At 34.7% G+C, this 288,358-nt stretch overlaps 1 protein-coding gene across 2 annotated transcripts; it reads left to right on the top strand.

Moving 5' to 3' along the window:
- Window positions 1-145,948: 145,948 nt before the first annotated feature.
- Window positions 145,949-276,054, top strand: GABRA2 (gamma-aminobutyric acid type A receptor subunit alpha2; the record flags this gene model as incomplete). Of its 2 annotated transcripts, XM_081304532.1 has the most annotated exons (10): window positions 145,949-146,019; window positions 148,424-148,539; window positions 200,197-200,264; window positions 220,204-220,424; window positions 222,398-222,480; window positions 226,969-227,112; window positions 228,150-228,302; window positions 264,913-265,115; window positions 269,871-270,050; window positions 275,758-276,054. In XM_081304532.1, the coding sequence occupies 10 exons, from the start codon at window positions 145,949-145,951 to the stop codon at window positions 276,052-276,054; spliced, it is 1,536 nt and encodes a 511-aa protein (XP_081160658.1). The 2 variants fall into 2 exon arrangements, with proteins under 2 accessions (XP_081160658.1, XP_081160659.1); XM_081304533.1 differs by lacking the exon at window positions 269,871-270,050.
- Window positions 276,055-288,358: the final 12,304 nt, after the last annotated feature.

The raw sequence follows: 288,358 nt of genomic DNA, 5'->3' as shown, positions 1-288,358 counted from the left end.
ATATTGTTATTATGCTGGAAATATAGATTATAAAACAATTTGACAGAGAGGATTTGAAACTAGAAACATGTCAGTTTGTATCTCTGTTTGTAGAAGTTCACATTTATGAAGATTGTTTTCGGGTTTTCCATATTACAAACAGCAGTTGGAGCTCTTGATTTCAGGCAGTGCATACAAATCAAAGAAGGACTATTGTAGATTTGAGTCATATAGAGAAAAATTTCAAAAGATTAAAAAAATCCTGTGCATCAATATTTATTTTGAAAAATCATTTTTAATATTGAAAAATCTGAGTCAGAAGGAAATTACAGCATTTATGAATCATGTGTATGTATATCGTTCTTTTATTGCAGCCCAAATAATGGCCTTTTAAGCTCTTTTCAAATGCATCAGCGATATATGTGAAATTGGAATTAAAATCAGAGAACTTAACATAATTACATACTTGAGCTAGTTTAGTGAGCAGAAATTGTTGTCACCATCTTGCCAGATTTTTCCAAACTGAAGCTGCCATGTTTTGTATTATGAGCAGTTCAGCAGCTTTGTGCATCTGTCCCTCCCCTCCAATTTAATTAGACTGTCTGTTGCAGACAAATCAGACTGTGGCTTCTTTCTTTTTTTTTCATCCAACTGCTATAAATGCCAAGTCAAAATATGAATAAGAGGAAAACAAGATGTTCTGCAAACACATGCCACTTTATTGGGCAAAAACATGATAGGTGGAACTGCTCTGGCTCTCCATCAGAGATGAGAGAAGTGAGGCCTGGAGAATGAGGTTATAAAAGGGTCAGATTGATGCTATTGTCTTTGTCGGCTCCAATAGAGCAGGGACTTGATTCTTCCCCCAGTGTAATCTTGCTTTGACACTGCAGCCAACACAGATTTATGATTACACATTCTCCTATCATGAAGGGAGTAAGAATCACAGCAGAGAAAGCACAAGAGACAAATAATGTAAGATTTTTGTAGCACTTTATAGCTTTATATGCTTTGCATTTTTGGGAAGTGACTTGAACCATTATGCCCTACTAAGTTACTATAACATCACATTTTAGTCATTTTAATAATTTGTAATAACGTTGAAAAACAGTTGCTCTTACAGACTGAGAGCATTATGTAAGGCAGTCCTTAGTTGCATTCCATAGAGGGTAATAACTAAATTGTACGGGACAACTTTTTCTAGATTGTTGTCCAAGTTGAATAGTGATCCATGGAATAAACTGACTTCTGAAGTTAATGTGTCACAGCAGGGGTAATGCAAAGATAAAGCAATAGAGTAGAAAGGCTCTCAACAAGTAAGTAAAAAGTGGCAAGATGTGTCAGATAGTAAGTGATTGGCAGCAGAGGCCAAGACAGAATTGAGCACAGTATAAATCAGGTCAGGGCAATGAAGTTCAAGGGTTCTGGATGGCCTGGAAAGTAACAGACTCATCACTAGAGGATGGACACACAAGAGATGTGAATGGGTTTTTGTACAAAGGTCTGAAAAAAATTCACATTTCCATTAAATGTAAGAAGCCCCATATAATTGGTTGCTATTTTTTTAGGACCTAAAATTATACTTGGTTACCAGAATATCCCACTGCTCTCTTGAGATTTTTTTCTTGTAGTAATTGTAATTGATTTCAAGAATCTGTACAAGTTTTCTCATTCAGTTCCTATTGACATATTTGAAAACATTTATTGAAATTAAGGTCCCAGTTTATATTTGTGGGAAATATTATGGATAATTGTTCATATTGCAATTTATTATCTCTTAATTTGATTTTATTGTATGTTAAATACACTCAGTAGACATGTTCTTTGCAAGTGAAATATTCCTCCCAATGCTTTCATCCTGGTAAACTTGTTCTTGTCATTGAATAATAAAGTATATATTATATAAACCTCTTCAATTCACAGAGAATTATTTTCTCCATAGAAACTTTTTACACAATTCTATTACAGTTGCTTTTGTTACAAAGAGAACTTCTTCAATCACATTTAAGAGTTAACAGTGCCAGAAGGAGTTAATGTAAAGAAGATAGAAATTGAATGATCATGGGTATCCCAGGGACTAAAAACTGCACACCTCAAGCCTCACACAAGAAAGTAGACCTTTCCCTCACTTAGATAGGCAGTGCTTCTGTACAGAGAATAGATCTTTTCTATATCAACTGTCCATCTTATTCCTTCTTTAGTCACCAAAATAGACTCTGGAGGGATGGAAGAGCTTTTGGCATATCTCTTTGGGAATTTCATCTTGTTTTCCTTTTTTAACCTGTTGTTTTTTATCTTTTTACTCTAAGTACCAGTCACATAGCATACTGTACATGTTCCCTGGAGACCACATAATCCCAGTATCTTGGACCTAAATTCACTTGTGTCCAGCATACACATACCCAAATGTAGACTGTATATTTGTATAAGCTTTTCAAAGCCAGTTTGAGAAAGGTAAAAGTTTAAATCTTGAGCTAATAGTTATTCACATTCTATTTGCATACCATAGGAAGCTATGAAAATTCTCTGGGTCAAAAGAGAATGCAGGTGCTGGGGTTGTGGCTCAGAGGTAGAGTGCTCATCCAACACATGTGAGGCACTGAGTTCAAACCTCAGCACCACATAAAAATGAAATAAAGATATTGTGTCCCCCTACAACTAAAAAATAAAAATAAAAATAAAGAAAGAGAAGGCAGAGTGGTAAGAATAGCTCTACCCCCAGATAAAGAAATGGAGGTATTTGAGAAGTTCTCTAATTGAAAGGACCCTGATAACCCAGAAGACAGATGAAAGCAAAGGTAATATGAATAGCCTCCATTTCAGACTAGCCCTGCAATAACCTTTAATAGAATATACTCAATAACATTTGTACACTTTTGTACAGGGAATGCAAAAATTATTAATAAATCTCTGTGGAATGAAGAAATGACAAATCCAGATCGCAGGAGGCTTTGGAAGCTTGACATTTTTTCTTTGTATAAAAGATTTAAACAGTTACTATTACTTTTGACTTTCAGGCAGAGGACTTTATAAATTACTGTGCTAATTAAGGCCAATTAAAAGATAAGTTATAGAAGATTCCATTGTTACAACGATGGTAACAAATTCCAGTCTCTTGACAGACACACTGAAAAACTGAATTAAAAGACTTAATAACTCCAATACTTGAGACATAGGGTTTAGTTTTGCCAGGCCCATGAGCTTGCTCATTAAAATCATGTGAAGAAATATTTGAGATAATTATATTATCAGAATTCTGGCGCTTGTTCCTGAACAAGAAAAACAAGGCACATATGCTAGGCAATGTGCTAAAATTCAAAACTTTGTGCCGAAGTTTTTCACTTTAAATATGCACCCATATTTATCATACACTACAATTAATCTGTAGAAATACAAATAAGTGGAAGTTTTGACATTCTTCAGGAAATTCAAGTTTGCCTTAAATCCCCATTCCAAAGACAGCATCTCATTTCTTTAGGAAGTTAGTTTCCCACCAAATTTTACATAATAGTGAAGGGATGAACTTTCCTTGAGTAATTGATGTTATTAGGTTGTGTGATGCAGTAAAACTGTCTGAAAAATATCTTCATGTAGGATAAATATCACTCTAGTTTTGGTAAGCATTAAAAAATGTTGAGGATGCTTAAAATGTCTTTAGGACAGCTCTAAACAGAAAAAAAGGACAATAATATGGATAATGAACTTTATGTTTACTTTTAAAGAACTGTTTTACATTTACAAGAAACTTATTTTAATAATGACACTTGAATATTGCACTTTTGATAACTTTCCAGTATATTTTTCTTTAATGTTTTATGAGTATCAAATAATATTATGTTCTCTTTTCAATGAGAGAATTCTCTCTCCCTATGCTTCTCCCCCTCCTGCCACTTTGTGTGTGTGTGTGTGTGTGTGTGTGTGTGTGTGTGTGTGTGTGTGTTTGGAGGGGGTTGAATCCAGGGCTCCCACGTGCTAGGAAAGTTTTCAACCACTGAGCTACCTTCCCCATTCTCTCTCTCTTTTTAAATTATTTTCTTTATTTTGTTTCAATAAGAGAATTCTAACCATTGTTTTCCCATATCTTCCCATTTCCCTTTCTAAATGGCTTTCCTTTACTCATTATTTCTCTCACTAAACTCCTACCATTTTAGTAGACTCCACTGCATTTTCTAATTCCTATATTTTTTCTTGGATTGCCTGGTATGAGTCTTCAGATTAACATTTTTTTCACTGTACACTTCTGAAACGGAACTGTGTGTGCATTCAGTTCTGAATCCAACTTTCTATAATGGGCTACCCAACTTAAATACATCTTCACTGGTGACTAATTATATCAACCTCTGACTCTCAACTCCTCCTTCTCCCTCCCAACATGTGGTTCACCACAATTACTCATTATGTCCTGTATCTTGAATTAACACTGAGAAACAAAGTATAGTATAGTCATTTGGTAGGGATAATTAAAAGACGAGGAATTCATCTTATACCTATTACTCTAAAAGTTGCATTTTAAACACAAGTATTTTATGCGTTATTCTCAAATGTATTACATCCTTATAATTTTTCAGAACATTATTTTTTTTCTATCCAAGATCTATCCCCCAACTTTTTTTTTTTAACTTTCAATAAAAGCCTAGATTACCTTTCATAGAAGTGGATGTAAGTTGTAGATGCCTTGTCAAAGCAATCCATGTGCAGGGTAATGCTTCAAGAAAGTCCAATCAGAACCTTTTGTGGAGGTTGATATAGATACTTGGTGAAAAATGCTCTTCTAAAAGCAAAGCACTAAGGATCATTTAAACCTTGAATTGCCTGGAAACAACTTTAGAGTTGAACAGAGAATGAAGCCAATAAAGGAAGTAGAACTGAGAGGTGGAGAGAAAGTTCAAAGCCTTGCTGACAGCTTTCGGAGACCTAGATTCAGTCTTACTTGAAAACTATCCCTGAACTTGTCAGAAATAAATACTTATTTGTAGTTGTTAGTTAAATAGATTTCTGTTACTTTTCTGTCACTAGAAACTAATATTCTAATAACTAAGGTTGTTCTAATTAAAAATGATGTTACTAATGCCAACAGCAACAAAATAATAGAAATTTGCTGGAAGAAATATTTTTTCTTCCCTTGCTATAAAAATAAGATGTAAAAAATTTTTACTCTTTTTTTTCTAATTGTTTTTCCCTACACTGAGTTTGTAGACATTGCCAATGAATTCCCATAACCAATTAAACAATGGACTGTGTAAAATATTGTACATCATTCTCCATTTTACACAGCAGGGGTATCTTTGGCACATTATTATACAGTTATTCTTAGATTTCAAGAAGAGAGTGTCAAAAGTGCACTATATTTTTCAGAGTTTTTAGACTGAATTCCTAGTTGTTTAAAAAAAACCTGGAGAGACTTAGTAATAGATGACTTTTAAAATATTTATGTTAAGTCCTCTGTCTTTGTTTATCATAGACAAAATGAGTAATAATATCTAAATGACAGAACAGATATAATGAAACTACACATTTAAAAATAATAACATAAATTGTGCACCTGACACACATAGTGGACATTCAATTATATATTTGCCATGCTTGTGGATCTTTGAGTACAGAGCCAACCTGAAGCAGAGGTATAGAACAAAAGAATAATATATGTGTATGTGCATTACTTGTAATTAATGTTTGAGTCATAGATTTCAGTAAGATGAATTTTTCCCCTGTATGTTCTATATTGCCAACTCTAAACAAAGACACAATTAAGTGGAAAGTTAAAGAATATAGAGTGCATAATGGCAGACGAGGGTTTTCCCAGTCAGATGACATGTGGTCTTCAAATGGATTGGTACACTAGGTCTTTGGATATAGTTGAAAAGAAACAAAACAGGGAAAGGAAGCTCTTATACACCCAAAAGTATGCCATGTTAAGGGCATAAACAATTTATACACTTTAAAAATGCTTGGAGTCTACCTGTAAATTTCTTTCTCACTTTCTACTTCCTATTACTAGGACAGATACTAGCCATTAAAACAAAAAATATATATAGTGCTCTGAATTCTGGAGAAAAGGAATAGCAGACAAGGGAAATTAGACTATAAAGTATTTTTGAACTATTAAGAAGCTCAGCAAAACCTGAAACAACATCTAATGATTTATAAGAAGTCAACAATGGGTAATTTATGATCAGAAGCCAAATAAATTTCACTTTATTTTTAAACATTAAGGAAAATGCAGATATGATGTGCTATAGTATGTTAGATTATAAACTCACTTTATTTGAGTATATATGGTCCTTGGGATCAAATATGGAAATGCTAATCTCATCTCGAAGTTTTCTCCTACCAGATAGGCAAATGGACATAGCTCTTCACCAGAAGAGACTTGTATTCTTGAGAACGTTAACAGTGTCCCTTCCTTGGTGCCCTCAAAAGCTTGCTCCTTTCTACAGGCAGAACAATGATTTAGAACAATGTACCTGTTTGATTTACCAATGTGAGTGTTTCATATGTACTATATATCACTGTTTCATATTTCTGACCTTGCTGTATATAAAATAATGCTTATGTCAAAAATTACACTTACATGCTGTGTTATCAACAGCACATGCTTTTAAGCTTTCACATGTATTATCTCACTCATCCATAAATACATCACAAATGGTCAAAAACCTCCACATACTTCTCCAGATACATTTTTTAATTGAATGTAATTAACTATTGATGTTTCAGTTTTGCTTCAGTTTCATCCAAACATTATTAACTGGGAGTTTACTCAGTGTTGGGAATTATGTATTGGGAAGGTGTGATAATAATGCTGATATTCATGACCATATAATGATGACCGTGATTATGAAAATGTTCAGTAGCTTTAACAGTTTCCATGTGTTACATTTTCATTAGGATCTATTTCCGAGCTCCTCAGTTTGTCTCAAAGATTTTTTGTTTTTAATTTCTATGCCAATGATGTGTTTATTTAAGTACAGAGGACTTAAGTATATTGTGATATCTGATGCACACTTTTTACTATTTACTCACTACTGTTTTTCAAAATTTTCTTGGTGATTCTTAGATGTATTTTCTTCTATATAAATTACAAGAACTTTTCTTTTCAGATGCTGTTCTTTTTTTTTGTATATGTGCAGCACTTTTTGGTTCTATTAGAATTATAATAACATTTCTCCACAGACTTTGGAACTATAAGAATATTGATTATATTAAGATTTCTTTCTAAGAATATGATTTTAATTTACTCATTGTGTTTTATGTCCTTCAGTAAAACTTTATAGGTGAAGATTTTAGGCCTTTTCTGTTAAATTCACTCATGGGCATTTTATAATTTTCATAGCTAATATGGAGGAAAACATAGCTTTTTTTCCACTGACAAATTAGAAACAAAATTTATTACTGATTTTGTTTATCATCTATCTATATACTTAAACTTATGGAATAAATACAATGATAACATATTTGGATACTTAAATACAGTACTTAAATTTTTCATTGTGTATATAAAGATCAAATTATCTTTAAAAGTCTTAGTTATTTTATGCTCCTAAAATATTAGTTTATTGCATGGTTGGATTTGTTAGAAATACTGAGGCATTACTGAATAATAAGGGTGATGGTGGGCATCTTCAAATAGTTCCCAAATTTAAATGAAATGGTTTTATTGGCTCTATCTGTGGTAATAGTTACTGATTTTGATAGTTTTTATTATATTTAAGTAATCTTCTACCTCAATTTGATTACAATTTTTTATTAGATGTTTAAAAAATGTACACATTTTTCAACATCTTTTGGTGTGGTCATATGAATTTTATCCCTAAGCATGTTGATGTAGTGAATTTTATTAACATGCTTTATGATAACATTCCTGAAATTAAACCTTCCTAGACATGGTGTAATATTTTGATATGTTAGTAGTTTCCTTTTGCCATGTTTTAATTTAGGAGTTTTAGAAGAAAGTTGTGGGATTCTTATCTACTTGAGCATCTACTCGAATATCCTAGCAGAGTCTCAACAGGCTTGGCAAAACACCCTGTATTTGATATGAGACAAGTCCATCATACTTAGCTAGGAAAATGCTCATCTTGAAAACAGTGCAATTCTTCCGAATCTCTGAGCCTTTTTATCATTTTCTATTTGTGACCACAAATTTCAAGGAAGCTTTTAGTGCAACCTGGAAATCCTGCTAGATTTCCTTGATCCATTCAGTGTCCAGGTTTCCTGTTGCATATTTCATACCTGCTCCCTTTTTACCAAAGCTAGAACCCGCCCCAGAAATATTCATCTGATATTTGGTAATACAGGAAAAAGCAATTCTACTGAGATCTCAATATTTTCAGAATTTCCTCTCTCAAATGTTCTGGGATAATTTATAGGTTATTTATACTCAGTTCATGAACAAAGGGATGTTGTACTGGGGAGATCACTTAAGGAAAATTGATACACAAAAGCAATGAGAAAAAATAGTTTCTCCATTATTTTCATTGCACTTAATAAGTAGAGAAATCTTCAAAGTTTTGACAAAATGTCATTTTAAAAAAATCGAAGACAAGTTCAACAAATAATAGCTACTACTTACCCAGCATTTTGTATGAACAAGCACTATTCTACAGACTTTATGTATAGTATTTGAGGTAGTCCTTACAACAGATGTATGAAGTAGAAATCTTAACATCTACATTTAAAAAATGAGAAATGGGAGACATAGGAAGGTTGAGAAATATTCTCTATGCCACACAGATACTAAGTGATGGTGTCAGGACTTTAGTAGAGGCAGTTTGGCTCTTTCGTTTTTTTCCACATGAACAAAAAGGGGAAAACGGGGGATCAAGAGCCAAGGGAAATTCAAGGACATCTCCCCTTATATAAACCAGGAATAGAAAAATGAACCACCCTGTTTTTACTCTCATAAATTCTTGAGTATTAAAAAATATGAGGGTTTGGCCTAAATGTTTATAGCCAATCAAAAGACATAGGCAAACTTATTAGATTAAAAAAGAAAAAAATAAAGACCCAACAATATGCTGCCTCCAAGAGACCCATCTCATAGGAAAAGACATACACAGACTGAAGGTGAAAGGTTGGGAAAAATTATACCACTCACATAGACTGTGGAAGCAAGCAGAGGTTTCCATCCTCATAAAGTTTAACAAAAGAGATAAAGAAGGGACATTTCATATTACTCAAGGGAACCATACTCCAACAAGATTTAACAATTATAAGTATATATGCTCCAAAACAATGAAGCATCTATGTTCATCAAACAAACTCTTCTCAAGTTCAAGAGTCAAATTGATCACAACACAATAATTCTGGGTCACTTTAACACAACTCTTTCACCACTGGATTAATCTTTCAAACAAAAGCTGAACAAAGAAACTATAGAACTCAATAACACAATCAGTAAATTAAACTTAAGTGACATACATAGAATATTTTATCCTTCAACAACTCTTAGCAAATAGAATGCAAGGTGGCATCTCTACATTTTTATATCAGATTATAATGGAATGAAATTAGAAATCAATGATAAAAATAAAAAAATAAAAACTATTCAAACACCTGAAGACTAAATAATATGTTACTGAATGAACAATGGGTTGCATAATACATCAAAAAAGAGATTAAAAAATTCTTACAGGTAAATGAGAACACTGATACAATTTATCGAAATCTCTGGGACACTTTGAAGGCGGTACAAAAGAGGCAAGTTCATTTCATGGAGTTCATTCTTTTTTTTTTTTTAATTGGTTATTCAAAACATTACATATCTCATGACATATCATCTTTCATACATTTGATTCAAGGGGGTTATGAACTCCCATTTTTACCCCAAATACAAGTTGCAGAATCACATCGGTTACACATCCACATTTTTCCATAATGCCATATTAGTGACTGTTGTATTCTGCTACCTTTCCTATCCCCTACTATCCCCCCTCCCCTTCCCTCCCATCTTCCCTCTCTACCCCATCAGCTGTTGTTCAATTCTCTCCCTTGTTTTTTTTTCCCAATTTCCCCTCACCATGTCTTATATGTAATTATGTGTAACAATGAGGGTCTCACAAATGCCAAATGTCTTCTTTGATATAAGGAGAGAAACTAAGAACAGAGAAGGGAGGAAGAGCATGAGGAAAAGACTAACATTAAACAGAGACGAGTGGTGGGAGGGAAAGGGAGAGAGAAGGGAAACTGTATGGAAATGGATGCAGTTCATTCTTTAAAAGAAGAAAAAGTCAACAAATAAATGACCTAACACTACATCTCAAAGCCATAGAAAAATAATAACAAATCAACACCCCAAACAGTAGAATACAGGGAATAATTAAAATCAGAGCTGAAATCAATGAAATTGGAACACAAAAAAAACAATTGAAAAATTTGATACAACAAAAAGGTGGTTCTTCAAAAAAAAATAAAATAAATAAAATTGACAAACCTTTAGCCATGTTAAGAGAGAGAAGGAGAGAGAAAACTCAGATTACTAACTTATGTGATGAAAAAGGAAATATCACAAGAGACACTACAGAAATACAGAAGATAATTAGAAATTATTTTGAAAACTTGTACTACAATAAAATAAATAATATCAAAGGCATCAACAAATTTCTAGAGTCATATGATTTTCCAAAATTGAATCAGGATGTATTCACAATTTAAACAGATCAAATTCAAGTGATGAAATAGCAGACACCATCAAAAGTCTACCAACCAAGAAAAACCCAGGTCTGGATGGATTTACAGCCGAGTTTTACAAGACCTTTAAAGAGAACTAATACCAATACTCTTCAATTTATTTCAGGAAATAGAAAAAGAGGCAGCACTTCTAAACTCATTCTATGAGGCCAATATCACCCTTATTCCAAAACAAGGCAAAGACACATAAAAAAAAAAGAAAACTTAAGGCCATTATTTCTAATAAGCATAGATGCAAAAATTCTTAATAAAATTCTGGCAAATCTAATACAAAAACATACCAAAAAGATTGTGCACCACGATCAAGTGGGTTTCATCCCAGGGATGCAAGTTTGGTTCAATATATTGAAATCAATAAATGTAATTCATCACATCAATAGACTCAAAGATAAGAATCATATGATTATCTCAATAGGTGTAGAAAAAACATTCAACAAAATACAGCACCCATATATGTTTAAAACACTAGAGGGGCTGGGGATGTGGCACAAGCGATAGTGCGCTTGCCTGGCTTGTGTGCAGCCTGGGTTCGATCCTTAGCACCACATACAAACAAAGATGTTGTGTCCACTAAAAACTAAAAAAATATATAAATAAATAAATATTAAATTTTTTTCTCTCTCTCTAAAAAAAGCAACACTAGAAAAACGAAGGATAACAAGAATATACATCAACACCATAAAAGCTATCTTTGCTAAGCCCCAGGCCAACATCATTCAAATGGAGAAAAATTGAAGGCATTCCCTCTAAAAATTGGAATAAGACAGGGATGCCTTCTGTCATCACTTCTATCTAACACAGTTCTTGATACAGTGGCCAGATCAATTATACAAATGAAAGAAATGAAAGAGATATGGATAGGAAAAGAAGAATTCAAACTACCATTATTTGCTGACAATATGATTCTATACCTAGAAGACCCAAAAAAATCCACCAGAAAACTTCTAGAAGTAGAGAGTGAATTCAGCAAAGTAGCAGGATACAAAAGCAACACCCATAAATCAAAGGTATTTCTGTATAATAGTGACAAATCTTCTGAGAGGTAAATGAGGAAAACTACCCCATTTACAATAGCCTCAAAAAATAATAATTGGGAATCAATCTAATGACAGAGGTGAAAGAACTCTACAACAAAAACTACAGAATACTAAAGAAAGAAATTAAAGAAGATCTTAGAAGATGGAAAGATCTACTTTGTTCTTGGATAGGCAGAATTAATATTATTAAAATGCAAAAGCACTATACAGATTTAATGCAATTCCAATCAAAATCCCAATGACATACCTCATAGAAATAGAAAAGGCAGTCATGAAATTCATCTGGAAAAATAAGAGACCCACAATAGCTAAAGCATCCTTAGAAAGAAGAGTGAAGCAGGGGACATCACTATACCAGATCTTAAACTATACTACAGAGCAATAGTAACAAAAACAGCATGGTATTGGCACAAAAACAGACTGGTAGACCAATGGTACAGAATAGAGGACACAGAGATTAACCCACATAATTACATTTATCTTATATTGGACAAAGATGCCAAAAACATACATTGGAGAAAAGACAGCCTCTTCAACAAATGGTGCTGAGCAAACTGGAAATTAATTGCAATAAAAGAAAATTAAGCCCCTATCTCTTACCATGCACAAAACTTAACTCAAAATGGATCAAGGACCTAGGAATTAAACCAGAGACCCTGTGTCTAATAGGAGAAAAAGTAGGTCCAAATCTCCATAATGTCAGATTAGACCCCAACTTCCTTGATAAGACTTCTATACCTCAAGAATTAAAACCAAGAATCATTAATGGAATGGATTCAAATTTAAAAGCTTCTTCTCAGCAAAAGAAACAATTAGGAAGGTGAATAGAGAGCCTACTACATCTTGGGAGCAAATTTTTACAACTGACACATCAGATAGAGCACTAATCTCTAGGGTATATAAAGAACTCAAAAAAGTAAACACACACACACACACACACACACACACAGAGAGAGAGAGAGAGAGAGAGAGAGAGAGAGAGAGAGAGAGAGAGAAGAGAGAGAATAACCCAATCTATAAATGGGCCAAGGAACTGAACAGACACTTCTCAGAAGATGATATACAATCAATCAACAAATATATGAAAAAATGTTCATTCTCTCTAGCAATTAGAGAAATGCAAATCAAAAGTACTCTAAGATTTCATCTCATTCCAATCAGAATGGCAGCTATTAAGAATACAAATAACAATAAGTGAGGGTGAAGATGTAGAGAAAAACACACACTCATATATGCTGGTGGGACTGCAAATTGGTGCAGCCAATATGGAGAGCAGTATGGAGAATTCTTGGAAAACTGGGGATGGAATAACCATTTCATCCAGCTATCCCACTCCTTGATCTATACCCAAAGGACTTAAAAAGAACACATTACAGGGACATAGGCACATCAATGTTTATAGCAGCACAATTTACAATAGCTAAACTGTGAAACTAACCTAGATTCACTTCAGTAGATGAATGGATAAAGAAAATGTGGTATATATACACCATGGAATACTACTCAGCAATAAAAGAGAATAAAATCATGGCATTTTCAGGTGAATGGATGGAGTTGGAGGATATAATACTAAGTGGTAAAAATGATGGTGGAATGAGATGGACATTATTACCCTAAGTACATATATGAAGACACGAATGGTGTGGATATACTTTTTATATAAGCAGTGATATGAAAAACTGTGCTTTATGTATGCAATATTAATTGTAATGCATTCTGCTGTCAGATAGCACAAATTAGAAAAAAAATAAGGGTTTGGATATCATCTCTCAAGGATAGTGATTAGCAGTGTATTTGGAAGCACACCCATTTTCAAGACATCACACCTACATTCTAACCACTGCTCTCTAGATAACTTTGTTGGTATCACATATGGACAGTATAGATTGTGCCTCTAAAATTTTGAAATGTATCAAGCATGTGTTAATTAAACCCAATCCAAGCTCACTGAACAACAATAGGCTCAAGTTCTCTCTCTATTCTATTTATTATCCAAAATTTTATCAAAGCTCAAAACATAGTATGTAAGTATGTCAGAAATTCTGCAATTAGATTAAATGTCATTAAGATATCCCAAGATGCCAAGATCAAAATGCTAATATTTAAATATAAACTTTATCCCATTATTGCCCTGTGGAATAAAGCTTAACTATATAACTTGCTTTCATACTCCACAAAGTTATGTTCTCTTACTGTTTTACTCACAATTTAAAGAAATACAAGTACAATAGTCATCATCTCCGATTTCTTCAGTTCAGTTTCAGCTAAAATAGTTCTCCATGCTGGGGTAGATCTAGATCCTATCAGTAGCTACAGCTTGCACAATTTCTTTCTAGCATAAGTCAAATTATTTTAATGGTCTGATATTTTGTGTTAGTTCAATAACAAATATATTCAGGGGCTTGGTTTTTAAAGCGTTCAAAGAGTTAATAATTTTAAAAGAAGAAGCTCAACTTACCATTCTGCTCAAATTAAGGTTAGAAACCAATCCTCATTTCTAAAAGCAGTTACCTCAGAAAAGAAAAGTTTGCAGAACCCAGTATTTTATGATGCTCAAGATTGGAGAAAAAAGTCCTTTAGAATGCAGAAGATAATATTTTTGGTTGCATCCTTGCCAGGATGCCACTCAATCTGTTCCAGGTGTTCTAAATCTATGACATGTGAATTTTAACTCAATTAGGAGAGCTATCCCAGCAAGAAGTTAATTTGGGCGCTCTGCAATCACATTTTCAAGGGATAATCCATTTAGGCACCAGCCTCCTATGTCCAAGAGTGACACTTACAAAGTTTAGAAGTTTTCAAATATGACAACTCAGTTAGCAGTTGTATAGAGTCTTGTAAACATGCATTCTTAGTTCTGTGCCATAGTGGCTATTTTTACTGCCTCTTGCTGAGAAACCCGACTCCTAGCAAATTTCTGCTCCTCATTCTGGACTTAACCAATCCAATGGCATCCTAAAACTATGAAGGAAGAATTGAGTTTTTGAGTTGTGGACATTCTTCATGATTTGCCCTCCTACTGTTATTTTCTTGGCTTCATATGCAAAATGGAATTTGGAGCATCTGGTCTGGAGATGCCTGGCAATAACAATTAGAAGCTCAAACCTCTCTAAGTGCCCAGAGGCATGTGCAGGACATCTCTACCCAGAAATTTAAAAAAGCAATACTGTTTTGTCTACAGTGTCTGAGGCTTATGAAGACTTTTTTCTTGTGATGGAATATTTGCCCATGTCATACCTCATAAGGAAAAACTGTATTTGCAGAGGAGACAGCTGCATTCTGGATGTGATGCTTATTCTTGCTAAGTCTCCGGAGCTTTTAATCTTTTTGCCAGACTCTATACCTCATCTGAGATCTGAGTGGTTCCATCCTTCTTAGCTGGAACTCCCAACTGCTGGCCCCAATTTCAAATCATTTCTCACAGCTCTCCTCTCATTAACATCCTCCTTAAAGCCTCAGGAAAGGCTCAGAAACCTTTGTTTAAATCCCTGCCTCTAGAGAAATAGCCACATTTAAAAAAAAAAATCAAAACACAAGCTGAGATCATCTAAAACTATGGGATGACCTTAAAATATTTCAATTTAGCCAACTGAAAAAATTTAAAAAAAAACCCCATATGGACTTAAAATTCACCTCTAGAATCACTGAAGTATAACACCAGACCCAAGTAACATGTACATCTTCAAACCACCAAAAGCTTTTACATAGTATATTTTACTACCCCAAATCCCATTGTTCTGGTTTAATTTTGTAATATTTCTGACCTATGTATTTAATATTAGAGTCTTGATTAAACCACCAAAATTATTGATAATATCTGAATAATTTAAAGGGAGGGAAAAAAATCAAAGCAGAAGTCAGAATAGCATTTGAGACCAGAGTGGCAAGAATGGCTGTACATTTGAGGCCACGTGTGCTTGCTAATTCTGAATCTCAGATATAGTCTTGTCCTTTCAATTGTGGGCAACACAGAAGATAGAGGAAAATTTGTGCCAGCTGAAGGTGGACTCATTAGCAAAGGAAATAAAAAACAAACTGAGCATGAAGTTACCAAGAAGTTAAGTCACCTCACTCCTACTTTCAGTGAGGGAAGGCCAGATATGAACTTAGGGAAAAGACTCTACTCTGGGAAGCCTGGAGTAGTAAATGGCATACCCCATTAATAAATGAGAGTTCAACTAATGACAGCCTTTACTACTTTGAGTTATTACTTTTACTATTATTAATGCTTAAGCTTTCAGCTTAAAGGTAAAATTGTGTTATTGGAAAATGGAGATGTATTACATGTAGACATATTTTGATCAACTTATGCAAAAGTATATTTGTAGAAAGACCCCCCTTTTGTACACTAATTCATTGCTGGTGGGACTGAAAGTTTGTGCAACCACTCTGGAAAGTAGTATGGAGATTCCTCAAAAAAACTGGAATGGAACCATTCTTTGACCCAGCTATTCCAATCCTTGTTATATAGCCAAAGGATTTAAAACATCAGCAGACTCAGTGAGGGAGCCACATTAATGTTATAGCAGCTCAATTCATAATAGTTAAGCTATATAGTCCACATTTGTGCCCTTCAACAGATGAATGCATTAAAAAATGTGGTGTATATACACAATGAAGTATTACTCAGCCATAAAGAAAATAGAATTATGGCATTTTCTGGTAAATGGATGAAACTGGAGACAATTATGCTAAGTGAAATAAGCCAGTCCCCAACAGCCAAAGGTTGGACGTTTTTGCTAATAAGTGGAAGTTAATCCACAATAAGAGGAGGAGACTAGAGTAGAAATTCAGCAGATTAGACAATGGGAAATAAAGGGAAGGGAGTGGGGATTGAAAAAGGAAAGAAAGTGGAATGCATCTGAGATAATTCTCCTATGTATGTATATGAAAGTACCACAGTGAATCCCACCTTTATGTACATTCTCAAGAATTCGATCCTAAGTAGAATAAGATATATTCCATGCTTGTATAATTCTATTCAAAAGGATTATACTGTCATGTATAAATAAAAAGAACACATTTTAAAAAAACCTTTTACCTCTAATTTCTGAGTCTTTCTCACAGGAACAATTTCCTTGATTGAAGTATGACAAAATACCGGGCCCACTTCCACATAATGCCTGCGAAGCACTGTCACAATTCCTCATTAATGAAGTGAATGTTTGCTCCTCTTCACACTTGAATCTCATTTATTAACTGGTAAACTGATCAATTGACCCAAATATTTTTTAAAACTGTCCTTTAGCATACCCATTATGAGACTAAAGAAAGGGAAAATGTTTTAAAGGTGGTAGAAGCATACCCTAATATTGATGGTATACTGACCTTTTCCAGGAACCTTACACATAAGCTCATGTTGTTTTCTATTGACATAATTAGTGAGTTATTATTCCATACAGTTCATGGAAAATGTACTGGAGGCCAGAAAGGTAAAAAAAAATATGTCTGTTGTCATAAAACTCATATAAAAGAAGCATGTAAAGTATTGTAAGCCCTCATACTCTTTCACCATGGCCTGCTGCCTTATCTCTGTTTTGTAGTTTTGTTTTTGTTTTTCTTGGTAATTCTTGAGATTACATTGTAATATAAATTCTGTCTATCTACTTGTAGCTCAAGAAATACCTAATCTTAATAATCATATCACTTAATTTCCTGTAATTGTGTGTTCTGTGGCCACTGGAAAATTTTAAGTTTAAAGACAAAATTATCCTTTTAATTATTTTATAAATGTCCTTACTCATTTGATTAATGTTTAATTAATGTTCACTGGGGTTTGGGCAACATTGTGTGGCTTCTTATTATTGTTGAAATTACAGTACTTCTTATTCAAGAGTTATTTTAGGACCCACCAACTCCAAAGTTGCGAAAATTATATCAACTTTAAATTTAGAAATAAATGTGACTGGCTTATCAAGCTTCTAATGATAATGCCTAAAACTTCGAAAATATATTTATACACATCCATCTCTCACTTCACTCTATGAAACAAGTAGTATTATTTTCTAAAACAGCAATGAAAACTGCAGCTACCAGTTGATAAGTGGCTTTTCCAGGGCCATTCACCTAAGACAATGTGTTTAAGGCTTGAACTTAGTTAGGTATAACCTCCAGGATAGTATTTGTTTCATGGCATGGGCTATTTCTACACTACAGGCAAAGGAGACCCATATGGACCAGTAGGACTCTATAGACCTGATTAATGTTCACTTTGACCAAGATAAGATACATCCTTATTATGATTTAAATGTTGGGGGTTCCCTGAAAGCTCATGTGCGAGGCAATGCAATAAAGTTCAGAGGTACATACCTGACTTCAAATTATACTACAGAAATATAGTAACAAAACCAGTATGGTATTGGCATAAAAACAGACACACAGACAATGATACAGAATAGAGGACACAGAGATGAACCCACACAGATAGAGTCATATGATCCTTGACTAAGGTGCTAAAAACATACATTGGAGAAAAGAAAGCATTTTAAACAAATAGTTCTGGGAAAACTGGTTTTCCATATGTAGAAGAAAGAAAATAGAAATTTGGAATTCGACCAGAAATACACAATTTCTAGAAGAAAATGTAGGTCTATACTCTAGCTTTCAGATACAGGCAATGACTTTCTCAATAGTACCCTTAAAGCTCAGGAAATAATGCCAAGACTTAATAAACTGGATAGCATCAAATTAAAAAGCTTCTACACAGGAAAGGACACAATTAGGAATGTGAAATGACAACCCACAGAATGAAGGAAAAATCTTTGCTAGCTACTCTTCTGCAGATGATTAATATCTAGAAAAAAAGCTCAAAGAGTGTACACCAAAAAATCAAAAACCCAATTAATAAATGGTAAAAAGAGCTAAATAGACACTTCTCAAAAAAATACAAATGACCAACATATACATGAAAAAATGTTCAATATCATCAGAAGTCAGGGGAATGAAAATCAAAAGTACACTGAGATTTCATCTCATACTAATCAGAATGGCAGTCATCAAGAATACAAATAATAATAAATGCTAGAGAGGATGAGGAGTAAAATGAACACCTTTATACTGCTGGTGGTACTATAAATTAGTAAAAGTGCTATGGAAATCAGTATGGAGGCTCCTCAAAAGACAAGGCATGGAACCACCATATGACCCAGCTATGCCACTTCTCAGTATTTACTCTAAGAATTAAAGTCATCTTACTACACTGATGCATGAATACTCACGTTTATAGCAGCATAATTCACAAGAGCCAAACTGTGGAGCCAGCCTAAGTGTCCATCAACAGATGAATGCATAAAGAAAATGTGGTACATATACAAACTGGAGTTTCATTTGGCCATAAAGAAAAGTAAAATTATGGTATTTTCAGGAAAATTGGAACTAGAGGCCATCATGTTAAGCAAAATAAGTCAAACTCAGAAAGTTAAAGGTTGTATGTTTTCTCTAAAATGTGAAATCTAGAGAAGAAGAAGGAAAACAAAGGTGGGGACACATCTCCTAAATATCAAAGTAGAGAAAAGGGACCAAGGGGCGTGTGTGTGTGTGTGTGTGTGTGTGTGTGTGTGGTGGAAACAGGAAGGTGGGGGAAATTCTGGGCAGTAGTAATGGCCAAATTGTATTATATACCTGTAAGAATATGTGACAACACATTCCATGAATATGTACAACTATAATGCATCAATTTTAAAATGTAGAAAAAAAGTAGAAGGAAGTTTAGAGGTGAAATGATTGGGTTATAAAAGCATTAACCTAATCAGTGAGTTAATTAACTGATAGGGATTAACTGGGTCATAACTGTAGGCAGGTAGTATGTGGCTGGAGGAGGTGGGTTCCTATGGACATATCTTTGGGGTATATGTTTATAACAAAACTCTCTCTATTTGCTTCCTGCTCTTACATCCTGAGCAGCTTTCTTCTGCCACGCATTTTCCACCATGATGTTCTGCCTCATCTCAGGCCCCAAGGAATAGAGTCTGCCATTCATGGATGGACTTCTGAAACTATGAATCCCCACATAAACTTTTCATCCTCTAAAATATATTGTTGTCTTTTGGTAATAGCAGTGAAAAAGCTTACTAAAACAGTCTTCAGATAACACATTCCCCAAAGTTCTCTGCAAAGAAGGACTAACAAATAAGTGTTGATGCAACATTTCTCTAAAAGGTCATTAATGCACATTTTGGGGGGTGTATTTCTTCTAGATTTATTAAGACAGTAATGCATTATTTTAACTTATTTGTACAAATTTCAAATTATTTCATTAGTATAATTAAAATGCCTAGGCATATAGGTTTTCTTGAAGAAAGAAAAATATGCTGTTTATTTTCTGGGACTTTCCTATCTGGGAAATTCCTGTGATGATGTTACTGTAGATTTTGATGTATTTTATCTAGATCGTATAATATTGAATCATTTTCATCATTGATGCTAACTAAAATGTTTTTGACTCCTTTCTCAATTTTAGATTTTCTTGCAGAAATTGAACAAAATATGAAACACCAAATGCAAAATCAAAATGCATTTATATTTTAAAACTCCTCTACTTTGAGAGATATTTCTTACTGGTGGATAAAACTCTTATTACTTGGGGTGTTAATCATAGAAAACTAGGGTCTTGGGTTCAAATCTTAGCAATCAGAAAGAAATCTGTGAAATTAATCTGGTCCTCATTTGCTGATTATGACATGGAGTTAAAAGTAGTTGTCCAATGCACTTGAATTTCTCTTTTATGATTCCCACACAGAGTACTGCTGCTGTTGACGGGTAACTCTAATTCATGGTCTTTAGAATTACAGAGAATGTCATTAACCTATGATTGCTGCCTTTTTATTTGTTCCACTTACAGGGCAGGACTGTTACTATGGCTTAACCTGATTATTGCAGGAAAATATAATGGCTACCCATTACCTCAAGGGTCATTGAAAACAAGATGAAAGAGCCATGTGGGCTTTCAATTATTCATGTGAAAAGTGAGAGTTGCAGATGTGGAAAATCTGCATTCCCCATACCACAGTACCAACAGAGATGCAAACAGGGAGATTGTGCTCTTGGAGAGGAAGAAAGGCCCTCCTGAAAGGGACTGAACTGACCTTGTTAAGTTCACTTCTGGTACTTACCATCTTTGATGCTTGGACTCTAAAGAAATAATCTTAAATCATTGATTGGGATGTGATCAGTTGTTTGTTTCCTCTCAAACTTACTTGCCTCCAAGAATGCATGGATATTTTGATATTTCTAAAGAGCAGAAAAAAAGGATTAAAAAATACTTATTGCCTTGAATTTTTTCCATCTTTTTTCTCTTGGTTCACCTTTTCCCTCTGTCATGTTTTCTGCCCTATTCTCAATGAATGGACAATGACTAACTCTCAAATTATATAGCAGAAAGTAGACAAAGCAAGTGGAGAAAAAATTGACTAGGGACAGGCAGAGCTGGAATGCTTGGGTATTAAAAAGAAGGATAGTATGTACACATGTAAGTTGTGAATCAGGTAACTTAATACAAAATATTGAAGGATCTCCCTGAAAAATGTAGCCAAAGTAACACTAATTGTCACAGAGACACTTGTAAAATACTGGGAGTGGAAACTGAGGCAAACACATTATTTAGTGTTTATAGTTGCAATATCAATGATCTCAATGAACATCCATCCCACGATTTAGCCTTCATCTCAATGCTGAACACAAAAAAGTAAGGAAGGACTTGTCAGTTCTTTTCACTGTGGGCTGGTCTTACTTGACCTTGTTCAGCATATCTTTCTCCATCCTCTCAGGAGACAGGTTATATACCTGACCTGAATTAGAAAAGTTATCAAGTGAAATGAGATTTCCCCTAAGCCCCTAAATGTTCATTGGGATATATTTGAAAGCTTATCCTGTACTATAGTAATATTCCTTTCTCAACACTTTTATTACTTTGCAAATCAATTTCAATCCCCAGTCAACACATAGGCACACAACAAAACAGTATCTGATTACCCCATGAAGAAACTCACTGGTGTCCAGACATGCGCACGCCTACACACACACACACACACACACACACACACACACACACACTTTCTGTATACTGTCAAGAGGTTCATCTGGTAGACAGAAAGAGGAGGAATCATATCCAGGCTAAAGATTACAGAATTAGACCTCAGCTACATATGCCCTCCTATTCTCAGTGGAGTTCAATTTACAATCCCTTTATGCATCCTTCACCATTTACTAATGTCCTTCATCTAGGACAATCATCCTACTTATTTTCATACTTATTTCTACTTATTTTAAGTCCTACCCATCTTTACAGACTAACTGAGTTTCTTTACAATTTAACATGAGACAATTCTAGATCAATAAAAATAAGGATTAACCTTTCTTTTCTAAACTTACAGCATTTCTGATCAAAATTGATCCTTTATGACCCTTCTGGTGATTTTTTAAAAAAATTGTTTTAGTCGTAATTGGACATAATACCATTTATTTATTTATTTAATGTGGTGCTGAGGATACTCTTTTTAAAATGCTATACTATTTCATTTTATTTGTATAAATTGGAGCTTATTTGGTTTCACTGTTTACATTAGTCTTTGAATAAGACCCACTGCTATAAGCCAAGTGTCAAGTTATAAGTAATAGTTCTAGAAAGTTGTTTTCTAATGCTTTATGTGGTGATAAACTTTACATTTTTCATCAAGGTAGCAAAGGGGGGAAAGAAGATATTAATAATGCAGGCAAAGGGAATGAGGCAAAGAATAAAAACATGCTCTAGATAAAATTCAAACTTCATGTAAAGGCAGCACTCAGTAGAACAGAACACAGAGCTGAACATATATATATGTAACAAAATCAATAATGGGTCCCAGAAAGATAGAAATTGAGCCTTGTTGAGAACCTGGCAGGGTAACAGGGCTGTACGTGTACTAACAGTCCTGGAGGTAGGGCCATATTGAAAGAATGTCTGCCCCCAGGAGATGGTCAGGGATGGAAACAGACATGTAAGACATTGATTTAGCAGAATTTATAATTTACTATAATCTCCTGAGTTCATGTTTGGGCTTTTTTCCCCCTCTGTTAACCTTTCTTCTACCTTATGTTAAAACCATTTGCAAAAAGGGATTGTTTTCTACTTAATATGGCATATTTCCCTGCTACACTTCGTGTAGGCTCTGGCTTATGCAGTAGGATTTTCCTCAAGCAACTAATCTAGGTTTTTAAGCACAGGGCTTTATGTGCTTGAAAGTTATTGTTCCACAGAGTTATGCCTTATTTAGCTACAACTTGATGGTGAAATCCTTGAGGCCAGCAACTATTTTTAGTCATCTTTATATTTCTTTCAAGTCTATTACAGTACTTTTCATATTCAATGAATGTATGCTGATTAATTTGTCCTTATTAATTCTGCATGTTTACCATTTAAACATTATGAATATTCAAATATCCTTCCCCAAATGATGTAACCCTGTCCAATTAATTAAAAAAATATGATTTAAACTCAGTCACATCATCCATGTCCCTCGAATGCAATACAAAGTCAGGTGGCTGGAATCGATAATACACTGAAAACCTTCCTTTTCACCATTTTTTCACATTTTGAGCTGTGTGTAGAGTTGCCTTTGAAAACATTTGTACTTCTCATTTAGATGAGCTATGTGACATGCAGAGAAAGATGAAAAACAATCTCTGTGTGAAGTCGCATATGAGAGGTTAGTTCTAAATTTACCAGCCACTAATTCCTTTGAGCAATCATATTTGTTCTTTGATTACACATAACCTTGCTGATTTCAAAGCAAAAGAGCAGGAAGAGATGAAAATACTTGAATCATACAACAGCCTTAGGTGGTGCCTGTGGCACTGAAGAACTGACATTCTATCTCCAAGTCTCAAAATATATGAGACATTACTAGACTTTGAGCAAAACCAAAGCAGTAGCAACAGCCTGTGGCAAAGCAGGTTAAGACTACGTAGAGGGCAGAATGCTTAGTTTGTATAGTCAGCCATGTTGTCCAGACAAGGAGCATGAAGGGGTGAAATAGGACCTTAGAGACTTATTGTTTCCTGGGAAAAGATTTTTGCTGTTGCACAGAAAGTCCTGTGGTGATCATAACTTTGAACCATGGAAAACTCTTTGCCAAACAAGGAGGGCCTCTTTCAAATGTTTTGCCTCTTATTGACTGAAAGAAGATCCATGTTCCCAGAGAGTGGCTGGTGATAGTGTTATCACAGTGTTATAATAAAAGACAAAAAGTTGCAAAGCTAAGTGACGAAATAGTCTCCCTTAAAAATTAACAGGTAAGATCCAATACTTAAAGTCTTATACCGAGAAAATATATAATATGTTAATCATTTTATTTTCTATATACTCAATTTTGCTTTTATATTATATTTATTAAGTTATTACTGCATGCAAAATACTGAGTTGAATTTTCACATTATTACCAGATTGTAAGCCTCATAAAAACCATAGGAATTATGTATACTTAACAACTCTATCTAAAAAAAAAATATGATGGATTTGGTCTTGGAGAAGTAAATTACTCAAGATAATAGAACTAGTAATATCAAGATTGGGACTTGTGGTTAAGTATAAGTTACTTCAAATCTCATGATTATAGTAACTAACTGGAAGTTCCTTGAATCATGAAGCAAATGATTTATCATTGAGAATAACATTCTATAGCAAAACTGTGAAGTAAGGATAGAGTTCAGATAGTGCAAAAAATTTGTTTCTTGATAATGTAGTACTAGAAACCTCTCTCAGGTATCAGGAATTATCATTAATCCCTCTTTCATTAATTTTATGTATATATAGTGGGTCTCAATTAGACATGGTCGATAATAGTGTGTCTAAACTTCGTTTCAGCACTTTTCAAGATACCCATTATCTTTATAGATCCTGAGTTAAAACCACCTACCAGGTATTAAAAACATAAGGACACTTGGGGTTGGATCTAAAGAATTTAGTGTTCAGAGAAGATGCAAGTAAGTAAATGACTTGGGCAGAATTGTCAGGAGCCATCCATGGGCTGTGTTTGTGAGCTATGCACATTTGAACATGTGAGAGGACTGGCCTGACGTTACTGCCTGAATTGGCTATGCGACCTATGTGTGCCTTTTCTCTCTCTCTCTCTGTCTTTGATTGCACACAGCACCTGAAATGGGTGTAGCTTTCCAAGATGTCAGTCAATCTGCTGACCACAAGACATCACCAAGCAAGATTCCACTCTTCAAAACCCAATCCCTTGCCTTTTTGGGTGGAACTTTCTCCAATATCTTTTTCCCAATAAATAGAAGGTTTCTCCTTGCTCCTTCCAGCGCTGGAGCTGACCTGTGGGTCATTGAGCTGTCCTGTCTAAGAAACTTATGTTCTTAGTTATTGATACAGCCAGCTCCTTTGAGACCAGTTCATATTGCCAGTCCAGCTAGCTAGCCATACAGAATGATGCCTTAACAAGACTTTCTCCTCCACCAGCTCCCCAGCCCTGGATGCTGTGACCTACACCTACAAATGGGAGCAGTAAGTCAGTTGTATTGTAAACAAAGATTGCTGTGTTTTGTAGTTTGTGGCAGGTCAATTGGAAAGAAATTCTACATCTTTTTCATCCTTGTGAATACAAATTGCCTTCACTTTGCTATAAGGTTGGTGGACCCCAACGTGTAAAAGTGTTTTGACGCGGGTAAGTTGTATTAAAGTTTTGCAGTCTTCTTGTATCTATGCATTGACTCATCTGTCTGTTCATTCCGGAATTGCCCAGGAATGAATGGAATGGTTACACTATCCCATACGCATTTTACATGCTAACAAAGAAGTGACACACAAACAAAGCAACTTCCTTGTGCTACTAAACATATAATTTTTTTTTTTTAAAAAGCATGCAACTTGATTTCAATTATAAGTGCTAAGAGAACGTATAAAGCTGAGTGTGGAGAAAGACCTAGGAAGTGGGAATGCTATTTAAAACAGGCGTTCAGAGAAAGCTTTGCTGAGGAGGTGGCACTCCAGCAGCACCACGAATAAAACAAGGGCGTGAGGGAGCACATCTCTAGGGTAAAAGCGTTCCAGGATAAGCAGAAGAGCGTAAACACCCTGAAGTGGAAGCTCGCTAAATATATTTCAGGTTCACTGAAGAGTCCAGAGTGCTGGAACAAAGTGAGAAATAAGGACTGAAACCAGAGCAATAAGCAGGGCCAGATCACACAAAGCCTTCTGGGCTGCGGCTTTGTTCTGAGTGAGAAGAAATCACAGAACTTTTCAGTAGGGTATAGCAAGATCTGGTATGCATTTTTAAAAAGAACATTTTTATTGTATTGAACAGATTTTCCACCCTGTAGGTAAGTTCTACAGCTCTAAAGTTAAAGAAAAACAGACAGGATCATTAATTGCCCTTGAGAAGAACGCTAGTATAATTTTTATGTGGAGTTTTGCCATATATGCCATATATAGTACTCCATTGTTTATTTCTCTTTTCATTTCATTTAGTGTCACATATATGAAGAAACACAGATCATAAATATATATATAGTTTAATAAGTTATCATAAGGTAGGTGAATCTCCATAGTTGTCATCTAGGCCAAGGCATAGCATATTACCTTTATTTTCAAAAACTGTACCTATGACCTGTCCCAATCATACTGCTTGCCTCCTCTCAAATGTACCACTAACTTGATTTCTGAAATCACAGATTAGATTTGCCTAGATTTTCCCACTTTATAAGTACACCAGTCATATTAATTTAGGGGCCCACTCTATCTCAGTATGACCTCATTTCAACTTAACTAATCATATCTGCAGTAACCCTGTTTCTGAGGAAGTTTATATTCTGGGTAACTAAGGTTAAAATTTCAATGTATGCACATGGGAACACATTACACAATTTACCAGATAGAATCTTGGATTGTTTTTCTGAAGTGAATTTACAAGCATTTGTTATAGTTATGCCCTATTGGTAATGAATCATCTCACTTATAATTTACCTGAAAATATTTTTATTTCACTCTCATATTGAAAGGTCTAACATTTTTATTAGTACCTTTTTATTTAAGAAATTAAAAAGAAAATGATCTTCTAATGTCTTTTGATCCTCACTGACACAATCAGAAGTAACTCAGTTTTTTAAATCACAGTTCCTCTAAACACAGTGTGTCTCCTTATCCCTCTGGCTACATTTTAGATTTTCTCTTTATTTCTGGTTTTCAGCAGATTAACCACAGTGTACCTAAGTGTTGTTTCTCTTATGTTTATCCTTTTAAGCATTTGCTAAACTACTTGGATTTGTGCATTGATGTGTTTTACTTAGTCTGGGAAAATCATTTCATCAACTATATCTTCTCCTCCATTCTCTTTCTCCTCAGTTGCTGACATCCAAACATAGATGTAAAGATAAGAAACTTCAGGAATAACATAAAAACTCTAAATAGAGCCAAATTTATAATATATACCTGAAAATATAACTAAATAAAAATATGAAAATTTTAATAATTTAACATTAAATTCAATAATAACTTTTTGTTAGAAGTAAAGAATCAGTGAGCTTGAATACATTTCAAAAGAAATGACTCAAATTGAGGGACAGAGACAAAACTGATCTTAAAACGTTGAACAGAGCTTTAATGAACTATGAAAAATATCAAGGAGTCCAATATTTAATTTGGGGGACATTTTTACAGTCTTGGTGACTTTTGATAGTGCTTTAGAGACTCACTGATTTATGTTAAGGAATTTGGTTTATGTTGTCTTATTTTATAAATTTTAAAATTTTGTTATGCCAGGGAATTAAATTCTCTTGGTTCTGTTAGGCTTTATTAGAGTGAATCTAGTCCTAAAGTATGGCCTTAATTCTAGAGTATATCTTCATCTCAGTAATGGCCTTTTTGAACTTCAGCTGAATGTCCAAGGTTTTCAGTATACTTTTTGCACTCTGGATATATGTTAGTCAACTTTCCATCACTATGACAAAATAATGAGAAGATAAAGTTAAAAGAAAGAAAGGTTTATTTTGATACACAGTTTCAAAAGGGTCAGTCCATAGTCACTTGGCAGCAGTGAGCCAAACCTCCCAAACAGCCACATAGTTAGGAACCAATACACTATAATGTAATGTGTTGCTGGCTACTGATACAGTTTGGATCTGAAGTGTTCCTCAAAGGCCCAGGTGTTAAAGGGTTGGTCTCCAGTTTCACCTTTTTTTCTCTCCCTCCTTGCTTTCCATTTAGGTAAGGGGCTTTGTTTGCTCTGCCATATGTATCCATCATGATGTGTTGCCCTACCATTTGCCCAAAACAATGGATCCCACTGTTGATGAACCAAAACCTCTAAAACTGTGAACTAAAATAAGCCTTTGCTCTTTAAAAGTTTATCATATCAGGTATTTTGTTATAGTAACAGAAAGCTGACTAACACAATATGATGTTTGATTAGTTTGCTGTATCAAATGCGTATTTGATGTATATTTTCTACTTACAATGGGCTTTTCAAGATATAAAGCCATCCTAAGTCAAAGAGCATCTGTCTGATGCTTATTTTCTAATTGGATAATCAAGCTGCTGGGGTTGTTTGTTTCTTTGTTTTTTTTTTTTTTATGTATCAATCTGAGCTTTTAGTCTTGATTTATAGAAATTCTGCCATTTACTCCTGAGGCAGATATCTACTCTAATGACTATGGTGCTGCCCTTTCACACTTTCCGTCCTGTCTTTTTTGTTGCAAGTGATATCTTCTTTAGGTTTCTTTCCATCTATTCTCTTTAGAAAAAAATCAATATGTAACTTTTCTTACTTATCAAGTCTTTGCTTTGTTTCGGGTTAAAATTATACTGTATTTATTAAAGATGTTAGGAGGAAGTTTATATAAAATCCATGTAAATTCTTCTTTAAATGCTTGATTAAGATTTTCTGGTAAAGCTATTTAGTTCCAGGGTTTTTGTTTCATTTTTGTAAGAAAATTGTAAATTATAGATTCAGATTTTACTTTTTTAGGAGTTGTAGGACAATTCAGATTTTCCAATTTCCTCATTCATCTATTATGCTAATTTTAGACATAAATATATCAATTTAAACTAAATTTTCAAATAAATATTTTTAAATGTGTCAATATGCCTCATTTTTCTGTGTAGTTCCACTAGAGATTTAACAATATGTTAGCCTTTGCAAATAACCTAAGTTTTGGCATTGTAGGTCCATTTTCATTGTCTTTATTTTTTGTTTTATTCATGTGTCTTTTTCATCCTTATTATGTTTCTTGCACATTTTTTTTTTGTTTAAAGTTCTCTTTAATATCAGATATTCTTTTTACCTTTCTCTTTCATTCCTGAGATGTAAAACTTTTTGGTCCTGAATCAAAACCTGTGGTTTTTACCACAGCTGCTTTCTTAGTGGACTCTGTACTCCAAGTTTTGTCCTTTCTATACAAGAATCTGTCAAATGCCCTTCTTGGCTTCTCAGCTTCTCGATGATATATTATATAATTGACATTTGCCTTTGGGGAAATAGCCCAGAAATTCTCAATTTGCTTTCATGGCTATCTTGTCTCTACCATATTTTGTCCTTGGAATTCTCTAACTTGAGAGTTCTTGATACCGTAAAACAGATTATTTTTGTTCTAGATTTCCAGTTCTCAATTAGATTGTAGATATTAACAAACAGGTGGGGTAACCATTATCAGAAAAAAAATAGTACATTTGACCACTTTTTAAGGTAGCTGATATTCTACATTCTTCAAATTTATTGCAACTCTTATTAGCAGTTTAAAATTTTATGGATTAATTTTAAGTGGAACCCTCTTTGTTCACAAATGTGTTAGCTTTCCAAGAGTTAAAAACTGAATAATTAATTATAAAAGCTTATTTTTGCTAATTTGGATCTAGGAAATCATATGTAGGATTTCTAAATGCTAAGTTTGAAATTATGTTTCTTAGAAAAGAAAGACAGGTCTTAAATGTGATTTCTGCATTTTTTTATTATTCAGAAATAAATACTGACTATGAATAAACTGATACAACTTGATGAAGAGTAAATCCTTCTTTACTAACTTAGTACCCAAGAAAATACCTTGGAAAGATCATCCATACAATAATGAAATTGATTTATGAAGTTATTTCACTTCCATTATCAATCTTCACAGCTAACTTCACATCTAAGAGTAAGAGAGAATAAATAACTTAGATCACACAGCAAATATGTAAGAGAGATGGAACTCAATCTCTCTCAACTGCCACAAATGTTCTCAAGTGTCTCACTCTTTTTATCCCTAAACTTCTTTAAGTTTCAGTTCTTGGCTGGATGTTCAGCTCTGTCTCCCCCATCTTTATAGTAACATTGAAAGCTAAAGAGGAATGATTACTTTCTGATTCTCCTGAATTCATAGTCTGATCTACTGAGCATCATTCATATCTCAAGGTTTGGGAATTTTACCCAAATTAAACCATGATACAAGTAGTAAATAACCTTAGTAATATGTCAAGATATTAAAATTAGAAGATAAATTCTTTCTGTAGCTGAAAGGCTAGACAAAATTATTTCAGAATCACTTTTCAAGTTCAATATTACTTAATGCTATAGCTCTATCCAAATCATTGCTTTTTAAAAATACCTTGAAAAATAATTTTACATTTTATAAGTATGATTTTTATTCACATATATGTAATATCAAAGTACAAACTACTTTTACACCTTTTTAAAAATTTGCAGAAGCACACCACAAAGTGTTATGACTATTTTATCTATTTGCCACTTATTTTTCTTTATTTAAATAGTATACTTTGATTTGCTATAAATAAGCTATCTTTTGAGCCATTATGATATCTCATAATGGCTCTCTGACATCAATAAACAGTGCGTTTCTCTGAAGGACATGATGTAGTCTGTATGTAATCGGCTTTGCTTTCATGGTATATAGGTGTCTATTTGGTAGTTAAAGCAAACATCTAGTGAAATTATTGTTATTAGAAGAAAATATTTGTGAATAGGAAAACAGACGATGATTGTTGCATTAATATTTTAAGTAGCAGAGTCTATATGAAGGGAAGCTATTCTGGAAGGGACACTGTGACTGCCCTTTGGGTGTGTATGCTATCCCAAATTCCCAAAAGTAAAAACCTAACTATATTTATCCAATTTAAACTTGCATGGTTTTCCCCCATAGACTACTGAGATTCCTGGAATATAGAGAGAAGAAAGAGAAACAATATAGAGTATAAAACTGAAAAAGAAGAATGGAACCAATCAAATAAATACTGAGCACTTCCATCTAGATGCAAAGGAACATGCTAGATGCTGCAAGTTTTAAATAGAAATGTAGAATGTTCTGCCAGACCCCACTGGGCAGGGGAATAAGAAAATACATATTTTTAAATGAATATAACAATATAGTAGTGTATTAATTTTCTATTGCTGCAACAAATTACCTGCAGCAAGTAGTAAACAAATTTTAGGCCAACATAGTATATAAAACAGCTCATAATTATTATAGTTACAAAGCTTTGAAATCCTACACAGGGAGCTTTTCATTATGCTAAAATCAAGATATTTCCAGTGCTGCATTCTTTATCTGAAAGCTCTAGGGGATAATCCATTTCCTTATTTTTTTAACTTTCCAGAAGCAGTACACATTCTTCCACCGTGGACTCCCTTCCTCTGTCCTCAAAGTTGGCAATATTGGATTTCTCTCTCATCTTTGTTCCATTATCCCATCTTCAACTGAGACCAAAGGACATTAAGACTCATGTGATTACACTGGGTTCCTCTGATACTCCAAGATAGTCTATCTCAAAGTTCTTAATCTTATTCATATCTGTATGGTCCTTTTTGCCATGGAAGGTAACATATTCATAAATTCTGGTAATTAGGGCATGAACATCCTTGGGGCCATTTTTATATCCACCCTAAGTGATTAAATGAAGTATAAAAATAAAGTTTAATTAAAATTTAGAGAATGAATGGAGATAATTTTGGGCAAGATGCTGGAGAAGGGTTTATCAAGGAGGTGGGGGATAAAACTTATTTGTTTCTAGGCATTTTCTTATTCCTTTAGAATCAGTTTTACTTCCAGAAAACCAATTATATCATGAAGGTTTTCCAAGTTATTGGAATGGATAATTATATAAATTGTATTATTTAAATTTTTCTAAGAAAAACTACTAGGAATGTGTCGTTATAATCCCTGGTAAGTAGATGAACAATAGTAATTATCCCGAATCACATTTTTCTATATATATTCAAAGCAAATGTTCAGACTCATGTAATTGGAACATTTGCCCACAAACTTAAACATCCTAGATACCTTGTTTTTAACACTTTCCTTCAAATTTCTAACATGTTTTGTAATAGCTTTCTTTTTAAAAAGAGGATTATATTTACTAAAAATCAGATGTTATAGTCAATATTTTCATTTTGCCAATTCTTTGTTATTTTCAAATGCATGAATTTCTTCATTCATGTTTATAATTTCTGACTCTTTTTTAATAAAATTTTTTCTTCTAATATCTGGTTTTCAAGGCTTAATTGTTTTCTTAAAAAATGTTTAAAGTAGGGAATTAACTTTTGAGTTAATTGTGATTTTATCATATCTCACCAATATTGAACAGCAGTGTCTTCCTTTGGATGAATGAAGAGAGTCCATAATTAAGTTTTTGTTTTATTATCTATGATAATTCATGTTTCTGCAGAAAAACAAAAATAGCAATCTTATTACTGGGAGATCTAGTGCTTTTAAGATAGTTCCTTCTGATTATTTGATGAACATGCTTCCAGGCCTTTCTTCCTCCCTCCCTCCCTCTCCCTCCCCCTACCTTCCTTCCTTCCTTCTTTCATTTTATTTATTTGGCATATATTTATGAAAATAAGATCAATTTAAACTGTTTTAAACTTTTTGATGTTTGTTGTAGAAATATATTAAGGATATGTTACAATGACACAAACCTATCATTTGATATCATTATTTTTGGCAATGGCACAGTAAGTCTTTGATGGGATGTTATATTTTTAACTACTTCTCTATTGAAGACTATGTTTTCTCAGTGTTAATTGCTATAGCCAACCCAGCAATGAACATCTATATACTCCCAATTCTTTGATCTCTCAATCTGTTAGTCATCTATTCTCCCTTATAGTTTTTACTATTGCCTTTATGTTTGAGTATTTCCTTTGTAAGGTAACATAGCATACTGTTAAGTATGTGAGCTTTGTTATCAGTTTTTCTGGAATTAATCTCTTCACCACATGCTCACTATATGAATTTGGGCTACTCATTAAACCTTTTTGACTCAGTTTCCTACTATATAGGACACCAAGAGGACTGACCTTATCAGATTGTGGTAAGAATTAGTCAAGCCAATTCATGTGTACTATGTATAATATATTTCCAGTCTCTGATGATATAGGTCTGCTAATGGTATATCATTTTACAACAGGAGGGGTTTAAAAGATGGATTCTAATTGAGAAAGGAGTCCACTTCTAAAAATATTAGAATTTAAGATCTTTGTTTCCTTTATGGTTTTAGACATTGAGTCAAAAAAGGTAATGTTCTCAGGTAATATTTTATATAAGGGAGAAATACCAAAGGAATAGATGGAATATTACGCTACTTTGGAAATAAAAGAAAAATAATTAAAATTAAAATGTAGAAACAGGTCATTAATACTCAACATTTTTTTCAGATTCTTCTGTTGTTCCCACTCAGTTGGAGGACATATTATAATAAATACAATACATATTATCTATGGTGTTTTTTAACTCTCTTTGTATTAATACTAGAAGAATTTTAATTAAAAAATAAAGCTGCACTTCAATTAATAGAATCATTGCATTAATAAAGTCTACTTGTATTAAAGAAGTAGAAAAATACCATCTGTCTTTGTTTTGCTATTACTATTAATACACTCAGTTACCCACTGAATATAAGCCAAGTGAATTTTGCCTGTTGGCTACCTTTCTTCTCAAGAAAAGATATAATCTCTTCTGCACATAAAATATGGTGTTTCAGAAAAATCACATATAATGCATGATATTTTACCATGAGTCTTACCCAGTGATTTAAATAAACATTTCTTGCATTGACTAGAATTTATGACCAAATGATTGATCTATTGTGAATGAATGATTTGCTGACTTCGAGGAGGCTGTTTTTATAAATATGGTTATTTTTATATGTGGTTCTCATCAATTTTAGCATATGATGGCAAGATACAAAGTCTTTTTAGTTATACATTGTATTTACTCAACAAAAAAATTCAAAATGAAAGACTTAAGGGAAAAAAGAGTATAATCAAATCACATAAAAGAAAATCTAAGGTTTTTCCTAAGTAGCAAAGGCAAATCTTGAGTACAGACCTAATGTTCTGTGCTATTATAGCCTTCTTCATATAAATGTTGAACTAGGAAGTTATAATGGTCCTATGGAGATAATCATCTGTTTTATTCCTCAATATAAATTGCCCTATAGTTATTTACTTTGATGAAGTTTGCTGCTGTAGATCACCAGTTGCTTTCATCACCATGCTCCCTTGCCTAACTTATTTAAAACTTGATATCACATGACATTTACCCCCAGTCAGAATGGAGGAACAGGGATTGGATTTACCCTTTAACTTCAAAGAACTAAAATACTGGTCAAATATGTGAAACACCAATTTTCATGATTACATACCAAGCAACAGAAAAAAAAATGATTTGTGAGAGAGGTTAGATGTATAATTGTCCCACATTCATGCCTAGAAAGTTTCAGAGTGCAGCATGGGAAAAGAAAGCCTGGTAGAGGTAAACAATTTCTGTATGTTGAAGATATGGGGCTGGAAATTTGGTTTGTCTCATTTAATAGGGAGTAACTAAATTTCATAGGGCAAAGTAGTAGAAAAGAGGGACACATGGAAAGAAAGCTGTGGCCTGCCATTGGAGGTACTACACTGGTGAGTCTCCAACTGAGCCCTGACTTACACATAGTGAAAGCAACAACCCAATAATGGAGAAAAAGAAAACATCTTACATCATAAGAAAATATAATACTAGAATCTCACATAAGTTAGGGAAAGTATAGCCAGAGTGTAAAAAATCTCATAATTCATAGGACATAGAGTAATGGACTCAAACAAATTTTGTCTCAGTATTGGATCAAAATCAGTCCTAGACTAAATGCTTTCATGATCCTGGCAAATAAAGACTAAGAGCCCTTTGGAAGAAACTAAAATATGTTGTTGGACTAAATCTCAATAATATATATATAGATAAGTCCAGAAACATCTACACTATATTATGTTCATATATTGTATGTATATACATGTTATGGTTTAGATATGGTGTTCCCCAACATCTCACATGTGAGACAATGCAAGATTTGGAGGAGAAACAATTGGGTATAGTCTTAACCTAATCAGTGAATTAATCTTTGATGGGATTAACTGAGTGGTAACTGGAGGCAGGTTGGTTGTTGTTGGAGGAAGTGGTTCATTTGGGGCATGGCTGTGGTGTGTTTGTATTTTGTATCTGGAGAGTGGAGTCTCTCTCTGTCTCTCTGTGCTTTCTGATCATCATATGAGCCTCTTCCCTCTGCCACATTCTTCTGCCATGATGTTCAGCCTCACCTCTAGCCCTGAAGAATGGAGCCAGCCTTCTTGTGGACTAAGACTTCTGAAACTGTGAGCCCTCAAATAAACTCTTCCTCTTCCTCAGTTGTTCTGGTTGTGTCCTTTAGTCACTGCAGTGAAAAAGCTGACTAAAACAATACGTATATATACATGCACACACATACATATATATATATATATGTATGTATGTATATATATGTATATCTATACTAAAAATAATCCTTGTATCTGTACCATATGTAGATATTATAGAGATAATTGATATTGCATATTTGAATGAATAACATATTTTCAAGTAGATAATCACATTATAAATTGATACTTAATCCAAAATGGGATAATTGTATTTATATTTGGATTTATTTTGTCAGCTAATGCTCTCTTTAATGATGATGAGAAAAGAGAGACTAAATACTGAATTGTACATTCAAACAAAATGACATGATGACAAAAAGGAAATGACATGATCCCAGAAAGGATTTATAGTATTAAATAGGCTCTGGAAGAACAGCCTTTTCATCTGACACGCTGAAGCAGGACACTGAAGGAGATCATGTCACACTGTACCATCATCAGAGTTCATCACAAATTAACATTTTGCAGTAGAAGTGCAATTTGTTTTATAATTCTGTTTTCATTGGACTTTAAAGTGTACTTGTTTTATAGTGATTTCACAGTAATAAGCTTAATATGTTGAGAACTAGTTTATGTATTTTACATATTGAATAAGCAAATTAACTGAGATGTGATATTTGTTTTATTTGAAAGATATCACTACACAATCTTAATTAACATGCATTTTTATGGGTTTATTGTATTATATGGACCAAAAATTCTTAAAGATCCTGCAGATTCAAGTCATATTTGGCAACTTTTCAACTATTAACCTTGGGTAATACTCTTCTTGAACTCAACATGTAAATTATTATATCTAATCTGGGTCTCTTGGCAGTTATCATTTTTTCCTTGATTAAAATGTAATTAGTCTATATTCCTTTCACTTTGGATATCTGTGCTATTGAACATGATAGGCTTGTACTTTGCCAGAAATATTGGTCTAATATTTCAGGGAACAGGGATTTGGGGGAGGCAATTCTCTTGTTTCTGTTACTAGCAGCATGATTCCTAGCTCACATATTTCTATCACTTCAAAGGAATGTAGAAAAAGTTCATATTCATTGGTTTCAGTCAAGAGGGAAAAAAAACCCTAAGGCAATTTACAAGAAAAAAATGATATATTAGGAATCTGTGAGAAGACAACAAAACTATACACCTGGATTTATAATGAGATTAAACAAACAAAAACAAAGCAAACAACAACAGAAAACAAAAAACAAACAAACAGAGCAAGACCATGTATCTACACAGAAAGTGAGGACAATCACTTCAGAATATCACATTTTAATTAAATGCATTCTGACTATTTTCTATTATTTTATCTTCATAAAAAAGTACCAAACTTAGCAGCTTTAATTTTTTAAATCATATTATAGAGTATGTACATAAAAAATCCATAATGAGGATCTGCCCGATTATGAATTTAGGTGAAAAGACTCAGCTTGAGGTAGCATGGCTCCTGTTGTCTGGGTGTTGAATGTGGTAAGAGGCATCTTTGATCTTAATCAACAGTTGTTGATAGCTTTAAGTTGAAAGCTCAGCTGGATATTTTAGCTGAATCCACAACTTTCAAATGAATCCAGGTTTCTCTATGTGACCTAGAATTCCTCATATAATGGTGGCCTCTATATATGAGACATTTTAAGTATCTACTCGAAGTATACTACTGCTATTGCTACTACTACTACGCCCAAGAGACAAAGTAGAAGTTAATCTGCTTTATGTGACCTCATCTGAGAAGTCACCTTAAAAGTCATCTTTACCATATCACATTGAGTTAGTTAAAATCCTATTTGGATTCAAGGGGGAAAGTCATAGATACCCACTTTCAAAGGAAGGTTGGTCATATCACATGCATATAGAAGACCATGAGGAATGGAAAGTGTCACAGCCACCTTTAGAAAATATCATCTGCCACTATCCCTTTTATATTCTACATAAGCATGCTTTTATTTCCAGAGGGTAAATGAATGAACACTATTATCTCTGTCTACAGTTGTGCACCACATATGACCCTTTGGTAAGCAATGGACCGCATGGGACAGATGGTGACACAGTATCATATAGGGTTAAAAAATCCAATCACCTAGTGTGTTGTGGCTGTTGTAACATTTTAGTGAAATGCCTTAATCACGTGTTTGTGGTGATGCTGGTGCAAATAAACCTACTCTGCTGCCAGTGATATAACAGAATAACAAAACAAGTATGTTCAGTACATGGTACTTGACAATGATAGTAAATGACTGCTACTGGATTATAGATTTACTATCCTACACTGTTTGTTATTACATCAAAGTGTACTTCTTCCAATTCTAATGACAAAGTTAACTATAAGAGCCTCAAGCTGGTACTTCAGGAGGCATTTCAAAAGGACCATGCATGTCATGGTTCCTGGAGGCCTTCCAGTGGAACAAGATGTGTTGGTGGAAGACATACAGTAAGAGCCCTACACAAGTATAAAGGTATTTAGTCATTTTTTGTTTCTGTAACCAAAATATCTGGGAAGAACAACATAAAGGAGGAAAATGTTTATTTGGAGCTCACAGTTTCAAAGGACTCAGTTCATAGATGGCCAAATTCATAACTCTGGGCCCAAGGTGATTCAGAGTATCATAGTAGAAGGGAAAGGTGGAAGAAAGTTGCTCAGGACATTTCTATAAGAAAGCAGAGATGGAGTTCTGCTTACTAGAGACAAAATGTAAACCCCAAAGGCATGTCACACAGTGACTTACTTCTTCCATCCATCTCTACTTGCCATAGTTACCACCCAATTAATCCACATCACTGGTTAGGTCAAGTTCTCGTAACCCAGTCATTTTATCTCTGAACATTTTTGCATTGTTTCACACGTGAGATTTTTGGGGACACTTCATATCTAAACCATAACAATAGGGCATTTTAATCTTTATACTATATTTTACTGAACTTTTTTATTTCCAGATATGTTTACATACACAAATACCTGACATTATGTTACACTTGCCTACAGTATTCAGTACAGTAATATGGTGTACAGGTTGTAGATGAGGAGAAATAGGCTGTAAGTACACTGGGTTGGTAAGTACACTGATATTTTCACATGATAAAATTACCCAATAACATAGTTCTCAAAATAAATCATTTTCTACAATCCCTGACTGTATTTCTCCAGATTGTATTTCATTTAGCATAGTTAGAAAAAGGAATGCATCTGAGTGGGATGGAAAGTGGAGGTAATACCAAAGAGAAGGAGAGTTGGTATACCTTTTGGAGTAAAAGTCAACAGCAGCAGACACTGAAGACCAGGCACAGTGACTGTATGAATTTCACAAGTTTCTTAAAAATGCTGAAGGCCCCGTGTTCGTCCTTATATTATCTACTGACTTGAAGAAAGAACTTATATTTGTCTTTGAGCACACCAAGAAAATGTTGAGCTGGAGAAAGGATAAACTACTGAAGACGAAATGTGTGAGAAAGAGAAGCCCCAAGAGAAAAAACTGTGTAGTGTCAACAGTTAAAGAGAAAGGAAAAGCAGACTGGGTCCCTGGGGACCACACAGAAAAAGAGAAGCACAGAATACTGACCTTCACCTTAAAAAAAGCCCTAGGGATTTTACAATCTGAAATCCCTAGTGAAATGCTAAAATGGCTTTCAGCAAGCCTGTAGTAACTATGGCAGAAAAATCAAGACAAAAAATAAAAGGATGTAACTCAGGAGTGTATGCAATGACTAAATAGTATTGGGATTCTTTTCTTTCTGTTCTTTCTATTAGTTTTGTCTCTTTTCTTTTTCTCTCAGTTTTCTTCACTCCCCACTCTATGCTGTGTTTATTTTAAAAATATTTTTAGTATCTGCTTTTCCTTTAACACTTAGTGAAGGTAGAAAAGGGAAAAATAAAGGTCATCTAATTCAACACTAACAAACAAAAAGCCCCAGGGAGGTAGTGACATGTTCATAGTCAATGTGGATTATTGGTCATTGCATAACTGGGGATGAATGTCGCTCTCCCAACCCTTCATATGTTTCCCACTACACTAGATTGTCTTCCCAGCCTAGCCCGGGGCTGAAGTTCCAGATAAAACTATAAAAGCATGGAAAGGTCCTCGTGTCAGTTTGAGTTCTCTGCAAAGCTGATACCAGTATAGAATTAGAAGGGCATGTGATTTATTGTGGGAGGCACATATGAGGAGGAAAAGACAGAAGAATGGAAGGGAGGAAGAGAGTTATTGTACACTATAGCATCAGCCTGACACTGAAGGAGAGAGGGGAGATGAAGGAATAGTCTCTGACTGCTGTGGAACATTGAGAAAAATCTCAACCCAGTTGCAGAGAGACCAAGAGAAAATATTGACCATTAGAGGAGACTCAAATTGGGCAGAAAGGTCCTGGCTTTAAAATCATCAGTCACCATTCAGATGGAGTTGTCCTCTCCTATGATTGCCTCAATTCCCTCCTATAAAACTTACTTAAAGTAGAACTTCACCAAAGTGGGTGAGGGTATGGGTTGTGCATGTCTGTATAACAAATTATCACAAACATAGTGGCTTATAACAACATACGTTTATCATTTCATAGATTCTGTGGGCCAAAGGTCTGGGTCCTCTGTCAGGTTGTCATCAAAGTGACAGCTGGATTCTCATCTGAGTATCCCCTGGGGATGGATCTGCTTACACCTTCATATGTATATTTTCAGAACCCACATCTCAGTTTTGTGAGACTGAAAGCATCAGCTTCCTAGTGGCTGTTCATGGGCCACTCTCAGGTATTCATCATGTAGCATTGTTCATAGCACAACTCACATCATAAGAACTTAACTCTTCAGTCTAAAGAGGAAGACAGTTTTCTAGCAAGATGGGTATTACAGTCTTAAGGAATATGATTATATGCATATAATCTTCTGTGCTATATTATGTTAGAAGTAAACCATAGGCCTCATTCATACTCAAGGGGAGGCGAATACAGAAGATCATATGCACCAGGAATTAGAACCAATTGGGGCCACTTTAGAATGTGTGTTGCAGTGAGTGGCTGTTTACTGGGCCAAAGGGCTGCTGAGTATTACACATATGAGTTTTTGAGTTTTCTCTTCTGGACCAAAAACCTTGATGGATATAAAGGTAAGATGGTCCAGAATCTCCAATTATCTTGAATAATCATGAGCAAGGCTGTTTTACAAGGTCAGTGCACTGATTTATTGTAAAGTGTACTTGTTTTTATCTCATGGGATCGCATACTCAGAAGAAAATGACTGTGAATTTTCTAAGAACTGAAAACATTTTTTTTTGCCATTCACACTCCAAAATACAATTTCACTTGGACCCATCAATACTTAAGCAAGTTGCTCGACACCCTCATCACCTCCATGCTCATCATAGAAGTCTGATTGTACTCTCTGAGCTGTGAGTGCTTGCCCCACATGCATGCAAGACTTGGTCATCACTTTCTTCATTGCTCAAAAGGCACTCTTTCAGTGAAGTCTTTTCCAAAAATTTACTTGAAATTACAGCCCACTCTTTCCTTCAACACTCCTCATTTATTTTTTTCTGCCTAACGTGTTCTTTTTCTGGTTGTACTTAGAGCTTTCTAATATGCTATATATAATTACTCATGTATTATGTTTCTTACTTATTGTCTGACAGTGCCTTGTAGAATATAAGCTCCCCAGTAACGAAGATCTTTACTACTTTGTCCATTCATCTATCTTCAGTGCTGACAACAATGTCTGGCAGACTGTAGGCACTGAACAAAAATTACTTACCAATTAAATATAATCTCTTAAAATAACTGTGGTATAAATTATTACTATTGCCTTCTGCTTACAAATGGGGAAACCAATGCAAGTAGATGAAGTGACTTTCCCTGATAATAATTGGCATAGTCCAGATGCTATGACTTTAGAGTCTGGGCTCATCAAACCAGGCAATAGGGCCTTAGACTAAAGGAAAATGGATATGCCAACTTTGAACTTCATATTGTCTATAAAGACAAAGTCAACCCTTCTTGACAATTTTGCATCTCTAGCCCCTTACCACCTTTTTAGAAGTATAATTTCACACTTGCAGAATTTGTAGAAAAATATACGTAACTGCAAACAATTTCATCACATACATGTTTATTTTGATATAAATACTAATTTCCCCTTAAAGAATATGATCAAGATTTCTTCCTCCAAGATTCTAACATTTTTTTTCATTAGTCACCATTGTAAAATATCAACACTAGAAAGGAAACCTTTTAGTAGATCTTTATAGCTAATATGACTCATTAGTGAAGAGCCTGTCTGAGCGGGTTTAAGTAAATTACTGTTCAGAGGTTCTCAGGCACTTTATAGATCTGAACATTTGATGTAGTTTATTATACTTAATGGATCTTGCTTTCTTTCACTAACATATTTTCTTCAAGTTAAATTTTGCATCAAAATTTGTGTCGAAATTATCTAAGACTGACCTTGGAAGAAAAATAGAAGACAATTGATATGATCTAATCAGGCAATTCCTGGGCAAGGTAGATGCTGTTAAGGAAATTTTCAATACAAATTGCTTCAGAGTATCATTTTCCCAATTTCTGACACAAACCATGCAACACAAATTTGCAACACAAATCATGAGTGTCACAATAGAAGAGTCTGGAATAGGAGGCAGAGAACCCTAGTTTTACCCTGGGACTGAAAATGACTTATGAAGTGGCAACATATTAGTAATTTTTCTTCTCTGGACCTCAAATATTTTATTCACAGAAAAGAGTTATGTTGCATTTGTTACCATGCCATTTCTTTGGGGCACTTAAAACTAAATAGGAAATACAGTGAGTATTATACACTCAATTGAGTCTGTCCAGAATTAACTCACACTGTTTTCCTCAAAATGCAAATTGTATATGGAGATAGTATATTTAAAGAGGTAATTAAGGTCAAATGATCTGAGATGTGTGAACTCTATTCCAAGGTGACCTGTGTCCTCAGAAGTGGAATAGATACGATGGCACACATGCACAAAATGTGAGTACGTAGTAGGAAGGTGGCCATATACAAGTCCAGGACAGAAACTTCAAGAGAAACCAAACCTGTCAATTTTTGGCTTGATATTCAATTTTTGGCTTCCAAAGCTGTGAGAAAATAAATATCTGTTGTTTAAACTAACCAATCCATCATATACCATTATGGTAACCTTAGAAAATGAATGTATTTTTTTTTTTATTGAGAAATGGGATGTTGTTCTAACAAATATCTCAAAATGTCTAAGTGGCTTTTTGGAATAGGAAACCTTGTTATTCAACTTTCCACTATTGTAACAAATATCTGAGATAATCCATTTATAAGGAGAGAAATTTATTTTGGCTTATAGTTTTAGAGGTTTTGGTTCATGATCAATTAGCTTCATTGATGTTGAGCTTGTGGTCACATAGCCCACCAGCATGCATGGGGGAGCAAAGCTGCTCCCCTCATGGTTGAGACATGAAAAGAAGAAAGAGGAGGATATGAGGTTCCTCTATCTCCTCAAAGGCATGAGCCCAATAACCTAGTCCTCCCCAGTAGGTCCTACATCTTAAAATTTCCACTACCACCAAATAGTGCCATGGCAGACCAAGCCTTTAAAACACATGTGGTGGGGGACTTTTCTGATTCATACTGCAGAATTCTGGATCTGGTTCCCAAAGGCTTACAATGCAAAACATATTTAATCCTTTGTCAAAAGTTCCCAAAGTGTTAACAATTCCAGGTTTACTCAAAAGTTCAAAATCAAAGTCTCTTCTGAGGTACAAGGCAAACTCTGCCAAGATCCTTTATAGAAGTAAAAAAAAAAAAAAAAAAAAAAAAAAAAACCTGCATACTTCCAAGGTGTAATGGTGGGACAAGGTGAGGAGTAAACATTCTTATCTCAAAAGGGAGGAACAGGAATATAGCAATAAGGGATCAGACCCAAACCCAGCAAGGTAAAAATTAAATTGTGTATCCCATGTCCAATATCTAGGACACTGTGGCAGGATGTCGACTTCAAAGAAACTGAATAGTCCTGCTCCTTTGATTTTGCTGGTTGTGTATCACATGGCCACTTGATCTGGCTAGTTTTGCACACTGCCAGCAGCTTTCTCCAGCAAGTATTTCATGTTTCTGGCATCTCTAATTTCCTGGGGTCTCCACTGTAGCTTTGACTTCATTCTCACAACTTTACAAATTTCCCCATCAGAGTTACTTACAGGGATTTTGGTCCTGCCACACTCTTCCTGACCTCCCTGGTGAAAGCCTCCCTGACTCAGTAACTCCTGCATTCTGCATGCCTGCAAAACTAGCACCATATTGGTGTCATCACTTGCTGCCAACATAAACTGTATCTGAGCCTGCTTCAATGACAGCTGCAGTGGCTTCCAAGTGCCCTGCTGGCTGGATAAGGAGGATGATTCCCTAAACAAAATGTATTCAAATTCTTTGTCATAATGTTAGGAGAATGGCCTTTAGTCCAAATTCGAACAGACATCTCATTATTATCTGAAACCTTATCAGCACGTCCAGAAACCTTAGACATCTGAAAAAGTGAACTGTCTTTCTCTTATGGTTTAGATAGGAGAAGTCCTCCAAAGCTTATGCATAAGACAATGCAAGAAGATTTAGAAGTGAAATGATTGGATCATGAGAGCCTTATCCCAATAAAGGAATTAATGCCCTGATAGGGATTAAGTGTAGGCAGATAGGGCTGGGGTTGTGGCTCAGTGACAGAGTGCTTGCCTTTCATAGGTGAGGCACTGGGTTTGATTCTCTGCACCACATAAAAATAAGTAAACAAAATAAAGATATTTTAAAAAGTGAAGGCAGATAGGGTGTGGCTAAAGGAGGTAGGTCCTGGGGGCATGCCCTTGGGGTTTACATTTGCTCCTTGTTGAACAGAACTTTCTCTCAGCTCTCTGGTGTATTGTCCCTAGCTGCTTTTCTCTACCACCCACTTCCACGAGGATTTTCTGCCTCATCTCAATCCTGGAGGAATGGATTGAGACCTATGAAACCCTGAGTGCCAAAATAAACTTTTCCTCCTCTTGATTGTTCTTGGCAAGTCTTTTGGTCACAGCAGCAAAAAAGCTGACACAAACACTTTCCTTACCATAAATAGATAAAAATGTGAAACGTAGTTTAAAAAATTATATAGAAAGAAAACCAATTTCATATGATCATACCATTTAGAAACTACTATAAGAGTTTGATTTTTATTTCTTTCTCATTTTCCCCCATGCCAGCACATTCATAAAATTGATATGTAAACTTTAATTAATCTTTAATTAAAATCAAATATTTTGTGGCTGCTTTTGATATTATAACATTTCCTGGGGAAGTAAATTCTTAAAGTATTAAATAATTATATTTCATTATGATATATAAATGGGCTAACATTTATTTAATTATTTCTGTTTCCTCTTCTTCTTTCTCTTTTTTCTCCTCTTCTTTGTTACTCTTGTATTTTTCAGATATATCTGATCTTAACTTTATTTTCCCCCATTTAACCTTCTCTTGGATATATTAATATGTATTGTGAATGAGTTGTAATATCTAATATATTTTCTTTTCAAAAATTTCATAATCTGCATAGTCTAAATGATCACTGTATTGTTAAAAATACAGAAAATTCTAAAGAAAACTAAAATCACTCACAACATGATCGCTTTTAATGTATTCAGCATAATATCCCAGATTTATATCTATATAAATAAAATAGCATGCTTTTGAAGTTTTTTCCATTTTTATTGGTGCACTATAGTTGTATGTAATAGTGGGACTCATTGTTACTTATTCATGTGTACAGACAATGTAACAACATAATTTGGCCAGTATCATTCCTTATTTGAATTACCATATTTTATAATTATTTCCAAAAATTGAATTTTCTACATGTAGCTTACAAATACTATTATGTTCACTGCTGAGATTTTTAATAAATATTTTATTTTCATCTACTGAAACAATCATTTTTGTATTTCATCAATCAAATGATGAACACCGTATTAGATTTACAGATTTTGTGAAATAGTAACATCCTTCATTTCCCACGATACAATTTATTTATTCATGATGGGCTATTTCCATTTCATTTGTGTAAGTTTACATAGATGTTTCAGAAACATTAATAAAATTGCAAACCTCATATACATTATATTTCTAGTAAGATATCCTCTTATTAGAGATCTTTCTTATAAAACTTAATAATTTCTGTATTTCTACTATTCTTGTCCAAAGATCATGTCATTTCTTCAGTCCTTCCTCATCTCACTCTCTTCTAAACTCCATTCATATAATATTAAATACATCATTCATATTCTTACCTGTTTTAATAATGTAACTGTATAGGATTTACTATCTGATCACTATCAAGCTGGTAAATTATTTCTACATCTCCAGAAACAGAACAAAACAAAAAATTTAAAAAAATAACAACCCTTATTTTAAGCATATGGTTATTTCTGTGGCACAAATACTTCTACCATGGTTGTTTTAAAGCTACCAATGTGAGATCACTGAACATGAATTTGGAAAGCAATGGGAACAATTGACTTTCATGAATTTGTAGGACCCAGCTACTGTGAATATTGAAATTGATGATGCAAAATTAGTCATTGAAATGGCTGAATATAAGAAAAGTCTTAATAGTCTTAATATCTATAAATAGAAATGGCGTTATGCAGTAATGTAGGATTGTCTGTACTCTAATGAATAATTCAAGAAGCTTTTGAAAGCTTGCTCACTCAACATATTGCAGTAAAGAAGTACTGCTACAGTAGCAGGAGACTTAGATGTCAGTTTGAACTTTACCACTGACTACTAGTCCCTGAGCCAGTTGCATAAGTTTTCTGAGTTTCTGTATTAAAGTGTGTGAATGTGTGTGTATTTAAATCTAAATTTCTGCAAGACACAAATATAATCATTCCTTCATAAAATTTGCACATTCAGTTTTTCCTGTTTATAGAAATTTGATGTAACCTTCCAAGGTCATATGCAAACTTCTAAGTCCTTTATCAAAAATTTCCTGAGTATATTTAATTTTCATCTTCATTTATGTTTTCGTTAATATCTGTGCATTTTCTCTGCCACACAATACAATATGCGAATATGTGTCATTTGAGTTATCCAAGGCTTGTGTGTCCTGTTCTTCCTTCTCAGATATATTTAAATAACTTGAGTAGAAATATATAAAGCACCTAAATACTTGCCATATACTAGTTGTTCCATTAATAATTGTTCAATCAATATGAAAGTTGAATATGACTATGAATTTGAAAGAGCAAGAAAACACAAATGAATCCTTGTGCAACATTTATTTAAACCTGTGTCTGTATTTTTTAATTTGAATTATTGCCATATTTACTTTTTTTTGCAGTGTTTCATATTTTATTTTATTTTTTTTTATTGGATGTTCACAACATTACAAAGCTCTTGACAAATCATATTTCATACATTAGAATCAAGTGGGTTATGAACTCCCATTTTTACCCCAAATACAGATTGCAGAATCACATCGGTTACACATCACATTTTTACATACTGCCATATTAGTGACTGTTGTATTCTGCTACCTTTCCTATCCTCTACTATCCCCCCTCCCCTCCCCTCCCATCTTCTCACTCTACCCCATCTACTATAATTCATTTCCCTCCATGTTTGTTATCCCATTCCCCTCATTGACTGCTTAACCTAGTAGTGTCTGACAAATTATTATGTCTACTATTTATTAAAGACTTACTATATGACAAAAATCCTACTAGGAACTTTTATTATCTTCTTTCAGCCATCTAGTAGCTCCAATAAGATACATCATTTCATCCTTTATTTTTGAAGCACAGAAATTGTGCCTTAGAGGGATTAACCTGTCCAAGGTTATAAAGCCTAAATGACAGACCCAGAAATCAAATCAAATATGTCTGATTCCAAAGCCAATATCTTAAAATATTGTACCAAAAGTGGCTTTCTTTTAGTCAGCTAAAAGCATCTTCCAGAAGTTCACATAAAAATATTTAAATTTGGAGGAAAGAGAAACAAAATGCTCCTGGCCTAAATAACACTAACGGGTGGTAATATAGGAAATCATAAGACAGTTATTTGAATTTAACCTTACCCTAGAAAGAACTCTAATTCTAGCCAGCAAAACTGAATCAACCATTAATAATATAAGGTGACGTGCAGAGAAAGACTCTTAGCCCATAAAAGTGATTCATTCACCCTCTTTCCGGAAACAACATTCCATTGGGGCAAATCAATGCTGCAAGCTGCTACTGAAGACACTATCTACAAGAGCCAAAAACCACTGAGGTTCACTTTTGTTCTTTGATTCTGATTCTAAAAGGTACTTGGCAAATGTTGCAGGATGTTCTGTACAAGGAGGCAAATAGTAATAATTGGAAAAAATTGGGTATTCTACAAGAATGGTCTTTTGAAGAATCTGTGGCATTAATTTTCTTTTTAGTTTCTTTTTTTAATTGAGGGTTAGCAATAAAAAAATTTTATTGAATGAAAGTGTTGTTTTAAATTCTAACCAAAAATATCTGGTGAAATGGCAACTTATTTAAAATACATATATAAATAAAAATGTAAAACCTTAAGGATTATATTAATGTGTATTTCCTTTGTATAAACAAAAATTCCTTTACACCTAAGTTTTGTTAAATTTCAAGTTAACAAGTTAACAGCATAGTGGCATACACCTGTAATCCCAGAAACTCAGGAGGCCTAGGCAAGAGGATCATAAGTTCAAAACCAGCCTGAGCAAGATAGTGAGGCCTAGGCTACTTAGTGAGACCCTGTCTCAAAATAAAAAGGGCTGGGATGTTGCGCAGTGGTGAAGTACCCCAGGGTTCAATCCCTGATGCCAAAACAAACAAACAAAACAACAATAACAAATCAAGCTAACAGAAAGGATGGAGTTAGGTTCACATTTGTCAACCAATCAGCTTGCCTCACACATATTTGTTATTGAACAAAATTTGTAAAATGATTAAAGGAATCTCTGCCTGTGAATATATGTGTTTGTGTTTATGTAAATATGTGTGTGTATATATATATATGTATACACACACACACACACACACACACACATATATATATATATATATATATATTACTATCTCTGTATATATGTATATACTTTTACAGGAAAAGTTATAAACTTTCACAGGCAGAGGATTATATATAGATATATGAGTTAATTTACAAATACACCTATATACGTGTGTGTGATGTGTGTGTGTATGTGTGTGTGTGTGTGTGTGTGTGTGTGTGTGTGTGTTGAAATGTGGAACCTGAGTCAGAAATATTCTAAATGCCTGAACATTATTTGCTCTGTGTTATATGAAAAAAGAAAACAGGTTTTAGAGCTAAACATGCTTGGATTTGAAACCCTGTCCTAGCATTATCCATGCTGTAACATTGAAGTATTATCTAATATTTGAAAATCCAGTTCTCTTCAGTTCACAATAATGCTGAGATTTTCTGAGCAGCATATAAGCCTAGTATAGTATCAGATACAGAAAATCGCTTACTCAAAAATAGTATTTTTCTTCTCTTCTTTAATCTTATAAGAAAGCTACTCAGTATATTACTATTATATCTAAATCTATTGGCAAGGTAATCTAATTAAGGTTTATCTCATTTTATCTTTTCCCATGAATCTGTTTTTTTTTTGTTTTTTGTTTTTTTTGGGGGCTGGTGATTGAACTCAGGGGCACTCAACCACTGAGCCACATTTCAGCCCTATTTTGTATTTTGTTTAGAGATATCGTCTCACTGAATTGCTTAGTACTTTACTTTTTGCCAAAGTTGGCTTTAAACTCTGATCCTCCTGACTCAGCCTCTAGAGCCATTGAGATTACAGGCATGTACCACCATGCCCAGTCTATGAATCTTTTTAATACTGCTCAATATCATCTCTGTATTGCAGTATTATTAATGTTTCCTGCTTATTTTTATGGGGGAGACAACATGTGTGCTTTGATAACTACTCCTAACTGTCACAACAAATTCTCCTCTTTTTTTCAGAGTTCTTATCCAAAATTTATTGTAAATTTATTTTCTTTAAATCAGTCCTCTCAACCTGGCTCTACATAATCTCCTACAGTGTTCTAGCAGGCTTTGGAGCTGGATATTTTGTTATTTTATGCGTGTTATGTTTCCTAAACAGACCATTGTCTGAGCTCTTCTGGAACTTTACATTTCCATATTATCCCTCAGAACCTGGTGATCTGCTGGAATACGTGCATAAACAAACAAATGCCAAAATAGCAAATGAACAAAACACCCTATGGACAAAAACAAAGAAAGAACTTTTAAAGTTCATGGGGCAGATTTTTTCAAGAAGTTACTTCGAAATTAATTGGATTCAGTCATCTCATACCTCCTGTCTGAAACCTGTGGCTTTCAACAATATTTTATGTCTATGTCAACCCACCGGAGGCTGGAGTAGGACTGGTCTCCCACTGGGAATTTACTCCATCTGTACCACTTGGATCTGACACTTGAACTTGACCCTTTAGGGTATAAGTCTATGAGGACATTAGGTAAGTGTCAGTACATTGAGTGGTACAAAAGAAAAATTCAGAATATGTTAACTTTATTTTGGAACAAATTTTGAGACTATCTTACAGATAGCACTTACTTGTTCCTTTTGTCATTATAGAAGGATTCAAATGAGAAATATGAAGAATCCAGATGAACACAGTATTTTAATGTTTTGTGCTCTAAGTTTCAGATTCACTTTTTTAAATGCACAATTTTGTTAACTAACACATAAAACCCATCCATATTGGAGGGTACTATGGGATATTTCAATATATATATATGCATTGTATAATGTTTAAATCAGGGTAAACATATCTATCTCCTCAAACATTCATCATTTATTTATGACTTAAACATTCAAAACCCTTTCTTCTAGCTTTTTGAAATATGTAGTACATTATCTGACATCACCATATGTGTAATGACCCAGTAGAACTTCTAACTCCTATGTAACCATAACCTAATCCCCTTTTATCAGCCTCTCCCCAACTCTGAAATCATAGTTCTCTGCTTAGTTTCTCTTTCAAGTAGGATATGATGTTACATGGTTTCTCCCTATAATGAGAAGTTTAGGGAAATAATTAAAATATCATTACGAGAGGAAAACAGCAAATACTGAAGCTCATACAAATAAATGTATCCAAAGTATTACCTTCACTTCAGAATTTCTCATGTAGAATGTCATCTTATGGTTAGAGGTATATTTTCTTTCAAGATACTAAAGCTCATTTACATAGTTCTTTGGTTTGCATATAACCTAGTGATTTCAGAAATAACTTTCTTTTTTCAATCCTACTACATTAACTAAGTTGTTTTCTTGCAAGAGTTTAAGTTGCTTTTATTTTACAATAGAGTATGTTTCTAGACATTTTATGAACTTAAGTGGGTTTGGAGCGATATCACATGTATAATTCAAAGGAAAACAAATCTTTAAAAACAATCTAATTAGCTCTTAGAATTATACAAATAAGTAGCAGAACTTTGGAAGCAATAAATACATGCTGATTCTCATTATAGAAAAATTAGAATTACATGACAGAGTAACTAGCTAACCAGTTAAGTGATTTTAATTGGGCAGCACTAATTCTCTTTATTAATATTTTATTGTGAATATAACTAGAGAGAGCTCTAGTGCTCATCACATTTAATGAAGCATTTTCAAGTATGTATGTATGTGTGTATATCATATATATATATATATATATATATATATATATATATATATAAAGATTTCTAATTCCCAAATAACAGAATGCATTCATCCTGCAATCTCCCCTACTTCTGTCAAACTTAGAAACAATAGAACCATTGTAAAAATAAATAAGTATATATAATGCTTTAAAATAAGAAAGGGAAATAGCAATAAACAAAAATTTGAAATGAACCCGTCACAAAAAAAAAAAGAAAAAGTAGAAGAAAAGTAGGACTTTCTTTAGAAAAAGACAACACAAGTTTCAGCTACAGATGTCACCTGGTAACCCCCACAGCTGCAGAAGGAAACTGCAGTTCAAATTATGTAAAAGCAGTTTTGAAGATCTGTTGGACAATGTGGTGGCTAAAGTTGACTATATTCTACACTTGAAAATTTGTTAAGATGGGGGATCTCATGTTGTGTTCTTACCATAATAGAATATATTTTTTAAAATGTAGGAGATACTTGAAAACTGTGTGATGATAAATATTATCACAATGAATTTGAAAAAAAATCTAAGTTTATAAAATAAAAATATACAGAACAAATGGAATATGCATTCAAAGAAATAGTAGAATAATCAATTAGATGTTGCCATTATAATAAGTATATCAGGATACAGGAGGAACTTAGACACTAGAAAAATGTGAACAATTATAAAACAGGGAAAGGTGATTCTGATGGAGAAGTCTATTCAATATGTATACAATTCTTAAAATGCAGTCATTGTTCTTGAAGTAAACTTTACAGGAAATGGTAGTAAATGGGGTTTGCTTGTTTTTAAAATTCTTATATCCATTTTGTTATTTTATTTTTCATAATTTCCTTTTGGGATTTTTATCTTTCTTCCGGAAAGTCCTTTTGATTCATTCCATAAGAGATTCCATGAATTGGCTTGATTACATTACCTATACGGAGTTATAGATTTTTGGCTCTCACTGTTGTTCTGTATTCTGAATGTGTCTCTCACTGTTGTTCTGTATTCTAAATGTGTAAATAAACAAAAACTAAATACAGCAAATTAGACCCAAATGCTTTAGGATGAATATTCCTCTGCTTGCTCTGATTATAGCCAAAGGATCTAAGTCTTTGATGTTAGCTTCAGTTTTAATAATCATTACATTTCCTTATTTCCTGCAATTTGCTCTCCTGTGGACACTGCTTCCTTTGCAATTCCCTTATGTAAGTAATTTAAATTAGTTAATTTTCAGCTAATTCTCGCCTTCAAGGTTGTGAAAATTCTTTTTATTTTCCTAAATATACTTCTCTATATGCCTCTTTGTAGACAGTATTTGTTCATCGTGTGGAATCTGCTTCGTTCAATTAATAATACGGTGCTTGGTCCATGGATTCTGCATGTCTGCTACATCTCAACACAAATGACATCTACAGTATAACTTGTTCAACTAATTACACACACTCTTACACTGTGGGTCTTGCAGTCATTCCAGCCTGCTCCCATTTCCAGAATTACTTATTGAACATCCCATTCTCCATCTTTATATTCCTCCAGACTATCTGTTCATCCACTTCCACAGCTTGTCTTTCCTTGGCCTCATTGGAAGTTTTATTTCTCTACTCTCTAATCACTAATCTAACCACTAATGTCATTGTTTACATTATCCATTAGTTGCTTCCTGTCTTTATTTTCTGCCCTACTCATCTTGGATAGCATATTTCATTATGTCAGTCGCTCTCTTCCATTTCTGAAAAATTTGCCCCCATTATAATGAGCCCAACCATTTGTTTTGCATTTCTGCCTGGTCAGGTGACCATGGGTTGAAGGAAATTAAACAACCATATTGGAATGATACTATCCTCAGTTTGTATTCATCAATACAAATGGTATTTATACTCTGTGTTAGTTAACTTTTTGTCACAATGACCAAAATACTTGATATGAACAATTTATTAATGAAGGAAAAGTTGGTTTTGGTTCATGGTTTCAGAGGTTTCAGTCCCTGATCATCAAGTTCCATTGTTTTGGGGCTGAGGTGAGGCAGAGCATCATGACAGAAAAGCATGGCAGAAGAAATCCACTCAGCTCATGGCATCCAAGAAGGAGACAGACAGAGACAGAGAAAGACAACGAGACCTGTAACAAGAAGTATCCTTCCAGGGAACAAACCAAATGCCATACTTCCTTCAATTGTCCCACCACCTACAGTTTTCACCTTCTCCCAGTAGCCCATTCAGCTTTCAGTAAATTTATTCACTGATGAGTTTCCGGCGCTACATGGTCCAATACCTTTCCCAAAGTCCCACCTGCACTGAGGACTGAGCCTTCAGCACATGACTCATTAGGGGATATTCTAGATCCAAACCGTAACGAAGTTTTAAATATATATCCTATTCTAGTTGGGAAATAGCTAATTTCTATTATTATTATTTTTTTTACTTAAATAATAGTCCACCAGAACAATATCAAGTCTTTCCATTCTATTTGGATTCACAGCCTCTTCTCTATCATCATATCCAGTAAGACTTCAGAAGTCTCTTACTTTCTTTTATTTATTTATTTATTTATTTATTTATTTATTTATTTATTTTTATTGTTGGCCGTTCAAAACATTACATAGTTCTTAATATATCATATTTCACAATTTGATTCAAGTGGGTTATGAACTCCCATTTTTACCCCGTATACAAATTGCTGTATCACATCAGTTACACTTCCATTGATTTACATATTGCCATTCTAGTGTCTGATGTATTCTGCTGTCTATCCTATTCTCTACTATCCCCCCTCCCCTTCCCTTCCCTCCCCTCCCCTCTTCTCTCTCTACCCCCTCTACTGTAAATCATTTCTTCCACTTGTATTATTCTTCTCTTACCCCTCATTTCCTCTTATATGTAATTTTGTATAACCCTGAGGATCACCTTCCATTTCCATGTAATTTCCCTTCTCTCTCCCTTTTCCTCCCACCTCTCATCCCTGTTTAATGTTAATCTTCTTCTCAAGCTCTTCGTCCCTACCCTGTCCTTGGTTACTCCCCTTATATCAAAGAAGTCATTTGGCATTTGTTTTTTAAGGATTGGCTAGCTTCGCTTACCATAATCTGCTCTAATGCCATCCATTTCCCTCCAAATTCTATGATTTTGTCATTTCTTATTGCAGAGTAATACTCCATTATGTATAAATGCCACATTTTTTATCCATTCATCTATTGAAGGGCATCTAGGTTGGTTCCACAATCTTGCTATCGTGAATTGTGCTGCTATGAACATCGATGTAGCAGTGTCCCTGTAGCATGCTCTTATTAGGTCTTTGGGGAATAGACCGAGAAGGGGAATAGCTGGGTCAAATGGTGGTTCCATTCCCAGCGTTCCAAGAAATCTCCATACTGCTTTCCAAATTGGCTGCACCAATTTGCAGTCCCACCAACAATGTACAAGTGTACCTTGTTCCCCGCATCCTCTCCAGCACTTGTTGTTTGACTTCATAATGGCTGCCAATCTTACTGGAGTGAGATGGTATCTTAGGGTGGTTTTGATTTGCATTTCTCTGACTGCTAGCGATGGTGAGCATTTTTTCATGTACTTATTGATTGATTGTATGTCCTCCTCTGAGAAGTGTCTGTTCAGGTCCTTGGCCCATTTGTTGATTGGGTTATTTGTTATCTTATTGTCTAATTTTTTGAGTTCTTTATATACTCTGGATATTGGGGCTCTATCTGAAGTGTGTGGAGTAAAGATTTGTTCCCAGGATGTAGGCTCCCTGTTACTCTCTTATTGCTTATTTTGCTGAGAAAAAACTTTCTAGTTTGAGTAAGGACCATTTGTTGATTCTAGTTGTTAACTCTTGCGCTATGAGTGTCCTATTGAGGAATTTGGAGCCCGACCCCACAGTATGTAGATCATAGCCAACTTTTTCTTCTATCAGACGCCGTGTCTCTGATTTAATATCAAGCTCCTTGATCCATTTTGAGTTAACTTTTGTGCATGGCGAGAGAAAGGGATTCAGTTTCATTTTGATGCAAATGGATTTCCAATTTTCCCAGCACCATTTGTTGAAGATGCTATCCTTCCTCCATTGCATGCTTTTAGCCCCTTTATCAAATATAAGATAGTTGTAGTTTTGTGGATTGGTTACTGTGTCCTCTATTCTGTACCATTGGTCCACCTGCCTGTTTTGGTACCAGTACCATGCTGTTTTTGTTACTATTGCTCTGTAGTATAGTTTGAAGTCTGGTATCACTATACCGCCTGATTCACACTTCCTGCTTAGCATTGTTTTTGCTATTCTGGGTCTTTTATTATTCCATATAAATTTCATGATTGTTTTATCTATTTCTACAAGAAATGCTGTTGGGATTTTGATTGGCATTGCATTGAACTTATAGAGGACTTTTGGTAATATCGCCATTTTGATGATGTTAGTTCTGCCTATCCATGAACAGGGTATATTTTTCCATCTTCTAAGGTCTTCTTCTATATCTCTCTTTAGGGTTCTGTAGTTTTCATTGTATAAGTCTTTCACCCCTTTTGTTAGGTTGATTCCCAAGTATTTTATTTTTTGGGGGGATATTGTGAATGGAGTAGTTGTCCTCATTTCCGTTTCAGAGGATTTGTCGCTGATCTTACTTTCGATAAAAAAAAATAAGTCTGCATTTTGGAACTCCTTCAACCTTCCACCATTAAACCTCTCTCCAAATCCTAGTCATCCTATTTCTTTCTGTGTAAAAACAGAGCAAATGTTTTTCTCAAGAATGGCCTAGAGTTTCTATTTTCTTTACATTTCCTCACTCTTTAGTGAGGCCCTCCCACTTTAATAAAATTATGCTGCCTATGGAATATTAATTTCTTAAATTATTTAATCTTTTAGCAGCATAACCCTTTGTTCATACAGTCTTTGTGGATTTCCTTTTACATTTCTTTACTAGTCTGTCTTCTGTCCTCACTCTTTTCTTCAAAACCTTTAAATAAAATAATCTCTAAGTATTTTCCTATTTTTTTCATATTCATTTGCAAGAATTCAGTCAGTATCGAAATAGAACACTTACATATTTTAGATCCATGACTTTTCTAAGTTATGGACACACAAAATTATTTTCTTACTTAATATTTATGCTTGGATTTTTCTGGGGCATTTCAAATTTCACATGAGCCAAACTGAACTTGTGATTATCTTTCCTCAGTACTTCTTCCTCTCTATAGTCTCCTCCTCTAAATAGGTCTGCAAGTTATAGATATGGGATTTCTAACATGACACTTTATACCTCAGACAAGTGATTATGTGCTGTCATTTTACTTTCCTTTTTACTGGAAGTCATCATTTCCTCCCCCTCTCTGCCCTACTTATCTATCTCTTGAAGTGCTGCAAAAACCTTCTAACTGGTCTAACTTTATCTAAACATTTGCTTAATTAATGACATAATTTCTATTTATGACATAATATCCATAATATTGTAACTATGAAGTAATAAATGAATTACTCCATTTTTTTCATGGTTGAAACACATTTACTCCCTACATAGAAAATAATTCCTCTTCTTAACTTATTCCTTTGGATCCATAACAGACAGAGAAGCCTTCAGCCCTCCTTACTCAATACTATGTAACTGAGGACTCTTCTTGCACTGATTCATGAGGTGTTTGTGTCACAATTTTGCAGTATGAGAAATAGATCTTGAAAACCTTTAGTCCAGGTTGGCAAGGATCCACCATGCTAAGCTAAAGGATCACTAAATTAGAGAAAAAAGTTTTAAGACCAAGATCAAGGAAATAAATGCAATGGAAATAATGCAAGTGGAAAAGGTAATATTGTTTCATACAAATGGCAGTTCTGCTCATCATTGCCAGGGTTTCCCTGTGGCCACATGGAACTGAACAATACCTTGAACAATTACTTGATTTCTTGCCCTTTCTATAGAGATACTAACATACTCAGAACAGGATTCTGCAGATTTAGGACTTGTCTGTCTCTAACACCTTGGAATTAAAAAAACAAAAACAAAAACAAAATGCCATTCCTCCTACATGCCCAGCTCCTATAATTGTACTAAATTTATTTATTTATTTTTCCTTTTAACTGAGGACTTGGTGTTATCAGTGTTTGTGTCCTTAGGACCATGCTTAGCAGAGCTGATTGTAACACACTCCTGTACTACTTATTCTCTGAGCCTTCATGTACTGCTAGAAAATTGCTCAAAGCATTTTTCTGGTGAAGTCAGTTTTCTGCCTTTCATGTTTCAAACTTAAGTTTCAACATGCAGCATCCATAGTGTTTTGTGTTTATCTATTTCAATCTTATTAAGAAGATATTACTTATCCAATATAAAAACTTTGAAATGCCTACACAAGCATTCAGCTACCCACCATACCATACAAATATATACACATGCTCTCAAGCATTTGTCAGAGGACTAACACTGAATTGAAGTCAAAATTTTGTACTTCAGGAAGATTTTATAGTCATCTGAGAATTTGATAAACAACCTAACACCTCATTATTTATTATTTCATTTACTTATTGACCAAACGAGGTTAATATGGAAATAATTTAATCAATTGAGGGGAAAATGATTCAACTAATCACCTAGTTAATCCAATATGTTGACTATAAACATAAGAAATATTGCTCGTAATTTATTTTATTCAATTTTCTTTCTCTTACTTGCCTTTTTTTAATGTGTGTGGTACTAAATATTGAACTCAAGAGGACTCTACCACTGAAGTACATCCCCAACCCTTTAATTTGTTCTTTAATTTTTTTTTTAATTTAGAGACAGCCTATTAAATTTCCCAGGCTGGCTTCAAACTTGGGATCCTCCTGCCTCATCTTCCCAAGCAGCTGGGATTATAAGTGGGTGCCACTATGCCTGGCTATTCAAGTACCTTTACATTTTTTTTGTATTTGAATAAATGTGAATAAGCACACCTTAGAAAAGTGAAATATATATATATATATATATATATATATATATATATATATACACACACACACACACACACACACACACAAATATATATACATATGTGTGTGTGTATATACACACACACACATACATATATTTAAAATGCAAATTTATATGAGAGATTCTAATCAAAATGATAATATTGGATTATTACTTAAATAATTGAATAATCTTTCAACTAAATCAAGAGGTCGCACTTTAAAGTGAGATTAATGTTAAAATAGAATAGATGGCCATTAGGATATTGGGGGCCAACATATTTAAGACCAAGGTCGATTGAAAAGATGTTAATCTTACTGTCAAATTAGAACAGAACAGGAAGGAAGAGCATGAGGAAAAGACTACAGTAAACAAAGACGAATGGGGGGAGAGAAACGGAGAGAGAAGGGAAAGCATACGGAAATGGTAGGAGACCTTCAATGATACATAAAATTATAAGAGGTCATGAGGGGCAAGAGGGAGGGAAAAAAAAGGGAGAAAATTGAACAACATCAGGGGAGGTAGAGAGGGAAGATGGGAGGGGAGGGGAGTGGAGGGGGGATAGTAGGGGATAGGATAGGTAGCAGAATACAACAGTCACTAATATGGCATTATGTAAAAATGTGAATATGTAACAGATGTGATTCTGCAATCTGTATTTGGGGTGAAAATGGGAGTTCAAAACACAATTTGAATCAAATGTATGAAAGATGATATATCATGAGCTATGTAATGCTTTAAATAATCAATAAAAAAAACTATAAATAAAAAAAAATTGTGTCACACTACTGTATCTACTTTCCTAAAATGTTACTCACGTGTTTTATGATATAAGCTATATATTCTTTCCTACCTCACATCTGAGAATAGCTGAGCAGTATGTAAACTATTCCAATTGGAGTTCTCTGTTTAGGCATTGCTTTGGCATTAAACCAGATACGTCTGCTAAGGGTGCGTTTCCTGTTTTTGAGGATGCACAGTGTCAGAGGTATTTTGAGCGTGTGCCTTATATATTAGTTAAAGATATAGCTGAATCTGTGAGGACAAATGGTGTCACGGCATCTTTTACAATTGCATTGCTTGAGCGCTTACATCATAGCACTACGACACCCGTGGATTGGTATCATCTTGCAAAGACTTGTCTCTCTATGGGACAGTATCTTGATTTTAAGGCGTTATACTTGGATGCCGCTACACAACAGGCTCGTATAAATGCATCCAATGGTCAACCCACCTGGGATATGGATATGCTAACTGGAACAGGCCAGTGGGGCCTCAATCAAATCAATTATCTGATAGCAGTATATCAACAAATTAATATTTTGGCCTTACGTGCCTGGAAGGCTCTCCCCAATAGAGGTGAAACAACAGGGAATCTTACAAAAGTCATGCAGGGCCCAGCTGAGCCATTTTCAGATTTTGTCGCCCGAATGCTTCAAGCAGCTTCAAAAATTTTTGGGGATACGGAGCAGGCGATGCCCCTAGTGAAGCAGTTAGTGTATGAACAATGTTCTACAGAATGTAAAAGGGCAATATCACCATGGAAAGAAAAGGGATTGGAGGACTGGATAAAGGCATGCAGAGAGATAGGAGGTCCTTTGACAAATGCAGGGTTAGCTGCGGCAGTAGTTGCGGCAACCAAAGGAAACCAAAATTCCTCTTCTTGCTTCAATTGTGGCCGTAAAGGACATTTAAGAAAAACTTGTCCTTTCAAGGGACAACCAAAAATGACATCTCCTCGTATCCCAGGGCTATGTCCAAAATGCAAAAAGGGGAGACATTGGGCTAATGAGTGCAGGTCCGTTAAGGACATACAGGGAAACCCACTTAATCCTGTGACCAAGTCAAAAAACGGGCGTCGGGGCCCTCGACCTCAGGGCCCTCAAATATATGGGGTGCTACAGGCGAATGCGCAGTATCAACCATCTTTTCGCCCGACAGAACCCCGAGGAGAGCAACACAAGGGTCTGCAGGGTTGGACATCTGTGCCACCACCAGACTCGTATTAACACCAAGTATGGGAATTCAACCAGTACCTTCTGACCTTAAAGGTCCATTGCCCAGGAATTCAGTGGGACTATTACTTGGTAGGTCATCATCAGCATTAAAGGGATTGGTGGTCACCCCTGGAGTGATTGATCATGACTTTGACGGTCAGGTAAAGATATTATGTTCTGCACCTAGAAATATGATAGTCATATCCCCAAGAGATAGAATTGCTCAACTTCTTGTATTGCCTAGTCTTCATGATCATTTCCCTTCCCAAAAAGATGTGAGAGGGGATAAAGGGTTGGGCTCTACAGGAGTTCAATTGATAAACTTGTCTTTAGAATTAGAGGAGAGGCCAATGTTGGAGTTGACTATTGAAGGCAAACGGTTTCAAGGATTACTGGATACAGGGGCAGATAGAAGCATTATTAGTGCAAAATTTTGGCCGCAGTCTTGGCCATTACAGTCCTCCTCACACCCACACAAGGCAGCACAGCAAAATAGCTCACCACAGTTCCCCCTTTTTGTTTTGTTCGAGCCATTTGAAATTCTCCCGATCCAGGAAGTGTCCTCATGATGACCCATCCGATCAAGGGTGGCATTCAAAGGCCAAACAAGGAAGTCACCTTTCTGAGTGCAATGGGCAACATTTACCCTTCAGAGTGCAAAGGCTGTCTCCCTTTGACATGGAAGCCTTCCAAGGTGCAATGACAGCAAGGTCACTTGGTGTGCAAAGGCCATCCATATCTAAATAGAGAGCTTAAGATTTTGCCACGCTGGCTAGCCAAATTTGTGGGGAGGCCCCAGCTTCCAGTACAGCGAGCGCCTGAACTACCTTGACTCTATCACTCTGCTGCGTGCGTCGCATACGACAAATCATCCAAAGGCATAAGACAAGGCCACAAAGAAGCATAGCACCAAATAACCCAACCCCTACCCACTCTTTAAAGTAGGAAAATATAGAAGAAGCCCAGGAGGCGAAGTCTGCAACAGAAAGAGGTTCCATGCGTGTTCCATTTAAGTTGGCAATCTGAGACAGCAGTTCTTGAGTGAGTCGCTCTCCTTCCTGGGTCCAGTTTCCCTGTAAAAATCTAGACAATCTATTACTCTGTTCCATGGAAGCAGTCATATTGTAATATAAAGGAGTAACACACACATACTTATAATGAGATACACATCCTAACTGAGTAATTTTATAAACTTCCTCTACTTGTTCTTGTATTATATCTACTCTTTGATTAAGCAAGTAAATACCAGCAGTAAGATGTCTATTGATTTCTTCCACCGTAGTTAAGGCTTTAGCTGTTTGATCTACTACACTATTAATGACGACAACAACAGGATTCTTCTTTAACACACTTTAGTGGGAGCATCCACTAGGTATTGTTGAGAGAAGGACCCCGAGCCCGAAAAGACCACCCCTTATATACTTCAACTGCGGCCCTGCTCGTACACCATTGGACAAAGAGCGCATAGCAACACAGCAGCAGCCAATAGAATGATAGACCCGGCACTTGCACACAAGGCAAGAGACACCCAGTTCCAGCTTGTGCTCAAAACAACAAGCACTTCCTGATAACAGTTTGTTCCAGGAACTAACCAACTGATACATTCCATTCTAGGGAGTGGCTGAAAACAAAGAACTGGGTCTCCGCCCAAGAATTAGGCTCACACCCACACAAGGCAGCACAGCAAAATAGCTCACCACACCATAGCAAAATCAAAATATGAAATCCTGCTACATCAGGCCTCAAACTACCTACCCTTTCCACTACATCAGGTCTCTACAATAAGTACAGGAGTAAACAATAGCTGAGATGTTATACAGAATCTTTCAGCAGTAAGGTCAGGTAGTTAAGGCCTGGGGCAGCTAGTATCCCTTGCTTGTTATTGTCTCTGACATAAGCCATCTCATCAAATAATACCAGATACACAAATATTATCTTTTTCTGTGTGTATCTTGATGTGAAAATTGCTGAGAGGCATCACATCATTCTGCATTTCCAACAAGTTTTTAAGGTAAGTATAAGAAGCTGGAGAAGCAAATCTAGCTACAAGGTATGTACTAATAGATAAGAAGAGAAGAGATGGAGCTGTGGGCAGAATATCAAGCAGGTATGTATTTCAGAGTCACACAGAAGGTGAATGTCAGGATAGCAGATAGCAAAATATAAACTGAGTGAACAGAAAGCAGTGGGAAGTTAGCCAGACAAGTTTAAAATAAAGAGAGATTGAGAAGTCTGGGACAAACATCTACCAAGACACAAGATATTACCATTAGTAGCAATGTTTAGAGGGGTGCGAACAAGATTTTAGCTAAACTTGTGTCTAACACCAGGATGTCTACTTTGGATGTGTCTCTCTCTCTTCTCAGTGTTAAACATTCTCATTAGAAACTATTTACAATATTAATTTTTCTGTGCAGAATTTCTACCTAGATAATAGAAAACTACAGACTTTTCAATGCCACACATTTCAGATGATGATTTCTAAACAAATGAAATGTTAATTCAATCTAATTCATCTAAAGCTACTGCTGTCTCTCATTCTCTATACGACAATTAGGCTTCTGATGACACTCAAAGTTAGTTAAGCTCATAGACCTCTAGGGAATTTTATAAATCTCTTGAATCCTGAAGCCCCTTATATCAGGGCAGCACAGGTCTAACTTGGAGAATGGAATTTTTCATTAAGATAGGAATGTGATCTTTAGCCCACTACTGTGATATTATGGCCAGATCCTGGCAGTTACCAAATTCCTAGTTCTAAATAAACTCTACCCTTCACAAACCCACTTAGCAAAGTGGTCAAGAAGGTGTTATGAAACTTAACTACTCAGATTGCATCTTGATCAAACAACCTTAGCTGATTACTTAATCCTTATATACTTTGGTTTCCCCTCTCAAATCCTATTAGCAAAAACAGTGCCTACCTCACAGTGTTATTATAAAGATTAAATGGGCCAATAGATGTGACATGCTGAGAATTAATGCCTGACATGTAGTAAACCTTCAACGAATGTTAGCTAATATTAAAATAACTTTATAGGCAATAGCTAGAGTCCTTAACCAACATGTAGTCTTTAATGTTGGAACCTTGGGAAATGTTAATGTTTCATTAGAATTTTCATGATCTAAAGTACTGGTAATTAATTTACATTTTCAGTGTTCCCAGACTAATTAGCATCTTATAAAATCCATATCACCAATGTCTAAAATCAGCCATTAAAACTTATTGGATATGAAGAAGCTAGAAAACTTTCCTGCTTCTATGCCTTCAGATATGATGCTAAATTAGGTCCCCATACTATCTTATAAAACATGGAAGTATCTAGAATATATAGCACTACACAGAATAAAACAAAAGAAAGTCATCAAGAGATGAAGTTGTAAGAAATATAAAACTTTATGAACATCCCAAGTTCAAATGAAGAAGATGAAGGAGAAAAATGAGACTCACAAGCCATCTACCTTCCACTACACTTCACTTGAAATTCTATTGAGTATTAAGGTGCTAGTTGTTAACATTGGGCTTTTGCCTGTTAACAGTTCTTTTTGTTCTAAGCATTATTGCCTTCAATGTGTTGCTGAGTCCACCCCAGGTGCAGAACTTTTTTTTTTCTTTTTCTTTCTTTCTTCTTTTTTTTAATGTGGTGCTGGGGATTAGAACACAGGGCCTTTTCTATGCTAGGCAAGCATATTACCAACTGTACTATATCACCAGCCCCTATTAACAATTCTTAAACATCTATTTATCATACAAAGTTGTATGGGAGAAATCATTTCTAAGGCTACATAAATATTATTGTATTATTCTTGAGCAATCATAAAGTGCCCTTGGTCCAAATGCATCTTCTTAACAACACAATCAATTATAATTATTTTTACAGCATTTCTCTTTTCTAATTTCATCTAAGTAAATAGAAAGGCCGATGTACTTAAAGGTAGACTTGCTCATAGTATCTATCCCTCACCTTTATAACCACAGTGAAAATTTCTTTGCCATGAAGGACTCAAAACAGTTGATTATGGGGCTAGACTTGTAGCTCAGTGGTAGAGTGCCAGCCTGGCACGTGTGAGGCACTGGGTTCTACTCTCAGAACCACATAAAAATAAACAATTAAATAAAGGGAATGTGTCCATCTATAAGTAAAAAAAATTAATTAAAAAAAAGTTGATTATGTCACTTCAGGTCATCTTATGGCACCTTGGAATAGTGAAGTATAGATAGAGCATATTTTTCTTGATTTTTATTTGCAGCACTAGATAATTACTGTAGTTTCAATGTCACATTATAGACTGAGACCAAAGCAGGTGTTAGGATAATACCTACAGGTATTTAACTGAATGCTCTAAGATATTTTAATGAATGCCATGTGCCAATAATATTGGCATAATAAAAATACAACCCCCCCCAAGCCTAATGAAATAAATGTCAAAGATGAGTGAATTCAAGAGAAATATACAGATAGCCATGGCCATAATCAAGAAACTGTGTATCAAACTATTAGAGCAAAATTGTACACTTTGTCAACATACATTATTCTTATAGTAGGTATGGAAATTCCATTTGGTCTATAAACTTATCCTTATAAAAGTTTGTCCTGAATCAAATATCCCTCTCTTCATTAAACTTTTAATCATCTGTCCTAAATGCAATTTTGTGAATAATAACACATCAGAAACATGGATAAGATACAGTCCCTCTAAATAAACAAATTTACAAGGCTTTTGGGAGGGGAAATAATATCAATAAACAATAATATCAGAATATCTAAAATAAAAAGTATCAAACTCAAGGACGTCATGGGTACTCTATGGAATTCATGCAAGAGGAACATCATGGGTATCCCTGGAGAAGACTAGGGAGAACAGTTGACTAGAATATTTCCCTGAAGTTGTAGGCTCAGGGTCTAATGGAGGAACACTCCCCTCTCCTGGGTATCAGGCCTCATTACTTCCCTAGCAGGGCTGTCAAGTGTCTGGGGACCTATAAATCCCATATGTCACCTATTATTCTCCTTTCCAAATCTGAGTATTTATTATCTTGCCCTTGTACTCCCACTGTCTGATTGGTTAATACATTTGTAAATCAAGAGCAGTCATATATTGACCTGCTGTAGGTAGAAAAGATAAGACCAAAGTCTTTGATGTTGGATATTATGTGATAGGTGTTCCACCTTGGACTGGGAGTGAGTATATTTTGTGAAAAGGAAGGAGGAAGATAAATATTTGTGACAAAGAGCCAACTGTAGTAGACTCTCTTAATTTTCAAAATATCAGCTCTCCTCTTTATGGAAGTATCATACATTCTAGTTCTGTTGACATCAGGCTTAGCCATGAGATTTGCTGCGCCTCTCCACTAAGGGAAAGATCAAGCCCTGACCTACTGATACTAGGCTTCACCATAGGACTTGTCTTAACCAGTGAAATGTAAGCAGATGTGAAATGTGCAATTCAGAGAAAAGACAAAGCACCTAATGAGTTTTTTTTTTCTTCTTTTCACCCTCTAAAACAAGAATGCCACCATCTCAGAGGAAACTACCGTATCAGCTAGGGGACTGAAATAAAGAGCATGTACCAAAAGCCACAAAGAAATAAACATTTGCTGTTGCAAATTACTAAGAACTAGGAGTTATTCATTACTGCAGCATAGCTTAGACAAGATAATAGATATAGTAAGGTAGGACTTGTATTGGTGGAAGGAGAAACACATCCTTATATAATAATAACAAGAGGTATGAGGAAATAAAAACAAACTATATTTGAGAAGGAGTGTAAAAACAGATCAGAATAGAATGGTAGAGTTACAAAGAAGGGTAGGGCCAGCCTGGGAAACTAAGTGAGACCCTGTCTTAAAAAAAATAGAAGGAAGAAGAGAAGGAGGAGGAGAAGGAGGAATAATGAACATTTGTATGCCGGTGATTTTTTTAGGCAATGGGAAACCTGAAACCTATGTATGAGAGTTTATAGAGTAACTTTAGTGACACTTATGAACATTTAGACTTTTGTGCAGGGACTCACAAGAAGAAAATATCTGTAATAATAATAATAATAATAATAATAATAATAATAAATTTAACTGTTTTAAGCCAAAATAAAAATGATTGGGTGAGGAAGCAACAGAAATTCTGGAAAAGCTAAAGAACTATAATAACTATTCAGTGGCTGGTGAAATAATGAGACCCATATTTAAGTGTTGTCAGTGGAGATAAGAAGGAGGGGAAGAAAAAATAATTATTTACCAGTAAAAAGCACATGGAGTCCTTGGATATGTACTGAATATAGAAAATGAAGAAAAGGAATGAGTCAAAAAATGATTACAGTTTCAAGACTAAGGGGCTAGAACAATGAAAGAGGTGGAGAAATTACAAGAAAGTGTTGAATTTGATTGAAAACTTAATGTGTTTGTGTTATATGTTTGTTATCAAACTTCAAGTGGAAAATTGGAGCTTTCTACTGTCTGGGTCACAGAACAGCCCCTGATGCAAACTTATGAGTCACTTACAAAGGGGTTATCACTAAAGCCAAGAAAATGCATGAGTCTTGTGAGACAGAGAATAGAGCAAAAGTGAAAGAATTTTAAGTGAAAAGCCATAGTTATGGATTAGAAGAAAGTAGAGAATTTACAGAATCAAAGAAGTTAGATATGCATATGTTCTAAATATATGTAATATCTCAAAATTGTTTTATTAATAAAAATTTCAGGATTATCTGAAGCATGAGAGGCAGGAAGAATAGAGAGAATGAAAACAAGCTTATTGGATACATCCATTCTTAGAGTCTGTCTAAAATGTCATCTAGTAATGAAAAGAACTGCAAAAACTCATGACATTAAAGATGGAATACCATAAGCATTGGAATTCAAAGATAATAAAGAGGCAAGGGGAAAATAAAGGTATTTTTTAAAAAAACCAAATATGAATGACATGGGGGACTGTTGGAGGGACTGGGTTGTATTGAAATGGGATGATGAATGTTTCCATTTTATTTAACTCCATATTCTGTGTGAAGTATTGCAGCGAGCACTTGACCTAACTTATGTCATTTAGGTCATCAAATCACCTAATTGGTAAAGTACCCTTACTCTTATCCCTATTTATAAGAAGTAAACCTTAAGGCAGTGAGAGATAAAGACAAATTAACATAGATTACCAGTTCCTGGTAGAAGTGAGAGTCAAACTCATGAGATGAGATTTTAGGACTAATATCCTGAACCACAATTTCAGGATTATAATAATAGCTGTTAAATCTCAAACAAAGAAAGTAAGTGAAACCATTAAAACAAGAACATTGTCTTAATCAAACAAATTTTTAATCAAAATGCAATTAAATTTAGATATCTATTCTAGTATTTAGCATGCATTCTCCTACTACTGCTACTACAACTACAAACACATGCACACACACATGCACACACCACACACACACACACACACACACACCACTCACATTAAGTATTTAGCAGAACTCTTTAAAATATAAGGTTTATCTAGATTATCTTATTTGGTCATTCCATCTAGTTATACAAAAGAAAATATGTATATCTATATTTTTAAATTACAATGATAAATAAATAAATAAATAAATAAATAAATAAATAAATAAATAAACAAACAGATAAGGCAGGGAAGAGGGTGAGTTTGCCAAAGGTGCTGTTAGACCATGGTGAATGCTCAGAACTAGGTCTGTCCTCTAAGAACTAAATTCAGTGTACTGCCCCCTTTGCTAGTTCATCTTTTATAAAACACCCTACTCCATGAAAACAGAAGAACAGAAAAACAGCATTCGATAAAACTCCTCTAAGTTTCCCTAATTATACTTAAAGAGAACATTCTGAGTCAGAGAGATCTAACTCTCTCAAAGATTACCCTCTGTTCTGACTGAGTTCTCTACTCCCTACTCATTGTCCACCTGCTGTATTTAATCCCCCAATACACATAATTTTCTCATAGGTAATTCTTCAGATTTATTTCTACCTTACTTTTGTAAACTAGTTCCCTGAGGTAGCAATGAAGCTCTGTGTATCCCTTTTATCATCTTATCCAAGATATAAAGTAAGTATTACATTTAGTTTTGAAATTGAGCATCATTGTGGCTAGAAAGGCATAAGTTGTCCCACGTTCCTATGAGTCATATATTTTAACAAAGCCCAACTTGTAACTTTTTGTCACAATGTTGTAAAAGCTTTTCTCCATTATTATGCTTGCTCTTGCTTAAATTATTAACAATAATTTAAGCTATAATTAAAAATAACATTTCAGCCTCCATTCTTTAAGTAGGCACTTTACAAATTACTGTTGTTTATGTCAGTGCAGGACTGTAAAACTACCAGTAAATGTTAGAAATTTTGTCAAAACAAAATCAATTATTTATTCAGTACACTGTCCAGAAAAAAATGAGGTTTACTTCCATTGTTCTTTGATTATTTGATTTTTCTTTTTGTTCACTAAAATTAAGTAAATCATTTGGCTTCAAATACTACCATATTTTACTTTGGAAAAGAGATACGAAGAGTTTGTTTAATTAAGCCTAGATGCTCAGGTTTCATGATTAACAATATATAAAAGGTACCCACCCCAAAGCAGTTATTTCTCAGTATCTTGTATAGAGGTTCAGTGGCTCAGACTGTAACTCACATTCCAGAAGATGGTGTAGGAAACTCAAATAGCATCTTGTGAAAACAGTGGATTAAAGTAAAAAGCCATGCATTCAGAGTACAATCCAAGGAGAATAAAAATAATTTAGATAGAGTGTAATTTGAGAAAGGATTATAAAGTCTGGAATTATTTTGGTATATTTAGGTTCAGCTGTGAGGAATAGTTGTGGTGCATGTAGTTGGTTATTTTAGATTTTGAACCAATAACTTGAGAATTTAAAGGAAAATGAACCATTTCACTTTTGCAAGGAAAACATGTCTCTCTCCTGAAATAGATCCTTTCATTGAATAGCAAAATCATAGCAACTGAAACTTCTCTTTCAGATTAATTTGGGTTAGTGTAGTATTATCTATTGAAATACAAACAGTTTGGACCAATAAAGGGGTCAATACCTTACTGGGAAAAGTCCTTCTGTCCAATTATTTTTTACCTAAGAGAAAGCAAAATTCATCTACTCTAAGAATAAAGGCCAGGCAGTTGAAGATCTTGGACAGCAAGCAGTCTTAGTGTTTGATGATACAGTCAATATCGAATCATCAGATTTTCAGCACACAAATGCTGATATGAACCTGTGCTTTTTGTCACCATGGATTTTCCAGTGAGTTATTTTTTTAAGAACTAAGTATAGAATTTAACAATAGGATGGGTTTATTCAGGATAGCTTTCCAAAAACGGTATTTCCAATTGTCTCCTAAAATAACCATTGGCATGTGCTTGTGAATTGAGGTTTGGAAGAAATTATGAACACTATAATGATAAAGAGGGAATGTTTCTAGTGGAAGGATGGAAGAAAGAAAAGCATAAAGTAGGCATTTGTGAATAAATAGCTTTTAAGTAATAAACAAGCAAAACATTTTAATAATATCAAATCAACTTTTAACTGAGACATGACTTGCTTTGAGAAATGTTCCTTGCACACTTTCCCCCAAGATTGGAAGATTTATTTACAGAGCACCATAGACTTTAATAACCCAAATTTTCAATATGTGATTTTATTTTTCTGGAATATGACAGCAATTCAGAGAAAACTGTGAGAGTATAGAAAAACACACTATTTCAAAATATATTCCCTCTTCCCTACTAATTCTATTAGTAGAATAAAATAGACCTGGACCAATATAATTTTACTGTCTGGGTCTATTTCCCCTTTCAGGCTATAAACTCTTTGAATATGTAAAGTATGCTGTGTTCAAAGATGTTAAAGTTATGATCAAAGGTGAAGTCTGTATAAGGGTGAAATCCTCTTAAGTATTCCATCCTACCAGGCAACATTTCCATATACAGTCAATATTTCATGTAATATAGAAATGGTACATAAGAATGAGAAGGAAAACTCTCTCTGTTAAAGGAAAACTTAGTCAAGACACTTGTTAAAGCAGAGTGAGAGAGGTTTATTCAGGTTTGTTGTGATAGGGATAGAGACTGACAGCAACAAGGGTTTGCAGCAGGGGAGAGAGAGGGGGCTTAATTCATTATTGAACAAGGGAAAATGGGGATTTATAACCAAGGATTAGGGATGAGGGTTGGTGGATAGAAATTAACTAAGAATAAGCTTCGGGTGTAAGGGAGAATTCAGGATGAACTGAATGAACAATTCTTGCTGAAGGCAGGTAGGCTGTTCAGACATCACCTGAAGGCAGGTAGGCTGTTCAGACATCACCATGGTGGAGGATGAGAAATGGGGTCCAATATTGAGAGCGATGAGGTACGGAGGATGGGGGATTCTGGCTAACTCAACTTAGCAGGATTTTTTGCTAAAACTTGACTCTTGGGGCACTTCAAGAATGGGGCAGAGTTGAAAGAACTCAGAGAAGCTTTTCTAAAGTTTTCTAAAGTTTAGTCAAGGAGAGAATCTGTCATTCCCCATAGCACAGTTATAAATGAGTTAGAATATATTTTTTTCTCTGGAAAACATTTGGTTCTGGCACAAACTAAACCCTGACGCCATTTAGACTTTCAAAAATGACTGTGGGAAATAAGCTAAAGTTGCACCATGATAGAGGAATTTTGCCTAAAGACAGAGTGTTGTGGCCTTTTGTGCATCTCAGCAGCATGCAACAGCCCTGAAAATGAAAATTGGATTTAACTATAGCAACAAACATAGTCATGTAGGGTAGACAGAACAAAAGCAACTGGAGAACAAGCTTTAGAAATGATAAAAGCTCAGTATCTTGGCAACCTTTTGTGTTGGGTTATTTCTTTTAAATGGATAATATTGTGCTCTATTTCTAATTTATTCAGCTACTTGCTGAGTGATAGCAACATTATAACTACAGATACTGGGTGTCATCTTGACATTATAAGCATTTCTTAAGTACAGTTAATATTCTTTTTTTAAAAAATTTAGTATTACTGTAGGTATTAGCTTGATTACTACAACTATATTGCTTGCAGTGTCCAATCTTTAAATTGATTTTTTCAGAAATATTTCTAGTACATAATGCTTCAATTAGAGAAAGATTTCAGAAAACATGACTTTAATGGCCCCAATGTTAGCCAGGAATATTTTAAATGAAAATATTGGAATTTATTATTCTAGAAGTTTCTAAGTTAATAGTTTAGACATTGTCATTATGATACAAAGGTGTAAATAAACAAAAGTTTATCCAGACAAACAAACATTTATGAAAAAGCTAAGTAGCATAAATCTTAAATGCTATATCTGTCCCAGGCCCTGGTGCAGAGTACTAGAAGTTCATTTGCACATGAACATGAAAAAGCCTGACACTTGTGTGATTTATAAGCCAATAGCAAATCATATTTCATTATAATTATTATCATCATGATTTATATCCTTCGAAGACTACTTACATCTACCATGAAGTAAATAGTTTAAAGATTTTGTTCTTGTTTCTGTTTTGTTCCAGTACTGGGAAATGGACCCGGGGTGCTCAACCACTGAGCCAGAGTTCCAGCACTTTTAATTTAGAGACAGGGTCTCACTAAGTTGCTGAGGCTGGCCTGAAACTTGTGATCCTCCTACCTCAGCATCTTTAGTAGGTGAGATTACAAGCATTTGCCATCCCATATAGCTAAAGTTATTATTATGCAGAATTAGCTGACTTCTCAGGCATTATTACAAAGAAGCAGTAGTCTTTGTTAGAGGCAGATATTTCTAATTTTCCTTTCCTTTTTTTTCCTTTCTTTTGATACCAGTGACTTACTTGGGGGTACTTAACCACTGAGCAGCATCTGAAAGTCCCTTTTGAAATATGTTTTATTTAGAGAGAGGGTCTCAGTAAGTCACTGAGGGCCTCACTAAGTTACTGACACTGGCTTTGAATCTGATGATCCTTGTGACTCAGCTTCCCAGGTTGCTGGGATTACAAACTTGCACAACCACTTGGGGCCTTGTTTTACCTTCTTTATCCAGGACTCTGAGCTGTGGATGTGAAAACAGCTGAAGGGCAGCTCAGAAGCCTGAGTGAAGCACATCTCCCTTGCAGCTTGAAGATTACGTGTACCATGTAAAATCGTTCTTCAGATTTCCAATAAAATAGAAGATAGTGAAGACATCGATAAATTTCTTAAGTCATATGATTTGCCCAGACTGAGTCAGGAGGATACACACAATTTGAACAGACCAATACCAATGGATGAAATTGAAGAAGCCATCAAAAGACTACCAACCAAGAAAAGCCCAGGACTGGATGGGTATACAGCAGAGTTTTACAAAACCTTTAAAGAAGAATTAGTATCAATACTTTTCAAGTTACTTCAGGAAATAGAAAAAGAGGGAGCTCTTCCAAATTCATTCTATGAGGCCAACATCACCCTGATTCCGAAACCAGACAAAGACACCTCAAAGAAAGAAAACTACAGACCAATATCTCTAATGAACCTAGATGCAAAAATCCTCAATAAAATTCTGGCAAATCGAATACAAACACACATCAAAAAAATTGTGCACCATGACCAAGTAGGATTCATCCCTGGGATGCAAGGATGGTACAACATACGGAAATCAATAAATGTTATTCACCACATCAATAGACTTAAAGATAAGAACCATATGATCATCTCGATAGACGCAGAGAAAGCATTCGACAAAGTACAGCATCCCTTTATGTTCAAAACATTAGAAAAACTAGGGATAACAGGAACTTACCTTGACATTGTAAAAGCTATCTATGCTAAGCCTCAGGCTAGCATCATTCTGAGTGGACAAAAGTTAAAGGCATTCCCTCTAAAATCTGGAACAAGACAGGGATGCCCTCTATCACCACTTCTATTCAATATAGTTCTCGAAACACTGGCCAGAGCAATTAGACAGATGAAAGAAATTAAAGGCATAAAAATAGGAAAAGAAGAACTTAAATTATCACTATTTGCGGATGACATGATTCTATACCTAGAAGACCCAAAAGGGTCTACAAAGAAACTACTAGAACTAATAAATGAATTCAGCAAAGTGTCAGGATATAAAATCAACACGCATAAATCAAAGGCATTTCTGTATATCAGAAACAAAACTGCTGAAACGGAAATGAGGAAAAACACTCCATTCACAATATCCTCAAAAAAAAAAATAAATAAAATACTTGGGAATCAACCTAACAAAAGAGGTGAAAGATTTATACAATGAAAACTACAGAACCCTAAAGAGAGAAGTAGAAGAAGATCTTAGAAGATGGAAAAATATACCCTGTTCATGGATAGGCAGAACTAACATTATCAAAATGGCGATATTATCAAAAGTTCTCTATAGGTTTAATGCAATGCCAATCAAAATCCCAACGGCATTTCTTGTAGAAATAGATAAAGCAATCATGAAATTCATATGGAAAAATAAAAGACCCAGAATAGCAAAAGCAATTCTAAGCAGGAAGTGTGAATCAGGCGGTATAGCGATACCAGATTTCAAACTATATTACAGAGCAATAGTGACAAAAACAGCATGGTACTGGTACCAAAACAGGCGGGTGGACCAATGGTATAGAATAGAGGACACAGAGACTAATCCACAAAGTTACAACTATCTTATATTTGATAAAGGGGCTAAAAGCATGCAATGGAGGAAGGATAGCATCTTCAACAAATGGTGTTGGGAAAACTGGAAATCCATATGCAACAAAATGAAACTGAATCCCTTTCTCTCAGATTTGTAAAGATCAGACCAGCCATTCTCACATAAGACTGTAACAGACTTGCAGTGGCCTAATTTCCTTTACATGGATCCCCATCCTGCTGTAATCACCATTAAGCACATCACAGTTTAATATAATGCAAACAAATCTGCATGGACCTCTTTTGCACATTCATCATTTCTTCTACGTAATTTATTTTAGCAGTTCTTTTATTTTAAAAATGCCTAATAGTAATATTTGTTAAATTTGTAAGTCAATGAATGAATGAAAGAATGAAAAATATTTCATCCTTTCTGCTATGCTGAAGAATAACCATAACCTTTGTTTGCTCTTTCTTATTTTCACTTAATATTCAGTCACTGACTATAGTGACTGTAAGTCATCTTATCTTCCTCCTCCTCCATTGACAAATGGCTCTAAATGTCTTCTGTTTCTTTGTTGCCTCTTCTTACATTTCTCATGCTTGTGAGGTTTTTGTTTCACTTTCAAATATTACACATGGTATGATATTTAGTATCTATAGAAATATTTCTAAAGCCTCCAACTTTCCATCATCATTTTTGATTTCAGTTTGTCTTTCCTAACGTCTTCTGAGCATTTGGATTTTAAAATGCTACTTGTACTAAAATCTATCTAGATATTTGAGCATTTATGTGTTGAGCACTTAGTATATGTATCCCCATTTAATTCTTACTATGAATTTAGGACAGAGAGAGAGAGAGAGAGAAAGAGAGAGAGAGAGAAAGAGAGAGAGAGAGAGAAACAGACAGACAGACATGAGTGCATGACTGTTATCCTTTTTTACATAAGAAAATAAAATGGAGACTGATTAGGTAAATAAGTGGCCCAGATTTACTGTTGGTTATACAGCCCTGATACTCCCCAAATTGGTGATTTTCCAGTGTGCCTCAACATCTCTCCCAGTTCTTGCCATTTCTGCCTTGGTATATTTGAAAGATAAAGAATTTAGCTGATGAAACACTTTGATGACATTGACCATTTCGTTCTCTCCTGGGAGGCATGGAGCTTTTCATTAACTTTTCTTGCCTCTTTTGTTCCATGCAGACTTTGAAATGACTCATTAAGGAGGGAGCTGCCTGCAGGTGGGGGGAGCAGCTATGTGCAAATGCAAGTTGGCAGTAGGCAATGCTTAATTATATGTATGCGGCTTCCTAATAATTTTCAAATCCCCTATGTTTATTTTCATCTTCTTTTCTCTTATTTCCATTGCACTAATGTCATTTTGCACTTCTTCCTCTCCAGAGCAAGTCAAGCATTGCCAGTGGCCCAGCCTGCACTTTGATATCTTCCACAGTATCAGATCTGCCTTTGTCTCATTTTATAGCAGTGTGTTGTGCTGCCTCTTGCTTCAGCTTTCCTGAAGTATTCTTTACATATTTTAAATATTTTCATGTTTGGTTTGTCTGCTATCGTCATAGCAATGTTATCTGCATAAGGTACCTAGCTTTATTAACCTGTGATAGCATCTCTGTCCTTTTTTTAATCATTTTCATTTGTCTTCTCTCAGATTTGTTATTTATTTTCTTCTGAGAGAGTCTACAAAGTGCACATGAAAATGAAGGACTATGTGGGTAGACTTGCCTCACTGTCACTGTCACATTAATTCATTTCTTCCCCCACCCATGGAGCATTAGAATGTGGGTCATTTTGATATATAACATCCTCACTTATTTCAGCAGCTTATCTGGCAAAGTATTTTGGATCTTGATTGAAAGAAAATTATTTATGGTTAATCCTCAAAGCCATATTTTTGAATAGACTAATTAACAATTTCCCCACCTCTTCATTTTGGCCTGTTTCAGATCTCCTCTGAAGTTGACAATCTGCTATTTTTAGCTTTCTGGCGTATGTGTCCCGCCTCTGCTAAGCTTGCCAACCTTTGCAGCGAGATGCCTGAGAGTCTTGTAATCAGTGTGCAGCGATGTTAGTGGTCTCCAGGATCTAAAGCTTTTCTTTCCTCCTTTATAATAAAATTATTACTGGTAATTTTCCTTGTACTGAATTTTTCACCTCTTATCCAAATTCCTTCAATCCAAATGTTTTCTTAGAATTTCCTTTTAAAGGGCTGAAAGACTCAACAGAAAAAAAAAAAAAACATCAAATAGCAAACCCAAAAGAAACTCCAAATTTTGCCTTAATCAATAGACTTGTTTTCTGAGTTGATATATCTATTGTAGAATAATTTCTTACCCCTTGTAATTTCTTGCTATTGGCATGCATAACTACTATTTATATGACTTATAATTTTCTTTCTCATAAGAAACTTACCTTTATTTCTAATTTCTTCTTCTGTGCCCTTTCTCTTCATATTTTGTGTTTTCTGTCTTTATTCTTGTCTTGCATTTTCTTTACACTTTTTACGTTGATACTGCAAATTCTCTCACCTGTACTTTAATTTTTGCTGTTTAATTTCAATTTCCTCCCCTTTGTTTGTCTACCCTTGCTTCTCTTCACAGAATACTTCTGTTGCCTTATAGAATATTGACTTTCTCATTGAAAGCCTTGTCTTTACTCAGTCCTTTTAAAATCGTTCTTCAAATCACTTTTAACTTTTTTAGTCACTCTCTGACATCTTGAAAGGACATCCAAGCTTCGCTTTCTTAATCCTCTTCCTGTTCTAACATCTCTTCCTCCATTTATCATTATAAGTTGATTTCTTTTGCTTTAAAGATTTACAAGATTCTTTATAGAACGTTTTCAAAAAGATTGTCTGCTATCGACTAGAAGAAAAGGCAAGCAGGAGAATTCTCTGGAAAGCAAAGCAGTGGGTCAGAGCTATATATTCCCCATTAAATCTTCCTGGCAGCATGAATGTTTCTGCCTGACAAGGTAGAAGCCCATTCAAACATCAGTACACCTTTTATTAAAAGTGGGGCTTTGGAAGGCAGGTCAGGCATTATCTCTTTAAAAAGACCTGGGAGAGAAAGATTCAGTCTGGTGTTCTTGCATCCTGACCCTAAGAATGATTTTTCTTAAATTACTGTTAATTCATTCATTTCCTCTTTTCTCTTCTATACATCCAGTGAACTTGATTTCATTTCTCAAAAGGGCCGGATGGTATACTCTGTCACCTGAGGCATGCTGTTCTTCTTCCTAGAACATTTACACTTCTTAACGCAACATGACTCCCCATTATACTTAGATGGGCTCATTCTTGCTCCGGTGAGTTGGATACTTCTCACAAGAGTTCTCACCATACCTTATAATTACCCCAGTAGGACTTTGGTCACACTTCATTTTAAGTATGGTTCCTTGTAACAGATTGTAAGTTTTCTAAAGCATGGTATCATTCCAGAGACATCTTCAGCATGTTGGCTAAAGGCACAGACTGGAGTCATGGGCACTGTGACTTTTACTAGGGTATGGACTTGGGAGGGTCCCTCACCAATCTGTGCTTCAATTCCTCATCTGTAAGTCACAGGATTGTTAGCATTTGCTATATAATTATTTGTTTGTGAGAATCAAATGCTTTGAACAATTCCCAGTCTGACTCACAATACTCTGTAAAGTGTGTTACAAAGTTTACTATAATTATTAAGATGATAATAATTATGATTGTTACTGCTAGGCTATCTAGCCAGTCTCTCTGACAGAGTACTGCTCAACCAATACTTGGTGAGTGAATGACCTAATGAAAGAACAAATGATATTGAAAATAATGTACTCAAATAATCCAGCAACACAAAAGAAAGTATATAAACTGGAATAGGCTAAAATGGGAACTACCCAGGTGCTAGATTCTGGTCTTTGTTTTTACTTTTTCCTTCTGACTGGAAGATATATCTAGAAAGGATCAGCCCTTCCAGGGGAAGCTTCAACTAAAAATAGCTGGGCACTGATAATTAGTGTGTGCTTCAGAGATACCCTTTGTATCTCCAGAAATTTCCTTTCTGGCCTCTTCCCATATTATACCTCTGCCAAATTTCTCAGCTTTTGAGAAATTTCTGCTTTTGCCATGGCATTATAAGAAAAGAGAACTCTTTTTATACTTTACAAGCTAAATTCCTTTTAAGCACAAATCCTATCAATTTCACTGTCACATCTCCTATTTACTGAATTTGTTACAGGGCTTTCGCGTGGGCATACATATAAGCAACCTCCCATCCACACTACTTCAGATAATTCGGAGCCATTTCCGTGTGCAGATCATTTGCTATTGCGGCTGATTCCTTCCAGTCAACCTTATAAAGAAACAGCCCAATCTCTCTGTTGACAGGACACAGGGAACTACAACAACAAAAAGCATTTCCTCCTCCTATCTTCTTTCTTTTGAAACAAATGTATATTCACATGTCCAATTGCACATCAAATTTTCCATTAAATGATTGTTATCAAATGTATTAATATTACTTCCACAATCCATTTTTTTTTTTGCCAATCATCAACTTGATATCTATTGAAAACTTACAATGTGATATAAGGAAGGCAAATTCAATAGGCCTTCTTAAGAAGTGCATAGTATAGTATTTTTTTGTAGTGTTAAAAAAATTTATAGTGTTTTGAACATAACGATGATAATTCTAGTAAAAAAAAAAATAACATTTTTATCACTTACTATGTTCCAGGCATTTTTCCAAGCATTTAATATACATAAACTCATTTAGTTTTCACAATGAGCCTATGAGTCCTATTAGCATTCCTACTTTTTAGGAAGAAAACTTCAACAGAGATCCAGAGATCACACAGAAATTACTTATTATTAAATGTAACATTGTTGAATAAAAAGATGTATGTAGTTAAAAATTAAGCAGCCTGTTTTTATGAACCTAATGAAGTAAAAATATTTGATTTTTCAAATAGTAGTTTTAAGAAGTTCCAGGAGAGGGGGAAGAGTATAATTATATGTGGTTGTCAAAAATGACTTCTGAATTATGGTTATTTGGGCACTGAAGTGTGGTAAGGTTTGAAATGGACATGAGATGAAAAGAAGAATAAATAATCAGAGTTAACTGAGTGTGGACTTTAAATTTGACACTGTCAAAATATATTATATTTATTACCTAAATCCAGCCTCAAATTATTCTTATGAGTTATTATTACCTCCATTTTATATGAGGGGAATTTAAAGCTCAGGGAAGGCTAATGTATTTTTCAAGATCACAGAACAATTTTAAGTAGTAGAAGAAGATTCAAGCCAGCTAATCTGAAGTTAGAGCACCTGTCAGTCACTTGGATATAACTCTTCTTGCTGAGGAAGAATATTTCAACTTCCTGGGAAATATAAATAAGAGAGGAGTAGCTACACACACTCATACACACACACACACACACAGAGACACACACACACACAAGCACAAAATAGGAAGAAGTATACCATGTTCAAATAGCCAGGAAACACTAAGACAATAGCAGATATGGCTACAATTTCCAATGTTGTCATTCAATACTAGAAAATAATACAATTTAGTTTTAAAACGTATTTATAGAATTGTCGGAATAGTTTTAGCTGGAATTCCCAGATACGTTTATAAGTAATCATTGGTAGAGATAAATACCTGGTCAAACAGAATGAAAAAGATTTCCAGAGAGCCTGTCCTCAGTCGCTTTCATAATGGCCTCAAGGGAGAGTACTGTTTCCTGAAGAGGAACCTCTGTAAGTCAGGATTTTAATTTAACAGATTAGGGTTTCCTACTTATCTTCTTTCTTTTGTTGCAGTATCTTACTGAAATTTTTAGTAACTGTACCAGTCTAACTGAAGTTCTGGGGATGAACATCCCAAAACTTAAAAACTGCTACCATAACCTAATGGCCACACAAAGTTTCTCAGGGAACCTTCTGTTTCCCAGATACTATAACCTATTTCTGTGTCCCTTGTTTTTTTCTGCCTCTTGGAAAATATATATCTTGTTTTTATTAAATTAAAAATAATTTTGAAGTCAACTGAATGGTATTAATTTCATATTTCTGCTATTACAAATGATTACAACCATAATTATTTAGTGGCTTAAAATATAGCAAACTATTATTTTACAGTTGTGGGGTTTTGAAGTTTGAAATGGTCACATCAGACTAAAGTCACAGTGTTGGTAGAGCTGCATTCCCTCTGGAAGCACCCAGGGGAATTGGCTCCATGTCTTTGTTCAGCTTCTAGAGGCTTCTAGGGTGACTTGACTAGTGGCTGCGTCATGCTGGCCTCTTCCTTCACAGTCATATCTCTCCCTCTGACTTTGAACCCCTTCCTCCCTTTTATAAAAACTCTTGTGATTACATTTAGCCCATCTCATTGGTATAAACCAGGATAATTTCCTAATTTCATGATCTTCAATTTATTCATATTTGCAAAGTCCTATATGCCTTATAAGGTATTACATTTACAGATCTGTGTAATAAGATGTGGATACCACTGGGACACTATTCTGCTCATTTAAATGGTGAAAATAAAACAATAAAATAAAAAAAAAAATAAAAATATTACAAATTTGAACCTGCTTAAGATAGGGAGGAAAGCTGTATGCATGAAAGCAAATGAAATCATAAGAAAAAGAAAAATAGAAAACAAGTTAAAAATTCTATATGCATTAAAAATATATATATACCACCTTAATCAAAATAATAGAAAAATGAAACCTAGAATTCATAATCTTAGTAGAGAGGGAAAAGGGTAAATAAATTACGTTCTCTAATAAAAATGAAAGATTTTGGTGATGTAGCTTGGTGGTAGAATGCTTGCTTAGCATGTGCAGGCCCTAGGTTCCATCTTTAGCATTCCCCTGCCCTACCACCAATAAAATGAAAAAAAAAATAGAATTTTATCAACTAGTAAGACATAGTTGAACATCCTAATAGAAAAAAAGTTCAAAGAAACTGAACATACTGATTAAAGAAAAAGAAAAGAAAAGAAAACTTAAGTGGTCAATTAAAATGTTTATTAGTTAAAAATTTGTAAAGTAGTACAAAAAAGAACATTTTCCTTATTAAAATCAAGAAAAAATAGTTCCAACTAATAATGATAAATACTTTTGTAGAACATATATGACCAACAAAAGCCATAAATTTCAAGATAAATAATTTGTAAATATATACCAATGGCCCTTAAATATCAATCACTTTATTCCAATAATTTATTCCAATACTATTCCAGAAATCCATATACATAAATGAAAATAAAATATCAATATTTCTAAGACCTTTCACCACAGCTAAATTTATACTGGACAAAATTGGAAAATAAGTCTGAAAACTAATTAAATAATTGCCTGTGCACCTTGTAGGAGGCTCTTATATAATGTAAAACCATATTATCCTAAACCTGCTTTTAAAGATGATTTTTTCAGAATATCTTATTGAAGTGTAAAAGCATAAAGAGCATTGCATTAGATTGCCACTGCAAGTGCAATCTTTGGAATGTTGTATCTGATCCTTCCATTTTTTTTCTAAACTATATTTTCAATATGACATCATCTAACTTATCACATAAAACCAGGTATTATTAGGCACTATTTTACTCCATTCATAGCATTTAGGAAAATATACAGAAGGAAGCATACTCCCTGGATGCAGGGTAGCTGTAAGATTTTGCCCCTTTCTGGAAGTTTCTGTCTGCCAGCTCCTGCATTTCTGCTTTTCACAATTATCATCACCTTAGATTCAGCATTAGTCTTCTTTTTAAAGGGTCCATTCTTAGAAATAAAAATTTTGTTTTAGCCTCAGTTAAAGGACACTCCCATGTAACACAGATGTTTCCAGTAAGGCAGCTTACTACTTGTCTAGAGGCAAAAATATACCTCATCAGTAGCTTTTATTTCTTATTTTATCATTGATTTCTAATTTCATTTCTTTATGGTCTGATAGAATGCAGGGTAGTATATGTACTTTTTTTTATATTTGCTAAGAGTTGCTTTGTGGCATAGTATATGGTTTATTTTAGAGAAGGATCCATGTGCTGCTGGGAAGAAAATGTATCCGCTTGTTAAAAGATGAAATACTCTATATATGTCAGTTAAGTCTAAGTTATTGATTGTATTATTGAATTCTATAGTTTCTTTGTTCAGCTTTTGTTTGGAAGATCTATCCAGTGATGAAAGAGGTGTGATAAAGTCACCCAAGATTATTGTGTTGTGTTCTATTTGACTCTTCAACTTGAGAAGAGTTTGCCTGATGAATGTAGATGCTCCATTGTTTGAGGCATATATATTTATAATTGTTATGTCTTGTTGGTGCATGGTTTCCTTGAGCAGTATGAAACATCTTTCTTTATCCTGTATGAATAGCTTTAGCTTGAAGTCTATTTTATTTGATATGAGAATGGAAACCCCTGCTTGCTTCCACAGTCCATGTGAGGCATCAGAAACATACATTGGAGAAAAGATAGCCTCTTCAACAAATGGTTCTGGGAAAATTGGAAATCCATATGCAACAAAATGCAATTAAGCCCCTACTCACAACATGCACACAACTCAACTCAAAATATATCAAGGACCTACAAATTAAACCAGAGACACTGTGTCTATTAGAATAAAAAGTAGGCCCAAATCCCACCATGTTAGATTAGGCCCCAACTTCCTTAATAAGACTCCTAAAGCACAAGAACTAATATCAAGAATCAACAAATGGATTCAAACTAAAAAGCTACTTCTCAGCAAAAGAAACAATCAGTGAGGTGAATAGAAAGCCTAGTAATAGGGAACAAATTCTTACCACACACACATCGAATAAAGCACTAATCTCTAGAATATATAAAGAACTCAAAAATCTTAATATCAAAAAAGCAAAAAAAAATCAATAAATTGGTCAAGGAACTGAATAAACACTTCTCAGAAGAAGATATATAATGAATCAAGAAATATCTGAAAAAAATTTTCAACATCTCTAGCAATTAGAGAAATGCAAATCAAAACTATTTAAGATTTTATCTCACTTCAGTCAGAATGATAGGTATTAAGAATACAAGCAACAATAAGTGTTGGCAAGGATGTGGGGAAAAAGGCACACTCATACATTGCTGGTGAGACTGCAAATTGGTTCAGCCAATATGAAAATCAATATGGAGATTCCTTGGAAAACTTGGAATGAAACCACCATTTGACCCAGCTATCCCACTCCTCAGTTTATACCCAAAGGACTTAAACACAGCATACTACAGGGACACAGCCACATCAATGTTTATAGAGGCACAATTCACAATAGCTAAACTGAGGAGCCAACCTAGATGCCCCTCGGTAGATGAATGGATAAAGAAAATGTGGTATATATACACAATGGAATATTACTCAGCAATAAAATAGAATAAAATCATGGCATTTGCAGGTAAATGGATAGAGCGGGAGAATATAATGCTAAGGAAAATCAGCCAATCTCCAAAAACCAATGCCAAATGATTTCTCTGATTTAAGTATGTTAATTCATAATATGCTGTGGGGGTGGGGAGATGGGAAGATTAAATGAATTCTAGATAGGTAAAAGGAGAAAAGGGGAGCGGGGGTATAGGAGTAGGAAAGACAGTGGAATGCGAAGGTCATTATTACCCTAAGTACATGTATGAAGACACAAAGATGTGACTCTACTTTATATACAACCAGAGATATGAAAAATTGTGCTCCATATGTGTAATATGAATCATAATGCATTCTATTATCATATATAACAAATTAAAATTTTAAAAAAAGAATATCTCATCAGGGCAAGGCAGCACTTGCAAACTGCTTCACCTGGAAGATGTTTATATGCCCAGCATAGTGCAAATAACCTGGGTCAGTTTCTATGCAGAAAAATAAATCTTATTTTTAATGCATCCAAAGACACTTTAAAACACAACATTGTGGTTTCAGCAGGATAGTTAAAATCCTATCATTATTAACAGATCAAGTGTTTTGATCTATATTGCTTATGAATTTTTTTCAAAACTAACATTCACCTTAAAATTTGACATAATGATTTTTATAAATCAAATGCTATGCTTTCTCTTCCAACACTGCCACAGAGTGACATATCCAACAAAATTGCTTCCTATTAATCCACCCTGGAGATAAAGTACACAAATACACTTTACTTTGTACTTCCTGTCTCCACTCTAGTCCCATGAGCTATATGAATGTTCTTGTCAAATGGGGATGTAAACAGAATTTGTGCACCACCTCAAGGCCTAGACAATAAACATCTTCAGCTCCACCATTTGCCAACTGAATCTTGATTCAAGCTACAGAAAATTTGGCTCTATTCATCACATGACTTTCAATGACTCTCTTCTGTAAATGAAGATATGGAGCAGAATAGCCTCCCTTCCCCCCACTGCCTACAAAGTTCATTTTATTTTGAAAAATAAATTATTATCTTCTTGAATCATTGATATTTCTGAGATTTTGTTCCATCATACTGGCTTCTTACATTAAATAATTCAAAATTGTATATCAATATGCTTCACTTTTGATATCTAGCTCTTCTCCATGGCCATAGTTAACTATTTGACTCCTTTGGACATTTACCCAAATGAACTCAAAAAGACAAGCTGTGCAAGAATATATGCATGGAATAATATAATAGATGAGAAAGAACATCCATTCATCTGTTCAGCATACAATGATTGCACATCTGTTTCTATTGGATACATGAAGATAAATTACACGAGTGCTGGTATGTTTTGTGTCCAAGATCATGAGGTCTGGAGCCAATAGACTCAGCACTGTTTTGCTTACTGAAAGAAGCAGCTTCTGTATGGAGTAGAAGCAAAAAGCTCTCTTGGCTGCCCATTTCTGTAGCATATTTGAGAATTATTTCTGTTGGAACATATTTCTTTAGACCTCCCAATGACTTTGCAAACTACTTTATACTATTACATATGAAATCATTTTCTGCTTGTATAAGCTTCAGTGGATTTTGTTCTCTGAAGCTGAAAAGAGAATCCCCAGTATTCATCTTTCCAGGAAGACATCTACAGATATCTCACTCTTTGAACTCCATTTTGAGAAAAAATATATTTAATGTTAAATGTTATTTTAGGGTCTCACTTGGTAAACAGTGTGTGTTTGCAAACCCAAATTCTGAAGCAGGAACTGAAATATATCAGTATACAATTTTAAGATGATCATTCACATTATTCAGGAGGTTCATAGTAATTATTTATTAATGAAATTAAATTTGAAAACATTAAAGTGTATGAACTTGCAGATGCCCAGAGTGCCACTAATACAATATTGGAAAATGCTGGTGTAAACTATATGGCTGTGTTGTGATTGGCACAGTCAAAGGTAAAGCACTTAATCAATTGTTAAGTCAATTTAATCAAAATATTGCTAAATACCAAATAAGATGATAATGTCAAGTACTCTGTAAAGGGACTAAGTATTGTTTACACTTTTAATAGTATCTTCTATACATATGACTTACATTTACTAACAGCATAGAGACAATGGTTCAGTGCCACCTTACTGCAACTGAAACACAATGCACTGTGTGTTTTATTTACTGAAGTCAAAAATAGAAATTACGAGAAGGATGCTTCACTCTAAAGATAAAATTCAAGTTCAGTAACATTAGTGTAAACAGAAGAGGAGTCCAGTAACTGCTGCTCTCTCCAGGTCAAGATGGAGGCCTGCATGTGGAACAGTTTAAATTACTGCTTCTCATGTTTTACTTTACTTTGGAGATCTTCCCAGCTGCCATTATAACACCTTTCACCAGACTGAACTTGCAATTGAAAATAAATCAATCTCAAGGTGATTGAAATTACTATTGCCTGACTTCTCTCACTTTGTCATTCCACAGGAAACTGATATTGACAGTGTGTAGAGAATTAACTGGCTTCTTTTTTTTTCTTTTACTGTTTTTTATCATGGGCTTCAAGAAAAATTAATTATAACAACATTTTTCTATGAACACTAACCCATGAACTATTAGAAATCTTAGTATAGATTCCTATATTTATTTTCGGCATGTTTCTTTAATCTTATGTGTCCTCTGAATTGAATACTAAAATCTCATTTGATTTCCAGAACACAGAGTTCAAAAATATTTCAAAAAATCAGTTCACATTCTATTAACATACAAGCATAGAAAAACTACTAATAGTGCACGTATTTATAAAAAATGGCATGGATTTATTTAGTTTATATGCACATAAATATTAAAATGTCGATGATCAACAATCATGTGTTGTTTTCTTCATTAGCCAGTTATTTTCTACCTTTTTAAAATTCATTAATTCTACTTTTTTCCTTGATAGCATCTCTATATGCATTCCTAAAACTTCAGTTTTATCCCCAGTGATTTCTTTAAGTTCCTTTATCTTTTTGAAGACAATTAAAAGATAAAGCAAGCTGAGGAGCTTTTAATACCCACAGCGGTTTTTGTCCCTGTTATGTCCTTTTCCTTTGTCTCATTGTCTCTCTGCAGCTTTTCTTATCATTTCCTCTGCTACACACAGGCGTTCCCATCACTTCATAGCTCTACGAGAACATTACCTGACCTGCCAATTTCTGTCCACAATTTCATTTTCTCCTTTCTGCCTCTATTCATTTCCTCCACCTCATTCCAGTCCCCAAATGTTGATTTTTTTTACCATATTATTCCCTTGTTCAAAAACTTGTACTTATTTTCACCATGTTTTGCAAATTCAAACTAATTGAAATTGCTCATCTTCTAAAAAAGAGTTCGATGACTTAAGTGAATGCTATGGCTTCGATGTGGTTTGAACCTGCCCATAAGAGTCCTTGTGTTCAAACTTAACCTAGTGAAATATTAAGAGGGTAGAAACTCAGCTTGATGACTGTGTTTAGAGGTCGGTGGGGCCTTCAGGAGGTGCCTAGAATTAGAGAGGGTGGGGCTCATGTGATTGAATAATGATGGCTTTCTAAGAAGAAAGAGACCAGAAAAGAAACACAGACACATTTCCCTCTCTCTTGCCACGTGATACCCTTTGCCACTTTGGGACTCTGCCCGCAAGAAAGCCATCACCACCAGATCCAGGCCCTTATCTTCAGAAATGTGGGCTAAGTAACCCTCTTTTGTTTGTATACATCAAATCTTTGGCATTTAGTTATAGTAAAGGAAAGATGGACTAAAACAATAAACAAATATAAAAAAGTTTTTAGCAAAGTAGGGTAGAAACAATATATCTTATATGTACAATAAATTGCCATGAAGGAATGTAGAAAGCAGCCATAGGTAAGTCAAACATTTTATTGTTTGGAAAGAAAGAGGGATAGTATAAATACCTAAACAAAAAACAGTGTTTTATAAAATGCTGAATGTTGATCTATGTAAATCACTTTGAAAAAGCCCATTGTCAAAGTTGGTCTCTTAAGCACTCACCCATATTTTATATTCTTCTCATCAATTCTTGTGAGCGATACATAGTCCAGGTGGTGTTGAGATGTGGTCTACACCAGGCTTGCTCATTTCCACTTGGAATTTTTCCCATGATGCATCCCATGACATCCTTCTTTTCCTGTTCACTCATTTTTGCACAAGACAGCTATTGTGGTCAAAAGTGTGTGTGTGTGTGTGTGTGAGAGAGAGAGAGAGAGAGAGAGAGAGAGACTATCCTTCCTTATAAAAGTCTGTCTGAATTATCTCCATTACAGACTATTTTGACCTATATAGATAATAAAAATATTTACTTTCTCACTTAAAGATTACATATTTTTATATACCAATAAATCTTACTTTCTTTCTTTTTTCTTTTTCTTTTTGGATACTGTGGGTTGAACTCAGGGGCACTTGACCACATGCCCAGCCTTATTTTGTATTTTATTTAGAGACAGGGTCTCATTGCACTGCTTAGTGCCTCGTTTTTACCTAGGCTCGATTTGAATTTGCTATTCTCCTGTCTCAGCCTCCTGAACCGCTGGGATTACGGGTGTATACCACTGCGCCCGCCAAACTTACTTTCTGATTGCAATGTAAACTTCTGTTTGCGGGGGGGGGGGGGGGGTCCTTCCTATTTCTTTTGTTTGCTTTATTCTTAGAGTTTGTTTATATTTATATCTCTAGGATGAATTATTAGATAGTAATATTATGTGATATTTTTCTCACATGTTATTTGTTTGTATTTACACATGTAGAAAGCACTTCATGATGCTGTATTGATTAAGCCTGCTCTCAACAGTCCTGGATACACAGTAAATGGGCAGCAGCATCATGGTCAGGCAGCAGCTAACAGTGACAGTATGGCAGCAAACACTCGATACTTTCATATAGATGATCATTATTTCTGGCAGCTCACGCATGACTCATGCGATGACTTGCAATAAATATCAAGGAAGCTAGGCAAGGTGACACACACCTGTAATCCCAGCGACTTGGGAGGCTGAGGTAAGAGGATTGAAAGTTTGAAATTAATCTCAGCCACCTGGAGACAACCTAGGGACATTCTGTCTCAAATAAAAAATAAAAAGATTTAGGTATGTACATCAGTGATAAAGTGCCCTTGGACTTAATCCTCAGTACCAAAACAAAACAAAACAAAATCAAGGAAAATACTGATGACATCTATATTTTTAAGCAGCTTTATTGACATATATAAATTGTACATTTTTTAAGGTTCAGAGCTTGATGTTTTGAAATATATACACATTATGAAATGATCACCACAATCCAGCTAATTAAATTATCTATCACCTCTGTGTAGTTATCATTCGTCTGTGTGTGTGTGTGTGTGTGTTTAGTGAGCTCTTTTCTCTTAGTGCACTTCAAGTGTGTACAGTATTGTTAATTATCATTACTATTTATTGATATTATTTTATGATCAAAGGAACAATATATGCAGTCACATGTATAATATAAGTTATATAATACTTAAGTATCAATAGATTAAAATACTTAAGAATGAAATACATTAAAAATTTAAGGTTATTCTGAGAGGTAGAGATATGAAAAGATATTGTATGTTTTTTTAAAAATTTCTATATATATATTGGTATTCCTTCATAAAAATGGAGATAGCAAAAACATTTTGTATAGCTCACAAGATTTTCATGAGATCAATAAAAATTTGTACCTTGCTGTAATTTTTTAAAAATTCTATAGATCATTTTGTTTTGATTATTTTCTAAGCAGTTTTCTGATTATAATTGCCTTGCCTTAGTGATCTAGTTATAGTGCTTTGCATGAATGTTATAATTTTCATTGTAACTAATACTTTGGCATCTTTTTTTCATATATTGCTTTCTATAAACTTTGTGAGCTCATGAATTACATTCTTGACTCTCAGTGAACTTCTGTGTGATCTAAGTCTGTTCTGGATAGATAGAGTTAATGTATTTAAAATTGTTTGGGTTTTCTGAGCCAGAAAGAGTGAGAGTCAGATCCTAAATTTGTGCTTCTCAAGGTGTACTCAAAGGACAACCTGCTGCAGAATCACATGAGAAAGTGCTTTGCATTTAGTGCCTTGTAAGGAGGGGGGTTTGCTGTTCATGAATTCTTGGCATCTGTTCCCTGAGTTCTCACACATGGAAGGAATGTGTCCATATACCCTTGAGTGAATGCCATCTTCTAAGTTTTCTTATCCTCCAGGCATCTGCCTTCTCTTGGTAATACACTGCTCTTAGCAGTTTTTTTTCCTCTTTGAGATAATTAAACTCACTGATTTACAGACAAATTGGTACAAAATTTCCCACACAACTGTTAACCAAATATTAAAAATTGAATACTCTTCTATGAAGAGCAAAATTCCATAAGTCATAAGGTTATAGGGAGTACTTTATTCCTTACTATTATATATGCAGGATAATAATTTATTTGTAATTGTGTATTTTATGCTAAAGCAAATTTAATATCCATGATTCAATCCAAGCCAATATATTTGCTATATAATATACATCATTTAAGTACATCAGTTTGCTAAAATTATGCAGAGGTCTGATAATGTTTCCTTTTTGATATTAAAAAACAGACCATAAAAGTAACCTAAGGATCAAAATGAATACAACTTTTTCAATGTCTTGGACTTTATATCTTTACCCAAATTCGAATTTGAAGAAAATTTGCTTCAAATTTTACTTTTCCTTTAAAATGAACAGACATAGAGTAAAATAATACATTTTTTGAAATATTTTAAAAGGATATTATTCAAGATATAGTCTATGAAGATTGAATAGCTTTTCTTACACTCTGAAAGAGGATCTTTACAATTTCATTTTTAACTAACATGTGACGAAACTAATTAGCATTGTTGTTTTTCTAAGTGCCTTACTGCCAACATGCTCTGTGCTAGAACTGTAGCATAGAAAAAACCTATGATGAAAAGTATTCTCAGCAATATTCTGCTACCAAGTCTGTATATATAGTCTGTTTATTTATTTATTTATTTATTTATTTATTTATTTTTGCTGAAGAGTATACCTCAAATCATTTGAAGTACAAGAGAAATCTAGGAGGTTTGTTGCTATTAAGATAATAAATGAGGTAATTTTAATGAGTAGGAAAATGTAGATCATGGATGTTGGGCTTACAAAATCTCTTTGTAGAGATATAAAACAGCATCATTATTATATTTTATATAAAATGCATTCTTTTAGTTCAATTCAGTACCTACACCTATTGTGTTTCCAAATTTTGCTTTACCCATTGTAAATAGTTGAATACTATTAACGTTTATGGCATGATAAGGGGAGATGAATAGACAGGTGGTAGATAGATATAGATAGGTAGGTTGGTAGCTGGAGATACTTCACTTACAAGCTCATACATTCGCTATCTTTACTCACTTGTGAATACATAATATGTATTTTTCCTAGTGCCTGCAAACCAGATGTATGAATTTTTATTTTTGTTATTATTTTCTTCTTTTCTTTTCCTCTCCTGATTTCTCAGAAGTAGGAGGTTAATTAACTGCAATTCTCCATTTCTGGCTCTTAATCTGTGGTCCACGAAAGGTCCTTCTTCTGCTTTATTCCATTCCATCTCCAATTTACTTTTTTCTTCCTGTTTCTAAGGATAACGTCCATCATCACTTGATATAATTTCCTGAATATATCGTATGTAACTGACTTTCATTTAAAAAGTCTAATCTTTTTCTGTATTTTATTGGTGAATTATAATTTTACATAATGGTGGGATACGTTGTTACATATTTGTACATACACAGAATATTACAATATATTTGGGCCAACATCATTCCTTAGTATTTCTTCTATCCTCTATTGCTCACTCCCCATGCTTTCTTTCTCCTACTTTACTGACCTCCCTTGGATTTTCATGAAATTTCCACACTCTCATTCTGCATTTTCTTTTTCCTCTCTAGCTTCCAGATATGACCCATGACTAAAAGTCCAATTTTCTTAAGGAGCAAGAGAAAAGACTATGTCTGCACAGATTATTTGGTTGATCTTTTGGATGAATCTCACCAGTTGCTACTATCCAATTCATCATTTATCAAGGCTTTAATAAAGAAATGCAAGAATCACCAGGCTCTGAGGACCTTCCAGGCTGTGTTTTATGAACTTTCCAGCAATGTTCTCACTTATTTTTTTACCACAATTTTAATTCGCTTTGATCATACACATGTTAGACAGGAGAAAACTGATGCTCAGGGTGGTTAAGCAACTTTTCACAGTTTAACAAAACAGAAAGCTATCGTAGTGTTGAGTAATTTCATAATAAATCTTTTTTGAATGGAAGAAAACAATGGGGCATACATGGAAAAGTGAATAAATATGACTTATTTGGCATTAAAAGTCTTATATTTACCATCTATGGGCATTTGCTTTCTGTGAAATGAAGAAAAATTGTGAAACAATTAGAAAAAAACAAGTCTGACTGATAGCAAAGGACAGATATATTATTCAGATGAATGAGAACATGTGGAATCAGTAAAGATGAGATCAATGTGAACCAGTTTTCAGGTCACAAATATATAGGCAAATATGGATTTGTGAGTGAATCCTTTGAACCTAGGTTAGCAGCCACATGATATCAGCAAAGGGTTATTCCCCTGCTTGCTTGCTTTTGCTTTGTTCAGTATGCACAAGGAGAATACATGCTGATTAAAGCTCACTTGTGCCTAAGTCAATGAAAAGATGATAGGCATCAAGAGCCTTTATGGTTCACAATGCCAATTCCACTATTAATTGCAATAGCAAAAGCTGCAGTGATTGGCATTGGCTATCGTGATGCCCCCAAATTAACCAGAGCAGACTGTTTTCTATACAGATGTGCTATTCTGTCTGCAGAGAAAGGTCTTATGAAGTGAATTTATCCACTAATGGTCTGGCAGGACTTCACCTTTATTGACCATGCAATTTTCTTTGAATTTCCATGGAGTGATTTGAAAAAAAAATCTTAAACTAGGCTCTGTTATGGATAAAAATGAGTCCATTTAAAAACTTCCAACAACAAGCTTCCTACACAACTTCTGTATATTACTATGTTTGTATGAGCCTTTGTGCAAAAATAGAATGGTAATATTGGTTTTGCCACATGTAAAGTTGAGTGAATTTATTTGTATAAATTGGTAAATTATGTAAAATAGGAATATGCAGTAAATAAACTGAATGTGTGTGTGTATATATATGTATGTAAGATATAATTATCTTACCTTTTACATACATGTTTGAAACTCTGGGGATATGCCTTTATATCATCTCCTCACCTGTATTTAAATTATTACTCATGGTTCCATCATTTTTGCTAAACTGAAGCAAGTTCTTCTTAAGGATGTTTAATAAGGTACTAGTTTAGAGACAAGATCTAGCATCAGATAAAAGTGGGGCTTAATTCTAACTATGTCATTTATTAGTTTTCTGGAATATTTGATAGTATTAACTTGTTTTTTACCTGCAAATAATGGTAATAATAGCATGAAATTCATATTTTCTCTTTTTTATTTAATATAATACATATAAAACAATTTGTCACATACTTGGTATTAAGAAACACTCAAAAGTAATAACTATTAAATCTCTTATTTTTTATATTTATAGAAATTCATCATTCACAAGTAGTAACCAAGCTACAATTATGCTTCACCTGGGGAAAAAAAAAACAAATTTGGACAATTAAAATCTCACAATTTCGGATTTAAACACAATGAAATTGAAGTACGAAAAAAGTTAGTTTCTTATTTCAGTTTACTGGTCAAGATATTGCTTAACTTAATTAAAAGGTAGTCAACAGAGAAAATATATACATTTATGGACTATTTACCACTCTGATTTTTTATAACTCATTCTTTCTCATTTGGTCTCCAATACTTGACTTACCCTCAATGCATTTTAATTAGACATTTTATTAATTGAAATTTCAATTAATCCAAAGCTACTCAAGAATATTGGAAGCTGCCAAATTTGTTGATTTTTTTCTTTGAAAACTACATTGTGCAATAATATTCATAGCTACACCCACTCTACAGCAATTTTGAGTTGTGTGGAATGAGTCACACAGACATATGCATGTATATTTTTATCTGGCTAGAAAATGTCATGCCCATCGGATTCTATCTTCCAAATACATGCACTTCTGGGCCTGAGCATTCTTTGTCACATGCATGGAATGCAGGATGAGGAATGCTATCCTGTGATCCAGTAATGTATGTAAGTTATTTTTTAAATCACCCAATAGAAACTACTTGGTGATTTTAAAAAACATTTTAATGAACTCTCCCATTGCATTTCTTAATTTTTAAATATTATTTTTTGTAAAACCTAAAATAAAAGAAGGCATTGTTAATTATTTAGAATAAAAATGTGAACTTACTTATTAATTGAGATGTTTTGATATTTGTTTCTGATTTCACAAGCTGCATAAAATAAAAAGATAAAATGTGTGTAAAAATAGATAGATTATGTCTTGGATTTTCTAAGAAAGTTAGATGAAGAAATGATCACATTAAACAAAAATATTTTTAATAATCAGAAAAATCTTAAGAAAAATTCCAAAATTGGATAATAAAGTAAGGAGTAACTTTCCACTATCATATTGTATGTCTCATAACAGATTGATTTCACTGTCGTAGTTCATCAAAACAACAAATTATAGGTCAATCTATATCATCTTTTTGTTTTGAAAATAACTACATGATTAGTTTTTTCCAAAGTCCTTTTGACATTATTCCCAACTTGACTTCTTCAAATCTTGAGAAAATCGAATACTTTGGTCCTAGACTGTCTCAGAGTTTTCATTAGCCATTGAGTTCTTTGAAGCAAACTAATTGATTTTGCTATAGGTTCTAATTTTCTTAATCATGTTCATGTAAAGACTCTAAGAAATAGAAATAGGTTTTTTATTTTGACAAACTATCACCCAAAATTCTGAGAATAAAACTGATGCTTCAAAATATTTCTCACCCACCCTTGTCTCTACCCCAGTCCCAAGCTCAAAGTCAAGCTCCTAAGCCTGAGACTCAAGTTCCTTTGCAATCTGGCCACAGCCACCTTCCCAGTCTAGTCCCTACTGCCCTCTAGGCATGACTCACTCTTTCTCAACTCTCAATTCTCAGCATTTTTGCACATGCATAATCTTCTAAGGGAAAGCAACATTGTTAAATTTGCTGTAGCATGGGTTGTATGGCTGAAAATGGGGAAAGATAAAGTTGGAAAAAAGGTCGGAAAGATAAATCAAATCCAAACTATGAACATTTTCATCCTTTTGTTATAAAATTTGGATTGCTTTTATTAAGCAATGTCAATATGTTTGTGATATTTTAGTATGAAAGTGATTTAGAGTTATTCTGTGAATGTCAGTGAGGATGTGGTTTAGAGGGAATAAAAACTGATCAGATACTGAATAGGATAATACATGTGAATGCAGAGGAGCTGAAGGAGTACAGTACTGTGGAAAGAACATAAATTCAAACCCCTGTTCCTCCACTTCCTAGGTGCACAGACTTAAACAAGTTACTTAATTTCTCCAAGCCTGAATTTCCTCATTTGCAGTAGGAAAATAAAGTTTCTATGTACAAATTTGCATGGACATGAGGACTGAATAAAATAAATAAATAAATAAATAAACAACTACAAATCATTTAGCATAAAGCCCAGGGCATAATGAGTGCTCAAGGAATATTGCCTATTTCATTATATTTTATGCACATGTTGTAATGGGACACAATATTCACCATAATGCTCAAGACAAAAGAATACAATTTATTGTAGGATTCCTAGCTTGTGTGCCTAGAATAAGAATGACTTCAATGAAACTTGAGACGACAGGGGGCCAAAGAGCTGGAGGAGGAAAGATAATAAACTAGTTTTTTTTTCTTGTTGTTGTTGCTACATCTTTCATTTGAAGAGTTGGTGGGATTTCAAGGTTTTACTTATTTGGGAGAGAGTTAGAACTGTGGACTTAGTGCTTAGGAATGAGCCACCAACTCAGCATGACATAAATAGACTATGACAAGATCTGATCAGGTAACTGTTTTTTCATCTTGCTTTTTATTTTTAATCCAGTGCACAGTTCTCTCGTTAAAATCATCATCATAGTCATGGGAATCTAAGTCTATCTTTAACAAAATCTAATCAAAGAGATAAGCTATTGCACATTCAAGGCTTTTGGTTTCGTAGATACTGTGAGTCATTTCCCACGCTTACATAATCATATTGTATATTTATTTGGAAGAGTAACGCAAACATAATTTTGTTCATATTCATCCATAGAAAATGTTCAATTATCTAGTAACACTAAAGATGACTCAGGGAATCTCCCTGTAATCAATTCAGGGAATTTTCCTAATTTTGATTACTCCATGAAGTGAACTGAGCTGTTTGGCTTTAGTTCGGTTCTCAGTGAGCATAGTATTATTCATATCTTGATGATATACCAGCATGCTACCTGTGATAAAAATGTGAAGTATCCCTCCCCACCTCAACTTCCTTATTCTACTCTTTTACCTGTCCCTTTCAAATTCCTTATTGTGAGAATTAAGAACAAATTCTTAGTCTTGCCCATTTTATGCAGGATACTCTGTGTGATATTTCTCTTCTTCAGTCTCTAATATAACTCACTTCAGGATATTTTCTTCTTCACATGAGCTCTGTGATTCAACTGTACTTTCTAAGAACTCCATGATGTGGCCCTCCAGTTACTTCTTCATTTGAGTATCTTCAGTCTCAGTGCCTCTGCCTTTAAAGAGATCTGGTCTATAGTTTCTGAATCATCACATAATACATGATGCATATCTTACATAAAATTTTTAAAGATTGTGTCCCCCAAAAGTTTAAAACATACAAAATAACTCAATAGTGACACAAAACATTTTTTTAAATTTTAGTTTTTATTGCTACCTCTAAGAAAAGTATTTTTCAGTCCCCAAATATCTTTGCTTCTTATTTTCTTTACTTATCCTGCAACACCTCATGAGCTGTATTCAATTTTAAGTTCTCTGTTTTTGTTATAAGAAAGCATGTCAAAATCTGATTTTATTTATTGTACACTGTTCTGTTGGGATTTATCATAATAGAAGAATTGAAAAATGTATGTAAAGCATGTATTTTAAGCTCCCTTGTTTAAAAATAATGTAAAGTAGAAGGCTATATACAAGGTAATAATTGATTTATTTTTGCGTGTAAGCCAAGAATGCAGATGTGTCCCTCTTCATGAGGTTTTCAGGCATGCTAGAGGAGAAGGGAAATGACTTTTATTGAATTCATGATTTTTGTTTGCATGCTACCATCTGAATATATACATTACCTGATTTAATCATTCCATAACACATTAATACTGGGTTGGCAATTTGCCTACCCTTCTTATCACCTATGTAAGTAGACATTTCACCAATGAAAAAATAATCTCTTTCTGAGGGAAAACAGAGGAATTACTGTCCAGTGGTATTGAGTTTAGCTCATTCAAGGGACAAATTTCTAGAGATCTGCTATTACAACAGTGTGCTTACAGTTAACACTGTATTGTACACTTAAGATTTTATTAGGAGAGTAGAACTGTTGTTATTTTTATGACAAAATAATGATATTTAAAAACATGTAGGCTTTTCAATTTTAATAATTTACATATAAAATGTAAATGTCCATAAAAGGTGGAGCATTCTCTCTCCAGCATCCTACACTGCTGCTCAAAGTATGTCCATAAGAACAAACGGTGATGGTCTGAGAATTACTTGTTTCTGATCTGGAATAAATACAAAAATTTAAAGAATGTGCTTAGAGGGTTTTGCAGAAATTTGACATTCTATTTTGAAAAAAGGTTATTTTGCAATAGATTAGAGAGAAAAGGAAAAACCAAATACATATATATGGTCTTGCCTCACAGGTAATTTGAGGAACACTGCCCTACATTACTTTTCACTGAGGATTTGTTTTCAAGCTCTGGTAAGCCTAGAATTTGTGAATGTAAGTTGATGCCTAAAGGATTTTTAGTTCAAGAAAATAGAAATTGCTTTTTATAATAGAGAGTATACTTGTGGGATGTAATGTCCCAGAAGATATCATAAGCTGGAAAGAAGATATCATAAGTTAAATAGGTATGTTAGATATGTAAACACGCTTATTAGTGGAACGATATACTTTAACAGAGATTATGGTGAAGGTTGGCCAAAATTGTCATCCACTTTTAGGAAAAATCTTGGAGAATCATAAGTGTCTTTGAAAATATGATAGCAGTATTGGTTCTTTCCTAACAAATGTTAAAATGTGCACAGAGACAAATATCTACATACAGATATCTGCACATGTTTGTCGTTTAAGTTTGAAGTAGTTGAGTTAAAATTAATAGGTGGGATGACTTTTGGTCTTCAGCTTTCTACCAAAAGGGAGTTTTTCTTCAATGTAAAACAGAGTCATTTTCTCAATATATAGTGAACATGATGAAACATGCTTTGTGTCGCTACAGCTTGATTAGACTTGGAGGTAGCTGATTACAGCAGAACTATATGTAACATTTCTATATGAAATGGAAAATAGATAGGAGAAAGTAGCCAGGCCTTGAAAACCAGAAAAAAAAAAAATAGGCTGCTTAACAAGTGTTTAGGGTTGGTCCTCTAACATCCCCTGAAAAGTTTATGTTTTGAAAACATGGCCCCAAATAAAATACGGTTCAGAGATAGATCTTTGGCTAAGATTGTATCATGAATACTATAAATTCATCGTTTATTAATTCATTTGATGGACTAAATTTTGAATCGATTACTGGGTGGTAACTGTAGGCAGATGGGACATGGCTGGAGGAAGCAGATCATAAGGAGCTTGCCTTGGGGACAATATTTTGTCCCTGGCTCTTTGCTCTCTCTCAGTTTCTCTCTCTGCTTCCTGTTGTCATAAGCCAAGTAATTTTCCTCTGCCATCCTCTCCCACCATGATGTTCTGCCTCACCTGAGGCCCAGAGCAAGAGAACCCACTGATCACGGACTAAACCGCTGAAAACATTTGCCCAAAATAAACTTTATTCCATCTAAGTGGTTCTTGCAGGTATTTTGGTCACAGTGATGTAAAGCTGACTAAACACAGCAAGAATTCATTTTCAGAAGATTCCTTGACAAAAATTGGCCTTTCTCCTTAAACTCTGCTCTTAATTTCTTCCCTTCTTACCCATAAGCTAGACTTTATAATTCATGCGTATGAAATAACCTCCCTTATTGCCTCATTTCTTTGGGTGACTTTTACTCATTTTCCATGACTCAGCATTATCATGATGATAATAAAATAATAATGGTAGTAATTGCTCATATTCATTGAGTGTTTAGTTCATTATGTAGCAGTCACTACACACACATACACACCAAACTTGAGTGTACACATGTAAACACCCATAAATTTCACTCTTTACAACAGTCCAATGAAGGAAATACCATTAGATCAATGAATAAAGTGATTCACAGAAGTTAATTAATTTGCTGAATATCACATAACTATTAAGTGATAGAAGTAAAACCGAGATATCATCCTTGCTCAGAATTTCAAGCTAGATTAATTTTCTCTCCTGTATACTCCCAAACTTCCCTGTATAAATATTGTTGACTACAACTATGTTTGGATGAAGAAATGGATTTCATAATTTAAAAATGTCTAATCAATGGCTGAATAAATGAATCTCATCCTTAAGCATCATTAATGGAAACAAAAATGCTGTTAGGAAGAAGTAAAACATTTCATTTCCAACTAATTTAGTTGTACATAGAATACTGAAGCAGCATTTTTAGGCAGATTCTATAGCTACAAATTAACAGCAGTCATCAAACAAAATATTTAAAAGACTTAAGCTCTCTCTCTCTCTCTCCATATAAATATATGGGGATATATATCTTAATTCAGGTTACAAAAACAAAAACAAATTAATGAGAGTACATGAAGCTGATAAAAGCTCTTCAAAGTGAAAAAGAAAGAAAGGAAGGAAAAAAGAAAGAAAACAAATCCACAAAGTAAAATGCATTCCACCGATTAGAGGGAAATAAATTTGCACGCCATAAAGTTGATAAAGGGTTAATATCCAAAATATATGCATAACTCACACAATAGCAGAAAAATAAGCCATTTTTAATGAGTAAATGACCTGAATAGGGATATTTTCAAAGAAGACATAAAAATGCCAATAGGTATAGTGCTCAACATCACTAATCATCAGGGAAATGAAAACTAAAACCATATGACATATCACTTCACTTGTTAGGATTACTATTATCAAAAAGTCAAGAAATAAATAGTGAGGTGTGGAAGAAAGGGAACTCCTGTACACTGTTGGTGAAAATGTATATTGATGCAACCATTATGGAAAATAAAATTGAGAATCCTGAGGAAAGTAAAACTAGAACTACCATATGACCCATGATAAGCAATGCTTTTCATGGATAGATACATCTAAAGGAAATGAAATCACCACCTCATGAGATACCTGCACTCCTGGGCTTATTGCAGGTATGGCAACATCCAAGTTTTTGTGGACAGATAATGTATGAGGAAGTATAGCATATGTGCACAGTGGCATATTATTCAGCTTGAAAACAGTAGATTGTAACCATTTTCCAGGGCATGGATGAGCCTGGAGGACATTAGGAGGGAAACAAGCCAGACTCAGAAAAAAATGCATAATGTTCTCACTTATAAGTAGAATATTACAGGCATACACACACACACGCGCGCGCACACACACACACACACACACACACACACACACACACACACAAATACCAGGGATGGGGGAAATCAGAGGAAATGGGGAGGTCAAGGGATGCAAAGTTGCAGATAATGCAAGATGAACAAAACAAGAGATCTAGTGTACAAGATGAAGACTAAAGTTGATAATATTGTACAAGACTAAGAAATTTTGCTAAAAGGACAGATTGTACATACTTTTCACTACAATCAAAATAGGCACAAAATGTTAACTATATCAAATAATAAATATGTTCAGAAATATTATAATAACAATTTTACTACATGTAAGTACATCAAAACATCATGTTTGATTAATAAATTTAACATGATCGTTTGATTTTGCTGACGGACAATGAATGACATTTTTTCTCTTTGTACTAAGTGGAAATTCCCACATTGAACATGAAACTCTAACACAATAATTTACAAAAGGATAAAAGCAATGAATATCTTGCTTATTAATTTACATGGCATCAAATACTTTGCACTGGGTTGCTTTCTTTTACTAAACTGTCAATCTTATTCAAGGCAATTTAGTTCTACTTGGTGACAACCCTGCTTAATCATGTGAATTTTAACTCTAGTTTGTTTCTCACAACAGTGGACTGTTTCAGTGTTATCTCTGGTGCTCTGCTTCCAAACCTTTCCTTCTGATCTTACATCCAGATGCCACACATCTCTTTCAAGAGACAGCTTTCCCCATTCTACCCCCCTGCTTAAAACATCTGTTACATTCTCACCTACAGAATCAGTCAGATTTCTTGGTATTCAAAGCCTTCACACCAATTCAAATTCGTGTCCTCCCTTATCTCTGAATCTCCCTTTATATCATCCTTCTGTTCTATGTTCTCTGTACATTTTTTTTTTGCTCAATTCAATATAGTACCATTAAGAATTAAAGAATATCACTAAAAATTCTTTCCTCTTTTCTTTCTGACTCCAAATTCTACTTGTCTAATAGCCACAATACAAACTTTGTCATCTCTACAGAGTACTCCAGATTATGCTGATTTTTTCCCCCTTTCCTGCTTGTGGAATTTGACCGTTCCTTTGGGAATTGGTACTATGCTATCTGTGACATTCTTTTCTTATGTTTTTATTTTTCATTTATTCATGCTCCTCTTAACTTGATGCTCAGCATCATGAGGGCAGAGTCTATGTATTAGACTTCTGTTCAATTCTATATGATTCTGTATTTCAATCATGGCATCTAATATCTGTTGATTACATATACTTCTTCTCCTGGAGTGAATGTTTGATGAGCGGTACTCACAGCAGCACAGAATTCCAGACAGCAAACTTGCCAGGCTGAGTCATTCAGCAGCTGCAGCATGATTGCAGTATATTTCTTTATCTGGGTATGAGAATTAGGAATAAAGAAATCACTGATGTACAGTGAAGAAATTTGGGATTTGCACCTTTTGCAATTTAATAATGCGCTTTTAAAACCAGGATGTGCATGATTCTTCCTTTTGATTCTGAAGCAGGTAACATGGTTTTGGCTGCAAGTAACAGCAACAAGCTATAACATAAGGAAATCATTTTACCCAAAGAAAAAGACAAAATGAAAAGTTCATAAATACAGTGTTTTTACAATTAGTTATTTTTTTAAATCGGTGATAACATAGGGGGCAAGAATTCTTCCATTTTTCTGTACTCATGCCCCCCATAATATAATCTCTTCAGATTGAGTCTCTTTTTAATTGCAAATGGCTGTTATGGGTTACACCTTCACTTCTTCTCTGGTGTCTCAGTTTAATAGTAAAGGAGTATTTTCCAAAAACTACAGCAGATTACCCATTTCTTATTAGCAGAAGTTGGTTGTGTGTTTACCACTACACCAATAAATGGAAGGAAGGTTGGAGACCTCTAGAGAATGACTATGTAACAGTTTTGTTCACAAAACTTTTTTTGTAAATGTGAAATTTGATAAGTGGGTAGATTTTTAAAAGTATTCTCATTTTAAAAACTATCTAAATGACAACTTGATTGTAGTGATTAATTAACAATATGTATCAAATCATCAAATTATATATCATAAATATGTGTAATTTTAATTGTCAAATGTCAAAATAAATTTAAATTAAAAAAATTATATGAAGTGGGGAGATAGACACCAGAACAGTCACCCCAGTATTTGAGGAGGGGAAACAGCTGTCAGCAAAACAACTAACTAAACATTAGCCCATCCATTATGAGCCAATGACTGCCCCCAGAAAGTTAAGCAATGCTCTTCTCCCTCCTATTTAATCCTCAAAGGGTTTAATACTCCAAACCATTTCCTGAATTTGGGGTGTGAGAATATATTATGTAGCTGATCAGTAGTTGGAATCCTCTACAAAATCATTTTAATAGCTTAATGACCATAAATTATATGTATTGTTTGCATTAAAATATTAGCTATGAGTAAGCCTAGATGATTCCCTAAGGTGCTTTTTTAAAGTAGTAAAATTCAGAGCAAATGCTTTCCTAAGCCAGGAGATGCATTACCATCATCACCTTTCCTTCTTGCTCCTTTCTTTCACCTAAATGGGTAACAGTATAATTTTTTTTTCCCCAGAGGCCCAGAGCTAGGTCAAATTTGTTTTTACAAATGTTTTATTGCTGGTCAGTTCCACTGGAATTTTTCTACATATTTTTTAATTTGTGAAATGAAAATTAAAGTTAAAAAGAAAGACATTTTGGTTTATGTGTCAGATCTGTAGATATGAGTTACAAAAATATGCCCAATAATGTAAGGTGTTTTAAGTTTTATGGCACCACTTGGTATTCAAAATAAGGTTGAAGCTATAGAGAACATATTTTAGTTAACTAGATAAGATGTGAAAATATGTGTTTTTATTTTCTTTCTCTTTTTTTGTGTGTTTTGAAATAGAATAGAAGATGCCATTTTAAGGTAAATGTTTTCTATTGTGAGCTTAATTATGTTCATATATGCTATCTCTATCCATCAGTTTATAAAAGTTTTACATCAAAAATTTAATGATGAAGTAATTAGATGAAGTAATTAGCTGAGTATGCAGGAAAAATATGCATTATGGTGTTTTAAGCCATTAGAAATAATTTGCCTCTGATTAACTCCTTCTAAAGTATATTTTCTGAAAAATTACATAAAAGTAATATCACTAAAATATTTCCACACTTCATTTTTTCTCCTTGAAATCTGTTTTAATTTATATCATCTAATTAATTGGGCTTAATGCTAAGCATAAAACCACCAATGTTATTGATGTATTCAGAACTGTCTAATAAGTTTCCTGTGAATACATTTTTAAAAATTCAAAGTCAGATTTCTGACATGTATTCTATTTGACTAACCAGATTATTTTTCTGTATTTTATTTTGATAGACTGATAAGGAAGTTATTTGTCTCCAATCTGTCAAGGAGAAGGAGTACTAATTACAATAAGGGTTTCAATTGAATAAATTATAATTTCTAAAAGTAAATTACCATTTCTTCATCAAGTCAACTTATAAAAAATTAAAAGACATAGATCACATATGGGTTTTAGCTCAAAGGCTAATTTGAAAAAAAGAATCCATTGTGAAGTTTTTTTCCAACTCTACTACGTCTAGCACAGTATGATCCCTTCAGAATTTGGGTCTCTAACAAAGTACTTATCGGATCCTACATCAATTATTCTACTTACCACAGTGCATTGCACTTATTGTGAATTCTCTTAAATGACAAACCTTTGGAACTCAGTGAGCATTTCTGAATAATCTGTGTATCTAATCCTCAGGCAAGTGCCAAGCTCACCCTGGGTGTTCAATGCCCGTTAGAAATGGCTTGCTCACTCTTGGCTCTTTACTTTGGGCTACTCTAGGTACTCAGCGAGCATTGTGGTAATGCTGAGTCATCCATGAAACGGGATAAGAGCAGGACATCAACACCACTCTTTTCATGTGTTTTCTTTTTTGTAATATAAATTAGGTGTTAGGAGAGTGCTCTCATCTTCCGCTTTTCTCTGGATTCAGTTGTTGAAATATATTTATTAGATGTCTACTCTGTGTCCCTCCCTACTTCAGGCTCTGGGTTCTATCAGTGAATGAAACAGAAAAAATAGAGCTCTCCTGGATCTGTTGTTCAATTTGGATACACGGACAGTACTGTGTAAATAATCAAGTGGATATGTACTATAATGTCGGGTGGAGAAGTGTCGTGGAGGAAAGTAATGAAAAAGTAGCATGGAGTTTTTAGAATTGCTATGTTTAGATGAAGTGGTAAAGCCATCTCTTTGCAGTGATAATTAATGGTGGTCAGAGACAGTAGATACCTGGGACCGATATGGATATGCCAATTCTACAACAGAAAAGGTAAGGGCCCAAGGCAGAGCACTTGTGTTGTGCCTGTCTAATGACAGAAAGAATCTGTGGCTATAGCACAGTAGGAAGAAGGAATGGGTGTCTGATATTGTACGACTTTGTAGGCAATTTGTTAGGACCCTGGTATCACAAGGCTGTGAATCATTCTGAAGTATACACAGAAATCTGTATGTTAATATATTTTAGTATTTTTAATGTAATAGGGGAAACCACAGAGATTTGACTAGAAATGATTCATCTTGGAATGATTATTTTACCTACCCTGTGAATTATAAACTGGGGATGGCAAGAGTGAAAGCACACATTAAGACAAAAACAAGTGCCATTATCCTTGCATGGCATGGTTATGGTGTGGAGTAAGAGAGCAATAGTAGAATGAATGAGAAGTGGTTAGTATATAGATTTATTTCAATGACAAGTCAGGGGGAATGTGGAGGGATTAGTTGAAGTTGAATAATGTCTCCATGAGTTCTGTTCTTAGCTAGTCACAGAATGATAGTGTTGAGTGAGACAGGAAGCACTGTGAGGTGGACAGGAAGGAGGCAAGGAGGAGCTCTCCTCCTTTGGAAGCACAGCAGGAATCAAATTCATCCTGGAAGCTGACTTTGTCTTCTTGTGATGCTATAACAAAATATCAGAAACTAGGTAATTTATACAAAATAAAAATAAAAATTTATTCCTTGCCATTCTGGAGGCTGGGGATACCAAGAATAAGGCACTGACAACTGGTGATGTCTGGCTGAATAGATCCTATTTAATTGAGGACATTAATGCCATTAACAAGGAAGGAGACTTCTGGCCTAATCACCTTTTGAAGGCCCCACCTCTTAATACCATCACACTGCTTTTTCAAAGGGAAACATCCAACCTTAGCAGAGACTCTAAGTCACCTGAATGTTGCATCCCAGATTTCTGGGTTCTGGGAAAGTCTAGAGCTTTAAATTTTGGAGTTATCAGTCATTTCAACCCATGGAATCCATGGATCTCATCTAGGGATTAACTGTAGGATAAAAAATGCTTGAGACATCAGAGAGCTGAGGTCACATATAGGCCATAAAGAGGAAAACCATCCATTGAAATAGAGGAAACAGCCTTTGCTGAAAACCAAGAAGGAACATGTGATGTCAGAGAATTAAGAAGAAATTTCAGAAGGACTGGCTTTTCTTTTTGCCTTAAATGTTTTCCCTCAATTTTGTATAAACCTAAAAAGTAAGATTGGTATTGTCACCTTACTTATGTTTTAGAAATATGTAGACTGAAATCAAACCACTTAATTAGTCCACTGTATCAAGTGATGTTCACATGTATCCTCCATGGTCGGTCCTGCTGTTCTTGCTCCCAGCAGGTCCCTAGTAATCTTACTACTGGATACGAACTTTAAAATACAAAGGAGCTTAGGGTGGCTGGCCAGATGTTTGGTCTGGCCTATTAGATTTATTCAGGACCAGGCTCCGAAGAACATTTTAGGATCCATTTTGCTCAAATTTACAAATGCTTTGAAAGTAATTAAAGTAAATAATTCTTATTTTGCCTCAACGACTGGCTAAGTACATTTATCATTCTCTCCTTCAACTTCAAATACACTTACTGATGCCCACAGTCACCAATTGTGCATACCCATACATTTCTCTCCCTCTTTGGTTAGGATACTTCTCAAGATGATACTTTTCCCATACCCATTTATGCCACTTGTAATTGCCAGTGCAGTACTGATTTGTTGACACATTTATAGTTTGATAAAACATGAAAACAACACGGTACTTGTTATGCTTTGCTGGATATGAATTTGATAAAATATTTCTGATGATTTGATATTGAAGAGAAAACTAAAATCCAAGGTGAAATTGTAAGGATTAATGATTGATTTGTAACTGTGTCCTGAATCTAGACTTCTTTCCCCATGGCTCTTCACATTCTCATTGTACCAGAAGGAAGGGAGCTAGGGAGGGATGGAGGATAGGAAGGAGGGAGGGTAGGAGGGAGGCAGGGAGTGAAAGAAGAAGAGAGGAAAGGGGAAGAGAGGAAAGAAAAAAGTACATAAAGAAATGAAAAAATAAATTTAAAAAGAAACAGAGAAAATAAGATGGTGTGTTCTGGATGTGATTCACAAATGAGAGACAATGTCACTCTTCAATTAAACCTAAATAAAATGCCTTATGTCTATATCTCTATATCAAAATGTTAGCAAATGAATGCACATCCCTGTATAGTACATTAAATTAAGATTTGTGTACAACATTTTTTATTGGATTCACCCTAAAACTGATCTCTACCATTGCTTTCTTATTTCTTTAGTGTTCATATGTTTTTGTGGCTCAGAACTGATTTTTATTTTAAAAGGGTCAAAATTTACTGTAATACAACCCAGACAAAGTGCCTCTATTTCTTTTCAAAATACATTATTATGGTGAGACATTTTAAGAATCAGTTGGCCTGCATCAGCATGAATCTTCTGACTTGTGATATTATATGTTTTTAAAAAATAATGTATAAAATTAATTAAAAATATATGACATTTTATGATTTGATTTTATCAGCATAAAATCAACAGCATTTATCAGTTTTCTTATTTGTTAACTTAAGAGAGCATAAAAATGTAACTTAGTTCAAAATGCTTATTTGGAAAATAAAATGAGACAGCTGAGTCTTCTAAAAAAGGAAAGTGAAAATTGATTTAGAAGAAAATAAATAGCAGAAAGAGCTATATGAAAAAGTAGCTTCTGTGTCATTTTTAAATTCTCTGAGTGAAGTGGATTTATGTCTAGTCATGTATAGAATTGTGCAGCCTTTTTTTTTTAATTTGAAAATCTCTGTTAACAGACTTCTAAGTGATTTAGTGAAAAGAGAATAGTCCAGTCCCAAGCTGAGCTTTATCACAAACCCCTGTGGGATAGTTACTATTTTTAAGAATTTTTGCTCTAAGCAGGCAATATATGTATTCCCTTTAATGCTACAAGGAATCATTCCAGGTAAATAGCATCATCCCCATTTTTAACATGGAAACAGAGGCTTAGAAAGGAACTAATTGCACAATCAGTGGCAGAAGGGTGTGAACCAGGAGAATCTCTGGTTCTCTGCGTGATGATGAAGACCTGTGGATAACCCCACCCCATCTGGCTCACTTCATCTATTCATGTCTCAATTTCTTCTTTTGCAAACTGTGAGTAAAGCCATCTGCCTTCCCCATAGTAGGTTAAATGAAATAAATGACACCATGCAAATATCATCCTTTAGCGTTTATGGCTAACGCATGACTCTCAAAGGAAGTTAGAAAAGAGAGAAGAAACTAAATAAAGGAGCCTGTCCTATTTAAAGCCACAATCCATACCAATGATTTTAATCTGCCCAGTTCTGCTCTGACTCTACCATACTCTCAGCCAGGGCTCCACTGAGCTGGCCAAGCCATACTGTATTACTCCAGAGCTTATCAGTGGACAGAGAATTAGTGGGCTAACTTTCCCAACGATTTGCTTTTGTAAAAATGTAATAACTAGAAATTGTATAAATTGCAGTTTTTATTTTTATTTATTTGTTTGTTTATTATGATAGTAGATTGTATTTTGACATACATATATAGAGTATAATTTCTCATTCTTCTGATTGTACATGATGTAGAATTACATTGATTGTGTAATCATATATGCATATAGGATAGTAATGTCTGATTCATTCTACTATTTTTCCTATTCCCATCTCCTCTCCCTTCCCTTTGTTTCCCTTTGTCTAAACCAAAGTACTTCTATTTTTCTCTACCCACCATCTTTATTGTGAATTAGCATCTGCAAATCAGAGAAAACATTGGGCCTTTTGTTTTGGGGGGATTGGCTTATTTTACTTAGCAGGATATTCTCCAGTTCCATAAATTTACCTGCGAATGCAATAATTTCATTCTTCTTTAAGGCCATTTTGAATATATGCCACATTTTCTTTATCCATTCATCTGTTGAAGGACACCTAGGTTGGTTCCATAGTTTAGCTATTGTGAATTGTGCTGCTATAAACATTGATGTGGCTGCATCATTGAAGTATGCTGATTTTAAGTCCTTTGGGCATAAACCAATGAGTGAGATAGCTGAGTCAAATGGTGGTTCCATTCCAAGTTTTCTGAGGAATATCCATACTGCCTTCCACAGTGGTTGCAGCAATTTTCAGTCCTACCTGCAAAGTATGAGTGTAGCTTTTCCCTCATATCCTTGCCAGCATTTGTTGTTACTTGAATTCTTGATAATTATTATTCTGACTGGAGTGAGATGAAATTTCAGTGTAGGTTTAGTTTGCATTTCTCTAACTGCTAGAGATGTTGAACATTTTTTCATATATTTGTTGACCAGTTGAATTTCTTCTTCTGTGAAGTGCATGTTCAGTTCCTTTGCTCATTTATTAATCAGGTTATTTGTTTTTTTGGATGTTAACTTTTTTGAGTTCCTTATATCCTGGAAATTATTGCTCTATCTGAGGTGCACATGGTCAAGATTTTTTCCCCATTCCATAGGTTCTCTCTTTACACTCTTAATTGTCTCCTGTGACAAAGCTTTTTAGTTTGATTCTGTCCCATTTGTTGATTGTGATTTTTACTTCTAGAACTTTAGAAGTCTGGTTAAGGAAGTCAGTTTCTAAGCTGACATGATGAAGATTTGAGCCTACTCTTTCTTCTAGTAGGCACAGGGTCTCTGGTCTAATGCCTAAGTTCAGGATCCACTTTGAGTTGAGTTTTGGGCAGGGTGAGAGATAGGGGTTTAATTTCATCTTGTTAATACCCATAGATCAATTATGTTCCTATACATTAGTGATGAATCGACTGAAAGAGAAAATTAGAAAAACTACTCTATTCAGAATAGTCTGAAAAAAAAAAGAAAGAAAAAAATTAATCTACCAAAAGAGGTGAAAGACCTCTACAATGAAAACTATAGAACACTAAAGAAAGAAATTGAAGCAGGGCTTTGAAGATGGAAAGATCTCCCATACTCTTAGATAGGCAGAATTAATATTGTAAAAATGGCCATACTACCCAAAGCACTATCCAGATTTAATGAAATTCCTGTTAAAATCCCAATGATATTTTTCATAGAAATAGAAAAGGCAGTCATGAAATTCATTTGGAAAAATAAGAGACCTAGAATAGCCAAAAATAATCTTTAGCAGGAAAAGTGAAGCAGGAGGCATCACAATACCAGAACTTAAATTATAGTACAGTATAGTAGTAGATACAGCACGGTATTGGCACCAAAACAGACACATAGACCAATGGTACACAATAGAAGACACAGAGACAAACCCAAATAAATACAGTTATCTCATACCTGGCAAAGGCATCAAAAACATACACTGAAGAAGAGATAGCCTCTTCAACAAATGGTGTTGAGAAAACTGGAAATCTATATGTAGCAAAATGAAATTAAATCCCTATGTCTCACCATGCACAAAACTCACTTTTTGATTTTAGCAGGATCCAGAGGACTCTGGTCAGTGACAAGTTTTCAGCAAACATGACTACTTTATACTTATCAATTCAGAAGGAATTTCTCATGAATAGATTTTCTTAGCATAAAATCAACAGCATTTATCAGTTTCCCTATTTGTAAACTTAAGAAAATATAAAAAATGTAACTTAATTTAAAATACTTATTTGGAAAATAAAATGAGATAAAATACAGAGTTATTTTATTATCTTTTAGGTCAAGAATAGTACCTTATTTTGATAATATATTTTGAAAACATGCTTGGTTATATTGAAGCATGGCCTTGATAATGAGACCTGTAGTGTTCCTAAAAAATAATGCTTGGATTTATTTAGAAAGAAAAATACTAAGTGAGAGATAAGAAAAATTGTAGTGTGTTTTTCAAAGAGATTTCATAAAATCAGTTTTTACCATTTGTCATGGAACAAAATAGTTCTTGATTATATCAGCAGCAAAAATACCTAGAGATTAGAAGTTAAAATGAATGGGGAGAAAGTATCTAAAGAATAATTATTAATTGGCATTTTATTGAGCAGAATTAAGGATAATGTTTCCCAGGAATGAGTGTTAGGGCAGGTAATGTGAACAGTAATTGTTTGAAAGTGATTACTTAAAGGAGACTTAAGACATTTGTCAGGAGTATTTTCTTCAGGAACATAAGAATAGAGTAAATCTACATAACTTTTATTTTAATGTAATGGGTAAGTTTTTATTTGGTACCTCAGGAGCTAAAGAATGAAAAAGGATAAGAAATACATTAAATCGCCAGGCATGGTAGTGCACACCTGTAATCCCAGCTGATTAAGAGGCTGAGGCAGGAGGATCTTGAGTTCAATCTAGCCTTAGAAAAAACTAGATGCTAAGCAACTCAATGAGACCATGTCTCTAAATAAAATATAAAATAGGGCTGGGGATGTGGCTCAGTGATTGAGTACCCCTGAGTTCATTCCCTAATACCAAGAAAAAAAAGTAAAATAAAAGAAAATAAATATTACTAATAAAGGGAAATGTTCCAATCCCCAGTCTGGGATCTGACTATCCCCTATCAACTGATGGTGCTTTTTCTGGTTTCCCACCATGTCCTAAATGAGAACATTTTCTGAGAAGATAAAAATCAAATGTTTTAAATCCAAAATTCTAGTCAATTTTAAAAAAAACAAAAAACAAAACAAAACAAAAATAATATTCAGAGTTAAGATTTATTAGTTTCTGACTCATAAAACTGCGATAGAATATGTCCTAGCCATGACATTCTAAAGTGGCAATGTTCTACAAGGTTTTAGTTGAAGTGTGTATAAGTCAGTCAGTCAGTTTAGTAATCTGTGATTTGGGTTTTCTTTTGTACATTCCCAATGCATGAAAAGTCATGCTACAGGAAATGTCTTGCTTTGTTTGGTGCATTATCTCCCATATTTTTCCCTGCATAGGCTTTTTGTTGGTGTGTTTTATATTGTTAATAGAAATTGTTTCCTAAATACTTAGAAACCCAGTCACACTTTAAGTCTGATTTATTTATTTAAGTCTAATGTATCTCATAATATGTTTTTGCCTGTAGGCACTACCTGGCAGGGAATACTTCTGTCTATCTCTCCCCTTTAGAACAGTATATTTAACACTTAGTAGAGTTCCTCCAAAGAATGATATTTAGTCAGATATGTGGACCTAATAATGAAATACTTAACCTATTTATTCAGATATGTGGACCTAATAATGAAATATTTAACACAGAGATGCACACAAATACATATATACTCATATATATATATAGGTGGAGCTAATGTAATCACAGGTTAGAATTCCTAAAGTAGTTTTAGGTATATTATTAGGTATTATTCCCACCAATACTTGTGAAATAGCACAAAGAGCTGGATTGCTGTCCACTATAATCTATCTTTCTTCATTTGTAAAGTGAAGTGGTTTCTAGAAAATAGTTGCCTCACAGGTAGAAACTATTTCTCTGCCTTCCTCCTTGTTTTATACTGAGGTGTGATTATTTTTCTCTAGTTGAATATGAGTAGAAATGAGACCTATCACTTCTGGACCAAGCAATGTGAGACATTCTCTGGCTTCCCATTTCCCTTATGCTACTGTATAAAGTCAGCAGAACCACAATGTGGGAAACACACTGGTTCATGAATTTGGTAAAAGAGAGTTGACCACCAACCTGGAACAACCATATTGGGTTGTTTTTATACAAGAAAAAAAAAGAAAAAGAAATTGTTGTAATAAGCCACTGAAACCCCAGCCAGTTTCTTATAGCATCTAGCATTACTCTAATTAAATACAGCTGCTGGGCATGGTGGCACATGCTTGTAATCCCAGCAGCTGGAGAGGCTAAGGAAGGAGGATCACAATTTCAAGGCCAATCTCTAACCTCAGCAATTTAGCAAGGCCCTAAGCAACTTAGAGAGAGATTCTAAAGGAAAAAAAAAGAGGCTTGGGATGTTACTCTGTGGTTAAGAGCCTCTTGATACAATCCTTGGTACAAAAAATAGAAATAAAACAGCTACTACTATAATAGCAAATTATGGAATTGAAATGCCTCATGTGTTAGTCAGCTTTCTGTTGCTGTGACAAAATATCTGACATTAAAAAATTTAAAGGGAGGAAAGCTTTATTTTTGGCTTATGGTTTCAGAAGTTGCTGTTCCTGGTTGCTTGGACCTGTTACTTTGGGCCTGTAGCAAGGCTGAAGATCATGGTGGGGAATATGTGGTCAGAAAAGGTGCTCACCTTATGGTAGCTAGGAAGCAAATGAGAGAGAGGAATGCTCTGAGGTCCCATATCTGCTTTAAGGACAGTGACCAATTTCTTTATATTTGGCCTACCTCCTAACAGTTTCAATAGTGCCATTAGTTGGGGAACAAGCCTTCAACATATGAGCCTTTGGGGGGCATGTATGATCTAAACCATACACCTTAACTAACGTCAGTTAGTGAAAAACCCAGCCATGCTTCTCATTGTCTTCCAGCCAGACACTCAAACATGTCAATGTTTAGCAATTTCACTTGTGAAATTAATTGTCAATTCAACATAAGAATTATAATTTAATTAATGATAATAATAATAATACCATAATACCTTTGGGCACTTTGAGTTGATACAGTATCTCTGTAGGTCTTATTTCATCCTCAGAATAACTAAGAAGGGCATATAGAAAATTTGTTTTATTTTTATAAGTAATCAGACTTAACCCTAGAGAATATGATTTTGAACAAACTATGATTTTGCTCAAAATCATATTACACAATTTACAAGAGATGGATGAGAGAACTCTAACAGGGAGAGCTACAGGAAAAAAAGAGAAAGATAAAAAGAGACGATCTTGCTAAAATTCTTTTTTTTTTATTGGTTGTTCAAAACATTACATAGTTCTTGATATATCATATTTCACACTTTGATTCAAGTGGGTTATGAACTCCCATTTTTACCCCGTATACAGATTGCAGAATCACATCAGTTACACTTCCATTGATTTACATATTGACATACTCATGTCTGTTGTATTCTGCTGCCTTTCCTATCCTCTACTATCCCCCCTCCCCTCCCCTCCCCTCCCCTCTTCTCTCTCTACCCCCTCTACTGTAATTCATTTCTCCCCCTTGTATTATTTTTCCCTTTCCCCTCACTTCCTCTTGTATGTAATTTTGTATAACCCTGAGGGTCTCCTTCCATTTCCAAGCAATTTCCCTTCTCTCTCCCTTTCCCTCCCACCTCTCATCCCTGTTTAATGTTAGTCATCTTCTCATGCTCTTCTTCCCTACTCTGTTCTTAGTTACTCTCCTTATATCAAAGAAGACATTTGACATTTGTTTTTTAGGGATTGACTAGCTTCACTTAGCATAGTTTGCTCTAATGCCTTCCATTTCCCTCCAAATTCTATAATTTTGTCATTTTTTAATGCAGAGTAATACTCCATTGTGTATAAATGCCACATTTTTTTTATCCATTCGTCTATTGAAGGGCATCTAGGTTGCTTCCACAGTCTTGCTATTGTGAATTGTGCTGCTATGAACATCGATGTAGCAGTGTCCCTGTAGCATGCTCTTTTTAGGACTTTAGGGAATAGACCCAGAAGGGGAATAGCTGGGTCAAATGGTGGTTCCATTCCCAGCTTTCCAAGAAATCTCCATACTGCTTTCCAAATTGGCCGCACCAATTTGCAGTCCCACCAACAATGTACAAGTGTACCCTTTTCCCCACATCCTCTCCAGCACTTGTTGTTGTTTGACTTCATAATGGCTGCCAATCTTACTGAAGTGAGATGGTATCTTAGGGTCGTTTTGATTTGCATTTCTCTGACTGCTAGCGATGGTGAGCATTTTTTCATGTACCTGTTGATTGATTGTATGTCCTCATCTGAGAAGTGTCTGTTTAGGTCCTTGGCCCATTTGTTGATTGGGTTATTTGTTGTCTTATTGTCTAATTTTTTGAGTTCTTTATATACTCTGGATATTGGGGCTCTATCTGAAGTGTGAGGAGTAAAGATTTGTTCCCATGATGTAGGCTCACTATTTACCTCTCTTATTGTTTCTTTTGCTGAGAAAAAACTTTTTAGTTTGAGCAAGTCCCATTTGTTGATTCTAGATATTAACTCTTGTGCTATGGGTGTCCTGTTAAGGAATTTGGAGCCCGACCCCACAGTATGTAGGTCGTAGCCAACTTTTTCTTCTATCAGATGCCTTGTCTCTGATTTGATATCAAGCTCCTTGATCCATTTTGAGTTAACTTTTGTGCATGGCGAGAGAAAGGGATTCAGTTTCATTTTGTTGCATATGGATTTCCAGTTTTCCCAACACCATTTGTTGAAGATGCTATCCTTCCTCCATTGCATGCTTTTAGCCCCTTTATCAAATATAAGAAAGTTGTAGTTTTGTGGGTTGGTTTCTGTGTCCTCTATTCTGTACCATTGGTCCACCCGCCTGTTTTGGTACCAATACCATGCTGTTTTTGTTACTATTGCTCTGTAGTATAGTTTAAAGTCTGGTATCGCTATACCACCTGATTCACACTTCCTGCTTAGCATTGTTTTTGCTATTCTGGGTCTTTTATTTTTCCATATGAATTTCATGATTGCTTTCTCTATTTCTACAAGAAATGCCATTGGGATTTTGATTAGCATTGCATTAAACCTATAGAGAACTTTTGGTAATATCGCCATTTTGATGATGTTAGTTCTGCCTATCCATGAACAGGGTATATTTTTCCATCTTCTAAGATCTTCTTCAATTTCTCTCTTTAGGGTTCTGTAGTTTTCATTGTATAAGTCTTTTACTTCTTTTGTTAGGTTGATTCCCAAGTATTTTATTTTTTTTTTGAGGATATTGTGAATGGAGTGGTTGTCCTCATTTCCATTTCAGAGGATTTGTCGCTGATATACAGGAATGCCTTTGATTTATGCATATTGATTTTATATCCTGCCACTTTGCTGAATTCATTTATTAGCTCTAATAGTTTCTTTGTAGACCCTTTTGGGTCTGCTAGGTATAGAATCATGTCATCTGCAAATAGTGATAATTTAAGTTCTTCTTTTCCTATTTTTATGCCTTTAATTTCTTTCATCTGTCTAATTGCTCTGGCCAGTGTTTCCAGAATTATGTTGAACAGAAGTGGTGAGAGAGGGTATCCCTGTCTTGTTCCAGATTTTATAGGGAATGCCTTCAATTTTTCTCCATTCAGAATGATGCTAGCCTGAGGCATAGCATAGATTGCTTTTACAATGTTGAGGTATTTTCCTGTTATCCCTAGTTTTTCGAGAGTTTTGAACAAAAAGGGATGCTGTACTTTGTCGAATGCTTTTTCCGCATCTATCGAGATGATCATATGGTTCTTATTTTTAAGTCTATTGATGTGGTGAATAACATTTGTTGATTTCCATATATTGAACCAGCCTTGCATCCCAGGGATGAATCCTACTTGATCATGGTGTACAATTTTTTTGATATGATTTTGTATCCGATTCGCCTGAATTTTATTGAGGATTTTTGTGTCTAGGTTCATTAGAGATATAGGTCTGTAGTTTTCTTTCTTTGAAGTGTCTTTGTCTGGTTTAGGAATCAGGGTGATGTTGGCCTCGTAGAATGAATTTGGAAGTTCTCCCTCTTTTTCTATTTCCTGAAATAGCTTGAAAAGTATTGGTATTAGTTCCTCTTTAAAGGTTTTGTAAAACTCTGCTGTATACCCATCCGGTCCTGGGCTTTTCTTAGTTGGTAATCTTTTGATGGTTTCTTCTATTTCCTCAATTGAAATTGGTCTGTTTAGACTGTCTATATCCTCCTGTCTCAATCTGGGCAGATCATATGACTTAAGAAATTTATTGATGCCTTCACTATCTTCTATTTTATTGGAGTATAAGGATTCAAAATAATTTCTGATTATCTTCTGTATTTCTGAAGTGTCTGTTGTGATATTGCCTTTTTCATCCTGTATGCTAGTAATTTGAGTTCTCTCTCTTCTTCTCTTCATTAGCATGGCTAAGGGTCTGTCGATCTTATTTATTTTTTCAAAGAACCAACTTTTAGTTTTATCAATTTTTTCAATTGTTTCTTTTGTTTCGATTTCATTAATTTCAGCTCTGGTTTTAATTATTTCTTGCCTTCTACTTCTTTTGCTGTTGTTTTGCTCTTCTTTTTCTAGGATTTTGACATGAAGTATGAGATCATTTATTTGTTGGTTTTTTCTTTTTTTAAGGAATGAACTCCATGCAATGAATTTTCCTCTTAGAACTGCTTTCAATGTGTCCCATAGATTCCGATATGTTGTGTCTGTGTTTTCATTTATCTCTAAGAATTTTTTAATTTCCTCCTTGATGTCTTCTATAACCCATTGATCATTCAGTAACCTATTGTTCATTCTCCAAGTGATGCATGATTTTTCCTTCCTTCTTTTATCATTGATTTTCAGTTTCATTCCATTATGGTATTATCTCTACTCCTTTATATTGTCTAAGAGTTGCCCTGTGACATAATATATGATCTATTTTTGAGAAGGATCCATGTGCTGCTGAGAAAAAAGTGTAACTGCTTGATGTTGGGTGGTATATTCTATATATGTCAATTAAGTCTAGGTTGTTAATTGTGTTATTGAGTTCTATAGTTTCCTTATTCAACTTTTGTTTGGAAGATCTGTCCAGTGGTGAGAGAGGTGTGTTGAAGTCTCCCATGATTATTGTATGGTGGTCTATTAGACTCTTGAACTTGAGAAGAGTTTGCTTGATGAATATAGCTGCTCCATTGTTTGGGGCATATATATTTATGATTGTTATGTCTTGTTGGTGTATGGTTCCCTTGAGCAGTATGTAGTGTCCCTCTTTATCCCCTTTGATTAACTTTGGCTTGAAATATATTTTATTTGATATGAGTATGGACACTCATGCTTGTTTCCGAAGTCCATATGAGTGATATGATTTTTCCCAACCTTTCACCTTCAGTCTATGTATGTCTTTTCCTATCAAATGCGTCTCCTGTAGGCAGCATATTGTTGGGTCATGTTTTGTCATCCATTCTACTAGCCTGTGTCTCTTAATTGGTGAGTTTAAGCCATTAACATTTAGGGTTATTATTGAGATATGCGTTATCCTTCCAGCCATATTTGTTTATTTATGTTACTGAACATGGTTTGTTTTCCTCTTTGATTATTTTCCCCCCTTTACTGTCCTACCTCCCACTGTTGGTTTTCATTGTTATTTTCCATTTCCTCTTCCTGTAATGTTTGCCGAGGATTTTTTGGAGAGATGGTTTTCTAGCTGCAAATTCTTTTAACTTTTGTTTATCGTGGAAGGTTTTAATTTCATCTTCCATCCTGAAGCTTAATTTTGCTGGATACACAATTCTTGGTTGGAACCCATTTTGTTTCAGTGTTTGAAATATGTTATTCCAGGATCTTCTAGCTTTCAAAGTCTGTGTTGAGAGATCAGCTGTTATCCTTATTGGTTTACCCCTAAATGCAATCTGCTTCCTTTCTCTTGTAGCTTTTAAAATTCTCTCCTTATTCTGTATGTTGGGCATCTTCATTATAATGTGTCTAGGTGTGGATCTCTTATGATTTTGCACATTCGGCATCCTGTAGGCTTCGAGGATTTGGGATTCTGTCTCGTTCTTCAAGTCTGGGAAGTTTTCTCGAATTATTTTATTGAATAGGTTGCTCATTCCTTTGGTTTGGAATTCTATACCTTCCTGTATCCCAATGACTCTTAAGTTTGGTCTCTTTATGTTATCCCATATTTATTGGATGTTCTGCTCATGGTTTCTTAACAGTCTTGCTGAGCTGTCAATGTTCTTTTCAAGTTGAAATACTTTGTCTTCATTGTCTGATGTTCTATCTTCTAAGTGTTCTACTCTGCTGGTAGTATTCTCAATTGAGTTTTTAAGTTGGTTTATTGCTTCCTGCCTTTCTAGGATTTCTGTTTGTTTGTTTTTTATAACCTCTATCTCCCTGTATAGTTGATCTTTTGCTTCCTGGATTTGTTTATGTAATTCATTGTTGAAGAGATCTTTCATTGTCTGATTTTTCTGTCTAATGTCTTCCTTGAGACTCCAGATCATCTGAAGCATGTATCTCCTGAATTCTTTATCTGAAATTCCATCTGCTGCAGATATTACCTCTTCCAATGTTGAGTTGACCTGCATTGCTTGTGGTCCTTTCTTTCCTTGTCTCTTCATACTGTTCGCGTTTCTTTCTGCTTACTGAAACTGTAGTGTTATTGAATGTTCCCCCTATATATTTGTATTACTCTTGTATAGTTGCAAAGTCTCCCGCGCAGGCGCGGGCAGGGGCTCTGTTTCTCCTCCAATTGGGGCAATGTGCCTACCACATCAGCAGGCCGCTGGGCCTGTTCTGCTGGTTGGTAGCAGGTGCGTCTACCTTGGAGGCGCGGGCGGTGGCTCTGCCCCTCTGCGGGCCGCTAGGCCTGTCTTGTCGGTGGTCGCAGTTCCGCCTCCTTTGCAGTCACGGGCAGCGGCTCTGCCCCTCTGAAGGCCACTGGGCCTGTTCTGCAGGTGGGTCGCAGGTCCACCTACCTTGCAGGCGCGGGTGGCGGCTCTGCCCCTCTGCGGGTTGCTGGGCCTGTTCTGTCAGTGGTCACAGTTCCGCCTACCTTGCAGGCATGGGGGGGGCAGCTCTGCCCCTCCACAGGCCGCTGGGCCTGTTCTGCTGGTGGGTCCCAGGTCTGCCTACCTTGCAGGCGCGGGAGGCAGCTCTGCCCTTCTGTAGGCCACTGGGACTGTTCTGTTGGTGGGTCGCAGGTCCGCCTACCTTGCAGGCAAGTGGGGTGGCTCTGCCCCTCTGCGGGTTCCTGGGCCTATTCTGCCGGTGGGTCGCAGGTCCGCCTACCTTGCAGGCGTGGTTGGGAGCTCTGCCCCTCCATGGGCCACTGGGCCTGTTCTGTTGATGGTCACAGTTCCGCCTACCTTGCAGGCACGGGGGGAGGGCGCGGCTCTGCCCCTCAGCAGGCCGCTGGGCCTGATCTGCTGGTGGGTCGCAGGTCCGCCTACCTTGCAGGCGTTGTTGGCAGCTCTGCCCCTCCACAGGCCACTGAGCCTGTTCTGTTGGTGGTAACAGTTCCACCTACCTTGCTGGCGCGGGGGGAGGGGTAGCTCTGCCCCTCAGCAGGCCGCTAGGCCTGGTCTACTGGTGGGGGGTCGCAGGTCTGCCTACCTTGCAGGTGTGTGGGGCGGCTCTGCCACTCCGCAGGTTGCTGGGCCTGACCTGCCGGTGGGTCGCAGGTCCGCCTACCTTGCAGGCGCGGGGGGAGGGTGCACTCCTATTTGCATTTAGACAGTTACGCGAAATGGAGGACGTAATGCTTGGGATGAAAGTTGGGGGGAAGGGGAAAGTAGGTGCTCTTGAAAAGAAAGAAGGAGAGGGAGATAGATAGCATAGAGGAGAATGGAAAGAGCAGTAAAACTTGGAAGGGGAGAGAGAGAGGGAAAAGGGAGAGAAAAAAATAAAATGAAATAGGAAATAAAGTTAGGTCTTAGAGATCCATTTTCTTCTCTTCCCGTAGGCAAAGCTGTGCCCTCCGGGCTGAGTTTTGCCCTCAATGTGTCGACAGCAATCCCTGTAAGTCGGTTCCTGGGAGTCTCTCAATCCTGTTGGTCCAGAGCCGTTTCACTTCTACGGCCCCTCCTCCCCTTCCTCCTGCCAGCCAGCCAGGTCCTGCTCACCGGAGGCAGTTCCCCAAGGATTTGGTTACACTTTCAGCCCCACCGAGTGCTCTATTTCCCTAACTACTGAGCACTCTCGCTGTCATTCATCTAAGCCCCAGTGCTGTGGAGCTGTGGTCTGGGAGTCAATTGTTTAATTTTTCCGGACCCCTTTGGTGGGCACACCTTCGGAATCTGGCAGCTAAGACCATTGGTGTCGCTGCTGGTGGTAATAGGAGTTGGGGGTCGAGGATCCCCTCTACTTCCCTCAGCCCCTACAGTCACAACCACTCTGCTGGCGGTAGTAGGAGTTGGGGGTCTGGAGTGTCCTCTGTTTCCCTCCGCCCCTACCGTCACACCCTCTCAGTTCGCAGTTGGGGGAGTTGGGGGTGGGGAGTCTTCTCTGCTTCCCTCTGCCCCTACAGTCACGCCCACGTCACTGGCAGTAGGGGGAGTTGGGGGTTGAGAGTCCTTTGGCCCTTACGATCACGCCCACGGAGAGATTTTGAAGTTTCCCGGTTGTTTGTATCTGATGTGGGTGGGAGTCACACACCTGCTAAAGTAGATTCCGCTGGGAAGGAATCTCTTTGGCCGAACTTTGGTGACTTCCCCCTCTGCTATGGCGGGCCCCTGGCTCCTTGCCGGAGTGTCCGAAGGGAGGGTGGAACTGGTCTCTGGTCTGACACAATCTCTGGTTTTAGTTCCCAGTTCACTATTTCGTAAAGGGTTGGTTAGATTCCATTCACGCTGTCTGGGGGGGGAGGCGTTCGCTGGGTGGGCGGGGCTGTTAGTAGAGCCGGGAGGGCACGGGCGGTCTGCTGGGCTGGGCGGGGACACTTCTCGCTGCGCCGGGCCACCGGGGGCCGCCTGTAGAGCTGGGCAGCTGCAGCAGCGTGGCCAAGAGCCGGGTGGGCGGGGTGGCCATTCGCAGAGTGGGCGGGGCCGCCAGGAGAGCCGGGATGGCGGGTGCCGTCTGCCGGTTCGGGCGGGCCGCGCCGCTCCGTGCCCCCGGCTGCTTGCAGAAGCGGCTGGTGGCCTCGGGATTGGACCTCTGCACCCGCCGGGGGGCCGCCTGTAGAGCCGGGCAGTTGCGGCCGCGTGGCTAAGAGTCTGGCAGGCAGGGTGGCCGTTCGCAGAGAGAGAGTAGGGCCTCCCGGGAGAGCCGGGACGGCGGGATGGCGGGTGCCGTCTGGGGGTTCGGGCGGGCCGCGCAGCTCTGGGCCGCCGGCCGCTTGCAGAAGTGGCTGGTGGCTGCGGGTCTGGACCTCTGCGCCCGCGTGGCCGGCCAAGATCCACTTGTCTGGGACAAACTGACACTTCTAATAAACGTACCAATACCTGGCAGGTCCCCTCTTAACGGAATTTTGCTAGAAGTTCCTCAGTAGGTAGACTGCAGCTGTTCCAATGGGTCTTTCTGATCCCGTTAATGTGGAGACATTGGAATCGCTGCTTCCTCGCTGGCGGCCATGTTGGATTCCTTCCCTTGCTAAAATTCTTGACATCATAAGTGTTTGAAAGAATTATCATGCTAACTGAAATAATCCAATCCCCCCCAAACCAGAGGTCAAATGTTCTCTCTGATATGTGGCTGCTAACCCACAACAGGGGTTGGGCACAGAACAGACGTTCATTGGGTTACACAAAAGGGAATGAAGGGAAGGGTAGGGGAATAGGAAAAGGAAAGAAAGTGTAATATATTTCTCCTGTACACGCACACACACACACACACACGCACACACACACACACACGAACATACCACAGTGAATGTCAATATTGTGTTTATACACAAGACTGGGATTCTAAATAGAGTAAGATATATTTTATGCTTGTATAATTCTATCAGAATAGATTCTACTGTTATGTATAACTGAGAAGAACAAATAAAAATAAAAACAGAACATTTAAGAATATAGTAAGATAAACTGAGAGATAATGAAAACTCTAGGGAAATAAATGCGCTTTTTTTTAAAAAAAAAAAAAGGGAAAATGGCATAAGAATAACTTTGTTTGGATTTCCAGGGAAAAATATTTACCTAACCATAACTGTGTGTGTACTATGTATTCATTCAACTAGAATTAGTGATAAAACCATTTAGGGCCTATGAGATAGATAAGCAGGATTGACTTATAAGAGACCAAAATTCTTGTCCAAAATAGCAAGAACTCTGTGAATAAATGAAATCAACTAATCAGGACATAACCAATGCATGTTGTTTGTGTTATAGAAAGGAACTGCTAGAAAAAGCAGTTAGAATGTTCTCAAATATCTGCTTTTGAGGTGGTGTCGCTCAGCAGTTAGAAGTGGGCTTTAGGTTGTCAGTGCAATTTTCTATAATATTTTGGGTTTTAATCACACATTTATGTCACCTTGATTAGGTGCCCATCAACAGATGAGTGGATAAATAAAATGTGGTATATATACACAATGAAGTTTTACTCGGTCATAAAGAAGAATGAGATTAGGGCATTTGCTGGTAAATGGGTGGAAATGGAGGATGTCAGGCTAAGTGAAATAAGTCAGACCCGGAAAGTCAAGGGTCAAATGTTTTCTCTCATATGCAGAAACTAGACAAAAATAAGGGGGAAAAGGGGGAATCCCAAGGAAAATAGAAGAGAGATCAGCGAAGAGCAGGAAGAAGATTGAAGGGGAAGGAGGAGGGGTGGTAAAGGGAAGAACTGTGGAAAGAAATTGATCAAAGTATGCTATGTACACATATGACTTTATCACAGTGAATTTGACCTTTATTCATATCTGCAAAGAATCAAAGGAAAAGAAAACAATAAATAAATAGAAGGAAGACCAGTGAAAGAAAGGAAGGGGAACTAAGAGAGGGAGAAAGGGAGGGGAAGAGGAAGTACTGGGCACTGAAATGCCATGCATGTATGATTATGTCAAAAAGAACACCACTATCATGTGTAACTATGATGTACTAATAAAAATATGAAAAGATGAATGGAAGAAATAACATTTACTTTAAGTGATGACACACAATATGCTTCCTACTATAGACAGCTCCTGACTTAGGATTTTTTTCTCTTTAATATGGCACAAAATGAACCACTTTCAGTAGAAATCATACTGTGAATTTTGAATTTTGATATTTTTCTGAGCTAGCATTCTGTGTTGCCCCCTTCCAACCCTTGCAGTGACAATGAGATGAGGCTCCAAATCAGCATGCAATCTTGAGAATAAAACGGCAAATAATCCAGTGTTTTACTGTGTTGCTAAGCTGTCCTGTAGGATACAAGTATTTTCTACTTAAAATATTTTCAACTTCTGATGGGTTTACTAGGAGGTAATAACTTTGCATATTGAGAAGTAGCCACAGTCAAAATGACTGAGACTTGGTGTTCACACTTTATCCAAGCTCACATGCCTCAAAGATTCCATACATAGATACAGGTGTTCATGGAGATAGGCTGAAGGGAGGCGAGGAGAGACTCAGAAAAGTAAAGAGGCAGTTATTTCAGTCCAAGTAAGATAGTTTAGGCTTTATGCAAAGGGTCTGAGTTTATTTTGAAGGTAGAAACAAAAGATTTGTAGATAGGTTGTACAATGTATGTAAGAGAAAATGTGCAGTCAACAAGAACTTTAAAGTTTGGATTTGAACACCATTAAAATTAAATGGTTGTTTTATGAAGATGAAAACAAATATGAGAAGAACATACCTGAAGGAAAGAAGCCAGGGGTTCAGTGCTAGGTATGATAATTGCCTTGATTTATTAAGTCTCCATGTGGAAATGTCAAGTACACACTTAGATATATGAGGCTGTAATTCAAAAATAGAGATATATATATATTGGATAAATAGTGAATATATGGCATTTAAAAGTGTGAATGGATGAATTTACCTAATATGTGAGCATAAACTGAAAAAAATACAATCTGAAGGTAGAGTCCTGGTTACTCTGAAGGTTAGAGGAAAGGTAGATGAGAGAATCTAGCAAAGGAGGCAAAGGAGTAATATTCAGAAAAGCAGAAAGATGGACAAAATAGAGTCGAAAGGCCAAGTAAAGATAGTATTTCAAGGAGGTGAGATTGAGCAAGTCTTTCAAATGCTGTTGAGTAATTAAGACTGAGAATTAAATAATCTTCGCATATAACAGCCTGAAAACCACATAGGATTTTAGATTTGGTAGTGGGAGTATGAGAAAAGTCTTATTTTTCTTCTATTTTTACCTAAAGAAGCAAAAGAATCATCAAAGAGAAAGGCAATGAGGAGTTGTGGGTGTTTGAAGGGAGACAGGACAGTATGAAATCACCATTTGGCAGAGTAAGAGAAAGCTGCTTGTAGAAGAACAATGAGATTTCCCTGGAGTGTGCGTAGGCCCACTGAGGGTTTTGGTATTATTTTTCTGGCCACATGTGTCTGCTCAGTAACTGGAACCAAATATGTAGAGTTGAGTTTAACCAGAACTACAGTCTTCCCAAATCAGTCTGATGAAGTAGGAGAAGAGTTAGGGAGAAGAGGTCTAGACAAATGAATGATCATGGTGATGCACCATGGAATCTGAGTTAGGCAAGGAGAGACAAAGGCATGGTCAAGGTTGACAGGGTCAATTGGTCTCATATATCTGTGAACTTAGGAAGAATTGTGGTATTAGATAAAAGGGATAAAGTAGTAAAAATAGGAATAATATGGAAGGATAAAAAGTGGTATACTCAAAACATTAACTTTGAAGAAGATGGATATTTAGAAAGAAGGGGCTATAGTTTGAATCTTGAATGTTCCCTCGGAGTCTTGGGTCTTGAAGGCTTGGTTCCCTGTATGGGGCTGTTGGCAGGTAGTAGAATCTTTGTGAGAAAGGACGTAGTGGAAGATCTTGAGGATGTTGGTTGTGTACTCTTGAAGGGGATTATGGGTCCCTGGTTTTTTCGTCTTTCTTTCTTTTGCTTCCTATTCAAAGGAAGGCAAAATTGTGAGGCAAAATAATTCTTTTCTATTTATAAGTGGATCTTCTCACTTATTTTCATTTCAGTGAAAAAGCAAAACAAAACAGAATAGTGGAACTAAAAAATGGGGCTGCTGGGACTATACCTGATCAAGTGAAGGTGCTTTTAGAATTGGTATATGGGAGAAGTTTGGAACAATTTGGAGAAGTGGCTAGACTGTTATAAGCAGAGTCTAATAGGCAATTCTGATGGGAGCTCAGAAGAAAAGAATGTTGGCAGGAATGTGAACAGTAAAGGCTGATGGTTTCAGTGGAAATCTGGAGTCTTGGGAATTGGACTAGATTCTATATTTGTTACACCATGACCAAAAAAAAAAAAAAAAAAAAAAAACTCTTTGCATTTTGTGTGCCCTGAGATTTTGTGGGAGGTCAAGCTTAAAGAGATGGTCTACTTTATCTTTCAGGGGAAAATTAAAGGCAGCAAAGCACGCAGAGTATTACTGGCGGCCTCTAGCAACATTTATGATGAAAATCAGGAGCAAAAAAGTATTCTAGTGGAAAGATTTGAAAGTTTGCAGCTTGGTCAAAATAGGAGCACACACAAATGTGTGGCCAAAGGGGGCGTGGTTATTAACACCAGTATAAAGAAGGCGAGTACTTTGCACAATAGAAAAGATGACTGGAAGATGTCTCAGGAATCTGCAAGGCTGATGCATCTGCTCATAGGTGTAGAAATGAAAATTTGCTTCAAAGAGCTACCTCTGAGAATAGAGCCCTGGGGTCCTGTTCACCCAAGACTAACTAGGGAATTGTTTCCTGAGATTGTTTCCCTGTGGTCAGCCCACTCAGAGGCCACTGTAGCTGTGATTCATGTGGGCCCAGGTATAGCTCTCTCCGGTGGCAGATGTTGGTGGCATCCATGTGATCTGTTTTTACAAGCATGGTAAATGCAAGAGTTATGAGGGTCACAGTGACTTCCAGCAAGATATCAGAAGAAAGCTTGGAAGGCCAGGCAGCATTTCGGTCCCCACATGTAGTTCCTGGCAGGGAAATGTTATGAGAGTGAAACGGAAGCTGCAGTGGAGATTCCAGAAAGACAGGAGTGCCAGCATCGTGCAACACCTGCCAAGGGAAACTGAGGGCGGTAGGCAAAGCCAGTGTCAGAGAGAGACCCTGTGGTATGTAACCAGCAAAGCTGTAGAGGTAGCACTGTCCAAACCTTTGGAAGCCTATATCCTACCACCGTGTGCCACAGGTGCTGGATATGGAGACTTAGGGTTTGACAACTGTCCTGCTGGTTTTTGGTATGATCCTGGGTTAATTCCAACTTTTATGTTGACAGATTTCTCTCTTTTGGAATATAAATGTTTATCCCATGTTTGTCCCACTATGGTATTTTGGAAGTATGTAACATTCTTTTTTTTTTTTTTTTAAAGGGATTCATATCTGAGTTTGTCTTGAGTCATGGGGGACAATCTGGATTTGGAATTTTAGGCAATACTGGAGCAGTTAAGATTTGGGGGACAATAAATAATGGAATAAATGCATTTTGCATTGTGAGATAGACCTGAATTTTGGGGTGCAAGGTATAGAATGCTATAGTGTGGATCTTAACTGTTCCCCAAGGGTCATGGATTAAAGACATTGTCTTCAGGATAGACCCAGTGGAAGGTGCTGGAACATTTAGGAGATGGGACCTAAGGGAAGATCCTCAGGTCATTGTGGGTGTGCCCTTGAAGGGGATTATGGGTCTCTTCCTCTTTCTCTCATTTTCAATAGAAAAACAGGAGCCAACTTATCATGAACTAGAACCTCCAAAACTGTGATCCAAAATAAGACTTTTCTTTTTATAAGTTATTTACCTCAGACATTTCATTATAGTGACAGAAGCTGACTAACACAAAAAAGAAAATAATGGTTTGTATGCTGAAACGAGTGAGTTGGAAATAGAAAGCCTGTCTCTCTCTCTCCTTAAATATTCACAGTGACCCAGTGGTATATGAGCCATAATAAAAAATGATCATAGCTTATTTGAGCTTCTTCATCAATGAACAAAGTTCAAACTGTCTGACAGAAAAAGTAACATATCTAGAATTTCTTTTAGAATTTAGATATAGAAGCCAGGCTTGGCAGCACACACCTGTAATTCCAGCTAGTTGGGAGGCCAAGGCAGGAGGATCAGAGATTCAAGGCCTGTTGGAGCTACACAGCAATATACTTTCTTCAAATAAAATAAAAAGGGCTGAGGATGTAGCTCAATGGTAGAATTCTTGCCTAGCATGTGCAAGGCGTTGGGTTCAATCTTGAGCACCAACACCAAAAAAAAAAAAAAAGTATACAATATATCACCCTTTAAAAAAACTATTCTTTCTTAGAAACAAATATTTCTAATCATGTTTCTGTAGCTTTTTATCTTACAATCCATGTAGGTATCGGTATCATCTATATAACACAGCTGTATAATTATCTAGTCTATAGTCCTATCTGCATACATTCTCTTCTTTATTTTACAAGAAAGTAAAAAAAGAACAAATATGTCCCAGGAAATATTAATAGTAAGCATACCAGCACTTGCTTGTTATGGTCATTATTTGTCTTGTAAATTTCTATATTTAACTTAGATCTTTCCATTAGCACAAGTTTAATGTATTCCTTTTGTCACTTAAATATTTGCCACTCAGCATTTTGCAAATGACTTCATAGTATTTTCTTAGCAACATCATCCTGTGGTTCCTTTGCCAAGTAGTTGATATCCAGATGCTTGTAAGCACAGTGATGTGTTGGCGTAGACTCACTATCTGCCATGTGCAATTATTTACACATTTCTATTACGTTAGTAAGATGTAAAAGCAATTTACAATTTCCTTTAAATAGCCACATGCACCTGCAGGCAGTTTTGGTTCAATAACACATAAATGAAAGATAAGGACAGGTTAGGCATCTTTGTTCTTTATGGCTTTAATAGTTCAAATGGCACGAATAAAACATTTCCTTTCTCTTGACAACATTGCAAATACTGTGGCAATTTTCTATGTCAATTCCTGAACTAATTTCAGAATGTGATATCTTGAGAGAGAAGAAATTAGTGTTCTATAAACTTTTAGAATTTAAGCTGAGAAGGCTGTTATATTAACATTTTAAAAGTCACTTTATGGGACAGGGAGTGGAAGAAAATGTGAGATTCCTGATGGGGTGGTGGCCAAGATAAGGGAACTGCACCGAAGGACATAGCTTTTGGTCTCACTCCATTAGACTTGGTTTGAATCCTATCTGTGTAGGGATAATTTATTTTTTAGGTCCAGTGGGCATGCTGCCTTGTTACCGTGAATTTTTTAAGGACCTCACAGAAATATTTTAATTTTGATTTATTTTGAAACCAGGAGGAAATAATTGAACATAATAATATTAAATATGTAATAGTGAGTCCAATTTGCATTAAAATTGTCTTTGTATATATAGGCAGTTATAAGATATAATGTTTTCTGTGAAGGAAGGGGCCCACGAAGGCAATGTGCCTAGAGCTTATGAAGTCATAATGCAGCCCTGAGTTGCCCATTGGTCTTGAATGAGTTGCATAACTCAACCAGGTTGAACCTTATTCTCCCAATCTTTAAATCAGAGATAATATCTGAGAGGACTGTTAGAAGAAAGCCACAAGATGCTGTATATAAAGTTGTTTGTACCATATGATGTGCAGCACAATGGCTCCAAAAATGTGAACTATTATTAAGTTTTGCTAAAAATGAAGAATTTGCCTCTATATTCACAGCCAAAATAATTCTTTTTCTTTATTTTTATTTAAGTAAATTGGTATTGTTAACTGGATGTAACATAGAGGTTTGGCGAATTTAATCAGCAATATTTCTTTGCAAAGATAATTTTGGGCTTTATAAATTAAATGCTTAACCACCTAGGCATTACACCCCAATATTCTGTTCTACAGAATATTGTTTCATGCAAAGTTTATAAATATTACACGGACATTGTGCTCCTTTACATTTTTTTTTAAATTTTGATGTTTTAAAAGTGAGTGGAAAACCAAAGTTTTGAATTTCTATCAAATATGACTATGACAATTTTTTTTAATGTGAACACACAAAGTTTTTACACATTTTACCTCTCCTATGAGTTATAGTAGGATTCCTGTGAAACTTAATTGAATAAAGAAAATAAAGTTCTAGCATTTCTCTTTCCTTGGCCCAAGGTGATGGTAGACAGAGATTTAGCCAAATAGAAAGAATCAGAATCATTTCCAATTTTATCAGCTATATTTGAGAAAAAGAAGATGAGCTAGGAGGGAGATGGGACTGAGCATTAATCTTCTCCACATAGAGTCTGATATAGATGTAAATCTGTAAGTGGGGACACTGAAGACTTTCTCAAATGATCTGCTAGGCTTTCTATTCTTGCAATGTTCTATCTAGCCTTCCCAATCCAGGTTATTAACTCATTAATCATACTCTCCTCTAATATAGAATCTAATAGAATCTAATGACTACGTGGCCACTAGCTTAGACTTGCTAACCTTTTAGTTTTTTCATGAGCTCTGATCCAGGGCTGTAAATCTGTGATCTTTCCATTCTTTTCATATTCATGTTATCATGTGCCACAGTGAGCTTTTTTGGAGAGAAATCTGCAAAAACCTACATCTCCAGCTCTGACTAGTATGTATCCATAAACATGTTCAAGAATTTATCTCCATATTACCCCAAAGTTTTCTAGAACCAAAATAACTTTTCTGCCCCAAGTTCTTCTACCTGCACTAACCAAGTCCCCCAACCTGCTTCTTCAGGAAGGTCTTGTCCTCCCTGAAGAAGCTAGATTCATGTGTGGTGTAAGTCTTTCCTTCTCCAGCTGACATGTGCCACTACTGCTACCTTTTACCCTGTGAAAACTATAAAACCATGGCAACATTTGCTTTAATACCAGATGCTCACTCCTTGTCCTCTGATTTTCAAACTCTACAGTTCCTGTGAATAGTTCTAGGTCCTCCAGGCATGCCAAAGCCAATTTGGTCCTTTAGTGAATGTCAGGTTCCTTTGGCAAACGTCAGCAACATCCCCCAGTTAGAGGCAGCCCTTAGTCTTCAACCTCTCCACCAGATGTTAAGTTACAGTGGAAGCAGATTTGAGGCTAAAATCTGCCAAGCAGAAGACACTTACTCACAAGCTGGCAGAACACAGAACTTCTTAGTTTTAGGGAAGTTCATTATTTTGCCCTTAAGTACACAGACCAGCTTCTTCTACACGGCATTCTTTCTAACAGGACACAGGAGGTCCTAACTGTATCTGCTGACTTAGTAATTACTTCTAGTGGTAGGACATCTCTGAGTCAAAGGCCCAAAGAGTGGTCTGCTGTACTGTGGGCATTTATGCCCTTTCTCTTCCTTTTACTCATGCAAGGACTTTCTCTTCCTTTTACTCATGCAAGGACTTTGGGTTCTCTCAATTCCTCTTAATTTATATATATATATATATATATATATATATATATATATATATATATATATACACACACACACACACACATTCACATTATTATTACCAAGGAAAGGTTATTTCTCATAGGTCTTATGCTAATTAGTTAACCCAAGGGATTGTTTCACAATTGAGAAATTTCTTAGGCCAATTGATTTCTTCTGTGACATTAAATTTAACTGTCTATATACATATGACATACTATTTATATTGAAATATTTAAAGTTAATTACACTCAGGAAATATAAATGAACAAACCAAGTTGTGGTGACGGTAGTAGTTTGAGGTTGAGAGGGTTCATACTTGAGCTCCTTGTGACTTAATGAACAAAGTCAACAATACATCATGAAGATAGTTAGCTTTATAGGTCTGAATAGTCCTAGGTGGAAAGGATGGAAGGATAGGTTTGAATAGCATTCAAGGTCCCTTGCAACTCTTTGGTCTATGGTTCTTTAAATTTAGTGTTCTTCGTGACCCATCAGACTGGAAGCCTGCTCAGGCTATCAGGATTTTGCCATTTAATGAACTAAATCCTATTCTATGTTGAGAAAACCTCAAGAAAATGCAAAGAACGAGTATACAAGGAAATGAGAACAGAGCTGGAGGGACTTTGAGTTCGAGATTATAATCTGAGGTGCAGAGAGGACAAGGAAGAGTAAAATAGCACCAATTACCAGAAGAGAGGGGATATGAAAGCATAAACCAAAGCAGGGGTCAGGTGCAGAGGAATAAATCAGGGCCCCTAATCAGAACCAAGGATTCTGTTACTACAAGGTCAGACCAGAGAGGAAAGACAGCAAGGCTGACTTGAGGTTTGGTCATTAAACTCTGTTTCCAGGGGACTCTACATTATTCTGCTCTAGTTATTTTAAGACTCTATGGTAGGATTTATCCTTGGGAACAGTTAAATAACCTACTACAAATATTACAGGGATAAAATGGTACTGCCTTGCTTTATTTGCTCCAGAGTCTTGTCTATTCTTAACTACTATTGGGAATAATTAAACCATTATTTACACTTGCATTTTTATGCAGTAAACATCATGTTCCCAGTGTACATTTTAAGGAGATTCTTTCTTCTCTGTTATCTTTCTATACTCACATCCATATTTTATTCAGGTACCCACACCTTCTACCAAATAATAGTAGAAAAGTCAAAGTCTGAGAATTCACATTTCTTTGTAGAGATTAAATACATTGAATTTTGATTTTCTAGACAATAAATTGCTTGCCAATTGGCAGGCGATGATACCTGAACAAACAATGCAATCTGCTCTTGATTAGATTCAATTTTGTTTTATCTCTACTTTAAGATAGTTTGATAACATTTCAATTGACGTAAATTGTTGCTGTTTAGTTCAGAGCATTGTGTGAATTAAACAGCAGAAAGATTTTAGAACAATCTGGTTACAACAGACATGAATTAGACTAAAACACCAGGAAATTATTCTGCTAAGGTTAGGTGACAATGAACAGACAACCCCAATGTTGATGCTCATAGCATTTTACCAGGTAGGAAAGTGTGGACCTCCACAAAACAGAAATGTTCACCCTTCAAGGCCAAAGTGTTTCAAGATCTTCTGCTCATGGCAAGTTTAATGATGTAGAATATCAGTCTTAATTTGTTGTAGTCATTCATGCATACTTTTATTTATCTTTTTTATTTATCTTTCTTCCAATTTTTATTGAGAACCCATTAGCGTGCTATACAGAAGGGGAAAGAAAGAAATTACTAGCTGTTGTCCTCAAAGAGTTTAACTTTTTCTAGTAGAGAAAGGTAAACCTATTATTGCAGAGGAGGGTAAAAGAACACAGGGGAAGTACATCCACTTAATGAAGGATGCACACAAGACTTTTCATTGTATATTATTTCACCACATAATCATCACTGATTTTTATGCTTTTTTTTTTACAAAAAGTAGGGTGCTACTATCATGCGAATTTTTAAAAATTGTGCCAGTATTACTTAGAAATAATTTATTCCTAAACTGTCTTTGGTTCAAGATTAGGATGCATACAATACTTATGAATACAGGTTAAAACTGAATAGTCCAAATCAGTGTACATCATTTCTTCATCACAGTTTAGCAAACATTTTTCAGGTTTGGAAAAAAAGCAAACAAAATAATTGTTACTGACTTAAGCATTATCATTGAAATATTATTACCTGAGAAAATTTACTACAGTGTTGAAAAGTATGAACTTACAAAATTTACTCTGTGCCACTATCAATGGTTTTGTTATCTGATGTGCCTGCTATCCTCAGTGCCAATCACTTGAGATGTGTTTATTGTTAGCACTACATTTCTCTGAACACATCTTACAAGTTGGCTTTGGGAAATAATATTGACACTGCATGTGAGATTGTGAGCTGAAAATTCCAGGCTCAGGCTTGCAGTGTGGTACACGACAAAGGCATATCCCTATGCCACTGGTGAATACATTGCTACTTTGTTTACATTTACCATACCATGCAATGATTACACAATTAAAGTTTATAAACCAATTTTTGGACCAAAGGAAAAAAAAAACAGAAATCAAACAAACAGAAAACAGTGGGATGATTATATGGTGATGATGATTACGCACTTAAATGTGGTAGGTTTTGGTCTAGATCTCATATTCTTTCACCAAACTGATCCTGGAGGGGTGGTGATTCTGATGTGGTTCTAAGATCTAGCATAGTATTTTATATCTGATAGATTATATACAAAATATTTTAATCCATTTTTTAAAAAAGAAAACCATTTATCTGATTTAAAGATTTTTTATATTAGTTATATAGTAATTCTCATAGAACCTAGAAAGGAGACTTACAAATAGTTTTAAAAGGTACAAAAGAACTATCCTGTTAAACAGCCCAATTTTTCTAAATTGCTACTTAAACTTTTTTTTAATACACACTGTAGTATATATATATGTGTGTGTGTGTGTGTGTGTGTGTGTGTGTGTGTGTGTGTGTGTATATATATATATATATATATATATATATACAGCAGAATGCATTTTGATTCATTGGACACAATTACAGCACAACTTTACATTTCTATGGTTGCACACGATGTAGTGACCCACCATATGTGCAGTCATACATATACCTAGGGTAATGATGTCCATCTCATTCCATAATCTTTCCTACCCTCATGCCCCCTTCCCAGTCGTACCTCCCCTTTGACCCATCAAAATTCCTTCATTTTTCCCATGTTCCCTCCATTATGCATCAGCAACCACTTATCAGAGAGAACATTCGGCCTTTGTTTTTTTGGGATTGGCTTACTCCACTTACTCCAACTCCATCCATTTACCTGCAAATACCATAATTTTATCCCCTTTTAATGGTGAGTAACATTCCATTGTGTATATATACTACAGTTTCTTTATCCATTCATCTATTGAAGGGCATCTAGGTTGCTTTCACAGTTTAGCTATTGTGAATTGAGCTGCTATAAACATTGATGTGACTGTGTCCCTGTAGTATGCTGTTTTAATGTCCTTTGGATATAGACCAAGGAAAGGGATAGCGGGGTCAAATGATGGTTCCATTCCAGGTTTTCTAAGGAATCTGCATACTGCTTTCCATATTGGTTGCACCAATTTGCTATCCCAGCAACAATGAATCAGTGTGCCTTTTCCCCCACATCCTCATCAACATTTATTGTTGTCTGTATTCTTGATTACTTCCCTTCTGAGAGGCATGAGATGATATCTTAGAGTAGTTTTAAAAGATACAAAAGAACTATCCTGTTATATGGCCCAATTTTTCTAAATTTCTACTTAGATTTTATGTGCACAATTTTTGCTTAGTTCAGAGGTTGGCAAACTTTCATTCTTCAAGGGTCAGAGTGACCATTTGTGGGACACATGGTCTCTGATGCAACTACTTGGCCATTAGACAATATATTTTAAAAAGCTGACATGGCTGTGACTCATTAAACCTTTAAATACAATGAGAAATGGAAGACCAGAATCAATCCTGAATCAACTGATTCATTTTAATCATGCTATAAACACAAATATGCACATGTATGCAAGTACTCATTTATTTGCATGTTTATGTAAAATAAAACAGTTCTCTCAGCATATGCTTGAATTTAGGTGAAGAAAGGGTAAAGGAACATTTAATCAGACTCAGGAACCTTGGATTTAAGAATAACTGACATAAAGAATTAACTTTATATCATATTAATTTTTTAAGGAAAATTCACTGTCCAGAAATATAGAGAATTATCATAAATTAGGAATAAAAAGGAAATAGAAGACATCTTACAATTCATCCACTGCAACTCCTTTATAAAAAGGATCTTTTTAGGAATACTTGTAGCTCCTGCATCCATATGATTCATTTGGGCCTTCTAATTAGTACTACACTCCCACAAAATAAGAATAGATCATCCCTTTCTAGGCAGAAAATAGAAAGGCATGATTTGTCAAGATGGTCAGTTCTTGAACACTGGTAAATACCAACAAGTGAATTTACCATTAGCAGCTGAGTCTATTCATCTCAAGTATCACCAACTCAGTTTTCCTCGTGAACCAAATGTACTCTCTTGTGTGCTCACCCTGATTAATCCGCCTATACCACCCACTAATTAGGAGAGCAAAGTATTCTTTCTTCCCTTTTCTCATAAATACGGAGTATCAGTAACATGATCTTCAGCTCTTCATTCTTCATAGACTCTTTATGATACTGGCAATGATCCATGTAGTTGGACTGAATGTTCGACTTTAGAGATAAGAGATGCTGACTTTGAAAGTAACATTTTACATCAAATACTTCATTGGTTACTCTTTCATTTGTTTTTCTAATCTTGGGTGCTCACTCCGAATTACTCAATGCCTTCATTTAAGGAGATACAATGTTATACAAAAAAATAGGCATGATCCTTGAATTTATGGAACACATAGAGGGATTGTTTAATAATTTAATCAAAGCACACACAATTATTTAAAATCTGAGACAAGATAATCTAAGAGAAAGCACATATAACAAAGAAATGTAGCAAAGACAAGCAGGGACTGTGGCAGGGAAGCCTTCTTGAGGAAGTGGGTGTGTCTATGTCATGTGGGAAAAAATGAGGTCAAGTTTCAGAAGAAATGTTGCTGAAGCACAACCTCAGACTTTGTTTCAACCCCTCTAAATACTTAGGTGGAGAAAGAAAGAAGAATGGAAACAAAGCTTCCTAATTTTTGCTATGAAGAATGACTACATGCTTAATCAGGTAAAGGAAGGTGGCAGAAGTCTTTCTGCAAAGGGAAATGTGCTATGATGCTCCAAGGCAGGAGAAGAAATGGCAGTAGGGAGGTTTGCCCATTACAGGAATAGAGAGAAAATTGGTACTGATGACCCTGAAGCCATGGCTTAGGGTCAGGCAGGTGTCAAGGCATCTGGGACACTGGCCATTATGAGGATTTTGGTCTTGACTATCTGAGAAATAGAATATATCTGAAGGATTTTAAGTTGTTCAGTGGTGGGATCCAATCTGCTCTGTGAAAATATCACTCAGACTACTACATGCAGGCCAGGCTGGAGAGTGCTGAGTAGCTAAAGGGTGATCTTATGAGCAACAGTGAAAAATATTCAAGAATTCTTTGACATAGCCTTGCATTCATTTATTAATTTACTCATGTATTTATTCATTTATGCATCCTCCCTTCTAAAAACATTTATTAAGTACTTTCTATATGAGAAGTACTAGGAGGGATAGAAAAAGAAATAAATCGGTTTCTGCTCCCTTAAGAGTTTATTAAAGAGAAGTAAGTTTTTCTTTTCACAATTTGAATGTAAATTGTTGCAGTGACTTGTTCTTGAATGATGCTGATTGACTAGTTAAAAGCAGTTCAGACCTAGAAATTTTTGCTCTAGTGAATCATACAATGACAATCGAATTCATATTAAAATCTGTGACTGGCCCTTTTCTACCTTCTCAGAAAACTCTGAAAATGACTTAAAATTCTCACATTGTATTTTTTAGATCAGAGTCTATTTTTTTTTGTTTTTTTTCTTGATGTAATAGAGATATGGAAACACAATCCTAACATGAATTCCTACTCAGAACCAGTCTCCTTATCCATCTCTCTTTCACGTGAACATCTAGAAGTTGCTGTCACAATGAAGCCTCTTCTGCTTACTTCCACTTAAAAACACAAACAAACAACAACAACAACAACAAAACACTTTCCATCCCATTTCTAATACGGTCAGGTACTTTAACAATCAGAGCTCCTGTTGGAACTCAATGAATATAATCCACCCACTGGATGTCTGTGTCTTCTGCCTGTGCCAAGTCGGGGAAGGATGAGGTCGATTTTCGGAAGAACTGTTTGTCAAGCACAACCTCAGACTTTGCCTTAACTCCCTCTGGGTCTTTAGGTGAAGAAAGAAGGAAGGATGGAAACAGAGCACAAATACTACCCAAGGAAATCGGTTGGTTCAGTCTTCTGCAAATAGTTTTTTTGGAGCTGTAATTTCTGGATCTTGAAAAACATCATCCCTGCCAGAAGTTACTCCATCACTCAATATTTGATATTAAAATTAAGGGAAACAGCAAAGTTTTCCTTTTTTTCTCCATCCTTCAGTGGTTATGATAGATTAAGTTATTCTGTAGACACTAATCCAAATATTAGAAGCTTAAAACAACACAAATTTATTTCTCATGGTATATACTCAGTGCAAGTCAGTGGGGAGCTCTGGTCTTTGTCATCCTCCCTCAAGGATCCAATGACCAACCACCATTTGGCCTATCATTGGCTGCAACCAGATAACAGGGGAGAGGCAACATGCTCAATCTGGCCTGCATTCATCCAGCTTCACTCATTCATGTGAAGATGGCTCATGGTTTTGTTGTTTGTTTGTTTGTTTGTTTTGATCACCTTCCAGTGGTCAGAACAAGCAAGTTCCATTTGCACTTCCAATTTAAAGAATAAAGAAATTCAATCTGTTTATATACCTATCAAAATTTTCTGGACAGCACAAACACCTGCCATTAACCTTTTAAAATCTCTTCACAAGGAAAAAAAAAAACCTGTTAAAGATCGTTTACTAACTCCTAACTCTTAATACAGATGGTTCTCATATTCCTCTCTTCTCATGAGATGCTTCTATCCTAGAAGAAACACAGAAAGGAAGAGAAAAGTTAAGCTTAGTTATTTGAGGATATGACTAGAAGGGGGCAGCTGACACTCCTTCATTGACAAGTGAGTTTGGATTCTTAGATGCTACGGATATTGCCCCCCCCCCCTTTTTTTAAAGACTCAAGATGAGGCAATTTCTTTATTTCAGGTAAATCAGCTGATTCAAATGAGAAAGTCATTCAACTTCTCAATGTAATTAATGTAATGGGTCAATACAATACACTTGAGTGGATTTAACAGTTAGTTCTACTTAAACAGAGACCTACACACACAAAGACAGTCGGGGATGCCCACACTTGTGCACGTCACACCCGCATTTGCCTAAACACACCCCTTCTTATCTGTATTCACTCATAAACACACATTCTTCCCTATGCCAAAAGACAGGAGCTTACACAAAGCAGACTTCTGCTCTATGTGAATTCTAATGAGAAAGAAGGAGGAAAGGGGGACACCAGAGAACTAACAAAAAATGGAAATGCAGGCCAGGCTGGAATAGAAAGGAGGGCATGGTATGCTAAAAAGAGGACAGAGAGGGGAGAAAAAGAACAGAGAAAAATGAGAGAATGAGGGAGACAATATATCCATGAGAAGGAAAAAACAAGGCAACATAAGAGGATGCCAGTGTGCCTGCTGGACTATTCTGTGAAGGTGGAGTTGGGATGTGGGTGGGAAAGGGTGAATGGGAAATTGATCATGGCTAAAAGTAAGAGTCCAAAGACTCAGTACATGAAAGGGCAGGGACTACAACTGAATCTCATCTTCTAAATGCAGAGGCTGTGATCCAACAGCTTTCAAACCATTCAGTGATATCAGCAAACACTGTGTCGTGTACTGATAGGCCAGGTATTGTTCTGTGTATATCTGTCAACTCTCAGAGTACTCAGGAGGACCATATGAATTAGGTGCTACAATAGTTTTTTCTTTGTACCATCAATTGAACCCAGGGGCACTTAACCACTGAGCCACATCCCCAGCCCCTCCGATTTATGTTTTATTCTGAGATAGGGTTTTGTTAAATTGCTCAGGGCCTCACTAAGTTGCTGAGGCTGACCTTGATTTTAGGATCTTCCTACTTTTGAGTTACTGGGATTAGAGGCATGTATACTGCACCCTACTATAATCACTTTTTTGTAAAGGTCAGAGAACTAAGATATAGGAAAGCTGAGAAATTTGTCCTAGATTTCCTACTGAATAAGCACCACAATTAGGATTTGAACCTAAGTATTGAGGACCAGAGACCAAGTTCTTGGGCACAACTGTTGCATCTTATTGCTAATCAAGGAAGTATTATGGTTTCCATATACATATGAAAACATAAATGCTCATGTTTTTTATCATTATTTCATTAAGAATTGATTTGTTCATTCATTCATCTTTAGTTTTTCCTGAAGAATTTCTCAAAAGATCATATATGACTTGTTCTGTCTAGGGAAATGGAAAGTAAAGATAATAAAGAGGAGATTCCTGCATTTATAGAGCTCACCAACTAATATGGTATGCATTATGACTAAAATTTCGTGTCACTCTCAAATTCATGTGTTGAATTCCTAACCTCCAAGGTACTGGGAGGTGAGGTCTTTTGGGAGGTGCTTAAATCAAAAGGGTGGAGCCATAATAAATGAGATTAGTGCCCTTATAAAAGAAATCCCAGAAAGTTAGATCCCTCTTTTATACCATGTAAAGACGCAGTAAGAAGCTGCCATCTATGAACCAGAAGGTAGGCTCCCAGAAGAAAATGAATATGCAAGTGACTTGATTTTGGGCTTTCCAGCCTCCAAGAACTATGCAAAATGAATTTATATTGTTTAAAAGCTTCCCAGTTTGTGGTGTTTTGTTATAGCAACCACAAATGACAATGATACATAGAAAAGCTAGTAAGTTCAGTTGAATATTCTAGGTTTGATATTATATACCTGTGCTAAATTTAGCAGATGCACCAAAGGAAGGTATGGTCAGTTATTTGGAAGGTTATAGATGATCTCTAGTATGAAAGTTGCATCCAGATAGAGGGAATAATGAGAACCAAAAGCGTAGAGGCATTAAGCACAGTTGAGAAAAAACATGAAAGAATTTTATTTGGTGGTAGCATAAAGGAAAGGAAGATACTTCAAGAAATGAATGCTGTTTTTTTTCTGTGTGTTTGTGGTGTATACATGCATATGTCTGTGCACACACATGATAAGGTGTCCATGGAAAGAGCAGAGTTAGGGCTAAAGATATAAGCTGGAGTCAGAGGTGATATGTGAAAGAGTCTTGCATCTTATATTGTTACCAAGAAAACATTTTTAAGTGACTGAATGACGGTGTCAAAATTGGTTTTGGCAAGACTCTTTTCTTGGCATTTTGGCAGATAAACTGGAGAAAGCTGAGATCAGAAGCAGAGACACCAGTTAGTAAGCACTGCTTATTAGCATTGCAGTACTTCACATGAGAGCTAAGGTTATGGGTTTGGTAAAGGAGAGAACAAATCAGATATTGGATAGAAATGAAATACTTTGTCATCAACAGTAAGTGTGTTTGTGTGGGACTGGTGGGGTATTGAGAAAAAACAAGTACAGGATGACTCCCAGTTTTCAGAATTTGGGTAGTGGCAAGGTGTTAGAGAATACCAAAGGTTATACTTTATGAAGAAAAAAATGTCTAAGAGTGATAGTGAATTTTTTGGAGACAGAGATTTGGGAGGGACTAGCATCTACTGTAGCTGAGATTGCTGTAGGTCATGCCATTTTTAATGGTGGAACTGCGTCTCCCAATTTTTATTCCAAAGTACTTAACTCTACAAAGATCAGCAATTATTTATTGAGTATTTATGAGCAAGCCACTCTGGCAAATACAAAGAGTCTCTACCATGGAGAAATGATCTATATTTAAAATCATTGGCTATCCATAATTAATTTGGCATGGCATTATTCACTTTATCTTAAAAATAATTGGTTTCTATTTTCTCTTTCACGTCTCCGACTGACCATGAAATACTCATAGCTTGATTGTTTTTCACTTATTTATTTTTCATACATTCACCCTGTCTTCCTCTCAAGACAGAAGAGTCTGATGATGTAAATAATGACACAGGAACATTCCTTTGTTTGAAGTCAACCTTATTCTACTTGCAATGTTTGAAAACAGGCTCAGGTTAGGTCCAGGTCCCCCATCCCTTGACTTTGGTGCTATTATTGTTGCTGGCTACTTCTGCATAATTATGCATTATGAGATGTTATTATGAGCAGTATAGTAGTTAAGAAGGGAAACTCTGGGGTCATATTGCTTTGCTCTACCTGATTCCACCAATGAAACACCATGATCTTTCTGTGCCCAAATTTTCTCATCAGTGAAATGGGAAGGATAGCAGTCTCTTACTTTTGAACATTAAATGAGTTAATGTACACAGAGTATTTAAAATTAAATCTAAACTGTTATACAAATGAGGAAATTGTAACCGTATGATTATTACTTTTACGACTATGATTACTTCTTAGAGGACATATCTCAGGCAAAAGCTGCTGACCATGTGGCAACTTATCCTTCAACAAAGTATACAGTATATTTTTCTATAGAGATATTTAGTTTGAATCACTGGAGTTTTACGTTTTGTTTTAGGATATGATTGAATTACCTGGAAAGAAATTCTAATTTCACAAAAGGAGAGAAAAAGAAACTCCTTACTACTCTGTTTTTGTATGATAGTACAAATAGTTTTAAAATATCAGAAATCACCAAGATATCCTGAATGCTTGATATTCTTGATTTGCAGGTTAGATAAGGATTTGTAAAATTACTTTTAAAACAGAGTTACTAACTCAATTTGAAGAAGGTAATGTGCATAGCTTATTCAAGCCAGTATACATGATATATTTAGCTCTAATAAAATGTGACCTAGATACATTAATGTAGAGAGTAGTTTGGGGATTATTTGTTTATAAGACTAGTTACTCCCACCTTCCAGCTGTTTATCTTTCAAAATCTGGGAGCCTACCTATCCATGTAATTTCAGCTTGTAGGAAAAAAGAAGCTTGATCTAGCTACGATTTTGACTTGAAAATTGCCAAATAGTTCTTTGTTCCAGTTTTTTTGTTTTCTGTTTTTGTCTTTTTGTAATGTGGTGAATATGTGTGAACCGAATTATCATCCAAACATATTTTGAAGTTAGTAAGACATGCAGGAGGGAAAGTATAAGACAGTACTTCATCTTGTGAAAACTGAATAATCTGTACTTCAGTTCCCAACTTTTCACAAACCCATATCCTCATTTAAATGAATAAATCACACAAGAATGTATGTACTTAAATATATAAAAATTTATTATATAGTGATATTTAAAAATTGATATGGTGAAATGCAGGTCTTATGGAAGTAAGTCTGGTATTCTCTTCAAAGTATATAAAAATCACCATAATCAAATCATGCAATATTAAATCCAAATAGTCAATACTATTTTTATTCATCTAGATATCTATCAATTGGTACACATGCATATAGGTATATAGGTATATGTAACACATATATACATATTATATACACATATGTCTCACACAATATATAATAATATGTGTATAAACTCCTGTACACACACATATTTTATATATATCAGAAAGCTTAATGACTCATTAAGCCCCAAGACAGAAAGAGTAGTAGTTCTCTGTAGAAGCAGTAGCAAGCTGAACCCTAATAATGGAATCTCTAAGAAACATCTGTTCAAAAACATAGTTTTTGTAAGAAACTTAAAAATTTTTACAATATTATGAAGAACATAGGAATATAAGGGAAGAAAAGACAGACAAAATCAAGGGTTTCCTAATTCTTTGGCTTTCTTTTATACTTGGTCCTTATGTGCAAAATTTCTTAAAGAGATATGGATGTTAGGGATGGGAGAAATGACACCCAGATTCCAATTTGTGGGAGAATAATAATCTTCATTGGTCAAACCTGGGTAGGAATGAATTTACTGGCAGTCAATTAGTTGCCAATTCTTCTCCAGCACTGTTTGCCTTGGGATGTGTTCCCACTGGGGTGGGTAGAAAGGGCTTAGTCACCAGCCACATGGCTGGCTCTCCAATCTCAGGTGGTTAACTGCATTTTATCATTGCTGAGAAGACTGGGCTGGACTTGTTAGATATTTGGGGAACATGGACAATCCTCTGAATTTCCAAAGAAATTTTTCTGGACAATGAAATATCAGTATTATAATCAGAATTATAATAGCTACAAATTTGAGGTTTACTGCCAGCAGATTTTCCAATTTCCATTCCTTTTCATCAGATTTCAAGTTTAAATTATAGCTATCAAATGTCACTAAAATTGCAAAACAGTTTGTGGGGAAGAAACAAAAATTAGGATTTTTTTAATCTAGTTTTTACTGTGGGTCCACTAAATGCATATCTCAATCTGTGAGCTGTTGTAACATATAATCTTCCCCCCCCTCCCCAAAGTAATGGGTAAAATTCATTAAGAACAGGTTGAACTTTTGTGATGTTCCATAAAAATGTGCCATATGTCAATGAGATTACAAATTTAATAAGGGTGCTAATGGGAAAAGCTGGCATTTAAGTGCAACTAATTTCAATAGCTATAAATTTTTAAATAAAGCAATTAAAAACAAGATCTATAAGTCAGTATTAATACCCAGGGAAAAGACCATAGTGGTAGGTATGAAAATAATATATGAAGATATTTACAAAATTGTGATATTCATGAAATAAATTTTGTTGGAGTATGACAATTAAGGTTGGAAAGAAACCATGCTCTGCTCAACTTCCATTACCAAAATATAAACAATTTCACAGTAATATAAAAAGAAGAATGATAGAGCTCCTAATAAAGATTGACTCATAGAAATGGAGAAATGGAAAAGGAACATACAGTAGTAAGTGATGTGTTCACGCCAAGTAAAAGACTTTTAGATTCCCTGGTTGCAAGGTTTTAAATGGCATGCTTTTTATCTTTGTGAATTTCAATTAGACTCTGCAATGGGCAAGTCGGGAAAGGAATATTAATGATGGAGGAGAAAGCTGGGTGGTGTTCCATTCTTCACAGAGCCAGCTAAATAAGCGAGCAAATGTTTATTTAGGTTGCAGCATATTAAATGCTCAGAAAGTGATAGCTAATGTAGGTTAAAAGGACAACTTGAAATATTTACAATGTAGAGGTTTTACTCTCCTCACATAATCTTCAAAGTAAAGCTAAAATCTCACTGTAGATTAGCAGTGCCTGTTATGAAAACTGCACCATCTAGGAAAAACATCTGAATTTTTGGTGCATAACTAACAAAACTGAAGTGTTTGGCACATATTGACTCTGAATGTAAAATGACAAAAACATATCACCATACTTATCTTCTTTTCTTTAAAAGTGTCTAACATTTATAACAACTTCTGGAAGAAATAAACACTGGATCTACTTTGCCTTAATAGAATGTGCATAACATTTTGTGTATGTGCAGGACAAAAAGGAAAAACCTGTCTCCTGCTCTTTTTGTTCAAGTTGCACGTTTGGATTTCATTACCTCAGATAAAATAGACGAAAAATCAGGCAGATCAAAACACACAATGCTAAAAGTGTATGATGGAAACGGAATTACAAGTCTCTGCCAGCAAAAAAGCCCTAAAACAGAAAACCTCAAACCTTCCAACCCTTGGGGAAATGAACTGCAGAGGTAGTAGAAGCACAGCAGGTCCTTTTTTTGCTCAGGGGTAATGTAAACTTTTTAGAGCTGTTGATTGAATTTCATCACTTGGTAGGGAGAAAAGAGGTTAGGAAAAAAGATTGCTGAGAGTGAGTGAGCAGGAGCTGTCCCAAGGTGTACAATCTGCAAATGGACTTTACTGGCAGGCTCACGGGAAGTCTCAAGCCCTCAGAGTTTTGAGGGGAAATTGGTCCTGATTGCAAGAGTGTGCAAGAATGAGTAGTCTATTAAGAGGGCTCAGGAAATCAAAGATAACTTCCTGCTGCCTGATTCCACGCAACACGCGTTGAACTTGGTCCTGCGTGGATGCGGTGATGACTAAGTAAAGGCGTGATCAGTCCCCTCGCCCTCCAGCGGGAGCGATACCTCTTTACCTCTTCTAGGCAGCCACGTCGCTCCACAGCCCAAGGATGTCGGGGGACCAGCGGCAGGGCTCAGCCCAGGGAATCTAGGGCCTCAGAGACACACAGCATTTCCGACTCCGCACCAACACCCACCAGCAGCCCCCCAAGAGTCTCAGGGCCTCCAGGGAGCAGCACCAGGCGGCGCGTGGGCTCCGTTCCTCCTGCGCGACGTGGGCACCAGGAGCGGCGCTCAGGGCGCGCCCCGGCGCCCAACGCCGCCCTGGCGGTGCCGCTGGAGGTGCGAGGAGGGCGGCGGTCGGTTACCCGGGATTGGGGTGGGGGTGTGTGTGTCGGGGTGGGGGGTCCCTGCGTTCTCTGGAACCTCGTTAGCCCTCCTCCCCAGCCTAGCTCCTCCTCCTCCATGAGCGGGGCTCGTGCCCGCCACCGCCAGCGCGCAACGCGCCTCCGCCCGCGACCCCCCCTCCCCAGCTCTTGCCATCGCTTCCCCCTCCTCCTCTTCCTCCTCCTCCGCCCATCACCGCCACTACGGACGCCTTCGCCTCCTTGTACTCCTCGCGCCGCCTCAGCCGCTCCTCGCGCTCCCTTTGGCTTCCACCAGCCCATCGCTCCCCGGCTCCTTCAGCTGCTGCTGCAGTCAGTCTCTCTCTCTCTCTCTCTCTCTCTCTCTCTCTCTCTCTCTCTCTCTCTCTCTCTCTCTCTCTCTCTCCTCTCAAGTTTCCTATCTTCTCAAGATCGGGGCAAAGGAAGGAAAACATCGAATTCGCCTTGCTCTTTCAGGTAGGGTCGCACACGTTGGTCCCGCTAGGTACCTTTTACCATTTGCCTTTGCCTCACTGCATGTCTCATCTCCCCCTACTCCACTCTTGGATGCTCCCTGGAAACCGAGGAGGCTCAGATGCCCCTCTTCTCTCCAACCTTTTAAAAAATAATTTTAATACTGATCATCAGAAACATATTTTCAACTACAATAAGACCCAGGAGCCTGCTCAAGAGCACGTTAGCCTAGCTCTTTTATAGTCTCCAACTTTGCACACTGTGATAGCTGCTGCCTGCCTGCCTGCCTGGTGTTTGATCAGGGAGCCTCACGCTTCTTCTCTTATTGTGGTCCTCTGCTCCAGAGCAGCTGTCAAACGCTTCGTTTCGCAGCATTTGATCTGCAACCAGCTGCCTCCAAGATGTGGTCTTGGGCAACCATGGATGGGCAGGGAGAGAAATTTTGATTTGATTTGATTTGATATCATTTTATTGTATGTTGGAGGAAGTGAAGACATGAGGACGGCAATTCATTGTAAAGAAGAGAATAATAATTGAGAAAGTGAGCTGGTTGCCCCTTGCTTTTCCCGCTGTGTTTGTGGAGGGTGGTCTTGATTAAAGGGGTTGTGGCATGACGTACCCATCTCTCCTTTTTTCCCCACTCTCCCTTCTAACCTATTCCCTTCTCCAGATCATTTGTCAGTTTAGAGTCCTGGCGTTATTATTTCATGTGTGCATAAAACAATGATAAAACAGTATTTGCTGAGGATGGGGTTGGGGAAGTTCCTGGCAGAGCAAAGACTGATTTGATTACTTGGTCATCTTGCTATCCCCCTCCCCCCCAAGAAAAAGAAAGAAGAAAAAAGAAAATTCTCCTCTCCCTGCACTCAGTTCACAGAATAATTTTCATAGCATTAACTCCAATTCCCAAATGAAATGACACTGTTTGGGGTTACTTGGGTGGTGGGACTGAAGGCAATTTTAAGTGTATTTTGTTTTTATTTTCCATTGCTTGGCAAAGAGAGGTGATGAAGGCGAAATTGGATATCTCCAACATGCAATCCCTGCTGCTTGTTTTCTTGGTGTGGGATCCAGCCAGGTGAGATATTTCCTGTGTTTAACTTTTAATTTGGGGTAAAGGTGTGTTTTTGAATGCCATCAGTACAGCTGTGACTTATGAAAATTAGGGTGTTTTGAACAATTATTTCTCATGAAAAAGGACTGTACCAGAGAGTGAACTATAAAGTGGCAGAAAGTATGAAAAGTTTGCTGATTCTTGTTTTTAGCAATCAAATGTAAAACTGAAAAGAAACATTTTAATACAAATAACTCACTGAAAAATATCTTTTTAATGGCATATTCATACAAGGAATTGAAATGATTAAATTATAGACACTTAAAATAAAACAAAATTCAGTAAAAAGAAAAAAAAAAAGCCAAGTTTTCCTTCAAGCCAGACAGCAAAGTACCCGTTAAATTATTTGAGTTGTAACTTAATGTTTTCTTTCCTGTTTTGAAGATGGTCTTGGTTTTGTTAGTCAACATGGAAAACCTAAATGATGTGTAAGTCTTAAACCTCTAGGTGGAGGTAGTATACAACTCCACAATCACAAACAATAAAACAAAAAGCTTGATTTATTAATCTACTTTGCAAATTATTAATTTAGAGATCTTTTATTACTCAAATGGTTACTGTCAAAAAGAGTACCTATTTCAAATGTATAACTAATTTTAGTTTGCCTATGCTCAACAAACATGAAATTGATTTTTATTGCTTTCAAAAACTTCATCTTAGTTTTAGTCTTTTCTGATTTTTTTATAATCATAGGATATGACTTACCAAATACGAGAAGAATTAAAATACAAGTTTCCTGAGAATGATCCTGTAACCATGCTTTAAAAAATCCCAGTATCATTTAATTCCCTTTAAGTTTCATATCCATCCCCCCCAAATGGTCAAAGTGTGGAAATATTTTCCCGATTTGAAGAAAATATATACTGATAAAGACAATGTAATTTGAAAATATCTACTAGTTTGACATCTGAATATTGACTTTAGAAAGAAAATATGAAATGTGACTAAAACACTTTTGAATGAAAATCTCTATGTGAAACTTCATGACTATTTTGGGGATTAGTTTTAAAATAAGCATAGAAACTTTTGAGGCTAGAATGTATGAATTGACTTACTTATATAATTTGTAAAATGTTATTTTCATGTTAGTTTTAAAATATTTACTCTTAAAGCAATAATTACTAGAATTTAGTTATGATTATTTGATGTGTTAAGAGTATTCTTACCTACTAGCTCTGTATTCGTTTAAATATAAATGGATTCTCTGAATGGTATTTTACACAATACACCTTGATCAGAAGGTAATTTACCTATTGTCTTTGATTTTTAAGGCATGAACACTCTATCCTCAATTAATAGTGATTGCAAAGCCTCAGTAGTTAACTAAAATTCTCTCTACTAGTTTTCTGTTCTATATTTGACCAGAAATGTTCATGCTAGTATTTTATTCTATTATATAAATGATTCTTTTTTGGGGCCAGTAATTTAAATCTCTGAATCATTCTAAGTAAAAAAAAAAAAGGCAATGAAAAGGGACATTCTGTTTTATACATTCAGTTCCTTCTTCACCAAATTGTTGGATGTCACAAAATCAGGTCTTTGGCTTTATGATGGACAAATAATGGAGAAAATCACTGTTTCTAAACCCTTTCTTGTGATATTTTAAGATCATTTGTTCTTCCTATAAATTTATCACCATAAAAGGTAACTGGGCATTTTAATCTTTATGTGGTCCCTTAGTCCTCTTCTGAGAACAGTCAGGAGGGACTAGCCCTCCAGGGCTTTGCAGCTGTGTGTGTTGCTGATGCCTCCAGAGCCCACCTCCACCTTCTGGCTACAGTGAAGCCTGGCACACAGCCAGAGGAGTTTCCCTGATGTCTATATTGCAGTTGGCCATTGGGTGGAGGTATACCCAAAGTAAGGAAGCAATCTTGGTTTAAAAGAGCAAAAGATATAAAAAGAAAAATATATTTTTGAGAAAGATGGAAAAATTTTGTATCTCGAATCAGGCAATTTGTTTTCAAATTAATATTCAAAATAGTGAAGAGTTATAGCAGGAGCTTCATTGATTATTATTATTGTGACTGTGAAATAATATTACTAATAGTATCTGCAAATGATAATCTATAATCACATTGTAATTCTAGGGAAATAGTAAGAATAACATTTAAAATGCTAAGTGGAAGAAATATCAAATAGTTTTATCATCAAACTTCTGACAAGCTACAATGTAGTATCCATTTTTAACAGCATGTTCACCTTCCCTATAGACATACTGGTATTTACAAAGGTGAAAAAAAAAAAAGGAGAAAAATGAGTGGCACTTATAGTTTAGGGAGCCTTAAAATCAAATCAAGAAATAAGAGCATGGTGGCACTTGCAAAACACACATATGTGTATATATCAGCTTGTAAAATTATCTGTTTAGGTTGGTGCTGGCTAACATCCAAGAAGATGAGGCTAAAAATAACATTACCATCTTTACAAGAATTCTAGACAGACTTCTGGATGGTTACGATAATCGGCTTAGACCAGGACTGGGAGGTAAAAATATTTTCCTTTTTAAAACTCTCACAAATAATGCCTTTAAAAGGTAAGGATAATATTTCCTATTTTAATATATTTTATATTTGACTGCATTTCTGTGTATTAAAATCATAGGTAATAGAAAGTATTTATATGAATTAAACATTATATGTGATTTTTTTCTACCTACATTATGTATTTAGCATATTTTTTATAGAATGCCAAAAACCATATGAAGCCTAGACTTTCTACATGAATACTTTTCAAATTAATTTATTTCTAATATCTTAATGTTTGAATCTTAGAGTATGTTAGAGTCTGCCATTATCGAGCTGATATTCCAGTGTAATATTTTTGGTTACTTTCAGCATATTTTATAGTTGCCTGTCTCATACCAGGGTAGTTATGCAAAAATAAGAAACATAAAGAAATAAAATAATCTGGATTCTATCTCAGTAAATATACTTTTTAGGACCCTAAAATGAGTTTTTACATGCAAATATAGCATGGGTTTGCCTTCAAACTTTCAGACATATGATATACACACACGTGTATACACATATATATACATGCATATATGATATATGTGATGTATGTAATCATACCTACATGTGATAAATACACTTATGTATCCATAATTACTAAGACATTAATTAAAAATCAAGACAAATTGATCGAAGAGTTGATACTAATCAAAGATTTACTCAGCTATCCTGGTTATTGTCAGGTTTGGCAACTTTCTGATATTAAGTTACTTTAAGAGATTTCTGTTGTCTGGGGACCTATAATCAAAGTTACTTGGGAGCCTAAAGCAGGAGATTTGTAAATTTCAGGCCTGCCTCCGCAACTTAGTGAAATCCTATCTCAATCTAAAAATATAATAATAATAATTTATAAAGGGATGAGGATGTAGCTCAGCAATAAATCACTCTGGATTTAATTTCCAGTACCCCAACAAAATTTATTGACTAAATACCTGAATATTTATGTGAATAATCTTTTGCAAAATTTATGTGCATATTTTACGTATGCTACATTGGTGGGTATTTGACATATACCTTTGGAAATTGTATGTTTTGGATTGCTCAGGGGTAAGAAAAAGTCAGAGGAGACCCAACTCCTTGTTAAATATTGTGGTATTCAGTCGCTATTAGTTTTTTTTACTTGAATCTCCGAATGATATCTCATTTTAAGAGAAGTCTTAGGGAGGAATAATGTTCTCAAATATGACACATTATTTCCTTAAGGGAGAATTCAGTAAGTTCATATATATTTAATAAAAATTAAAATAATGTTACCTTAGTAATTAATATATCTAAGTTCATATATATTTAAGAAAAATTAAAATAATGTTACCTTAGTTATTAATATATCTAATACGCATGACAATAAGGGCTTGCCATCTATGTTAGGATATGTGGCAATAGGCTATTGCCAAACTCATATAATAGAAGTGATTCTAGCACAAGCCTGTCGTGATTCACGATGTGGTTTCAGATATATATTGCACTAATGCAGATTTTTTTCTAAGGCATAGAATTTATTATTTTTAAATAAATCATATGCTGTCAAAAAATATCAAGGTATTCAAGGTAGACTTTGGACTTTGTCTCTTCATATTTTTAGGGGAAATATTTTCCCTGTTATTATGTGGCTGGGTAGCAAAAATTACCTGGATTTGAATATTTCCAATGATCTCTTTCTTTGTTTTTTATTATCTCTTAAATTTCTATATTTCCACTGTTTGACTCAATTATAGATTCTAATTACTTTGTTATTTTGACCAATGCAATAAACTAAGTGGTTTTTCTTGCCTTATCAATCTTCTGATATTGAACATACGCTAAAATATCAGAGTCTTTTTAGTCTTCTTTTAGTCTTATGCCGCTTTCCATATGAGACTCTCTTCCCTTGATCAAATTCTTTGATGGCTTCGCATTGCCTTTGGTAGATGGTCGTTTGGGATAGTGGAAGCAACATAGGCACTGGAGGCCAACAGATATATATAGACTGGAGCTCTCCTCCTTCCACACACACAACACTGTGCCTTGGCCAGATAGGGTCTGTTTCCTTTTATTTAAAATGCCTTTTGTTTTATCCACCTTTTTATCTTGTAAGGTTGTCGGGAGGATTACACAAACACTAAGTGTATACAAAGCATAGGTCCCTACTAACATTTCAACAACTTCCAACTCTTACCCTCATAATTTAAATTTCTAATTTATCAAGGCTTTCCAGAATCTACTTCTCTGGCTTCCTTTACCACTTTATCTCACCTCCCATCCAACTTGCTCTTTCATCTCTTCTATTCATTTTCTCTTGATAATTCATTCCCATCTGTTCTTTGACCTTTGGTGGAGTGATATTCCTACTCCTCTCGGCTTTTATCTAATACCTACCTTTTCCTGGAAAAATCATCTTAACACCAGTCCTCTTTGATAAAGATCTTTCTTTACTGAATTGTAGCATCCAGATTCAATTTTCTCTCTGTTGAATTTCTTTAGCAGTTTTTGGCTCTATATCTCATTGGGGACTTATTCTATGTTATCTTGTATTATTTATTACATCTTTATATGTCTCTTGACACCATAATAAGATTGTAAGCTCATTGAGGCAATATATTGTATCATAAATTCTCTGTGATTTCAGCAACTAAATATTGATTTGCATATTGTAACTATAAAATAAATGTTGATTGCTTGATTAACTGTTCTATAATCAGTTAATCATCTGGAAAATGGGACTACTCATATTTTGCTGACCTTCTAGTTAAAAATGTTGTGGTGATATGTTGAATAACATATGACAATATAGCTTAGTGAGAGAAACTAACTTTATCCTCTGGAGACTTAGGTAAAACCCCAGCAGTAGTATCAACTTTAAGTTGTGTAACTTGAACTCTCTGATGCACTTTTGTTATTTGAATTACCATTCTTTGGATAATATTAAACATGATGACATATGTAAAGAATTTAGTATAATAACTGGCATCTAATAGTCAATAAGTGACAACTAATAGGCTTTGAAATTATTTTCATACGTATTGTTGCAAACTTAAATTAACATGAGCACTTTTTTTTGCATCCAACATTCTTAAGCTTAATGTTCAGGGAAATTACCTTTATCATTTTATTTCAGAAATTTACAACAAGGGAAAATGGATTTAAGTTCTGTACATTTTTAATATATTGAAATGAATATCTCTGTTGATGGATAATCTAGATGACTAATCTCATGTGTTATTTTAATTTACCAGTACTTAGAAAAGAGGGAGTAGTTTTTAATTATAAGTTGGAAAAATTGTTCTTTTCACCTGACTCCATTACTTACTTACTAGATCTTACCCTAGAGAAGTTACTTAGACATTCTGAGACTTGATATTTTCTTTGGGAAGATAGGAATAATAATATTTTATTCTGAGAGGAGGAGAGTATATTGGGATTCAGATATATGGCAAAGGTTATATAATATATTAGGTTATAAAAGTTTGAGGTATTTAATGATTCATAATAATTCCTTTTAAAAATTTAAGTCAGATCACACCACTTGTCTGCTCAAAATCCTGTAATGCAGCTATATTCATTTGAAGATGATTTCTTTGGTAGCCTCCAAGGCCCAGCATAATCTTTCTGCCATTTTTTTTTAACCTTATCTCATACAACTTTAGGCTTGCTAACACTGCTTCAGTCATACTGGCTTTTCCTTCCTGCTCTTAAACAAACCAGGATGCTCTCTGGAGCTTTTCTCTGGCCATTTCTACTTCTGTGGGACGTCCACTGTTATCTCCCCTTTTCAAGGATTCCCACCATGACCAACCTAACACACACAAAAGTCTGCCCACTGCCTTATCCCTTTTACTCTGATGCATTTTTTTCTTTTCCCTTAACCATTTACCTTTTAATATATAATATTTGTTATTTAACATCACTATGTCATTTACTTATTTTTCTCTATGAAGTCAAGGATTTTTTTCCTGTTTTATTGCTTGCTTTATTGATAAATCTATCCTAAGCATCCAGAAAAGCACTTCGTATTTATCAGGAAATTAAATATCTCTTAAGTGAATTATAATTTAATTGATAATTAATATTTTAGGATACCATCATGAAAAGAATCAGCTAGAGAACTTATATTATCTTTAAAATCAGTGTAACAATTAAGATTTAATAACCACATTGGCCTTTGCTACTAACATCAGCATAATTTAGGTTGACTTTTTGGTGAACTGGAACAATTATTCTACCAGTCACTCAAACTCCTCACTTGAATTAGTTTTGAGTTTGCCGTAAGCTAAATGTGTTATTTGGGGCAATTCATTTGTCCCATCTGTGGCTTCTTTTATGCATCTGTGAAATGGGACAATGGGTTGTACTTAGGCTATTCATATCTTAACAGAGATATTGCATGGATCAAGTAATTCAAAATTCTTGAAAAAGTATAATGATACATAAAATTGATCAGTAGTAATATTATTAGGAATAGCATAGGGGAGAAAGTTCCTAAGAACTTCTAAGAGGTAGTATTATATTAGAGGTAGAATTTTTTAGAAACACACCAAGAAAAATTGGTAGGACTTATGTATTCAGATTTACTTCTATATGAAATTGGAAACCTGAGATGGGATTGCCTCAGAATCTTATCTGCCAAAACCTTACATTCAGATTAGCTAGAAGTAATAACTGAATCAAGTTTTCCTTTGGTCTTCGTGTTACACATTAGAGCTAACCACTTGGGGGATTTTAACAGAATAAAAGGAGCAACATTTATTTTTTTGGATCAATTTTAAGGGGTCAATGGAAAAATAAATGTGTAGACAGGCCTCATATATTTGTGACAGCTAAAATCCACAGTGTCCAACAGTGATAACTATTAGAAATGACAAGGCTTGGTATTTAAATAATAGATTCAGTCTGGAAAATCTAGATTGAGTACCATGCTTAACTACATTGAAAAGCTGTTTTCAGGAGGTTACCTAGAAATAATTTTTCCTGCAGTTGTTCTTATTTTTTACTCAGAAATATTGAAGAATCTTTATGCCTTAATTCGTAAAAACAAAGGGTCAGATCATAGTCTGAGAGTCAGTTTATAACTATGTTCTTGGATATTTATCCTCAAGTTGTAAAGAAATGTATGATAACATGTTTCTATGAATTTAAATAATCTTAAATTTATAAAAATAAAATACACATTCACTTTACCAAAATTAATACAAAAAATCTGATCTTTCCCAGAACTTAAAAATGAATCTGAACTCAAGAATATTCATTATATTCCTTTATAAAATAATGTCCACTTTAGATTTTGAGTTCTGTGATCATAATATATTAGCTGAATATCATTTAATATATTATTCAGCCTCTCTGTTTGGTTTGTTTGTAAAGTGGAAGTAAACCTGTGTTTTATGTATAAGTCCTTTTCCAGTGTCTGGCAATCAGAACAGGAACTCAATACAAGTAGATATTACAGATATTGCTGTTTCTTTGGTTATTTTTACTACAAATGCAACAAAAACAGAACCCAGTGTCACCTTTAATTTATAAGAACTGTGACTTCTAAAATTGATAAATTTGGAGCCTGTGATGCAGTCTTAAAGAAAGGAGATGCTTATGTGTTTACTATTCATTCAGTCTCATTTTGTAGGCACAATTTTGTAAGAATCTCTGAAAATAAAACCAGTCCCCCAAAAAAGACATATTCATTGTCATTCATAATTATTCTCAAAATGTTTGACAACTAGTAGTCAACAATTCATGAAAATTAGTTTGCCTATGAAAACAAAGTTATATTCAAACAATAAAAGCTCACTATAGGATATTGATGATGATTTTAGGGACATGAAATTGAAACATGCCCACCAATTCACCTAGGTTGTGCCAGGTACTTGATTGGCAGAATCTCTGGCTCTTGCAACCATGGAGGGTAGTATTATAATTACCTTTAGGGTGAAGCGGGGGTAGAGGTATCAAGCAGGAGAGAACACGCTGGAAATGGTTTGAATTCTTAGTATGTAGAATTGAGGAGGTGAGGGGAAAATAGAAGAAAGGTGGTTGCAATATGTCTAGAAAGGGAGTGACTGAGCTAAGCTGAAGTATTAAGCAGCTCTAGTCTCAGATGGAGGCAGGGTAAGCTCCAGATGTTGAGGTCACGGCATCTTTGAAAAGCTGTGATGTTTGGCATTTTGCTCATCCAGGCAGCTGCAGTGAGGGCTGATCCTCCTGCAGAGGCATCAGGCAGCTGAGACTCTAGTCTCCTTTCCCATCTGACTCAGACTCCTGGGGTCTCCAAGAAAGGCTGCAGCAGGATAACCTTCAGGGTAGGCATAAGAAGATTTCAGAGCTGGACCCAATAGTGCATGCCTGTAATCCCAGAGGCTGGTGAGGCTGAGGCAGGATGAGCTCAACTTCAAAGCTAGTCTCAGCAACTTAACGAGAGGCTCTAAGCAACTTAGTGAGACCCTGTCTCTAAATAAAATACAAAAAAGGGCTGAAAATGTGAGTCAGTGATTAAACACCCCTGGGTCAATCCCTGGTACCATCATCATCATCATCATCAACATAATAGTCAAACCTTTCCCATGCTCTGCACTAGATTTATCCACTTGAGTCTGCCTAAAAGATCAGAAGGAGCATGTCACTTGAGATTTCAATGAGTAAGAAAATGGAAACAATTGGAGAGATTTCACACAGGTGTGTAAATAGCTTTCAATTAAAGAGTACATGACTGATATCAAGTCATTTGTCATCTCTTATTTATTTAACTGTTATTTTGTGGGAGGAAGGACACACAGAAAGGCAAAGCCACTGGCTGCCTGAAGTGGCATGTCACTGTACATTGTAGACATGGCTTTTCATAGTCATTTCTTTCAATTTTGTCCAGGGCTCTCCTACTTCTATGTGGCATGGAAATAATACACTGATGGGCTTCCTCTTAGTGCATGCCAGGTTAAAGCAGAAATGTAATAGTGTATAGTTTTGGGGATTTTTTTTAACTTAAATGCATAACTAACAAGCCTTTAGCATTTTTCACACCCTCACTAACAATGCCCAATGCTTTACCCACTCTCTGCTGCAGAAGGGTACCTAGACTTCTTTCAAAATGGCTATAGTGAAGTGGCTTTGCAGAACTTGTCCCATTTGTTGTTTTAAATAGATATATAGTCTGTGATGATTTTATAGGAAAGGCAGATGGAATTATGACAGCACTGGCATAGGTTGGATTAAATAGTGGCACTCTCTCCCCATATGGTCACTCTCAGGCAAAATTGGCAGTGATGTCATTGAAGCACATGAACCATAAAATACCCCCATGTCTTAATGAGCCAATGCCAATGCTAGGACTTTCTCTCTCTCTGTCTCTCTCTCTCCTCTCTCTCTCTCTCTCTATATATATATATATACATATATATGTATATATATATATACACATACACATATATACACACACATACATACATATGTATGTATGTATGTATATGTATTATATGTAATATATACATTATTAACAGCAGTCTGTCCTTTCAAATGCTAGAAAGATGTTGCCCTCTGTTGTAATTTTTAGGGATTCATATTTTGTCTCTTTATTCATATTTTGGCACTAGCATGCTTCACTAACTCAATTTTTTTTCCTTCTAGCACTTTAACTCACGTGCAGTGAAAGTTTTCTCCCCCTGATCCTTTAATACACAGTGATAGAGTGAACCATAGGCATGAACAATCCATTAGTTTTAGCGTTATTTTTTGATTGCTACAGCTCATATTGTAGAAATCTCCATTGGTAGAGAAGGATGGCCAAAGGAACAGCTTGGTCAGTCAGCAAGTCATTACTGTTCAATGTGTTAACATCAAAAGAGTCAAATGAAATTATTCTAGCATTGCATTCCTTAACCCATGTGGATTGAAGGCATGTGATGTGCCAGGCACTCTGCAGGATATAAAGATGTATGAGGTACAATGTTTGTCTCCCAGACAAATAGAGAAGAAGTCCTTTGGAAAGCAGATAAAACATGTGCATTATCAAACAGGTTCCATTGTCACACATATTCCATGAAAAGAACATGCTATTGAAATCTAGAGATGTAAGAAATCTCTTTTGCTTGTACCAGAGTTAGTCAAGTTCTGTAGCTATAAGTATAGTTCAGGCATTCAAATGTTTCTTACTAAGGGCTGAAGTTGCTGGGTACTATTTTAGATGCTGTGAATACTATGATGAAAAAGATCCAGTCTTTGCATAAATTCAAATCACACTATATTTTGGCTGTTTTTGCCTTTTACGTGTCCTAGACATTGATTTATTCTTTCCCTTCTTAATTAGGAATACTGTATAATCGCTGTATGTTTTCTTCATTGAACCAAAAGCTTCCTTTCAGAAAGAGAAGAGTGATTTCTGGTACATTTGCTGGCAGGCTGTGAATTATGATATCAGCATAAGAGTGTGATACCCAGAGCTCACGACTGTCTGTGTCCACAGCTGGTGTTGAGTGTGTTCATGTTAAGATGGCATTCTCAGAGGTGCTAAGGCAAGCGTTAACTCCAGTTGAAACTTCTAGATGCTTCTGTTATTTTCTTAGGGAAAAATATATTCTGTCTTATCTTACTGTGGTTTAAGCTACAGGTAAATAAAAATAAACCACATATTCATTGCAAAATTTAGTGCATTTACAAGGAATACTATAGTGAGCACTAAATTTAGTTTCTTCAATAATGATTTGACATAGTACAAAATTCTGAAAACTTGTTTCTAACTTGTCTTTCCCTCATTCTTTGAGGTATAGGTCTAATCATTACAAATAAGATATGATAAAAAATTGATATTTACATATCAAAAGATTTCATATAGAAGCCCATTAAATTGAAGATATCTGCATAACAAAAGATACAGATCCACTCCAATTCTCCATTGGATTTTTCATTTAAAGAAACTACAGTTAGGTAGTAATTTTCATATCTTTGAATGTTTTCTTTTTATATTCGGATAACTAGCATATAGAAAAACGATTTAATTTCCATATTAATTTAGATATGAGTTAAATTTATTTTAGTTTTACATTCCTTCTTATTTATTTCAGCATTTAAAACATGGTTTCACACAAAATTTTTTAAAATGGTACTCTTTTATAGGAGCATTCTTTTTAGAAATATCTTTATTAACATTTAGGATGTCAGTAACTTTTTAATGGAATAAGTGCAAAATGTTCCAGGAACAGGTATGATGGCCTTCTTTCTATATAGAAACATTTCGGAATTTGTAGAGGATATGTTTAGTTAGGATATTACTAATTTGATTTAAAGCATAACAAGAAAGGTAAAGTTTTCCTGCTTTTGATATTTAGTATGCATATAATATCCATAAAACAATATGTCAAAAATAAGAAAATTGCTCTTTTCAACTTTTTGTGAAGATAGTTATAAAGTCTAGAAACTATTGTGACTATTTTAGGGATGTGGTATAAAGAGTAGTCTGATTGAGTTTCCTCTATAATAAGAGTAGTAGAGTTAGATCATAAAGTTAAGGAAGGTTGAAAAATGGATTAAAATTACCAGTGTTTCCTAATCTCATTTAAGATTCCATTATCTAGGTTGTATTTTATAGTGATACTTAGAGTAGTTCAGTAAGTATCAGGGAGGTACTTGGCTTCCATTAATGTGGTAAAAGAATCAAGTGCTTTTAGAATATTGTGTGTTAAATCGTTGCCAGGATAGAAAAGAACCTTAGACTTGAATTGGAATAGTTTGTAGGAGGAAGAAGATGCTACTTCGAAAGTTTTAGAAAGAGATGAAAGTTTCCTGTTTAATCTTAATTACTCATTAGAAGATTTTAGAGACTGAAGCTGATGATGCCAAGATCCTACTCAAATTTTGTGGGGTGGGAGAATCCAAATTGTTTAACTATATAAACATTTTAGAAGTTGTTACAACAGAATTAACAAGCCATAGTCAGAGAGTTGTGATAAATGAAACAAGTTCATTGTTGTTGCTATGATTATATAAGAGAAACTCTTCAAATTCTCAAGAAATGAAACAGTGGACTAAATGTCAGCCAGGTTTAGAAGGAAGATTAAAATTTTCATGTCAAGAGAGGAAGTCTTAATTAAAAGAAAATGGAACTGGAAAACTGGTATTTAGGCTGAGTAGAGGGAAATATGAGAGGATAGATTTAATTAGTTATCTAGGGCATATAAAGGTAATCGTCAGAGCAACAAATGTGAAGCTGATGGTTGTGCTTGAAAGAATAGCAAAAGCGGGCTGGGGATGTGGCTCAAGTGGTATCGCGCTCGCCTGGTGTGCGTGCGGCCCGGGTTCGATCCTCAGCACCACATACCAACAAAGATGTTGTGTCCGCCAAGAACTAAAAAAAAAAAAAAAATAATAAAATAAATAAATATTAAAATCTCTCTCTCTCTCTCTCTCTCTCTCTCTCTCTCTCCTCTCTCACTCTCTCTTTAAAAAAAAAGAAAGAATAGCAAAAGCATTGTCTAATAGATAATAAAGTAAGAGAAACTTCAGAAAATTGAGAGACTAAGTAGGGTGGGCTTACATGATGAAGATATTATGAAAAATGGGGGTAAACAATGTGGAATCACTTTTAATGAAGTGGTCATTGGAGCTTTACTAAGAGAACCATAAAGCACCTTCATAACAAAATCTTAAAACTGAGTGTCCTTTTATTATTTTGAGTCGCTTTTGGCTTAGTAACAATTTTACAGAATTGGGAAGTCAATGATAACTAACCAGAAATGTGTATAAAGAACCATATTATTAGTAATGCATATATTAAAATATGTCACCATTTAAATAGATTAAATCAAAAATTGTTGACATTTTTTACTGGAAAACGTGTCCAGTAAACAGGGAACCTTTCATCTATTTATGCATCAGAATAAACAGTATCTGGATTCTTAAGAGGAGATAATGAGGCCGACATAGCAATAAGGAGAATATTGCTGTTGCAGAAGAATTCCTTTTAACTGTCATTCTTTCCAGCTTTCCAGATAATCTGAAGGGCTCTTGGAGGTATTTTTGGCTGCCACTGAACTGAAGGGCTGACTCATAGTTTTAGCAGGGAGGGTCGCTTAGGATTTACGCTACTCTCTGAAATACAGGCATGATGAATCCCAGGGGATCCAGCTGCTGACTCAGGATGGAGACAGTTACCTCTAGGTGCTTATTAAACTGATGCTGCTTGTCTTTGTCCTTCTCCTTTAGCTGCTACCACGCCCAATTTTGTCTGTCATTTTTGGTGACTGCTTCTACTGCAGGCATCACCCTTTCAGACATCTGATTGCCACCAGTTGCAGGGAGCAGCTGCAATTTCAGCCTTTGTTGTCACGGCCTTGGAACAGCCTAGATGTTAAACAGAAATCTATCAACAGATAAGGAAAGGTGGGCAGGTGCGTGTTTAAGTGAGTGGATGTGAAAGTTGGTGGGGCGGAAAGCAGATGTCTCTTCATCAAAACCGTTCCCTTCAGGGAACGATTTTGTGGTCTGTCTTCTCTGTCATTTTCCCCACCTGCTTAGACCTGATGATGTGACACTTACATACTTCTGTCTGAAGACATATGAAGAGGACTAGCTCTTAGGCGTTGTTTTTTTTTTTTTTTATACTGCAAGTATAATGCCAATTGGAAACAAAAGAAACTTTGCCCTCCAACATTGGAATCAAATAACTAAATACAGCCAAAAGAAGAATATAAAGGTGGCCTTTATCAATCAGGAATGTTTTTTGCTAAAAGTAACAGAAAAAAAATCCAACTACAGTGACTTTGTTGAGGTTCAGGTTTTTTTCCCATAAACAGGAAGTCTAGTGGGAGGTAGCTTCCAGCACTGAGTTCTTAAATGATGGCATGAGGGACACAGATTCTTAATTTTCCACCCTCCTCTTTAATGTTTACTCTGTCCTTATGCCTGTCGCCTCTTGATCCCAAGATTACTACTTTAGCTACAGCTGTCCCCTCCATGGTGAGGTGGGAAGAAAAAGAAGGGATGTCACCAGGAGGTCTACATGTTTCTTTTATTTATAAAGAATATGATGCAGAGAAGATGGGAGGACCTTGAAGTGCTTTATGTATATATATATATATATATATATATATATATATATATATGTATTTCTGATAATGAATAATTCACAATTTTTATTTCTAGAGGCTGGTGGTGCTACACCTTATTTTTGGCTGAGTATAATCATAGACATATTTATTCATTATGATAGGCTTTTATAAAATTGATGTTAACTATTAGAATAACAATTAATTTCAGTGGATTGACTATGTAATATTAAAGATAAGTTCTCTATCTAGTCATGAGAACCCATGGTTATATCACATTCTATATCTATCTGTATATTAAAAATAAAATTAATCTGTGATAATGTTGTGGTAGTATTTGCTGTGACAAAAACATGTTGGATATTGTAGTTAACCAGTTATTGGGGAAAAACCTGACATTAAGATTGTGAACTAAATGTGCCCACATAGTTTGATCATGAGTTAATTTACAACATTATGTAAATGTCAATATAATATTCTGGTAAATAAGATTTTACCACATGTGAAATCTTGGGGGCAGAATAATAGTAGAACTTTCTCTTACGTTCCTTTTAGGATGTTTAAATTTTCCTTTTGGGGAGATAAAAATGTTGTTTTCAAAATGATACCATGTAAGGTTTATATTAGAATGTCTGATAAAAATTAACTTATTGAAACATAGAGTATCCTAAGTTGCCAAAGAACTAATGGTATTTTTATTTTAAAGATTTGCTAAGAGGAAAATGGGTGTTTCATTTGATCAGAGGAAATTGTGATGAAAACACAATAAATAAGAATTTTAGAAAACCCACTTGTTTATACATGAAAAACTCTTTAAAAATTATAGCTTTGTTACCATTGACAAACTAATTATTATTTCTGTGCCTCAGTTTCTAAAACATGAAGATGAGAGAACTGTAGCCAGTGACCTGCAGTGATTATTTCATTACAAATTTCTTCCATCTTTCTGTGGCTTGCTTCAAGGCAAATAGAGTAGAAAATAAGGTTCTTGGAACAGAAGTCCAAAACCAGTGTTTTTCTTCATTGCAGAGAAAGAAAGTATGTGGCTGAATCTAAGCATGCAGAATAAGGCTTCTGAGTCCTGAAATGTGCCCAGCCTTGAAGCATACAAAGGCTGCCTTGTTTATCTGACACCTAACAATTAGGACTTGTACAAAACTGAACTCTTCCATTGCATGAAAATTCCAGTTAACAGCTTCTCTTAAAGCAGAGTCAGGTTTAATGATAAATTGATTTGTACAATTGAGGTATTAACAAATGTCCCAAATGACATTCCTCACTATTTCTGAACCTTACTCTGCACTGTGTGTGTGATGTGGATAGCAACCAGCCCCCTACTCCCTCCCTTTACTCCCCTGATCTGTTTGGCATCCTAAATCTGCTACCTCTTGAAACTCACTCTTTTTTCCTCTTCTCCCCCACTCCTCCCTTTAGTTTTCATTCTGCAGTTTCTCCTTATCTGCTCTCTTAAGTGTAGATGGGCCTCAAAGTTCTATACTTTTAACTTGTGTTGATTTCCACTTTAATGATTTTTCCAGAACGATTCCATAAAATCCTAGAACCTCAAGTAGTAACCCTCGTGTAGCTAATTCAAATTTTTCAAACCCTAATCCGTATGTGTTTTTTTGATATAAATTTGCTGGTTATCGCCCAGATGAGCTCCCTTTTCCGACCACCCACTCCTTTCAGGATCAAGTCCAGAATACTTGGAATGGCCCGGATGGCTGCTGGCCTTGTTTGCGTTCCCAGCCTCATCTCTCATTACTCATCTGTTTTGCTTGTGGTGGTCCAGATGCACTGACCTCGTTTCAGTTTTTATTTTTTAATGCATCTGGCTTCCCTAGCCTGTGGGCCTTTGTACAAGCTGTTGCTTCTGCTGGGAACATATTTTCTTTTCTTCATGTTCTGACTTAGATGTCGCTATGTTCTAGAAGCCTAACATGACTGCCACCCCCACTCACATACACACAAGGGCACACGCGCTCTATGAAACGAATCAGCCAGTACTATATTGAGCATAATCTTAAAGCTCTGTTTCATGAATATAAGATTTCTAAAGGTATTTCCTGGTACTGTATCCTCAGTATCATACATATTTCTTGAAGATAGATAGTAATTGTAGTATTTATTGAATAGACAAACAGGGAGCTATCCTTTTTCATATGTGAATTTCTGAACTGCAACTTCTAGGTCTTAAACTCATAATGGTGCCAACTGAAACTGCTTTTCATCCTGTGGTTCTCTTGCATGGTTCATGCTATTGGTATTTGTCAAGCTGGAAAAGCTAAAAAATTAATAATAATAATAATAGTAATAATAATAATTTTTCAAATCCTCTTTACTCCTACTCAGTCTCCTGACTCTGATCCTGCTATCCTTTAATCCACAGGTATCAATCTGCTTTATTGGCTTCCTTTGTTTTAAAATAAATAATTAACTTAAAATGTTTAAAAATCAGGACATGTCCAACAAAAATGTGGATTTGTTTCTTCTTCTAAAAATAACAGATCTGGTGATTGCAGGTGAAATTCCCAATGATAGTAATTCATTGAAAGTGGGTAATAGCTCCCCTTGTTACAGTAGTCTACATTGGGCCAGAGATCTCATTAGTCAATGTTCCTCAGTCAAATTAATTATTTAACCAGCATATATTGTGCTGATCAAAAGGAACACATGAGTGTATAAACCTAACCTTATCCTTCTTTTCATGTTGCAAGATTTCTAATTTTTAATTAGATTTGATTATGTAAATTCTTTTTGTTCAAGATTCTTCAATCCTTTTCCTTTTTCTTTCTCCCCCAATTTAGAGTATAATCTCTAGTCTGTTTACTGTAACTTTCAAGAATGTGAACAAGGGGACTCAAATTCAAGTGCTCCCATAAACAGGACAAATAAAAAAATGAGTTGAGTTTTTGGAGACTGAAGAACTGGGGCATATATTTCTTGTGTGAAGGGAGTTAAATCTTGTCTGATTAATGACATCTAAGTGTTGGAAGCTAGAATTTCCAGATATTCCGATTATTTTTCAAATATTTGTTGGAACTCTTGACTTTTATGGGAAGTTCTTTAATTTTCAAAGGACAACCAATTCTAATTCAGATGAAAACTAAACTTTGTGCTTCCCCAAAAAAAACATACTGTGAATATTATTTTATAGCCTTTAGTACTAAACAAAGATTTTTGTTTTTGTTTTTTCATGCAGGGTATGAAGGAATCAATTGCAGAACTTGTTAAATGAAATTGAACAAAGATTCTTTGGTCCCAGGACCTACATTTCCTCAAATGTTCTTGATTTGAATCATCTGTATTTAAGTTTCTGGTTTAAAGTGGTGATTTCTCCCTTCTTTCAGCCATAGTACTTTACTTGTATCCTTTTAAATTAAAAGGAAAAAAAATTGTGTGTAGTAATATTGGTCTCTTGCCAGTGTGGTTGCTTAGCATTTTCAATAACCTCCAGAAAGAGCTTTCTTTTTGTATCTTCTTCTTAGGAGCTGATTCTCAGTTTGATAAGGTCAAGGACCTACTTTTTTCCTTTCCTTTTCTTGTTTCAGTAAGCAAATTATTCAGAGTAAACTGGCTTATGCTGTAGAAACAAGTATCCAGTTCCATTTCTCTCTCATGTACCTTGCTCATGACCCAACATTGCTCATGGAGGTTGGTTGGATGTGTAGGGATTAATGCTCCTTCATGTCATCTTCACTGAAAATTTCAAGTAGATGAATTTCCTCCATCTAAATAATTGTTGATCATGCTGACTAGGGCAGACTTGTGGCCAGATACATACTGTTAATCAAGACTTCTGCCAGATGTGATACAAACTCACTTCTGATCAAACTCCATTGTTGAATGAAAGTAGCACAGATGTGTTTAACTTCAGTGGGACCAGAGAAGTGCAACCCTGTCATTAACCCAGATGCAGAAATGGAAATACTTGGCAAGTAGTTAAAAGACTGTCCCATTTAGCAAAAAGGACCCATTTATCAGGTGTAGGTCCTCTTCAATAGTGGCTAATCATAGAACTACTTGATGACACAGGTTTCATCTTATTTTAAGATATATAATTTTACAGCTATGTTTTTTTTTTGTGCATAGTGTTTATGGAATTAATTGTTATGATTTCTTTGGACACAGTTGATTTTATATACCTTTGAAGTCTTCTCCCCAGCTCTCTGGAATAAAAGCTTTCCCATTTGGGCTGTGAAGACATAGTCCCAATTGCAAGTATTTGAAGTGTTAACCTAAAAATCTCAATCTCTGTGACAGTAATTGCCAGGGAGAGTGAAACTTAATGAGAAAGGAGCAGAAACCGTGTCTTTCTAGTTTGGGGCTGTGTCCTCAATGCCTGACACATAATACTTAGAATTCACTGTTGGTCAATTGATATGTATGTGAATATAAATGCATAAACACATCTGTACTGTGGATAGCAACTTATTTGGGTTACCAGATTCATTTCTGGCATTTAACATTTTTATTTCTGAATTTTAATGGTTTAGACTTCTGACATTGCTAACGATGAGTCATCCTTTTCAGAAACGATGATTGATAGATGGGTTCAACTGCTCTGCTGAATGTTAAATTCAGTAGCACATAAAATTAGACTCACTAGAATGAGCTTGAATTTAATAGAGTGAGATGGACTTATTCATAAGTCTCACTGTTACTGAATATCAGACCATATGAACAATGATCATGAACAAAGGTTCCATATTTTCTGTTCTCTGTAGGATGTACAGCACTGCATTCTAACATCAAATGAGAGATCTAGAAGAGCCATTGATTGAATATGATAGAAAGAAAAGCAGAACTACAAACATGTTTTTCAACATCCTGAGTAGCATCAGCCTAAATATGTTTCTATATTGAGATTGTGCAAAACAATTATTAGTTTCATGTGGACCATTTAAATATTTCAATTGTATCACAGAAGGCATCTAATTAAATATTATAAAATAATTCAAATGACACCAAATTAATAATTATATATAGTATATTTTTGAGTTCTAGGTCCAATTTAGGCACTTTACTTATGATTTAAGAGTTATTGTAAGTCACTGGAGGTAGATGAATTTGATGATTCCTCACTTTACAAATAAGAAAACAAAAGCCAGAGACAAATTACTTGTTCTTTTCACTCAGTTATTTTGTGTTAGATATAGAATATTCAACCTAATGCATCTTTTTCAATAAACTTTATCCAGAGTCTCATCAATAGGGAATTCATAACCACCAAATCCAACAGAGATAGTGAATAGCAACAATTATAGCTATTTCTGCCTTGGGAGACAGACTGGAAGTTACTCTTCATTATATTTGTGTAATCATTTGACTCTGGCTATGTACCTCTGGGAGGAAAAAGATGTGTATAGCCCTCCTATTTAACCTGCTTTGAGGTTTTCATCATTGCTTTTCTTGGTCAGCCTTGACTTTGATGTATGTCTAAGATATGGATTTACATGAAGGGACAGAAAGGGTTTGTAGAAAGTCTCCTAAGGCATTGTTAGTTAAAGCAGAATCTCTGTCTCTTATTCTGCTGATAGATCTTTCCTCAATGGAAGTGAATCAGAGCTTTTGGTATTATTTTGTTCAAGAAAGCTAATGAATAGGACACAAGAAGACCATGTGTTATAGGGAGATAATTCTAACATTACTTGATACATAATAAATTGGTACTTAGATTATTTGTGGAGTTAATAAAGGCAATGATGTAATCACACATATAAATATCAACTGTAATCAACTTATTATAAGTAATATTAAAAATATGGCACATGAAGGAAGAATAAGTATATAAAAGTCAAAAAAATGAAGGCGTATTAAATGCAAGAGGCCTTTTCCTAGATGCATGGATTTGACTGCTTCATTGTTCTTACTCAACCCTTGTTAATCTTATAAGGCACTAGTATACTTTGGAAAGAGATGAGGCTTTAGAGACTACTAAACCAGGGTTTATATTTTGGCTCAAACATGCTTTTTAAAAATATAGTTTTAATAAACATTAGTCTCCTTCTTTAAGCATTAGTTTCTTTTTTAGTTAAAAAGAACAGTAGGTATAAAATAGGTAACATTCATAGCAAGGTTACAAAGTTTAAGTGAAATCACGTGTGTAATGTTCCCATCGAAGCGTCTGGCGTGTGGTAGGTCTTTATTAGTGACCAACTTCCCACATGCCCCTTGATTCTTGCTAATATACCATAATATAAAGATGTTTTCACAACTTAGTAAATAATAGGTTAAATGGGAGATCCTTTAAAAACTGGATATGAGGTAGTAATTTTCATTAGGGAATTCTTGGAGTTTGGTGATCTTTATGTAAGCACTGATTCTAGGGTTACCTGTGATTAAACTTTTCTTTTGTGGGATCCTTGCCAGTAGAAATCAGTTACAGAATTCTCTATAGAATCTGTGAATTGCTTGGTATTTCTTGTCACATGTTGAGGAATGCTGACTTTCAAAGATTACCTCTGTGAAGTGCAGAACCAAATGGGAAAATAGGTGTTTCTGAGAAAACCTGAGCAAGCAAGTAAATGAAAATGTAGCTTCTTCAGGCTTTTCTTTAGAAATGCAAATTCCATTAATACATTGATCTCCTATGTATAAATATAGCTAGACATTAACAATATAATAACATGAAAATTTTTGATAGGTTTCTAATCACAATTACTTATGATTTTCCAAAATTTGAAATTTTAAAAGATAATTAAAAGCATTATACAATAGACAATTATTAAGAATGGTAAGAAAACTACTGAAGTAGACAAAACTTTAAGATGCCCCTGCCTCAAAGGTTCTTGTCACATGTTTTACATGTCCTTGGGATTGTCTATATCAGTCTCACCATAAGCTTTTGTTTTAGGGCACAGTTGTCTTGAAGAAAGGGAGGTCTGTTCTTATCACATGAGTTCTTTTAAATATGGGTCAAAAGATAAGAAACAAAGAAGTCAGAAATATTTGAACATAAGTGAGATTCTCCAGTGCTGGGTGAGGCCACCTGGCAAAGAATGCAGATAGCCTCTGGGAGATGAAATTTGACAGCCAGTAAGGAAGATGGTAATCTTCTGTCTACAGCTGAAAAGAAGTAGGTTTGGCTAAGAGGATGGAGCCTGGAAGTTGATTCTTCCCCAGGGTTTCAGAAAGGAACATACCCAATCAATAACTTGAGTTCAGCCTAGTGAGACCCTGAGCAGAGAACCCATGGAGACCCTGAGGTATTTCTCACCTAGAAAATTATTTGCTAATAAGTAAGTATTGCTTTACACCACTACATTTGGAATTATTTGTTACATGGTAATAGATAGCTAACACAACTTTCATTGGTAATTTTTAAAATTACCATTTTTTCAGTGTTTGACCTATGCTAGGCATAGTATAACTTAGAGACATCATCTATGTTTAAAAATACTATGAAAACATTGATAAAAATACTATAAGATAGGTGGTATGAGTCCTTTAACAGATGAGAAAGTTGAATCTCATACAAGTTAAATGATGGTCTCAGAATCATGAAGTAATAAGTGTATAAATCAGGAAATAGTTTAGATTTCTCTAATTCCAAGTCTGGGGTCTTGTATGCCCCTTAATTATGTAGAAACAGATATTTTATGAAGGTAATAACATGTCATGTACAGAATGAGAAGACATTGATGTCACACTCAACCGATAAACTGTCTCATTTCTGAACCTTCAACAAAAGATTGAGAAATTTCACTTTATTTTTTATATGGCAAGATTACTACTGTGATAGAGTTTGAAACCACATTTTTTGACTGCATTTTTCTTTAAAATTGTTATGGAAGAATGGAATCATATCCAGCATTTTTTTATGTCAGTTGAAATTCAAACTTGTCATTAATCTGAGTAAAATTACATAGTCCAAAATGTCTAATTTGTAAAGTGCATTATTGATACATTCATCTTTAATTTCTTTTTATTAAGCTCGTATATGTCAAATATATGCCTTTTAAGGCCATTTTAAGGTTTTTAATGGTTTTGTATCTTAGTATATATTTCATAATAGTCTCAGAATATTAACTTTATAGCTAAATGGCAAAACTATTAAATATTAGGAATTCTATATAGTAAAGTCCTTTTTTCTTTAAGCATTTAATTGAAAAATTATTCTTTAAATAAGTTGTAATTAATTAAATAAGTTCAATAAGTTGTAATTAATTAAATATTCTCAAATATGCCATTATCTTGTCTTGGTTTTAGTTATTATTAATGTTTCTGTCTCTGTTTTCTCTGATGGCTTCCCACTTTTCTTTCAATTCATCTTTTGCTCCAATTCTCATTCCTAGTGATCTCATTCTTTCTTAGGGATTCAGCTTTCCCTTCTCTGCACATGCTTTTCCAGAATCATTTTCCAGCTTGGTGACTTCACATATGCTCTGCATATGTAAATATCTCCTGGCTTTCTCAATAGTGTTTACCCGTTAGCTACCTCCACTAATTCTTAACCCTCCCCTGACAATTTTCTCCTTTCTGTCCTCATGAAATACTTCATTAATTCTTTCCTTACTTTCCTTATTCCTTCTGATCATGTATTTTTTTTTTAATTTTATTTTTGCGGTGCAGGGGATGGAACACAGGGACTCATGCATACTAGGCAAGCATTCTACCATTAAGGTATGGCTTCAGCCTAATTATTTTATCCATGGCTTCTTTGGTTATTTTGTAAAATATATGATTTGGGATGTTTTATAGGTAGTAGAAATATAACAGACTGGAGGAAGTGAAAGAAGGAGAGAAGTCAAGGATGGCTCATAGGTTGTTCTGTTAGTTATCTATTATTAAATAAATACCTGAGGTAAATCAACTTAAAGCTAGAAAAGATTTATTTTTCATTCACAATTTTGGAGGTTTTTGTCTATGATCAGTTGACCGCACTGATTTTGGGCTAGGGACAAGGTAGCACATTATGTCAGGGGCTTGTTGCAGAGGAAGCCCATTCACCTCATGGTAAGAAAGCAAAAAAGAGAGAGAATGAGAATTGAGCATGCATCCTAATATTCTCTTCAAGGACATGACTCTCCCCTCATTCCCAGCTGAAGTCCAGTGACTGAGGTACCAACTCTTATGGGTTTACCACCTCCCAATAATGCTAAACAATAGCAGTTGTTTACTTAGGCAAGGGGGTAGGAACTTTTATTTTTTGTAAATAGGAAAGGTATGAATTACAATTACTGTTGTACATGCCTTAGCCTCTTGTGTAGATTGTGAATTTATTAACCATGGTAGTTAAGTTTTTGACCTTGGTAGTTAACTTTTTGACCATGGTAGTCAAGTGTTTTATCCACATAACTTAACACAGTACCCTACATAAAGTATAACCCAGTAAATATTTAATAATTGAACAAGTTAGCTTAACTATCATCTCTTGTCCTTTTGCAAACCATTGCTTTACTGTATGTAAATTGGCTGAGAATTAAATTTCTCTCAATAATGACCAGCAATCACATGGCCCCTGCTTACAACTGATTATGAAAAGTTTAGAGACATAACCCCAAATCTTTAATTTAGTAGATTTTTGCTGTTCTGTTATCATGGCTTCATCTAAGTATTTTTAAAGCTAGATCTATTTATAAACTGCACTTTATTTCTATTTACTTATTTCCATTTCTTGAATAAATCACATTCCCAAAGGGCTAGAAGGCATTTATATCTAATTTCATTGCTAGCTCACTAATAGGACAGAAAGGGGATCCTTTTTTTTTTTTTTTTTGTACCAGGCTCATGGGGGCACTTAACCACTGAGCCACATCCCTAGCCATTTACATTTTATTTTAATTTTTAGACAGGGTCTAAGTTGCTCAGGGCCTTACTATGTTGCTGAAGCTGACTCTGAACTTGTAATCCTCCTGCCTCAGCCTCCAGAAGCCACTGGGATTACAGCGCCTGGCAAGGGATCCTCTTATTCTGGTTTTCTTTTTCCTGTCCTTCTTCTTCTTTCAGGAATGTGAATGGATATCTCCCTGCTCTTAAATTGTTTCAGGTTTCTATCCATACAGCATTATAACATAAAAATAAAGAATCACTATATGAAGGAGTCCTTCCCTGTTGAAAATAATTATTTTTGAAAAAAAATAGAGAATTAGAGAGATCTAAAAAATAGTTCACTAAATGTATTTCTAGTATTACTTAATATATTAAGTATATTGGAAGCAGAAAATTATAGATATGTTGTTTTAGCGAAACAATTTTACTAAGTGAATAAAAATATGGTACTTACCAATCATATTTTATAGCTTTAGCGGTGCTGGCAATAAGTTTTTTTGAGTGATATAAAATTAAATATAATGAATATGAGTCCCCACAATTGAAGGTGGGTTATAAAGTTTCAGAGAGTAATTCCTTTGAAGATTTAGTTAAGGCTTGGGGAGTAGCTTAGTGTGGTAGAACAATTTTCCCACATGTATTAGGCCCCAGGTTTGATCCCCAACCCCACATTAAAAAAAGAAATAAAAAAAGAAAAGAAAGATTTAGTGTAAGAGTATCACTTTAAATTCTGAATGGAGTGTTTTTCATTAAACTTGAGAATATAAATGGAATGAATGTGTTGAAGACTGTAAGATCCCATAAGGATTTAGTTAAGACCAGATCCTTGACTTTGGAGTGAGTGGTTTTCATTATATTTTACAATGTAATTTGGGCAGATCTGGAAAAATTTCAGACTGGCATCTGGAGTTTATACACTTGGTCAAGAAGAAAATACCTTGATTAATGTATTTGCTACATACTGCCTTTGGCTGCAGGTACACTATGCTTAAGTGCCCAGAGTTGTCATTTTCTGTTTTTAAAAAGAAGGTAAAATCACAGATTGCAACATTTGACAAATAAAAAGCATGTAGCGATGATGGTTGAATGAATGGATAAAGAAATGAGCTGTTTCATAGTTGTAGATGACCTGTTTCAAAAAAAAGCTCATCATTCCTCATGTATAGAATATTAATGTGGCTGAGATAAATGGAGTGGTTGCAAAGGGTTAGATAGGAATGCAAATGGACAGATTCTAACAAGTAACCAAGGTATCATATGAAATCACTACAGCTGGCATGGCATATAGATGAAAGGACTCATTGGTAGAAGACAATGCAGAGAGGTTTGGTCAAGATTAAATCTAGTTCAGTTGCATTGGAAATAGTAGCAGTGGACAGGAGTTTATACATTTCTATACTAGAACCAAATCAACAGATATGGGAGTGGGGAAATCCCTAACTATCCAATGCATGTAATGATGGTCATGATTATAACGTTTCTAGAGAGGTGCCAATTCTGATTGGTAACACCCTTGTTGACTTCATAGCTATAATTATTTTGCAATGTATTACTATCTCAAAGAAGACAAGAGAAAGACTTTTTTTTTTCAATATTGCCTATTGCTATGCAACTAAAAATAAGATATTCTATACAGAGCATGTTTTACCTGAGTATTGCAAAACAAAAATGAAAGTCCTGTACTTCCAAAGTCAGAAAATAATTCCTCCTGATATCGAATAGCATGTTAAATAACAACATCCTCTCAAGAGCTAAGTTTAGGGTTTGTGAGTGAATTTAGAAAAGAGAAGTTGTACAATGTTTACCTGAGAATCATTTTTGCATTGTGGGATATCCTGAATCGCTAAGACTGTGATAGAGAAAGGGCTGTATTGATTTAAAAAAAAACCAAAAAACAAACAAAAAACAAAAACAACAACAAAAAAAAAACTATTCTAGAATTGGCCTTGCTTCCCTCAGTGAAGCAAAGAGATAATCATCGTCATCGTCATTGTCATCATCATCATGTTCTGAGTGGTTACTATGCTCCGAAAACTGTAACTGTAAACATGGTTCATACACTAACCCATGCCATCCTTATGCTGACCATGTATCATAGGACTATTTCAGTTTTACTGAATAACAGCTCAGTGAAGGCAGGCATTTGTCTGACTGTTGACCATGTAGATCCAGATTCTAGAATGGTGGTTGGCACACTGTATGTGTTCATTAAATATTAGTTGAATACTAATTCCTCATGATTGAGGAAGCTGAGGCAAACTGACATGCTAAGAGGTTAAATTACACCCACATTTATACAGATAGGTAATGACAGAATTCAGAATTAAACTGAAATCTTTTCACTTCACATAGTCCTCATAGAGCAAAATGTATGGGGTGAAAAACCTTCATAATTGCTTTTCTCTTGATGTTGAGCATATGTAGGCCTGTAATAAGATCCATTTATTTATTCCCCTTCTAAACCTTAAACCAAATAGAAACTAGACCTAGAAAGGAGATTTACAGAGATCAGAATATCAGTTTTGTTACTGACAAGGATAGATGGGCGAATGTGCCGTATTTGTGTGGCCATGGTCAGACTCTCTGATACCTACCTCATGATAGAGTATTGGGACCTGTGGCAGACACACCTGCCCCTCATCACTTCAATGTATGCAGTCAGGAAGCAATATTCCTTCAGAGGGGCCTCGATGTGACAGGCCGGTAGTGGCCTTGGTGTGTCTCTCCTGGGCAGAGAGAGTACTAAATATCCTACAAATGGCAAAGCTGATCATGTTCAGTTCTTTCCCCCAATCTTGCATGTCACAAAAGTCATTATTTCACTCTCAAGGGAAGTATGATTGGGCAATGAATGGGACTGGAATGTTCCCTCCAGAGAGAGAAATGTCTTTGAAAATGTGAGGCATGGAGAATTAAGTGTTCCTCCCAACACTGAGCTAGGGTATTTGTTATGTCTTATTTCTTTTTGTTCATCTCAGCAAGTAGAAAATGAGAATCCTGAAATTGTGAGATTAGTTCCCGAGTGTCCTGTGACAATCTGTGCAGGCTCAGGATTCACCTAAGTTTGGGAAGTGATTTTCATCTGAGGACACTTAAGTTCTTGTGCACTTACTGATACAGCTGCCTTGTAATTCCTGGACAGACATTGGGGAGGGGAAATCTTAGATACCTTAGATTTGGGGAACTTAAGAGCAGTGGCTGCTTTATATTCAGTGAGTTTGCAATACCCCTGGATAATTGCAAGTACATTTCCTTCCTGAGTTGTGATGGAAAGAGTCTTTGGTGAACTGGTCCTTGAATGGGGGTTTGAGAAAAAACAGAAAATTAACAAGCAGATCAACTTTGGCACATCCACAGAGAGAACCTGGACAGGATGATAAAGTGAAAGTCTTGGGAGAAGAAATTATAAACACATCAGAGAAAGCTCAGAAAGTTTCAGAGAACTCGGAGTTGTTATAATTTTTTAAGAAGCACAAGAGAGCAGTGGTTGAAGAAAGTGATTTTTGGAGTTTATGGGGTGAATTTGGAAGGAAATGGCTTTTATTTTTTCAGGGTTAATGTGGTCAAGGGATTGAGTACCATGAACTAAGTAATGATTAACAGGGTTTGATGTTTCCATACTTTATATGATAGAAACAAGGAATTTTCAGCAATTTCAGTGATGACAGAGATGAGTCCATATAGCTCTTTGAATAAGTAACTAACTATATTGTTGCTATTATGAGAATAATGAATAAAAAATATAAACAAAACTGCTCAAAACACATTTTATTTTCAAGTAGTCTCATAATCTGATGGGAACATGCATTCAGAAAGGCTTACAGAGCCTTACTATTGACCTGCCATTTTAATTAACCTAGTAATATTTTAAAGTAACGTAGAAAATTATAAGTAAATGAAAGCAAGGTGGAAAACTTGTTGCAGAACAGGCTATAATGTATTTTCTCCCAATAACGCTGCGCTAGTGTTGTGCTTAGTTTAGCCCTTATTTGGGGGTTCCTGTACCCAGGAGGTACTTTGGCAATGTAAGAATCAGAAGTCCTTCATATTTAAATAAGCTACACTGCAGGTAGCTTGGTGAATTCACTTAGTAAATGCTTTGTACACTTAACAAATATCCTCTTGTTTTCTTTAGTTTAGTAATAAACTTGATTTAAAAAGAAATTTGAGAATCCGTTTAAGAAAAGTTATTTGCAGTTAAAGGCTCTGCTGGGGGGAAAATGGAGCTTAGCTTGACCCCAGAGGATATGTTATCGCCTCTAGGAGCTTACAAAGGAAGGGACAACTGCTGTTTAAGGCACTATTTAGAAAGACAATCTGTTGGAGTATTTTTAAAGCATGATGGATGTTTAATCCTAAAAATTATTGTTCATTGCTTTGAAAAGCTTGGAGCCAGCTGACTGCTTAGACATCCCTCTGTGTTTATACCGTAAGACTTGAACAACTGCATATATAAGGACTATTCAGGTTAAGAAAATACTGGTAAAAAAGAAAGGAAGAAATCAGAATTGAAGCATTTAATATAAATTGCCAGCACTGATATGACTCACCAGCCAAATGAGAAAGAAAGTGAAGTGTTGGCGTGGGTGGAGGGTGCCTCAGCGGGGAGCAGACGAGGATATTTTTATCAGAATGCACACATTAAGAGTCTACTCACTTCAGGGGTGCCTGTGAGGGCTGTATAAAGTGAGTTAGTATATATAATTATAACCAGGTCTTTCTCCCATGGAAGTTTAGAATCTAAGACACAGATGGAGCCAGGTATGACACAGATGGGCACAATTCCCATCCTGCTGGATGACACATTCAAGCTTGAAGCCAGGCTATGCATACAAGAAGAAGGCAAAGTGCACACACTGGCACCATGAGCAATGGAATTTAAAGACTCCCAGGCTTCGTTATGCAGGGATCAAGTGAATTCTTGAGATCATGGCTGAATTGAAAAGGAAGCAACCCCAGTCACTGAGGGTCAGCTGCTTGTTTGTTTTCCATGATTTCAAACAAACAGCTTGAATGATTTAAAAAAAAATGATCTAGTTAACTTAAACATTCTGAATTTACCAACAGTTGGGATTTTGTGTTAGTTGGAGGTCCCAAACAGAGGTCAAGTATTAGAGATATTTAGGAATAATCCCTAGGGGAGAATTGACTAACATGAAATCATGAAATAAATTAAAAGAATAACAAATTAAAATTCACTCATGTTCCCTGTGTTTTTCTTGCCTTTCTCTATAGAAATTATGAGCCAGTGTCTTGTTGTGAAAAATTTGCTAAATTAAGATTACACTCTGGAACAGCATAACTCTTGATAATTACTTTCTGCTTCCCCATCCAGAAAGTTTAAATCCTTGCCTACACATAACAGAGACTCATGATTATGCAGAACTGTGTAGTGAAACAAGTTGCTACTTTCAACATGTCACAGCAGTTAACATCCAAGTTTTAGAGTTGGATATGAGTTTCAATCCTGGCTCTGCCACTTACTTGCTGTGTAACCTTGAACAAGTAACAAACTCTAAAATATTGGTTTCTGTATTTGCCAAGAAGAGTAATACTTACCTCACAGTATTTATGAGAGGAAATAAGATGATGTATGCAAAATACTTAACAAAGCCCTGGAATGTGATATGTACTCAGACAAAGAGAATATTTGTCTTAATTTTTCATGCATTTATTATGCATTACATATTTATTGAGGGCCAAGTATGTGTCAGCAATTGTTCTAATCCATTGAAATCTACCAGTGAATAAAACAGGTTCCTGCCATTGTGAATTTACATTTTGTGAATGGAGCAGAATAATGAACTTACTAAAGAGGCAAAATATATAGTTTGTGAGTGATGAATGCTTTGAAGAAAATAAAAATCAATAAATAAAAGTAAAGCAAGGAAATGAGTAGTGGGAAAACTGAGAGTAAGATGCATTCTACTTTATAGGGAGCTGTTAATTTTAGCCTTGTTGAGGTGTTGACATTTCAATGGGGACTGGAAGGTTGAAGAAGTCACTGGATGGAAGATTTGCATTCTGGGATTGCAAGTCTCGCAGTCAATTCAAAGGGTACCCAGGGAGAGCATGAAGAGAGGAAGGAGGCCAACATGGTGGAGTGCTAGGTTAGCTGGTGATGAATTCAGACATTCAATGATGAGGATGACTCTAGTCAAAGGCTCTGCTGGCATTATTAGAGTCTTGACCGCCACTTCACAGTAAAATGGAGAATTGTGGCAGAGTTCTTAGCAGAGGCTTGGCTTCAGTTGATATTCTCATTATAAGGCCCACTCTGTATGCTGTAATGAGAATGGACAACCCCAGAGCAATGGAAGTGGGGAAATCAGTAAGGGGACATTGCTCTTTCCTGGTGAGAGACATTGGTGGCTTGAACCAGGGTCATAGTAGCATACTAGTAGAATTCTTGTAAAGTGATAGGATTTTGGAGATTATCTATCTGTCTGTCTGTCTGTCTATCTATCTATCTATCTATCTATCTGGTTTTGAAGATATCTCTATTTATCTGTCTGCAAACAAAATGGCCTCATTGTTCTCTGGCCACACAGAGACAAGTGCTTTACAGTCAATGGAAATGGACAGTGGATGAATTCACCTGACTTAATAAATCTCCAAAGTCTCTGTCTCTCTCTCCAAAAAAAACCCCTCCACACACACACAGGTTTTTTTTTTTTTTTTTTTTTTTTTTTTTTTTTTTTTTTTTTTGTGTGTGTGTGTGTGTGTGTGTGTGTGTGTGTAGCTAGGGATTGGACCTAGGACTTTGCACATGTTAGACAAGCACTTTATCATTGACCTTTATTCCCATGTCTTCTTATAATTTATTTTGAAACAAGATTACTAAATTGCCCAGGCTGACCTCTAATTATGAATATCCCGCCTAGACCCCCAGAGTAGTTGGGAGGACAAGTGTGCACCCCCATACCTATCTGATTAGGGATATACTTACTCGATTGAGTCAATATGTTTCCTGGTGGATTGAAAGCACTGCCACAGTGCTTTCAGGAATGGAAGCATTTCATTTCTGTATTGTATTTATATCCTTTCATAGTGAGAGGAGAGAGGGTATTAAAGAGGATAATTGAAGATAATTACAAGGCTTGGTGTAAGCATGGGAAAGGGTTATAATAATTGATTATTGTTATTTTAAAATTTATGGCTTGCTTTACACACTTACATTATTGTATTCCTTATATCATCCTCAGAACTCATTTAAATGGTATATATGAAAAGCTAGTGCTAAATAAACAATAATACAACCATTGAAGGGTCTCAGGACAATTCTACTGCTCAGAGAAAACCGAAAGGCACAAAAAGGTTACAGGTTTTCCTAGGGAAAAACTTCTTTTACTTGACAGCTCCATCTACATCTGGCCCTGCCTGTTCATCTCCCATTAGGTTGTCTGGTTCAAGTACTTTGCTATAGCCATTCTCCTAAATCAATATGGCTACCCACAGCCTTCTTGATTGAAGGAAATGGTCCTCCTTTCTAAGAGCCCTGTGACATGAGCTCATTGTTCTCTGGCCACACAGAGACAAGTGCTATAGAGTCAATAGAAATGGACAATGGATGAAATTACCTGACTAAATAAGGCCCCAAAGTTTGTCTTAAATTTCTCTTCCAAGGGCAAAAGTGGATCTCATTCCTTCTCCTTATGTGGTGATATATCCGTAGGAACTAAAGGAACTGACACAGTGGTTTCAGGAAATGATGAATTTCATTTCTGTATTGGATTTATATTCTTGTGAACATTTACAGATGGGATACATAAAGACTTTCATAGCAAGAGGAGATGCAAACATTATTATTTCTGGGAGGACCAAAGGAAAAATAAATTATGTCGTTTACTTACCATTTCTGGGTTTTCTTTTTCCCCTTCATAAATGGTGAGTCACAAATATAAGCAAAATACTGAGGCTCAACAGTTGTAAATAGACTTCAGAATTGCAGTGTCAGTTTCAAGAAGGAATGATGTGGTTGAGGAGTATCAGGGCACAAATGGAATCCCCCGATTTACCTATCCCTGTCTCCTGGACCACAAACTGGATGTTTTTCTATTTCCTGAAATGCAAAGGCTTATTTATAGTGGTTCTATGCCTTTATTAAAGGTCTCACAACTTCACATTTGGGATCAGTGAAGGCAGACATAGGGTGGCGACTCTCTGATCTATGAGCTGGGTTTGTACCCCAGTTGCCTCCTAGAACAACCTGGAGAGCTGACACAGTAGCTTAAAAGACTAGAAAGAATGGCAGGAACAAGAAAGGGTGAACACTTGGGAATTTTCTGGTAAAACTCCATATGTACAAACTCACAAATTTATATACCAAATATTTTTGTAAGAATTAGTTATGGAAACTGAATTTAGGACATGGGGAAAAAACCCCAAATATTTTATAATAGAATATTGCATCAGAGAAAGAAAAAGAATAAAGCTTAAAATGGAATTTAAAAAGAATAAAGCAATTTGAATATTTGCATTAAAATATTTTATATGAGACATGATCACAGCTGACAAATTAGATATGCTTTAGTGCAATGAATAGTAAATCCAATTTTTAAATTTCAAACATAGTCTGTATTAATTTTCCTTGGAAAGTCAGTTTTAAATGTTTAAGTCTTGAATATTTTTACTATTCATATATCTTATCTGATATTCTGACTTTCAAAATTTTGTTGGTAAGAAATTTATCTCTTGACTAATTTCTCTTTAGTAGCAAATGTTAAAACAAAAATATTTTAGTGTTCTAAAAAACATAACTAAGATTTGGGGACAGTATTATAATGAAGATGAAATATATCATAAATTACAAAGAATGCTCATTTTGAGAACTTGAATTAATGAGTGTTTTGTGACCAGGTGTAAGCATAACTTCCAAAACCATTTTGAAGACCATCAGATAATTCTGCCATTGCTTTCATTTCATACTTATATTTTAGAATCCTCTTTATAGCTCTTCCATGTCTAGTGAATTTTTGGTTAAATTCCTGTTACTACTAATTTCTACACTCATTTGTAGGCATAAACCTTCTACCGCATCTATTTTCTTAAGCCTTCCTCACCATGTAGAGCTCTAAATCTCCCAGGACTTCATCAAGGTGGCCTGTCATAGGTATTAATATCCATTGCTGTTAATGTGTTCTCTCTCTCCTTTTTTATTTTAAGACTGCAGCTATGAGAACACATAATAAAATTAGTTGAATTGATTTTTATCTTCTTAAACTAGAAGGAAAAAAAAATAAAAGCAAGCATGCTTTATGCATAGAAAGGTGACCTGGCACATCTGCTTCTGGGAAGCTTTCCCTGACACTCAGCTGTTAGTTCAAGACCATCTTCCTCCTTCCTTATCAGATCTCTTTGTTTCCCCACACCATCCATTACTTGTTTTTACCCATTGCTTGTTTTTACTGTCTATTTACATTTTATGGATAATGATGTATTTACTTGTTTCTTTTCTTTTCAAGACTATGATAGTTACATGTTATGTTCTTTGTCTTCTATGACATGGTATAATAAGTATTCAATATTTTTTTTCTTTGAAGGAAGACAAAAGGACAAAAAAAGTTTATTTATCCATTTCTCAATGTAGAAATTTATCCATTTCTACAGGTAGACCTTATTGGAAGTTGCAGATTTAATATACAATGATATAATTCTTTAGATTTAGATTTGAAGTACCATAATTAATATAGGTATGACATATGTAGATAGGATAATCACATACAAAAATTTAATCTACTATATGGGCATAGAGTTAATGCTTAATGCTGGTAAGTTGCTTTTATTATCTTATACTGGTAATTCAATAGATATGACAAGTACTTAAGGGTTGCTACTTAGGTTTCTACAAGTTCATAATTACATATTAGCTATAAAGTAATCATAATATTTTACAATATACATAGCTTTAGGAAATAACACCTAGTAATATGTGATAAAGTTAATTACTTTAGGAGATTTCTCTTTATAGTCTTTTAAGTTAAATTTATTGTTAAGAAGAAAGTGAAAAAAAGAAAGTCTGTCATCAAATTAGAATATCAATAAGATCTGTGTTATAAATACAGTTTATTTTTGAGGCTGATCCAGAAGATTCAGGGAACGATAGCATGAGTTTGTAATGTTGCCAACAAGGGTCTGAATGCATTTAACTTTGGATTGTTGTAGATGGAAAATGATGAACTATTGAATGTGAGCACTGTACTTTGCTTGAAACAAACAAATGATTTTAAAACCTGTTTTTCAGCATCTAAATCTAAAAACCCTGCCTTTAAATTTTTCCAAAAAGATTATGGAATTCACCGAATTGCCACCCTAATAATTTTCCTACATGAAATTGATTCCAGATTATTCATGGTATAAAGAATTGACTTATTCATATTTAAGTGTGACAAGGTTTGTATGGCCTTATTCTTAATTATAATGTGCTATCCAAAAAGAATGCTTTCAAAACTAATTTCCTATTTATCCACATTTCTAAGAGAAAAACAACTGGATGATAAAAAATAATAAAAAATAAAGTGATTTTTCTTGGGATGTTGCTTTTTTTAATTCTATGATTGTGATGTTCTGTGTTGCTCCTATTGAAAGGAATGCTGGGAGTTGTTGAGATGCAAATACAATGTCCATTTCATGATTTCTTATGCATTGTGAGTTACAATATAATTTGAATACCTCATTTGAAGAAAATAAAACAAAAGAAACAAAGAAGCAAATCAACTATTCTCAAACCCCAAATAGCAAAAATGCCTGGAACCAAAAAAAAATACAAGCAAATAAAATCAAAAGACTGATGAACTATCCCAGAGATACCAATAATAATTTTCCAGAAGTGTTATTTGAGCTGAACTTTTTTAAGAACAAAGATTAAATGAGAAGACATTTACATAGAAGTAAAAGAAAAAGCAAATACAAAGGTCTGAAGAAGAGCAATGTGGGTTTTTCAGGGCTGGGGCACAGTTCAGAATGGCTGTGGGTCAGCATGCGAGCATGGACAGACATATTGTGAAGGGTGTCCCGTGCCATGCAGAGATCTTTGAAAATCTGTTCAGGCAAAGGATGATAATTGAAAAAAAAAAAGATCATAGAAAAGGCATCAGAAGATTTCTAATTAGTAGATAACACTTTGGTAGTATCACAGAAGGTAAACAGGAGCTGGCAAGATTGGAAGTAGGAAAATCCTGAAGAAATAGTTCCAGATGTGAGGATGGAGAGGAAAGGAAAATACAAGGATTTTATAGGAAATAGACCTGAAAGAACCCAGTAGAAGTTAATGTGGAATATAGGTCAGAGTCCATATTGAGAGGCTAGGAGTATAGCTCAAGGGTGGAATACAAATGCTTAGCATTCGTAATATCCTTGGTTCTGTCTCTAGCACCAGGAAAATAAAAAGTTTAGACTGAGTCTAAAAATATGACAATTACCTTGATGATGGTGCCTTTTAACAAGGCTCAAAATAAAGGAGGAGGCAGAATCTTATATATTGGAAAGATATTGATTATATTTGAAATTGTTTGGGTTGTATTTTTAGTGATCATACTTTTATCTAACTGCTTTCCTTTTACAAAATACAAAATAAAGAACAGAAAAATTATCTTTCAACATAAACATAAATATTGTTATCAGTGGTAGCATTACATGGCAGTTATGAAAAAAAAACCCAAAACAGTTTGTTATATAATTTAAATTATGTTCTATTTATTAGTAAATGAATATAATAAGATTTTTCAATCCCTTAATATTAGTAATAAATAAGAATTGTATTTCTTAGTGCATTAAGAATATTTAATACATATTGATTTAATACATATTGATGTCTCAAAAGAAGGTTAAAAAGTACCAGGGATATGGCTCAGCATGCACTAGGCTCTGGGTTCAATTCCTAGCATCCTCAAAACAAAACAAAACAAAAGATATTTTAAACCTATTATATATTGAATTATCTCAGATTAAAATGAATATTGGGAGCAAGATATACATTTATATCAGCATAGTTTTTTAAATTCTCATAGCTCAACAATTAAACTTTTTTTTTTTTTATTACTGTACTTGGGTATAGGATGAGCTCTCAGGATGGCTCCTAATAAGCTACAAATTTACCAACAATCCCAAGTAGACCATCAGGAGCTGGTTCTCTGACTAAAATTTGGACTCTTAGTGTTTTAGAATAACCCATGCGTTCTGGATGACCTGTTTATCAACTTGGAATGGGGCAGAGTCCCTAAAATCTCCTTCCAGGAGAAGCTAGCATGTAATAAAGGGGTATCTTTGAAAGCATCTTCACTTCCTCATCAAAGCCCCAGAATGAATATGCAGCAGTTGCTTGATGAAACATTACCTTCAGAAATGTAACTGCCCATGGTACCACAAGCAGCTTCCCTTAGGAAGCATTGTCTTCCTGTCTGTAATGCTAGCATTTCTCTAAGTTGTACTTAGTAAGCCCTTGGTGGATATTTGTTAATTGATTCAAATGGTTACATTAAATCAAGGCAGATCAGTCTCTCTTTTCTTAGAGGATTTCCTTCACTGGTGCTTTGGGAAGGATGGTGTCTTCAACTCCCCATCAGCAGAAGTCAAATCATTCATACTGGAGAAAGAAATTTCAAAGAGAGGGAAAGCGGTGCAAATCTAACTACAGGAAGGTACTGAGAGCCAGAATAGTCTCTAGGCTTGGTGGACATAGACCGTAAAGATTTCTAAGTCAGATTTATTTGTCACTCACAGGCAGATACTACTGCATTGCAATTCTTTAAAGACTTTTTGAATGTATGCCATCTAAAAGCCTAAAGGTATTTACTTTAAAAGTTTGATTGACAAACATATATATAGAAACTTTTAGGATACAATGTGATCTGTGTGTGTGTGAGTGTGTGTGTGTGTGTGTGTGTGTGTGTGTGTAATGGAATGATCCAATAGAATACACACACATACACATACATACACACACACCTATATATATAAAACATATATAATATATAAAATATATAATATATAATGTAGTATATATAAATATATAATTATTTATATATACTACAGCCCAATTAATATATCCATCAAATGCATACTTATTTCTTTATTGTAAGAGCATTTAAAATCTACTTTTTAGTAATTTTGTAATTTCACAATTTTTAGTAATTTTGTAATTTTAGTAATTTTGAAGTGTACCATATATTCATCAGTCACCTTGTTATAGTTACCAGAACTAGTGCACAATATTACCATAATTTATCACGCTCATAATTTATAACTAAAAGCATGTGCTCTTTGACCAGCCATTCCCCTATGCCCCCACTCCTCTCACCACTCAATTTCTGGTAACCACTATTCTACTCTCTAGTTATATAAGATTGAATTTGTAAGATTGCACACACAAGTGAGATCATGAAATATTTGTCTTTTTTGTACCTAGTTTATTTCACTTAACGTCTTTTGAATTTTATCCTCTTGTCACAAAAAGAACTTCATTACTTTTTAAGACTGAGTAAATACACACTCACACAAACACCCATACCCATCCACACACACCACAGTTGGTTTTTTTTTTTTTTCATTCTTCCATTGGTGGGCCTTCGTTAGGTTGTTTCCATATCGTGGCTATTATGAATGGTACTGTAATGAATACAGGAGTGCAGACAACTCCTCCACATACCAATTTCCATTCTTTTGTGTATACCTAGTATACACAGTAGTGGGATTGTTGCATTGTGCTAATTCTGGTTTTAGTTTTTAAATTAATTTTTCTACTGTTTTCCAAAATGGCTCTACTAATTTACATTCCCACCAAAAGTACACAAGAGATCCATTTCTCTACAACTTCACCAACACTTGTTATCTTTCATCTAGCTATTCTAACAGGTGTGAAGTGGCATTTCATTGTGGTTTTATTTTGCATTTCCTTGATGATTAGTTATGTTAAGCACTCTTTTTATGCATCTAATGGCCATCATCTCTTGAGAAATGTTTATTTTAGTCTTTTGCTCATTTAAAAGAATGTTATTTATTTTATTTTTGAGTAGTTTCTCAAAAACAAGTAGCTTCTCATATATATGAAGGATGAGCCCTTTACCTAATGTCTAATTTACACATATTTTCTTCCATCCCATGATTGTGTCTTTTCTATTAATTGCTTCATTCACTGTACAGAAACTTTTTAGCTTGAGGCAGTTAGTTCATTTTTGTTTTTGCATTTTGTGCTTTGGCTAAATGTTTAAGAAATCATTGTCCAGATCAATGTTGTGTAGATGTTTCCTGTGTTTTCTTTTAGTAGTTTAACAACCTCAGGTCTTATATTTAAATTTTATCCAATGCTTTTTTTTTTTATCCAATATTGGTTTATCCAATCTGGACTGATTCTTGCATGGGGGGAGCTTAAGTCCCAGTCTGTCTTCTTGCATGTGGGTAATCACTTTTTCTAACGTCAGTTATTCAGTAGACTTTCTCCTCAATGTGTGTTCTTGGAATCTTTGTTGAAAGTCAGTTGACTGTAGATGAGGCAGTTACTTCTGGACTGACTCACTCCTCAGTTGATTGAGATGGTTTTTATGCTAGTATATACTATAAAGTTGTTTTGATTTCTATTGCTTTGTAGAATATTTGGAAGTTAGGTAGGGTGAGTCCTACAGCTTTTTCTTTGGTAAAAATAGCTTTGGGTATTCTGGGTCTTTTGTAGTTATGTAAATTTTAGGATTATATTTTATTTTTGGGAGGAATGCCTTTGGCATTTTGGTAGGAATTGCATTAGTGAATCTGTATGAATATTTAAACAATATTAACTCTTCCAATTCATAAACAGAGAATATTTTTCCATTCATTTGTTTTATCCTTAATTTCTTTGATCAATGTTTTATTGTTTTTGGTATGTTAATCATTTACCTCTTTGTTTGTTCCTTTTTTTATGCCATTGTATATGGGGTTGCTTTCTCGATTTTTTTTCAGATACTTCATTCTTAGTTATGCCCAAATGGCTACATATTTTTTTTTCAAAAATTTTTACTATTTATTTTTTAGCTTTCGGCAGACACAACATCTTTGTTTATATGTGGTGCTGAGGATGGAACCCAAGCTGCACGCATGCCAGGCGAGCGCGCTACCGCTTGAGCCACATCCCCAGCCCAAAATAAGCAAACAATTTTTTTTTTTGATAGTGGTGCTGGGGATTGAACCCAGGGACTTGTGCATGCAAGGCAAGCACTCTACCAACTGAGCTACATTCCCAGCCCCTTACATATTTTTTTAAATCAATGAATTTTTATTTATTGAAAAAATGAAGGTAAACAAATAAAACTACAATAATCAGAACACATGAAGATTCTACCCAAACAAAATATATGCTGGTTTTCTTATTGTTCTTAATTCTTCTTGCTTTTATGGGTGCTTTTGAGCACCCAAATATAGCACTATATTGTTTGAGTCATCCTTTCTATCAAATATATATTGAGTGTCTGTTGAGAGTAGAGTAATTTGGTAAGGTGCAAGAATTCTTTTGTGGTAGAATAATGGCAAATTTTATTATCAAATTTAACATTTTCAACTTTTAGTAGGGAACACTAAGTGCCATGTTCACAGAAGTCACTTAATAAGTATTTGTTGACTAATGAAATTGATTGATGACAAACGACACATGTAGGTGTTTTAAGAATCATCTTAGGAAGCAAACTTTATTGTTTCTAAGAGGGTAAAGCAAAGCATAGCAATGACTAACTTGTCTTAAAATATGTGCATGACATTTTAATTATGATATATGAGGAACAAAATTATTAGCATCCTTATCTTGAAGGGATGTCATCTGTGGTTTGATTTATTCTCAGTATCACAAACTCTTGTCTTCATTGACACCACTGTTAATACCTAAATTGTGAATACACTATGTCTTATTGCCTGGATGGTTAGTACCAGTGAATAATTAGTGTTGTTCTTCCTTAGAGTAAGTTAAAAGTGCTTGCATTTGACTTGGTTTTACTCAGAAGCAGACTAAGATGTGGACTTATTTGAGAAATGGTCAGGAGGAGCTATCAGAGGGGGTGGTGAAGGGACCCCAGGAAACCATGATAAGATAGAATAATGAGCAAGCAACTGCTGAGGAAAACTGGAGTTTATTCCCACTGAGGACCTCTGGTAAATGGTATGGAACACGCCTCAGTTGTTTCCACTTAGGGGGAGAGAAAGCTGAGTTGTGTTTCTTATATCTCTCATCAGTCCTTGGTTGAGGGTTACTTCCAGGAGCACTTGTAGCCAGAGAATACTCAGGCAGAGAATTTTTAGAGTTTACAACAGAATACCACAGCATGTAGAAGAATCAGGATTGTCAAGAGAATATAAACAAGGAACTGACTATGGATTCAAAATTGGTTGTATTTATATGTATAATAATATTTTTCGTCTTAATATTTTAAATATAGTCAATATAATTTTTTAAAATATCAAAGTTTTAACTTGAAATAATTGTGTAGTATAATAAGATTTAAATCTATTTACACATAACTAGAAATGTCTCTTTCGGAACTTTCTCAGCTTCTCTACTATTAGACCCCAAATCCCTTTACATTTGTTTAAAATAGTTATCTATTTTTGTGTGATAACAGTTTTAATAGGTGTGATGGAACATAGCATTGTGATTTTTATTTGCATTTTCCTGATGATTAGTGAAACTGAGCATTTTTTATATGTCTGTTGGCCATTTGTGTATCTTCTTTTGAGGAATATCTATTCTGGTCCTCTGCCCACTTTTAAATAGAGTCATTAATTGTCTCCTTATTTGGTTGTTTGGTTTCCTTATATAATTTGGGTAAGATCCACTTATCTGGTATATAACTTGCAAATATTTTCTCTCATCCTGGGATTGTATCTTTACTATTAATTTCTTCATTTTGGAAGCTTTTAGTTTGAGGCATTTGTCCAGTTTTGCTTTTATTGTTTGTGCTTTTGGGTTCATGTGCAGAAATCATTACCTAGATTAATGCTGTGTACCTTTTCCCTGTGGTTTCTTTCAGTAATTTTATAGTTTTGTGGCTGATATGTAAATCACTCATCATTCATCATGATTCTTTTTTTATTAGTTGCTCAAGACAATACAATGATCTTGACATATCATACATTTGATTCAAATGGGGTATGAATTCTCATTTTTCCACGTGTACAGGTTGCAGGATCACATTAGTTATATGGCCATGTATATACAATCAGCAATACTAGTGTCTATTGTATTCTGATGATTCTTACATAAGGAGTTAGATAGGGTCCAAGGTCATTCTTTGCATGTGGGTAGTCAGTTTTTCCATCATTTATTGAAGAAACTGTTTTTCCTCATTGTCTGATTTTGGAACCATTGTGTTTTCTTGGCACCTTTGTTGGAAATCAAATGATTGTAGATGTATGGGTTTATCTTTCACTACTCATTCCTAATAAAATCAAGGATATTCTCCCATTCCTCCTTCCCCTTCCCTCCATGTATCAATTTCCAGTTCTCTTTAATAAATGTCCTGAATGTTTACTCATGAATTTTCTTTCACCATTGATCTTCTCTCTCCTATATGTTCAGCATCTTCCTTTCTGCCCAGGTCCTCTCTGTGTATATTGTCATAGGCTTAACTGTGTTCTTCCTGAAACAAGAAAAACAACAACAATAACAACAAAAAACCTGTCTCTTTCCCCCCATCTTGCTCCTTTACTAGAATCTTATTCCTCTTCATGAACTTCTAAAGATTTATTTAAAATCATTCTAGTTGTTCCTTTTGTCTTACCTTCTTTCCCTCTAAATTGGCCTCTGCACACATATTTTATTCTCTGGATGCCTTCCAGATCTTTAAATTCAGCCAATATGTGGCCCTCAAAATTGTGTGATTTGTCAGCAGCTTTGTCTGTATTCCCTTCTTATATCTGGTCTCTGAGACACTGCATTCTCTTCTTTTGGTTCCACTGCCTCTCTGGATTTTCTTGTTTAATTTCCTGGTTCATTTTTCTTTTATGAGTTCTTTCAATGTTAGTGTATGCTCTTTTTCCTTCTTGGTCTGTATTCTGATCTAATTCATCCACTTCTCAGACTCCAGTTATAGTCTATCATAATAGTACTGTAATAAGAGCTAACATTATGGAACATCATTATCTAGCACTGTTTTACACTTCTTACAGGCCTTCATCTCCAAATGGATCCAGTGAGGTTGTTATTGTTGTCTTTCTTGCTTTAGAGATGAAGAAACATACATGCATAGGTGTTAGGCAATTTGTCCAATGATTATTTATTTGAACCAATAGCTCCCTTAGTAGATACAGATGTAAATAAATGGGAAACACTATTGTATTTGTATATGTCTCTATAAGTTATTTCATAAATTAACTCATTTAATTTGCATAACAAGTCTGTGAGGTAGATATAGATATACTTCATAGGTGAATCTACTTGTCTAATATTGCTCAGTTATGAAGCACACATAATCTCATTTGTTTCTCTAAATCTACATTGTACTATTTTCCTAATCACTCAGTTATCTTACTGCACTTTATTTCACTCCTTTATAGAGTCCAATTATTTTCCATTTCAGGATCTTTGAATATAAAGTTTCCTTTCTACTGGTAAAAATTCAGAATTCTCTCATGTGTCTCCACCAATCTGCACACTCTTTTTTTTAGATCCTTATACTTTATCTTTTTGAAATCACAAATATATAATTGGTGGAGGAACCCAATCCCAATTCCACCCTCCCTATACCAAGCTGAATCAGCCCCAGCGACTGATTTTTTATTCATTCAGAATCTACTATATTCCAGAACTACATCAGTAAACCAAATAGATACAACTGTTTCTGCTTTCTTGGAGCTTTTATTGTAAGCAGTGTGGATAAGATATAAGAAAATTATAAGGAGTGTTGGAAGTTATCATTTCTATGGAAAAAGGGAATGAAGAGAAACAACATAAAGAAAATTCAAAATGATAGAGGCACAATGAAGGTACAACTTAAATTAAAATGACAATTTGGGCTTGTTGAAAAGAAAAAAAAACAAAGCAAAACAACAATAACAACAACAAAAATGTAACTTCTGAACGAGGATTTAAAAGACATAGTATTTACTAAATGCTTAGAAAGTGTCTTGCATGTGGTTGACCCCATACCAATGTTTGTTTAAATGAATAAGCAAACACAATCATACTTAAATAAGTGAGGAAAGACTAAGCTTCATATGTAACTGAGACCTATACCTGACAGAGGAGGATGTCTTGTTGAATACCCAGCACATCACTGGGGCAGAGGCTAGAAAGAACAATGGCAAGAGAAGAAATGATCATGCGGTGCTGTGTAGATCAAGAATCTAACACTAAAGCTTTTTCTCTGAGATGAAAAGCCATTCTAAGGTTTTGTGAAGATATGTGGCACAATCTGATTCATGAGTTAAGAAGAGACTGTGGAAAGACATTTGTGAAGTGGCAGAGAAAGGACTGCAAAAATCTGTTCCTACATAAAAGCAACAAAAGCAATAGCAAAATTATATAATTAACCTTCTCAAAACTCTGGAAATGAACAGGAGATTTGCACAATTCAAGGAATAGTTGTGAAAAAACTGGCTGGCTGTCAGTAAGCACATTGATCTTTGTGGTATTTGAATATTCATCACCCCATCCCCTTTTCTGTGATTCCATATCTGACTTAAAAAACAACAGTTTTGGAATTATTCTAATTGTAAAAAACAGCAGCAGAGGAACTGCTGGAAGGTAAAGAATGGATTTGGAGATTCCCCCAAAACTTCATCCCTAAACAACTGCCACTGGTTGACCTGTATGTTCATTCTTATGGAGCTTCGCTTTATCTAAATTGACTCCCTCTATGTGGAAAGCATTCTTCCCAGGATGGTTTTTCAGAAAAAAAAAAAAAAAAAGATGTTAGCAGCAATTGTGTAGGGATACATCTGTACACATAAAGACACCAATTGTGGTTATCAAGAACTGGGGGAGAAAAGTTACAAGGAAAAACTGGGGATTGAGATGATAATAAATAGTGTTTTTTAAAAATCTCAAACATATTTCTGAAAATCTAAAAATCCACTATCAAGTGCAAGGCTATTTCACATACCTTATGAAAACCCAAGAAAGACTCAATCTTTCAACTTGGTGTGCTCTTGAGGCTCTCTGCCAGAAAGAAGGGAAGGCAAGGCAGAGTTATAAACTGTGCCCTGTGTTTTGGAGTGTTGAAGGGATCCCCTATACCAAGTCCCAACCCAGAACCTTTAACAAAGGCTGGGAGACTTATTGTTTCAAGTCACTTAAGAAAATCTCTGTTATCATGACCTGGCCATTAAACTACTTGAACAGAGACTCCAATGGCTTCAAGGATAAACAAGAGAGAGTCTTTACAGAAATAGTTTTTTGAGGTCATTAAACAAAAAATACCAAAAACCAACCAACCAACAACAACAACAATAACAGCAATATACATGCATCCTGGAGGATGGGAGATTTCTGATCTTTAGAGTTATAATATTATAATATTTAAAGTTTCAAGTTTTCAACCAAAAACATAATTCACAGAAAACAAACAAACAAACAAAACAAAACAAAACAAAAACACAAAAAACAGGATAACATACCTGTATGCTTTATATAAAAAATTATGCTTTATATAAAAAACAAACATGAATCAATGCAAACTGTCCATAGGAAACATTCTAGATAACTTTAATAAGCTTTTCTAAATCTAGTTCATTAAAAAAATGAAAGGGAAAAATGTCTGAAGAATAAAATGAAAATATAAAAATGGTTTCTCACTAAAAAGAGAGAGATTTTATATATATATTTCAATAGAAATTGAAATTCTGGATATGAAAATATAAGTATAGAAAAAAAGACAGTAGGAGGATATATTAATATTGCTTGAAGAAAAAGTCAACCAATAATCTTATACCCAGAAAAACTATTATTCAAGAATAAAATTAAGACATCCTAGAAAAAGAAATGATAAATGTTGTCACTGCAGTTATGCCCTAAAGAAATACTAAAGATAGTCATTTAGGTTGAAATAAAGACACTGGAGAATAACTTGAGTCCAAATAACATGATAAAAATACTCCTATATGTAATTATATAATAGTATAAATATTTTTTATCAGTGAGTTTTTTCTATTTCACCTAAAGTTGGATACCTAAACTAAGAAATATACAGTGTCCTGCATAGCATGGTGGCACATGCCTGGAAACCCAGTGTGGCTCCAGAGGCTGAAGCAGCAGGATCTGGAACTTAAAGCCAGCCTTAGCAAAGGCGAGGTGCTAAGCAACTCAGTGAGACCCTGCCTCTAAATAAAATACAAAATAGGGCTGGGATGTGGCTCAGTGGTTGAGTTCCCCTGAGTTCAATCTCCAGTACAAAAAAAAAAAGAAATATATAATGCTGATAATTTTAATAAATTATAAAGATATAATTTATATTACAGAAATTGCATAAATGAGGGATGTATGGAGTGAATGGTAAATGGAGCAAATTTTATTTCTATTAATAAGTTGGTATTAATTTTTTTTGGTACTGGATATTTAACCCAGGGGTGTTTTACTATTGAGCTACATCCCCAGCCCTTTTTGTATTTTGTTTTGAGATAGGGTCTTACTAAGTTGCTGAACTGCTGATGCTGGCTTTGAACTTGATTGTAATCTTTCTGTTTCTTTCTTGTAAGCTGCTTAAATTACAGGTATGCACCGCCATGCCTGGAAAATTAGACAATTTAAAAATAAGATTTCATTTTGTAATTCCCAGGGCATTCAATAGTGAAATGATACAAAATATGGTAAAAGAAAAAAAATGGATTTAAAATGATATCCTAGAAATTACCTATGTAACAAAAAAGAAAAGAAATGACATAAAAAGATAGAAAAAATAGAAAATAGATTGAGAAATAGATATTTCAATAATAACCTTTGAAATCTTCAATACCACACATTTATTAGTGATAAACCAACTAGAAAATCAATATGAAAATAGGCCTTGAAAAACACTGTAAATCAATCAAACCTTATAGATTTATAGGAATATAGACCACTCCATCAAGGATATTGGAATACATATTCTTCTCAAGTACACATGGAACATTCTCCAGGATAAATTATATATTAGATACGAACTCAAGTTCCATAAATTTAATATTGAAATCATAAAATATATGTTCTTCAATCAGAAAGGATTAAAGTTAGAAATCAAAAACAAAATGAAATTTTAGGAATTAACAAATATGTGTACTTTTACAGTATACTCAAGGAACAGTGACTCAAGTAATAAATCATAAGCAGAATTTCAAAATGTCTTGGGATGAATTAAAATTAAGTCACTGCATAGAAAACTTTTTGGATATATCCGTAAGAGTGCCTGGAGTGGAATTTATAGTTCTAAATGCTTATATTAAAGAAAGTGAAACATCTCAATTCATGAATCAAAATTTGTCATGCTGGAAAACCTAGACAAGGAGAAAACATAAATAACAAATATTAGAAAGAAAAGCAATGAGATAGAAAGTATAAAAACAATAGGAAAATCCAATAAATCAAAATTTGTTTCTTTGACAATATCAACATAACCGACAGACTTTTAGCTAAGTTACCAAGAAAAAAAAAAAGACTTCAAGTCACTAAATCAAAGAGCATAAATACTGCTCTTAACTGTAAGTACAATTATGAGCATTTGTAGGATAACAAATTCATTACCTACATAAAGACAAATTCTTAGAAAGACACAGACTCCTAACGCTAGCTGAAAAAAAACAAAAAACACAAAACAAAACAGAAAACTTGAATAGATTTGCACAAATCTATTGAATCTATTGAGATTGAATTAATGACAAAACACTTTCCCACAAAGCAAAACCCAGGCCCAGATGCCTTCACTCATGAATTTAACCAAATATTTGAAGAATTAACACTGATCCTTTACAAACTTTTCTAAAAAACAGAAGTGGAGAGAACACTTCCCAACTCTTTTCATTAGTCCAATTTTACCCCTGTACTACAACTAGCACACAAATCTCAATAAACTGCTGATCAATATCTCTTACGACTAAAGGCAAATGATACATAACAAAATACTACCAAATCACATCTAGCGGCATGCAAAAATTACACCCCAAATCAAGTGGGATTGATTCCAGGGTGCAGAGCTGCTTTAAACATGAAAACCAATTGATTTAACATACCATGTTAACAGAATAAAGGGTAAATAAATGGTTCATGGTCATCTAACTAGATGCAGAAAAATTATTAGATGACAAAATCCAATATACATTCATGATTAAAAAATTCTAAAATGAGGAATTGAAGGTATTCTATTTATAATGAAATTTAAAAAATAGACAAATACATAGAGAGACAAACTTAATTAGTAGTTGCCAGACCCTGGGAGAAGGAAGAATAAAGAATGACTAGTAATGGACACAGTTTGCTCTGGTGGTACAAAGGTTCTAAATTTAGATAGTAATGATGTTGCACAACTTTGTGATATGCTAAAATTCCCTGAATGTACATTTTAAAATGGTGAATTTCATATTCTGTAGATTTAATTTTGTAAAGAAAAAACAAAGTTTGTAGATAAAACTAAAATCTGCAGTAGGAGGGGTAGAATGACCACCAAAGTGGTTTTATTTTATTTTATTTTTTTTGAAACTTGATGAGTTTGGAAAGTGTAACAGACAGCCATGTGGAGATTTTAGAAGACAATTGGGTATAGATGTCCAGATTTCAGAAGAAAATTCCATAATGAAACTAGAAAATAAAGAGTTCTTGAGTAAGTGAAATAAATCATAAAAGAGGTGAGGGTAAATAAAGACTGAAACCTGAGATTTGTGACATTCTAATATAACAGGTTGAAGGGACAGGAGTGAATGATTCATGGGAGCAACCAGTAAGGTTAGAATAAAATCAATAGATTTTGGTGTACTGTGAAGAAAGTGTCTCTGAGACGAGTTTTCATTTGTAATGTGCTCTTGTAGCACATACTATGTATGCAGTGTTTATTCATTTGATTTTTGCCTAATTTATTTGTAGCAGTGGCAATGTCTACTTTTAATAACTGTGAACTCAGAGTAAAATTTATTTACTGATGTACTCAACAAGGATTTACTAAGAACATACACAATGTCAAGGATCATTTTGTGCTGTGGTTTTGCTTTCCTGAGCAAAAAAAAAAAAAAAAAAAAAAAAAAAATCTCTGCCTTCATGTAACTTGGCTTTTAGTGGGAGAATATAAACTAATATTATCTTATGGAACTTTCTACAGTAGTAAATATGTCCAATTGAGCTTTCCAATATGGTAGCTGTAGCTATATATGGATTAAATGTGGATAGTGAGAATTGGAGGAACTGATTTTTAGATTTTATTTAATAGCTATAAACAGCAAATAGTAAACATGATTAATAAATGGTTACATTTTAAAGTAGAAGGAAAAGGTTGGACCTCATTGAAGAGGTTAAAACAGCAATAACAAGAAACCATGGCTATATTCAATTGTGTTGAAAACTGTACAGCCAATCATGATGAATCAATGGAAACAACAAAACTGGTTAGCGTTTCCAGTGGTAAAAAAAAGAAAATTCTCATTCCTTCTTAGCATTGATTGTAATATTATAACTTCAATATCTTTCAATCAGTAGACAACCTTCAACCTTCTTCTCACTTCTCAGTAGCTATTTAGATCTACTATTTTTTTTTTTTTGATGATGATGATGGAGATCAAACCCAGGGCCTTGTCCATGCTGGGTAAGTGCTCTATCACTAAGCCACATTGCCAGACCCTCTTAGACTCTATAAGAAAATAAGACTAAAGGTTAGAGACAGGAGTGAGAGAGGTTAGCCATAGAAAGTTATAGTTTCAGAATTCATCCAAGGAAAATTCTAAGGATTAATACTATGAATAAAGAACACTATGCTGCATTTTCAATATCAAATGCATACATAGGGACCACACACAGACATCTCAGATCACATGTGGGGATTTGGAGACTCAGATAGTTTCCTTCCCATCTATGTGGTTAGCTTATTTTGGGAAGTGCTATACTAAATGTATTCCTGTGAACATAAATCTAAAAAAACTCACAAAAAAACAATAAATGAAACCTTTCCCTTTTTCTTACTAATTCACATAATTATTGAAGATTGGTTAACATACTAAAATTTAATGTCAAGTAAAGAAGTTCATTTTCTTTCTTCTAATATGCAGATGATTTTGTGCTTAGAAACTATTTCATTCAATTGCATATGATTTACATTATAGTTCTACTGGATACCATGTCATTGAAGTGGAGGAGATAGGATTTTTCTAGAGAATGTATTTTCCATTCCTAGAATAACAGAGCTACTCGTTAGATAAAACAACAGATCAACAGCTATTTTTGATGCATGCAAAATTTCTCAGAAATATTTTTATGATTCCATTTCTAACATTGTATATACTATTATAAGTATCTAGAGAAAATAAAGGAAAAATGTGTTTGGGGAAAGGAAAGAAAGGAGATTTGGTGCAAAGAAAATGCATGTATCAAATGTCCATGAATCGTTTATGAAAGGCATTATTTTGTTCTTAACAAATGTTATAAATTTTTGTTTGGAAAATTCAATTGCCATTGTATATTACATTGCCCATTCAGTTCAACTATTTTGAGTTCATCAAATATCTTTTTTGACAAGCTTTTAAAAAGCATATTTTCTACTTGTTCTCTTCTTGTCCTTATCAACCATTCACATTCTAATCCTCTTTCATTTGTTTTATTCTCTAAAATTGCTTATTTTCAGCCTCTCAAATTCCATAATAGTTCAACAAAAAGGTCTATTTCAATAATATCACTTTTAAAATATAACAAGGTTTACCTTTTATTTTATATTTTCCTATTTTATTTTACTTTTTGGCTTTTGTCTTAATAGTTACATTCCTTCCACACAGGAATATACTGTCCTCAGTTTCCTTTGATTCAGCTTTCCTACTGTAATAAATGTAATGTAGCATTTCCAACAACATATACCATACTCTCCAATTCATAGTCCCCCAGGGAATCCCATTTCCACAAAGATAGTGACGATATTCTCATCACTGTGGCACATTGGTTTTTTTTTTTTTTTTTTGACACAACTTCTACCTTTCTTTTTAACCTGATCATTCCCTCTGCTGCCCAGAGTAACCATGTTCATGAGCTAGACATGGCTATTTGTGTGACTTGACCTTTGCTCATAGGGACTTCCCAGCCTGGAATATCTTCTGGGCACTTTATTGACCCAGGGGATGTTTACCACCCTTGAAAAACACAAAAGGCTAACAATTATCTAGATGTCTTTCTCCAAGCTGCTTCTCTGAGCATCTATATACTATCTTCTTAGTTATAGCAGAAATTGCTGGACTTTATTCTTTAATGATTTTTGCCTGTTATGTTGTGAATTCTTCACAGGCAGAGATTTTTGTCTCACTTGCTTTTTATCCCCAAAGGTCTAGCTCAAGTGAATCTTGTGGAATAAAAATATTTGTTCTTTCATAGTTTTGCAGAGGATTTTGTAAAGAAGCTTTATTTGTTACTGTATGCTGCCTTACTCAGTGAGGAACAGTTTCTCATGAATTAATTTGAACCTTTCTTGAAATTATTCATATATTGATTTTGGATATCCTTCAGGGACTTTTTCTTCTGTGAAATATCACAGACATTCAGAAAAGTACAGACAATAATATGATTTATTCAGCAACCATCTTCATCAAATGGTAAGGTTTTGCCAAAATTGATTAGAATCAAATTTTTATCTTGTTATTTCATTGGGAATCTATTACCTAAATTTTCAACCTGCCTTTGTCAATGAAAAGTTTGGGGCTCTGCCTTCACAAATAATTGTCTTTTCCTTATGAGTAGTGACAATTATGCATGACCATTTTCAAAGTTCATGGAATACTTTAGGAGAAGATAGATATTCTATAAGAATTATAATGGAATTTGCTTATTCAAATATATAATAACACCAAATACATGACAAACCATATAGTAAGCACTTGTAACATGAAGATAAGAGGAAATGACACACGAAACAAAAATCAAGTGAAAGATATACTTAGGCATGAATATATTGGGAAGTTCAAAAGAGTTCTATAAAAATAGAGTGTCAAAGATAGAAAATGGGATTAGAATTCTTATATTGGATAGCAGGATAGTGAACCTCTGCTCTAATGAGAAAACATTTAAATTGAGAATTAAAGATGGAGAAGCAATTAACTAATATTTACAAAGAAAAGATAATGGCCAGTGTAAAGGCTCTGAGTCAGGTCTGCCCTAGTGTGATCTGTACAAGAGTGGTCAGGGCTTAAGAGGGCAACTCCTGGCTCCTAAAAGGCAGAACGATCAAGGTTGCTAACCTGATGAGTTTCTTTGTTTACTTTTTTACATACATGTGTACCACAAATCAGAATATAGTAACATATTAGTGGTGCAATTCCACTGTATTCTAAATCAACATGAGAAAACAAAACATAATCAGAAGATATTACAGACAGACAAATGAGTGTCACAAGACGTATACATAGCATAAATTCATATGATGTCATCTCTAAATCCTTCCCCTCCCTTTTCTTGCTGAAAGCCAAATCAAAATCAAAGATTGAACTTTGAAACAGACACAGGTTGTGTTTGAAACAGACAACTTTGAAACAAACGCCCTGATAGTGAGATTTCTTCTTTTTCAGGCTCTGACAGCTATAGGATATTCATGATCAGTGATTGCCTTGTTGATATTCCTAGTTCTGAACCTGGATGGTGGGAGACTATCCCTTCCAATGATATATTTTTAGCTGTATATATGATGTCAGTAAACTTTGGAATAATTTCTTTCCTTAAGTTAATGTTGTGTATCTGTATTTTGCATCTTTAGATGTTTCTCTTATTCACATCTTCATGGCTAATCTTATTTCTTTCTCCACTTCTTAGCTGACACCTCAAGGTGGCCACTAGATATTCACAATGCCCTCTCACCCTTTGCTTTCCATTTGGCACATAGTGAATGTTATTCGCATCCTTAGTATCAGCACAGCCACACAATTTTGATCATCTCTCCCCTTTAACTTTACTACTCAGACTAAAGAAAATAATTCTGTTGATTATTTTAGGGTGAAAACTCCCTTAACATTTTGATTTCTTTTCTCTGGAACATTTAAAATTAATATCTGTAATGACTAAAGTTGTATTCAATTGTTTACTGAATAAACGCTCTAGCTTGATCGATTTGGTATAAAAAAGATAAAAGAAAAACCCAACTTTGAACTTCATGTTCTTTCTAATCTCATATATAATTTATGTCCAGAACTAGCAACATAATTTGTGAGGTCCAATTCAAAATAAAAACATGAGAACTTTGTTAAAAAATAAAAAGAATTTGAAGAGAGCCAAAGCAGGACATTAAACCAAACTTGGTACTCTTTTGGACAGTGTTTCTATAGGATAGCACACATTGTGTGCCCAGAAAACTGACTCTGTGCAGGTGTTTGGGGTAGGTGGTAGCTGAGAATAACTTTACAAATATGTATTTTAAAGGGATTCTATAATAAAATTTCACAAATACAGATTTAGGTTTGAAATAGTATATGAAATAAAGTTAAATAAACAGATTTATTGGCATACTAGGTACTTTTGGCAGATGGTATTGTGATGGTTAGAAATACGTAGTTAATAAGAAGCTACATTTAGTTTCGTGTTTATCCGTGACAGTGTTGTAATGCTTTGGTTTAGCCTGAGGACTGAGGAGACAGATTGCTGGGTTCTAAAACCTGGCTCTCTCTACTCTACTAAGCTGTGGGTCATTGGGCACATTTGTTAACGTTTGGGTTCATCGTTGTACACATGGTTAGAGATGATTACCAAGAATCTATCACATAGCTTTGTCATGCAGATTGTCATATTTCTAGTCCTATGAAGAATATGTGGTAGGTAGTCAGCAAAGTATTTTAATTGATTTTAGTTTTTAAATTTTTGTTTAATTCAACATCACAGATAAAATTTGGTCTCTAAATGGCTATAGATTTAAGTACAATATGAAAAATATTTTCTAATATTGTTTGTGTGAAATTACAAGTTCAACAGAAGATGAGGCATTTGGTTTCTGATGGTAGAAATGAACAATGTAGCTTTCCTTCATACAAGAAAAATGAAAGTTTTTTTGTTTTAAGTTCTTTCTTTGAACCTTTTCCCTTGGTTATTTGGCTTTATTTAAAATCAAAGATCTAAATCATCTGATTAATTGAGCAATTCAGTTAATTTTGTTATAGTTAATAAGTTACATAATTTTAGAATCGAATGCAATTCAATACAGCATTTCAGGCAGTCTTAAATACATTTAATGGTAAACTTGTTTGGAAGTAATCCATTGTGATTAATGAAAGTTATTTGCTTTTATTTTATATTACTGAATAATACAGCTTTTTATATTAATATGAATTAAGTTATGATTAACAGTTTGTTTTGTGCTTTATGGAAAAAAATATAATGATTTACAAAGTATAAATCTTACCATCATGAAATGACAGTTGATATATTTAAAGATCAAATTTAGAAATATGTCAAATAATAGCATTTTTTATTGTCAGTACCACTAGTATATTTATTTTAACTAATTTACTTCAGTGGTTGCTAAGAAGCTCTTAATACAGAGCAATATAATTTTAAAAAGGAAAGTTCTAGTTAGGTATATTTTCTCAGTAAGAATTTCAGATTACTTCTAGGTATAGCTTTTTATTGGTTGTGAAAATTGAAGAGAAATTAAAAAGTAGTTATTCTTAAATTTACCACCTGTCTTTCTAACCTTATCATGCTGTACTTGACTCCTTCTCTCTGCTATTGTTGTCACTATATAAAATCTGTATTCAATCTCTTTTTCCTATATTAGACAGTATTACTGAAGTCTTCACTAATATCTACGTGACCAGTTTTGGCCCTGTCTCAGATACAGATATGGTGAGTTTTTTTTATTATTAAATAGTATTTTTTTCTTTACATGGTGGGTAGGGCTGGGTAATTTAGGATAGAAAGTGTTTTATTATTATATAATTATATATTTGTCCCAAGTCCATGTAGTTTGTCCCAAAACACAGAGAGATAAGGGTATTAATTGTTGGTACTATGGAGCACAGTATCAGCTTGAATGTTCAGATTAGCGCTCTCTCTCTCTCTCTCTATATATATATATATATATATATATATATTATATATATACATATATAATATATATATATATATATATAATATATATGTATTATTTTCAAAGTTTGTCCACCTAGATACTATGTGGTAAACAATTACTTTTTTAAAAAATCATATTCCTGAGAATAGTTTTCTACTATGAAGTGCTTGCAGTTTTGTGAGTCTGTACAACTTCACAGAAAATTGCTTCTTAGAGGATGTGATCATGGTCAGTGATATACAAGAAAAACTTGCAGTGGGCACTGAGCTAGGTGAGTGCCTGTCATACAATCTACATACATAGTAGGCACATGTAAATCAATCCAGAAGAAACTAGAAGTTGCTATTCTTGGAGTCTATGTTACTGGCCTTTACTTATTTTTCTTTATAATAAAATTGATAGGAGGGGGACTTTGGTCTAGAGTGTTAGAAACTGGTGAACTAGGGATCACTCAAGATAACTTACCAATTATGGATGAAATTTCAATAACCAGTTTGCCATTTCTACTGTTACCTATAGTGCTATTTAACAGAAATTTTGTTGAAATAATATTTCGTTCATTGGTACCTTGTTGTTAGATTGTGCTACATCCTGTTGCTGGCACCTACTTGCCTTTGCATTCCCCTGATGCACCTGTCTCTTGTTCTATGCTTCTCCCTGGCAAGCTTGTGGCTCACAAATTCATTCACACCTCTGGTATCCTTCACTGTGGGGCCCAGTGCTTCTTTAGGAACCATTTTCCTTATGACCCAGGGAATGAGAATGAAAGGAGATGTCCTTGTCACTTTTTAACCCAGCCATCACCCACTGTATCGTTTCTCCCCAATTTCTTCCCTCTCTCTGATAACTGAGGGGGAAAGTTGACAAGTTTGAGTATTTTCCATCTAGATAAAGAAAAAAAAGTGGAAGATTTTCCTTTTTGTTTTCTTTTGTGCAGATACTCATAAATATTATTAGTCAATTTATCAGAAAGTCCTGCCTTTCCATTAGAAAGCAGAAAAGCCACTTTTATCATTAAAAAATTTGCTTCTTCCATCAGAATCACTCACTATCTGATGTCACAATTCTTTTCTTAAATGGAGCTCTGTGGCTGAAATGTGAGGTGCTATCGGTAGAGGGGTGATCCTCACTTTTGAGGAGGTGGAGGATAACAAACACTGTCAGGTATTTGAAATTGTTCCAGATTTAGGATGTGAAGATTTAAGCTCCCCCACACACCCTCTTACCACAGTTCTGGGTCTTTGGCACTCTTCTGAAACACCAGGGAAAAAACCTAAACCAACAAAACCCTGTTCAACGTGACCTTCCCCTCTCTGTTGCCTTATTTTACATTTTGACTTGAGAATTTTTTCCCTTTTTAAAAAAAAATTTCCATGCTTGTCAAGTGCTCTGTTACTCAGCTACACACCTGGCCCCTGACCTGAAATATTAATCTGCACTTTTCCATAGGTCAGTTTAAGTGGATAGGACCTTGGAATGATGACAAAGACATATTAAGCAACCACATGTATTCCAAATTTTATTGGTTGGCTATAAATTAATCTTATAAATGCTTCCAAATATTAAAGATACAGTGAGTATAAACAGCTAATCTCCAGGTAGAATCAAGTGTGAAGATTCAAAGTTTTATCAAACACTACATTGAAAAATTATCAGAATATTATATAAATATGACACTTATGTGGTTAATTTTGGTGTCTCATTGTTAGCTAAAACAGAAAGGCAGATGATAAAATATCTTAAAATATCAGTTAAGTTTACAATGTTGTAGATTTTTGTGTGTGTTGTGAATATTACTGGTAACAGTTACTGCATTGATTACTTTTTATTCACAAAGTGAATGATTTTACCTAAAATATAAACAAATAAACATATACACATCTAACAAGACATGTTTGGTATTTAAGGATTTTAGAAAAATTCAGATCACATATTTTTGGCAAAAGGAATAGAAACGTTTTCCCCTATTATAAGTGATAATGCATTAGACTAATCCTCTAACTTTTTTGTTTTGATCTTATTTTGGAACCACTAATACACATTTGAAGATTTATAGCTGGTGTTAGGTATGGTATTATTGGCAGCAGAACAAACTTAAAGTAACTTCTTATATGAATTTAATTCAAGATACTTTGATCTCATCAGTGGATTGAACCCCAAACTTTAAAAAATCTTAATAGGCTCATAATGCACTTCATCATTTTGGGGTCCTTACAACAAATATAAATATAGTAAGCATTTCAGTATGCTCACTCTCCTAATTATATATTAATTAAGTTGAGTGGAATGGCAGTTGATAACATTAAAATAAATCAATTATTTTGATTTTTTTTAGTTTTCTTTGTATATTTTGAAATACATATATTGGAGTGCAAGCAGTGTGTGTGTGTGTGTGTGGTGTGTGTGTGTGTGTGTGTGTGTGTGTGTGTACCTATATAAGGAAATATTCTTCAAAATGAAATACATATTCAAAATCAACCTAGTTCTTAAAAGGTTTGAAGGCCCTAGACATTTCCCCTAATGATACATTTCCCTTTCTTTGTGATACAAGAGTTGTATCTGCTGTGAAACACTCCTGTAAAATTTCTTTGGTCATGTCAGATTTCCTACTTCATCTCCATCTTTGTTCACCTTGTTTTCTCTGTTTTACCAATAATGGTTTTGGAGCAAGATGCTCTCAAAAGCACAAATGGGTATGGACTTTATCATTAGGGCCCATGTAGAGGATAGAATCTACAACAGGAATTTGAACAGAGAAAATCCAAAATAAAGAATCATTAACTAGTAACAGATGGTTAAATGTGAAAAGATTAAAAGAAGACTCAATAAAAGAAGAAGTAGCCAGGTGTGGTGGCACATTCACTTAATCCCAGTAATTTGTGTCACTGAGGGAGGAGAATTGCAAGGTTCCAGCCCACCCTGGGCAATTTAGTGAGACCACATCTCAAAATAAATTTAAAAAATGTTGGGAATGTAACTCAGTGATAAAGTGCCCCTGAGTTCAATCCCTATTACCACAAAAGTAAAAATAAATGAATAAGAAGCAATACAGAATTACAAAATACACAAGCAGCATCCACTTCTGGGTTGCAGCATCATGAATCAAGGTTTGAACAAGGTTCTTGGGAGAGAGCAGTTTCCCCCAAGGCCAGTGAATTCGGTCCAGAGGGTACCACAGTAACAGGAATGTGCAGCTGCTGTTGGTGAGGAGTGTGAGCATACCTGCTGAATCGGGTCTCTAGGAATACCCTGCCTAGTGACTAAAACTCAAAGCATGCCAATTCTTTGCAATTGTGCAAATAGAGTGGACCTGACCCAAGAAGAGAACTAGAAAGAGAAGCACCCTTCCCCTGATATGATGATGGAATAACCCTTCAGCAACCTTCTGTTGACAAAGCTGGACATTGCATGTGCTGGCAAAGGAGTAATGTTGACAGATTCAACTCCTGTATCACAAAGAAAGGTAAAGGAGAGTGGATTTGGAGTTGTGAGGCAAATATGCAGGATCATTGGTATATGTAACTATGTGTGATGTAGGGAGGATGCAGAGTGAGGACCAGGAGATAATTTGGTTACTTAATAGCTTCTATTTGATATTGTCTAAATCTAGAGAAGAAAGTTGAAACTGGGGAAGATGAATGAGGAAAAACATATTTACACCAAGGAACACACATACATACAGGTTTGCACTCACATACTTGCAATGTAAGTCTACTAGGGAAGATGGAACTTGATTTAAACTTTTTACAAAGATAAATGATTTTCATTATGACCAAAAGAATTGCTTTTAATCTTGATTATTCTTTTCCAGGAAAGTAAGATAAATAATAAGTAAAAGTTTGAATTGGTTCAGTATAGACTGTTGCCTGTGACAATCTAAATAGAAATATAATCCTGATGGGAAGTGAAATCACACCTGTATTATTACTTACAAGTGAAAGAGAATATGGAGGTATCTAACTAATGCCTTATAGAAGCAAGTTGTTAATGAGGAAAAAAAAAGGATACATTTAAGCTCACTTCTAATTGCTTAGTTGATACATTCTTATTTCTGTGCAGTGTACTCTCACTTCTGTGCACTTTTATTTCTGTTCAGTAGAAAAATCTACACCCCTAACTTCTCCTGTTCAGGTCAGTGATGCAAATTTGTTGTGGCATTAGCCTGAGAGGAAAAAGCAGCATAGCAAAAAGAATTAAGAAACAAAGGAACGCGTGTGCGCACACACACACACACACACACACACGGATATTTCAGAATCATTAAGGAGTGTAATTGTCCAAAGAAAGTTGTAGATCTAAATTATAATTAAAGATTCTAATTACAGTGTATGCAATTAAGTTAAAAATCTTTTATTTTAACATTTTAAAAATTCATGAGTAAGAAGGTAATTAAATGTTGGAATGCACTAGTAGCTGACAACTGACAAAGTTTATAGTAGGCGTCTCCATTATAGCAATTTCTAACTAACTCCTTTTTTTTGTTTTTTTTTCCTCTTCTGGTTTTTATATAGGATGTACTTTCCTATATTGGGGATTATTTTTACTGTATGTGCATATTCTTCAGGAGTAATTGGTACAGCAAGCAATTATTATACCTCAGCCCAAATGGTTGACTGTTGCTAAGTGTTAGGGTTAGAGCATGAACAGTGGAAACTGCAAAGAAATATTGAAACTGCTGATCCAGGGTTTATTTTTAAGCTCTTAAGAAACAGGCAGTCAAGTAAGTGTGACTTTGGTTTATTGATTATATTGATTCACTAGGTTAATACTTTTCTTCCTCTGTAAACATAGAATTATCTCTTAGCATGTTCAGAAACCATTGGGATGTTGCATAGTTCAGTAGTTAATATCATAGAGAGCTGGAGAATTATTAGATGTTAATATCTGGTTGAAAATTGACACTGGATTCATCTGTTACACTTTATCAGAGATTGTCATTTGTAAATGTCATCACTTAATGAAACATGCTACAAACATGGCCAACACTGTATGTGAGAAGTAAAGTAATAATGTTTATCCATTTTAAAATTAGCACATTGAAGTCTATTACTGGATGGTTATTAGTATTTATGGAAGGTTAGGAATTAGACTTAAAGAATATTCATGCACTCAGCAAATATTAGAAAATTTTAAAAATATTTCTCAACATGTAATTTGTATACACCTGCATTGAAGTATGTATTAAATTGGATGTTTCTGGGATCATTATAAGATCTATGGACTCATAATTGCAAATTGTGGGCATGATAGTCTACATTTTAATCATTTAAGCATTGACTTTATTTCAAGTGAAGAAAAAATCTAGTATAAGATCGTTGGGGGATTTGGTGGAAGCTGGAGGGCATGTATAGACTTTCTGCAATCCCATAATGTATAAACAAGCCAGAGGGTTGTTGTTGTTCATATAAGAGAGAATTATGGACTGGATCAGGGTAGTGGTACAGAAGACATAAAGACCCCAATTGATTTAAAAGATCTGTGTATTGTTTAGTTGACAAAACTTGGTGATCTTTTGGTTGCAAGGGTTGGTAGAAATACAGAATGAGGGCATGAGTGATTGTGCTGATGATGTTACCATTCACATTGACATGGGATACAGAAGTAAAATATTTGTTTACTTTTGCTTTGCTGCTTAGGGGATGGATTTTTGGGTTCTTGGACATAATGAAGTAAGATCTATTTAGTTAGAGTATCAAGATAGCAGGGTCGATCTGGAGTTCAGAAGAGGGGTTTCAAATGGTTGGAAGCCATTTGATAGTTGTTGAAATTAAGTATACATTAAATTGTAGAAGGAAAGAGAATTGAGTGGAATTGGCCCTGTTTTGTAGATACTCTAGAATGCCAGTATTTAAACAACATAAAAAATATTTAAAAGATTGCAGAGGACATTATGAGAGAGAAATAGTGAGAGTCTCACAAAATGAAGTGTGGCTTCCTTCATGGAACTAGACTGCACTTTTGATCTTTAACAAAAGTCAGAGACCACCATACTTCATTCCTTATCAGATGCAACGATGAGTCTGATACTTATATCACAGTTCTTTACCAAAATTGGATTCTGTACACTGAAGGTCATATGGCTTATTTGATAATGCATGAACCTGCAATATTTGCCCACAGTTAAACCTTGCCTGGGAAATGGGGTAACAGTTTCAGGAAAGAGACAGGTTAAAGAGTCTAACATTATTTATTACCTTTCTAGGGGAAAAAGGATTGTGGAGACTTAGTGCATCCATTCTTAGTTCTCTTGGTCTCCTAAGGACAGAGTAGAATTCCCAAACCCTCTCTGTACTTTTGCATAAACTATATGAAAAACAACTATGATTTCTGGAAATAAAAGTTGCAGAAATTGTTCTTTTCTGGGTTGCAAGTCTGGAGCCTATCTTGGGTGAATAATGGACTTTATATTGTTGCTACTCTCATATATTGTCCAGGAGACCTCACGCCATATAGATAGTTGACAGGCAGGAGAAAGGCTAAGATCCCATAATTCCTCCACAGGAGGAGGAACAATCTCATCATGGTTGCTGAAACACCAGGAAAGTGTGGTTTGGGAATGTCAATACAGGAGAGCATTGCAAAAGCAGGGAGAAAATAACCATGTCCTATATTATGGTAAAGCCAAGAAAAATGTTTAAATGTGTCAATAGATTAAGAACAAGGAGGTGTTTGCTGGTGGTGGTAAAAGCAACCAGATTGCAGTGGGTGGAGGTATGTGGGAGGTGAGGAAGTGGAGAAAGTGTGGAGGCAGCATTTTTAAGCAGCATGGTTGAGGAAAGGAGGGGAGACAGAGGGCAACAATTATAAGGCATTATAACTCTCAATGAGGCTTTTATTTTTAAAGATTGCATTGAACTTCTCACTGTTCTCCAAACAGGCCATTATCCTTAACAGCTCTGGCCTTGTATGTGTTTTCCCCATTGCTGTTGTACTTCCCTCCCTCCTTCACCAACTGGAGATCTTTTTTGTATTTATGGCCAAGCTCAAATTTTATTTTCTCTAATGTCTTTTTAGGTGACTCCAAATAGTCAAACCTTCTTTTCCTAATGCTCCACTTCACAATGATTCTGCTTTTTATGACGTTGCACACTGGATTATAAAAATCTTTACATGTCTTTTTTGTTTTCCTGAGATCTGGTCTCCTAGAAGACATGACTATATTTGTCTATTTCAACAAGACTTTACACACACACACACACACACACACACACACAGTCACAGTGTTGGGAGCTGAAATATCTAAGTATAACCAGGACTTGCCCTAAGATTATTCCTAGTATAGTGGGCGACAGCTAAGAAAAATCATTAATTTTAAAACAGTGTGATAAGTCCTTTATTGAAGCATATATGGATGAATATGGTAGCTGAGGGAATGTGGACAGAAGATCTAGACATTGCAAATATTTCTAGGGAAAAAATAGATAGCTGAGGAGGACAAACAGAAAGGGCTTGCTAAGTTTGATGAAATATAAAAAAGTTCATGGATGCTCTCAGGAATATTGTGGGAGAGGGGGCTAGAAAAGTACTCAGAGTCCCTGTATTAAGGGTGTTACAGCTAATTGCCCCTAGAAGACATTCACATATGCACAAATAAAACTTTAAAACAGATTTTTTATCAGGTAATTTCTTGTTGCACAGCTTTTTTGACATATTTACATCCTTCAACTATAACTATTAAACCAAATGAAAACTTACTGTGAATAGTTTAATACACTACAAAGACACAGCATGCAAACACACACACACACACACACACACATACACACACATGACATTTCATACCTGTGAATGGAAGAATTAGGGTATTATATGCAAGTGGCTATTTGTCATTAAACACCTGAAAGCTTTTCTGCCGACTGTGTTTGCTGATGCCTTTTATCCTTGTGTCCCACTAAGGACGTTGTTGCTGTGAATCCTTGTTACTATGTTTAATTTCTGATGGCTTTCCTCATGTGTCACCAATGAGGAAGGTGGTCATTGCCCTTGTTCTCAGTGTGGAGTAGAAGTTGGCCAGAAGTAGGGAGCTATTAGAGAAGAGTGATTCCAGCAGAGATCGGTGAGTGTGCATATCATATTGCTATATCAGAGAGAGAGAGAGAGAGAGAGAGAGAGAGAGAGAGAGAGAGAGAGAGAGAGAGAGATAGGGCTGGAGAGTTATGTTCATGTAGGTCCTTGAATACAGTGGAAGTGTTTGCACTTTATTCCAAAGGCTTTAGAAATTCAACTTGACCAAATTTAACCACACTGTTATTTAGAATGACCTTTCCCACATCATGACAATATCCTAGTGTTTTCCACAGCTCATAAAGTGTCCAGTCCAGTGCATGCTATGCACCATTCCCTTCAGTCCTGTACACCTTCTCGCCTTTTCACAGCCTGATTTACAGCTGAGGGATGTACCATGTGGGCTGGGCAGTGATCTACTCCTCCTTTCCTCTTTGTGTTCTCCAGAGTCAAGGCAAGGATGAGGGAGATTAGAAAAACGGGTCAAATATCCTTTTACTTATCTGGTTTGGTTAGTAAATCTCTCTCAACAATCAGGGCCACTTGTATTGTAGATAAATGGTTTAGAGATGCTGTCCCTTCATAAGGCACACTTGTGTTTCCCCAGGGGGATCTCATTATGTAGTCATTTATAACATGGCTGCCTTGTCTCTGTTGGTGTTCTCTTGTGGCATCCTACTCAGTTGCTGCCCTGCACCCTACTTTATGACTATTAGCTGTTGGATGTCCCTATTTTGTTGTGCTACACTTTTGTTAGATATGAGAGGAGGGAGGAGGATCATTTGAAGGTGATTTATTTCAGGCTACCTTCTTTAATGTCCAAATTGTTTCTAAAATCTTTACATATGTTACCTTATCTCTTCCTTATAAGAGTCCTAGCAGGTAGGTTTTATTTTTTTTTTCACCATTTTTTAAAATAAGTCAGTTGACATAAGGAGAGATTAAATAGCCCTGATCTACCTAATGTAAGAGACTGCTCTTGCATCAATTTCATATAAATTAATTTATTAGCATTTTATCCTTTGATCTTGTATGTAAGTTAGTTTTAATTATGAAAAGTTTTTTCTTAATGCATATATTTAAGGTGTACAACATGATGCTTTGGTATAATTATACCTGGTGGAGTAGTTATTATAGTCAAGAAAGTTAACATATACAATAACTCAAATAGTTACTTTGTACCTTTCCATTCTTTCCTTCTCTCTTTTCCTTCCTTCCTTCCTTATTTCTTTCATAGTAAGATCACCTAAAATCTGTTCTCTTATGTAACTTCATAACAGCAAAAAATTAGAACTACAGTCCTCATGTACTACCTTCTATCTCTAAACTTATTTATTCTACTTATCTCCAACTTTTTATCCTTTGTCTTGTAGCCTCTCTCTCTCTGCCTGTAGTTACAGTTTCATTTCCTGTTTCCATGTACTAGTTTTTTTTTTCTTTTTATAAAGATTCCCCATATAGGTGAGATCATGCACTACTTTTCTTTCCAAGTGTGGCTTATTTCACTTAGTGTGGTGTCCTCCAGATTCATCCAGGTTGTCACAAATGGCAGTATTCCACATGTATATACACATACATATATATACATATACACAATTTTATATTTTATGCATACATATATGTAAACAATTTTTTTATTCATTCATCTATCAATGGAAACTTACATCATTTCCATGTCTTGGTTATTGTATGCTGCAGTGAACATGGAGTACAAATATCTCTCTGAGGTGCTGAATTTGTTTCATTGGATTCCCAGCAGAATTATTGCTGGAACATGTGATAGGTCTGTTTTTATTTTTATTTTTTGGGAACCTCCATACTATTTTCCACAATGGCTGCAATGATTTCCATTCTTCCTACAGTGTGCAAGTGTTCCCTTTAACCCATATCCTTGCCAACATTTACCGATTGTCTTTTTTATAATAGCCATCTTAATAGATATGTGATTATTATCTCTTTTATGTATTTTCTGATGAATAGTGGTAGTGAGCAGCTTTTCATATGCCTTTAGGCCATTTTAGGTTATATTTGGAAAAGTGTCTATTCAGTTACTTTACCTTTTTTTAACATTTGTTTGATTTTTTCTATTGAGTTGTGTTTCTCCTAATTCATAGGCTGCCTTCATTGTGTTGATTGTTTCCTTTGCTGTGAAAAGGGTTTCAGTTTGATTTAGTCTGAATTGTTTAATTTTGCTTTCATTATCTAGGTTATTGGTAATTGGGTACATGAGTATTTGGTATACAAAAAAAGAAAAAAAAAATCATTGCCAAGACCAATGTTTAGAAGCTTTTCCTCTAATTTTCCTCTAGGAATAGAGTTTCAGGACTTTTTGGAGGTCCTCAATCCATTTTGTGTTGATTTTTGCATATGATGGAAGAAAAAGGTCCAATTTCAATTTTTTTTTGCATGTGAATATCCAGTTTTTCCAATTCCACTAATTGAAGAGTATACTTTTAAGGGATTCTAAAATCCCAGTCTCAATCCTGCAACTTATTTCTTTCTGTAATTTTTCATTACTAATGATTAATATCCATTTATTCATCTATGATGGAAGGTAATTTTACTTTTGTGTCCTGCCTTTAGAGGTTTTTTCTTTGATATAGTATAGTGAAAAGATCCGGATGTTTGCAAGTACAGGGTTTAAGTTTAAATTTGGCTTTTTTTTAAAAAAAAATGAATATTGCTTTGGAATTCTTGCCTGTGAAGTGGAAATAATTTTGCATATTTAATAAAGTTGATATAAATTTTAAATAGCATAAATTAATCAAAGTGAATTGCTATATTACATAATAATAATTAATTATTTTGAATACTTTTATTAAATATATTTTAGTAACATGCTATTAGAATCTGAATCTTTAGTATCAATTTCTAATTTACTAGTGAAATTTGCCTGGCCACTAATTTCATAGGGAAAGCCCAAATATGTAGTAAATGTGTTGTTTCATGATTTCTGTTTGTGTGAGCCTCTTTGAATATTAGGGCTTTATGATTTTGTACTAATTGGTTTTATTGGCGTTCTGCTGATCTGTTGTTCTTAAGTGCCCCACTTCTTTGCAATTTTTGCAACACTAATACTATGCTAAATGTGTTGTCTAGCTCCCTTTAAATGTCAAATGAAGTCTTTGAGGTTTACTATTCTTGTATATTCCAAGGGTGTTGTTTACTTAATTGCTGCATACCTGCTTTATGAACCACATTTTTCTTCATTATAGAAGAAGCACACAGATTGGAATTCATTCAGGGGAGACTAGCCTTTATTAGCAAAAGGGGAATAATAAAATACATTTTGGTGCTTTTAAATACATGTAGTAAATCAAAGTAAATAAGGGATCACTCCAAGATCAGTCCTGCAATTTGGTTGTGTTTTAGGGAGTAGATATAATTCTTCAGAAATTGTCTATATGTATTGACTTCTAATTAATGAAGACAGACACTAAAGAGTATGCTGTCTGCACTAAGTAAATATGTCCTTGAAATCATATTTATTTAACAGGAAATGAAAAAGAGACTTAATGATTTGCTTGTTTGCAGTAAAAATTATGGAAACAACACTGAGGGATTTTACTGTATAAATGTAGTTTTGTTTTTGTTTGTTTTTTTGGTGGTGAAACCATTGGACTTGAAAATGAATACTTGTTTGAGTTGTGCTCCTACTGATCTTTGAAACAGGAAATTTACTACATTTATCTATGACCACATCTATCAAAGAAGTTGTATTAAATTTCCTATAAGAAATTTTTCAAATCTTGAATATGGATCTTTCAACTCTTTGTTTTCATCCATCAATCATTTTTATTTTTCCTGTATGTACTCTGTAGGAGAAATGTATGCAAATATGTCCTTATTTTTTGATGTTATTGTTTCTTACTAAATTTATACTTAAGTTGTCTTTGTATTCAGTGACAGATTATGTAATTAATGTTATTATTCATTTATTTTAGAATCTCCATTTATAAAAAAAAAAACTTGCTGTGTTGTACTTTTTGGTAATTTTCTAGTAAAGCACAAATCAAGTCATTATTGTATTAGCATATACTTATAGAAAACCTAAAGTTAATTTTAAGAAAACTTCAAGAATATTCCTTTCAAATACTCAGAAAAAGTATTTTAAATCTCATTTCAACTTTTATAATATTTTGTAATTAATTTACTTAAATGTGCTTTCTTATTTTTAAGCATTTTCCTAAAATATTTTGTGATATAAAACAATTCAAATATCTGGTTATAAATTCATATTATTTTATACTTGTTATAATGACTGTGATAACTGAAATATAGGGGAATTCAAATTTAAATTCACATCTTTGCCAATGGTTACTGAATTGTGATTCTCATTTTTTTTAGTCATTCACCAATCTTAGATATTTGTCTTCATGTTCTGTATGTTTAGCTTTTTAAAATACCTTGCTATTTGCAATAACAACATACTATTATTATCCAATACTTAAAATTAATATTATCTGTATTATAATAGATGCAAATCCCTAATTTAATACTGTCATTTCAAATTTGGTTTTATAGAAATTTTTAGTGTTGATTAGTTCATCATTCTTCATGTGGCTAATGAAGACCCACATTGGGCATAGATGTGCTCTTTCTCATGTTTTCTACTCATGCTGTGTAATTATTATTTTATTCCATGGCATCTTCATGGTAATGTTCTGAAGCCTTTTTCCCATTTTAATTAGAGTTAATCTAATCCCAGCAAGTATTATAAATACACCTAACTGGGCATAGTCACAGTCTATTGAGAGCAAATGAATGAAGTCTCTCAATCATTCCAGTATTGCCCCCACATTCCATAGGATTCCTTAAAGTATGACCTGAATTTACTACTAAACAGAGAATGCTAATATCATGTTATTTTATCAAATATATAGTATATTATATGTTATCATTTTGCAAAACTTCATTTACTTCTTCTATTTAGAAAAAAATGCTGATAAAAATTAAAATTCTAATTGTTTCTTCCTACACTTAAATGAGTGTACATATCCATTTGGTGAACAACTGGTCTAAACTGATTATCCTGCTCCTTCATAAAATCTTGCTCTTCATATTGGTATAATGTAGTTTATTATATTTACTAATTTATAACCTGCTTGCCTCCATATTATCAGACTCATGGGATTTTCATTGAAGTTTCAGATGTTCTCAGACTACCAACATCTTACTTTTCTCTAACAGAGGCCTGGTGTGCTAAGTTGCCAACATGGAATTCTGGCTCTGTTTCTTCACCTTCACCTTTCCTTATCTACACCTTTTTCATTTAACTTTTGTGTTAGTCAGTTTTTCATCACTGTGACTGAAATACCTGACAAGAACAACTCAGGGAAGGAAAGGTGTCTTTTTTTTTTTTTTTTTTTTTTTTTTTTTTTTTTGCTCATGGTTTCCAAAGTTCAATCCATGTTTGACTGGCCATGACAAAAAAAAAACATCATGGCAAAGATAAACTTCTCAGCTCATGGCAGTTCAGGAGAGAGATGGGTAGAGTGAGAGGGGGATAAGATAAACCTAAGATAAACCCTTCCAGGGCACATCCCCAGTGATCTACTTCCTCCAACTAGATCCCACTTTGCAGAAGTCCATCCTGCTCTCAGTGGATTGATTAATCTGTCAAATGGTTGAGGATGGACCCATGATGAAGTCAGAACCCCTGTGATTCAATTATTGCCTTCAAGTCCCACCTCTGAACCTTACTGTATTGATAACCATCCTTTCAACACATGAACTTTCGGGGATTTTGCATATCCAGACCATAAGAACTCTGTAATGCCTCCCGCTGTGGATGGGGTCACCTCCTGTACCATCTGTCAACCAGTTCAGACATGTTAGATAGATACTCTAGCCAATGAGATAGTAAGAAATATTTCATATGCAATGCCCTGAAATTGGCTTGTACATTTGGGTTTTCTCTTTTGTACTCCTGCCACTGATATTAGAAAGACGAGCTAAGGGTATGTTCAGTGGTCCCTGGAGGAGAAAAGAAACACTGAGTCAAGCTGAATTGTCCAGGTAGCCCAAATCAGCCAATAGCCTTCTATTCCACAGATGCATGAACAAATCTAGCCAAGATCAAACAGAGTTCATGTCAGATCTATCAATATTAGCCTCATGACTTCTGGGCTCATAATGAATACTTGTTACTTTAAGCTACTGAATTTTCTTTTTATTAGAGAGCAACATCTAACTGATATTAGCAGGTTTCTAGATTTTTATTGCTTGAACTCTCCAATCTCTCTTATTGGGATTTACAAATTTAGGAAAGGGAGAGAGTACTTTACCAACTGCTACCTGCACTCTTTTTGCTCCTGCACTCATTGCATTCTGGCCTCTACACTCTCCAGTCCTAAGCTTTCATCATCTTTCTGTAGTCTTCGCATTGATGATCTTCCAAAATTTTCTTTGCGTTTAATATGTTTCCTGTAATTTGTGTGTATGCTCAGTGTTTCATTTTATTGTTCTTCCTTAATTTTCCTGAATCCTCCTCTTATTTATTTTCATCCTATAACTATGCAAAACATAAATATTATCTCTTCTATTTCCTTCATTTTAATTGTCATCACTAAATAATATAGCCTGGGAATATGGAATACACTTGGAAATAATGAAAAAAAAAAAAACCCTCACAGTTCACAATGTCTCCAAGAGTAGAAAAAGAAAAGCCATATGGGAATTATTAAATACCTTCAACTGAATAATATTGAAAATATTATTAATTCAAACTTTTATGATTTTGTAATCATGATTTTGGCATTGATTTTGGAATAGAAAAAAATGTAAAAAATAGAAACCAGAAGCAGATTATGATATTTAGTATATTGATATAATTCATATTGAGTTATGTGTTCCTTCAGAAATGTTTATATATGGAATATATAAAGTATTTCCTTAACTCTATAAGAAAAAGACAGACACCTTCAAAGGAAAGTGAGTAAATGAAATGAACAGACAATTCATAAAAGAGGAAAGTAGAATTTTTAATAAACATGAAAATGTATTAAATTCATAGCAGAGAAAAGCACGTGATAACACCAGGAACTTTTACACTGAGCATAATGGCTGAGTGAAAATAGTCTTTATCTATACCAAGTTATAGAGAGACAAAGCTTTTACATTGTTAGTGAAAATATAAATCTACCTACCTCCGAGGATTTCAATTTGATAACATCTAGTTACTTTAAAGGTGCATGTATAATAAACTTCAGCAATTCTACTAGTAGATTTAGTGTAGGACAGTGGTCAGCCTTGTTGCTGCTTGAACTCTGATTTTCCTTACTGGCATTTGCAAATTCAGGAATAAGGAGAGTACTTTACTCTTCATCCACTTATACCCTGTTTACTCCTCAACTCATTACATTCTGGCTTCTGCACAACTCTAGTCCCGAGCTTTCAATAGCCTTCAGCATTCTTGACTTTGTTAGTTGGTTATTTTTTAAACAGTTTTATTGGAGCGTGACCATGCTGACTCACTGCGGTCCTGTTGTCTGGTTGCTTCACACTAGAATAGCAGAATTGAATAGTTGTGATACTGACCACAGGCCCACAGATCCTAAAGCGTTTATTAACTAGCTACTTATGGAAAAAGGTTGCTGCTCTGGTCTAGAGTAAGTCTAATACCTTTGTACTAGAATTGTTGAAGGAGAATATTCACAGCAATATTCCTTTTGACAGTGATAAGCTGGAAACAGAGGAAATATTGAAAGACAAGGAAAATACAACTCTCTAGTGAGATAGCATTCCAATACAATGTTATACACAATGAAACTGAAGCCAAGTGCTGGATACGTTGCAGTGAATAAGCCTTAACAAAGTACCAGAAAAATGGCAATGTCAGAAAAATAGACACAGTATGATACCATTTAATAAATGCTTACAATGTGACACTTAGTACATTTATTTATATTGTGAATTTGTAAGTATAACTATGGGAATAGTATAGTATACACCAAATTCAAGTTAATTCTTTCCTCAGAGAGTAGGGGAGGAAGGAGGGCTCCAGACTTTGTGATGTTTCAATTAGGTGATGGTTGCAAGCTTTGTGTAATAATCTTTATGTTCTTTGATGTTTCTGAAAATGAAGTGAAATAGAGTACAAATGAAAGCAGTGTCCCTTTCTTAAATATTTGACAGTAGTTGGGCAGTAGAGGAGCAAATATATAATTGCAATCAAAACCACATCACAGTAGGGGAGAGCTTTATGAAAGTACAAAATCCCCTTCATCCCATACTCCCTCTCAAGGGTTGGAGGGGAAGGGAGGGGGCATGGGGTAATTAAAGATGGTGCAATGTGATGATTATTAGTATCCAAAGTACAGTTATGAAGACACGAATTGGTGTGAATATATTATGTATACAACCAGAGATATGAAAAAATTGTGCTCTATATATGTAATAAGAATTGTAATGCATTCTGCTGTCATATATATATATATATATTTTAAGTACAAAGTCCACCCCCCACCACTGACTCCAGGTGAAGCAATGGGGGTGTGATTGTGAGTAGAGTTCCCAGTGCAGGCAGGTGGAGGGCTTGCTGTATTGAAGGAACGACAAGCAGTGAGGACTGTTAAAGTTGGCCAGAGGGTAACATGAGTTTGCCTAGTGGGAGTGTAATTAAAAGGTACAGATCACATCAATAGATTGACAGGGCTCACTTGGGACATTGTGAGGATTCAAAGATGGATATTGCTCCTGAAAACAAGTTTTAGAAAAAGATCGCCTGAAACTTTTCTGTTTGAAAACTTCAAGAATGTCCTATGTGATAGATCTCCCAGAAATGATTGCCACATCAGTAGCTTCAGAAACAGATAAAACTTACTCTACTTTTACAGAAATAGAAAAATTGAATTTCAGGTTTTATAAATAGTTTTAAAACATCTTCAGCTTGCCTGGAAAAATATAACACCACTTATATTTAGTTTAGGATAAAATTTGAGGGACCCTGTTAAAAAGAAATACTTGAATAAAAACTTCTAGTACAAAGCATTATCTTTTCATCTTTTTCTTCTTTTTTTTGCTTCCATTTAAATGGAATTAAACATTAAAAAGTAAATAAGCATACCATGGAGAGAGGATAGATTCTATTATTAAATTTTCCTTCAGGATTAAGGGCATAGCCCAGAGCCATTGTTCATCTTCTACCCATTATCTGTGGTTGATGCTTTGCTTTTATCATCACCCATTCAAATTTTTTTTTCCATTATATTTTCATATATTTTATTTATGTAATTTTTTTTTCTTTTTTTGACTTTTTTTTTAATTTTTTATTGATTATTTAAAGCATTACATAGCTCATGATATATCATCTTTCATACATTAGACTCAAATTGTGTTTTGAACTCTCATTTTCACCCCAAATATAGATTGCAGAATCACATCTGTTACATATTCACATTTTTACATAATGCCATATTAGTGTCTGTTGTATTCTGCTACCTTTCCTATCCCCTACTATCCCCCCTCCCCTCCCCTCCCCTCCCATCTTCCCTCTCTATCTCCCCTGCTGTTGTTCAATTCTCTCCCTTTTTTTTTCCTCCCCCTTGCCCCTCATAGCCTCTTATAATTTTATGTATCCTTGAAGGTCTCCTACCATTTCCATATGCTTTCCCTTCTCTCTCCGTTTCTCTCCCCCCATTCGTCTTTGTTTACTGTAGTCTTTTCCACATGCTCTTCCTTCCTGTTCTGTTCTTAGTTGTTCTCTTTATATCAAAGCAGACATTTGGCATTTGTTTTTTAGGGCTTGGCTAGCTTCACTTAGCATAATCTGCTCTAATGCCATCCATTTCCCTGCAAATTCTATGATTTTGTCATTTCTTAGTGCTGCATAATATTCCATTGTGTATAGATGCCACATTTTTTTTATCCATTCATCTATTGAAGGGCATCTAGGTTGGTTCCACAGTCTAGCTATTGTGAATTGTGCCGCTATAATCATTGATGCAGCCGTATCCCTACAGTGCGCTCTTTTAAGGTCCTCAGGGAATAGTTCGAGTGACGGATCACCTGCCCGCGGCCTGTGATACTGGGCGGCTGGAGTCTACCCGCCTGCCACGACCGGGAGCTGAAACCACACAGAGACAGTCCAGTCACACCCCCCCATTAGGGCACCCCTGCAAGGAGACTGGGGCCCGTCATAGCAGAGTAGTGTCGTCACTGGAGCTCGAACGTCGGATTTCCTTCCCAGCGGAATCCACGTTAGCAGTCATACTTCAACAACACAAAGGAGAGACATCAGAGTAATACAGAAACAAAACAAATCTATAGAGGAGAGCAGAAACACGACAATCAAAAAGAGCTGGAAAGTAACGTGGACAACATGAGAAAACAAGGGAAAAAAGGATTACAAACAATGCAAGACTACTCAATTCTACCCATTCAAATTTTGATGAATCATTGAAAATCATCACCTGATTCAAATTTCTGTAAAGGATATGATGTTTTCATCATATGGCTCTTTTAATATGTTTTTTTTTAATCAGTTAAGTGAAATTCTCAATTGCTAGGATATTTATTTCCAAATATGTGATGACTGGTTTTGTGCTCAAAGGATAGTTTGGGAATTTCCAATCTCAGGTGTGTAATTGAACATTTTAATTATTTAAAATGTAAATGTACAAACATACATTGGCAAAAATTTTAACATCCAATAGATTGTTAGTGTCAATCACAATTGTGAATTGTGTATTTCATTTATCATACATACATTCTTTTAAGACAGTGGGAGGAAAAGAAAATGTTAGGAAAGAAAAGAGGAAGAGAGAGAGAGGTTCATCTAAATTAAAGGACTAAGGAATGATAATAGAGAAATTGATCAGTAGCTAGTCTCAATGAATATTTGAAAGTACATTTTAACCTGAGAATATCTATTACAAATTATTCATATTTCGGGGTCCAGTAACTTGGTAATGTACTTGCTTAAAACTAATTTCACAAATAAACTTTATTGAACTCATTCCCTATCACATTCTTGTTAACAATATGATATCCCACTATATTTTATTACAAATGAAATATGGTATTCTACAGTTTCTTTGGCAACAGGAAATGATGACTCACACAGTTCTGACAGTGTGCTTAAAAGTAATTTCTTTTCCTTTCTCTTTCTCCCCCTTCCTCCTTTCTTCTTATTTATTCATTTTTTCTCCTACAAGTCTACCTGCCTATTTTTTTCTTGAGCTAACCTAATTAAAACATCCTACCCAGACCCTGCCTGAGCATATGCCTTCTCCAAGAAGTTTTAAACTATTAGATGCAGTAAAGCAGTTTGTCTGAGAAGTTTTTCAACTGAAAGAGGCCAGATACAGTAAATTTCTTATTTTCTTTTCTTTTTTTTAATTTTAATATTTATTTTTTAGTATTTGCGGACACAACATCTTAGTTTGTATGTGGTGCTGAGGATCGAACCCGGGCCGCATGCATGCTAGGCGAGCGCGCTACCGCTTGAGCCACATCCCCAGCCCCCAAAATTTCTTATTTTCTTTTCAAATGACTATGTAGCTAACTATATAAATACAGATATTCTATCCCATTCTAACTGGCAACATTTATTGACAAGCTAAAGGTGTAATCCTTTGGAGGTAAAATTTACTTCTCTCACCATAGCTCTCTGTGAACTATTTAGAACATTATTTTGGTTGGAATTTTATAGGGTCCTGTTATATCTAAAATTTTGTTATTTTCAAAGAATGGTATTTTGTATTTCAGGAATACACTATAGATGTTTTCTTTCGACAAAAATGGAAAGATGAACGGTTGAAATTTAAAGGACCTATGAATATCCTTCGACTTAACAATTTAATGGCTAGCAAAATTTGGACTCCAGATACCTTCTTTCACAATGGCAAAAAGTCAGTAGCTCATAATATGACAATGCCAAATAAACTGCTTCGAATCCAGGATGACGGGACTCTACTGTACACAATGAGGTATGTTTCTAGGCTTGATGTGGCATATAATACTGAGAAGTCTATACATCAAACCCCTAGGCAATGCAGTTGTCAGATATTAGCAAAAGTTGAACATTTTGCTAACAGATTATTGAAGTACCCATAATATGCTTTGTACATGGTTGGATATGTAAAAAATGCAAAAAATAGTATTTACAAATTCAATTTTAATCACAATATTTTCAAGCTAAAGACTGCCTTAGTTATTGAGGGTTTATTTTTTGGTTATTAATTCTTCAACACTGCATTTTAACCAAGTATGGTTTTAATACTTTGACTTTAATTTTGTTTATATCAGTATGTAATTTCATTTTCTTATTCCATCAGCTATCCCATATTTATATTCCATCAAGTTTAAGTGATTTTTCAAGCATCATTTTACTTAGTTTAATATTTTGGTCCCACTTATGAAGTTTCCCTAGAAAAAAATATTTGAGAGTTCTTGATTACTAAGGCTTATAAGTATATTGAATACCATAAGCATATATACTAGATTGGACCATGCGAAATTGCCATTTTATAATCAAAACATGTCATACAGCATCAATTTCATATGGTACAACTTTAATGAAATTATCAAAAGGTATACAGTTGTATTCTTACAACTATTCCATTTTAACTATTCTCATGGATATTTTAAATAGCTGTATTATGAAAGAAAGAAAAAAGTAACAAGTAAAATGATGCAGAATGAAAAGTTAATGTTTAAAGATTTAAAGACTGGATAATTGTTAACATTGTGTATGCAGATATTTGTATTCCATGCATTTGTTGAGTTACTCATTTCATGTGCAAAGCAAGTGCTCAATTTCAGTTGTGAAAGTTATTTAAGAAGGGCAATAATACAGCCCTGTACTATTTCTGATCTGGAAAGAAACCACTCCTGAGGACTCATTACTAGATGGCCATTACCTAGAATGGGACTGTTGGCTATTCTTTCTGCCTCTCTCACTGAATCTACAGTTATCTTCAGATGCAGTACTCCTGCTGACTTTACAATTTGAACACTCATTCTTATGGATTAAAGTAATGATTAGAAATTTGGTATTTAAGCAAGATATATGCACAGAACATATAAAAGTTTACAAAATATTGCATGGGGCTGTATTTAAGTACTCTCTTAGAAATATATATCATGTATAAATCGTTGGTGACATTTGCTCTGCCCAATTAAAACAGATCATTCTATGAGTTCCTTTTAGAGCTTACTTTACTCATTTTATCTTTCTGTGCAATGGAGTAATTGAAAGCTTTCTTTATAAAAAAAAATCCTACAATTATTCTTTATCATGATATTTATCATATTTAGATATAGAAAAATATATTTAACTTTCACAATTTGTGAGCATAATATAGACATTGATTTAGTATCAACAAGATATCCTAAGAGATGCATATATTTACATCTTTATATCTATGTACACAATTGGCATATTTGGAAGGAAGTTCCTCTCAACCCATATTGAGCTCTTATATTTGCTGCAGTTGTTGATGAGATGATGGGAAAAATGGCATTCATTTTATGATGGCATTTTAAATATTTGTTAAGATTTTAAATATTTTTTTTTATTGATTATTTATCGCATTACATAGTTCATGATATATCATCTTTCATACATTAGACTAGTAAAGTTAATGGGGAAACAGCCCTTCATAAATGCATATAGATTTTTTTTTGCTTCATAACAAACTACTGAGTAGAAAGTGACAATGTAAAGTATGACTTTAATAACCATTATTGTTATTTTGTTCATATTTTGTATATGCCAGTGTCTTCTGAGGGAACTCCTAAATGTGAAAGAAAAAAATGTATTTAAATGTGAAGTAGCCTAACATGATGCTGTAATGAAAGTCCTACCTCATCATTAACTCTATTGACAACAGTGACTTTTCGAGTGATTTTTCTTGACTTGCCAATTTACTTAAACAAAGAGTGGAATTTTGACTTTTAGGCTTACAGTTCAAGCTGAATGTCCAATGCACTTGGAGGATTTTCCAATGGATGCTCATTCATGTCCTCTGAAATTTGGCAGCTGTAAGTACAAGGATGAAAATATATGCTTTGGGTCAATAATATCAGTAATAGTCAGCAGTGCTGCTGAGTTGTGTAGTTTCCTCTCATTTTAAGAAATGCTTACTATTTGCCCAATAAGATGTTGTAATAAAAGACATGCTGGTTTCCCTCGAAGAACTAATTGGCTAGCCCTTGGTACTCTCAAGAATTTTAATCGTGGTGCTTAAATGATCACTTCTTTTAATGCTGATAAGGAACAACATGTGTGTTTTACATGTGTAAAATTAGACCGGGAGCTCCTTTAAGGTGAGGGCTGTAGTTAATTTCTTTTCTAGTGCTAGAATATTTTTTAAAAATGCAAAATAAATGTCTTTTTTCATCAACTAAGAATGAATTGCAAAAGATAGATTCTATTTATTTGTCATCAGCCTGCTGCAAAGGACAGTCACAGGAACAGGGTCTGTGTAATTGTCTTTTACTGTCTAAATAATGGAAGGGATATTTTTCCTTAAAATAAATGTAAAGATGATGTAGATGGATTGCTACACAGGCACCTTCTGTACTTAGAACATTTCCAAAAAGGCTCTGTGCCTTTGGCTATTCTTTAGGTCCCTGGGTTATATCTTGTATGTCAAGCTGAAGCATGCACACTCCCGGAATAATGGAAAGGGGGGAAGGTCAAATCCTCCTCCTAGGCTCACATGACACTCCAGGCAGATTCAAATTAAACTTATGAACCCAGCTAAGCAACTTCTCCCTTGTGTGAGCACGTCCTCTTCTCTGATCTTTTTAGAAGCTGTGCTCTTTCTGGAACCCCCATCTTTGTCCATTTATCTTAAATACTTTTAGGCTCTTTTTTTCCTCTGCTGAATACGAAAAGACAATTCTCTCACCTGACTAAAACTTTGTATGACCAAAGAGTGTACCTTCTCCTCACAGACAGTGTCCAGTTAAAGAAAAGGGGAAGAATGGTGGCTAAAATGAATGCAAAACCCCCTAACAATTTTGAAGACCATAGTTTCATGGAGTAAGAAGTTCAGTCTTGTTTGTTCTGTACATTTTTACAAAAGGTGTCTGTTCTCAATTTTCTTTGAGAATCTCCTCTTTGTTAAACCACAAGCGTTTCTTTATTGTCATGGAAACCATCACTTCAACACTGGCATTTCTTCCAACTTTATTTAAGATAGTCAATCATGTTATACAATGTAAACATGATGCTGAGAAAATCACAGCAGATGCAGAGAATAACTCATCTGCATTGCATAAGAGACATTAAACAGAAATTTGAAAAGCCTTCATACCAAAGAAAGAATTTATCCAAGAGCCTGTAATGATATAAAGAAAGGCATGTTTTAGTCGATAGGGTATTGGAATTTTGACATCAAATATAAATGATGTGATGTCTCAGTACTTAAAAGGAGATAAACTTGCTCAAAAATATTTTATGTGAACTTTAAAAATATGATACATTGCAGATACAGAGTAGTGGAATATTGCATGCTTGAGATTATAGTTTTCTGTATCCAGAAAGTCTATGGTCAATGCACAAAAGTTTTGTTAAGCATTGCCTGTTTAAATAGTTATTATTCATTTTGTTTTCTTCACATTTATATGCTGACATGTTGAATAAAAATTTGCATATTCTCTTATTTTTATCTTTCTATAGTAGATTTTTGATCCATAGGTGTTAAAAGTATGGACACCAGTGTGGAATAATAGACCAACTAGCCAAGCCAAACCTTAACATGTTGACACAGCAAAATTTGGCAGAAGCAGCTGTGACTTTTCCCCCTAGTCATTGATTCCATGCTTACTTACAAGTCCTTCCCACCTACAAAAATGATTGAATTTCTGGGACTTTGTTGTTGTCCTCAAATAAAAGAAGCAACTTTTCTACATGTGTACAACTTTAAATTCAGTTGTGTTTGTTTTATACCTGTTGTCTCACATCTTTGTATTCTTCTTTGTTTCCCTGGATTTAAAACTTCCTGAATGGAAGTCTAGGATTATTCTGTGTAGTAGCCAAAAATGCATTGTAAATCCTCTTTTCGGATAAAATTTACTAGATAAAAGTGATTTGGGAGTATTTTGCTTGGTTACCAAATATTAACAGTCAGTATGCATTTGTATAGTGCACCAACATGACTCCAAACATGGATTTTTTTTTAACAAAATTAAATAAAATTATTTACAGGCAGCCTAGGTTAGTAGTGGGATTTATAGTGAATTTTACTGAACAAAGTATCCTTCTCTCCATTTGTGTTTAATTGAGAAGCATCATGTTGGCCTCCCAGTTTAGGTGTATGTTAGAGTACCAGAACAGCCTCTCCAGTCTGCATTGTACAATTTTCCGTTACATGTTTTCTCTTCAAACCCCAAATCTAAAAAATAAAATGCAGTAGATTCCTGTTGAATTAATGCAATGCAGTGACTTCATTTGTAAAAAATAGATGCAAGATCAGTCATTTTCTGCAAAAGAGTCAGGCTCTTCTCGAGATCTGCATGTTTTATAACATAATTAAAATATTAATTTTAGTCAACATTAATCTAACATTAACAAGCTGTAATCCATTTATAGACATGAATCAGAATCTCTGCTCATGAGTGTCCCACAAATTTTTAGGAATGAAATCACTTTTATAGGCTTTTGTTTCTCTTATATATACAAAAGTAACCCTAAAATTTAAAAGTTATACAATTGTATTTACTTTTAAAAACTTCATAATTTATTAAGATTTTCAACTACAGAATATGATTCTCTAATACATAAGTGACAAAGGAAATGTATCTTCTTATCTGTTGATTTTCTGATATTTGAAATTATTTTGAAGAGAGGGGCAATAATGTGTATTTATGGGAGAAAGATAACAAGCCACATTATGATCTGCAAATAGGCTACTTACTGCAATACTAAGTTATTACGTGATTTTTTTATCAGTAAAATCATCAGTGATTAATTAATTGAAATTAATTATTAAGAAATTTAGACTTTAAAATAACAAGAATTCATTCATCTACAATATTATATATTTATCTATGTTAAAATTGCAGAAATATATATCTTTATTTATTATAATCCTATTTCAAACATTTTCACATAATTTAATTGTGGATGTAAATGAATGAATGTGTAATGAAAACAGTATTTTGCTGATATTAACATTTAGAAACAACATTCAGAAAACCAGAGAATATTGAAATATATCATGAAAAGGCAGCATAATAAATAAGACACGAACTCATAAACATTCACTGTATTATTACTTATGCTTAAATTGAAATTCATTTGTGATTATGGATCTCGAATAATATTCAGCACCAGGAGCACCCCAGAACAGTGGAATTAAGGAAAGTAACTTATACCTGGCAAAGAAATGAGGTTGTCAGTGTCCTGGCAGGCTGGAGGCAGAGGTATTGCCTGAGACAACTAGTCCTTTTCCTCCCCAGCTAAAAATTTGACTGTGATGCTGAATTTTGTTCAAGAACCAGAAGTAACTAATATTTCTAAGCATTTACATGAGCAAAATTCATAGAAGTTCTTCCCAAAGTCATTGTTAGAGCAGAAATTATGGTTTTTCAATTGTGGAGAAACTGCCTGCAAGGAGAGGTCAGCTGTTCTCTAACAGAACACGCATGAGTGAGGAAATGCCAGTGCAGAAGGCTAAGACCAGCTCTGTCACCTGTACCCCAGCTCTGGAATCATCTCACTTCCGCAAGTTCTGCATCCTAGGCCTAAGAAATCATATAGGCCTACCTTGTCTCTGTTTTATCTCTTTCTCTGAATTCATAGGTTAACTGGGATGCTATAAAATTGTAGTCTAGTGACATTTGTGTGTATTAATTAATTTTAAAACAAATGTTTTTAAAAAGAGTTTGCAGATGTTTGAACTATTTAGTGTTCTGATTTACTTTACATGTCTTGCAATTAGTTCTCAGTCTTCTAATGAAATGTATTGTAATATTTTTTTTACACAAATGGAGCACAACTTTTCATTTCTCTGGTTGTACATGATGTACAGTCACACCATTCCTGCAATGCATTGTCATTTGATAGCTAAGCCATTTTACTTAACTAAGTTGTTTTTATGTTCAGAAGACAGCATAATTTTGGATAATGATTTTTATTTCCTAAGTGGTTGCTATTTCTACTCCAGTAGATTTCTTTAATACAGTGTCTTCATCTGAATCCCTGGGACTAAGGGCAACAATATAACCATCTAAGAGCCTGGTGATTTTTGCAGACTTTTTGCAGAGAAGTCTGTTCTTCAGCTCTCACAATGGTTGCAATGATATTAATCTCAGGTTCTCATGATTGTTATGTTGGTCTGCTTCATACATTTCATATGAAAATCATAAACTTCAAGGATCTATTATTTCCATGAAATGTGACCTCTTTAAATATTATTGTAATAAAAAGTAATTCTATGAAATATACAACATTTGATTTTTTCATTCTATTGGTGGTTCTTATAAAAGTGTTTTAAGATTTTTTTTTCTGATTTCCAACAGATGCATATACAACTTCAGAGGTCACTTATATTTGGACTTACAATGCATCTGACTCAGTACAGGTTGCTCCTGATGGCTCCAGGTTAAATCAATATGATCTGCTGGGCCAATCAATTGGAAAGGAGACAATTAAATCCAGTACAGGTTAGTAAAATGAGTCTAAAGAAAAACTAATGTCTGCAAAAATTAATAGGTTAAAGTTATTGGAAATGAGTCAGATTACTTAAAAACTTTTGTCCTTGAGTTCCATGAACTATCAGCTCAGACTTCTTAGAAGCTTTTTAGACATTCAGAGTCTAAGGCTACAGCTCTTTCTACATTAGGACCTGTATTTTCACTAGATTCCAAGGAGATTCATGTGTGCATTAAAGTTTCAGAGACACTGGCCTAAAATATACTACGTATTCAAAAAGTGCCTGTCTTCTCAGATCAGTTTTAACATTTGTCTCTACATCTGTGATGACAATTTCCCTTCTTTTCTGATTCTTTTCCTTCTGTTCTGGATAATTTATGATTATTCAACTCTTGATTTATGGATAATTACTACTGGCCTGTGTGGAAAAGCTCATTCTCTCTCTAAGGGCCACCCTCATCTAAGAAAATAGCAGCTGTTTGGACTAATTAGCTTACATCTGGCAATAATTAAAACCCTGAGAAGAAGGGAAGGTAGATTCAAGGATCACATGGAACTGACTGAAGCAAATTGGAGCAGACACACAGCACAGAGAAATCCAGAACGGGTGGTGGGGTTGGCAGTGGGAATCTGGGCCAGAAGACTAGTCTTAGGTATGAGGCCAGAGATCAACACTTTGAAGAGCCAGGGAAGACCAAATTAGATCTATTATAGCAGAAGCTGGACGTGAATACCAGTGATAATAAGAAACCTGAGCAAGTAAGATAATCCACTGGCAGAGAGCCCTTTCAATTCTGAATCCTGTGGGTCAGCAGGCATGACCCAAAGAAAAAACATGCAATGCAAGTTTTTTGATAACTATGAAATTTGTCTTAAATGCTCGTGCAGTGCTAATGAGGGATTTCAAGTTTAGTATAGTTTTCATGATATGTATGTGTTCATTTTATTTTTTAATCAGGGACTATTCTTTCTAACATCTTTTCCATTTTCAAAATGTTCCAACTATTGACTATTACAGTTCCTTAAGCTACTTAAATTTTTCTTCCAGGTGAATATACTGTAATGACAGCTCATTTCCACTTGAAAAGAAAAATTGGGTATTTTGTGATTCAGACCTATTTGCCTTGCATCATGACTGTCATTCTCTCCCAAGTGTCATTCTGGCTTAATAGAGAATCTGTGCCTGCAAGAACTGTGTTTGGTGAGTGAATAGCTACACACGTCATAGTACAGTACATTATGTTTCAAAGCGTACTCCCCAAAATGTTCTCCTTCTTGCTTCTCACACCAATACTTTGTGAAGCATGAGGCAGGCTGTATTGATTTCACATTGAAGATGAGGATCAGAGGTAAAATACAGTCAGTGTCAACTGTTAATAAGGCCTATAAGCTGTACTCTAATACCTCAGAAATACATTCAGTAGTTTTTCTTTTAAATCATTATTTGTTAACATTTGTCTCCGTGTTAGTATAAGAATATTCTCAGAGGTTTTAATTCAGAGCCTGAGAGTACCATATTTCTACAAATCCATTGTTTGTTTTTCTTTTGTTTTTAGATGAAAAAATATGATATTAGCATTTCCTATTAGAGAAGGGATGGAGGGAGACTTCATTTATTTCTATTACTGTGTCTGATCTTCTTGATTGAAACCAGACAGAAGGATTTCAAATTTAGAGTCTGGAATAGCATATTTCTATGCTTTTTGTGTTGTTTTGAAATGAAAAAAATATTACCTTTGTATTTTAAATAAGAGAGAGAGAGAGAGAGAGAGAGAGATGTGTTCTTCATTATATTAGTGTGTTTAATATCAAAATTTACTTTCTTGATTAAAACCTATACAGGAATTTGCTTCCTATTTTGGGGACATAAGAATCATAATAAGCATATTTATAACCAAGCAGAAAATCATCATATATTTGGTCCTCTCATTTATTTGGAAGAGTTTTATTGAGAATTTATTTTGTTAGATATTGTACCAGGGTTTAGAGGTCCAAGTACAGATTAAATATAGATTTACATTCAAAGAGCTTAGTATACTGGATGGCAGGAGAATAAGTGGAAAAGGGACAATGACAATACAAGGTAAAATCATTATAGAAGAAGCATGTACAAATCTTTATAGAATATGGTAACATATATCCTCCCTAGGAGAACTAATTGAGTAATTGGATGAATGAATATCTAAGCTAAGTCTTAAAGGATGTATAGGAATTTTCCAAGCAGATAATATGGGCAAGAATTCTTGCCAAAAAGAGTAGAGGCGTTGTGTCTGGGGATATAGCTCAGTTGGTAGAGCACTTGCCTTGCATGCATAAGGCCCTGGATCCAATCCTTAGTATCGAAATAAATAAATAAATAAATAAAAAGGTAGAGGTGAAGTGACATTGTGGGATGTAAGAACATGGCATATTCAATGACTGCTTCTGTGTCAGTGAAGGTGCCGAGAGAAAGCTAGTTTGAGGCCTACATGAGAGTGGCCCAATAGGCCCTATTAACAGAATGTGCTTTTATCTTTTAGGATACACAAATCATCACAGTGTTTTGAGACTGTATCAGTAAAGCTCTCAAAACAATGTTTTTCATTTAGTAAGTATTATACAATTGTAAGCTATTCTCTTTTTTTCTACCTACTTTATTGAATTATGATTGACATGTACAAAGGTATGCATAGATAATATATACAACTCAATGAGATTGGGAATTAATACACACTCATGGAACCATCACCACCATCAAGGCCATGGATCTATCTATAACCTACCAAAGTTTATTCTTACCTCCTTTATTACTGTTGGTGTGTGTGCATGTGTGTGTGAGCACGCATGTTGGGGGCCTAAGGACACATGATATAAGTTTACACTCCTGGCAAACTTTAAATATACTATAAAATATTGTTAGCTATAGGCACTGTGCTATACAGTAGAACTCATTCTGGAGATCTTATCTATGTTGACAAAATAAAGGTATTCTTCTAGCCATTAATATGATCCTACTTGTACTTTAGGAAGATATGGCATCTTTCGGGAAGATGAGTTGGAATATGGAAGTAACCAAAGGCAGATTGCAAGGTTAGGAGACTACTGACATAGTCCAGATGAGACATAATTGTTACTCCCAAGAAGACAGAGCAACAAAGGAAGGGGGATTGGATGAAAGGAGGCTAGGGAAGAGAATCAGTAGATTTGGTGAAATATATAGCAACTACATAAAAAAATATTTTAGAATATTTTTTCAGTTTTTTTCTTGGCCATTTTAAGTGAATAATGATGCCATGAATAAAACTAAAGAAAAATGAGAAATAGGGAAAATGAATATAGTTTGAGTTATGTGTATTTTGAAGTTCTTTGTAATATCAATTTGATGTCTAGTAGACCAATAGAAATAAGTATATGGAGCATAAATGAATAGTAGGGGCTGTTGAAAATCATGGCATTCATTAGCTACGAGCTGAAAGAAGTTACAGAACTTGTCTAGAACTTGTCTCCCAGATTAAATAGGTGGTTGAGTGAGAAATGAGAGGACAGCATCCTTAAAATTATTAAAATGGCAGGATTTAGAAAATTTAAGAAAGCTGGAATGATCAGAAAATTAGGAAGTCAGAAGACAATAAAATTGAAATATCAAATACACGTACACACACATGGCCATTTTGGATATATGGTATTATATCAATACAAATAAGTACAAACTGCATTAAAGAAATTTGAGTAGTAGAAGCTTACTAATACTAATGAATTAAATGAGAAAAGTTGCTCTGAACTAAAAGCAGATTAAAATGGGAATGAGAAGTAGAAAAATAAGGAGCTGAATGCACATTAAAATTTGAAGAGGAGAAAGATTAAGTTATCAAAAGAGACAAGTGGGTAGTTGTTATTGTTAAACCATAATTATCATGAATATATCATTATTAACATGGAAATTTGAAAAGCAGGGCAATACTTTATGCCAAACTAAATGTTAGGCATGTCACGTACTTCTTTACTTCTTATGTTGATCTTGAAGTAGAATTTAACATCTCCCTTTTAGAGAGAAGAGTCTTTAAAATTTGAAGTATCTTCCTCAAGTCCTGGAAGCAGAAACTTATTGCAAAGCTTATGTTTCTTCAACTACATTATGTTGCCTTCTTGACTCTCTTTTAAGGGGGAGGAGTTAGGAAGAAAAAAGATTGAAGATATAGGAGGAGGAGGAATTTTAGATGAGCAATTAGCTAAAGAAAATGCTTGGGATCAGGCTGGGTGGACATCAAGGAGGAACTGTGCCTCCCTATCCCTAGAATAATGGGTCCCAGATGGGCAGTGTTAGTGCTTTCCTCTTTACAAATCTTGGCCTATTTAACAAACACACAGATGTTTCTTAATCTTGGAAAAACACCTTACATTATTACATTATTAGAGGAACACGTTTTATTAGAGACTGTAACACTAATTATAAACATGATTTATATTATAAATAATCTCAAGCAATAACTTGTTAAAATTGCAAACAAGTTATACATTATTAATAGCAGAACTTTTTTTCTGTGTGTGTGTGTGTGTGTGTGTGTGTGTGTGTGTGTGTGTATGAGTTTGTTTTCAGTGCTGGGAACTAAACCCAGCACCTCACACATGATATGTATGCACTCTGCCACTGAGCTACACTCCCAGCCCTTATAGCAGAACATTTTGCAGATTAGATTTGATGGAAAAATTTTAGAAAGAACTAAACAAACACAACATATATATAGTAAACAAGTAGGGTAAGAGGAAAGAATGGAGAATGAAATAAAAAAGCAATATTTCCTTTAAAATGTACTCACCTATATATGAAAATAGAAATATTTCAAATATGAATTTTAATTCAGGATATATCTGAAAAATAAAATATGACTTAGGATTATTAACATCTACTACTACAATGCCAACCATTTTTTGCGCTAATATCACGTACTTATGATCAAGTAATTCTAGTTCATTATACGGAAATTGAAATAAATTTACATGGTGTTTTATATAAGTTGGTTGCTTTCCACATACATGCTTTATTGAATATTTTGTGCTCAGTGAATAAGTGATTGATATTTGAATAACCACTAGTTTAATTATATAGAACAATATTCATAATATATATGGTTCTTTAAAAGCTGTGCATTGAAGAAACAATATAGGGACACTATATTATAGAAATGCAACTTAGGGCTTGTAAGATTTTGTAGGAAATTTCAAGAGAACAATGGCCTTCAATTTGAATGGATACATTATTTTCAACATGAATAGTATGATATATTAATACATTGATGTTTGCACCCATCAATGTGCCAAAGAGTTCTAAAAAGTTCCATCTTTCTCTTGTGGTGCTTTATATGTTAATATTGTGGCACTGATCACATTTTATTACATTTATTCTGTTTACAAACATGTCCCGGTCTTCAGAGAATTTCTACATACAGTTATTACCATAGAGCTTGGAACATCATAAATGCTATAAAATATACCATGAATGCATAACATATAACTGAATGGAGGAGAAATTAAGTTATCTGTGGCAATGGACAACTCCTCAATGTTAAATTTACTAAAGAAATAGTATCAGAAAATAAGAATATGTTCAACTCTAAGCATAAACAAATGTTTCTACTCTTTTGTATACAACAAAGCAGAAAAAAGTCAGATAAACATATAAATGTATACAGACTGTATCTGTAAGAAGTCATGTTAGAAGAACTAACAGAACATGTAGGAGATGTGAACAAAGAAATTTAACAAAGAGATGGACACAATTATAGAAAATTAATATGGGCAGAGTGAAAATGCCTGTTGGTCAGCTTTTATTAGTATGGTCAAAATACCCGACAAGAACAATTAGAGCAAGAAATGCTTAATTTGGGACTCATGGCTTCAGAGGTTCAGTCCAAGGACAGCTGATTCTATTGCTCTGGATGTTAGAAGAGGCAGGACATTATGGAGAAAGGGCATGGCAGAGGAAAGGTGTCAGTTCATGGAAAGCAGGAAGCAGAGAGAGCAGGAGAACCTGAAGATAAAAGATATAATCCCCAAGGATACCCCCAGGGACATATTTCCTCTAACTATTGTAGTCACAGTTGTCACCTAGTAATCTATTCAAAATATTAATCCATCATATTGATTTATCCACTGATTCAGTTCAGCTCTCATAATCTAATCATTTCACTTCCTGCATTAACCTAAGAGCTTTTGGGGGACACCTTATATGCAAACCATAAAAATAACAAATACACACTGAAAATGCAATGAAATAAAAGAAATCACAACACAACAAAATTGGTTACATAGTACATGTGGAATATTTTCCTAGAGAGACCATATTTAAAGCTATAAAATAATTTTCAATAAGCTGAAAAAGATTGAAATTACATAAGGTCTCTTCTCTCAACACATTGCAATGACTGTAGTAATCAATAACAGAATGAAAACTGCAACATTCACCAATGTGTGGAAATCCAAAAACACACTTAATCAATTAGTGAAATAATCAGTCAATTAGGAAATCAGAAGTTACCTTGAGATAAATGAAAATAAAAACACAATATACCAAAACTTGTGGAATTCAGTGAAAGCAGTACTCAGAGGAAAATTTATAGTAATAAGTACCTACATTAAAAAAGAAGACCTCAAATCAATAACTTATCTTTACACTTTAAGAAAATAGAAAAAAATAAGAACAAACTAAACATAAATCCAGCAGAGCAAAAGAAATAATGATTAGAGCAGAAACAAATAAAACAGAAAATGGAAAAACAACAGTGAGAGTAAACAGATCCAAAAGTTGGTTCTCTGAAAATATTAGCAAAATTAACAAACCTTCAGCTACACTAAGAAAAAAATGGAAAAACTCAAAAACTGAAATCAGTGAACACTTTACTAACAACCTTACAGAAAATAATATGACAACTGTGTACCAACAAATTAGATAATCTTGAAAATTGAAACATCCCTAGAAAAATAAAAATTAGTAATCCTGTTGGGAAAAAGAAATAGATCATCAATACACTTGTGATAATGAAGAGATTTTTTTAAATTAATTAATTTATTTATTTTTTATTGGTTGTTCACAGCATTACAAAGCTCTTGACATATCATATTTCATACATTAGATTGAAGTGGGTTATGAACCCCAAATTTTACCCCAAATGCAGATTGCAGAATCACGTCGGTTACACATCCACAATTTTACATAATGCCCTATTAGTAATTGTTGTATTCTGCTACCTTTCCTATCCCCTACTATCCCCCCTCCCCTCCCCTCCCATCTTCTCTCTCTACCCCATCTACTGTAATTCATTTCTCTCCTTGTTTATTTTCCCATTCCCCTCACAACCTCTTATATGTAATTTTGTATAGCAATGAGGGTCTCCCTTCATAATGAGTAATTAAAAACCTCCCAGCAAGTCTAGGACTAAAAGCCTTCAGTAGTGAATTCTATCAAATATTTGCAGAACAATTATCATGAATCACCTTTACATTCCCACCAAAAATACAAATAGCAAGCATGTAAAATCATGTACAATGTCATTGGTCTTTAAGGAAATGCAAATTCAAACCACAGTGAAATATATTTTATACTAGAGTGACTGCAATAATATTTTTGGCAAGGAAAACAATAAGTATTACAGGATAGAAAGAAATAGCAACCTTTATATGTTGCTGGTGGGAATTTGAAATAGTTGGTGAGTTCCTCACAAAGTTAAACAAAAAATAACCATATGATTCATTAAATTCCACCTCCTGGTATGTCTCCAAGAGTAATGAAAATATATGTTCACACTGAAATATGTAACTATATGCTTATATCAATACCATTTCTAGTCAGAAGGTGTGAATATCTCAAATCTGTATCATCAGGTGAATGAATACATAAAATGTAGTATAGAACCCTACTGGAATATAATTTATCCATAAAAAGATTAAAGTACTGACTCGTGGAATTTTATGAAAAAACTTGAGAACTTTATGCCAAATGAAAGGAGCCAGCCAATAAATGTTGTATTGTTCCTTTTTTAAAAAATGAATTATCCATAATAGGTAAATGCATAGAAACAGAAAATGGTTTACTGGAGGCCAGTGGATGGGTGTTCTACAACAGAGAATGCTAATTTATTGGAGAAATGTGTTCCTCTGGGGTGATTAAAAATATTTTGAAACTGGAGAGATGGTGGTGTCAGATCATTGTGAATGCATTCAATGCCATTGAATTATATACTTTTAAATGGTTAATTGTATGTTATGTGAATTTCTTTGCAGTTAAGTAATTGTGAAAAGTCATGAGTTTAAAGAAAAAATAGGTTGGATTTTCATATCATTGATTTTTAAAACTCTTTTAGTTATAGGTAAACACATATCTTTTATTTTGTTTATTGATCTTTATGTAGTGCTGAGGATCCAACCCAGCACCTCACATGCGCTAGGCAAATGTTCTACCACTGACTACAACCCCAGCCCGGTATCATTGCTTTTTTTTTTTTTTTTTAAGAATTAAGACTATGTGGAATCTTCCATCATATTTTGCAAATTATTTACTCAAAGACAAAAGTTGATGTAACCAAAACAACAGAAACTTTTCAGATTACTTGAAAAATAAGACATCATGATTTTCAGAGCAAAAAATAAGACAGGAAAAACATTTAGAGAATAATTATGTAGTAATGAAAAGCAGGAAATTACTGGGGCATAAGTGATATTACAGAAAGACTAACATGTAAATGTATAACAAGCTAGATAAAATAATTCAGTATTCATTCAATAAAAGTTATAAGGAAAATGAAATATTGCATCAAGATAAAACAAATGCCGAATGTTTTCTCTGATATAAGGAGATTGACTCATAGTGGGGTAGGAGAGGGAGAGCATGGGAGAAATAGATGAATTCTAGATAGGGAAGAGGGGTGGAAGGAAAAGGGAGGAGACAGGGGAACAGCAAGGATGGTGGAATGTGGTGGACATCATTATACAAAGTACATATATGAAGATTTGAATTGGGTGTCAACATACTTTATATACAAACAGAGATATGAAAATTTGTGGTATATATGTGTATTAAGAATTGTAATGTAAAAAAAAAAAACAACAAAGTACTGCACAAAGGCATAAATTGGCATGAACATACTTTATATACAGAGATATGAAAAATTGTGCCCTATATGTGTTATAAGAATTGTAATGCTTAAAAAAATAAAATGGTTACTATGCTTAAAAAAAGATAATCATAGCATAACTGCATAGATGCATATTTTCAAAGAAGCCAATAGAAGATTCTACCTACTCAAATACAGAGGAGAGATAAATAGATAAATAAATATTTAACTTTGAATCAGCAAAAGGTGTTAGTATCGAGGCTGCCGCCACATTTAACTACAATATATTTACAAATAATTTTAGAGATTGGTGATAAATACAATGTAAAATTACGAATCCAGGCCAATATTTGCATGCACAAACTTTATATGCACTGTTTACAATGTAGGTTTAAGAACTGGAAAGTCCTCCTTTCAAGTAAATTGAGATGGTTAGGTAATGGAAACGTGATGTATAACCTGTACAAGTTGCTCCATGTAAAGCTTGTTATAAATTTAACTCTGCTCGAATATTGGTATATTTGTGTGGGTTGGAACTACCAAAAGACAAAAAGGCGAAGACCTGCCTGAAATGAGACCTATAAGTTATCCAACTTCCTTATTGTACACACTCAAATACCCTTCACTGTTTTCTGCTTCATTGTGTGCATGAACATCACCTGCATGATGCCCAGCAGTTACCAAGTCAAAGTTTCTGCTCTCTTGAAATTTATCACTTTAAATTCGCAGGCACATTTACAGCCTCTTTCCCTGGTGAAAGATGACTATAACATCTGGCCTTCCCCTGGTCCAAGGCTTTGGGTAATCCATTCATGTGGTAGACAAAACAAAATACAGAAAAACGAAACAAAACAAAAAAACTACTACTGTGATGAAATTAGTATACTCTGAGAGACTGATGTTGAATTTTCAACTTTTGAGGTCTTTCTGGCCTTCATGATGTGAATAGAATAAGAAAATAGAGTAAACGAATTAGGCGAAGAAGTTGAAACTTGAATGTGTGTACATCCCTTGAGATGATAGAATTTGCTCCATTATATTGGATTTTTTTCTATTCATTTTTTGTATGTTGTATTTATTTTGTGGTTATACTGACCCAGCCTGATGTCTTTCAAAGATATTAATTCAAAGAGACTCTCCTTGCATCTTGCAATGATAAAAGCCTCCATTGAATTCCTCTCAGTGACTATTCCCTATTCATTCCACGCTGGCAAATACTTACTGAGCATCTATTTGTCAGCACTGCTCTAGGGGCTTGCAAACATCCTTGAACAGAAAACAAACACAGCTCCCTTCATGATGAGGTATTTGCTTTCTGCTGCCAATGTAAGAAAGCACTTGGGAATACTTTTATCTTATTCTTTGGGTGTTGTGCTTTCAAGGCTGGAAAGAGTAAATAACACATTCACAATATACAAATCTCATTTTGAGGGACAGCTGATTTTATGAAATTGTGGCTTCTGGTCCTTTCAGTTGTTTGACATTCTTCAGAACTTCCTATAAATTAGAAATAATTGTGAAGAATTTGTGAAAATTACTGTCTCTATATTTGAAGCCAAATCATTTTTTATTGTTGAATAAGTATACATGAATTTTCCCTGTATTTTTGACTCACTATTATAGTCAGTGTATAGCAGATAATATTTTTTTCCAATAAAACTAAAATCAAATAACAGACATCCGTTAGGGTGTAGGCGTTTGGTGAAAAAGAACAGGGAGTTCAAATGGTTTATTGCATACCAAGTTCAAGGCATATGTGAAGACACTAGCAGCATGTCTTATATAAATTTTGGAATAATTAAAACTCCAAAGTGAATGTGTTTGGATTGATGATTTTTTTTCTTCTGAGTTCCACAGATTTTCCTGATTCAATTTGACTTTTTATATTAGAGAACACAAATATACTGGCTTGGATATACTCCTAGGTAAAAGGAATCCATAAGCAGGTGGCCATTAGGCACTTAGTATCCATTTTTTCTCTTTGATGTCCTTAGCTTCTGATTTTGCTTCACAGGCCAAAAAGTCTGTTAGTACTCCAGTCATTAGATTCATATTCCAAGAAATAGGAAGAAGTAAAGAAAGGTAGAAAACCTATAGTTTTCTGCTAGTCATATAATGAGCCATTTCCTAAATCCCTCTCAATACAGTGGTCTAACAGTCTTATCACCAGAGGGTCTGAACAATTGCCAACTTGAGTAATTTCAGTGTTATGGTATTTTGGGTTTAGCTCATATTACATTGGTAGCTTGTGGTTTCTGACACAATAAAGAAAATGGTTGTTGCTTTGTAATCTATGAACAGATTTAGAGCACAAATTCTAGAGCCAGAGTATCTTGGTAAAATCCTGGCTTTTTAAATTATGAAACTGTGATTTCTAGTAAATTTCTTAACCTATCTGTACTTTAGTTTCATCCTCCATAATTCTGGGTTAATATAATATCTTCCTCATTAGGCACTTTAGAGAATTTTGTGTATGCACTCAGGTTTATGCACATATTGAGCACTTAGTACAAATTTGGTCCACAGAGGAAGTGCTATGTAAGTATTTGCTGTTATTTTGATTGTTTATTATTGGATACATAATTCTTTCTTTTTTTTCATCACACAGGTAAAGGATGGTCAAATCTTGTTTTAGTTTGAATAGTTATAATCACATTGCAAGGTGGCCAATTTCAGGAGCTAGGAATTCTATGAACCTCTGAAGAGGATAGCTTTGGGCAGAAATAAAGCTTCTTTAATATCATATTATCAGTGGTTTTGCTTGAGGAGAATTTTTAAATCTTTGGCATTTTATTATCTAAGCAAAATATACCAGTACCAGTTCAGTTTTAGTAAAAGCTTCCTGAGTTGAAAGTTGAAATGAAATCCAAGTCAAATTGTCTTATGCCTGTTAACTTAATTGCTATTAATCATGAATTTGTATGTATAAGAATCCACAAGAAAGAACATCTTAGATATTTATATTGTGCTGAAATTCCATAAATGAATTTTATTGGTTAGACATTGTTCACATGCTCGTGCCTAGCCAGTTACACATTTGTTAGCATGGCTTGAGTCACAGGTAATTCCTTTAGCAAGTGTGGATTGTCGATATGAAAGTGGAAGTAAAATACTGTTCTAAAGGAAAGCAGAATTGGAGGCTGCCTTCAACATGCCCTGTTTAAGTATGATTCTGTATGTAGCCAACCCATTCATCTGTGCACCAGAAGGCATCTCCTTTCACCTACTTAAGACCATTATTCCAGCAGTCCTCACTTCTCTCTTCCTCATTCAGTTATCCCTAGTAGAAAGACAAATATGTCAATAATTGCCTGTTATAGTTGGGTTATGGTGTGTCTACCCAAAGCTCCTGTGTTAATGCATGAATATTCAGAGGTAATTTGATTAGATTATAAACTCTGTGACCTAATCAATCCACCCTAGTTTAAATGAACTAACTGGATGGTAACTATAGGCAAGAGAAAATGGCTAGGAGAGCTAGGTTCCTGGAGGCATGCCTGGGTGGGTTCATTGTGCTTGTGGTCCCTCCCCCACCCTCTCTCTCTCTCTGCTGCCTATCTGCCATGAGGTGAGCCATATCCCTCTCCCATGTTCTAGCATGATTTTCTACCCTCACCTTGGACCCAGAGCAATGTCATAGGCCAACATGGAATGAATCTCTGAAAATGTGAGATAAATAAACTCTTCTCCTCTAAGTTGTTCTTGTCAGGTATTTTTGACACATGTGAAAAGCTGACTAACAGAGAAATTGTTACTAGAAGTAGGGGTTCTGGCTATGACTACTTTGACCATGTGTTTCAAAAGCCTTTGGAACTGGTTTGTGGGAGGGGTTTGAAAAGGGTTGAAGATAGAAAATAATTAGAATGTTGTAAGCAGAGCTTAATGCATAATTTTGGTGAGATCTCAGAAGACAAGAATGTCAATCAGAATGCAGCTGGTAAAGATGTTGTTCATGAGGTTTCATATGGGAATTTCCTGATGGGCCATTCGAGTTATATTCTGGCAAAGAACTTGCCTATGTCCTTAGACTTTGTGTTAGGTTTAGAATGATGGAATAATTAATCTGGTGGAGGAAATCTTAAGGAAGCACAGCATTTAGGTGGTGGCATGAATATTACTATTGGTTTTTAGCATGGTTTATTGTGAAAATTTGGAGCAGAAAGTATAGCAGAAGACTTTTTAAGACTTGCAGTTTGGCCAGAAAAAAAATGCATGAAAAACTGGAGCCAAAGAAGTTCTGCTTCTTAAGGAAATAACAGCCACTAAAGGAATGGTAAGTACTTTGTACAGAGATGATAGGAAAGATGAATTTAGGGTGTATCAGAAATTGGCAAGACCATAACCATCACAAGCTCAAGGATGTAAAAATAAAAATTCATTTTAAATGAGACCTTGGGGCACCCTATTCACACAGGAATGCTCAGAATGTTTTATCACCTGGCTTAGCTCCCCAGACACTGAGAGGCCGCAGCAGTAATGGTCAAAGGGGCCTTGGCTACAGTTTGAGCTGGCCATGGACTTGACATCATCCATGTGTTGCTGGTTTTGCAGAAACCAAGGATTCTGGAGTTAGGGGATCATGGAGGCTTACATCAAAATTTCAAAGGAAGGACTGGGAGGCCAGGCAAAGTGTATTAGTGTTGGAATCCCTGCAGGGTTTCCTTGAGAGGGCTGTGAGTGAAGCTGTAAAGTTGAAGAAGGCAAAGTTAGACTAAATACCCCAAGGGATTAAAAAAATGCCAATAAAATGAAATGTCTGCAAAGGAAAGCTGTTGGCTCAGGACAGAGCCAGGGTAAGAGAAAGGCCCCACTGTCTGTAGTCAGTAAAGGCAAAAGGACGTGGTAGCCCAAGTCCTTTGAAGGTCCCATCTTGCTACCACATGCCCCAAATGCCTTGTATGGAGCTACAGGATTTGTTTGACCAGCTGAGTTTCTATTCCCTTACTCCTCCCTTCAAAATTGGAAATGTTTACTTTGTGCCATTATACATTGGGTATAAGTAACTTGCTTTTAATTTCTGCAGGGGCTTACATCCAAAAGTTTGACTTTGGTATCAGATGAGACTATATACTTGGACTTTGGGGCAATGCTGGAACTGTTAAGCCTATGGGAACTCTGGGCAATGGACAAAATGCACTTTTCATTGTGAGGTGGACATGAGCTTTTGTGGGACTGAGGCCTAATGTTATGGTTTGTATATGAAGTGTCCCCCAGAACCTCCTATGTTAATGCAGGAATATGTAGAGGGAAATGATTAGATTATGAGAAGTATAAGCTTTTCAGTCCATTCTAGCTTGAATTGACTAACTGGGTGATAACTCTGGGCGGGTGGGGCATGACTGAGGGAGGTGCCTCACTGGGGTCATGTTCTGGAAGGATCCATCTTCCCTGTGGCTTCTTTCTCTCTGTATGCTTTCTGGCTTCCATGAGCAGAGCAGTGCTCCCCCCGGCACCCCACCCCACCATGCCCTGTTGCTGTGATGTTCTACTGCTTCATTGGTGCAGAGCAATAGGGTAGGCCAACCATGAACTGAACCTCAGAAACCATGAGGCAAAATTAACTTTTTTACCTCAAAGTTGTTCTTTTCATGTATTTTGGACACAGTGATGAAAAGCTGACTAACATGTCACCTAATCATCAAATAAAATCCCCACTAATTCTCCACTAATTCCCTAGATACCAGCTGATCTCATTTTAACCTTTTGAGTAGATTTTGCTTGAAAATATAAATCTCCTCCTATGGTCTCGCAAACCCTTATAAACATGTGCTACTCTACCAAATCTATTCCAGTCAGAATCTTCAATAGTTCTTACTTCACTGGCCAATTCTCAAACTTGTAATTCTCCTGCCTTAGCCTCCCAAGTTGTCAGGATTATAGAAGTGTGCCACCAACCTGGCTGCATTAGACTCTCTTTTCTTTGGCGGGGGGGTAAGGTACTAGAGATTGAACTCAGGGGCTCTTGACCATGTAGCCACATCCCCAACCCTATTTTGTATTTTATTCAGAGACAGGGTCTCACTGAATTGTTTGGTGGCTTGCTTTTGCTGAGGCTGGCTTTGAATTCATAATCCTCCTGCCTCAGCCTCCCCAGCTTCTAGGATTACAAATCACCCCAACTGGCTGCATTACATTCTTAACTCTTGCTTCCATTTTGGTGTAAGTCTGTTACTAGTACAGCAACTAGGATGATTCTTTCAAACTCCAAAACAGATAATGTCATACCTATGCTCCATTGTATTCACTGGCTCACCAGTATCCATAAAGTACAAGACAAAGGTCTATCTAAAATCAGTAAATCCTTATATAATGTGAACTCCCTCCACATCCAAGCTCATCTTCTGCTTCTCTGCCCATCCTTAACCTTATCACTAGCATCCACACTGACCTTTTATTCATGAACATGCCAGGCATTCGCCCACCATTTTTTTTGTGTTTCCTCTTTCTGGGCTTCTCTGTCCCTAGATATTTGAGTGGCTCTCTTTTTTGCCTCTTTAGGGCTTTTCTGAATTACCATATTTTTGAAGAGCTATATCAGATAACCTGACTTGAAATTGTAAGCATTTTCCTGACTCTGACTCTTGGCACCTCTATTTATTTTCTCCATTACATGTATCATCCTCCAATATCTATAGACAACATATTTTGTTTAATTTCTTTTTTATTAGAGAAGAGAGAGAGAGAGAGAGAGAGAGAGAGAGAGAGAGAGAGAGAGAGAGAATTTTTAATATTTATTTATTTTTTTTAGTTTTTGGCGGACACAACATCTTTGTTTGTATGTGGTGTTGAGGATCGAACCCGGGCCGCACGCATGCCAGGCAAGCGCGCTACCGCTTGAGCCACATCCCCAGCCCATATTTTGTTTAATTTCTATCTCCCTGACTAGAATTTAAATTTCAGGAAAGAAGATATCCCCCCTCTCATATACTTTTTAACTGATAAGCTTAAGAAGGATGTATGGTAAATAATAGGTTCTCAGTTAATATTAACATTACAATGAACTAATGCATGATGGATAAAATAAGATATTTGCATCCCAAAAAATATAAGAAAATTATTATTTATACATTATAGTGTAGTTTGAAGCAGAATCATGCCACTATACATTCTTAGAATCAATAAGTGTCTTCATCAAAGTGGCTGAAATTATTTAACATACATGATCCTTAGGTTTCTGGCATAGTGGCATAAAGAGTTAGGTAACTTAAAGGACAGGGAAAGAAGATTCCATTTTTTATAACAGTGGAATTCAGTAAAACTTTATTGTGAAACATGTATTTGAATTCAGGAAGATTTGAATATATGTAGAGAGACATTTTGTGTGATATTTTTAATAATGTAAATATTATTTCATTTAATATGACTCTTCATATGGAATAACACATCACTGTGACACAGAAAAGAAAAAATAAATAAAAAGGCAGAGAGATGAAAAGGGGTTTTCTACTACTAGAATTTATAATTTAAAAATCAAAACACTGGTACTGGTGTCAGACAATAAATAATTAAAAGGAAAATGATTTTATATAGTTAGATTGTAGAAAGGTAATAGATTCATATATATATATATATATATATATATATATATATATATATGAATGATAGGCAAACACACACTTTTATGAATTTATCAAGACTTAGATGAGCAAGACTAAATCTACATAGACTAAAAGTGTACAACAGGCAAGTAGTCATAAGAACATGGAGAACTATCTCCAAAGGATGGAATGAATATTGGGTAAAAAATTAAAATCATGTATCAACAAGTCAACTATGAAATTTAGAGGGAACATAATCCACAGGATCAGCATCACTCTGACACTACGTGTAGGTTCTGGGGACTCTCAAATCACCTTTTCTTTTCACAGTTCACTGGAATATTTCAGATTACTCACTGAGAATTGTTATACCCAGGGTTGTAGTTTATTTAGGGAAAAGGATACAGGTTAGCAACATTGGAAGGAAAAAGCACCTCATTTGGGAAAAGCTATAGATATGGAGCTTCCATTATCCTGTGCCTGTGAGTCATGGATGGCGTTACCTTGTTAGCTCTGATGGATTATAACACAGTGTTGCCAGCCAGGGAAGCCTACCTGCATCTTGGCTCTGTCACTGGGGCACAGTAAACTAGGCTGACCTCAGGTTTCAGTTCTTCAGAAGTTGTTCTATCCGGCTGGCCAAATGCCTCCAAGCAAATCTTCTCATACCAGATGACATTTCAAGGCCAAGAGGTTACCTTCCAGAAACCAAGGACAAAGCCTAGACCTCTCTTTGAATAAGGTTAGGACTCATTGCTCAACATACAGTATATAAGGTAAAATATTAATTATCTAATCATTAGCTTATTATTTTAATTCATAAATTTATCTGTGTCCTTTATGCCTTTGTTGATATTGTCTCTAGTCTTCTACATTTATTCCCCTTCCTTACCTCTTTTGTCCTGTTTCCCTCATCATCATGAAAATCCTTTTATCACATTAGTCCTAGTCCACAGCATTCCTTTCCCTCCCTAGCATGTCCAATCAAATATTTCAAGTTATAAATACATTGTTTACAGTGGAAATAGTGAGTTAAAACATGCTTCTTCACAGAGTTCTAGAAAGCTACTCAGGAAATAGGTTTAGGTAACTGTTATTTGAACCATAGCTATGTACACGATGTGGCCAGAAAACTGGTGGAGGAAAAAGGAGAATATCCCATTTATGACTTTTGAGAAATAAGTCATCTTTGCGGAAGGAAAAACCTCAATAATTACATTACTATAGTGTTTAATAAAGAGATAACCATGGGGCCAGGGGATGTGGCTCAGTAGTACAGTGCTTGCCTCACATGCATGAAGCTCTAGGTTCCATCCCCAGCATCATCATCACTATCATCATCATAATCATCATGATGATAACAACAACAATAATCATGGGCTAAGGTAGGGAATACAGAAATTTTTCTTCAATAATAAAACGAGCAACACTACTGAGGACTTAACCACATGATTGAAAGAATATTATATCAGGAATAAAGAGAACTAGCATCACTTATGACTCTTAGCATGAGAACATTGTATGACCTCTCTATACTCAGTGTTTGCTCTACTGTAAATTAATGTCATACATATGTTATCTCCCTTATATTGATGCTAACAAGATACTTGAAACTATATATGTAAAGGACTTCTTCAATCTCATTTAGTTAAATTTATGTAAACTTGTTTATTTATATACATACATATTATTTTATTCACTTAACAAGCTGAAAGTAAGTTTATTTCCTGAGAAGCAAGGATACTCTTGAATGTGCTGTAGATTCAAGTAGGTTGTTTGTGTGTGTGTGTGTGTGTGTGTGTGTTTCTGTGTATGTGTTTTTTCTTGAATTTAAATTCCTTTCCCCTTGCCTCATAATCTTCAGTAGCTTTAGACAAGACTACTTCTTTTATTTCTTATATCTGGATGGATTGCTAATACCATACATAGGACTTGGGACTTGAAGGATAATGATGATAGAAAGATTATTATATATGTAGACACATACACACATGCATACACATGCACTATTTTCCATTGATTAAGAAGGTGATCAAAAACTGAGAAGATCTGGTAAAATGAGATTTATATTCTTGCATGGCCACCCTTGGCTGAGACTGAATAGAGTCCCTTTTGATCCACAATCTTTAGTTTACCCTTTCCATTCTGTTGCTTACCTTACTGATTGATTTTTCTTTCCAAGTCCCTGTGGACATCTGAATTTGAAGCTTATGGACCAGGGCATGCTGAGACAGGAGAAGGCATCCCATAAACACTGGAAAAAAACAAAGAGAAAAAAAAAATCAGAAAGTCACTTGAGCATAGCTTCAGTTTGTCCAGGCTAAAGAATTGAGGCAACCTTAAAAGGAGACATAATTTTAATTGGAAATTAGGAAGAATGCCACAGTGGAAATAGAATGCTTGGACAGTAGCAGGATGTGAAAATAATGAGCAGAAAGCCTATACAGGGCAGAAATAATTTCAGCAAAACTGAGTCCCAATCCCTATTTTCCAGAAGGCATGGGCTGCAGAGTGCTAACAGGAGGCACACCTGGCATCCCAGAATTGACTTTGGCATCAGACAGCACATGCTAATCAGATGCAAGCTGCCAGCCCAACAGCCACCCCTCTCCCTGCTGCTGTCAGAGTCCCATCCCAGTCAGCCCACTGCCAATTAGGAAAGTGACTGAAGCAAAATACATTAATAAATCAGGGCAAGGAAAATTAGACAGCCATACTCCTTCTAGTCTAGAGGCAGGCTGAGAAGTTGTTTCAGGAATATAGGTAGGCTGGTTAAGTATAATCAATGTGGATGAACTACTGTCTCCTTGTAGTGAGGACACAGGGACAGAATTAAAAGTAAACATTTTAAAAATCTTTTTCTAATTTTTAATTTTGAAGTTTTGGCAAGGACATGGAAATATTTCCTTAATTCAGTTATGACCATTTAAGACATAAGAACACTCTCTCATTTCATGCACTGAAATCTATGTAGTAATAATGATGAGAAAATAATTAAAATAGCAGTTATTGAGCACTTCAGTACACCATATACTGTATCAGGCATGTCAAACCTATTTGTCATGTAATTCTGGGGAAAAGATCCCAGTTAGTAAAGGAACATTTTCTGCTCTTTTCAGACAAGAACATTGAAAGTCAGAGTTGTTAAGAGGCTACTCCCTTATCAAAACAGCAGGCCAGTACCAAAGAAAGAATTGGACCTTAGAATTCTCTAACGCTTTTACTTTATTGCCTATACCATCAAACAAACCTTTCATTTTCTCTTTTATTTCTTTTAGAGATTGAAGTAAAAAATATCTTGGCTGATTGCTAGATAAATGAGCAATTTCTGTTTGAGAATCAGGTTCACTGAATGTAGATCAGAACTATTTGGATTCTCCCAGTTAACTGTTAGCTGTCAGGAGCTGTTTATTGAGGTATTTTGGATACCTTGACAAAATTTGTTACTCTCACATTATGGGACAACAATTAACCCAAGAAAATGGCTTTCAAAGTTCTATCCAATTTATGTCATGTTTTGTATTTTTAATCAAAATTAACTTGGCTGATCCCAGGTCTTTAAATGTATAGCTACTTGTAATTGGATAATCTTTGTCAATAGAAACTTCATGGAATCTAAAATGAATAATTTGATTATGGCTTTTGACTACATTTTATAAATTCATTTTTGCATAATATTCTTTGGAGCAAGTGCTTAATAGCATTTGTTGTTCTTGTTTTATCCCAATTTGATTTTTTTGTGAATATAGTTTTTGTTTTCTTGGCTTAAGCTTTGAGATCATAATGTCAGAAATAATGACTTCTCTTATTATTTTACTATATTTCCAGATTTGGGTCACAATCACTAAATAGTGACGCATTTACTTTCAACAACAACATGTTAAGTGTTTATGTTTTCTTAGTTTTTTAACTCAAAAAAAGAATAAAAGTTATTATTTATTTTCAACTATGTTCTAATCTTTCAAGGAAATGATTTCCAGTTGGGTGACTTTTTTGTGATAAAAATTCTCCAATAATGCATTATTCATCACAAATAATATGATATCTCCCCAGTTAAATCATCCTATGGAGTTATAAGAAATCAACAAAGTATTAACATTTGAACAGCCACACTGCATTTTATGGCAGTGCAATTTATAAGACTGAAATAGAAAAAGGATTAGATAACAATGGGGAGTCGATATAGGATAGGTTTTCTGTAGGCTTATGTTCTGTTATTGTCTTATTGTCACCATATGAAACATATAATCTTATTTTATACTCATGAAATCAGAATATCACTGTGATGCTTAACAGCAACCACACTAGATTGGACCTTCTTGGATAAAGGAGCAGACAGGCAGGGGTCTTAGGCATCCATATTTGACAGTTTGTAGATTCAGCCTTACTTTAACGCAAACTCCAACTTATTCCAACTGATTTCATTTGAGATTAGATGTGAACCATGCTAGATTTCTTGGAAATCATCTCAAATGTAGTAGATTATGAGATGTTATTCTTGCAAGAAATTGGTCTTGGGTCATTATGACATTGCTAAATTATGCCTAATTATGGATCTGAATCATATCCTTTTGGAAATGTAGGAACATAGTAGTTCAGTCATGAAGCGATGGGTTTAATGACACCAGAATTATGTGAATCCATTCCAAAAAGATTATGGACTTTGTTGGAACAATGGAAGATTAGAAGGAAATCTAGGTCAGAATTTTCTTTTCTCTTTCCTTATGAGACACATTAAATTCTTCCTCAAGTGAGAAATGAATAGCTAAAATAAAATTGCCTTAGGCTTTCTTTGCAATCACTAAGTGTTCTTTGATTTTTTTCTTAGACTACCACTAGATGGGACTCTTGCATCCTTCGTTTGTATTCTTCTCATCTTTATGCACAACTTATTTGGGGGTCTAATGAACTAAAGGAAGCAGAAAAGCTATAGAATTCTGTATCTGATATGTTCTACGCAGGGCATTTGCATGTGTCATTCAGTATTTGAATATCTATAAAATGCTGATTCTAGTTTCCATTTTGGAGATAGTCACTGAAGATCAGAAGAAAAGGAGTGGGGATAGATAGAGAAAGGAGAATTTTATATTGGTTGGGCAGTTGTATATATCAGGTATACATGCCCTTACTATATTCTCCAGAAAAGTATAATCTCCATTATGTAAGTGGGGAAAGGGTCTGAGGTTTAGCAACTACCATAGCTCCTGGGGCAGAAGCAGAATCCAAACCCCAGACTGACCTTTGTACCCATTTTCCCCTAAGCATAGCTACTCTTCAAGCAATTTACACACTTTGCAACATGATACAACTTTAAAATCTATAAAGAATGTGGGGTCTATGCCACTAAAGTACAAGTGAGGAATAGATCGATGATATTGAAAAATATATTATATGGGCATACCAGTGGCTTAGAAAGTTGCCTTAATAGTGGGTCTTTGGTAGTGGTGAATTATAACGTAGTTATAATTTTCAAAATTTGGAGTCTGTCTACCATTTTATATCTCCCCTCTACTTTTTGCTAACAGTGTGATCTTCAGTAAGATACTAAACCTCCTTCAGCTTGAAGTTTTTTTTCGGTAACAAGGATATGATACCTAAATCACAAGGTTGTTATGAGAATTGCACAATTAACACATGAAACCATGTTAAAAATAGAAACTGGCACATAGTAACTCCTTTTAAGTGATAATTTTAAGTTATTCAATCTGGAATAATGTAAGAATATAAAGATTATATGCAAAAGACATAAATTTATGCAATTGAGCAAATATAAAGTGATTAAAGCTTTGTTTGATTCTAAACTTTACTATAATCTTAACTTGCAGATCCCTTTTAATGTAATCTGTAAGCACCACCCACTAGTGTTAACTTTTCATGATTTTTAAAAATAAATTCTTTTTTTTTTTCAGTGAACCAACAAATAAAGAGTAATTATTATTGTTGCTGGAATCCGAGTTTGGTGGCAGTATTTTAAAAAGAGCTCATGCCCACAAGCTACTCAGAGGGTGGAGGCATTAGACATTAATGTAAATAAATAAGTGTAGCAAAGGCCCACAGGGGATGAAAGAGAAATATTCCAAAATAAGACAAAAAGAAGAGATTTTATCTGAGGAAGTCATGGCAAACTTCACAAATTAGCAAGGTCAAATTCTAAGCACAGGATCCACAATTATTATGAACACTATAGAGGATATGGAATACAACATGTTATTGATCAGTCTGTCTTAAGCAGAGGATTCATTTGTTTTACACATGTTCAAATAGAACCCAGTCCTTGAGCAACCTTATATCTACTTGACACTACTTGAAGGGTATTTTAAACAAGGAAGTAAAATAGGCAAACTTTAGTTGGGGGAAGGTTATTAAGATGACTGTTGCATAAATAGAGGTTTAAATGGGATGAGAATGAATACGGGGTGACTGGAAGCAAGATAATTGACATCATCCAGGTGAGAAGCAATGGGGGCCAGGAATAGGAACATACATGTTAGTGGAGAGGAAATTACAGATCTCAGAAACACTAGGGAGGGAAAGTATGTAAACATGGTGAGTAAGTGAAATGTAGGCATTATAGAATACTTCTAGATTTCGATTTGAATGAATAGATAGTGAAATTTTATTTCCTGCAATGGAGAATTTTGAAAGATGTAATAGGTTTTGGTTTAGATTATAGATTTAGTTGGGAGTATTTCACATTTGAGCTTTCTATAAGTCTCCTCTCTTTTGTATACCATCAATGACTCTGGTCTCCCTGTCTCAAGTCTTACCTTCTTTAGCCCATTCTACACAATGAAGCAAGAGTAATCTTTCTAATACTCAGTTCCAGTTATAAAACTTTCTCCCACCTGAAAAGTTTCCATGACTAAGTGGCAGCCATTGACTAACCCCTTACCATCATGAGCTTACCCAGCCTAACCTGCTGGAACTTCTCTTTTGACTATGTTGACCTACATATGACATAGAAACATGAGTTTTTGTGTATTAAACAGGTTCGTTGGATTCTTCAAGTCTTATTTTAAATATTACTTCCTCCAGGAAGCTTCTTTAACTCCAAAGTCTTGCATAAGGTATCCCATAGATAGTTTTGGAGTGATACCTACTTTCCCTTTCATATTTCATCTGATGTAAATTGTTTGGCTGTTATCTCCATCTTTCAGTAGGCTGTATTTTCCCTGAGAGTATAATTCATGGTTTCCATATCTAACAAAGTGACTGGCACATAATAATCTGGGCACATTTTTTAATGAATATATAAATGCCATCTGGAAGATTCAAAAACTTATTGAGTAGATGTGGAGAAGCTCAGGGACAGTGCAGTACTTGAGTCTGGAGCTCATGGAATGCGTCCAGGATGAACATCGTATGGGAGCAGGTTGGTCAAGGGAGAGAATAGAGAAAGAAGAGTAGAGGGACTGTGCGGAACTTTGCAGACTACCACCAATTAAATGACCAGTGTCAAAGGGAAGAAAAGAGTAGTGGTCAGAAAATAAAATGTGTATAAAATAGTAGTAGCTCTAGAAATTCTGATTCTATGAGACCAAACTATTTGGAAAAGAGATTTTAGAACTATCCCAAAGCTGTATTTTCATAGCAAACACATTGAATGCCTGGCAAGAGGTCACTGTATTTATGTCGAATGTTATTTTCTTAGATAGTTTGGGATTTTAGAGAGTCAGCATAAAATACTCTTTCTTTCCTGTCCAAGTTTGATCTAATTTTCACAGCTTGTGGCTAAATGATGACAATTCTCCTTCAGTCAGAGATGATTAGCTATCTCCTGATATCAAAAATGATAATAAAAGTTTTGACTTGAGCTCTGTGCATTGAATCAATACTACATTTATTGACCTTCCTTATAAACAGGTATGATCATATGACTAAATTCTTGAAAAGATACAAGTAAAACCTACATATTTAATTTTCAGTTTGTGGCCTAAATTTCATGGATATGCCCTCAAAGGAAACATATTTTCCTCTCCTTCCCTTTTTGCCTTTCTGTTTACTAGAATGCAGCCTTCTTCAACTTCAAGGCCACGAGACACACAATAAAAACGATGAGTCCTAGGTCTCTCCTACCTTTGAATATCTTATGTCACACTTTTTAAATAAGAAGGAAGAGGAGGGGAAAATTCGTTTCATCTTATGCAATCTGCTCACTCCAAGAGTAGTCTTTAGTGGGTGCTTAGCTTGACAATTTTTCCGATACTTATGTATGCTTTCTGAATAGATTTATGAGCACACAAACATTTATTTAAAAAGTTCAAAATGATGATTTTTTTCTATGTGAAATCTCAAAGTCACCATTTCTGTAGAGACTGAATTCTTAAAAAATAGTTACCATCAGGCTTTCTATGTTTAATCCCAAATACATGCAACCAAACTCCCTTATTTCTATGTCTATATCCACACAGATAGGGGCATTTGCTCTATATATTATGTGTATTTATTCTTGCAGTTGGTTAATACTTTCCAGGCTTTATACTAGGACTTATAGATACAATGGTAACAAGAAAGAGATGATTCCTACTCTCACAGAGGTTAGAGTCTGTTTGAGAAGGTAAGAAGGAAAAACAAAAAGCTATATATTATGATATGTTATGGAAATATGCAAGGTACTATCTGGTAATACAGAAGTGACTCAACCCAGAATTGGAATATTCATTCATTCTCACAGCTTAAAGCTCCACACTGATTCCCAGGAATTCCAGAATATCCATGGGTATATATGTAAATGGAGGGATTAGGCCAGCTGATAGAATAATTCAGATACATAGTAATTCATAGTAATTAAACACTTTTTGAATTTTCATTTTTTAGCAAGTTATTTGAAAATGCCATAGATGCAGCAGTATTATAGCAACCTTTTGACATTATATTAGAATTCATTTTAAGTTCAATTTCATATTCTAAGTTCCTATTGTAAGATTCAGTTACCTGGAAGATAGTGAAGTGCTAGAGCACCGGAGTGTCCATTTAATCATACTGGCAAGATCCAGAGATTTATGAACTTGCCTTGTTGAGTATCAGTCACCTGCGGATGTTAGCAGATTGTTTAACTCACAAAGATTGACTATATTATATTGATTCATTACCTTACCTATTACCTAGTTTTTCTGATTATTTGTCAAACTCAGCTACCCTGAACAACAACAACAAAAAAAAAAAACTCAGAAGAAGAAAAAGAATAGGCAACAACCAATAGCATAGGAAATTATCAGGGGGAAAAAAACAACAACACACATATAAACATTAAGGCCCAGAGCATCAGACTTCAATGCTGACATGTGCAAGGCTTGCAAGTTGTCACTTCTGTCCTTACCACAATATAAAGCTGAACAAACTGAAAACTAAAGACTTTTATTGCATTCACAAGAGAGTTGAGGTGACAGGCAAACTGTCACCTCACATTGTGAAAAGACAGGTGTGTCAAGAATGACACAGCCTGGATTGCCTTACCTGGCAGAGAAGCTGTGGAAACCAAATTCTGGTAGGAGCACTGAAGAGATAATTTTCAACCCCAGTATTGTAGGCACTGTACATATTCATGGGCTTTACCTCTTAGAATCCCATCAGGGTCTCAAGGTAAAGATCTGAGAAATCATCCTTCCTGACTATGGCAGGAGAAGGGTTAAGAAGAGTTGTAAGGGGCTGGGGCTGTAGCTCAAGCGGTAACGCTCTTGCCTGGCATGCGTGGGGCACTGGGTTCAATCCTCAGCACCACATAAAATAAAGATGTTGTGTCCACCAAAAACTGAAAAATAAATATTAAAAAAAATTCTCTCTCTCTCTCTCTCTCTCTCTCTCTCTCTCTCTCTCTCTCTTAAAAAAAAAGCTATAACTTTAAAAAAAAAAAGAGTTGTAATTCTGAAATATGACCAGACCCTTCTCCAAGAAAGATCCCACCTTCAAGGGGAGAGACTTGGCAAAGGCCTTACCCCAAGTGATGTCAAAGCAATCCTCCCCATTCATCCCCTCCAGCCTCACAAACATAACTGAGGGGAGTGGGAGGTAACCCCATAGCTGTCAGTGTTGGGGCTTCAAGGAACTAGATTAGGACTGAAGAGAAGTACTAGAAGTTGAAAGTCTAGAGGGGTGTTTGAGTCTGCTTTTACATCTCAGTGACCAAAAGATCTGACAAAATCAATTTTAGAAGAAGAAAAGTTTGTGACTCATGGTTTCAGAGGTCTCAGTTCATAGCTGGCTGACTCCTAGGTGACGCAGAACCTCATGGCAGAAAAGCATGGCAGAGGAAAACAGTTCAGGACATCACACCAGGAAACAAAGAGACAGACTTCTCTTCTCATCAAGGACAAAACGTATACTTCAAAAGCACGACCCAATGGCCCACCTCCTCCAGCCACACTCTACCTTCATTTGTTTACCACTCAGTTAATCCCTATCAGGGGATTAATTCACTGATTGTATTAAGGTTCATGACCCAATCATTTTGCCTCTAAAACTTCCCACCTTGTCTCACACATGATCTTTTGGTGACACTTCACATCTAAACCATAACAAAGTGAGAAATAGGTAACAAAAACAAGGCTGCACATGTTATTTTCTAGTCTAGTATTAACTTTCATTTCCTGTGGCACCTAGAATTATAACAAGTATTCAACACTGCAGACATTAAACTGAATTCTTAGCAGAAGTGATATAATCTTACACTACAAGTCTATTTATCTGTTTCTATTATTCAAATCTACATCATCAGCTTTCATCAGAAAATTATATCACTTGACAAAAAGAAATATAAAAACAAAAATGGCCAGAAAAAACAAAGCAAATACCAGATCCTAGAGATGTTGAAATCATTGAACAAGGTATTTAAAGTACTATTGCCAGCTTTCCCAGGAATCTCCAAACAGCTTTCCAAATTGGCCGCACCAATTTGCAGTCCCACCAGCAATGTACAAGTGTACCCTTTTCTCCATCCTCGCCAGCACTTGTTGTTGTTGGACTTCATAATGGCTGCCAATCTTACTGGAGTGAGATGGTATCTTAGGGTGGTTTTGATTTGCATTTCTCTGACTGCTAGAGATGGTGAGAATTTTTTCATGTACTTGTTGATTGATTGTATATCCTCCTCTGAGAAGTGTCTGTTCAGGTCCTTGGCCCATTTGTGGATTGGGTTATTTGTTATCTTATTGTCTAATTTTTTGAGTTCTTTGTATACTCTGGATATTAGGGCTCTATCTGAAGTGTGAGGAGTAAAAATTTGTTCCCAGGATGTAGGCTCCCTATTTACCTCTCTTATTGTTTCTCTTGCTGAGAAAAAACTTTTCAGTTTAAGGAAGTCCCATTTGTTGATTCTTGTTATTAACTCTTGTGCTATGGGTGTCCTATTAAGGAATTTGGAGCCCGACCCCACAATATGTAGATCGGAGCCAACTTTTTCTTCTATCAGACGCAGAGTCTCTGATTTGATATCAAGCTCCTTGATCCATTTTGAGTTAACTTTTGTGCATGGCGAGAGAAAGGGATTGGAGATTCCTGGGAAAGCTGGGAATGGAACCACCATTTGACCCTGCTATTGCCTTTCTCGGACTATTCCCTGAAGACCTTAAAAGAGCATGCTACAGGGATACTGCCACATCGATGTTCATAGCAGCACAATTCACAATAGCTAGACTGTGGATGCCCTTCAATAGATGAATGGATAAAAAAAAATGTGGCATCTATACACAATGGAGTACTATGCAGCAATAAAAAATGACAAAATCATAGAATTTGCAGGGAAATGGATGGCACTAGAGCAGATTTGCTTAGTGAAGCTAGCCAATCCCTAAAAAACAAATACCAAATGTCTTCTTTGATATAATGAGAGCAACTATGAACAGAGCAGGGAGGAAGAGCAGGAAGAAAAGATTAACATTAAACAGAGACATGAGATGGGAGGGAAAGGGAGAGAAAAGGGAAATTGCATGGAAATGAAGGGAGACCCTTATTGCTATACAAAATTACATATAAGAGGTTGTGAGGGGAATGGGAAAATAAACAAGGAGAGAAATGAATTACAGTAGATGGGGTAGAGAGAGAAGATGGGAGGGGAGGGGAGGGGGGATAGTAGGGGATAGGAAAGGTAGCAGAATACAACAATTACTAATAGGGCATTATGTAAAATTGCGGATGTGTAACCGACGTGATTCTGCAATCTGCATTTGGGGTAAAATTGGGGGTTCATAACCCACTTCAATCTAATGTATGAAATATGATATGTCAAGAGCTTTGTAATGTTGTGAACAACCAATAAAAAAAATAAAATAAAAATAAATAAATAAAGTACTATTAATCACTATCATTGCTATGATAATGTCTCTAATAGAAAAGGAAACAATATGCCAGAGATGGGTAATATAGGTAAACTCTAAGTGGTAATCAAAGTAAGTTATAGAAATTAAATTCATAGTAAAGAAATAAAGAATGCATTTAATGGGCTCATCCAATACATTCAGCATGGTTAAGGAAGGAATGGCCAAGGTCCTATCTAGGTCAAGGAAACTCCTAAAGAGAAACTCAAGTAGAAGAAGAATGAAAAAATCGATGAACAACAAAACAAATGATCTGCAGACAGTGCTGCAATTTTAAGAGACATAACATACTCATAATTGGAATATCAGAAAGAAAAGAAATTGAGAAGAAAGCAAAATACATATTGAAGTAATAGTGGCTAAGAACTTTCCAAATATGAAAACAGCCAACAATCGAGAAAATTCACAGATCTCTAAGAAAGATAAAGACTACAAGAAGAAGGATACCATGTATACCAGCTTGTATCTTCAGCAAACTGAGTTACCAAAGACAAAGGAAATCTAGAAAGAAAGAAAGAAAAAGAAAATTACTATAGAAAGAAACACCCCCCAAAAGTAAAATAATAAATAAATTGTCACCTTAACTATAGAGGAAGAATAGCCAAATTAATATTTTAAACAAAAATTAGTGATCATGTCACCACCCTGAGGAAATTTATCTCTATAGCAGCTATCCATTGTTCCTGAAGTCAACTTACAATACCTCGACATAGTCAAACAGGCCCTGACTAGTCTGGCTCCTTCTACCTTCTCAGGAGTCGTCTCCTTCCTTTAAACCCTCATTTTCTGCCATCCCTACTTGCAGCCTTCTTAACATTCTTCCTAAGTTCCTCGCTTTGCCATTTCCTTGGGGTTCTGCACATGTTATTTTCTAGTCTAGTATTAACTTTCCTTCTCTGCTACCCCCTTTTACTTTTCCCCTTGTTTCCTTAGAGAAGACTTACCTAACCTGGGCTAGATAGATTGCCCTATCATAGCTCAGCATGACCTTGTCCAATATGCATGAGATTACTTTTTATTCTTGCTTTTTAATATCTTTTAGCTTATCTGGTTTGGCTTGTGTTCCATTCACAGCTCCACGGAGCCAGCCCAAAGTCAAGATGAAATACTTGCTTCCTTCATGAAAGCAGGAATAGGTTTCTTGCATATTCTAATAAATAAATGTTTATCCATTACAGATCACTGGGAACATGGTTTCAATAAATCTAATTCACTCAAAAAACTATTTAATTGGCTCTTACCTTCCTAGATATTAGAGAAAAGAAAAATAGGTTCTAATCCTTATAGTTTATTGGGGTATAAAATTGTGCAAACCAACAAATAATTTGAAAAGAGTAGGATATGATAGAGTTGTGCATTGGATCATGTCATAGGTGTCATTAGGGGAAAAAAATCCTTCAGATTGTAAAAAGTGTGCTATGTGTAAGGCAATGTTAACAGAATGTGTACTCTAAGATGTGGGAGTCTTTGCTATTTTGTTTACTGATGCGTTCCCAGTGCCTGCAAAATTACCAGACATTTGGTAGGTGCTCATTAATAATTTATTAAATGAATAAATGAGAATTAGCTAAATAAAAAAGAGAGGAATGAGTGACAGAGGAAAGACTCCAGGTAGAGCAAATAGCATGTACAATTGCCCAGATTGACAAAATATTTATGTTTCTATGCCTCAACCTTGAATGTGAAAATGGCATCATTTAGATTGTGGAGCCTTTCACTGAGTGTCAAACTTCAAGATGAAAAGGGTTTAGGGCGAGTGATATGAGTATTGGATATATGAAATCCCAGATATATTCAGGTAAGAAAAACAAAACAAACAAACAAAAAAATCAGTTTGTCATTCCCTCAAGAGTGTGGCCTACAGAGTAATTAGTCTTCTAAATGTTTTATTCTAGATCATAGTTATTTCTGTATTAAATTGGTGGAGTTTGAATGCATTAGATTTTATGACAAAGATATGTTATTCAGATTTTAATTTCTCTAACATGTAGAAGGTTTAGTGGTTTAATCATTCAAATATAGTACAGTTATGAATTAATATTATAATCTTTTATAGTGTATTTAGTCTGTACTTATAAATGTCATTTTATTTTATTTTGGAAAGAGTTTATTGCTTTTCTATAAAGAAAAAAAGCAACACTTTTTTTTGTTCTGCCATTTCTAGCAGTAACCAGCAGGTGGTATCAAACAATTTTACATTTATTGTATTGCAGTTTTTGCGTCTGATTTCTAATTTCCATTCAACACCCCAATACAAACACTGACATACAAACCCTCGATAAAATAAAGATCTACTGGAGGATTTCATTTTACATTATTTTTCTTATTTAAATTTGTTTGATTATGTTTTCAGGGTGATTTTTCTTCACATGCATCAAAGTATCTTTTTATAATAGAAGCACAGCTTTCCATGCAGTAACTCAGTTGATCTCAATAGCAATACTATTGATGGTTGTAATCACCACTTTAAAAATGAGGAAATTTTGATTAAAAAAAGAGGCCAGAAAAGTTCCCCAAGGTCATAGATTCAGAACACAGAAATCTGGCCACAGATCCCACTTGTGTATCTGTGCTGAAAGCACCTCTTCTGATTTGACCTTTTTTCTTTCAGTGCATGTTTTCATCCACCTTAGCTAAAATACTATTTGCTAAACTACTATGAGTTTAAATACCAATTAGATGTGTAATGTTTTTGGCATCTACACCTTAAATAAGAAATAATATGTAAAATGAACTAGGATTTTAAAAAGCCATATGTTACTGTCTGTGCAATGGGGAATGATCGGATACATTTCAGATATAAGCAAGTAATTTTTGTGCTGAGAGCACCAAAATTTGCCTTTTTTATTTTACTAAGAAAAAAACAAGTCTTCCATAGGGGAGATATGTTGTGAAGGTCACCACAGAGCTGATGAAGGAAGAGACAGTCTGTTGAATGGACGTTAAGGGAGCACTCATTTATATCATACCTTACAAGGTATAGAAAAATGCCCAGGGTTGGAAGACAGACACATGCAGTTTTTTTGTGAGCTTCCCAGATAAGTACATCACCTGTCTATTAATGCTCTGCTCTATTTACAGTGTAATGAGATCAGGCGAGGCTGAAGCAGTAAGCAGAAGAGCTAACATAAAAATTTTGTCCTCCTAGTTAAATGGTAAAAGGGAAAGAATGCAGGAAGGGAAGGAAGGACCCTATAGATAATGTTATCAGTATTATTGTCAAAATTCCAAAATCAAATGAAAGAAAATAAATTTACATAGAGAGGAGATTTGAATATAGTGAAAAATAGCCTTGCTGTAAATTCATATTGAAATTGCTATAATATTTTATTGTGAATGAACAGATACAAATCTAATTTTAAGATACAAGTATAGACATTGAAACATAATTTAATCTATGGTTTTCCATCATTTGAACTTTTATTTTATACTAGAGGTATTTAGCTTTTTTAAAAAGTCTGTTAGCTTTTAGTCATCCATCAGTTGTCCTGAGAATTTACACATGAATTAGAAATGAGAGATGACATGAAGTATCCCTTTTTAAATTAAAAACCTTTGTATGTTTTTATCTTAAAGGAAAACTTGTTTACTGCAGAAAAATAAAACACAGAAAAAAAGTAATAAAATCCCTTTATTATTAATTCCTATAAATAACTAGTGTTACAGTCTTATATTCTTTCCTTATAGATTTTATGCTTTAATTTTTTCCTGGTATTTCATTTTCAAACAAAAAAAAATTTGAAACAATAAGAAATCAGTCACAAGTCCATTTTCTGTTTTGGCCACTCAACTTGGCTACAACTGCTCATTCAGAAGAATTGTCGTCATTTGATCTAAATGATGGCTCCATGGAAGAGCCTGTCCAAACGTTTGTCTTTAGTTTGCCAGACAGAGAATTCTCATTCACCGAAAGTATTTATAGACAAATGTTTTAGTTTTATCCTACCTGAAGCAACAGACAACATCTGGGTCAAATAATAGACTAACCAAAAATTTGTCAGAAAGGCTGGAGAATGAAATGTTACACAAGAATTTTGAAAAGCACTGATATATTTCTTGGAGTCTATAGGGCCACATATATAACCCAGTGTTCTATACATCTTCAGGAAAGACCGGAGTAAGCCCTATTTTCTCACCTCTGGTTGTTCTTGAGGGTTTATACAAGCAGGAAGTGAATACCAAGGCAGAATTATAAGCAGCCTGGCTGAATGTTGAAGACATAGCCTGAACTGCACACAGAACTATATTGCAAAGATAATGGCTTGGGTTTTTTGTTTTTGTTTGTTTCTTTTCCTCAAGTGTTTAAGGAAAATTCTGTCTAGTCATTAGGTGATCACTCAACTAACAAAACAGAGACTCCTAGGGCCTAAACTTAAAAAGGATACAGACTTACAGCATCAAATGAGAAAACTCACTTTTGCAAAAATGACATCTTATGTAAAGGCATCCTCAATGTAATTGGCCCTTAACAAATCTTCAAGAATCAAACCAGAAGGCAGTTGGATATCATATGCAAAGTTTTGAAAAGAAAAGTGTTTGCTAAGAATCCTATATCCATCAAAACTATCCTTCAAAATTTATGTAGAAATCAAATATCTTTAGAAAAACAAAAACTAAGTTTTGTCATTAGCAGACCTGGTCTACAAAAACTCTAAAGGGTATCTTCAGATATTTTTACTGTTGTCGTTTATTTCTTCCAGTGAATCTGAGTAATTAATCAGTGTCCTTTCATCTCAGTCTGAAGAGATAGGGTCACCTGATCTTGAATTAAATAAATCCTTTCTTCATAAAGTTCCCAGTTTCAGGTGTTTTGTAACAGCAGCAGGAAATATACTAATGTAATTTTTATTATTTATAACTAAATATTTTAAAATTATTTTCTTAGTGTTTGTCTTGCAGATTAAAGTTTTAACAATCTAGCTTGCACTATTGATGACTAAATAGTAATAATATGTGAACATTTTGCTTCTATACAGCTCCATCCTCCCTTTTTATGCTGCTATATCACAACTTATATCTTTATACATTGTATATATATCAATGCAGATATATAATTACTGCCTTATGCACCTATGTTTCAAATCTGATAGGAAGAAAAGGAGTTAAAATAATAATTATATTTATATTGTCTTTTGTATTTACCTATATAGTATAAATATAATTAGAAAATACTTGACTTAAAATGTATATATGTATCAAATATCACATAGTACCCCATGGATATATACCATTTTATATGTCAATTTATTTTAAAACTTTAAGATAACTTATGGACTATGACACAGACATTTTCAAAGAGAAATTTGTACCTGTGGATACCTATGTTAAATAGAGAAAATTCACTGGAAAAAACTTTCCTCTGTTCATATTTGAATACATTACCGGTGTAACTTCACATCATGTGCAACCACAAAGATGGGAAGTTATACTCCATGTATGTATGATATGTACAAATACATACTACTGTAAAATAACTAAAAAGAACAAATAAAAATTTTTAAAAAATGAAAATTGATCTCAAGTCAGTAACCTAACCCCTTCCTCCTTAAAAAGTTGAAAAGTGGAAACTAAACTCAAAGCAACAAGAAACAATAAATGTTAGAGCAGAGATAAATGGAATAGAGAATAAAAATAAAAATATGTAATATCAATATTGAACCATAGCTGATTTTTAAAAAATAAACAAAATTTCCTAATCTTTAATTAGAAAGAGTAAGACAAGAAGGAAGAGGAGGAGGAGGAGATGACGACGATGGCTCAGGAGGCTGAGGCAAGAGGATCACAAGTACAAAGCCAGCTTCAGCAACGTAGCAAAGCCCTAAGCAGCTTAGCAAGAATCTGTATCAAAGTAAAAATTAAAAATAAAATAAAAAGGGCTGGGATGTGGCTCAGTGATTAAGGGCTTCTGAGTTGGATCCCTGGTACAAAAGTAAATAAGTAAGTAAAGAAGGAAGAAGAAGACTTGAATTTCTAAAACCAGGAAAACAAGAGGGAACATTACAACTCAACTTACAGGGAAACAATAACAAGAGCATTCAATAGTTCTATGCCATATTATCAAGATACCAGAGGAAGAAATCATCAGGAAGAAAATAAACACAGATTAATATTCCTTGGGAATATAAACACAAATATCCTCAACAGAATATAAACAAAGTGAGGCCATACACATTTAAAAAGGGTTACACACACAGTGGTGTAGACAAAGGGGAATGAAGGGAAGAGAGGAGGGATGGGATAGGGAAAGACAGCGGAATGAACCGGACCTATCATTTCTATGTTCATATATGAATACACCACAGTGAATCTCAACATCAAGTTCATCCACAAAATACTAATTAAGAAAGAATAAAATGGTAAGTAAATAGCAGAAAGATCCATAGATCAGAGGGAAGAGAACAGGGGTAGGAAGTAAGAGAGGGGAAGGGAATTACTGCAGACTGAATAAGAATAAATTATATTCCGTTCTTTTATAATTATGTCAAAATGAATCCTGTTGTTATGTATAACTAGAAGGAACCAATAAATAAATTTAAAAATAAAAAGTATTACATATCATACACATGTAGGATTTATTGCAAGAATGCACGGTTGGTTCAAAATATAAAAATTAATCAATGTAATTCAACATTGTTTTCTGGAAAATGGAAAGAAAAAAATGAAAATTATCTCAACAGAAACAGAAAAACTTTTGATAAAATACACAACTCTTTTTTTTTTATGTACCCAATAAACTAGCAATAGAAGAGAATTTCTTCAACTTGATACAAGGTATTTAAGAAATATATAGGTGAAGGACTACAAACATTCTCCTTGACATTAAGAACAAGATACAAATGTCTATTCTCATTCATTCTTTCAACATTATACTGCAGGCAATAGCCACAGCAATTAGGAAAGAAATAAAAAATTAAAGACACACAAAGTAAAAGTCAATTGCAGATGACATGAACTTCTACATAGAAACTTCCTTTAGTAAACAGCATAAAAATATTAGAGCTATAAAAATAAAATAAAATAAAAATTAAAATTGTAGGTACAAAATGCACATACAAAAATCAGTTGTATTTCTATACACCACCAATGAAAAATCTGAGCATAAAGTTAAGCAAATCATTCCAATTACATTAGCATCCAAGCAAATAACACATCTATAAAAAATTTCAACAAAGAAGGTGAAAATTTTATACATTGAAGGCAACAGAATGTTGCCAAATGAAAAAAAAAACATGGAAACATTTTCTATATATCTAGTTTCTCTATCTTTAATGGAAAAAATCCCATGTTTTAAACTTGAAACTCTTAATATGCTTAAGATAGTAGTACTTACCCAATGCAATCTGCAGATTAACTGCAATAACCACCAAAGTTCCAGTAACATTTTTTTTTGGCAGAAAAGGTCAAGCTGATTTTTAAATCATATGAAAATATAAGTGACTACAAATAGCCAAAAAAAAAAACTTGAAAAAGAACGATATGTTGAATAAGAAAGGACCTCAACTTATTGATATGAAAAATAAACCTAAAGCTGGACTATCAAAAATAGTGTGAAACTTGTATATAGGTAGATATAGAGATCATTGGGTTAGAATTGAATGCCCAGAAATAAGACATATAAGTAAAGTTAATTTATTCTCAACAGAGATCCCATGATGGGGAACAAGCCTTTTCAATAAATAGTGATGGTACATGCAAAAGAATAAATTTGATATTTACCTTATATCATACTCAAAATTTGATATCCAATTTCTTAGCTATGACACCAACTTGTAATCACTATGAAAAAGAATATTTGTTGCCTTCCATTCTCCTCAACATCAGCACAGTATCAGTCCTTTACGGTTTTGCTAGTATTTTGATGATAATAGTTTTTTTTAAAGTATCTCATTATTGCTTTGTATTTCCTTGGCTGATTGTGAATTTAAGTACATTTTCACATAACGAGCAACCTTCCTCATATGTGTACATATAAAATTCTGTCATCTATTTACATATGTGTATATGCGTGTATATGTCTCATATTTATCTTCTGTACAAAAGTCTCAAAAGTAAACATCTCATCAGTCTATGGGACCTCTAATAAAATGGGTGATTGTGTCTGTCTTCAGTGCTGATAGCACAACTTATGTCCTGAGTCACCGCCTTCCTTTATTTTAACAAGTGTGACTGTCCTGACCATAGGCAGAAAAACTAGAAACTGAATGAAATTTTATTTTAAACCAACAAGGATATAAAGTATTCTTTGAAAATAGGTATATACTTTTTGTAAGGTTTTATTTTTAGAGCCTTGTTTTATTTCATGTATATTCTAAGCTACAATAAGAAAAACAACTATTCTCATAACGCTGAGCAACCCAGAATTAATTTCATACTTATTTAGTCATACTTGAATGAAGAACTTAATCATAGTTCCATTGTGATCACCTGCGTGTGTGTGTGTATGTGATTGGCTCATCTCTTAGAATGGTTCCAACAGTTGATGAACAAATTAATGCGAATTGTGTGTCCATTTTTTAATTTATGTTAACGAGCAATGGGTCAATTTAAAGTGCCGAGTTTTCCTCGAAGGTTCTATGTCACCGTTGTCAGTCTCTTTAACCTAAACTAGCTAAAAACAAAACAAAACAACAACAAAAAAGATAATTTATACAGAAAAATAATGAAAATTGAAGGCATGTTCAGGAGTCATCACTTCAAAAACTAAAACTATTTATACACTGTTGCACTGTTTTCTTAAACCAGGTAATTTTGGGGAAATTAAAATGGCATCCAAAGATAGCTTTTAGGAAAAGAAACAATATAAAAACGAACAACTGGTTCTAATACTCTCTTGCTAATACCTATCGATGTTTTGGTTTCCATCTTTTCTTTTGCAGGAGTAACAACTGTTCTGACAATGACAACTCTGAGCATCAGTGCTCGAAATTCTCTCCCCAAAGTGGCTTATGCTACTGCCATGGACTGGTTTATTGCTGTTTGTTATGCTTTTGTGTTCTCTGCCCTAATTGAATTTGCAACTGTTAATTATTTCACCAAAAGAGGATGGGCTTGGGATGGGAAGAGTGTAGTAAATGACAAGGTAAGTGAGAACTCACTTCTGATCTTAATAGAATCCCCGAACACATCTGCCTTGTGGCAGATATTAATTTGACATTAAGGAAATTCATATATGTATATGATTCATATATGGTTGTGTATCATATCAGTGTTTACCAAAGTATTTTCTTGCCTGAAATCCTTTAGGAGTGCCTATAGTAGTAGTAACACTTGTTAAAACCACTCTCCAGCGTCTGTTGAGCTCTATGTGTCAGACACTGTGCTAAGATTTTACATATGCTCTCTCAACATACTCTTTACAGCCATCTGAAAACTAGGGTCTTTCCTTAATTCTCATTTTTTACTGATGAAGAATCTGAAGCTTAGTAAAGTTATTTACTTGACCATGCTCACACAGCTGGTTAGTAAGTGTACTAGAATCCAGATCTGTCTATTTGACCATCAAGTTCATGCTGTTAAATCACTACACTGAATAAGGGGAGAGATTGTGAAAAGAAAATGGGAACTAACTTCACTGTAATAGAATTCCAGGTTCTATCAATGGGATGAGTATCCTTTACCTCTTCCCATCTTTGTCACTTGGTTGTAAAAGCCCAAATAGAATTCATATCTTCCCCATACTATGTGGAATAAATATGTAGGTGCTAGAATACCTAGGAATTTAAATTGCTCATATAATCTAAATGGGAAAAGTTATTTGCTTTTAAGATTAACTTATTTTAATATTATTCGTTTCCATATTTTAGGTTGCAAGTAATGAAGCTAGTGGGTATTTTGTTCTTTGATACAATAATTGTTTCCTTAAGAGAAGGCTTTGGATTATAATAAGACATAAAATATTCTTAATAATAGTAGAGACTTCTACTTGGAGAATTTCTTTCAACTCTATGTCTATTAAATTTATTTCTTTAAATTTAGAATAACATTTGCTGATTTTATTTCTTCTTTAATTATTTGAATGTATATTTTTTCATTTCTATCACATAAAGCCCTTTAAACATACATATAATGATTGTTTTAGTTGAAAAGTCTTGCTTCTTTGTCCTAAATTTCATCATCTATAGAAGTTTTACAGAGTGTTGCTTTATTTCATTTTATCAACTCTTCTTCTGGTCTACTAACAGATACAATTAATACATATTAAAAAGTATCTGATCAATTTTCTATGCTTAACTTCTAGGCTATTTCAGCATTTCTATTACATTTTATGGTTGATTTATGTTTTCATTTCCCATATAGTGTAAAACTTTTCATTTTATCTATGCAATTACTTCTTTTTAGCTGCATTAGTCACACATGCTCTTTTGTACTAACATTTTAAGATAGAATATTAATATGTTACAAAAGATAAATTATAAAGTTTTGTTGTAAGATTTTATTTGGTGTATTATTTTCAATACTTGGTGGTGCCAATCAAGTTGACATTTTGATTAGACCTATCAAATAATTACCTTCTCAACTCTTCCACTTGAAAACTGAAGTCCTGATAAATTTAAAAAAAAACAACTTCTTAATAATTTTTAAATGCAATAACCTAGTACTAACCAATTCTGGATTTGTCTGCCCACATAGACAAGATAAATCTGTGTTGAAATTGTTGATGTTCCAATCTAATATTGAAGAAAGCAACTAACATCATTACTTTAGTTCTGAGGTTTACTTAGAATAACACATCAGGCATGTTGCTTGTTTGTATTGGCTTCTCCTCAGGTGGAGTGACTAACACAGTGCCTGATACTGAGACACTTCAAAAATATTTGTTGAATAAATGAATTTCTGATCTTAAATCCAATGAGAGGACTCCTTTGCCTTTATGAAAATGTTTTAAACATTTTACAACAGTGAATTTAAAAGTGGGTACTCTATCCAATTTCATAATGCACATGAATTTTGAGAGTTATTTCCTAAACTTACCTTAGGAAAAAAACAGGTTCTTAGAACTGAGAGGAAATTAATTAGAAGTCCTAAAGATGGCCTATCTGCCAAAAAGAAATTTCAATGCAGTCTACCTCTGATTTTAAGAGTTTTGTACCTGGCCCATTATTGGTGTCCTTTTAGACTAACATGTCTGAAGGAAGTATTTTGCTTTTGTGAACATAAGTAGATACAATTAAATTATCTGTCAATAAAAAGAGCATAAGAAAACTTAAAATTTGTAAAATAGCAAGTATCAATTGACCTCACAAGGAAAACTACTCAGAGATGGGTTTGCTGGTACACACCTGTAATCCCATTGATTTAGGAGTCTGAAGCAGGAGGATCACAAATTTGAGGCCGGTCTCAGAACTTAGTAAGGCCCTCAACAACTTGGTGAGCTTATGTCTCAAAATGAAAAATAAAAAGATCTGGAGATATAGCTCAATGGCCAAGCACCCTAGGTTCAATACCCAATACTACCCCCTAAATATACACACACACACACACACACACACACACACACACACACACACACACTTCTCAGAGCTATAAATTGATTGTGTATTTTTATAAACAGTAAATATATTTTAACATATTTAAACATGGATTTAACAATCCACTGTTTGCTTGTAGATTGTGACATGTTGATTTTTATAGATGTTTTTTGCAACTAAACTAGCAGGTTTAGCAGGTTCACTCCTTTATGTTCAAGTTTCTTTTGAGCCCTGTATTAGAAAATAGAGTTTACCTTTCTCTCTTAGTGTGGAGAGGACTTTATATTATTTTTAGCCTCGTTTGTGAAACTGAACAATAATGCTTGATCAATTTAAATCTGTATTGCTGGATGAAAGAATCCAACTCTAAATTTTTATGCCCTTCTGTATACAAAAGTACCTCTCTATGCAATTTCCAAATACTTCTAGAATCTTCCTTCACATCCAATTTTCCTTCTTTAGTCCAAGACTAATTCTACCCTTCCAGCTCTTCAATCTTTTCTGTCTGTGATTTTTATCAAACTTGTTCCATCAGTTATGTTTTTTTTTCTCTTATTTCATCAAAATAATCTTTTCCATTTTATGTCTTTCTTTTAGCCTATGAAAATGCTTAACATGCTTAATTTTCCATAAAATCAACAACAGCACTCCCTCCTAAGATTCTACCTTCATTTCTCCACTCAAACTTTGAAAAAAAAATTGCCTACTTTCAGTTTAATTCTTAGTCTACTGTAATCTGATTTTCCCCCATTTACTATCCTGTAACTGAGGGGCACAAGTAGCCTCCATATTTAAGTCTGGATAATTTTCCATTTTTCTCTAGGGATCTTATCGAACCTTTCTGCTGTTATGCCCCAGGACTCTATTTCAGGGGCAGCCCTGAAACTTTTTGTCTTCTTAAAACAGAATTCAGAATACCAGCTTCCTTCCCTCATATCCTGGAAGCTGCCATGATTCATTCTGTGTTTTTATATTCTCTGCCAGAGTTCACGGTGGATCCAGCCTTTCTAGCATATGTTCCTATTTATTCCCAAAGACAGTCCTTTCAGCTTTCTTTGATGCTGCTTAAGCTTTACTTTTTACTGTGAGGTCCCCTATTTAAGAATATTGCTGACAATATTTTGAGGATTATCTGCATCAGTAACATACTGCCCAGCCATTTGCTATTCCCAACCAGCTCATCCCTAGCCCATATGTCAATTCCTCAGGAAATTTCTCAGCACCAGTAGTCCAAAAATAATTAGGACCTAGTGGCAAGTATGTACGCTGCCCTCAAGTTTTAAGTAGACCCCTTACCATAGTTTGTAATTGCATATTATTTTTAGCTCCTTCACCAATCATAATAATGATAATGATGTTGATTTTAATAAATTATTTCTTTGTCCTTTGCACAGTATTTTGCATATATTAAGGCCCTGAGCCCTCTTGCAATAATCTTCTCTCTTTCCTTCCTTGAATACCAAATTCCTTTTTATTCCTTAAGATCTATCTGATATTATTTAACCTCAAAACTTTCCAGACTAATATAATAGACATCGCCCATTGTATTTCCACAGCACTTGGCACAAATTCCTTTTATAACATCTCATTAATCTCTAGTTTTATTGTCAGTAAATCTTTTTCTATCACTAGGTTACAATATATGAGGGAAAATAAGTTTTGTTTTATTAATTATTGTATCTGCTCTAGCACAGCATCTGGCACATAGCTTAATTGAGTTATAGTTTTTTAAAATTCATTAACTTTAATTTCTTAAGATTGCTTCCATAAATCTGGGGCAGTAATTCTAAACTGGGTAAGAAAAATATGGAATACAGAGATAAAAAATTACCGGCGATACAGACATATCAACATACTATCCAAACTCTTTTGGAATGTGCCATTGTTTTCTGAGTCACTTTAATTCATAGAAAACATCACATTTTTCAAGTGTATTTATTTATTTATTTCCATTTTAAACATCTTGTCTTGTTCCAAAAGAATTTCAGGCAGTTTAACAAAGAATGCATGTTTTTAAACTATAATTAACTAAAATAGAAATAGAACATCAGGATGAAGGAAAGTAGGTTCCGACATATCCACCATTGGGCCAACATTAGCTTGCAGTCCACAGCTATAGTAGTAGAGTTTCAATTTCTAAGCTTCTTGGTAACAAAAGTAACACATGGGGGGAATTATTTTTTCATTAATCAAATAATGATAACAAATTTTCTCAGATAAAAGCTTTTTCTTATCCTGAAATTACTTTTTTTAAAATCAAAATGCCACGTGGGGTTTATCATAGGGAAAACTGGTTACTGTAGCAAGTGATGTCAAATTTTTCCCAGTAAACTCAGTAATGAATTTCATATTGATGTTTCTTGTAGTCCCCTTCAATAAAAGCTGAAGGCATTATATTAACATACAACTCAGTGAAGGCAATTCTTCAAGGCGCTAAACTAATATGGTCCAAGTATGTAGCTTTCTCATGGCCCAGTTTAATCCAAGGAAAAACTTTAGAGTACTTAGAGAAGTGGATGGACTGTTTAACCTTCAAACAATATTCTGTAAGTATCACTTTTCTTAGTCAGGGTGGTTAGCAGACAGTTGGCCATAGATTATCTGGCCAGGAAGCATGTTGTTGTTTTACAAATAACAGGCTTCTTAGCAGCCTCAGTAACTGTAAGAAGGCAACATGGAATGGTAGAACATAAATTTGTACTTTGGAGACCCGGGTTTTCTCCAAAGCTTGTTAATGCAGTGTTTGATATAAAAAGCCCATTTTTTTTAAATCATAAAGAACAATTTTTGAGACACTCTCCGACTTTGGAACCATGTAATTATTATTTTCATTCATTTAACATGTCATATCATTAGTGTATACATCATAGGTAGGTCATTTGCTCAAATTATTTAGGACATTATTTTCCCTACTACAGAAAGAAGGGCAAATTTGGTTTGCCACCATTGTGTAAGACATTTTGACTTCTGTAGTCAGGAAGATACCTGACCTGACATTTTAAATATGTATTGAGAGACTCTAATATTGTAATAAACTAAAAATATTCTGAATCTTATAAAACATCTAGAATGTTGAAAATGAATCATTATGAGTTACATTCCCTTTTTATTCCACTTCACTGACAACTGAATTGTCAGCAAACTACATAACAGCATAGTTTACACTTTTACCCCCACCAAGTGTATAAAGATGTCATTTATTAATTTCATTTGTAAACCCAATTCCACTCCCTTCTTCATTATGTGGGTCCCAGTCACAAATAAAAAGTCCATGGCATTATTTTTTGATTGAGCTTATTTTATTATCTTCCACTCTTCTATGTCTCTAGATGGTAAAATTCAGGACTCTGGGAATAATTTACATAATAGAATTGTAGAAAAGCAATTGAATTCTGTTTCTACCAATCTAACAAAGATTTTATTGTTTCTTATAAACATAGTCTCTTATGTTATACTTTACATTGTATATATGCATTTTATCATAATAATCATTCAAGTAACTATCATTCACTTATCATTGTGCAAATGTTTTTTGATTCTGCTCTGTGCCAGGAACTATGCTAGGAGCTTTGCAGCATCTAGTTTGTGCCTTCAAGGAGCTTACAATTAAGTGAAGGGAAAAAGAGAGAGAGAGAGAAACTACACATGTACAATATAGAGATAAGTGCCAGAGTGCTGTGGAAAGGAATAGAAGGGCTACATAATACCAGCAACAGGAAGTGACATCTCAATACATGTGACTCACAACTGAGTCAGTGTTAGTCTGGTGATGGTAAGAAATTAATAAAATGTCTCTGATGGGAGGACCAGTGTAACGTTAATTACCAGTTCCTGTGGAATTATGGTACCATTCACAGGTCAGGGAGCACGGAATGATATACAGACTTGGGCAGAAAGTGAGAGCATATAGGATAAGTGTATTTCTAGATAGTTTATATTTTAATTACCTGAGGTATGTGTAGGTGGGGAAGTGAAGTGAAACATAGTGGTTAAGAATTCGGGGGTGGGGGTGGGGGTGGGGGCTGGGATTGTGGCTCAGAGGTAGAGTGCTTGCCTAACATGCATGAGGCACCGGGTTTGATCCTCAGCATATAAAATTTTATATAAAAAATAAATATATTGTGTGCACCTATTACTAAAAAATAAATATTAAAAAAAAGAATTCGGGAGATATTTTAATAGTCATCCATGTATAGGCATCAAAAAATCATGAATTATTCAACAGTAAAAGAAGATAGCATTGTCAGTCTATCTTGATTTTCCTTCTAGTTTATTCCAATTTTTACTTTTAATGTTATTTTTAATTTTTTACTTCAGAAACCCACTCTATGTGTGTGTGTGTGTGTGTGTGTGTATGTGTGTGTGTGTGTGTGTGTGTGTGTGTGTGTGTATATATATATATATATATATATATATATATATATATATATTCTGCCATAGCTGCCTTATCCTCCAAGTGATATAAAGTGGCTTATTTAAGTGCCTTAAAATAGACATACAGCATCAGATTAAATTAGATTATGGAACATTAGGTAGTAAGAACTACTAGAACTTTCCTACTTCTCAAATGAAAATTTTATAAGGGCATTAAAAAGTGGCTTTCTGGCAGTGAGTACTCTTTTGAACAGTGAACACAACAATGGTTTCATTGTACTATTTTTATTCAAGGGTCTACAAACAAAGGGTTATGCTAAGTAGGGAAATTAGTTTGGAGAGGTCAAAGTCTTGTGGCCCAAGTATTCAGCCTACTGATGGTCTGGCTTCATCCAGGGCATGCATGATATTCAAAGAGCTCTTTACAGTAAAATTTCTCTCAACATAGTCCTCTTTAATAGAATTCTGTATTGAATAGGATAAGGTAATATCTCCTAGTAATGGCTTAAGGGTATGTCTATTCTTTGGTACTATCACTGTCAAATCTGTCTTATAAAGAACAATAATAAAATTAATCTGAATGCTCTGTTTTAGGTTATCTTAAAATTATTAAGTCATCTGTGAATTCAATAGTATTTCTCCTCTGTGCACATTTAATTTTAAACAACAAAAAAAAAACCAGTGCTTGACTGTAGATCTGTGATTATTATTTTCAAATGGACTGAGGGAAACTATTTTCTTCTTTAATACAAGATTTTGTAAGATCCTGAGCCAGGAAAGCTTTTTTTTGTGCTAGGAATTGAGGAGATGTGGCACCATATGGGGGCTCTGCCTTTCATTCAGTGAACTGGTAAGAAATTACAGGTGCCAGCCCTGGATCTTGACTAAGATAGACCATATGGCTTTTACACTTTCCTTGATATTGGTCCTGAAAATGGTAAAGTTTCCAAGTTCCAAGGGAGCATTTTGAAGCCAACACCATCTCGTGTGTTTAATGCTAATCCCTTCTCTACTTATATTCAGGTTTTGAAGCCATATTTTGAATAATGAAGAAAAACTAAGGTGAATTCTGTCCTTAACTAGCTCATTGAGTTTTTTTATAAAACCTTAGTTAGGTAAAATAAGTTTGGAAGTGATTTTTTTTAACACTGCTTCTTATAGAAACCACAGTGTTATTATGGAACAAAACCCACTGCTAACATATAAATATGCAGGGCTGATATTTGGTGAACGAGCTGGTAGATCTCTTCAAATTATTGACCACTATTGTCCACTCTGATCGGTCAGAGTATTTATACTGATTACTGGTTAGTTGCTGCTTTCTAAAGTTTGTTAAATGATTTTTGTATGACTTTTTCATATATGTGCAACTGAAGGGTATACAAGTGCAGGGATGTTGGCTTAGAGTTCCTGTCTATAGCCTCCTATTGCAACAAAAAACATTTACATTGTATGATTCTTTGTCTAAATGTCTAAATCCTACCATAATTCCTGATCCAGCTTAAATGTATCACTTCCACAAAAACTTCATTAAGTTTTTCCACACAATGTTTATGTCTTCTTCCTCCTAATACATAATAAATTGTTATCTATGCATATTGTGTGCCAGCAGTCATTGTCCAAAATATAATAGTGATCATTGTCTCTGCACTCCACTAAGAAAATTTATATTTCTTAATGTGGCTAGAATATATATTAGTTCACTTTTTATTATTATTATTACAGACGTCCAGTATAGCTTTGTTGTCCTTATCTCCGTTCTTCAAACCAAAGATGGAAGCAGGAAGACGAGGGAAAGGTTAAAGATCCTTTCCAAGACCCCAATTCTGTATAAGTGCAATTGGATTTCATCATAAATGATGTTTAGAAGTAGTTTAAATAATAGTATAACCAATGGATATTATACCCTTTATGATTTGCCAAGTTCTTTTTGAAGATTGCCATAGGGATATAAATTTCAACTGGGATATTTTAGGAAAGAAAAAATGTACTCCCAAGTTTCAAACAACTTCCTAAGGTCATTCAACATAACTTAAAAGCAAAGGTTTGGAAGTCAGACACATCTAATTTGTGATTTTTCAGGCATTTAACAGACAGACTACCTGGTCAGGTCACAAGACCTGGTTAGCCTCCATTTCTGAACTTATTCGGTGGGGTGAAAATGGAAATTGCTTCCTAGCCCAGAGGTGACACCCTGGACTTGACAACCTGACACACTCTAGGGTGGAAAAGTGTTAGCTATTATTTTCTTACTAGAAATACACATGGCAATTAAGCTTCATTTGTAACATGAAACTACACACATCACTAGGAAGGAGAGCTGTTATTTTAGCTTTTATAATGTTCCAAATGGTAATTCCTCGTCCCTTCTTTTATATCTAAGCAGATCTGGAAGAACATCTTGTCAGTAGGAAAAACCCTGCCAATGAAAGCTGGGTAATCCAGACCTGTTTTCATTTTCTCCTGAGCTTTCAGAGCTCCTTCCTTACTTTATTTTATTTTAATATTTTCAGAATTCATTATTAAAGTAACTTATTTGCAGTTGTCCTTAAATCTGTGGTCCTACTCTTTTGAATAATTCATAGCTAGCTCAAGTTTCTTTGCATTTAGATAACTCACAATTTACTTATATTGGCATAGAAACAAAGATAAATACCACTTATGCTTTCAGATTTCATTAATTCACCTATTTATTGGGTGCCTACCTCATGGAAGGTCTCGTGCTAATTGCCAAGGTTACAGAGATGAACAAGAAAGAAGCAGTTCCAGCTTTCATCACACTTAGATCCTAATGAAAAAGGAAGATGCCAATCAAATCTAAGAATATATACACTAAAAAATGCCATCAGAGAAATAAATCTTGATGCTGTGAAAGAATATAGATGATAAACAAAGACTACATTAGATAGAGTGAGTAAGAAAAGGTTTTTCTGAGAAAATGACATTTAAACTTGGACTAAAATATGAAAGGGAATTGATCTTGTGAAAAATGTGCTCAGAAGAAGGCATTCCAAGATGGGGAAGTAGTATGGTCTGAGGCAACAAAGTGAGGAAGTATTCAGAAAACTGAAGTTATTTCAGCAAGACTTTCATGTAATGAATAAAGAGAAGTCATGCTAAGAATTGTCATAAGTTTCAGGGGATATTTTTTAAGAAGTTTAAGCATAGGACTGATGTGATCCAATTTATGTTTTAAAGAGATCCCTGTGGCTATAGTGTGTCTAATGACTTAACCAAGGTCAAGCCACTCAGGAAAAGCACAAGGAACTGCTTCATCCAGACAGGAGATAACATAACCCAGGCAAGAGCTGTCAATAGGTGAACTAGCAATTAGCAAATGAAACAGATTGGGGATGAGTTAGGTGAAATCCCAAGAATTGGTATTTCATTCTCCTTAAATGGTTTTAGTCAATTTTACACTGCCATCTGCATAAGGTTACAGTTTCCTAGAATCTGAGCAAAGTGTTGCTGTAAGATTTTTAACATAAGGAATTCTGTTATCAAGTTAGAAATATGGGATAATTTATTGTAGATGACCATTCCTCTTATTAAAATATTTCTTCATTTCATTTATTTATTCACTCATTAATTCAACAAATTTTTGAGTGACTCATAGGTAAAATATGTATTGCTTATTACAGTTGTATTTTCCATGAAAACTACAAAATTGATTAAAAAATAACACCATGATTTTAGTCTGAGATAAAATCCTAATGGTTTTAGGATTTAATAAAGTCGTTTCATTTATTTTCCTAAATTCATTTTTCTAATGGGTAATGATACGAATCAGGATATTTTTCTTCAGAATTTGAACTGAAGTTTGGAAAATTCTAAGTGGCAAGCTCAACCCACACTGTTAATTCTTATATTTTTCAATAGAAAAAAGAAAAAGCTTCTGTCATGATACAGAACAATGCTTATGCGGTGGCTGTTGCCAATTATGCCCCGAATCTTTCAAAAGATCCAGTACTCTCCACCATCTCCAAGAGCGCAACCACGCCAGAACCCAACAAGAAGCCGGAAAACAAGCCAGCAGAAGCCAAGAAAACCTTCAATAGTGTTAGCAAAATTGACAGAATGTCCAGAATAGTTTTCCCAGTTTTGTTTGGTACATTTAATTTAGTTTACTGGGCCACGTATTTAAACAGAGAGCCTGTGTTAGGGGTCAGTCCTTGAATCTAGATACAAGTTATCTTTGGGATGTATAGCAACATTAAACTTGGGTGTTTGGCTTTGTACAGTCTGACTAATAACTGCTAATTTGTGAACCAATATGTACAGTATGTATATAATGATGTAGCTTACCAGTAGACCTTTAATGGAGACATGCATTTGCTAACTCATGGAACTATGGGCAGAAAGCACCCCATGCCAAAAGAGCCATTGTCTTTTTTAAAGATTTCCCCTAGGACTTGGTTTCAAGTGGATTTCAGATGACCTGGTATTTTTTTTTTTTCCTATCCTAATAATGATGAAAGTGGAGATCCTGTATCACCCTTTATGGAACCTTTTGATTTAGGTATTAAATAGGATTATTTTCTACTGTTGCCTATCTATGATAGAAGATAACATTGTCATTCAAAGATGAATACTTCGAAATAGCAGAACCTTATATCTGCAACATCAGTTCCCTTCATGAATGCACAGAATCCCTGCTAATGCAATTGGAAGCTTGACTCAGACATGCAGAAGAAGAAAAACTAGAAATCTGAAATCAGCTTTTACTTATTCTGTATAGTATCTATAGCCATGTACATATTACAGCATGACAAGCTCAAACAATTATGAGTCACCCTGACAGGATGTTAATTATGCCTACAATTTCATAACTATTGGGATGTCATGGTCATTATGTTTTTAGCTTCAGAGTTTATTTGAAAATAATAATTGGGATTCCACAGCTATTTCAAAATTTTAATCAATGTGGACTACCTTAAATTAAAAGAAAAAAAAACAAATGTGTCATACTCTTTCCAGGTATGTGTTGAACTAAAATGAATCAGCTAAATATTTTATTTTATCTTATTTATTTATTTTGGTGCTGGAGATTGGAAAGTGAATCCAGTTTGGCTGCTGTGGAGCAACATTCATACTGGATTAGAAAATTGTGCCAAAAACTCCAACTGATGAGAATTCATAGGTGTTCCAGACTATAGCACTTATGTGATTCTCTTCTTTCCTGTTTACTGAAAATTCTGCCTTAAGGCTTCTTTTCATCAGGACTCAGAAGCCACTAATTATAAAGGAAAGGGCAGTTAGTTGGCACATTTTTCTGTCTTGAAAGCATCTCTTTCAGATAAGGATTAATGTAAATCTGCTTTTGTAAATTGCAACTATAAAGTTCACTGACACAAATTTACAACAGCTTTGTATACCAGAAGAGGTTTTGGTAAGTATTGAACATTTTTAAACCATAACTTTAAAACATCACCAACAGATTGTGGGTTCACGTGCACAAATATTTGTGTGCACATGCGCACGCACACACACACACAAGTGCATAACTAAATTCAAAACAAAATTACAATTTTATATTATTGCTAAATATTAGTGGGTAAATTTATTTTTCTTTTACTATTTGAAAATACCATTATGTCCCTGAAATATGCTAATAAAAGTTAACAATTGTGTATCATGCTTAGATTCAAAATTTCTGGCAAATCTAAAATACTTTCAATTGACTTGTACATTAGCAGTTATTAGCTGACTTTTAATAATAGATGCACCTTCACAATGATGTTTTTGTAGAAATACAAATAGTCAAATAGTGACATTTCTTGCAATTTTGTACAGTATTTGAGTATAGTGCAACATAGATATGTTTACAAATCAATAAAAGAGTATCTTATGAAAATAAGCAAAATCTCAACAAAAATTGCTTTTTCTTTGCCTCATTTATTTTTTAATTTATTTTCATTTTCTTTGTTTTAGTGTGACTCTACTATGTGCTTTGCATGATTGTATTAATACCAAGGTCACAAATGCATCTTTATTAACAGAATTTGCCATGAAGAGAGACTTGACATTAAAAATTCCCTCACAAAAAGTAATTCATAATCCTTAATAAATAAAATATAATTGTTACTTGAGCCAATAAATGTATTTCTTTAAAACCCTTCTAGTGACACGTTCTTTGTCATTTCAGTAGTTTGAAAATGTGCATTGAAATTGCAGATATTCTATTTTCATACACATTTAAACATATAGGTCTTCTGTGTAGTTTAGGTTTGTGTGCAATAATATGAGAAGATTCATAATGCTCAAAGGCAAATAATAAAAATGCTTTGTATGGTATGCACTTTAAAATATTTTAGACATTTGCACTTCTCCCTAATGTCTGAATATAAATTATGAATTATATCATTATAAAATATGTACATATGTAAAAATAGTTGTAAATAACAGTTTCTGTAGGAGAACTGAAATGATTCATCTGTAACTTGACAAAAGGCTGTGACTACATTGATGGCAACAGTTTTAGAGTGTTTATGGTAGATTGATAGAAAACTTACCTTTATTGTTATTCTTTGAAATAATCTAACAGAATTTTTAACTTCAATCACTAAAATATTATTTGAGCCTAATGATGGTTCCGATGGCTCCAATTTCCCTATAACGTTGTTCATGATTTTCTGATTTCTATAACTTTGGTATATTTTTACACCGTACTTATTCTTTTATTGTTCAGATAAACCAAAAGGTTTGGCTCTTGCTGGAGAGAGGAAGGATGTTCCATGGTACAGCATTTTGAAAAACTGAACCAGTGTTTTTAATAACTATTCACTTTTCCATAAACCAATTTAAAAACATAAAAATGATATGAATTTGTCACCATAAAGCCAATTTTTCAGAAAACACACTTTATATATTAATATTTGTCTATATATAGAGACAGACTCACTATTGCATAGTAGATATCTAATAGAGTTATGTATTTGACTTCCTATTCTGGACAATGGCCTGAGATTCGTTTTAATATTACACATATCACCCTCACATAATTTAGTTGAGAATTAAATCTCACTCTTATAAATACTTAATATCAAAGGCTAAATGAGTCACGTAAATTAATTTAATACAGAGTTGTTTAATGACCTATGACATCACTACTATGCTAAGATATTGGCTGTTTTGCCTTCTTTGCTATACATGTTTCTGTTGGTTATAAAAATGGAACTAATCTAACCATTTAATATTTTTTAAACTCCAGTGAGTCTTTTCAAGTGCCAATGTTAACATTTAGAAATCTTTTTCAGGGATCTGTCTTTGAATTTATCTCAGGATTGGATAAGTGATCCCCTTGAGACACATTGCTAATTTTTCCCCTTAAAAATTTATATCTTATTTTTTAAAACAACACAGAACCTATTATTTTACTCATATGTTTCTTTGGTAAATATATTTGGTAAGAGAGGAAAATTGTTCTCTATATATCACATGCATCTATGTGACTCTGCTTGTTACTGATTAAGGGAACTGAACTGCGCCATAACATTAGGATGGATTTGTGAAGGGCACCCGAGCTCTGTGGGCACTTTACTTTGGAATGACCTGTCATTATTCAATTTAGAGGAGAAATGAAATGGCTCAAGTCACTTTCTATACTGTCATGGTCCTTCTGCACCTGTTAGAAATTTGTTTCCCGTGTTCCCTACTTAATACCCCCAGGTGTGGTCTGTGAAATATAGGAAATATTTGTTACTTAATTTGAAATCTGGGGCCATATTGATACTAAATAAATTGTTCTAATTATTAGTCTTCTGGCACTCTTACATCTGTCTTCAAATTTTTGAGGCAACTGCTAGATTTTTTTCCATATAAAAACATTAAGAATTTCGAGGGAATCATGAGCTCACCTATTGCCTTATAGTGCCATTTATTTTCTTTTTTTATTGAGGTTTCATGGATCTTCATGAGCTCTTCAGGCTACACAGAAGCATAAAAGCAAAAGTGAGAAGTGGTGCAGTTATTTATTTATTTATTTTTTTTTAGAGAGAGTGAGAGAGGGAGAGAGAGAGAATTTTTTAATATTTATTTTTTTAGTTATCGGTGGACACAACATATTTGTTTGTATGTGGTGCTGAGGATCGAACCCGGGGCCGCACGCATGCCAGGCGAGCGCGCCACCGCTTGAGCCACATCCCCAGCCCTGGTGCAGTTATTTTTAATATCTGCATAATTGGGAACCAAGGACACTGTACCAAAACCACTTAGTGTGAACATGATGAATATGATATTTTTCTGTATTGTTCATGATATAAAAATGACTATATTTAATAGAATTATTCATAAAATTATCCTTTGTTAACAAAATTTTTATTAAAGATATTCATATTTCCCATTAGTTTTAAGAGCTCATTCTTTTATGAAATTCAAAGAGAAAAATAGGGAAAGAAATATCAAAGAGAAGAACCCACAGGAATAATGGAGCTAATTAAACCAAGTACAGCATCCTTCCTTTTTAAATCCTAAGAAAATGGATAAATTAGGAACATATTTGTATATACATAAATATTTTAACAGTTATGATCTTATCACCATAATCATTATTACTAAAATACTAAGATATAGTTCATGTGAAGGGCCTTTGGGGAGGGTAATGATAAATTATTCAAAATCTATTTCATACAAGATTTTTAAAAATTTCTTAACTAGGAGCTTATTAGCATATCCATTTCCTTTAGTTGAAATATTTTATTTCTTCTTATTTATATAAAGAGCAGCTCATATAGGTAAGTTATACTCCACCATAAACTACTCGGTGTTGTACTTGATACATAATAACAGCTAATATTGCCAGTAGGGAAGAACAATTAACACGTGCACTTTTGGCATATAGTGATATTCCCAATGAACCTTTAGTAAGGTCTTAGCTGTGTGTGTGTGTGTGTGTGTGTGTGTGTGTGTGTGTGTGTGTGTGTGTGTAATTCCCAGGTGTATAAGAATGAGCATTTTGAGAAATTCTGATAAGTTCATAATATCCAAACTATTTATTTTTTAATTAATGAATCCAATCACACATGTATCTTTTGTTAAAATAGCAATTAATTCAGTCAATGGAATTCCTTTTTCAATAGATGTCTAACTAAATTATTATCTATAATTGGTCTTGAGTCATACATATTTAGAAATGTTCTTTCTATATGGATGTAAACATGTTCCCAAAGTATTTCTAGTTGATTGTTTTAACCGATTAAGTTACAAATGATCTTGCAATTCTGCTTAGGAAAGTAATATGAAAAAATCTGAATTTCAAGTTTCTCAGTGAAGGTTTTTGGAAACTCTTTAAAAAGTAAATATTTGGTAGTCTAATTCTCCCACACCTTAGACGTGTAATAAATATTGTGTGTTCTTTTTCCTATACAAAATGAAATATCTCAGTAATCATTTCCAAATATCAAGTAATCTATTTTCATTACTGATTTGTTTTATACTTTATTTTTTAAATAAAAGGATTTGGAGTATATTCTTATCAGGAGCTCATTGCAAGTTAGTCGGTGTTCTAAGACCTTCATATGTCTGTGTGTGCATGTGTGTGTGTGTACACAAACATAAATATATACCACACGTGCACACACACACACACACACTATATTACCTCATTCAACATTCAATATTCACAATAACCGTAATCACTGTGTGACTTGAAACTCTGGAAGACTATATTTTCTATATAATACACCAACACAGCAGTATAACATATCTTAGGGAAACTTACAAAAATTAAAAAAAAACTTCATTTTTCCTTGCTTTAATTTAAATGAATATTCATATCATTTTTGGGAAATTCCCTCAAATAAGAAGGCCATTCTCAGTTTTTCAACAGGACAAAACCAAGAGAACTGTACTGTTCAGAAACCAAAACTCCATTTCTGTGATGTTCACTATTCACTAGCAGTAGTTACAAATATAAACGCATTGCATTTTCCATTTATGGTCCATAGATAATTAACATCTATTTTTTTAAAAAATGCTTAACAGTTGATGAAGCAAACAAAAGTTAGTACTTAACCTCTTTATTTTCAATTTTTTTCTTATTTTGCCAGATTTGTTAAGAGTTGTAAAGGTTTTGCTTCCACTTGCCATGCTGTCAGATTCATGACATTTAAACACGATGGACTTAAAGAATTATATGTGGTTTTATTGAACATTTCATGGTAAATTACTATCTACAAAAAGAAGCCTAAGTTAATCCCAAATAAATGCCATTTTTCCCCACTGAAAGTGTTGAATTAGCTTAGTTGGAATGAAAATTCAGCCTTTATTCTCCTTTTTAGAAGATTTATTTTGCCGTAACATGCTGCCAAAATGCCATCCTACATTGGATAAATATAAATATTTCCCACAAAGTATATTTGTAGAAACAAACAATACTATAAAAGCAAAACACAGAATTGGTTTAGAAATAATTACATATAAATTTGTTCCAAATATGCCTATTGTTTAAGAATATTCAATAAAGTAGTTGGAGCTCTATGCTTTAAATCTAGAATCATGTGTAAAGATGTATGATGTATGATTAGATAGGCATAAATGAAATGGAACTGTTGAGTCACATCATCATGAATTAAACTTCACCATCCATAGAAAAGTCCATGATTCTTTATGGTCTTTGCTATATTTGATTTTAAGTTGTTGATGTCCTATTTGTTTTCAATATTTTTCTGAGCAGATATGAATTGAGATGTTTGGTGTGCTCCAAACTAAGGAATTTGATATTTCATGAACTGTCTCCATTAGAGGTGATGTGCATGGAAACTTGAAAAAGCTTCATATTTGTTACTACATTAGCAAAGTAAAATAAATAAATAAATACAAGAAATGAAATGCTTACCCCGGCTACTATTTAAATTTTTAAATTATTTACATAGAGAATTCACAATGAAGCTCTAACACTAAACTTTGAATATTTATATTACATGCAATTTGAAATTTTCTGGGTGACACTAATGTAGTAGATTTCCTGGGTTGAGAAATAATTTGGGATCTAATAATATTTGTAATTTGTGACCTTGTAATTGGGAAAAGCCACTAGTTTTACATATGTGAAAAATTTGACCTTTAATGAATGTGTCGTTATGTTTGCTGTTTAAAAATTCCTAATTAATCACTTGCAAGTTAATGCTAAACATTATCTTTTTTATATTTATTAAAATTTATTTAAATAATTTTGATCTGAAAATTGTGGTTTTTTTAATACTCTAATGATTACATGGTTTCTTATCAGAATGGAATTTATTGTAATTGTGGCTTTTTTATATTGAGATATAACATGATATTTTATCATAGTGGTTTTAAATGTTGTTAGTTTCTTGAAACTCTTTTTAAAATATAAAAAAGATACAGTAAGACAAAGTATAAATCTGTCCTGAAAATTTGGGGGGAAATCATGAATTGCTAAATGGGATCTTTCTAACATATAAAAAAGTGGTGCAATGAAAAAGTTCACCCAGAAAATTGGTTACATTTTATTATAGAAGTGTTACTTTTACATGAAACTATAAAATAAAATAAATAAGATTTTCTTTCTTTAGATAGACTCCAGTTTATTATTCTGTTTATAAACTCAGACATCTTGCAGTTTTCTTATTGGATATATGCTTTAGCAATCAATATTATTTAAATGAGTTCCTCTTGATTATTGCTACCTTTGCTGATATCATTGAGATAAAATAGTTTTACATGTCAAAAGGTATAAAAACAAAGCAATTTTTATCAATATGGTAAGTTTCTCATATAATATTTTTCAACTCTAGCGGTATTTTAAAACAGCCCAAGAAGTTAAAAAAAATGGGGTAAATGAGAATGATTTAATTTATAATAGAATTGTTAATATTTTGTCTATATAATGTTAACATAAAAGAGCAAATAAAAGAACAAAGTGTATATGCATTTCATAAATCTTATTGTAAACATTTCTATTATCTAATGGGATTGTGGACCACTGTCATGGTTTCTCCAGGAATATGGAGGTGGATGCAGCTCTGACACATTTACTATGATTGGTATGTGGACCCTATCAAACAAAATTAAAACTCTGTTTTCTATCCTAAAGAATCCATGACTAGAAAGACTGAAGTTTAATGTCAAATAGAAATTATCTGGCAGGAAATGTTCTAGAAAATTTACAATAGACAGGCACAAATTACAAGAACAAGGCCAAAACAAGAGGATTAAAAATGAAACAGAACTGGGATGGAGTTGGAACAAATGTTATAATTGAAAAATAGAGTCTCTATTAAGCACCAAAGATGAAACTAGAAAATCTATTTTTTTTCTTCATTACTCATTATCTTCATAAATACATGTTTGGTCACACTATTATTAAGCAAAATATAGCAAAGTTTACAATTTGGATACCTTTTATTCCATATGGAAAATCAGGTATATGTAATGTTTAATAAAGCAGCTAATTAGCTTATTTTAAGGCAATATGGTACTATTTTCTGAAAGCAAGATCTCATCATTTCACATTTTTGCTTAGAATAATGAAGTTCTGTTTACACAGAAAATCACTATTAATAACTTGTTATTAGGCACACATTATTATAATTTTTATTAAATTGAACATCAGTTCTTACTACTTTAAAATTATAAAACAACAGCTAGTATTTAGTATTTAATAATAGAACTGAAACACTAGATTATTTATAGCATGTTTGTATTATTTGAGCACACCACAGACAAAATTTCAGAAAACTTTGTGAACTAATCTTGAACAGAGTCAGGCTTGACATCATTTCCTGTCTGCCTTCACAGCTATCCCATAACTAGGTATGGCATAGGAGAAAAGCTAGCATCCCTAGCTTTTCACTGTTTATACAGTGAAGCTTAGTCCTGTTTCCACAGCCTTTCCACTGACCTGGACTATGTAACAAGCTCAAAGTCCATTATGTTGAAAATTTGTGCCTAACTGCATGTTCCTATGCCAATTACTAGACTATGTATTGCTCACACATATTCAATATTCATTTTCTCCAGAAGTCTATGATGTTATTTGATGTGGGAATTATGCTTTTTCATGCCCTTTGATTGAAATTCACTGGGATTCTTTGAATCTGCTGGTGTTCCTAGTTCTAGAAAGTTCTCAGTCATTATTCCTCTAAATATCATTCTTTTTCTCTATACTTTCTCCTCCACTCCAGTTATATATATATATATGTATGTTAAATCTTTGCACACTATCCACCATGTCACTTAATCTCTCGTTTTTTTTAATGTTCTCATGTCTTTGGTATGCCTTTTGGATAATTTATTTTGAGCAAAAGCTAAATAAACCTCCTAAAACAATATTTTTAGCATATTAAATGTCAAATCCATGATCTGTCCATTAAATTGTGCAACAATTCCATGTAATTCTCTACCTTTGAAGTGAATTAATCAAAATATGACAATTCACATATTTAATAAGACTTTATGAAAATCCTCCATTAGGCCACAAGAAAACTCCAGGTCTAAAATTTGAACAACTAACTTTAGCCAGATCAGAGAAAATGAATACCTTTCATATTCCTGTATTATGAAATATTATTCATATTTTCTTTTAAATTTATGAGACATGTCAGTTGCTTTAAAATAAAATCCAAACTGATCCATTTAAACTTGAGTGCTTTAAATAATTACCTTATTCAGGCACTGAATTTTTAAATAGCTCTTTCTTTCATAAATGGGCACAATATAAAGATCTTGTTGATAAGAGCATTAATTAAATGCTGCATGAGAACAAATATACTCTGAACTGTCACTTGGATTTATCAGAGAAGTCATTAAAGTGCATATATTCATGGAAAAATTAAACAGAAATAAAGAGAGCACAGAAATAAGGAGTAGACATTTTGAACACAATTCTCCACAATTGTTAAACATTTCTTCCTATTCTGTGAGCAAAGGAACTGATGACCTTTGTCCATAACATCTTTTCAAATATGTTTGTGTAGTAGACAGCCTAGAGAGACAGAGATAGTGCCAAAGTCCAGTTATATACAGCCCAGTATGATAGTGATAATATTTTACTCTGGGACCAAGATCAGGAAAGTTTAATCGCCATTAAAAATGGTTCTTATCCCCAGGCTTGAGGTTTCTTTCCTGTACTATAATACATTTTGTATATATTTCTGCTGATTTTTTTTTGTTGTTGTTGTTGTTGTCCCATAGGAATGTAGGCTTAGGATATAGATTCAAACACAATGAATTCTGGCTAGTGTTAACACAGTGAATAATACGCTCTCTTTTGTCTCTGACCAAGTAATCTCTTGATTTTTCAAATATCTGGAAAACTGTGAAGGGCTAATCTCTTAGCTGACATGTAAAGTAAAATTTTATACTTGACATTTCTTGAATCATAACAACTGAACAACCATAATGGTAACAATAATAACTATGGTACTTACAAATAACAAAGGTCTATTCCTTACCAGATATCTTTCTAGGTTTTTTCAAGATATATTAATTCATCTTAGTTTTATAATAAAGCTGTAAATTAGTCCTATTATGCAGGTTTGGAATTGAGGCAGATAGGTTAAATAATTTAAAAAAATCACACAGCTAATAGATGGCAAAACTGTATTTAAATATAGGCCACAGATCTCTGGTTTATGATTTCAACCAATGTCACATAATTAGTAATTAAAGGAACTCTTCTAATATTGAATGTCACAGGTTACCATGTTTTAAACTCATGCTAGTACAGACATTGCCAAGGAAATCAGATCACTTACCTCCAAATCCTCATTTCCGTATGAAACCATTACTTTCTAACAATCATTACCAATTATTTTATCAGTCAGTATCATATGCAGAACAAAATAAATCCACTCAATTTTAAGTAGAAAAGAATTTCTCATAGGATATAAATTTCATATAGACTCATCAAAAATATATGGAAGGAAGGTTTAGGTTAGAGAAGTCAAATATGTGCTGCAGAATGGTTATCAAGAAAACTGGTACCTCTTCTATAAGAAGACCACAGTGTGAGACAGATACCATAGCCACAATAGATCATCATTCCAAGGCAAATCTATACTTTAGAGCCACAAATATAATGGTATGTTTAAGTCATAATCTAAATGAACAAAATGTATGTTGTTATGTTGCCTTTAAAGTTCTATAGAGCTGTAAAAATGGTATTTTTACTATAGCTCCTGAAATTAGACTCAAAATCTCCTAGACTGTACTTCATAGCATGAACAACAGAGCAAAAGATACCTTTCTTTCTCTAGTTTTTCATTATTTCAATTCTTGGATGAATTTAAACAATTTGTCTGAATCCAAATCAAATCCATAGCTCTAGATGCACAGGACTGAAAAATCAAGATATTAATGTACTGACTTCAACAGAACAGGTGGGATAGATGTAGGCAACAATTCCATTATAAATAATTATATAATTCCATTATATATTAAATTATATATAATGCATTGATTTCTAATCCAACAGATATAAAATCTGATCCAACTGAACAAAAATATTGAAATCCTCATTATATAAAACAGGTCTTGGCAGGGACAATAATTATTATCTTCCATGTTGTAGAAAAACTAATAAAATAAGGGTACTAATTGGAGGTGGGAACTATTTGGTAAGAAAATGTAGTGTATGATAAGGCCAAAGTAGTAGTTTTGTGTCACTGTGATAAAATACCTGAGAAGATTTACTTAAATAAATGGAAAGTTTATTTAACTCACAGTTTGGAAGTATAAATGGGCAGCTCATTTGTTTGGGCAAGCTTATTGAAAAGTTGAAAATGGTACATGGTGGTGTATGATATGAATATATATATATATGAGCTACATCTTACATCATGAGCCAGGAAGTAGAGAGAGGACCAGATGAGTTTTCCATATACCCCCTTCAGGATCGCATGCCAAAATGCAAAGTATCTCCAGTAAGATGCTAATGATTCACTACACCTCTTAATACTGTCACCTTGGAGGGCAAAAGCACGCAAGCACACAGAAATACCTTTTCAAAGTCTGGGAAGGCTCTCAATCTTAGGGGTCTGTTGGAAAGAGAGAAAGCTTGTACCTGATTCTTTATTTTAATGTGGGGAGGACGCAAAGTGAGGTTCCATGGAATGTTCTTTCCAAATAAGGCAAGGGGTCAGGTTTCAGTGGGTTGAGTCTAGCTTTGTGATGCCTTGCAGACAGCAGATTGACTTCTTGGAAGGCCACACTCATCTCAGGTGATGTGTGGGATAAAAGGCAGAGCAAGAGGAAAGTGCACACGTGTGTTGCGTGGCCCAAAGAGCACTTAACACCAGGCCAGTCCTCCCATACACTCAAATGCTCATCGCTCACACACACAGCCTGTAGCTGGCAACAGTGGAACCCTCAACATTCAAACTATAGTAGTCAGGAATTAATGCTATTTCAGATTGATTTTGCTCATTAGCCATTACGTAGATCTAGAATTAAAAGTAGTTTGAAAAGCCCAGCCTAGAGTTTAAAAATTATAAATTCTCTATATAGGCACTATATTTGG

Source organism: Spermophilus citellus (assembly GCF_964194105.1).
Source record: "Spermophilus citellus genome assembly, chromosome: 8".
Lineage (NCBI taxonomy): Eukaryota > Metazoa > Chordata > Mammalia > Rodentia > Sciuridae > Spermophilus > Spermophilus citellus.
Note: the sequence above shows the minus strand (reverse complement) of the source record. Positions and strands in the feature narration are given on the sequence as shown.